At 45.5% G+C, this 205853-nt stretch overlaps 2 protein-coding genes across 3 annotated transcripts; one reads left to right on the plus strand and one right to left on the minus strand.

Moving 5' to 3' along the window:
• Positions 1–23772: 23772 nt before the first annotated feature.
• SDR42E1 (short chain dehydrogenase/reductase family 42E, member 1) lies at positions 23773–27057 on the plus strand. The gene is made up of 2 exons (XM_031457995.2): positions 23773–23876; positions 24457–27057. Exons 1-2 carry the CDS (start codon positions 23809–23811, stop codon positions 25565–25567), a joined length of 1179 nt encoding a protein of 392 aa, XP_031313855.1. The 5' UTR covers positions 23773–23808; the 3' UTR covers positions 25568–27057.
• Positions 27058–46057: 19000 nt separating this feature from the next.
• On the minus strand, positions 46058–188806 carry PLCG2 (phospholipase C gamma 2). Of its 2 annotated transcripts, XM_031457998.2 has the most exons (33): positions 188684–188806; positions 183328–183565; positions 136788–136931; positions 134998–135091; positions 134188–134235; positions 125589–125673; positions 123963–124046; positions 115617–115660; positions 114120–114192; positions 109869–109970; positions 108905–109023; positions 107168–107253; positions 105918–106038; positions 105293–105461; positions 102007–102111; positions 100907–100996; positions 100127–100302; positions 99149–99349; positions 98118–98237; positions 93838–94018; positions 92382–92453; positions 88967–89076; positions 85959–86055; positions 84560–84626; positions 82785–82942; positions 79430–79532; positions 77868–78077; positions 73171–73316; positions 72146–72260; positions 71065–71232; positions 66526–66614; positions 50791–50975; positions 46058–50108 (listed from the first exon to the last, which is right to left on the minus strand). In XM_031457998.2, the coding sequence occupies exons 2-33, from the start codon at positions 183518–183520 to the stop codon at positions 50066–50068; spliced, it is 3798 nt and encodes a 1265-aa protein (XP_031313858.1). In that variant the 5' UTR covers positions 183521–183565; positions 188684–188806; the 3' UTR covers positions 46058–50065. The 2 variants fall into 2 exon arrangements, with proteins under 2 accessions (XP_031313858.1, XP_064345004.1); XM_064488934.1 differs by lacking the exons at positions 134998–135091; positions 136788–136931; positions 183328–183565; positions 188684–188806 and having other exon boundaries at positions 114120–114196; positions 134188–134234.
• Positions 188807–205853: the final 17047 nt, after the last annotated feature.

Here is a 205853-nt window from a genome sequence, read left to right on the forward strand (position 1 = left end):
CAGTCTTATCTCTGCCACTTACTAACTAGGTTGTCAGGTGGGTGATTCACTTCCCATCCCTTCAGTTGTAAAACAATAAAAATACCAAGGTAAGGCACTAAACACATGCTACCCAGCACTGTGAAGGAAAAGCTGGGCTGGTCTAACAAGATAACTCACAAGTCTAGGAATGTGAAGGAGAGGCTGGGCTGGGCTAACAAGATAACACACAAATCTAAGTATTGGAATACTGATCTGAGTTCTGCTAGACTAACTTGTAAATCTAGGTTAATTAGTGTTGGTTTGCTGTTCAAGATTTTTGCTAGCCAGCTGGGTTTTCAAAGATACATATCTGGCTTTGGAATGTTGGTTTGCTGCCTCCCTGCCTCCACTTTTGTGATGATAATGCTGCTAAAGCTGTTCCATGCCTATTGGCCGAATACCCCAAGCTTGTACTTTACCCTATAAAACCTCAAGTGCACATCTTGAAGGTGCTCAGAGCTTCGGAGCAGAAGCCCCTCTGAGCCCGCCGGCATAATACATCTGAGTACCCCAACCCTCCGAGTGGTGCTTGTTTCTTGACTGGCCTGTCGTTTCCGTAACAGCACAACAGAAGGAGCCTCATAAATGCTGGCAATTTGTGTTTTTTTTTTTTAATCGGAGAGGAAGAACAAGAGGAATAAAATAAAGTGCACAGTGGATTAGAGACTTGTCCCAAAGTATGGCGGATGTTAGCGCATCCTGAGGACTGTGGAGAAGACTTCAGTTATGGGTGACGTCGGGGAGGCAGGACTTTGGAGGAAGTGGACCAAGCAGCCTATCAAGTAAGAGGGTAGATAGAGCTTTGGACGAGGGGCAGGGAAACTGGCTTCTGGCCTCAGAAGAGCCTTGGGTGAATCACTGCCCTTGACCAGCTCAGCTGTAAAGGGGTCTGAGGCAGAGCCCACCTGGGCTCAGGACTGTCTCAAGACCCAAGGGATACTGGGTGCAAACCATACTGTGCTGTGGGGCCTCAAGGGGCGATGACAAAGCCATTATGGGGGTCCCACGGGGTCCATGGCACCTCTCGTCTGCCCTCCCAGCCACATAGACACCTGAGGTGGAGAGATGTTTCTGGCTCCAGGCCAGGGAGCTTCGGGGTAAGGATTTGAAATTCTGTTTGGCCAGCCCTGAGCTCCCCCTCTCTCCACACACTGTCGCCCCCTCCCTCTTGCCTCTCCGTTCATATTAACCCAGGTTGCCTCCAGCCTGTCTTTGCCCACTTGTCTCACTGGCCCTGAGCTCGTAAAGTTCAAGGTGGATATTATTGTGGATATTACAGAATGGAAAACTGAGGCTGGGAGAGGATAAGTTACTTATGTAGAAAGAGTAGTTCCAGACCCACATCCATGACTTAACTGGCTCAAAAGTCAGCACTCTGGAGCCTCCACACCTCACTGACCACCAGCTACAATGCTGACATTTCCGCAAGAGGGCGCTGCCCCACCTGGGCTTTAGGCGTGCCGCCTTCAGCCTTGTGCTTGCCTGTCCCAGGTGCTGGTACTTCATGATCCTCAAGGCCTCCTCAGCCAGCAGGATTCGGTCAGGCTAGCTCTGGTTCTCTAGGATGCGGGGTTGTCACAGCTCTTTGCTGGGCTTTGTCAGTGGTTCCCATGCTGGGGCTGGAGCCAAACGCCCACGTGGGTTTCCAGATAGGTGCGCGCCCACCGAAGACAGAGTGAATCTGCTCCTGGGGCAGCCTGCGTGGCTTCCCAGCTTCTCAGTCCTGGGGTTCCCAGGGAGAAGGGAAAGCTGTCGTGACATGGAAGTCTAAGTCTAAGTCTATTGGGAAAGGAGGTGCACATTGTTAAGAACATGATCATTAAAGCTTCACAGAACTGAATTCATATCCCAGCTCCAGCAACTTACAGCTGTGAAGCATTAGGCAAGTGACCTGCCCTTCCTGAGGTTCAGTTCCCTCCTCTGAAGGACGGTGGATGGTGGTGGAAAAGAAAGCTTTTTACCAACTGGGAACACAAGTAAGGAACTGCAGGTGAAAACTAGCCTAACCCCGTCCTATCCCTGAATGTCCTCACTCAGACTGAGGACTTGAGGGTCCTAGTCTGTCTGAGGGCCGCTCTGCTCTGAATGAGGACTTCCTCCACCTGACTGAGCTGAATTGGGTACCCTTTCCGTCCCTGTCACTCTGTCCTGGAGCTCTCTTTGAGACCATCCTTGCTTGACCATCATCCTGTTTCTGGCAAACTTGCTTGTAGCTTTCCAAGGGGAAGGATCAATTCCAATTGGATCAATTCATTCTTGTTAATGTTGCCAAAGAGTCAATGTGCTGCTGCATTCTGCCAGGGGAGGTGCCTTCTTGGAGGTGCCTTCTGAAGACAAGATATCTTACCCAAAAGAGAGGATTTCCCAACCCAGTGGAGTGGAGGTGGAGGGAAATGCTGAGAATCCTGGAATGTACACTTTCTTAGAATGGATGGCTCTTGAGTTTAAACTTGAAGAAGTAACTTCCCATCTGAAACAGAAATTCTAACATCCCCACCAAGTGGTCATCCTTGCCTACTGCCAGTATGCCTCTCCTAACAGGTACTGTAAAGACTTTGAAGCTGACTCTTCAGTTCAGGACACACCTAGATATGGCAAATTGGACAAGACAATACTAGGTTTGTTTTATACAGTCAATGTTCAGTTAATAGTCCCACAAAGTTGTTACCCTTTTATGGCTTCTTAGTCCTTCCCGTATCTCCACACATACTCCTGGGGTAGTTTTTCTTTGGTATTTCCTTTAGTGCAAGTGCTAGTGAGGAAACCTCTCAGTTTTTGTTTTCCTGAAAATGTCTTCATTTCACCATTTTTGAAGGATAATTTCATTGGATATGGAATTTCTAAGTTGACGGGTGTTTTCTTTCAGCATTTTGATACCTTTGAGAAGCTATGTTTTCTGTTTTCTCTGCTCTGTTAAATAAGCTCTCAGCAAAAGGGTTGATCCTAATTATTTTGTCTGCCATTACCAGAAGCAAAGTTCCTGAGTCTTTTTATACCTTCTGATAAGAGAATGGAAATAAATATTGCGTGAAAATGGAAAGGAAAAGAAAGCTGAGGTTACAATACTTGTATCAGACAAAATACCTTTAAAACAAAGACTGTAACAAGAGACAAAGAAGGACATCACATAATGATTAAGAGATCAATCCAGGAAGATATAACAATAGTAAATGTATATGCACACCAATGTTCACTGCAGTATTCATTACAATAGCCAAGATATGGAAGCAACCCAGGTGCCCATCAATAGATAAATGGATAAAGAAGATGTGGGATATATACACAACAGAATATTACTCAGCCATTAAAAAAGGATGAAATCTTGCCATTTGCAACAGCATGGGTGGGCCTAGAGGGTATCACACTCAGTGAAATAAGTCATATAGAGAAAGACAAATGCTGTATGATTTCACTTACACATGGAATCTAAAAAACAAAACAAATGAATAAACAACAAAGTAGAAACAGAGTCATAGGTACAGAAAACAAACAAGTGGTTACAAAAGGGGAGTGGGTTGAGGAAAGAAACAGGTGACACAGATTAAGAGGTACAAATTTTCTGTTGCAAAATAAATGAGTCACAGTTATGAAATGCATAGTGTACTGGCATATAGTCCAATAACTATGTAATGCTTTTGTAAGGTGACCTATTGTAACTAGACTGATTGTGGTGATCATTTCAAACTGTATAGAAGTCCCAAATTACTATGTTGTGTATCAGGAGCTAGCTTAGTGTTATGGGTCAACTATGCTTCAAAAACACAAAGAAACAAAGAAACTCTTAGGAAGAGAGATCAGATTTGTGGTTACCAGGGGTGGGTGGTGCGGGGAGGGCAAACTGGCAAAGGTAGTCAGAAGGTACAAAGTTCCAGTTACAAGATGAATAAGTACTAGATATAATGTTCAACATGATGAAGACAATTAACAGTCCTGTATGTTTTACATACAAGGTTAAGAGACTAAATTGTAAGAATTCTCATCACACACAAATTTTCTATTTCTTTAATTTTGATCTATACAAGATGATGGATATTCACTAAACTTACTGTAATAATTACTTCATGATGTATGTAAGTCAGGGCATTATGCTGCACACCTTAAACTTATACACCACTGTATATCAATTATGTTTCAATAAAACTGGAAGAAAACATTTTAATCTGTGGCTATGCCAATTACATCAAGGTTGTTTGTAGATAAAAACCAAATCTGGATCTCAGCATCGTAGAGGAAGGTATCCTATCTTTAGGTTTAATAATGTTTTATATTTTTAGTTTCTAGGCTGCAACAACTTTTCCTGTGTAATTTTCTTAGAAAATCTTTGCTATGATTCCGGCTGATAATTTTCCTTGGACTGTGACTAAATAATTGGACTACAACTTAATAATAAAATTGCCTAGATCAGTAGCTCCCACCTTTTGCACTTCATAGACCAGTAAAGTGCTTTTAAAAGGAGAGAGATACACGTTGAGTCACTGGTATTTAATTTTCTCAAGTGAAAATGCATTTAAAACAATCAATAACTGACAGTCTACACAAGAAAAGACATTTTAACATTGAAAAGGGGGAAACAGTCTCAGAATAAAATGTGGTCACATGCTGAGTATTTTTAACTTTATGAGAAGCCTTCTCTGTTGTCCTCATTTTTCAGGTATCACCCCCAGGACAGTAAAAACTTTGTCACCAACTGGCAGCAGACAATGGATTGCCACTTGGGGACCAAAATGTGAGATGTGAGAATGGAAAAGGTCCTGCTCTTAAGGTAACAGAATTTCATGCTCAGGAGACGTAGGGGACAAGTTATGGATTCTGTGGATGGATATGAAATCCCAATACTTTCACCTCTGCTCTTGTTTGGGGGCCCGCTCCCTTCTCTTAGCACTGACCGCAGCAAGTGGCAATACACAGCAAGCATCAAAAATGGAAAAGCCAAATACAAACACACACGCACACACTCTTTAAGTTCACTAAGTACATTTAAGCACAGATTACAAAGCAGTTCTCCTCCTGCCAAGGAGGTTTGTAATCGCAATAAAAAACATTTAAATATTCCCCTGCCACCCTGGTGGTAGTTTTGGCTTTAGGTACTCACAAATGTATAACCTGAATATTCGCAAGTCTTTTGGCTTTCTGGGATCTTCCTTCTCTCATAAGGCTGGAATCCTGATGCCTCATACATAACCCTACATTATTCCTGAGGATTTGGGGGATTTACATTTCTCATAAAGCATTTCTTGCCTCCAGCAGGTCCAGGGAGGTCTGGCTCCCACCACCAAGTCCCCTTGGACCCCAGGGACTGCCTTCAGGCTCCCTTGAGCTCAGCGCCTTCTTTTCACAAAACAGAGCCACCACCACGCCTGACCTCCGCAGAGGGGTGAGTTGGGACAGGTTGCACTTCTGTCAAATCCCCTGCCCACATCTTCTGCGGCTCTTGTGTATGAGTTTCCCTGGATGCTGGAGGGTGGGAGGGAGGTGGCCACTAGGGGGCTCTCCCAAGGAATACTGGAGCATTGGTGGCTCACCATCGCTGCTCTTGGAAACCCCTCGGCGCTGCCTGGCCCTGGAGTCTTTTCTCTGGCTGACCCTCTCCCCTGGGACTCTCCAGTCGGCTTGATTTACAAAATTTTAAGCCACGAGGAGGGAGGGTAGAGCTCAGTGGTAGAGCGCATGCGTAGCATGCACAAGGTCCTGGATTCAATCCCCGCTACTCTATCAAAAAAAAAAAAAGATTAAAAAAAATGCTAAGCCATAGGCCCTTTTATGCAAATGAAATAATTAAATGGAATAGCAACCAGTGAAACAAAGGGAAGTTTAGCTGTCCTGCTTGAAGCCGAGGTGAGGTGTGGTACGGATAGCCATCATGCCCAACTTCTCCATTACCCATGAGGCAGGCGTCACAGCACCACAACGGACCCTCAGGTTCCTGGACACGTGACCAGATGATCACTGATTCAATCTAAGCTTGCAGTGAGGGAACATTTAACTAGAGTCATACGGACAATGAATATCAGAATTTGGTATATAACCAGGGCTCTTGCTGTGTGTGTGTGTGTGTGTGTGTCTAAGGGTGTGTGTATGTGCACATATGTATATGTGTATAGATATTAATCGGTATGAATCTGTGTGGGTATGTGTGTGGGCATCATGTGTATATATGTGTATGTGTGCACATGTGTATAGGTGTGGGAGTGTGTGGGTTTATGTGGGGCTGTATATGTGTATCGGTGTGTGGGTGGGGGCAGGGTGTGTGTGTGTGTGTGTGAATGTATGTGTGAATGTATGTATGTGTGCCTGCATTATGTATGTGGAAGGCTGATGTGCGTTCCAACCTTCCTCCATTACAGCTCTCAAGCCCAGCCACTAAGCACCTCCTTGGGGCCTACAGTCTGTAAACTGGAGACAATATTTATATACCTCATTGTGTCCTAGGGGGATCATGTGAGCTCAGTGCTGGTTAAGTGTTTAGTACAATGTCAGTTCCAAAGCACTCATTCAATAATGGTTAACTTCAGGAAACTCAGCCTTGCTTACGAGTCAGGAGACCATCCTGATCTTCATTTTCTTTACCTTTCCTATGACCCTCCTATCCATGGAGACCATCCACAAGCCAACTTTGGCACTTAGAACCATAAATCCAAGAATAAAGCAATGAGGGTGGATGGGGTGGGGTCAGCTACTGCAATGAACAGTAACAGACTGATGTAATAAATGGATTTTTATTTTTCATGGTTCATCAACTATTTACTAAGTGTCCATTCAGTGCCAATAATGGGAAATACAGACCCCTGCTTGTCTTCGAGGGACTCAAGTGTGACTGAGAGAGTAAGATGGACTCGTGAATCCATTGTCCTTGCCTCCTGCACATTGTGTATTAGAAAAATAACATTAGTAAAGAGCCAGCTTGAAAGATCCCTGAGTTCTATTTTGATCGATCTACTTAGAGACTGACAGGAGTTCTCTATCTATAAAGCTCCATGTCTCATGAATACATTAAGGAATCAACCCAAAAATATTTCTGCTCATATATCCAAATATTTCTCTCTCTCCCTTTATATTCTCCTTCTTAAATGTCTTGAGGTCAGTCTACATCCCCCCTCTGCCTCCACTTCCTTTCCTCACTCTTGGGAAGAACTGAAGTGTGAGGATTCTACCCTGATAGAGGGGGGTGATGACGGGAACCCCCTCTCTCACTAGGCTGAATGTTTTGCCAGCTCCTTCCTGCCATGCACCCCCTTCCATATCGGTCAGCCAAGCCAGAGCAACCATTCTGTCAAGACGGTGATGCCACCAGGATCTCTGGAGGCATTTCTTAAATATGGTCTAGAGAGAGTGCCCCTTTTCACCGATCCATGGTGAGATGCCAGGCATCAGTAAGAACGATGCACTGAGTTTTCATAAGATTGAATACATTTAATTTAAAGGGTTATCTTCGGAGATTATAGCCTTCCTCTCTTTTTGGCTTTAAAATATCTTTTCGTGTATGAAATGGTGGTGATATCACGGTTTGGTTGTTGTTCCTGCTTTGATGCCCTTACTTGGGCAAATTAAAAATTAAAAGTTGGCAAGTCTATGTGTCTCCCCAAATTTCGATCTGAAATCTTACCTGTGTTCCAACTTCAAAAATATGGGAGCCCCACTAACATACAACAGGGTGGATCTGAGTAATACCAACCTTGGGTAGAAATCCACCTCTGCTACTTACTTGACTGTGTAAATGGCTCTCTCTTCTCTGAGCCACAATAGTGGGGTGGTGATTTGTACCTCCTGTTGGTTATAAAGACAATCCATGTAAACGTCCTGGAATATCAGAGTTTTCAGGGGCAGCCATTATCTCAAGAATCTTTTCAGCCTCCACCAAAACTCCTGCAATATAATTCTGTCAGTTTCTGTGCCTTCTTCTTGGGACTTACAAATTGAGAGATAGGAGCTGCAGGCAACCTGTGCACAGCTTGGTGTGGCTTCTCTCCTCTGGTCATGCCCCCAGGCTGAAGGTTCACAGAAGGAAACACACTAGCATCTGTAACTCCAGAAGGGAGATTAAATCTAGGATGAGTCAATTAGCAAGAAGACATTTCAAAATTTGGGAGCACAGCTGAATACCAAAAGTAAATTACACCATAAGCCAGATGTTCCAAGAACTTCTTTTCCATTTTTTTTTTTTTTGCCTGAAGGAAAAGGTTTAGTTCATAAAGAAAACAATGAGCAGAAATTGCTCTCACAAAATGGTTCATGGTTATTTAAAACGAGACCATTTGAAAATAATCAAAGATGTGTACAGTGATTTATAGAGAAAGTTGTTCATTTCAGTGTTATTTATCATATGTTAAACACAGAAACATCCTAAATGGCTTACCATAAAGGATTTGTTGTATAAATTACAGTACTTTCCTTTGATGGACTGCTATACGGCCATTAAAAATCATGTTTTTGGAGAATATTTAATTACTTGAGAAAATGTTTGCAATATTTTTTGAGCAGGGAGAGCAGGTTACAAAGTGGAATACGTAATATGATCATAGTTTATGTCCTTATAACCCAGATAACAGCTGGAACTTCCTAAACTTTGGGATCCAGATAAGATAGGCTCAAATTCCCAATCCCATAGCCTGGGAATGTCAAAGCCTTACCAAGGTTTCTTCAAGATCTTCTTTCTTCAAGAACCTACCTTCTCACAGTTCCTTCTGCTTCTTGTAAGTGACTGCTTCTCTCTACCATTCTGAACTCCATGTGAAATTCAGCCTCCTTGTCTATTTGCAAAACAAAACTTAAAGCAGTAAAATGAACCTTACTGAAGTTCCTCCTGACTTTAGTGGCTTGAGAGTTTCAGTGGGAGAGATGGAGGTGATGCGGGAAGCATTTACTTCACTGTAGTGTGGTGAACAGTGGCCCCACTAGGATATGTTCATGTCCTAAATCCATGAACCTGTGAAGGTGACATTAGTTGGGGAAAAGAGGTCTTTGCAGGTGTAATTAACTTAAGAATCTCTAGATAAGATCATCCTGGATTAGGAAGGACCCTAATTCCAATGACAGTGACACCTTTTTTTTTTAAATTGAAGTATAGTTGGTTAATAATGTTGTGTTAATTTCTGGTGTATAGCATAGTGATTCAGATGTATATATAGAGATAGATAGACAGATAGATAGATACAGATATATTCCTTCTCATATTCTTTTTCATTTTAGGCTATCACAAGGTACTGAATGTAGTTCCCTGTGCTGTACAGTAGGGACTTACTGTTTATCTATTTTATCATAGTAGTATCTGAAAATCTCAGACTCCCAATTTCTCCCTCTACCCCTTCCTTCTCCCCCAGGTAACCATAAGTTTGTTTTCTATGTCCAATGACAAGTATCCTTATAAGAGACAGAAGAGAAGACAGAAGGAGACAGGGGTGGAGATCCCATGAAGACGGAGACAGAAAATGGCATTTGGTGCCACAGCCTAGGAGCACCTGGAGTCACCAGAAGCTGAGAAAGACAAGGAAGGTACCTCTCCTAGAGCCTTCAAAGGGAGCATGGCCCGGCTGACACCTTGAATTTGGACTTCTAGTCTTCCAAACCATGAGAAAGTATATTAGCACCAAGTCTATAGTAAGCTGTTAGGGCAGCGCTAGGAAACTAACACAATCACCAAAGTGCACAGAACATCAGAGGGACCTCCACTTCCTCACAAGGGCCCACGTGTCCTCCCACCCTTACCACTGTGGAACATCACTGCCTTCATAGATGCTTTCCCAGGCTTCTCTCACTCTCTCTTTAACCCCCTCCTCTTCGTCCTTCCCTTGTTGTCCATGGACTCCAGCTTCTCCTTCCTCTACCCTGCAGAGTGCTCAGCTCACCGCTCACTCTAGGCCCCAGTCTACATGTTCCCAACTTGCTTCCCTCGCAGACTTCCCACCTCAGTGAGGGCAACGTCGTCCCCTTAGAAGTGCAGCACACAAGCATTGGACTTCTCTTGACTCTGACCTTTGACTCAACCCACAACCAGTCCATCAGGAAGTCTTGCTGGCTCTCCCTTCAGAATATATCCACTACTTGACCATTCCACTGCCACCAGCCTGGTCCAAGCACCATCACCTCCTGCCTGGATTGCAGCAACAGCCTCTGAAGAGGTCTCCCTGGTCCCACCCTTATCTCCGTACAGTCTGTTCTCCACCTGGCACCAGGGAAATCCTTTCATAACCTTAGCCCTATCACGTCACTCATCTGCTGAAAAGCTGGCACGGTCTCCCTATCTCACCGGAGTAAAAGCTAAAGCCCTTAAGTGGCTCCAAGGCTGGATGATCTAGTTCCTGACTTCTGTCCTCATTCATTTCATTCTAGTCACAAGGGCCCCCTTGCCACTTCCTCAAACACAGAGACACAACCCTGCCTTGGAGCCTTGCTCCAGCTGCTCTTTCTGCCTGGAATACCCTTGTCCACTTGCTTAATTCCCTCACCTATAATGCCTTCTTCAAGCTATTCTGCTTAATGCACCCTACCCCCACTTCCTCCCACCTCAGCATGCTCTAAATTTTCCCATGAAAATAACCCAAGTAACAAACTCCTGGCAACGACAAAGTCCACAATCTGTGTATCTATCTATCTATCTACCAAAAATGAAAGAGTTGTCATGAGGATGCTGGTATGTTTCTTCCAAATGAAATATGAAATCATATTTTTCCTAACTGGTGCTCATTAAATATAATTTGAGGCATATTACTCAAAAAGAATTCAAATACTTTCATCTGCCCAACTGTTTTGACAATGTGGAATGGCTTTGCCAGTTATATGAGGAGCATTTTCTCTATGTTGAATGAGGTAAATTTTCGGTTGTAAGGTTGTTTTAAAATATATTTAACACACATGATAAGATTAAAGTATTTTATCAAAAATATTGTGTTCACAATATTACATTTGGGTTGAAATGATCACGATTTTGATTTACCCGATCCTGAGTACAGCTAGATAAACAAGATGCTTCTGAATGAAAGAATAACAGCCCCTCCCCAGGGCCATCCCACGGGTAGGCAGGAGACCTTTCTTCTGGTATCTTCTCTCTCTCTTTCCGCATTCCCAACACCCTGTGATCCATGTTGTGGCTTTGGTCCCTGCTTTGCCCCATTTCATGTCCTACTTTCTTACCTAAGGCTCTCTTCCAGCTTCACCTCATTCCATAGGACTTGGGAGAGTGATGCAGGAGCCAGGTATCTTTGGACCCTAGGAGTGGAAGGAAGGAGGAAGATGGCAGCTCTGTGGTCTAGCTTTAGGTTGGGTTGTCTAAGAGATGATCAAATCTTGCAGACTGCCAAGGTTAACCTGCTGACACTCTGGGGTGTTACCCTAGTGAGGAAGCCATCAGGAAAACACAGTGGAAGCAGAAGAAATGGACATAGAGAAGGAGTCCAAGAGATTCTGCAGGACAAAATTAAACTAATGTGAGAATGAAGGAAAACAAGGGAGGTGGCAAAAGGGTACAGCCAATGCCAGATTTTGCTGGAAATAAGGGATCCACTTCTGGACATTAGGTTAAGACAAATGGACCATCCCCATAAATACATCCCAGTGCCAAGTTCATATGTATTTGGGACACATCAGCCCAGGGTTCAGAGCTGAAACCAAGAGAAATGAAGACTTCTTTTAGGTGAAGGATGTAGACATAAAAGAAAAGAGGCTGAAGGATCAATCTTAGGTTTTACTCAGTTAGGAGCTGAGGAAAAAATACAAAGGAGCCAAAGAAAGAAGATGGAGAAGAAGAGATGAAGGAGGGGTGGGGAAGGTGAGGGGGAGGCAGAGAGGAGCATAATTAAGGAGCATCAGTTAAAGGAGAAGGGATTCTATAGGAAAAGGTTAGGATAAGTGATACTGTCAGTGACAGAGAAATTCAAATACACGGTGAGAGAGGAAAGAGTCCTTGCAAAAAGGGAAATCTAAACAAATGGTAATTTTTAATTTGTCTTACCTAACTGAATCCCTAATGAAACATCTGTGCACGAATTGCATTTAGTATCATGTAATGAACTCATAGCATTCACAATATTGCCTTTGATTTTATAGATGCATCTGAAAAGTATATACATTGCTTTTTAAGGAATGCCACCTGAATGTTCCTTACCAGCAAGGTTGGAGAAATAAAAGGAATTTCATCTCCCTACTGTGCACCATCTATTCGTATTATATTGTACAACAGTGGTCTCTGAGGGAGGAGGACTTTGGGGTATGCTGTGGGTTAGGTAAACACCCACTAAATATTGATGCATACATAATTAGAATGACTAAAATAATCCTGGCATAAAATCATCCTCACAGTTAGAGGAGAGACAAAATGAAGTAATTTGATCGTGAAAATGAATACAAGTCGACTCTCAATTTTCAATGCAGCTCATTGAAAACCACTTGTTACTCAAATTTCACATTCCCTCCTGGTTTGTGCTTTTTTCCTCGCTCTGAGAAAGAGGGAAGTGAGAGGAGCATCCCAGGGGAAAAGCCATCCTATTGAGATGGTGAAGCAAGACAATCGTGTTTATTTTTCTAATACAATGGCTCCCAAACTTTTGCCTATATTGATTTTGTCACCCATGACACACTTTCATGGGCATCTCCAGGGTAATAGGCATCCTGTCCCCTCCCACTCAAACAACATTGAAATTACAAGACTGGTATTATTGTAGTTGGACTCTTTAACAATTTTATTGAGATGTCATTCACAAATTCACCCATTTAAAGCATACACATCAGTGGTTTTTACTATTCACAAAGTTGTACAACCACCACCACTTTTCATCATCCCCAAAATACCTACTGGTATTTCCTATAATCGCCTCCCAAATAAACCACTTGCACTTGAGTCCTTGCCTCAATGTCTCCTTCTGGGGAAACTCAACCTAGGACATAGTGGTTCTTGCTTACAATTCAATCAGCAGAATTCTTTGCCAAGTCTGTTCTGAGATACATCACCCCCTCTTAAGAGGATGCCCCCTATACTAGAAGGAAATATTGATGGGGTTTGTTCTTCCTTTCCTGAAGGGGATTCAAAAGAAGCAGGTGTGGAGCAGATGTCTCCTGGAGGACCCAGTCACTGTGGGGATGAGAGTCTTTTAGAGCCGGGCTGTTCTACAGCAGTAGGGAGTAGTCAGTAGGACTCCAGTTGGATGATAAATGAAACCACTGCCGTTGTCATTCCTAAAATTGTCTTACCTCTCACTGCACTGTGCTACACATGGAATGGTACTTGGTACACAGCAGGTGCCTAATACATGGTATCACTTAATAAAGATAGTCTTTGCAGACCAAGCTGAGTTCCAGTCCATAAGAAGGGAGAAAAGAGGACAAACCATTTCTTTTTAAGCATGTGATGCAGAAATTGCATACATCACTTCCTCTCATACTGTATAGGCAAAAACTTAGTCACATGGGCACATCTAGCTTCAGGGGAAGAAGATAAATGTAGTTTTTATTCTGGATGGTCATGTGCTAATAAAACCCTAATTTTATGGAAGAAGGGAAAGATACATTTTGGGTAACGACTAGCCATCATCCAAAAAGCACATGTTGGTTTTGTCAGTTGGTATAGCGTGTTCTTTGGCTATGTGCCAGAAATCCTTTCTCTTTAGAAAACCACATCTGACATGTTCTCTAATAATCTTGCTCTGTTCAGCGGTTGGATGAATAATGGCCCCCAAAGATATCCATGTCCTAATGCCTGGAACCCGTGAACGTTACCTTCCATGTCAAAAGGGACTTTGCAGATGTAATTGAGTTAAGGATCTTGAGACACAGAGATTATTCTAGATTTTCTGGGTCCTAAATGTATTCACAAGTATCTTTAGAAGAGGGAAGCAAAGGAAGTTTAAACTATAGAAGAGAGAGAAGGTCATGTGACAACCATAGAATCAAAGAGAGATTTGAAGCCTTAAGTTACTGACTTTAAAGATGGAGGCAGGGGCCATGAGCCAAGGAATGTAAAGAATATGGTTCTGTCAGCTGCAAAAGACAAGGAAACATCTCCAGAAGGAACCAGAGCTGCCAACACCTTGACTTTAGCCCAGTGAAATTGATTTCAGATGTGTAGCCTCCAGAACTGTAAGATAATAAATATGTATAATTGGACATCACCAAGTTTGTAATAATTTGTTATAGCAGCCATAGGAATCTAATACACCACCTCCAGGTGGATGATAATCCAGTCTCAGTCAATCAGACTATATCCTCTCCAGCTATAATGATTAGTTAACAGATAATCACATGACCCACAACTGTCCAATCAGTCTTACCTGGGACTTTTGCTGGAAGTAACAGAAAAAAAGAAAACAAACAAACAAAAAAAACAGTCTTTCTCAAGGATCCAAAGCTAAGGAAGTTGCTAGCTTTAGTTGTCAATGAATCCCATGTTGTTGTCACAGGAAAAGAACAACCAAAGAGTAGCAAGGGGAGCTGAGAAATGGGGAGACAGAGTTCTGATGATGTTGGAGACCCTGGAACTAGATCCACTTTTTGAGCTTCCAGTTACAGGAGCCAATCATTTCTACTTTTGATTTACCTGTACTGGGATGGATTGCTATCGTTTGCATCCCAAAGAGACCTGATTAACATGGTTGGTATCCACATTCTTCAATCTCTGAAAACAGTAAAGAACAAAAGTGGCAGAGGTATGCTGTGCTATCACAGGGGGAAATTTGTGTCCTTCTAACAAATCTCCAAATTCTTGAGCCCTGAGCAGAGAGCCCTTGGACTAGACACTCAAAATAACATGTAGTTTTAATTATCACTATTTAAACACAGTTTAATCAGAGAAGGAGAAAGAAAAACCATTGACCCAAATAGGATGCCTGATCATTCTGAATAAGTACTATAAATGCTTATAAAAGAATGTTAAGATGCCTAATTGCTGTATAAATGAAATATAAACATTCATTTTGTGACTTGCAGCGTTCTTTATTAGGTAACAGGGAAAAACAACATATCAAATGCACTATAAGTGATAAGTGCTTGTTCCCTTTTCTAAAACAAACCAATTCTTGAAACTATTAACCACCATTTAAATGTAACTATTTTTTCCTATTTATTTATCCCTTTTAATTTTTGTTATTAGTGGAAGAAAATAGATCTATGCAGGAGCCTGAGCAGCACAGTGGTACGAGCATGGAGTTGGGAGAGATTTGGAATCTGAAGCCTTGACTTTCAACCCCAGCTCTGTCAATTACTTGTTCTGTGATCTTCCTTGGATAAGTTGCTGGACTTCACTTGGCTCCCAGGTATAGCATGAGACTACTCTAAGGAGTCTCTTCCCCACATCTGAGCATTGTAGGGATAAATACCTTTTAGGGAAGTATCTCTCAGTCTTCACAGTGCATAGGAATTCCCTGGTGACCTCAAAGTTAGCTAAAATTTTGCAAGAATTTGGCAGATTCTTCTTAGGTCTGGAGTGGGACCTGAGATCTCCATTTCTAATAAGCTCCCAGGTGATGCTGATGTTCCTGCTTCACACTTTTGGGGAGTAAGGCTTTAGGGTGTCTCCCAGGCTCACTCACAACGATTTCCCTTCTCTACAAACTGCTCCAATTTTTAGTGATGGGCTATTAATGGTAGTTTTTGTACCCTCTTGCCATAGCTGATTATAGTAGGGGTGATTTCTGACCCAACCTGGGCCGAAAGAAGGTGTCACCTGCAAATCTGCTTTTGAATAGAGACGACCAGAGATGTACATTCACCTGCTCATTTATTAAGTAATTCTTTTTAAATGCTTTCTATGCCAGATGCTATAATGGGCAATGGAAATAGACCAGACAATAAAGCTCTGTACTCAGAGAGATTTCACTCTAGGGATGTACAAGATAATTTCAGGTAAGCCAAGTGCTGTGAAGTGATTGGAGATTGTCAAGGGTTGCAGGAGACCTACTTTAAATGGAGATGTTTGGGAAAGCCAAGCTCTTGCTTCTCTTTCTGCAGGCACTTTGGAGGCCACATGTTGAAGACAATGACATAACAAATGAAAGAAGGTCAGGTCCCTTGTGATTGTGTGCAGGAGAGCCACTCTCTCCTTCCCTGCAGATTAAGTGGACTGTGATGAGAGTGAGAAATGAACATTTATTGCATTTAACCACTAAGATTTCAGGGTTTATCTGTTATAGAAGCTAGCACTGCTTACCATAAATACATAACATTGTTCAACTCTTTCTGAGACTCTCAAAGTTGCCTTTTTCACTGAAATCAGCTAGAGCCATTCTCTACTACTTGAAATCCAAAGAAACTTGATACAATTTCTGTGAGATTCTGATGAGCTACTAGGTATAGTGAAGTATAAAGTGTTCATCTGTGAGGATTTGTAACTGTAAATTGATTTTTCTGAAATGTATCCACTTTCTGGATATATTATTGAGGGAAAAAACTAAAAAAGCATTGACATATAAATTCACACTGAGGTCAATTTCTTTCTCTATTGATTTCTATCTTAAAGTTCTTGTTCAAACTTTTACAAAATCAACTCCCTAAATTGCAGTGGAAACTAAGAAATTAATTATAATGTTTATAATTTTCCCTTAAAACATGAGTGCTTAGATTTTTAAGAGTCCTTGGTGGCACAAGAATATTAACATTCAAATTTGCTACACTTCTTATGGGCTATCAACATGCAATAAATCTGGGTATCCCTCAGAGGCTGCTGAAATTCCCTAGAGGATCTCTCTTCCATACTGCATGCTCACAAGAGTCTTTTCTTCCTTGGCTACTGGTCCCAAGAGCATGTTACTGGTCCCCTCACTAGACTTCTTCTCCTCTTCTAATCTTTGTGCATTTGGAGCAGCCAGAGAAAAACTGTTCCTTAAGACTACTTGGTACAACCGTATCTCAGTCTCCTAGGACTTATGGCTAGATTGCAGTTGAGGATAAGACAGACAAGATCAGAGAGGAAAGATTAGAGAAGCCGACGGTAGGGACTTAGCTTTCATTTCATGGCCTTCACTAATTTTTATATCCCAGTGCTGGAGCTTTTCCTTGTGACTTTGTGTTCTCAGTGAAAACTGAGCAGTAAATGACTTACTTCATATGAGCCTCTTTGAGTATGGATGTGGCAAGAGCAACGTATGAAGTCAAAACCCCCATCCTTTGATCCAACAAAAAGGAAACCTCCCCAGCTAGGGGTCAATTCGTGTGTGTGTGTGTGTGTGTGTGTGTGTGTGTGTGTGTGTGTGTGTGTGTACAGAGCCTGCAACTTTCCATAGAACCAGACAACTGATGAGGAGACATAAGATGAACCTCTCTGGGAAACCTTTGAATGAGCCTGCCAACGTTCCTTTCTACATGACTTTTCTTTGGCTGCTTCAGCAGCAAAAGTTAGTCTTAGCATTATTGCCTGCTCAGTGATCAGAATAAGTGGAACTGGAAAAATAGGGGAAATTGGGGACACTGGAAAACATATGGATATACAAAAATCTGGAAACAAAGATAGAGATTTTTAAAAATACATGGGGAGCAAATACTCAGGAGTCTCGAGAGCCTCATCCATCCATCCATCCAACCATCCATCCATCCATCCAAGCAATAACTGATTCAGCCGAGTTCCTCCTATTTATCTGGCATTGCCTGTGCTCTGTGTTGGAGGCACACAAAGAGGGAGGTGGAAGTGTGAAGGCAGAAATAGCAGGTAGGGACAGCAGTAGACGTGCCCTGAAAGGGCTCCCGCGAGTCTGGAACGCACGCGTTGGGCACGTCGGGGAGATTCATGAAGTGAACCTGATGCCCCAGCACAGGTGATGGTGGATGAGAAACCTACACATCATAAAGATGCCGAGACCTCCGAGTTTCCTAGAGAGGCCCGGAAGTGGCACCAGGAGGCCGGTCTCACAGCTCGGGCGCCGAGCGGGGGCGGCGGCAGGCATATGAGTCCGGGGCCGTCCTGCCTCGCGCCACCTCGGCGCCGCTGTCTTCTGCCGCCACTGTGAGTGGACCTGGGTTGGGCAACTCCTCCTGTGCGGGAACCCGGGCTGGGCTGTCGGGGGCGCCCAGGCTCGCGCGCGCGTCGGGGGCTGCGGAGGGCGGCCGCGCTGGTACCTGCCGGTGGCAGCCCAGGTGGGGCGAGCGCAGTGGCCGCAGGGACGGGGCGTGGTCGTGAGGGATGCAGACCTCAGTCCTCCCGTTTTTAGTTCTTTTGAATACCAAGTGGGCGGGCTCAGCGTGGCTTTCTAGAATGTCGCGAAGACCTCAAACACTCGCTAGCTTCTGTTTTTTTTTTTTCTTTTTCTTTTTTTAAAGATAGCCGGCCCCAAGCTCAGAGCTGCCTGCAGGCATCTGTATCCAGCTAGACTTGAGTCACATCTTTTATTTTCATCACACTTTGGGGGGAAAGATTACCTTCTTGGTGACAAATAATTTTGGATTTCCATTTAAGTGGCCATATAAGTTTCCTATATAAAATGAACGTATTTATTGTTAAAAGGTAAGTAGACTTAAATAAAACACAGTAGGGAAGTAATAGTACCAGAGATACCAGGTGTGGCAGAAATTATGAAGGTGGTAAGTGACCTGTCCCAACCCGGCTGGGGGCGTGTACAGACCTGGCTTCAAATCCTGGGTCCCAGCTCAGCCACTGACACCTGCATCATTTGTAGGCCAGTTTCGTTTCATTTCTTTTCTTCTCTTCTTTTTTTTTTTCTCCAGCTTTAATGAGATATAATTGATACATAATATTGTGTAATTTTAAGGTGTACACCGTGAGGACTTGCTGCACATGTATTGTGAAATGATAACCACAGTAAGGTTAATTGACATCTCCATCACCTCACATGATTACAGTTTTTTGTGTATGGTGAGAACTTTAAGGATCTACCCTCTTAGCAACTTTCAGTCTATGATACAGTATTGATAACTGTGATCATCATACTATTTATTAGATCCACAGAACTTAAATCTGTCTTACAACTGAAATCGAATACCCTTTGACCAACATCTACTTACCTCCCCCACCCCCCAAGCCCGTGGCAACCACCATTTACTGTTTCTATGAGTTAAGCTTTTCTTAGAATCTTTGTATAAGTGATATCATGCAGTATTTGTCTTTGTCTGACTTATTTCACTTAGCATAATGCCCTCAAGTTACATTTGTGTTGTCACTAATGGTAGGGTTTCCTTCCTTTTTTAAATGGCTTGAATAATATTCCATTGTGTACATATATATTTATATATATACCCTGTATTTTCTTTATCCATTCATCCATTAATGGGCACTTAGGTTGTTTCCATGACTTAGCTATTGTGAATAATGCTGCAATGAATATGGAGGTGCAGTGCAGGTACCTTTTCAAGATAAGGGTTTCATTTACTTTGGAGATAGATAGATAGATAGATAGATAGATAGATAGATAGATAGATGCAGACAAGGTTCTTAACCTCTGAGCTTTTTCCTCATATCTGAAAAGCTGAGGATAATAACTACCTCAGGAGATTATCCTGAGGCTTCAGTGGTAAACCTTAAAGCAGCTAGCCCATAATAAATAAATGTAGCCATAGTTGTTATTTTCATTTCAGCAAGGAGGAAACAGCATCAGAGAAGTTCAGGGACTTGCCCAGGGTCACACAGGGAATTGGTGGGAGAACCAAGTCTAGGACCCGGATTCTCTGATTTCTAATGTAGGAAGTTTAGCCCTGCCTCCCCACTCCCTCTGCTTCTTCGGAGGGGATGGAGTGCCTACTGCCTGCCCCTCTGGAAATTGGAATGGTCCCTGTCAGGTTGTAGAATATGTGAGGTGTGAAAGCCCCTGTGGGACCCAGGTCAGTGTAGACTTGGCTGCTTCAGTCAGAGACCCTGCACAGCCCAAGAGCTTGGTGTGGTTGAGGTGTAAGCTGTGGAGTCAAGACGCACGTGGGTTCCAACAGATACAGGGCTGTGCTCACCTGTTTACTAGCAGTAGTGAATGGGATCAACCAACTAGTACTCGCTTCACAAGGCTGTTAGAGGCATCAAAGGAAACGACTCGTGGGAAAGGCCTGGCACCACACCTGGCACACAATACGTGCTTAATAAATGACAGCTGAGAGTGCTTTGCTGTGTTGAAGTGGCAGATGTGCAGCCCTAGAGAGGGGAGGAAGTCCAAATGTAGGACTTGCAGGTACAGCGGAAAAGGGCATTCGAAAAGGCTGCAGAGTACTCATCACACTTGGACTTACTGGGTTTAGGATCCGCCAGATACTCCTTGTCCCTGCAGACATTCACAGAGAAATGACCAGTGCTTGCATGGAGTTTCTCTGGTAGTTTGGGAAGCAGATGAGAAATGCTTATAAAATTGTTTACTTTTATCATAAGCATCATGAATAACTGCAAGGATCTTTTGTGCAACAACTATCTAGGTAAAAGGAGTCTGAGTTGGTAGCTGGACAAGAAGATAAAGCAATGAGAATTAGACAGCTTCCTTGCCACCTCCAGGCATTTTCAAAACGTGTGCAAATACCCCTATTTGTTAAGAGTATATCAACTTCCCACTTAATGCTATGCCCTTAATTTTCTTTCCAAATGTGTTTGGCCTTTTATGTTTTACACCTCACATCCCTTTTTCCTGTACCAAGGTGATTCTCCTTGTCGTCTCTAACTACTTCTTCATCTCTGCTGCCTTGACTGCTTTGTGTTAAACACATAATTTTCAGATCATGTTTGGAATTTGAACAGCACCATTTCTAAGCCCCCTAGCCTCAATATACTTTCCTGGTCTCAATACAGTAAAAGAACACTTACCTGTTGCTTCCAGTCAGTACTTGGGCACTAATTTAAAATACTCCATCATCGGGTTAAACTCCCTGGACATATTTTTATCTTCCCTAAAGTAAATACAGTAAATTTTTATTTTCGTGTAAGCCATCCTCAGTTCTCCTCACTGTTCCATACTCTAGTGGTGCCTAGATTTGTATATTGCATTGTAATACCAGAGGGTTAGTAGCATCACCCTCTTGACCCCTCCAGATGAAGGAACTGTGTGCGTAAGCTAGGGTTCTCATTACTGATCTTTCACATTTAATTAAGTCTTTGTAAATCTAAAGTACTCCTAGTCATTTTTATGAGTTTCTTCTCATACCTTCCCTGGGAGATGTCAACTTTATTACCCTCATTTTACTATTATCAAGGCGTCTGGCAGATTTTAAGTTTTATTTGTTCTTGTTTGCAATTAAGATTCTTTTTTTTTTTTTTTTGATCATGTACTTAACCTTAACCTGTATCTGCTCAAATGACTGCTCAGGTCAAATGCAATCCTCCCCACCCCCAGCCAGAGGAAAGCATTACTGCACAAAATCACATTTTGGAAGAGCCTTAAAGCAATTGAGATTATAAACACTGGTCTGAGTGCCCAGCCCTAGAAGGAATCATATGGAAATTCAATAATAAAACAGAAGCTGCGAAATAGTAAAAAAATCAGGCAGCTGATTGAAGGAAAATTGTGTATACTCTTTCTCCCTTCTGGCCTAGTGTTCATGAGAATTTCTTTTGGTTTCCTGCGAAATGTGTCTGCTGCGATTTTTCTGTGCTCGTTGACACAGGGAGCCAGGAAAGGAGGAGATGACTCCCGGGTGGTGTCATAAATGGCTGGCAACCCACGGAGATTCCACTGACCTAGTAGATAACCTTCTTTTCATTGCTGTTTGCCTTGCCGAATTACTAATTCTTCTTTACTGGTTGCCACTTGTCTGACCCTCCTGATCAGGTCACTTGTACCAGTTCTTACCTCAGATAACTGTGGAGTGAGTTGAGGGGAAATGAGGAGTAGCCTGAATAGGCCTGACAGGTACTCTGAAGCATGAATAATTGGAACTTGTATATTCCCGGCGTGATTAATGTGCACATGAGCCACGACTGACCCATTGTCTTATGACTGGACTGAAATGTGCAATTTTAAAAACAAAGAGTAATTAGAGACGAGGAGGAGTTTCTGTTGGAAAAATTTCACCTGGACTCTTTGAGGCCTTGTCCATTTCTGATTTCCTTACAGGGCAATTCTTATGGAGATGTAAAGAATACCTCACCCTGTGTTATCTGGCATCCTCTTAATGAAAACCCTGTTAACCAACCAGAACATTTCTGAAACCTGTGCCTGCTGTTTTTATTAAGGACATCACTGCCCTCAGACTTGGCTGGGCACTGTCTGCTAATTATCCTAATTTCAGCTGAGCACACTGGTGTTTCACCGTCACCAATAACCCTCTGGCCCAGATCCTTATCACCTCTTGCCTAGATTCTTGCCCACTTCCAAGTTCTCCCTCCTCCAGGGAGAGCTTAATCTTTCACAAGGACCAAAGTGAGCCCACTGTTCCATAAGCCCACAAAGACCCTGTTGTCCACAGAACAGATTTCAGGCTCCCTCAAAGGGGACTCAAAGCTGTCTCCAAGCCAACTCCAGGCCATCTTTCTGCCCTAGATCACCAGCCACAAACCTTGGCAGCAATTTGAATGCCCCATATTAGTTGCTCAACAAAAGCCACCCCTGTTGCTCATCTGTTCATTTATGAAGCTCCCTCAGTCTGCCCACACCCGCCCGATGTCCCAGTTCAGCTCTAATGCTCAGCCCCTTTTTTTAATTGAGATATAGTCAATGTACAATGTTATGTTAATTTCTGGTATACAGCATAGTGATTCATTTATACATGTATATTTCTTTTCATATTCTTTTTCACTATAAGTTACTACAAGATATTGAACACAGTTCCCTGTGCTATACCTTGTTGTTTACCTATTTTATATATAGTGGTTAGTATCTGCAAATCCCAAACTCCCAATTTATCCCTCCCTATCCCCTTTCCCCGCTGGTAACCATAAGTTTGTTTTCTATGTCTGTGGGTCTCTGTTTTGTAAATAAGCTCATTTGTGGTTTTTTTTTTTTTTAGATTCCACATATAAATTATATCATATGGTATTTTTCTTTCTCTTTCTGGCTTACTTCACTTAGAATGACAGTCTCCAGGTCCAAACATGTTGCTGCAAATGGCATTATTTTCTTCTTTTTTATGGCTGAGTAGTATTCCATTGTATAAATGTACCACAGCTTCTTTATCCAGTCATCTACCGACAAACATTTAGGTTGCTTCCATGTCTTGACTATTGTGTATAGTGCTGCTAATAACATTAGGGGTGCATGTATCTTTTTGAAGTAGAGTTACTATTATTATTTTAGTGTAGAAGCAGAGGGATGGAGAAGCAAGACCTCCTGAGCATTGAGCACATGCAGTACTCAGAAGATTTCCCGGGTGAGGAGAATATGGTTTGCTACACAAAGGACATTTCCCTCCGCTTTTTTTTTTTTTAATGTAGGGTTAATAAAATACCAGTATTAAACTGTGCTGCAGTGTGCTGTTTTAAACCAAAATGTTAGAAATTTGCTTTAAAGTTCTCTTTGATTTTTCTGGTGTATGTGGGAAAATGCTTCCTCTACCAAATTTGAACGAATTCTTTTCAAAAAGGCCCTAATGTTTTCCAAAGATTAAGACTAATGTCTTACATTTAGAGAGTGTTTATGGTTACTAAAGCACTCCCAGGTATGTTACCTTATTTACCCTTCACACTGACCTTGTCAGGCAGCCAGGGCAGATATTACCTTCCCATATTACATGGGAAGAAATGTAAAGTCCAAGAAATGAAAGAAAAGGGGTGGGGAGGAGTTGGCTAATGTCACAAAGCCATGCCTGGAACCCAAGTCTTAGCATTTCTTCCTACTAGAGCATACTGCGTTTTTGTTTCTGGTAACCCCAAATGAGGGATAGTCACATTTGCATTTGTATCAGTAACAGTGTTGCATACTTCTTTATAGGTCCAGTTATCTTTGACTGTCATATATGGACTCCCAAAAATCTCCGAAGGAAACGATCCTCATTACTGGAGGAGTTGGCTATTTTGGTTTCCGGTCAGTGCATCTATAAAATATGTCCATGGAATTGTTTTAGTGGTGGTTGCTGGGAAAAGTATAGCTTTCAACTCTGACATTAGTGCAGGGTAGACTTTTACTTGTTTGTATGTTGTTAGACCACGAAGGGACTATATTGCCCACAGCTCAGATACCGAAATTAAGAATTACAGATATATTCCCCTTTAAGAAAAATTCTTTATAAAAACCATTAAATTGGGGAAGGGAGATACTCGCATCACCAAAAACAATTTAAAATAATGGCTGTTGTTCCACAATTATGTTATCCTTCATAAATATTCCAAAGAATGGTTGATGGGCCCGAGAACAGGGGTGGAAAAAAGGTAACATGTAGACACCACTGTCTTTGAAGATTAAATTATAATATCTCTCTTATTATAATTTAAGTAGATGTGAGGATTCTCACTTTTGAATATTTGCATAAGTAAGACTTGTACCAATGAACATGTAAAGGGAGGAACTCAGGATAAGCCAAGAAGATTTGGAAAATTATTTTACATGCTTTCCTAGGCATAGCTTAATAGTGATTTGATTTTTCTTTTACTCTTTCTTATTTCAGCCTAGGCTGTGCCATGAACCAGAACGGAATCCGTGTGCTTCTGTTTGACATCAGAAGCCCTGCTCAAACCATTCCAGAAGGAATCCAGTTTATACGCGGAGACATTCGCCACCTCTCTGACGTAGAGAAAGCCTTCCAGGATGTGGATGTCTCGTGTGTGTTCCACACTGCCTCTTACGGTATGTCAGGGCGGGAGCAACTGAATCGAAACCTGATCGAAGAAGTCAATGTGAGGGGCACAGACAACGTCCTCCAGGCTTGCCGGAAGAGAGGGGTGCCACGGCTTGTTTACACCAGCACTTGCAATGTCATCTTCGGAGGTCAAGTTATCAGAAATGGAGATGAATCTCTGCCTTATCTGCCTCTTCACCTCTATCCTGATCACTACTCTCGGACCAAGGCTGTTGCAGAGAGGAAGGTGCTGGAGGCCAATGGCTCAGCCCTGGAGAGGAGTGACGGGGTGCTGAGAACCTGTGCTCTGAGACCAGCTGGCATCTATGGGCCTGGGGAACAAAGGCACCTCCCCAGGATCGTGAACTACATTGAGAAGGGCCTGTTCAAGTTTGTGTTTGGAGACCCCAAGAATCTGGTTGAATTTGTCCATGTTGATAACCTGGTGCAGGCTCACATTCTGGCTTCAGAGGCCTTGAAAGCTGACAAGGGCCACATTGCCTCTGGGCAGCCCTACTTCATCTCAGATGGCAGACCTGTGAACAACTTTGAGTTCTTCCGGCCTTTGGTTGAGGGCCTGGGCTACACATTCCCATCCATCCGCCTGCCCGTGACCCTCATCTACTGCTTTGCTTTCCTAACCGAGATGGCCCACTTTGTTCTTCGTCGACTCTACAACTTCCAGCCCTTCCTCACCTGCACTGAAGTTTACAAAACCGGTGTCACACATTACTTCAGCCTAGAGAAAGCCAAGAAGGAGCTCGGCTATGAGGCTCAGGCCTTTGACTTTCAGGAGGTAGTGGAATGGTTTAAAGCCCACGGTCATGGCAGAAATCCTAGAAGCCGTGACTCGGAGGGCCTTGTTTGGGACGGGCTGTTGGTCTTACTCTTGGTGACAGTGGTCTTCATGTGGCTTTACCCTGTGATTCTTTCACTGTGAAGGAAGAGCTAGAAAGCTAAAAACCAGGAGCTGATCACACTTGATGAGGTGGTTTTTCAAGAAATGCTGGTTTTCATAGATAGATAGGTAGATAAGTAGGTAGGTAGGTAGATAATAGCTACCTGGTGCCAAATTTGGGTTCCTCAACTTGCTACTTAGGAATAGATTCTTGGATTAAGTCTTTATTTCTTACCTCCTTGCACACATCTGGAAGGGAGACAATAGAAGCAAAAATGAATTTGAGATTTCGTTCCTTGGGTCCTCCTTCTTTAGATGTGTACAGTGGAAGCCATTTTGAAGCCATAGAGCTGAACTTCCTTAGATGGGAAATGTTTTACTTGAATTTCTCAGAAGCCAAAAATTATTTATTTCCGTTCCATACACTCTGCCAAAACATACACTGAAACGAGAATGGCAAAATGCTAACAGACTTGAGGCTGTGTGGAAAAACACCAAATCGGGTTTGATCCCTACAGCCTAGCCCTCTGAGAAGATGATGACGGTTGCAGGGGAGGCCTTTGCTATTGACAGCATACATTTTGGGCCTTTGTGATAGACGGGTATTATGCCTATGTGACCTCATGCTAATGTGTGCCATTGAAACAAACAGGCCTTTACCTTACCTCACAGGATTCTTTTGAGGATTAAATTAGGGAAGGCATATCAAGTGCCACTCAACACACATAAGCACACATATTTTTATTCATATTGTTAGTCTACATTCCTTATAAGGGTTTTCTTCCTCGAGGTGTTCTGCTTAGATGGTGCTATTGCTACTGACCTTTCTGGAATGCCTTTGTGGTGTACCCTTGGAGTCTGTAACAAGTGTGTTTAAATAGATGCAGTGTTTGTAAAGTTTTGGTCTCTGAGGATAGATTGAAGTGTAGGAAACAGCTAAAAATCAGAGGATTAATGAGGATACTGAAACTAATGATGCCATTTGTAATTAAAAAATAGAGAGCATCGCTCTCAACTAATAGACTGGTTTTCTTACTGGGAGGAATTTCGGTTCTCTGAAGGCCACTTCCAATGAGGAATGTTCTGAACAATGGCGGCATTGTCTAGCCACCCAGTGGGACTGCTGTGACACATGTTCTGCTGCACCATTGCATAGGAACCGAAGTGGAAGGAAGACAGAGAGTCTTGACCCATTCCATGATTACAGCTACCAGAAGGACAGTGTTCAAACATCATAAAAAGGATGGATTGCTGTGGAAGGTAATGTTAGAGTCATTCTGAGAGGAAGAGTATACAAGATGAACAGTCCCTGGTGCATGTTGCCTGGGTGTTTTGGGAAAAGTGCTCAACTTGACCCCAGAAGACCTGTGACTATGAATATCTTGTGTGGCCTTAACCAAGAGACTGAAGCTTCCATATGCCTCAGTCACCTCATTTGGGAAACAAGAATGACTATATCTGCCTCTTCTATAAACCCACCTACCCACCTCACAGATAAAACGAGACATATTAAAAGTACTAATAATATATAAACTACAGCATAAATATGAGATGGTGGTAGTGATTTTTTTTGTGAAATATGTGTAGAGTCTTCTATATCATGAGCTGGTTTTGCTTTTTAGTCTGGGATGAACATGAATGAGTACCTACAGCATATCTAACATACCAGGTGCTGAAGGGCAAGTTTCTCTGTCCTTTACAGACTTACAGTCCAGTAAGGACCTGGTGTACTCACTCCAGAAGGTGACTGAGGGAACAGGTAAAAACAGGAAAATTGAGCGATCACACACTTAAAAAACATGTTTTTAATGAAGTCCTTCAAAAGAATGATAGATACATCTCAGTTTACTTAAACCAAGTGTACTGAGCAGAGTGGGGTTTTGCTTGGTTTTTTGTTTTTCTTTCCATAGTCAGGATTGACATATAGACTTTCTTGTCATCCAGATGAGACATTTGGCCATTCCACAATGTTTGACACAGTTGTCCGTGCTCTCCTTGAAACATAGTTCATTTACTCTTCATGAACTCACTCTTCTGGCCTCTCTCCTTGTATTAATTATTTACTGCTACATAGCAAATTACCCCAAGACATCCCATCTTGAAACAACAGACATTCCCTCCTTTTCTATGGGGCAGGTGTTTGGATGTGGCCTACCTCACTAAGCTCTTGCTTAGGGTCCCATGGAGCTTATGTCATGACATCAGCTGGCACTCCTGTCATCTGAAAGTTTGAAGCTGGAGGATCCACTTCCAGGATAGTTCATCCAGGTGAGTATTGGCAGGAGACCTCAGGTCCTCACCATGTGAGCATCTCTGTAGGACTGCTTGAATGTCCTCATGTTGTGGCAACTGGCTTCCCACAGCACAGGCAGTTCAAGTGGAGCAAGGTGGAAGCAGCAGTGTCTTTCATGACTTACCCTCGGAAGTCTCATGCTGCACCCCACACTATACTGTTTACACAGGTCAGTCCTTTTCAGTCGGGGGTGGGGGAGCTACCCAAAGGTGTGAACACCAGAAGGAGGGGGAACACTGCAGGCCATCTTGGCAGCTGGGCTCTCGGCTCCACTCTTTGACTCATCCTTCGTTCTCCACGAAAGGTAGCCCCTATTTACAGCCACATAGTTTTCTCAACCTGCTTCCACTCAGTAGAATTTTGGGGATCCAAAGACCTCCTTACCTTTTGTTCCATATCTCTTTCAGTCCAAGCTGGTAGTGTTACTGCAAATAGAATTATTTTGAACACTTTTTGTGTCTCCTATGAGTCTTACTGCAGTTCACTCCATTAAGCAAGACCCACACCCACAAATTTCTTGGAAATACATTCTCCACCTTGGGTATCTGCTCAGACTGCTGAGGGACATGGCCTTTAAGTTTCTTAGAAATCTTATTGTTTGAATAGCCCTCTAAGGCACCACCTTAGGTCTCTCTTAGGTCATAAAAGATTATAGCCATGACCTTGGTTATACACTGTCACTTCCACAATAGATTGGCTACAGGTTAGCCCACCTCCATGTGGAAGAGACTGACTACTCAATGACACAAATAGCAGGAGGTGGGGATAACTGGACGCCACTTTGGCATCTGCCACCACACTCCCGCATCTCATCAGTTTTCTTACCTCCTTCACACCAATTTTACTTGGTAGATTTCTTCAGTGCTTAGTACTCGGCCCTCTGTTAACACTGTAATTTCTCCCTATGTGATCTTATCCAAGCCCCTGGCTTTAATTTCCATCTCCATTCCAGATGTATACTGCTAGATTTATAGTTCCAGTCCAGATCGTTCTTCTGAGTCCCAGGCCCATCTGCCCAGCTACCTCTGCACCTCTGCCTGGATATTTCACATGCATCTTTTAGTTAACATATCCAAAACGGGAAAAAAAAAATCCAAAACGGAATTCACAATCCCTCCAAATTCTTACAGGGTTCCTTTCCGTAGTCAGTTGTCACCAGTGTTGAATTTCTTGTGCCAGAAATCTGGAATAATCTTTGATCCCTGCCTCCACTTAACCTGGCACCCCTAGTCCACCTTTAAACCCTTGATCTTGCTTTCTGCTCAAGCCCAGTGTACAGGATTCAATAATAGTCTCTTTCATCTTTCATCTGCATCCACTTCTGCATTCTCTCAATCAATTCTCCACATGCCAAGCAGAGTGATCCAATAAAGATATAAATCTGTGTCATTTCCCTGCTCATAACTCTCCATAGGTTTAGGTTGCAAATCCTTAATGTCACCCAAGAGACTGCCTGATGTCCCGCCTTCTGCTCCCTGCTCACCTCACACCTGCCTTCTTTACCCAACTACACTGGCTTCTTGCAGGTTCCTGGGTTCCAAGCTTCTCTCTCTCACACATACCCATTTTGGCCCGTGTATGTTCACTTCATGTCTCAGCTTAAGTCTCTTCTTCCAGGGGCTTTCCATGAGCTGAACAATTTAGGCTTGGTCCTGCTATGAGCTCTTACAGAACCCTGCTTTTCTTTTATAGCCTGTATCACAACTGTCAGAGTTTGAGTAATTATTTGCGGAATGCCTGTAAGCTCCATGAGGGGGGAGTTTTGTCTTGCTTGCTCTCGTATCCCTAATGCCTAGGAGCTCAATACTTACTCCACAAATCAGTATTTGTTGAGTGAATACTGTTTTTCCCTCTAAAGGTGAATACCCCCTTTCTGGCACAAACATAGTTGTTTTTTTTGACTCTCTTGAAGACTGGAAATATCCAACCTACTAGAACCATGTGTTAACTAAGCCAAGAGTCTGGTAAATAAGGAAGGTCATTCTGCATATGATGTGGTGGTGCTCCCTCCACATCTCAGCTGAAAACTGACCACTTTAAAGAATTCTATTATCTGGAAGGCAGCTCCTTTCCTTTCTAAGGTCAGGAGATATTGCAGTGAAGGAATTCTATTATTCAAGAGTTCCCAACTTCCCTCTCCTTCCTTCAGCCTTGGACTGAATCCCCAAACCTGCTTAGAGCTATGTTACGATGCTTACACTTGTGCATTTGGGGGCTCTCCCAGACGCCTGAGCATAAGCCACCCAGCACTGCCTCCACTCCAAGCACTGCTTCCAAGGAGTAGGAGGACAGTTGTCCGTAAGTCTGCTGGAGCATCACACCATGTGACAGAGAGTCATGGAACCCAAAGGTAATGCCAAAACTAACCATGTCTGTGAAAAGGAAGAGGGGTACAGGCCTGTCAAAATACATGATTTCCTTAGTGCTGCTCTGGATTCATGGGTGGCAGAGGGTGGCACGTTATGAACTGTAGCAATTACTGAATGGCAAATGACTAATTTTGGCACCAAATTACCTTGGCTATAGTTATTTCTCAAGCCTACAGAGTAGGTCTAGGATTTTCCTTGCAAAAGAAGTTTTTAATTTCCTAAATCACCTAACATGTTGATCGTAAGAAAGCCGGTATTGCTTTGCCATAGATTTAATCCGTTTACTAACAATTGTTGGGGCACCTTCTGCCCTGTATTCCTTGCCAGTCCCCAGCCGTTCACCTAGCCTTACAGAAGGGGTAGAAGACCTAGCCTTACAGAAGGGGTAGAAGACCTAGCCTGCAGAATTACCCTTCCCGCCCCAACTCAGCTGTGCACCCTGGGGCTAATGGCCCACCTGTTAATTGGCCTTAGCAGCCAACAACCAGCAGTTGATGTTTTAGTAAAATTGCCGTTGTTTGCTAGCATCCCTTGCTGTGGAGGATGATCTCCCACTTCCCCCTTTTTGATGCGAGAAACTCATTCCCCACCCTTCCAAGGGCCGACCTCCACGTACCAGGCGTGGCCAATCAGAAGACGGCCATCCTTCTGACCGCCATCATTGGGCCAAGGTGGGCCAATCAGCGGGCTCTTCTCAACTTTCCTTCCGAAGCGCTAAGGGGATGTATTCTTTCTGCTGGGATGGCTTCGTTGGGGAGGGTGAGTTCTGGTGTGGCTGTGGACTCTCCTACCACCAAAGGAAAGGCCGAATTCTGATAGTGTTTGGGTTCCTGGCTCCAGCTTTAAGTACAGCATAGCCAGGAAACGGAGAGTAAGGAGGCCCTTGAAGACGTCACTGGGGCTCTGCCACCCAGCCGTGCCCAAGGCTAACTTCATCCTGGATCATCCTGTCATGTGAGCCTCAGTATTTTCTTTTCTGCTTAGTCTTTTGGGGTTTTCTCCATGAACTGGAAAAGGTCTTGGCTTATAGTCTCCACAGGCCACTCCTGGGCACAGGTGAACATACTGTATAGTTCCCCGAGGTACTCACTCTCCAAGTGTGCCCTCTTCCTTAGAAAGGCAGAGACGGGGGAATCGGGGTGGAGGGGGAGGTGCTCTTTTAGCCCCTGGGGCACTGAACATATTCTGGAGTTCGTCTCCTTTTCTAGAATCTGGTATATTTGGGCTGGACCTGCCTTTAAGCAGTCTTGTTCAAACTCTCTTGTCCTATGATAAGAAAATTGACAAAATGATTTGTTCCCCTGAATTTTGGTGTCCCATGTGGTCAAGGGCCGTGTCTGCTTTGTTAACATCTTTATTTAGAGAACGTGTCTCTTCATCAGCCCAATAAGTGCTTGTTGACTGGCTGAATGTATTTATCAGCCAGGTGTTCTCTGAGATTATGACTCTGATATCCCACTTATTCCTTCCTTTAAACCTGTAGCTTCCCTCCTTACCTGAAAATAAAAACACTGGAAGCCCAAGTTAAAAAAATACAACGCCAATATTCCATGCACTATTATTAACCACAGTCATCATGCTGTATATTAGATCTCTAGATTTATTTCTGGGGCTCTCATCACAAAAAAAGCTAACTATCCTAGGAGGAATGTCAATTACCTTGACTGTAGTAATCATTTAACTTTGTGTATCAAGTCATCATGTTGTACATCTTAATTATATATAATTTTCATTACGAAAAGAAAATAGAGACTCCAGAGGAGTGATGTCATGCAGAAGAGTGGAGCGGAAAGCCCTAGGCTCAGTCCTTTAGCCAAAAGCACCAGTAAACTGGGCGGGGGAAATGATCAGAACCAACCATTTCAGAGCTTTTTATGTATACTTCACCTCAGTAAAAAAAAAAAAAAAAAAAAAATCTCTCTCTCTCCCTCTCCCCCTCCCTCCCCCCAGGTGTTTGTAATCTTTCAGCAAGGAGGTAAAAATGCTGCCAGATAACAAACAGGTGCTCTCTTTGCAAGATGCTAAGTGAGTGGCTCCTGAATTCTCATCGCTCCTTCCCTTCCAGTGCTTTGCTCCAGCAGGTGCTTAGCGCTCCTTTGCTGAATGAATGTAGGGGAGGTGGGACTCACAGAAGACCTTAGACTGAGGGGACCTCCTGCCTCCTCTTTTCAACAGTAGGCCCAGTTGTTGTCTGTTGACCGACAAGCACAGTTCCATCTCCGGGCTGACTCCTCCAGCCCACCTGGAACCTGCTTCCTTGGGCCCAAGGGCTCCTTTTGCAACCCATCCGACTGGGCCTGGTTACCTGATCTTTTGGCACAAATTAGCCATTTGCTATGGAAAATCTAACCAGAAATGGAGTCAGTCAGACCACAGCATCCTTAAGCTGTGCAAATTCCTTTTGCCCTTTGGTATTTTAGAACTGCATGCACACCAGGGAAGATACCTTTGTTATTGAACACAAGAAATTATGAATGAGGCGAAATCTAGCTCACTACCAAGAAATCACATATAACAAAGTGACCTGGGCAAGTGTCTTTCAGCCAACAAGGGACTGAGATGCAGTAATTGGCAATGTTTATTTTTAACAGAGCTGGCTGAAGCGTGCAAGTAATTAAAACATTCTTCATTACTAATATGTAGGATTTTAATCCTGGCAGATATTCTAGATGTCTTTTTCTCCAGCCCTCCAGGGGAGCGTTATTACAGATCTAAAAGTAAAATGCTTTCTCACCATTATGTATTTTTAGATTTTGTTACGAGAATGAGTTGTGTGCTCCAAAGCACCCCTACTATCCTGAATAGCTGATATGGCTCTGAAATGCTGCCCAGCTCTGAAAAGGAATTATTTGCTGTGTTGCTGGGGCAGTTATAATTCCCTCACGAAGTTGTGGTCATGCAACTCCTTAGAGAACTTTGCTTCTGGATATGTTTATCACTGGGAAAATGCTGGATGTAATCCATCACCCTCATTAACTGAATTAATCAAAGACCATCATTCTTACTAGTTAATTGCTACTATTTTTTGATCATTTACTATGTGTAAGGCTCTCTATATTTCTTAAACTCATTGAATTCTCTCAGCGGCTTTAAGAATGTGGGCATATTTATCACCTCCAGTGTACATGTGAGGAAATGGAGGTACAGGGAGATTGAACATCTTGCCCAAGATCACCCAAAGTCACTCGACTACAAAATGGCAAAGCTTGGATTTGAGACAAATTCACTTGAATCCAGACACCAAATTCTTTTTTTTAATTTAATTTAATTTATTTATTAGAGTACAGTCAGTTACAATGTGTCAGTTTCTAGTGTACATACAGCACAATGTCCCAGTCATGCATATACATATATATATTTATTTTCATATTCTTTTTCATTAAAGGTTATTACAAAATATTGAACATAGTTCCCTGTGCTATACAGAAGAAACTTTTAAAAGTCTATTTTCATATATAGTGGCTAACATTTGTAAATCTCAAATTCCCAAATTTATCCCTTCTCACCCTCCTCCCCAGTAACCGTAAGATTGTTTACTATGTCTGCAAGTCTGTTTCTGTTTTGTAGATGAGTTCATAGTGTCCTTTTTTTTCCTTTTAGATTCTACAGATGAGTGGTGTCATATGGTATTTTTCTTTCTCTTTCTGGCTTAACTTAGAATGACATTCTCCAGGTCCACCCATGTTGCTGCAAATGGCATTATTTTCTTCTTTTTATGACTGAGTAGTATTCCATTGTATGAATATACCACATCTTCTTTATCCAGTCATCTGGCAACAGACATTTAGGTTGTTTCATGTCTTGGCTATTGTAAATAGTGCTGCTATGAACATTGGGGTGCATATATCTTTTTGAAGTAAGGTTCCCTCTGGATATATGCCCAGGAGTGGGATTGCTGGATCATACGGTAAGTCTATTTTTAGTCTTTTGAGGAATCCCCATACTATTTTCTATAAGGCTGCACCAAACTACATTCCCATCAACAGTGTAGGAGGGTTCCCTTTTCTCCCCAGCCTTTCCAGCATTTATCATTTGTGGACTTTTGAATGATGGCCATTGTGAATGGTCTGAGGTGATACCTCATTGTAGTTTTGATTTGCATTTCTTTGATAATTAGTGATATTGAGCATTTTTTCATGTGCCTATTGGCCATTTGTATGTCTTCATTGGAGAATTGCTTGTTTAGGTCTTCTGCCCATTTTTGAATTGGGTTGTTTGTTTTTTTCTTAAGTTGTGTGAGCTATTTATATATTCTGGAAATTAAGCCCTTGTCATTTGCATCATTTGCAAATATTTTCTCCCATTCTGTAGGTTGTCTTTTTGTTTTGTTTATGGTTTCCTTTGCTGTGCAAAAGCCTGTAAGTTTAATTAGGTCCCATTTGTTTATTTTTGCTTTTGTTTCTAATTCTTGGTTAGATTGCCTTAGGAGAACATTGCTCAGATTGGATGTGATTTTAAAGGGGATTGTTTCTTTACTTTCTTTTCCTGCTAATTCATTGTTAGTGTAAAGAAATACAACTGATTTTCGTATGTTAATCTTGTATCCTGCTACCTTGCCCAATTCTTTTATCAGCTCCAGTAGTTTTTTGTGTGGGGCTTTTAGGGTTTTCTATATATAGTATCATATAGTGACAATTTTACCTCTTCTCTTCTAATTTGAATCTTTTTTCTTTCTTTTTCTTTCCTGATTGCTGTAGCTAGGACTTCCAAGACTGTGTTGAATAGAAGTGGTGAGTGGACTTCATTGTCTTATTCCGGATTTTAGTGGGAAGGCTTTCAGTTTTTCACTGTTGAGTACTATGCTGGGTATAGATTTGTCATTAATAGCTTTTATTATGTTAAGATATGTTCCCTCTATACCCACTTTGGTAAGAGTTTTTATCATAACTGGGTGTTGAATTTTATCAAATGCTTTTTCTGCACCTATTGAGATGATCATGTGGTTTTGTCCTTTCTTTTGTGGATGTGGTGTATCACGTTGATTGATTTGTGATGTTGAACCATCCCTGGGTCCCTGGGATGAATCCAAGTTGATCATGGTGTGTGATCTTTTTTATGTGCTGTTGAATTCTGTTTGCTAATATTTTGTTGAGGATTTTTGCATCTGTGTTCATCCGTTATACTGGCCTGTAGTTTTCTTTTCTGGAGTGTCTTTGGTTTTAGCATCAGGGTGATGGTGGCTTCATAGAATGAGTTTGGGAGTACTCCCTCCTTTTCAATCTTTTGGAAGAGTTTGAGAAGGACTGCTATGAGTTCTTTGTATCTTTGGTAGAATTCCCCAGTGAAGCTATCTGGTCCTGGACTTTTGTTTGCAGAGAAGTTTTATATTGCTAATTCTATTTCATTTCTAGTGATAGGTCTGTTCCATTGGTCTGTTTCTGCTTGATTCAGTCTTGGTGGACTATATGTTTCCTGAAACTTGTCCATTTCTTCTAGGTTGTCCACTTTGATTCCATATAGTTGTTCATAGTATTCTCTTATGATATTTTGTATTTCTGTGGTATTGATTATAATTTCTCCATTTTCCTTTCTTATTTTGTTTATGTTATCTCTGTTTTCTTCTTGGTGAGTCTGGCCAGAGGTTTGTCAATTTTCTTTACTCTTTCAAAAAGCCAGCTCTTGGTTTGACTGATTTTTATATCATTTTTTAAATCTCTATTTTGCTTATATCCTCCTGGATCTTTATTATTCAGACACCAAACTTGACGACCATGTATGAGATGGCTTTTTCTTTTTCATATAACACCATTCCAGGCCACATGTCACCCAAACTGCATCTGCAATGAAAATAAACTATTTCTGGAAAAAAAATTCAACTGTATCTAGTGGCTTTTGCTGCACAAACTCACAATAGGTTACATCCACAAGCAAAGCATTGTTTTACTGGGTGAATGTGTTACGTGGTGGGGCTGAGGTGTGTGTGTGTGTGTGTGTGTATAGGTAGGTGAATCAATTGGAATCCCATTTATTTAGTAAAGAGAATGTATGTAAGAACCCTAATAATCCACAGGATAACCTCTGAGAATAGTTGATTTGCTTTTGCACCTAATCATTTACTGACATTGGTCACATTGCATGTGTCCTAATCTCTTCAGGAGTAGCAGTCTGCAGCAGTGTCTTGAGAGCAAAGCTCATGTATTAACTCACTCCAGATACCCACCTCCCCTGCAGTCTCTTACACCATCCTGTGCACAGAGCACAAGACTAATACAAATCTGCCAGAGGAGTGAAAAATGCAAAGTCCAACTTAAAGATATACCTTAGGTGTTTAAATTCTCCCTCAGAAAGGCGAACTTTTTCCAAAGCACCTCAGAGCAGAAGTTTCTCTAAGCACTGGGAAGACCTTAGACCTTTGGCCCAAGTGGAAAAGAATTCTTTGATAGTGGGTGATCATGGCTCCTCCATGCCCAAGGTGCTCATTCACTTGTTCTCCCTTCCTTAGGCAGGATCCCTCTCTAATTTGCAGTGTGACTTCAAGCAGATCCATCCTTATGTGTAAAATGGAGATAACGCCTTCCCTACTCATCTCATGGGGGACCTTGTGTGGATGAGATGTCAAGGAGGTGGCTTTGTAACCTGCAAAGCACTATACACATAGATCCTTAATTAACAGTGGTTCTGCTGGGAGAGACAGAAGGATTTGGAGAGGGAGCTGATGGTGTACAGGTATAGATGCAAGACATGCTGATTGAGCTGAGGCATTCAAGGAGAAAGCTCAGTGAATATTTAGCCATGTGGGACTGGAGTTTGAATGAGAAGAACTGTATGTTCATGTGCAGATGCTAGTAATGAAAATGTTTCATTGATTCACTGCTGTAAAACAGGTGCTAATTTGTATACTGGGGTTTTAAATACCTCAACTCACTGATGTTTTCAGTTCAAAAGTGAAAAGATTTTTTTTTTAAGTTGCACAGCAGATTACATCATGCTAGAGAAAAAAAATGGCAACCCGTGCTTCTCTGCGTTAAATTTTTTTTGATTGAAGTACAGTCAATTACAGTGTGTCAATTTTGATGTACAGCACAATGTGCCAGTCATGCATATATATACATATATAAATTTTGATGTATTTAAACAGTCATAATGGTGTGTCTTGGTTTTAAAACACACTGGGCTGAAAAGGTCAAGTTCTTAATTCCGGAAGCAAAATACTTCTTTTTAGTTTTAAAAGTAACTGCCTAAATAATCCATAAATGCATTTTCCTTATAAAAAGTTAAAATACTGCAGATAAGGCCAAAGAACCCTTTTACCAATGTGTCCCAAAATCTGTATATGTAGGTACGGCACAGAAAACTGAAAACTGGGCTGTGGTCTTCGTGTCTATCTCCATGCTGTCATCTCCTACTTCGCATTTTCTTTCGCTACTCGTGTTTTTCATTAAGTAGCACATCGTGATGACCTACTGATATTGGTATATATTCCTTATTTGCTGATACAGGGTGTGTGCAGGTATATAAATATGGTGACTGTATATCCCAGTTTGCCCAGGACAGTTATATTTTATGCCTGTAATCTCTCCTGATTCTTAATAGTGCCCCTTTTCAGTCTCAAATATGTCCTATTGTGTAAAATGAATTGTGCGCTCCCTCTGTATATAAGATATTACAGTTATATTATGAAGGATTAAGTATTTACCCATAATATTTTTAAGTTGTTGTGAAATGGTTTTGAGGGGAAAGTATTTTGAATGTGTATAGTAGAATCTAGTAGGAAATCATAAATTCTGAGGATGCAGCAATATTCTACTCACACTGAAATAACAGCATAAAATTATTGAGCTAAAGAAAATTTTACATGTATGTGTTGATTGGCAATCTTATGTCAGTGGCAGCAAAACACATTTACTGGTGGAAGAGAAGGTTATCTGACTTCTGATAGTGTAAAAGCAAACAGTGGCATTGTATTTCACTGAAGATTGGTAATCAAAAAAGGAAGTGACGATGTAAAATGTGTTTGAAGGACTTCCTCTACCATGCATACAAAATAAGGCAAATAAAAACTGGTGAATTCATGTAGCAAACTATAATGCACTGCAATAAATTCTTCTGTCAGTAGCCATTGTGCATGTAGAAAAATAAACATTTCAGTAAATATTGGTACAAATTATGCAGTACAATGATACACTTGAAAGAATTCCAATATCAACCTGGTAAATGCAGTAAAATTAACTATTTTGCAGAATACTGTAGTATTCAAGCAACAAGAAACACATTTCAGTTAATTCAGGTAGAACTTGATATTTTAGTAAATATTGCAACCTAAGTCTAATATTTGTAAAAGGCATTATAATTTTTTACTCTTTATTTTCACAAAATTTAAAACGCTGTCTGCACTGCCTGAGTGTAGGTAATTCTCCTTATAATTGGCCATGACTGTGTCAGTAGTTGGGTCGATAATACCCTTAAACAGTGTTTTGTCCTTCTCAGTATTATGATTATTATTCTAGTAATTCGATGGCTGCATCAAACTTGGGAAACAGTAAGATGCTTCTTGCCTGGACCAGCCCTGTTGGAATAGGTGTTCAGGTAGAACTGCTGGCCTTTGGCTCCCCAGGTGTGGGAAAAGCTCCTGTTCCATGTGTACATCCAAATGTTCCTAACTCATGTTGCCCACCTACCTCTGGTCATGTTCCATCTGCTCTCCCACCTCCCTGTCAATCCTCCGAGGTCATCAGCATGACTCACCTACCTCTGAGGGTGAAGTCTGTGAGCTGAGAGGCTGACTCCTGGAGTGCCTTTCTGATTTCCCTCCATCTGGGCACACAAGCTGGGCTGCAAATTGGCTTTAGGAGAAGACTCAGAGGATAGCTTGGTACCCTAGCCTAGATCTTGCCTTTGAAATATAGGACCACTAGGTGCATGACACTTTTTGATATGATGTCATGGAATGTGTCTTATTTAGGAACACCTTAAAGTAGATATACTTAGCTCTTTTTGACAGCTGCATAGTATTCCATAGAGTAGGTGTTATTTAGTTTGTTTCTAATTTGCCATCAAACAGCACGGCCATCAATGCTCTTATACACATCTCCCTGGATACACAGGCAAATGATTCTCAATGGTAGATATCTGGAAGTGGAACTGGAATTTTAATAAATACTACTGTATCAGACAGGAATTCAGCTGCTCGTTTTTTAAAAAATCACCTCAGAGTAGCTTAAAGTTACAGGGATTTGTTCTCATACAACAAAGAGTCAGTAGGTCTGGGATGGTGACATTAGGGACCCATCTTTCCATACTTAGACTTTCATTCTCATATAATTCTCATTTCACCATCCTGAGAATGTGGCTGCACTTAATTGTTATGGGAAGAAGACAAAGGAAGATAAACAAGGTCAAGAGGAAATGCCAGCTGCTTTGCTTACTTTGAAAAAGTCTTCCTGAAAGCTTGCTCAGTGATTTCTTCTCATACCCACTGGCCAAATCTGAGACCCACAGGTACCCCTATACCAACACTGGAAGATGCTCAACATTCTAATCATTAAGGAAATGCAAATCAAAACCACAATGAGATATTACCTCACACCTTTTAGCATGGCCATTATTTAAAAAAAAAAAAGTGTTGACAAGAATGTGGAGAAATGAGAACACTGATGCACTGTTGGTGGAATGTAAAATGATGCAGTTGCTACGGACAGCAGTATGGAGGTTTCTCGAAAAATTAAAAATAGAGCTACCATATATCCAGTAATCACACTTGTGGGTGTTTTTATACAAGAGAATCAAAATCAGAATCTTGAAGTGATCTCTGCCCTCCTGTGTTCATTGCAGCCTTATTCACAATATCCAGGATGGGGAAACAACCTAAATGTCTATAGACAGATGAATGGATAAAGAAAATTTATATACATACAATATCATTAAACTATAAAAAAAAAAAAAGGAAATCCTGTCATATGCTGTAACATGCATGAACCTTGAGGACATTATGCTAGGTGAAATAAGCAAGTCACAAAGGACAAATACTGTGTCATTCTGCTTACATGCGGTATCTCAGGTAGTCAGACTCATTAAAGCAGAAAATAGATTAGTGGTTGCCAGGGCCTGAGGCGGGGGAGAAATGGAGAGATGCTGTTCAGTGGGTGTAAAGTTTCAGTCATGCAAGATGAAAAATTTCTAGAGATGTGCTAGACAATGTTTTGCTCAGAGTTAACAATACTATACACTTAAAAAATTAGGCACTCATGGTTTGTGTTTTTTAACATGATTTTTTTAGTGTTTTTTTCTTTAATGTTAGATAGAAATTGCCCATAAAATCATACAGAGTTGATGACCCTTGGCGGGGCAGATCTTTGGCCACTATTTGTTTCTTGGATTATAATTGGATTAGCCTGATATCTAGTGATTCTTGGACATCTAATCTTTATTTTAGTATAATGTTGCCTTGTTTGTCTAGGTTCCCAAATGTTTATACTAATAGAGTTGAGTATGATCTTTTCCTTTCTCTTTTAATCTCTATAGTTATGAATGCTCTTTTTCTCCTGGAACTGTTTATATGTATATATATATATTTTTTAATTGAAGTGTAGTTAGTTTACAATGTTGTGTCAATTTCTGGTGTACAGCATAATCCTTCAGTCATACATGAACATACATATATTTGTTTTCATACTCTTTTTCATTATAGATTATTAGAAGATATTGGATAGGGTTCCCTCTGCTATACAGTTTGAACTTGTTGTTTATTATATATATATGAAATATATATATTAGTTAGTATCCGCAAATCTCAAACTCCCAATTTATCCCTTCCCACCCACATCCCTCCCTGTTGGCCATTCTGACTGGTGCGAGGTGATACCTCATTGTAGTTTTGATTTGCATTTCTCTGATGATTAGTGATATTGAGCATTTTTTTCATGTGCCTATTAGCCATTTGTGTCTTTATTGGAGAATTGCTTGTTTAGGTCTTCTGCCCATTTTTGGATAGCATTGTTTGTTTGTTTGTTTTTTCTTATTAAGTTGTATGAGCTGTTTATATATTCTGGAAATTAAGCCCTTGTCAGTCACATCATTTGCAAATATTTTCTCCCATTCCTAGGTTGTCTTTTTGTTTTGTTTATGGTTTCCTTTGTTGTGCAAAAGCTTATAAGTTTAATTAGGTCCCATTTGTTTATTTTGCTCTTATTTCCATTGCCTGGGTAGACTGACCTAGGAAAACATTGCTGAGATTTATGTCATAGAATGTTTTGCCTATGTTTTCCTCTAGGATATTTATTGTGTCTTGTCTTATGTTTAAGTCTTTAAGCCATCTTGAGTTTATTTTTGTGTATGGTGTGAGGGAGTAGTCTAACTTCATTGATTTACATGCAGCTGTCCAGTTTTCCCAACCATTTGCTGAAGAGACTGTCTTTACTTCGTTGTATGTTCTTGCTTCCTTTGTCAAAGATTAATTGACCATGGGTCTGTGGGTTTATTTCTGGGCTGTCTATTCTGTTCCATTGATCCATATGTCTTTTTATGCCAATACCACACTGGTTTGATTACTGTAGCTCTGTAGTATTGTCCAAAGTCTAGGAGGGTTATTCCTCCAGCTTCATTCTTTTTCTTCAGTTGCTTTGGCAATTCTGGTCTTTTGTGATTCCATATAAATTTTAGGATTGTTTGTTCTAGTTCTCTGAAAAATGTCCTTGGGAATTTAATAGGGATTGCATTAAATCTGTAGATCGCCTTGGGCAGTATGGCCATTTTAACTATTATTTCTTCTAATCTATCTCCTAGAACTGTTCATTTGCGCTTTCTTTCCATTTTTCCTTAATTTATCTGTATGAGTCTTTTGAAAGAACTGTTTTATCAATTTTAACTGGATTTTAGTTCTCTGCTTCATGAATTCCTTTTATATTCATTTCTTACTTTTGAGGTTTTTTTTCCTTAGCTTCTAAGTTAAACATTTAGCTCATTTATTTTCACTTTTTCTCGTGTTAGAATAAATAAATGCACTTAAAGCTGTAATTCTTTTTCTGAGCAGAAGTTTTATCCCTTCCCTTTGACCTAAAAATATTTTGGAAACGCACTGTAAAGTTTTCCAGTGTAAGGACTTTGGGGTGTATCTTTTAGTTTGTGACATCCATGTGGCAGTGAACTTGGTCTTTTATTGGAGCAATTAAAACAGTTCTTCCTCTTCCAACCTCCCCATCTGCATGGCTTAGTGTCCAATCAATATTTGTAAACGTGCTGTACTTGGTCAAAACAAGTATCTTCAGTATACAAAGTTCAGTGTGTTTGCAGGAGCCTATGTGTGCACTTGATCGAACTTGTGACTTGTATTATTCAGAGTCTCTGCCCTAATTTTGTCTCCTTAAACTGTAGTTTTCCCAAAAAACACTCTGTCCCAAACTGTAATTATGAACTTACTGATTTTCTCTCCCAGTCTGCTTTATGCTCTTCAGAGCTATGCTGTGAAAAGCATAAAAGTTTGTGTCAATTACAGTTTGGGGGTAATGTTCTTGGTATGAATGCAAAATGTTGCCCTTTGTGGTTAATTTGTCTGAGTTAACAGTGCTAGACCAGCTTAATTTTTAAATTTTTATTATATTAATTTTTTATTGAAGTACAGTTACAGTGTATCAATTTCTGGTGTACAGCACAATGTCCCAGTTGTGCATATATATACATATATTCATTTTCATATTCTTTTTCATTAAAGTTATTACAAGATATTGAATATAGTTTCCTGTGCTATACAGAAGAAATTTGTTTTTTTAATCTATTTTCATGTATAGTGGCTAACATTTGCAAATCTCAAGCTCTCAAATTTATCCCTTTCCATCCCTTTCCTTTCCCCTGGTAACCATAAGATTGTTTACCATCTTTGCAAGTCTGTTTCTATTTTGCAAATGAGTTCATTAGTGCCCTCTTTTTTTTTTTTTTTTTTTTTATATTCCACAGATAAGTGATATTATACGGTATTTTTCTTTCTCTTTCTGGCTTACTTAACTTTGATGATTTCTAGATTCATCCTTGTTGCTGCAAATGGCATTATTTTGTTCTTTTTTATGGCTGAGTAGTAGTCCATTGTATAAATATACCACAACTTCTTTATGCAGTCATCTGTTGATGGACACTTAGATTGTTTCCATGTCTTGGCTGTTGTGTATAGTGCTGTTATGAACATTGGGGTGCATGTATCTTTTTGAATTAAGAGTTCCCTCTGGATATATGTCCAGGAGTGGGATTATAGACCAACTTAATTTTTGTTCAGATTTGTCAGGAACATCTTTTTCTAAGACTTTTTCCTTCCCTTTCTTTTTTTGAAAACAAAAATTTTAAAATAGGAAAAATGAAGAGAGAACATAACAGCATCTTCTTCCTACTCAGAATTACTAGCTGCTCACATTTTGTGCTGTTTCTTGTAGTCTCAGGCCCCATCCGTCTCTCTCCGATTTCCCCTCCTCCCACCTGACCCTCTCTCTCACTTACTTTCCATTGTTATTCATTCTTCTGTTTAGGTGGTCACCTATGGACCAGGTAGATTGAACAGCCTGTGTCCATTTCAAGTAGAGCAAGCCTGCTTTTAACATTTGTGGGAAGCAGAACAACACTTTAAAAAGTTAAGAAATAAAATATGTAACAGCTAAAACCACCTTTCCCTTTCTCAGTCACTGCCTTCCCCACTGACTCAGTCTTTCTCCTGACTTTTAGGAGTTCATTTCAGTCCACGTTTATATTTTTACCTATCTATCTGTATGTCCATTACAAGCAATATATAATATTACTTTGTGTCGTTAGTTTTCAAAATGTGTATAAATGATATCACTGGGTATGTGTTGTTCTGCAGCTAACTTTTCTCAAACACTATAGTTTAAATGTATCCATATGACAGAGATGTGCTGTGTTCCATTTCCCCTCTACACTATTCTGTCTTACAGATACTCCATGTTTTCCTATGTCCTTCTACTAATTTTTGCTGTTCCAGTTTTTCCTTTGCTATATTTGTGTGTAGGTAGCTGCTTTCACTGAAATCATAGTCGTGAGATCTGTCCATGTTGTTCCGTGTAGTTATAGCTCAGGCATTTGCAGTCACTATATGGGTTCCATTATGTAAACACGTGGTTGATCAGTTCTGTGGTACATGGACAGTAGGACTCTTTCCTTGTTGTGCCTAGTGTGAATAACAGTCCAACAGTCTTGTATGTGTCTTTTGGTGTGCACATGTATGCATTTCTAGTAAGTATACAAGTCATCTGTCAGTATCCATGAGGGGATGGTTCCAGAATCTGCTGTGTATACAAAAATCCAAGGATGCTCAAGTCCTATAGTCAGACCTCCACATTCATGGATTCAACATGCATAAATTAACCTGGCATAGATTTTTAACATAGTACGCAATCTGAGGTTGGCTGTAACCACGGATGGGGAACCTGAGAATACGAAAGGCCAACTGTATATTTAGGAGTGGAATTGCTGGGTCATAAGGTGTGCATATGGTTAACTTCAGGAGAGAGAGCAGGCATCTCTACAATGTTGCTTTGCACCGATGTACACAACTACCATAGTGTCAGTTGCTCTTCCTTCTTGCTAATAGTTGATTGTATTGTTAGGCTTTTTAATTTTTGCCACTCCAGTCAGTGTGTAGTGGTGTCTCATTGTAGTTTTAATTTGCGTTTTCTCTTACAGGTAATGAGTAAGCATCTTTCCATGTGCCTATCAGCCATTTGGATGTACTCTTGTGAGGTGCTTTTTCACGAAATATGCCTTTTCCCTAATGGTTTATCTTACTGACTTGGAGGGATGGAGTCACATTTTGACTGAGGTTCTCTGTCAGATGTCCACCCTGTGGCTTGCCTCTTCCTTCTTCTAACTATCTTTTGAGAAACACCAGTTGTCAACTCTAGAGGAGTCTTAAAATTAGTAGTCTTCCTTCAGTGGTAGTGTTTTTGGTGTTTTGTTGAAACAACCTGTCCCTACTCTAACGTCAATACCTTCTAGAATTGTTCTTGTTTTATCTTTTACATTTTGATTTGTAATCTAACTAGACTTGATTCGTGTGTGTGGGTGTAAGGTAGGGGTCAAATTTCATGTCCATTGGTGATGCTAAATAAAATTTGCTTAATAGATCAAAAACTGGCAGAGCTGGTCAATACCCACAACTGATGATCAGCTGAGTCTCTACTGGACACAGTTTGCATTTCTGTGGACAAGAAGCACCTGCATTACTCACAATGGAAGGTGTAGAGTCAGGCAATCTGGACAGCTGATCACCTAAATACATGTTGTTCTTTGAATTCTCTTTTGAACCAGTTGAATGTTATTGTGGTTCCCTTGTTAATTGAGGAGTTTAGTAAATTTCTGGACATGTGTTCAGTTTTTAACTTTTAAGAATTATGACTTTGTCCATTTTTTTAAAGATGATCTTTCAGCAGTTCTTATTCCTTCTTGGCTTTTTTATCTCCTAATGCAGGGGTTTATCATAGGCTGTTCTCAAGTTTTGGGACCAGGGTGACTAGTCCAATCATCAGTGGCTGAGAGTTGGGGGTGGGACTGTCTTAGGGAACACAGCACAGCTTCCTGGGCACTGGGATTGAGGCAAGAAAATACTATTGACAGTTCTAGGTACCCCATCACTTAGTTCAGAAATACAGTTTTTAATAACCTCACCGCTCATCAAGCACAAGCCATTCTTTCAAAGACTGACAGATTGAAGAGTGGTCATATATTAATTTTATAAACTTGGGTTTCTATATAGAGTGAGCTTTTGCTGAAAGTAAGACAGAGAAAAGAGTTCATAGAATAGAAAAAATACATTGTTTGAAAAGAACGGTAACTGTTTCTATATCGTGGCTGAAGTATATCTTGTTTTATATGGGAACAGAAAAAGTGAATAGCATTTAGAAACAACAACAACAAAACAGTTCTGGGCAGACTGGTATATTCAATTAGATCAATTTTTTATTTTTTAGAATTGTGACAGAGCCATTTTATTTTCACATTAACAACTGCCAACATTTGTGTGGCTCATTCACATGATTCTTTACACCCAAGCACACACTCTATATAAAAAATAAATTAAGCTTTAATAATAAAACACAAGTTTACAAATGCAGCTTTTTAAAGCCTATTGAGAAATAAGAAATTTGGACATTTCTGAGACAGGATCACTGTGGAATCTGGCTCTGCAAGAAAAAAAATCTTTTGAGAATGAAAAGCCTGAGATAAATTATTGATTATTTTTCAAATGCCTGTTTGTAATCTGCGTATTTCTGAATGTACTTATTAACTTTGTTGGCAATAATACGGCTTTTAGGGTTGTCTCCAAAAAGTTAGATGTCACCTAAGTTGAAAATTAAGTTACATTTCTTGTAAAAAACTAAAAGAACTAAAGCCCGTTTTAGCCATCCTTATTTCCAAATACAATTTATCTTTAGTGGCCCTAGGTCAGCAGTCTTAAAATTTTATGCTCAGAGACCTCTTGAGTGAATTTTGAAAACCTGTGTATCCCCTTACACAATTTTAAATTGATATCTCAAATTTTTCATCATAAATCGTGGCAATGGATATAAAAGTGCTGGCATATTGTACATACTGCTGCATCTTTGGATAAAAGGTTATATTCCCCTTTCAATTTAGCCTAATTTTTCTTGATGTTTATGTTGTTTAGTGGCACATCTGTAATAAAATTACCTAGTATCCTATCATCATAAGGACCTACATATTTTTAAATTTCTTCTGGATTGAGCTTGATGAATAAACAAACAGTGCACATTTTAATAAACTGCTAAACAGAGTAAAATTTCATTGCCAATGTATCCCTTAATCAGTTTAAGAAGGCTTCTCCCCCGAATTGTTTTATCTATGTGGTTATTATTATTGTCTTTGTTAGAAGGGCCACAGTTTTATATAAGGAAATGTTGATGATCCTTGTTCACACAGAGGTGGGAACAGAAGAGGTTTTGTGGTAGCAGCGTAACAGAATTCTGTCAACTCCTTCAGAATTACATGCTACAATAAATACTCAGAAATATCGGGCATTCCTTCAATTTTGTTGACAGAATTGGGGACCACCAGAACGCAGAAGGATTTGTATCCTGTTTAGAGGCTCTCACTTTCCAAACACTGTATTTTGAATTTTACATCTTGAGTCATACTCTGCAGTAAAACTGAATAAGGGGAAAGATCCGTCTTCTTCTTTAAGGGGAGAAAAGAGCATTGTCGCAAGCATATGGGTCTCAAGAAAGAGAACAAGAGGAAGATGAGGATCTGAAAATCGATTCCCTAAAACTATTTCAGTCTGTGGCTCCTTGGAAAGCTCTGGTAAACTGCTTGGGGTAGACCTAGCCCATTTTAAAGACCACTGGCCATGGTGGCTTGTTTAGATTTTATATTTAACTATGTCATAAAGCATATAAATTATTAACTATGTTGTCTTCTTAATAGAGCAGCACGTCCTCAAATGTATTCCACTGTAACTAGTCCCATAAAATATTCCTTGGCAAAAGGGTCTGAGATCAAATTTGGTAAATGTGCATTTTAGAATATCCATGTTTTACAGTAGAGAAATTGACTCTCTATACCCTAAATTTCCTGAACTCAAATGATCTAACCAGCCTCCTCTATTTCTTTTTCCATGTAATAACTGATATTCTCAGTAATAAGGGAAATGGTCAACAAAGACAATTTAACACATAGGCAGTCACAGTTTGGACCCATCAATATTTGCTGCCATCTTTCAGAATGTCCCTGTCACTATTCTGCTTGACCTGAATTGGCTCTGCTCATTACATGGCTGAGAAAGCACAAACTCAGCGAGATATTTTATACTTAGGTTATGTGGCATCCCAGCAGACTTGGGACGAGCAGTGATGTCATCTGTGCCCTTCACTTTCTCTCTGTCTTTCCCAAGAATCTTAACCTCTCTGTGTCTTTCCTGAGAATCAGATTAATGTGTCACCCTATTGAGGGGAAAATTGGTGGTTTGAATGCAAATACTCTCTAATGGTGGATTCAAGTCACTGAAGCACCTAGGAGGAGGAGCCAGTTTTGGGGGAGAGGGCTCTTCCAGCACCATTTAGAGGACAGCCCCTGTCTTCCTCCTGCTTTTTCTCTGCATGGCTGGGTATTGATTTTACAAGAGGATCTGGGTCGTAGCTTTTTGGCTTTAAAATGGAATGAAGTGGGAAGGTTTACGTCTTTTCCTCACCCCTGGGCTGAAAACAGAGGTAATGATATCAACTCCTAAGTTGTGCAAAGGTAACAGTGGAGCCAGATGGAGCCTGGGGGGGTAGGGGGTGCAATAATTAGGCTCCAGTGGCTACCTGGCCAACAGCTAATGGGGCACTGGCTGCAGAATCTGAGACCGCCTTCCCTGCACCACTGAACTCAGTGCCTTTTTTTTGAAAGTTCCTTTGAACATTTGCTACCATCAGGAATATTCTTCCCTCAGTTGCTGAATGCCAAATACAATAGCAACTCCAGCTCAAGGAATAACTGTCACAACAGGTCTACCTTGGTCAGGCTGCTATTAGGTATACTCCTGGCTTCATGGAAGAGAAAATGTATTTCTTTTAGATGCACATGGGTATATTCCATGAGACCAGTAGGCATGGCTTTTTTTCCCCTTAATTTTTTTTTAAAGATTGTAACCCCAGACTTCAGCATAAGTGTGTGGCATATGGCAGTTGCTAAACTTGTGTGGAATGAAGGGATACGGTCTTCTGATCAGATGGAGCTGGGCTGGTTTTAATGCACTCTTCAGCAATACCTGCACGCTAAGCCCAGGTAATAGGCAGAGGGCTGAGTGGGTTTCTAGGACACAGTTCTATCCAGGTAAAGCCAGGCTGACTGCTAGTTAGTTCTTGCCAAACACAATCACTTTTTCCCCATAGTTATACCTTTTTCCTCCCAAGTCGGTGCTCCATTTACTCTGATCAAGTTGAGACTCTGCTGACCACCTCCCCCCCCCCCAAACACAAGCTATCTTTAAAAAGCCTTGTTAAATCATCACACTGTACACGTCATTAAGTGGCATCTCAAGATGTAGGAGAGAATCATCTTGTCCTGGGTGGGTCTGCCCCATTGGAGGTGGCCGCATCTGAGATTTTTCTGTAGTTTCCTAAGGCTCAGAGAGCCTAACTCTGATGAGTAGTTTAATAGTGACCTCTTATCCTCGGGCACTGCAGACAGAGCCTCCCAGAGGTTGTGCAGTGGCTTGTGAGCAGACAGAGCAGGAGTGAGTCAGAAGCCGGTTGAGCCTTCAGGGCTCTCTGATCTCCGACTGGCTGTCAGTCACAGAGGCCCCAAGATTTCCAACCTTGACCCAAATAACTCCAGTCACAAAGAAAGTCTCTGTCTTAATGAACAGATTCCACCCACAGCCTCCTCTCCTGGATGGCAGCAGGTCTGTCTACCAGCTAGACAGCTGGTGATAAGGTGTTTTGACCAGGGGTGGGGCTAGGGCTCCTCTTTGGGCCCTGGTGAAATCCAGTGGCCTTAATTGTGAAATCATTTGCCTCTGAGTTAAACTCCTTATAAGAATTTAACGAATTTGTTCCTTACATGTCGGGCTCATCTTCCATGGAAGTCAATTACCTGGGTCTTTAGAGGCCAGAAAAGGACTCCTGCTCGCTCTAAAGGTTGTGCACAGAAGCTTTTAACTGATCAAGATTTTCACTACTTTTATTCAATGAGGTTTGTAACACGAGAGGCCCCAAATGGGCATGTTTTGGGGATCCCCTATAGAGAATATAAGTTAAGAACTTGTCCAAGATGAAAAAATTAGGAAATCACTCCCAATCATGCCAAGTGGGTCTTCTTCAGAAATGTCATCCTGATGGCAGGCCTGAAGAGAGGAGGACCTCATGGATGAGCGCATTCCCAGGGTCTGAAGAGAGCACATTCAAACACACGCGTGCACATGACACTCGGACACATGTCCCCCAGCTTCTATGAGTAAAACTTGCTGTTGCTGACTCTCTTCTCTCTTAACCTGAAATCAAGCAGATGTCGCCATCATCCGTCAGCTTGAGACAAGGGCCCTGCGCTGAACTCTAACATTTCTCTGTCCACACAGGACATTTCGGGCTGGAGGGTACGTGGTGGAGTTAAGAGAGCTGGGCCCTTGGCAAGACACGAAACCTCTCTGGACCTCACTTTCCTCATTGGTCACCGCTACTCTGTAGGTGGAGTGGAGAAGAAAGGAGAATGATACAGGTAAGGAGTCCCCATGCTGTTTCCACTGGAGGCTGCTACTGGCATTTTCTTCTGGGTAGTTCTTTGTGGCGCATGGCTGTATGGCACATGGCAGGACATCAGGCACACCTGGTTGTCCCTCCTTAATCAGAAGCATCCTTTGTTGTGTGTTGGGGGTGAGGGGATCCTGCTTTAGTTAGAACCACTGGACTAGCCCATTCTTGGGAACTCGAGAAGGGCTCCTTAAATGGTAGTGATCATGGCTTATTTTCACTATGACATGGATGTGTCTTTCTCCTGAGGACAGTTCAACTTAGGGAAGATGCAGGTGCTGAGGTTACTGCTGCAACTAATTTATAGAGCAAAGAGAAATAGTCAAGGGTATCAGGATTTGAAAGACGGAGGCCTTACTGAAGCCCTGACCCAAGGGCCCCGACCTCACTGCCGGGAACATCTGCAGGTGGGAGGGGCTGACCTACCTGCGGTTGCACTTCTCCTGGTACAGCTGCAGCTGGTTCTCGTTGACATTGAACTCCCTAACGAGGGCATCCCGGGTGGCATTGCGCAAGTTCTGGTGTGTGTCATACAGAAAGAGCTGGTGGTTGAGCTCTTCCTGGCGCCTCCGCAGCTGGCGGCAGGAGGAGTAAAGCTCCTCTTCGCTCTCCTGGAGAATAAAGGAGAGAATGACCATGTGGGGATGGTGTCTTCCAAACCGGAATGGGGGACACAGCATCTGGAGGGTGTGATGGAAGTGAGCACAGGGCAGAATGATCATCTGCTGGGATTTTTCCCAGAAAATCCCAGGCCTCTCATCACCAAAGATAAACTCGCAATTGTTTATCCCATGGAAAGCAAGTGGTTTAGAAACCTCTGGTTCACAATAAGAGGTAGCTTTATTGTAAAACACTGAAATAACAAATGTATTGCCCAGGGATTCTATTAATCAGATCTAATCTGTGTCACTTTCTGGCTCTCATCCAAATGCAAAAGGTCTAACAGCTGTGTCTTACAGTAGCATGCAGCAGGTGAGGGACAGGGCAGCCTGGATAGAAAGCAGATTGGTGGCTGCTTGTGGGGTGGAGGGAGTGGAGACAGCTAATGAAGGAGCTTCTTTTCGGACTGATGAAAATGTTCCAAAGTTGGTCATGGTAGTAGTTACACAACTCTATGAAGAGACTAAAAACCACGGAATTGTATGCTTTAAGTGAGTGAAATGTATGATGTATTAATTACATCTCAATAAATTTGTTATCCCACCACCACTAAAAGAGCCATGGTAACATAGGTTACCCCAACCCCAGAGATGGGCACTGACTCAGTTCTAGCTAGTAATGATGTCTTGTTCCTCTGCTACCACCACCTTCAGGCGTGTGGCCCAAGTCAGGTCAGTTAGAAGTATCCATGGGACTTGGGTTGGTGCTCTTGATAAACAGTAAGTTTCTTTTCTTGGGGATCAGCAGAAAGAGTGATGAATGTTTCCAGTTGTGAGTGGTCCCTTTGCTATCATGTAAAGAAAGAGTGGGAAACAGCCACCAGGAGAGCACCTGGATCCAGCCATGACTGAAACAAGCCCTATTCCTGAGCCTTGCAGTTGTCTGAGCCAAAACAGTCACCCCATTATGCTAAGAGAAAAGAAGTCTTATCAGGGAAAGGAGTTTGGATTTCAGCATGGAAGGAGGAGGGTGTGTTACCCCACTGATGCTTTGAAAAGATCTCTGTCTATTGTGTAAAGGACAGCTACTCAGGAGGTCAGTCTCGTGACTGTTATTACTGATGGAGTAGTTAAAGTGAGAGACTCCGGTGCTACAGAAACGTGCGTCAGTATACACAAATGGCTCAGACCATACCTTGCTCTGAAATTCTTCTCCCACCATAACGACCTAACAAAACATCCTGGTCATCCCCCGGGATAACAGGTAGGAGTCTTGACTCTGGAGAGTGGGGAGAGTGATGCTCAAAGTTATTCTGGCCACTCACAAAGGTGCAGGGAGTGAAAAGATGACTGTCTTTGCATAAGGAGTGGAGATAAAATGGACAGTCCCTGGTGACTAATTCAATGTACTGAGTGAAGCATTAGGAAGAGTCGGTAATGACGTAGCTTAAATTTATATCCTTCCTCAAGGAGGCTAGCTTTTCTTCCTATCAAGAATAAAGCAAAACACAGGGGGAGGGTAGAGTGTGTGCCTAGCATGCACAAGCTCCTGGGTTCAATCCCCAGTACCATCATCAAAAGTAAACAAGCAAACAAACAAACCTAATTGCCCCCCCTCAAAAAAAAAAAATAAAGCAAAACAAAACAAAAGCTCCGTTAAAGTCTTCACACTCTCCTACAGATGGTCTCTTTTCACCTTCTCCCTGCCTAGACAAAAATAATTTCTCTTGCTTTCATATATATAATGACTGTTAGGAATAAGGTTAAGGTGAAAATTCATTTTTTCTGCTAATGCTTCTCTAATTGCAGGCCTTTGTCTCCTCTTTGGAATCCCAAAGCATTTGTAGCTGTTATATAATTCAGTCTTTAGTAGTCTCTCTATATAGGATAGAACATTCAGAAAAGCACACAAAGCATATATACAGGTGAATGAATAACTCTAAAGCAAACAGCTATGGAGCCGCCAACAAGTCAAGAACTAGAGCGTTGTCCACTCTCTGCACCCTCCTTCCCTCTTAGAATTTTGTGATAATTATTTCCTGGCTTACTTTTGAGTCTGAGTTGTCACACATAAGTTGAGTTTTTCTTTTCCAAGTCAATGGTTATTTCTCTTTTTCTAATATATGTATCTTACCAATTGCTTTCTCACTATTGATTCTTTTTTTTTTTAAATAGCTGTAGCTGTGCCTTTTCCAGAATGTTATTTGGTTGGAATCGTATAATTTGTAGCCTTTTCAGACTGGCATCATTGATTCTTGAATTACATTCCCTCTTGCTTATATAAGGACTATGAGCATTCTTTTAGCCAAGTCTGTTAGTCCTAAATTTATCTGTCCTTGTATATCTGAAAATACCTTCATTTTGCCTTCAATCTTGAATGGTAGCTATTAGTATATAGAAGATCTAGACCTACAAAAGATGTGTGTCTAAGGCATTTTGAAGATATCCCTTAATCTTCAGGCTGCTACTTGCTAAACATGGAAGCACTGCTGTTATGTGTCAGTCCTTCCTAGGTAATCTGTATTTTGTTTTATAATTTCCTCTTTGTCCTGGTATTCTGCCAATTCAGTACAGTGTCTATATGTGGATCTATATTTATACTGCTGTGTTTATAGTTGGAGGGTGTTTATCTCTTCAGTGCTGGAAAATTCTCAGCCATGAATATTTCAAATATATTATGTTGGAGCTTCTCATTGTACTTTATTTTCCCCTTCATCTTGCTGTGTGAAAGCAAATTCCTAAATCCAATCTTCACATTTATTAATTTTTTCCTTAATTGTATCCACCCTGGAATTTCCCACTAAGGTGTAAAAAATTTTTTTTCAGGATTTTTCAGTTTGTATTTCCAGTTCTTAATTGGTCCTTTCACTCCCACATGTTCTTGATTAATCATAAGAAGGGTTGTTCTTTTTAAAATGTGTGTCACTCATTGGGTTTCTCTCTAAAAACTTATTTTTTTTACTTCAAAGTTGTTTTCAGGTGCACTGGAGTGGATTCCCTGACTTTTACATTGTTAAGCTATATTAGCATTATTTTCCTTGAGTGTTAAAATTGCCATGTGCCAGCTCCAGCTAACAGAAGCAATAAAAAGATCGTGGTTTCCAGGGGTTTGGGGAGAGGGAGGGAGAGAGGAATGAACAGATGGAGCACAAGGGATTTTTAGGGCAATGAAATTATTCTGTATGATACTATAGTGGTGGCTACATGTCATTATGCATTTGTCAAAACCCCCAGAATGTACAATTTCAAGAGTGAGTTTTAATGTAAACTATGGACTTTGGTTGATAATTGTCCATGTTGGTTCATCGATTGTACCAAATATGCCACACTGATGAGGGATGCTGAGGGTAGGGGAGTATATATGTGTGTGTGGGGAGGGCTATGTGTGAACCCTCTGTATTTTCTGCTCATTTCTGCTGTGAACCTGAAACTGCTCTAAAAAAAGTCTATTAGTAACAACAACAACAACAAAAACTTGCCATGTGCCAGCTCATCTTGAATAGGAAATTTCTTTCCTCCCTGAACCTATGTGTTGGCATCTGGTTTTCTGAATGTCCTAAATGGAGGACTCCCAAGGTCAGGTCCAGCAGAGTGTTAGGGGGATGGCCTAGGACTCTGGGTTCTCAGAAATAGTGCACATCCTGTTTAGGTCCTGGCCGCAGGGCTGGGTCTGTTTTTATCCCATCCCCTCAGGCAGGCAGCTGACTGCTGGCCTGAGCCCTGGGCACCTGATAAATCTTTTTCTGAAGGGTGTTTCAGAAAAGAAGCCCACCGTGGCCCAGGCCGCCTGTCTGTGTACAGCCAATGTACAGTCCCTATTGCATTAGCACACAAAAGTGAAATACATGAATTACATATCCAAACACAAGGAGTTATAAAAAGGACAGAAGGCTAAGGAAAGCAGACGGAATCACTACAAATAAACAGAGATGGCTGAATTAGAGAACCAAAAAATAAAAATGTAAAATAAAGGCAAGAACAAGGTTGTTTTAAACACAAATACCTAGAGAATCAATGAAGTAGATAATTCATTATCTAAACTAATCTAGGAAAGTGTGAAGGGCCAAACAGCTGAATAAGAATAGGCCTACAGCTATAGGTATACAAATACAGATAAGACGAGAAAGGAGCCTGTGAAACAAAACCAAGTGATGATGAAAAGAGTAAATGTATGTGTGTATTTAATTATTATAAGGCTCTTATATACATATATATTTCCTATTACAGAAAAGTATTCCAGAAGAGAAAGAAAATTGCAGTTTGAGAAAATTCTTACAGCCAGGCTCCGAAAACTTCACAAAGGATGTCTTTAACATCTCAGTGTCTTCCACTGGGGGGTAGCAGTTACACCCAATTTTATGCAAAATGTGCCATGGGGCTGGAGCTTTGGGGTATAACTTAGTGGGAGGGTGCGTGCTTAGCACGCACGAGGTCCTGGGTTCAATCCCCCATGCCTCCATTAAAAAAAAAAAAGTGCCATAGCCCTAAGAAGGCTTCCGAGTGATTTTTATGAAGACAGCATAACAAAACCTGACCAAACGCATCAATGAATACCAGTGCAAAAATCCCAAGTGAAATAGCAACACATACATTACAGAAGCACAGTAAACAATACAATCCTACTCTATTTCACTAGGATATTCTTTCTTCCACTTTCTTAAGATGACTATTGGACACCTCTGCTCTCCCCTGACTTCCCCAGTCTCAGCTGGTAGCCTTGCTACTTTGTTCACATAGAAGAAATTACATGGGGAATTTGCCTATCTTGGCCCCTGACCTGCCCATCTTGGGACCCTGACCCCATGCCTTCTCTCCTGCTGGCCCAGGGTCCCCTCTCCCCTCTCCTACTTACTTCTTCCTTCTTGCATGTGTCCTTTCTCTGTCCTGTACTCTCTCTTCTCTACTAAATTATCACCATTAGCAGCATGCAAAGGCATCTTAAAAAGCTCCCCCTTCACCCTGCATCCCACCAGCTACTGAACCATCTCTCCTGTGACCTCTGCAGCAGATGTCCTTGAATAAGTCCTAGGCTCCCTATCAATGTATCATCTACTTCTGCTGACATTTAAAAATTTCAGATCAGGATTTCATTAATTATATATGCAGAGTTTAAAAAGCCAAGAATTGTTAGGATGATGACCCAAAAACCCAGCTGTCTCCTTGTTTACCACCCCCTGCACCTTGATCCTTGCTCCCCAAAGTCAACAATTGTTTCTTTTGATTATTAACTTCACGGTTCTAAAAAAAACAGAAGTAAAAACATGTTTATACTGCAAATTCTTGGTTTTTTCAGTTTTTAGGGATCATCCTCAGAGAGAAAGATTTGGCTATCTTGCCTACGTGTTCTTTTCTCTTCCCCGTTGGAGACAGCCATTTTGGGTTATATTAATTTATGTTTACATGGCAATTTTATTATTATTCCCACTTTGAGCCCTTGTTTTAGATGGATGTGTGTATGTGTATAATTTAAAATGTATAATGCTTGAATTCTTAGAGAAACTCTCTACCTTTAGTTTTTTTTCTCCCCCCACCAATGCTTTTTTCTTTTAATTTTTTCTATGTTGACATTTTAAATTTACAGAAAAGTTGCACTAGTATAGCAAGTTCTCATATCCTGCACAACCACAGTGCAATTATCAAAACTCAGAAATTTGCATTGGTCCAATACTGTTAACTAAAGTACAGATTTTACTTGGTTTTCACTGTTCTTCCCACCCATGTCCTTTTTTCTGGTCCAAGATCCAGTCCAGGACCCAGATCCACCAGATCGTACGCAACTACTGTGTCTTCTCAGTCTGCTCCAATCTGTGACATTTCCTTAGCCCTCCACTACCTTTTATGACCTCAACACTTTTTGGGGGGGGGGGGGCGTTATATATGTATTTTTTCTTGAAGCATAGTCAGTTTACAGTGTGCCAATTTCTGGTGTACAGCACAATGCTTCAGTCATACATGAACATGCATATATTCGTTTTCATATTCTTTTTCACTGTACATTACTACAAGATACTGAATATAGTTCCCTGTGCTATACAGTAGTACCTTGTTTATCGGATTTTGTGAGAATCCTCCTGTATCTCGAAGTGAGAGACACTGTCAGAGTTCAGTAGGTGTTCTGTGCAGTTCAGTGGGTTTGTAGATGTAATTCTTGGTGTATTTGTGGGAGAGGGCAAGCTGTGAGTCTCTCTACTCCGTCATCTTGGCACCAGATCTGACCTCGACACTTTTGAAGAGTACTGGTCACTTACTTTGCAGAACATCCTGCAATTCAAGTTTGGCTGGTGTTTTCTCATGGCTCATTTGAGGTTATGCAGCTTTGGCAAGAATGCTACAGAAGAGATGTTCCTTCTCAGGAGCACTGTGATACCCATATGTTACTGGTGGTGGCACTGATCATTTTTTGGTTAAGACAGTGTCTGCTGGGTTCATCCACTGTAAAGCTCCTGTTTTTCTCTTTCAAATTAAATTTCTTGGAGGTACTTTGAGACTATGCAAATATCCTGTTTCTCTTCACTTTCACTAATTTTAGCATCCAGTGGTAAATCTTACGTGCAGCCATTTATTACTGTTGTGTTCCAATGATGATTGTCTTTTTCCCTCACTCCTGCATTTATTAATGGAATTCTTCTGTAAGGAAGAGCTATCTCTTCTCTCTCATTTAATTATTAAACATTCATGTGCCCATGGGTTATAATCTAATATCATTATTTTGTTGCACAAATTGTCAGCTTTGGCCATTGGGAGATTTTGATATGTCTCCATCCTTTCTTCACCTCTTCCTTCCTTACTGGAATTTCAAGATACTCCAGGCTCATTTGGTATTTTATCTGTCCCAGCGCTGGAACTACCTCTTGTCTAAAGAGCTCTGATTTCTTTTCACTGGTGAAGGATATTTAAAAAGCAAGGTGTGGGTGCCTGGGTATGCTCATGCCTACTGGGGTGTCATTGGTTCTAGGCCCTCTCAGCAAACAGAGTTAGGATATATATTTATGTATAATAACCGCTGCAAACATAACATTTATTTCTGCATCTATGTATATGTATGTATGTGTGTGTGTATATATATATATATAAAATATATTTAAAGTGAGCCTATACTAATACGTCTGATTCCAATCAAATTTTGGCAGGATTGGTATATATTTCTGCTTGCTCAGGTGTTGCTTTATGTCTTCCAGTAAGATTTCATACTTTTGCTAGAAACCCTATATCTTTCTTACTTACATTACTCCTAACATGTTGTTACAGTTTTTGTCAATATCATGAATGAGATTTCCCATCTGTCCCTACCTCCCACCCCACATTTCCAACTATTACTTCCAGAATAAAGTGGCTGACTTAATAAATGCAAGACAAACAGACATTAGTCTCCTTAAAATTGGGAGTTCGTTTTTGAAAATATATATTACCCTAATTTGTGAGTAGAAATAATTTTCTCTCTTTACCACAACTGACACTGATTGTTTCACTTGGCTGGTTACATCTGTTGATCCAGTGGTTTATGCTTTTTCTCACTGTGTTGCTGACTGTGCTGGTGTTAAACTATCTTTGCATTATTGGAATAAACTACTTAGTTGTAATATTTTGATTGTTCTAGTAAATAGCTGGAAATGACTTTAGATTTTCTTTTTTAGAATTTTAATCTGTATTCATAATGGACATTGATCTATGGGTGGAGCAGGAGACATACTATGTCCAATTTTGATGGGAAAGTTATATAGCTTCAAGACATTAACTGAAACATTTCCATTTTTCTATTAACTTCATTGGATTAAAATTATAATTACATTCTTTAAATCCAGATAGAACATAGCTAGCTCTGGTAACTGTTTTACTTGATAGGTATTTTATTATCCTTTGGGTGTTTTTTTTTTTTTAATAGGACTTTGCCTCCAAGTTTGTGTGTGTTTACCACTTTTTGAAATAATTTAAGCCTATTCACATTCTTCAGTGCAATCACTCATTTGCCCTAGTTTTTCAAACTTATTTATCTTATTATTTGGTGTTCAGTCTCCTTTTCAATATTGACTCTTGTATGTTTTGTTATCTTACTTTCTTTGTTCCTTTATTAAGCAGTTGAAGAGTTTATTTAATTGATCTTTACAATGAGTCAGCATTTGTTAACATGTTTCATTCAGTTGGGTTTTATCTTTATTCCTATTTTGTGTTTTAAAACTTTTAAATGAATACTTGGTCCTTATATTTTCCATCTTCTGTGCAGTTTTAAGGCAAGCACTCTCCTAAATATACTTAGGGCATAAATGTTTACTACTTTTTGGATAACTTATTTGTTTTGATTTATTTCATCTAGGAATTTATTTTCAAATAGGGGACATCTTTATCATCTTACTAGCTTTCAAATTTTTATCAGGTTATAGATAATGACTTATGAAATCATTATCTTTTAAAAGTTTATTAAGCTTTGCTTTCTGACCAAATAATCAAGTTTCTGAGAACTAGAAGAAAATAATATGCATTACCCACTTGTCGGGCATAAAGTGTGTATCTCTTAAACCTGTTAGTCATATTACTTTGATTATCTGTCCTTGGTAATTTTTCTATATACTAGACATTCCATATTCCTAAAGACATTTTCAATTAAGTAATCTTTTATTTGTATGAGCTTTTGTTTTATATATTTAGCATAGTAATGATGTTTTCTAATTAAACATCTATGACTTGCATCCCTTTTGTTAACCAAGCATTCTATCATTATATATTGCACCTGTTAATGCTCTTTGGTTCTTTTGGTCTTAAAATTCTACCCTCGGATTAATTTTTCCTCCCCAGTTTTTTCTAGTAACTCTTCTATTCTTTTTTTTTTTAACCTTTGCTTTAGGCTTTTTTCTTTTAAACACTGCACAACCAGATTTCTTTGCTAATGGGAGAATTCAACCCATTCACCAAATCAAAGTTATATCCATTCAATTTTAATTTTCTTTAATTTTGTCCTTTATCTTATTTGTAATTTTTACTCTCTTGGTCAATTTTCTATTTATCTTTTTTATCTGTTGCTTTTCAATTCTTACAGTGGTTACCTTCAGTTTTTTTTTTAAATATATTTTTATTGAAGTATAGTCAGTTTACAATGTTGTGCCAATTACTGGTGTACAGCACAATACTTAAGTCATATAGGAACATACATATATTCGTTTTCATATTCCTTTTAACCATAAGTTAATACAAGATATTGAATATAGTTCCCTGTGCTATACAGTATAAACTGGTTGTTTATCTGTTTTATATACAGTAGTTAGTATCTGCAAATCCCAAACTCCCAACTTATCCCTTCCTACCCCTTTCCCCCAGTAACCATAAATTTGTTTTCTATGTCTGTGAGTTGATTCCTGTTTGTAAGTAATTTTGTCTTTTTTCTTAGATTCCACATATAAGTGATGTCATATGGTATTTTCTTTCTCTTTCTGCCTTACTTTACTTAGAATGACATTCTCCAGGTCCATCCATGTTGCTGCAAATGGCATTTTTTATGGCTGAGTAGTATTCCATTGTTTACATATACCACAGCTTCTTTATCCAGTCATCTGTCGATGAACATTTAGGTTGTTTCCATGTCTTGGCTATTTTAAGTAGTGCTGCTATGAACATTGGGGTGCATGTATCTTTTTGAATTGAGGTTCCCTCTGGATATATACCCTGGAGTGGGACTGCTGGATCACATGGTTAAGTCTGTTTTTAGTCTTTTGAGGAATCTGTTTTCCATAACGGCTGCACCAAACAACATTCCCACCAACAGTATAGGAGGGTTCCATTTTCTCCACAGCCTCTCCAGCATTTATTGCTTATGGACTTTTGAGTGATAACCATTCTGACTGGTGTGAGGTGATACCTCACTGTAGTTTTGATTTGCATTTCTCTGATAATTAGCAATGGTTTTTTAACATTCCTTTTTACATCAGAATATCAGCATTAACTCTCCCCTTGCAAGATGCTTTATTTGCCTACTGATCCCACTGACATAAATGTTAATCTTTTAGGATGTCTGTATTTTATCTCTCAACTCCTGGGTTTTGCTAATGTTTGATTATTTTCAGTTCTCCCTTGAGTGGATACATGATATGTCTTAAATCTTGCATCTCCACAAATGTTTCTGTTGCCTTGACATGTGGCTGGGCAGTGAATTCGTCTGTCTTACAAGTCTGTAGGTGGCATTCTTCTGGTTTCCAGTACTGAGGAGGACAAGTCTGATACTAGATTTGGTTTTCTTTGTAGATAACTTGGTGTGTTAGAAAGTTTAGGGTTTTTGTTCATCCTTGGAGTTCAAAACTTTTACTTACATATTACTGGGGGTGTTTTCTGTTCATCCCTTCAGGAACCAACTGAGTCATCTGAAGCAGCAAATCACAGAGAATTCCCTCTCTTCTCTGTTTCATTAATAGCTCCCCACTCTTCTGTTCCATTTTGTCCTTTGGAACATGTTTGCATGCTGGGCTCAGGACAGAGGCACATGACCTGTCTTTTACTTTATGATGTCCATCTCATGGTGGTATATTTTAGACTTTGAGACATTTCTTCCACACTGTTTTTTGGGTCACTAATGTGGATCTCTCTATTTATATAGTGAATTTTTAAATTCATGAGATCGTTTTTAAAGTTTCAAATTCCAGAAGTTTTTTGGTTTTTGTTTTAGAACTTTCAAGGATATCCAAATAGAGGACTAATGTGTTAGGGTTCTCATCAGATGCTTCCAGCAGCTCTACTTAACTGCCAGCCACCTGTACCAGGTATCCCCTGGGTCTTTCTTCCTCTTGTGCCTGATTTTCCATTGTATGCTCATGGTTTTGCACGTTCAGTAGGCACATCAAGTCACTGGGTCACGGTTGTAGGCACAGCAGTTTGTGCTCTTTGGGACCAGCAGTGGGCAAACTCTAGCTGTTGAGGCACAAGGGACACCTTTCTCTGTGCCTCCAAGTCTCCCAGCTGTAAAGATATCTTCCCCAACCTCAAAAATCAGGACGAGCTCAGCTCCAGAGGTCAGCACCCCTCTACTGATCCTCCAGGACTTTAGAGTGCGTGCTGTAGCACTTCTCCAAAGGGACATGTGTGAGTCCACACATCTGCTCCGGCTGAGCCTCGCCGGGAACCACAGCATCCTGGTCTTTCTGACTAGGCCACTCTGCCACTTGTACCTCCACTCCCACCCAGCACGAAGCTAAGCACTGTCCACCCCAGGATCAGCACCAAGAATCCCGGGACAGCTGTTTTTCTCAAACACACCCTCCAGATACTGCCAGCTTGGCCACGGATGATGATGAGGATGAACATGCAGTTTCCATGCTTCTCCTGTCCCCTTCTTCTGAGTCTCACAAGTTCAGATCATTTGAGTGGAAGGAGGCCTTTTTCAGTTAATAGCAGGATTGAATAGAATACATTAACTGAAAAGAAACTAGTTCCAGAGAATAATCTGACATGTATCCAAAAATACATAGTCTTCTTCTTTTCCCTCTTTGATCTAGTATTCCATTACTAAATAGCTAGCCTCAGGAAATAATTCTTAATCAATGTTATATGAAGACCATCATTATTCATAAAGTAAAAAACTACAAACAACCTAACTGTCCATCAGTGGGAGAATGGCCAAATGAATTAGGGACCTCTTCCACCTGATGAAATAGGCATTCATGGCTTTGAAAATCATGATAACATGGAAAAATGCTTAACATCATCTATGAAGTAGATAAAGGGCACATATTCATAAACATTATATGAACCCAACTATGGAAATATCATATGCAAAAAATTATCAGGCAAAGGAAAGATAGCAAAATGCTGACAGTACTTATGTACAGGTGGTTTACAGGATTTTTTTCAACCTCCCCCCCATTCCTTTCTTTTCCTACTTCTCAAATTAAATATAGTAGGTAATAAAATGGTGTTAAAAATACACTTTGTGAACCAAATATATAGTTAACAGAGTAACAGAATTTGTAAGTAATTGTGACATTTAAATGGCTTCTTCAGAAGGGGCTCAAAGTGCTTACTGACAGTTTTTCTGGGGCTTTCATCTCTATCTCAGCAAATGTTTTACAAGTAAACTCCATCTCAGTTCTCACTGGATCAATCATTTACTCAGACAAGGCTTTCTGGAAGCTGCTTGCCAGAGCATCTTCCTGGCAACACAGAGGATACGGTGATAAATAAAACACGGTTTGACCTTGGGCACCAACAAAGCCCAGGTCTCCCAAACACAACCTTCAATGCAACATGGGGCAGAATGTCTAATGGTGCCTGTGAGTGGCTTAGAACCTGGTGACAGAAGTGGAATTAAATAAAAGCTCAGGGACCAGCAGCTGAAATGAAATCTGCATACCCCTAGACAACTTTTCCCCTGGGAACCCCACACAATGCCCCCTTTACCTGGTTTCCCCTACAGCATCCAATAGGTGAAGCTTCCCTCATCAAGGAAGCTGGATAAACATTTTCTTTTATTTTTTTAATCTATTTTTTTATATAGTGGCTAATATTTGCAAGTCTCAAACTCCCAAATTTATCCCTTCCCACCCCCTTTCCCCAGTAACCATAAGATTGTTTACTAAGTCTGAGAGTCTGTTTCTGTTTTGTAGATGAGTTCCTAGTGTCCTTCTCCCCGCCCCCGTTTTTTTTTAGATTCCACATAAGAGTGATATATGGTATTTTTCTTTCTCTTTCTGGGTTACTTCACTTAGAATGACATTCTCCAAGTCCATCCATGTTGCTGCAAATGGCATTATTTGGTTCTTTCTTATGGCTGAGTAGTATTCCATTGTAAAATATACCACAACTTCTTCATCCAGTCATCTGTCGATAGACATTTAGGTTGCTTCCATGTCTTGGCTATTGTAAATAGTCCCGCTATAAACATTGGGGGTGCATGTATCTTTTTGAATTAGGGTTCCTTCTGGATATATACCCAGATATGGGATTTGGATAAACATATTTCCTTTTAAATATACTACTTTTCTCTGCTGCCAGTGATTCCTAATCACTTAAAATCTTTACTATGCTTCCAGGTTGTTTATGACAGCATTGCAGAGCAGTGTCTGGACAAATGCAGTCCTCCTAAAATCTGAAACCACTTTATCACTATATTTTTCCATGAAAATGTCTGCAGGTGGGCTTTGTACATTAAGTACAAAGAAGACACAGAGATGGCTCCAGATCCTTCTGTGGGGTGGGGAGGGGTGAGACTGAATAAGCCAAGGGTCTTCATGCTTACTTATTCCAGGCTTTAAAACTTTTCCATCTTGCTAAATAAACTGACCTCCGTAATTCCATATATGGGAATTGATCCTAAGGAAGTAATGGTGTATGAGAGGAGGGAAAGGGTAACTACATGAAGACGTTTGGGAGAGCCTTCTCTGTAACTGGATTTCCCTGTAAATGCCCAGCTTGGTGGAATGACACTCAGTCATTTAGATGCTACTGAAGATCAGGAAATAGTATGAAAATTGCTTGTAATCTCACTTTGAAGCAGTGGTTCTCAGCCGAGGACAATTAGGCCACCTTCATTTTTATTAGTGATAAACTGACAAATGCATAATTCATTCTAAAAGAAGACAAATTTAAGGCTTGGGCATCCTCAGCAAGGACTACTAGAGTGGCTAAGTCAGTCACCCTGGGAAAGGGAAGAATTTATATAAACTGTCATGACAAAGCACTTCTCTCACTGAGCATCGTGAAAGGTGATTTTTTTTTGATCCATAATTTAAGATTCAAGTGAAAACTGTAATTTTCATATAAACATTACATTTATTTTGACAGAGTCTAAAGCCCTAACATTTAATATTTGTTTTTAAAGGGCAAACCTTCCATTATCCATCTCCTTACCTTTCAAGACAGTCTCATCACCATGAGCTTATTTTATACCAACAAACTGTCACTGAGGTTCTCTAACCCCCCAACTACTGTGCCTTTTATTTTTGCTTCCTCTGCCATCTTGATGTTTCTAAAATGTTTTGAAGTTGAAACTACCAAAGTTGCAGAAACTGAATGTAAGGCAAACAGCTATGCAGAAAGCCTAACATTTCTCCTCTGAGTTTTTACTGCATAGATTATGGCTTTGGCTATTCAAAGGCATCCCCACCCCTGCCAACTCCCTTCCCCATGGGATGGTTCTCAGCTATACCGGCACACCTGGGAGGTACTGCGGATTGGGTCACAAGAATTTTTTGGTTTCCCAGTGCATATAAGAGTCATGTTTATACTACACTGTAGTCTATTAATTATGTCTTTAAAAAATGTACATACTTTAAGTAAAAATACCTTAAATGAGAATACTTTATTGCTAAAAAAAATACTAATCATCATCTGAGCAAGTCACAGTAGTAACGTCTAAGATCACAGATTGCCATAATAAATAAAAGAATGAAAAAGTTTGACATGGAATTACCAAAACACAACACAGAGACACAAAGAGAGCAAATGCTGTTGGAAAAATGGTGCCAATAGACTTGCTGGTAACAAGGTTGCCACAAACATTCGATTTGTTTTAAACAGCATGGTTTCTGCAAAGCATAATACATCGAGGTATGCCTGCAGTAAGCAACTTCCACATCACTATTTGGTTTTTACAGCCAAAAGAACCATAGTACAGGCAGTGGTTCCTCCACTCAGAACAACCAGGATAAGAAAGCAGTGTGCATATGCAGGGGCACTGACTAAGCTGGTGTCAGCCCACCGGGCTCCAGAACCATGGTTTTTCTAGGTTTCCCCAAGAGAACTGGGGTGACCGCATACCGTCTCAGCCCATGCAAAGTTTTGTGGTAGGGGGATAGAAAGATCTTGGGAGACTATACTGGCCACATATGGGGCCTTGCAAAAGCATACGCCTAGTAAGTTTTATTCTATGGAAGAGGCCATTGGGAAGATTCTGAAATTCCAGAATCACAATATGTATCAACTCTCAAACCCAAGACCTGAACTACCCACAGAGTAGGGCTCCATTCTTACCTCTGTCCTGAGCAACTCAAGCTCATCCTCTTCCATAGCTCCGGGAGCCAAGCCCTTTCCACCGTGGTTACTCAAAGGCCTTGGTATCTTCAAGGCCTTGGTAGACCAAAGGGACCAAGAAGGCAGGCTCCTCCAGTAGCAGAGAGAACCGCAAAAAGAGTGCTACTCGCTAGGGGAAGGTGAGGTCCATGAATTTCCTTCCCCAGAACAGGCCATCACAAGGCTTTGCTGGATGCTTGCAGACCTTTTGCAGGGATTACTGAAGACAGCAGATGAGGAAAAGCATGCGGGAAGGATGCGTTTACCTAGAAATGCATCACCGTGTCTGGCTCTTAGAGAAATGAAACTGAGGAACTTCCAAAGAGCTTCACCCTTTCCAACTCTACAACCTCCTAACCAAATCATACAGCATCCTCTAAGAAGAAAGGATGCTGAGAGGGAATCCTAAGACCCCTGAGGACATCTGTAGCTGAAAGGAATCCTTCTTTTAGGATCTGGCACATTTGGCTAGATAATTCAATCTGTTCAAGTCCATCAGCCAACTGTACTCATTGGCCATTTCCACCTCACCAGCAGACATAGCTCAGGGAACCCTCACTGGTGTTGCTCCACTCACCAGGACTGGCCGCATCTCACAGAAAACCAGGAGGGAAGCCAGCTCAATGTCTTCACTGTACCCGTTCTTCAGAGGAACAGACCTAAATCCTACAGATTGGAAAAACAACACAAAAGCAAGCATTAATGTTAGACCTTTGCTTTCTTGGAATACCCAGGGATCACATGCCCAGTTCAAGAAGCAGAGAGGTCAGTGGCTCATGGTGGGGGCTGACTTCGTGGGAGCCAGAGGTCTCACCCTGATGGTCAGGGAGAGAGGCTGCAGAACACAGCCTTGACTGATGGGTCCATACAGAGAAATGAAGGTAAAAATATCTGCCATCTAGAAATGAAAATGATTGACTCAGAAGAAATTAAAACCTACAGATCACTGCACATGGAATTTAGAGTGACTACAGCTGTGCTTCAATCCTTAAATACTTCTAAGGCCAAAAGACTCAAAGGAGTAATGAATGCCCACATCCATTTCCTCCACTGAGCCCTTTACAAAGCTTAGAACGGGCGGGTGTGTTTTGTCTTTAAAGATTTCCAGTGGCAGGAAGTCTTCTGTCCCTTGGCAGTTCACAGCAGTATTGATCATCTTTCTCTAAAAGCCATTCCCTATTTACAGTTAGGACCTGTGCCTGACGGTCATTTAAATGTTTCTTTTTATTTAGCAGAGGGTTGAGGTGGGCCTGAATTCCCTCCCTCCCCATTAAGTAACGTTTAAGGCAACACATCTCAAAGGTTGGTTTGTATGCTTGTTTTGACTAAGTTGTATAACTAAATACACAGTAGAAATGAAAGTCTTGCTCCCACCCACTCATAACCTCTTATTCCAGAAGGAACCACTGTTGATAGTATTTTTCCAAGATAGTGTGTGCATATGTCTGTTTCCCTTAAGAATCACAAAGCACAGTACCCTGACCAGCAATTCTGAACCGTACAGTTTCCACTTCACACTATACTGTAAGCATTCACTCTATGGCCCTAGTTACACATGAAGGCTTTTCTCTAATTGAAACACAGTTGATGTACAATATCATGTTAGCTTCAGGTGTACTACCTAGTGATTTGGCATTTGGGTACATTATGAAATGATCACTGCAGTAAGTTACCATCTGTCCCCATACAAAGTTATTACAGTATTGTTGACCATAGTCCTTACCCTGTTATGTTACATCCCTGAGGCTTATTTTATAACTGGAGATTTGTACTTAGAAAGCTTTTCATTTGCATTGCTTGTCCTGGAGAATCAGTAGATACAATGCCCAAATTAGGGCATTTGACTATTTCCTCTGTGCCTTCCACCACTTGGGTTTTGGCTTGTTCAATGGTTATTCTTATTTCTCTTAATTTATTGCCTTTGAATTCATATCTTTTAAATCTCTCACTTTCCACTGGTTCTCATGAGGAAATTGGTGTGCTTACATAACCCGACAGCTTCTCTCCCTTTACCTCCCCTAATCTGGGAAAATGGTATTATCATTTCTACATCAACATGGTGTGTAATATTTGCGTTCCATTTTGTAACTGTAATTCTCCCACAAAGGGAGGCTTAGTTATATTTTTCTGGTATTTATACAGCAAAGCTAAAAGAAAATGACAAGGAACACTTGTACACCCACAGCCTAGATCTGAAACCCCTAACTTCTTACTATACTTATCACATTTAGCGACCCACTAATCTATCATATGTGTGTGTGACATTTACTTCACATTTCAAAGTAAGATGGAGACATCTGTATACTTCCCCCTTATGTCAGCATGCATCTCATTAACTGGAGCTCAATATTTGCTCAGTGTCCCTTTTCTGATATAAAATTTACACACACTGTGAAATGCGTGAATTTTTAAAAATGTCCTGTGTTCACCACCTTCTAACTGAACTTTTACATCGATATTTTGGCTGGCTAAGTTTGTCTTCTGTATTCTTCCATATGAGCTCATGGGACTGTGCAAGTTTGAACACATCCATCCTGTGATTTTACACTTGAGTGGCAGTATGAGTGGGTGTAAACCTCCCAGGTCACAGTCTTTTCCCTGGAGGACTTTGGGGACACTGCTCTCCTTGAATTCTGCTGTAGAGAAGTTTTCTGACTTACTTACCCCTTATAGGTGTCAGGAACTGTGTGATATGAATCACCTGTGCATCCTATTAAAATGCAGATTCTGACTCCAGAGATCTGGGATGGGGCCTGAGACTGGTCTCTAATGAGCTGGTCTGGGGACAGTGGGGAGGAAAGCAGTCTAAGCGTCGATTGACTATCAGAATGTACTGAAACGCTGAGTGCACGGCGGTGTTCGAGGAGGCTGCTAGGCAGCCCGTGTGCTCCTGTGACATGGTTGTGAGCGAAACGGTACTGCCCGACACCCGGTGTGTGCCCCCAAAATTGGAGAAGTGAGCTCTGTCCCCTTGGCTGTGTGTCTCCAGTTCCATGTACCTCCTTTCACTGCCTGAGTCTCATTTGTAGGAGCAGCCCTTTCATGTATATTACAAACAGGGCTGAAAGGTGTTTGCCAATTTCACTAAAAGTAGTTTGATTCTGGGTTTATTCTTGCTGGTTTCGGTTGTGTCACAGACCAAAGGGACCTAGAGACATCTTTTGGGGGTAGGATCAGTATTGTGGCTTATTAGGAGTAGGGGAGGCCTCGAGGGAGGCCTCGAGGGAGGCCTGCAGAGTAGGAAGAACATGGGCTTTGAAGTTAGACCTTCCAGAGTTTGCATCCCAGCTCTGGTCCGACAGGTGTGTGACCTTGAGCAAGTTCATTAACATCTCTAGGCCTCAGAGTGCTCCTATTTAAAAAGCGGAGATGATAAAACCTTTTTCACAAGATTGCCGTGAGGATTAAAAGAGGCAGAGTTTAAGGCACCTAACACAATAAAAGCTGTTTGCCTTCTTTCCTGAACCCCAGATGGCTTAAAAGCTTAACTGCCTCCTGTGATAACAATGGGCGGAGTTTAAGTTCGAGTTCAGAGGCCCCCATCCTTATGCACAAAGGTATTGTTCATTCTCTCTCACGCCTTCCCTGAGTGTGAATGTGCTGTGCCAGCAGGTGAAAGGGAAGGAGAAGCCTTACTGGGAGAATCTCACAGCTGGGGGGAGTGTTCTATTTTTTTTTTTTTAATCATCCTTGTGATGGCCTTTGTTCTTTGACTCTCTAAGCTAAGTCAGCATTTTCTAGATGAATCTGCAGTTTAGTAGCTGGTCAGGGAGGTTCACCCACTGACCTCCCTGTGAGCAGTGGTAGGGGCTCCCAGGCGCACATTCCTCACCCCTGAAGACACGGTTCAGAGGGCAAAACCGCCAAGTGGCTAGTCTGTGCAGGATGAGCCCCGGGGAGGGCGGCACAGTTAACACAGAAGGAAGTCTGTCCTAAGCCTCAGTCATCTGGCTGACCTCAAAGAGGCAAGTTGCACAATGAGGTACTGTGGCTAAATTGCTGAGTGTCACACAGCTCCCAGTTGGGGCGAGTTAACCGAGAGGGTTGGCAGACGTCAGGCCTCTGGGACTTAGAGTCTTTGCAATTACTATTAATTACTATTATTATTATTAATAACCAGGAAGACTGGTATTTCCAAAGTGCTGAAAATAATCAGACCGTTGAAACATTTCTCAAGTTCTTGTTTAATCTACTCATTTTGCTTAGGAATTTGTTTATTCACAGATAAGACAGGCAGCCTAGGTCTTGCTCAGTTTTCCTGTGCCACCTGGGGAGCTGGCTAAACATGCAGATTCCTGGGCCCCACCCCAGACTGGCTGAATGAGAACACCCTGGGGTGGGCCCAGGAACTTGTATTTTGGAACCGGAGGGCCCCCCCACACACACATCTGTTGGACAAATACCCAGTGGTAGAAATGATCAGACTTTATGATACAAAGAAAGGTGGAACATATCAGATATTCCCTCAAGTTCTACCTTTAGAAAAAATTTTCAAAAAATACTGGGAAACCTTTTCCAAACAATATCAAGAGAAAAGACTATATAAATCACTAAAAATGGTCCTTGGAAAGCAGGGGAATAGTGACTTATGACGAATCCAGAAGGATCTCTGATAAAGTGTCTCAGGAATACAGGACCCTTCTCGGAGCTTGAAGCAGTTTTGAATCAAGGCAGAAGTCAACCAGCCATCCCACTTTCACAGGGGAGGAGGGTGAGGTTCTGACAGCCTGAGTGACTGGTCCGGTCCACTGTCCCCTAGTCACCCTGAAGACTGCAGCTCCGGGTCACCCCTTCCCCCTAGAGCACCTTGCCAGCCCCTAGCCCTGCTGCACAAAGACAAACAGCTTCTCACCTTTCAAAACAAAATCCAGCTACAGGGCCAGGTGGACCATCAACTATGAATGCAATTTTGGATGCAGACGCCCGACTGTGACCAGCCTAGCATCTCATCCCGCCACCTTCCCAGGCCCCTGCGCCAGCTCACAGAAACTCCCGGGAGATGAGCTGTCCAAGAAAAAAAAGCCAAGAAAGATGCTTTTTCATTCTTTCTAAAGCCAGCAGCACAGACCAGAAACAATGCTAGCCCATACTGGATGTGATCATTACAACGTCTTACCTGATTTGATTCCTTTAATGGGGTAAGTGGCGTGGGCCAGGAAGTTGGGATCACTGAACATGTCTTCCTCGTAAACCACAAAGCGCAGAAATGCGAGGTTCGGGTCATAGATTTCAAACGTCACCTTCTCCTGGGTTGCAGCCCAAACAGGGCTTAGGCCGTTGTCATCTGGAAGGAGATCCAAGTTCATTTAGAGGCCCCACTTGTCCTGCCTGCACTTGGTTAAACCGTCTCTACTTCCGTCGGCTTTGAATCTCCTTAGCAACCGTGTAAATACACATCTATATCAAGATCTAAGAAATAATTTTTGTCCAGTCGTGTTACGGGCCTGGCTCTCAGGAAGCAGAGGGGAGGAGACCCCCTCCCCTTCATGGGTCTCCCATCTCTGCTGGCGAGGAGGTTGAAAGGAGGGGCGGTGGACTGCAGAGCAGGAACCGGTTGGTTTGAAAGAGAAGAGAGAAGTAATGGGAACCACACCCCTCCTCTGATGAGGGAGGAGGGCGAGGCTCTCCACAGAGGTAACAGATTCTGAAGCTGTTGGGGGAACCAGCCTCAGAGAGCAAGGTAAACTTTCTCCCTCCACCAAGGCCAGTTTCACTGGTCAGCAGGTGAGGTGTTCATTGGGCTGCCTTTTACCAGGGCCAGGGACCCCAGGCCTTAAAAGGCCCACAATTCATGGTTTCTTCCTGGCTTCAAGTGGCAGAACAAGCATTTCTCTGGGCCTCCCTGCCCATTGTGGGATAAGATCACCTGGGTTAGACTGCAGGCTTTCAGTCAGGTCAGCCATGTCCTCGCTGTGTCTCTACTGCATAGCCTTGGACTCACAGATAAGCAGGTGGGGGCAGCTGCACAGAGGGACCACTCCAGTGTCACGGTGCAGGGAGCGGGAGCCTTGCCCAGGCCTCCCAATGGGTTACAGGCAGAGAGACACAGTGGTGGGTCCCAGTGCAACTCTCTAATCACTTTGTTTCCCCTCCCTGACCTGCCGAGACACACAAGTGTGTGACAGAGTCCCCAACGACTAACGCCCCCAACACGTGATTCATCGCATCTGAAGTTTTAGTGAAACAAGGCAACTTACTCACAACCGTTGTTTTGAACTTGTTGTTGTCATATTCGGCTCCGCAGATTTCCACCTCCACAAAGGGACATGCAATACTTCGTCCAGGTTTGGGGAGATGGCGAGCCCCGAGAACCTAGGACACCAAAGACAAGTGTTGGAATCCTCCTGGCTCCATCCGGGGCAGAGCTAATGAGGTCGGCAGGGATGGTCCAGCACGGAGCTCCATTTGGGTTCTCATTTCTTCCTTGGAGAAGTGACACCTCCCCCACCACAGTGGACACCCCCACAGCTTCCCTTCCGTGGATGAGGAATTGGGGGCGGGTAGTCGGGGAGGTTTCCAACAGCTATTGAAGATAAGCCAGGGTCAGACCCCCCCAGGCCATCACACTCTACAGGAAGATCTCACCTGAGCACAGAAACGCATCCCCTCAGGCCTGGGTGGGCACTACAGAGACGGGTTTCATTCACTCAATTTCCCAGCTCCTCCCAGGAAGGAAGGGGGAAGAATGTGGAATTCTGTTGGTTGCTGGCCTTTTTTTTTTTTTTTTAAAGACATTTGGTTACATATGCTTCAGTTTTTCCTCCTTAATCTTAAGAGAAATGCAACTCATTTCTCCACCTTGCCTAGTTTCCAAAACAGGAAAAAACAAAATCAAAGGGACAACATTCTTTGAAAGTTGGATGGATTTTAAAAAGCTTTCACCACCTAAAACTGGCCATTGTAGGGATGAACGCTCTCCTCCATAGAGACCAAATGGCCATTTCCCATGGGGTTTATTTCCCTCTTTTTCTGGCCAGAGGCTGACCTCACAGAGACCCTGTTGAACCCAGCAAGAGATGGCTTCATTCCTCACCCCTGCGGACAAAAGGGGAGGTGACCAAGACAGAAATGGGAAGACGCCCCTCGCTTCCCTCTTCCCCTGAAATGGCCCTGCGATGCACTGTCCTTAAGATCCTGAACACTGTGTTGGTTCGAACAAGGGGACACGGATCCCTAGGCTGGGCTGTCCCACCAGTGAGGGAGGAAGGGGAGCTGGCCTCACCTTGACCGTCAGCGTCATCAGGATCTTCCTCTGGGACTCGGGTGGCATGGGGTCATACTTCTCTGTCCTCATGCTCTCGGGCTGCAGGACGTAGCCCGTCCGCCCATTGAGGGAAAACAGGGCATGATTCAACTGCATGTACTTATCTGGGAAGGAAAGGAAACTGCCGCTGGAAGTCAGGCATGAAACGGGACCGCATGGTGCTGGCTGGGGAGTGATTGATACCTTTTTCCAAAAATAATTTGTTAAAACAGGTATCTGACCTGAAAATACCACTTCAAAGAAATCCATTAAAAACCCATGTTACTGGAAGAAAAGGAAGAACTAAAAAAAAAAAAAAAAAAAAAGACTGGCAACACCTCTCCAGATATGACAAGAAACCCAGAACATACTCAAAGCTAATAATTTCCACATAGAACAAAATTTCCATAAAAGTTGATAGGCTGTAGAAAGAGAAATCATTTTAATTCAAATGAGAGGTAAATAGGGGCATAAATTTAACCTATTAAGAGATCTGATAAATGAGTGCCCATCTGATAAATGAGACCCCATTAGAAAAACTAGGTAATAAGAATGAACAATAAGAATGAAGGCAGGGATTCTCAGGCACAGGGAGGAACCTGGCTAAAGGCAGGGGTCCCTGAAGAGACCTGATGTATTCAGGGAAGGGTGAGGACTTCAGGAAGGAGTGGCTGGAGACAGGAAAACTCGAGTTGAGCCAGAGAAGGGTTTCCAGCAGTGGGGGTGGCACGTCACGTCTTTGCTTTGATTTGGTATCTCTGGTGGCGCCTGGAGAGCTGGTTTGACAGAAGGAAACTGCAGTATCCCCAGGGGGAGCAAGGTCAGGAAGGGGGCCCAAAATGTGACGGAGGCGGTCATATTTAAGGAGCAGGGAAGGCCTCCTTAAAATGACATAGAAGAGCACAAGGAGGCCACTGTAGTACAGGAAGAGTGCCTCGCCTGCCTCGCCTGCAACCTACCACTGAGCTGTTCCCTCTCTCTAGCTACCTTAGTTTCCCCACACTCACCTTTATCTCCCCAGCTCAGGGAGTCAGCTGGGTTCTTAGTTCCTCAACCTGTGTTGTAGCCTGGAAACTAGCTGTTCCAGCTGGGGAAGTTACATCTGATCTCTATCACTACATCTCAGCTGGAAGGAGAAATCAAATTCCTTCCTCCCTCCCTCCCTCCCTGTCAGAATGGCCATCTTTCAAAAGCCCACAAATAATAAATGCTGTGGAGAAAAGAGTGGGAATGTATTTTGGTGCATCCGTTATGGAAAACAGTATGGAGATTCCTCAAAAGACTAAAAATAGACTTACCATATGATCCAGCAATCCCATTCCTGGGCATATATCCAGAGGGAACCTTAATTCAGAAAGACACACGCACCCCAATGTTCATAGCAGCACTATTTACAGTAGCCAAGACATGGAAACAGCCTAAATGTCCATTGACAGATGACTGGATAAAGACGTTGTAGTGTATTTGTATAATGGACTATTACTCAGCCATAAAGAAAAAAATAAAATGATGCCATCTACAGCAACATGGATGGACCTGGAGAATGCCATTCTAAGTGAAGTAAGCCAGAAAGAAACAAAAATACCATATGATATCACACATATGTGGAACCAAAAAGAAAAAAGAAAATTATTTACAAAACAGAAACAGACTCACAGCCATAGAAAAAAACTTACGGTTACCAGAGGTGGGGAAGAGGGTGGGAAGGGATAAATTGGAAGCTTGAGATTTACACATACTAATATATATATAATAGATGGACAATAAGTTTATACTGTACAGCACAGGGAACTGTATTATATCTTGTAGTAACTTATGGTGAAAAAGAATATGAAAAGTATATGCATGTTCATGTATGGCTGAAGCATTGTGCTGAACACCAGAAACTGACACATTGTAAACTGTCTATACTTCAATAAGTATATATATACACAAAAAATACAATATATATATATATACAAAAAATATATTTACAAAAACATACCAAATGTTAACAGTGGTTGTCCCTAGGTTGTGATTTTCACTTCCATTTCTTTTATACTATGTATTATCCATGCATCATAATTTATAATTAAGAAACAGTAAGTGAATTTTATTTTTATTGAGTTTTTTTTTCCACCCAAGTAAAAGAATTTTTTTCTTCACCTTCCTTTCCTCTCCGGGATTGAACCCAGGGCCTCCTGAATGCTGGGCTGGCACTCTACCACTGAGCTATTCCCTCTCTCTAGCTACCTTGAGTTCCCCACACTCCCCTTTATCTCCCCAACTCAGTGAGTAGCTGGGTTCCTGGTTCCTCAGCCTGTGCTGTAGTCTGGAAACACTCTCAAAGCAGACAGGTGGGGTAATCCCAGAGCTTGCTTTGTTGTTTCTCATCTGTCCAGGATCACTGTCCCTCACTGTGTGGTGTCCCGTGTCTCAAGAACCATTCTTTCATACATTAGTCTACCAATGCTTATGAAATTTCCGTAAAGGTCTGAATGTACTTAGGAGGCTGATTTCCCCAACACTTCTCTGGACTTCTTGATAGGCTCTGATTCACTCTTAGGAAAAGGGTTGCAACTCATTCATCCGTTTTGCTTAATCACAATGATCAAAGGTGGAAGAAAGTTTGGTGAGTGCATAATTCAGGCCACATTTTGCCTTGCAGTAATGCCACATAGAGTGGAACAACCACACGTTCGGTTGTGAGGTTGTAAGTCAGCTCGTGGACGCTGAGGTATGACTGACTGTAAAGCACTACTTCACCTCTTCCCCCTTGACTATAAGGGTTATCACTAGTCATAAAGTTAATTCAGGTCTTTAGGAAAAAACGCGTCATTTCAATGATGTCCTTCACACAGATCACTTTCCAGTGTAACTAAGATGTGGCTCAAGGAAATCTATTCATTTGGAATTGTGGCTCCCACTCTGAGACTAATTCATTGCACTGAGTAATGTAGAGGAATGATAAACATCAGGCCCTGCAGACACTAGTCGTTCTTGCTAAAGTCAAATCATGTTTTTGTCTGCATGTTTACTACTTCGGCAGAACTCTGATCCTACTTAAATGGGGCATATAATAATAGTAATACATCCATGAGAAGTGAAACTGTTCCAGCATTAACTCATGACCTGCTTTTCAGAACGCTCCAGATTTGTTCCAGTGTACCTTCCTGCAATCTGCTCCACCAAAACCAGTCTACCTTGCAGACACACCCTGTACTTTCCCGTCTATATTTAAAGGCTCCCCAATGGCCTTTAATATTTTGTCTTTACATCTGGCAAAGATACAACATTTAGACTATAAGCAGATTTTTGATCAGCAAGAACAGACACAGGAGACAATAGAGTAAGAGCCACAAGGTACTGAGGAAAGAACTAACAATGCAGGTTTCTGTGACCTAAACTATCATTCAAGAGTGAGGAGAAAGAAATTCTGGGAAAATTGTAATGGAAGATAACTTCTAAAATCTCTTGTAATCACTCCATGAAAACAAAGTGACTAGAATAACAAAACCAAAATCCACAAATAAGATCTACCAAAAAAAAAAAAAAATATATATATATATATATATATACACACACACACACACACACATACACACATACCTACACACTAGGTGATATCTTGACAAATATGAGTGGGCCAAACCACCAAATCTACATGCCCTGCTCAACATCAACAAATATTTGAGGAGATGAGATATCAGATGAGCTTGAGAAAAGGGAAACCAAAAAGAGGCAACAGGCACTCAAGAGAACAGCTCAAACTAGGAAAGGTTTTGCATGTTCTAATTATGAGGTCAGGGAGCTGGGAAACAAGGCAAGGTAAGATCTGAAAGGGATGAAATTGAAGTTCCCTTTTAGGACAAAAATGCCACAATGAGAAGAAACTAGTCCAGAGAATCTGACTTGAGCAAGAGATGGGTAATAGGGAGCAGAAGGAGGAAGGGAGAAGAGGGGAGAGAAAGCCTGTGCAAGAGAGCTCACGTGAGAGCCAGCAAGACCATGCAGTGAAAACAGCACAGACCAGGAATTCTCAGACTAGGAGACCATATTTTGGAAGACTTCATGACAATAACCTAAGAGGGACTGCTAGAGGCAGGAAGCTAAAAAAAGTTATTTAAATTCAATGACCCCCTAAAAGTTCAGGAAAATTAATTTAGCTTAAGAATGATCAACAGAAAATGACTAGTTGAATCTCATAGAAAATTAAAGTAAGAAAAAACAGTAAGGCGCAGAATAACATTCCTCCAATGAAAGAAAAGACATGCCCATAAAATAGACGAACACCAGAAAGCCTAATTCTTCAAAGTGAGCCAAAAGAACAGGTTTGGAACTACAGAGCCCAGAGCAACATTAGGATTTAGAATAATCACGGTTGTGGTGATAACTTGGAACAAAATTAGAAACAAACAAAAGTTCATGTTAGAAATAAACAGAACAACAACAAAAAAATCCTTTAAGAAAGATGGAAACCGAAAAAGGAAATTTTAAGATTCAAAAAGAAATAAAGAGGTTTCTTTCTCTGCTTTCAGCTAGGATATAGAAAGCTGCAAAGAAAGTCTCACTCCACCTAAACAAACAAACAAAAAAACCAGTCTGGGATGTCTGGCCGCAGTGGGTCCTTCCTCCTTTCCTCCCTCCCTTCTCTCCCCACCCAATTTATTGGCCACAATCACCCCCCCCCCCTTTACCTGCGGTCTGGAAATTGAGTGCCACCATCTGGGCGCCGCACAGCCAGAGGCGGAAGGGGTCGTAATTGGAGGAGTCCACCCTCTGTCCCTTGGGGTAGACGCGGGTCAGGCCCTTTTGATTGTATTTCAAGAGATCATTAGGTTTCTGTCGGACAACACAGTCAGCCTTCGTCTCCACGAAAGAGCGGATTTCTCGGAAGTCGGGGTTTTCTGAACACACAGAAGGAATAGTCATTTATTTTGGGTCTCCCACATTTTCTTAATGCCTGGTGCATGGGCTGGATGCATGAGTCATAAAATGAAACCCACTCTTGGGCAAGACATAAGAGTGGTTATGATGGTATTGCCGTGATTGGGTCTGCTACGGGCTCTTGCCCTCCGGGGTCCCAGGTATTAAAAGGGAGCCCAGCGTTCCCACAGCCTTTTAGTCTCGGATTATCGTAATTATCTTCTTGATTAAAACCACCGACAGCCCTGTTCAAAAAAACCACATAAGTGGTACAGTTACAGAAGGGGTAGGGTGCAGGATGGCCTCAGGGGTCAGCAGGGAGGAGATCTGAGGAGTGGAAGATGCAGACAGGGGATGTGGCGTCCTCCCCAGAGGTGTTGTAGACACAAGATGGGGAAATCCAACATTCTGGTGGAGGGAGAAAGAAGCTTCACTCCTTCCCATCCAGCTGTGCTGAGACAGCCCTAAACACACCTGCCTCAACCCAATTCTGAGCTTTGACATCTTTCCCTGCACACTGAGGTACCCAGGGATCAGCTTCCCAGTGCCCACTAACTCTGGGGTTTAGTACTGTTTCTCTTGTCCTCGTCCCTGGACTTACAGATTCCTGGGGTCAGAGATAGGAGTTGCTCTAAAGTGGGAAGAAAATATGAACGGGACCATTATTAGATCAAAGAACGTGCTACTCTGGAGAATTTGGTAGAAGATCTGTTCTTGACTCCTTCTAGGGGAGGCTGTGTCGTGGCCCCCAAAGACACCCAGGTCCTGAGCTCTGGAACCTGTGACTACATTCTTTCCTTATACGGCAAAGGGATGTTGCAAGTGAGTCAATGGAAGGGCTTGAAATGGGGAGATGCTCTGGGCCCTAAATGAAACCAAAAAGTCCTTATACTGGGGAAGTAAGTGGGGGATGTGAGTACAATGTGACCACAAAGGCAGAGATCAGAGTGACGGGGCCACCAGCCAAGAAACGCCAGCAGCTTCAAGAGTCTTCTCCTCCTCTGGAGGGAGTAGGGCCCTGCTGACACCTAGATTTCAGCTCAGAGATACTGATTCTGAGCTTCTGGCCCCGGGACTGTGAGAGAACAAATACGTGTTGTTTCAGCCCCCACGTCTGTAGGGACCTGCTACAACAGCAGGAAAATGAATCCACCCTGTAAGAGGGTTTTCCTTCAGAAGAAACGAAAAGGGCCCGTTCCACCAGCATCCTCGCCGAGGACAGACTGACTCCAGGGACCACTCTCACTCTGCCCTCTGACACCACCACACTCAGACAGAACCAAGAGTCTTCCCTGAGGCTGGGAGGCAGAGGCCTGGGGGTGGGGGTGCGTACCCAGGTTGTCCTTGGTCTTGCTGGTGGGTTTGCAGTAGACGACCAGGTCCGAGAGCTCGATGGCGATGGACTGGTTCTTTTCCCAGTACTTCATGTTGTTCTCCTGGGGGGCCAGCCAGCTTCAGTCTCAGCCCTCAAGCCGCCACCAAAGAATCCCACCCTCCCAGCTCACCTGGTGGGCGATTCCTCCTCTGGGTCCCCTTTCTCCTCTTGGCACTCCTGCACACTTGGAGCTTCAACGCAGTGCCCCTCCACTCCCTTTCCTTCCTTTTACTGCCAAGATGCTCGGCTAAGCTCTCACCACCCAGGATTCTAGCTCAGCCTCTGGCCCCAGCGCTTGAGAATACGAGGGAACGAGGGCTCCTCTTTGTCACCGTCCCTCTCTCCTTCACCCTCTGCTCTCAGCCTCCTGCCCTGTCCCTGCCCCTAACACCACCACGCTGTGACAGTTCATCATATTCTAGTTCTCCAGGCCCACGACCTCTCTAGACCATCGCATCCTTGTCATCACTCGCTCTCCCCTTCAGTGTGCATAGTTCACTGCGAAGGGCTCTCCAAGGCCCAGGCCACACACCATGGACTTGGGAGCCATCCCCCCCTCGGAGGACCCACAGTCAAATCTACCTTCAAGTAAGGATGAGCTGCTCACTCCACTCCAAACCAGGCAACCCTTTCAAGCCAAATTCTGACGCATCCTCCCGTTGGCTGTTGGCCGAGAGGGGGGACCCATGAGAGAGTACCATACGTAGATGGTAACATCCACCACTTGGGGGCATCGCACGCTAAGTGCTTGATGGATATTGTCCAAGCCCACACATCCCTGTGAGGTAGAATCTACTGAAGTTACCTCCATTTTACAAAGAAATTGCAGCTCCACAGCAGGGCAGTGCCAAGACGAGATGCTTAACCAATCAGCATCCCCCATGTTACCACCTTGCTTTGTCCCTGGTCAGCCGCCAGGGACTGGGGAAGACTTCTCTGAAATGCCCAAGTTCACATCCCTGGGAGTTCACATCCCAGATCCCACTGAGCCACAACAACGACCTCCTGGCTCCTCCGCCTGCAGCCCGCACCCTCCCTCCTCTGTGGGTCCACCAGGTCCCCTTTCCTTCTGGCTCCACCCAACTCATTCCTTCTCCAGGGTGCCTTTCTGCGTAACTCCATCCAGGACTAGGAAAGAGATGCTGTTTTCCCCAAACCTTCCAGAGTGTTCGCTGCCTTATCCGGTCTCAGCTCTGCACCATCCCTTACCCGACCGCCCTGTCGGTGCTCCTCAGCACAAGTGCCAGGCCTGTGTCCCCACTGAGACACTATGGTCCCTTGGGAGCAGGACCCTGCAGGAAGCAAGTCCTCAGGTGACAAGTGCTGATGTGGTGACAGGGGCTCCACAGTGGTTACAACAGTGGGAACTGGACTCGGGTGCGGGTTTGAAAGCTGGTCCCACAGGGCAAGTCATCTAGGCTCTCTGAGCCTCAGTTTTCTCAACTGTACAATGAGGCCAATGTGAGTAATCACCTCCTAGAGCCATCATGAGAATTAAACAAGGAGCCCGGCCTGTGGCAAACAAGGAGTGGCTACAAGGATTGCCCCAGAAACACCTCCCCAGGCCAAGGACAAGAATGTCCACTCTTTAAACAAGCAAGTGAGGGCACCCGTTACCTCCTGTAAGAATGCGTTCACCCCTAAGCGCTGACAAAAACCCTGGGGCCCGAGTGCACCCTGGCAGTGACCGGCAAACAAGCGTTTTATGTGCATTCGGAGGCGAACACAGCACAAGGGCAGTTTTCAATGTGACTATAAGCCTCTGAAATCTGCCCTAGTTCATGTATGCGCACCAACTGTCACTAGCCCTTCTCACACTCCCTACATGTCCCTGGGTCCAAAGCAAGCCATAGCAGTAAGGCTCGAAGGGCTCGGGTGGGCAGGACGGGCACAGAGCAAGAGGCAGAGAAGATGTCAGCCGGACCGTCTACAGCCAGATGCTGTCAGGGAAACTGAAGCCTTGTCTGTGCTCCAACCTCAGCTGTTTGCTCCCAATCCTTATGTCAACTTGGCTTTGTCTCTTGGTGTACAGTTTTCACAATGGGCTTTTTGGGAAGAGGAAACCCTAGCAACAAGGCAGCTCACCTCTAATGACAACAGAGCTTCTTGAAATGACGGTGGGGTGGGACATGCCACCACCCCCGGGTCACAGTGTGGCCCTCTGGCCTCACAAAGCACAGGCTATGGGGCATTCATTTCTTTTCTTCAACCTCAGCAGAAAACGTCAGTTCAGGATGCAATACTAGCTGCTCCTTCAAAACTGTCTAACAGTTACTCCCCAGACCTGTAGACCTCGCCCACGAGGCCATCTCAGAATTTGACATCACAGCCAACATCCTTGGTCAGGCTTTGGAAACTCACTAACTAGGTGTTTCTTCACGACTGGCCTTTCAGCATCGACTGAAGGAAGCCGGAGGTAATGTAAAATTACGAGCCTGGAACAGGTTCTTAGAGCTTTGGTGAGGAGCTCCCGGTGGTGAGCGGAAAGCTTATCTCATGCTGGTTTCCCAGGGCAGGGTGAGTCCGCCTTCCTTGTTCCCACATGACAACCATGTGATGATTAAATACCATGGTGACCTGAGCCCTTGCCCTGAGTCTGGTACGTTCCACACATTGGCTCAGTTCATCTCACTTCATCTTGTGAGTTACATAGGCATTTGGTCCATTTGACTGACAAGAAAACTGAGGCCCAGAGAAAGGTGGTTACCTGCCCAGGGTCCAGCCCTGCCAGGATGCAAACGCCAACAGGCCTAATTCTAAACCTCCTATTCTTCCCTAGAAGTTTGCCCTTCTCAAAAGACCTTCAGCCAAACATTAATGCTCCATTTAGGACAAACCCTCAAAGCTCATTCCCATCGAGAGTGGAAGTTCCCCTACAAGAATACAGGAGCTGGTCCGGTCAGTTACAGTCTCCCCAGGGCCCTTCCCAGGCCATGGAGGTGAGCTCAGTGAATCCTGCCTGGAAGAATCCAGGCTACTTTGAACCATATTTAGAAACAAGAAAACATTCAAAGTGAGGAAGGCAACATTTTCCCATTAAGATACACGGAGCCAGACAGACCCCTACCACGAGTGTCACTGCCCACACACTGAGCCTTCCGAGGTTCAAACTAGACCCAGCTCCCCAGGCAGATCACTAATCTCTTCCTCTCCATGGTGCACCTGTTGTCCAAACCCACCTCATCTCCCCCCTGAACTCTATGTGGCCGCTGGGCCTGCTTCTCCTGCGGCCCAGACCCACCCCAGCCTCCTCAGAGCGCCAGAATGCTAAGAAGTCCAGGCCCACCTGAGCCCAGGTGAGCAAAAGGCTTACCTTGGTGTCTATCTTCCAGGTGATCTCCCGGATGCTCTGAAACCACTCAAACAGCTCCTCCACGCTGTCCGTGGCAAACTCCACTGGAGGATCACCCTGCTTCTTGGGGTCCAAGGTGAACACAAAAGACTTCTGGTTTCTCCCCTGTGAGGCTTTTACTTTGGGAAAGGATAACAAAAGTCCTGGTTAGCCTGTTAGAAGGCTGTGAAGACCAGACTTCCACTGCCCCAGGCCACTTCTCTTAATGAACCCAACCGCCACTGCTATAACCAAGGGCAGCGTGGTCTGGGACATTTACCTCTGATCAGGCAGTGGTCCACAGCTTAACCCCACTACCTGTGAGTGTGACCTTATTTGGAAGCCGGCTCTGGGCACATATACTTCAGGATTGCAGGATGAGATCATCTGTGCATTTAGAGTGGACCCTAAATCTAAGAACCAGTGTCCTTATCAGAGAGAGGAGAGGATAATCTGAGGCAGGAACACAGGCGAGTCAGCCAGTGAAGATGAGGCAGAGATTGGAGTGATCAGCCTAAGCCAAGGGTCAGCAGCAGCCCCGAGAAGCTAGGCCTGGAACAGATTCTCTGTGCAGAGAAAGTATTTTCTAGGTAAGAAAATAAAGGCTATGAGAGGAGAAATAATCTGGCAAATAATAGGGTTAGCTGAGCTCTCTGGGCTCTTATATGCCAGGCACCACTCTAAGCAGATTATACACATTGTATTTTAGTTAATCCTAATCACAGCTTTTAGGGGATGCAAGTCCTGTTATGCCCATTTTACAGGACAGGAAATGGAGACTTGTGGAAGCAGAAGAACCCACGGAAGGTCACAAAGGTAGCAGCGGCACAGCTGAGGCTCAAATCAGACCTGACACCAAGCTCCCTCTTCAGAACCCTGAGCCACGTGTGTGCTTTGCAGATTCGGTGCAGGATGATACCAAGAGCAACAGAAGTGAGGGCACTGGCCCCGAGTACACCAGACCCCGCCTGTTAACTCTCAGAGGGACCTCAGGCAGGTCACCATGGGGCTGGGTGTTCTCATCTGTTAACTGCAACCAAGGATCCCTCTCCCACCTGCCAAGGCAAACGGACTGATGGACTGCAGGGCGGGTGGAAACCTCCTTCGGACACGTGGGCTGCTCGTGTCTGACAAAAGCAGCTCAGGCTACTTGTCCAGAAAGTCTCCCTTCAATGCCTTTAAGCCTTTCATCTGGAAGCTTCTATACGCCCATTTAAAAGGCCCAAGAAGCCCCATGCAAATCAATACCCACCCCCGCCACCGCCACCGCCACTACTGTTGAGGCTGTGCATGCCCTCCTTTCCCCAGGTCCCGAGGGGAGGCCAGGTTTCCTGGCGCCCAGCTGAGCCACCAGGAAGCTGCAGCTCTGAGAGGGGAAATGACAGGGCCTATGGTCTGGCAGCAACTGAGAGGCAGAGCTGGGCTTAGAATTGGACACACCAAGTCTGCCCTCCATCACAGCCCGGCCAACAGCTCAGCACCTCCTAGAAAAGCAAGGGAAAACCCCAGCAGACCCCTGACATGGTTACTGTGTGTGCGCCAGACTCTGTGATAGCACCGCACACAAATCTATGGCAAAGCAATCAAGACATAAGATTGCATGCAGATCAGTGACCAGCCTGGCCCACACTCGGTTTTAGCATCTAAGTCAAGGCTAGAGGACCCAGGGACAGCTGCCTCCCTGCCTGGGGCCGTTCTGAGGCCATGCAGTCGGAGGTTCAGGTGGGAATCAGGGCTGAGACCACGTGTGTACATACCAACATTATAGGTGTTGAGATCCAGTATTCCTCTGCAAAGAGACCCTAAGGGATTGTCTTCAATAATCTGTGAAGAAACAAGACATAACTCACGTGAGTCTTACCGAGAATAATAAAAAGATAACCAATTTCCAAAGCACACCGTTTAGCAGAGACACTGCCTGTGGAACTGTTTAAAATGCATTTTTGTTACAGGCTACGTCCACGGGGAGAGAGCTAAATAATGAAGCATGTTGCTCGTGGGGACCCAGCAGCGAGCAGGTGCCGGCAGGTTCAGCATTTCATTTTCCAATCTGTAAAAATGTGCCTGTGAATTCTAGAACAGATTTTGAAGCGTTTCCACGGATCTGGTTTCAAAAAACATCCTAGACCCTTTCTTCTGGTCTTGTTATGAAATGAGACTGTCTGGCCTCCCTTTAAAGCCCAGCTGAAGAACCTTCTGTAGCTCCCTGTGTCCTACGGGAGCAAAACCATGTATGCTCTGAAATCTGGCCTTGAGGTTTCCTGGGCCCTGGTCAGCCTTCCAGCTCTTCCTCCCGCTGCACATTGGAACCATCCCAGGTCCAGGTAAAATGGGGATTATCTTGGTCTCAGGAAAGCGGCCAGAACTGTGCATCTGCCCACTGTTTGCACTGCCCCACTCCTTCACCGGGCTAACGCTAACTGTATGGGTGAGGGCAACGAGGGACAGACACAGCAAGAGGGGTCACGTCTCTGCCTCGGGTTGAGCACGATGAACAAAACCACGTTCCCACAACCACACCTTTGCTTAGGCTGGGCCTCCCTTCTGCTGATCTCTTGCTTGTTAGAATCTGACTTATTTAACACCCAAACGCCCCGTTCCTCCATGCAGCCCTCCCAGATTGCCCCAGCTCCCTAAGAAGAAGGTCTAGAATTGCAGCATTAGTGCACTGCTGTCATACTGAAAGTAGCTGCTCTTTGAGCCTTCACAGCAAGAGGCAGTGGGGGACAGAAACCAGGTTTGCAGTGTCACTGGGAGGGCCTCAAGTCACCTTCCACTTGGGCTGGCTTGCTGACTCACCCTAAGCACGTTCTGGATGTCTGGCTGGGTAAACTAAATGTGTTTCATTTGTAAGCCACTTTAAGCAAAGGACAAATTCCCCATTTGGCCATTTTCCCCCAGAGAGAATTCTCCTGCATATGCAAAGCCTTCCAGCCCAGCACAACCTGATTAAAACATGACTGGCCTGTCGCAGTGACTTTCACCCACAACAACTCAGGGGACAGTCCCAATTTCCCCGTCACTCTGTTGTCCCTGTTGTGGAGCTTGGTGGGGACCACACAGCACTGCGGGTAAGATTTGTCCACTAGGATGGCGCAGTGGACTCCGCAGAGTAGATCAGCAAGTCCCTCCCTGTGACAAATGATGGAGACTCACCTGCTTTTCCAGCTCCTCCACGTCAGCTGTCGAAATGTCCTCGACGTAATTGGACGGGAAGTACTGCTGGATTCTGGTTCCGTAGTCTCCTTTCCACCTATGTGGACATGGGGGCATCAGAGGGCCCCGGGAGAGCGGGGTGCATCATCATTACTGCTCATCAGCTCCCAGCTGCTGGGGTGGCGGAGGATGGCGAGTGGCCAAGTGGGAGGAGGTGGCCATTCATTAGCTATGACCAGAGCATAGCAAAAGGATCCCTGCTTTTTTTTAATCAGCTGTGACTGCTGGGGTCATGTCCTCCCCTTACCATGATCCTAGTGTTTGGTTGAAGCCACCAAGAGTCAAAAGTTTCCCTGCTTGGTTGGGAGGGTATAACTCAAATGGTAGAGTGCATGCTCAGGATGCACAAGGTCCTGGGTTCGATCCCCAGTACCTCCTCTAAAAATAAATAAATGTAATTACCTCCTCCCCTCAAATAAATAAAAATAAAAAGTTCCCCTGCTTTAAGTGAACATCAGAAGCCGTACAAGATGAAAGCTCTGCTCTAGAGCAGGCCCCACCCCCTTTTAAGGAGGGCTGTGAATTTAGAGACAAGGACTGGATATGGAAGGTTCTGGGGCAAGAGAGCCTGGATTCAAAGTCCAGCTCCACCACCACCTACGTTAAGTGCTCTGTGCCTCAGACACTCCATCCATAAGTGGGGACAGTCCCAGGCTCCTCTCAGAGGATTTCACGGGGACTGTATGAGCTAACACATGCTGCGAGCTCTGAGTAGTGCCTGGTACATACTAAGCGCTCAACAGTGGTAGTTCTTGTTCTTCAGCTGAAACAGTGCCCCCGGACATTCCTACTGGTAGCAGCGCTAGTAACACGAGTAATCAGTCTATGTCTGTGTCTTCACTCAGTCTAACTGGCGGCACCTGCAAGGTGCTCCCCCAAGTCCAGAGGCTGGACACGCGGGCTCCTCCTTCTAGCCCCTCTTCTGGGCCTCTTTCTGCAGCCGGGGGCTCTTTTCAGAATGCACCTCCGACCCCACCATACTGACCGCTCCCAAGGCCTTCAAAATCAAGCCTAGATTGTTTAGTCTGGCAGTCAGAGCCCGGCATGCGCTGACCCAGGGAGTCTTGGACCTCGACTCCTGCCTCTGTGACTGGAACGTGACTTTCATTCTAGACCACCTGCGGCACCCTCTCCCCATGCAGCTCTGCCATGCTGCCTGGCTTCTATGCCTTAGTCCAGGCCTTTCATAGCCAGCTTGCTCCTACTAACCATTTACGGCTCAGCTGGGGCCTTCCTCTTCCAGGGAGCCTTCCCTGACTGCCACCTAGGCTGAGTACTTTTCCTCTGTGCTCCTCAGCATCTGTTTCCACAGCTGTCAGAGCAGCCCGCATCTTATATTTAACTTACAGTCATACATCTGTCTTCCCCTCTATGTGAGACCCTCCTCAGTCTTAATCAAATCTGTACTCGGGGGCACTTAACTAATGTTTATGGACCTGAATAAGCAGAGTGAGGGCTGACTGTCCCACAGCCTGGTGGAAACACAGAACTACCAGTTGGGAGCCCATTTCACACTCTTTTCATCTTCATTTCTCCAGACCCATCTCCAGCAGAGTCTGGCTGTATTCAGAGTGACTGTATGGACCATTTGCCCAGAACTGAGTGGTTTATACCTATGGTCCAGGTGTAATAATTAACATTGCATCTCCTTCACTCTCAATGCATCTTAGTTTGAATCAAAATTATCCCCAGTCTGGAAGGATGCAAAAAAAAATGTGGTCCAAGGCAGGCAGTGGCACTACTGTCACCAGAGAGAGAATAAAAAAATGAGAGGACCTCAGCTGGGCATAAGGTTTACCCAGAGTGCCTCACTAAAGGCACTTATGCCAGTCTCTTAATTCATCTCGAGACAAGATCCTCTGGGGATCCAGGTAAGAATGGGGTTGGAAAGAGGGGGTTTTCCAAATTAAAAACACACACACATACACAAAACTTTGAAAACCTCTGGCTCTAACACATGAGTGAGGTAAAGTGTGAGCTCTTGAGTTTAGAAGACTCAAATCTCCAGCGTGCTGTGTGGCCCTTGACAAGTTACTGCACTTCTCTGTGTCTTGGTGTCCTCATCTGTAAAATGCAGGTATGAACAGAACCTACCTTATAGGGTCATTATGTGGGTTAAATGAATTATTTCAAATGAAGTGCTTAAATCAGTGCTTACATTGCTCCATGTGAGCTGCTATTCAGCTTTCTAAGTCAGGTCCAGCTATCTTGCGAGGGGAAGAAATGCCAGTTTTGTGAGGTGCTTGAGGCTCTGCCAGTGCTCATGGTTATGAACAAGTCCTTACTGCTCTAAGGTAGGAATCATGCCACGAAACCACCTGCTGAGGGACCTAAGGATGGGCAGACAATTTTTCCTCTCAGGTGAAAAAGGGGAAGAGGTACTCAACCCTCACACACCTAGGTGCCTTTAACCTAAAAATGTACCCTCTTCAATCCAAGATGGGGCCACTGCACATGACACAGGACTAAGCAATGGCATAGGAATTTGAATTTAAAATAATGCAAAGGCTGGCATAATGGGAAGAACCTGTGTCATGTAGAAGCCAGACCTTGGAAAGCCTCATTCACTGCATCTGTAGAGTGGGGATAATCACAGTCCAAACTCTGCAGGGTTGTAATAAGGATTTGATTAGATAATGTATGAAAGCAATGAGCATAGTGCTTGGCACACAGTAAGACCTCAAGAAATGGCAGCTGCTACTGTCATTAAAATGATACATAATATGATGTGATGGTATAATAAATGATATAATAACTATTATTGCTGTTTATCCACTTTTCCAAACAGAGCCTGCATGAAGTCACCTTCCCAGAGAAAGTTTGACAGGTCAGAGCCAGCCCAGAGCAGCAGATAAGAGGGTCAGAGCTCAACCAGCACTCGAGTCTCACCACCAAAAAGGGACAGGTCAAGTTCATCTACCCAGGGGCCCAGCCCGCCTCAGTCTTACCAGCCCCCGGGCTCCTTGGAGACGTTGTGAATGAGGGCGCCACGGCAGAAGCTCAGCTCATCGCTGCGTTTGGCTTTGTAGTCATACAGAGCTTTCACGGTTCTCTGAGGCTTTCAGGGAAAACAAGAAGGAAAAGGTCAGGCCAGGCAACACAAGCAGAGGGAGGCGGCTGCATTTTCTGGCACATTTTTGGTTCTTCTCAGTAGAGAGGGAGGCTCTAGCCTGAGGTTACAGTGCCATCTGCTGGTGAAGGGCTGGCATTGCGAGTGAGGGAGCCGGGGAGTGGGGATGGGGACTGGGCTCTGTCAGAGCCTAGGATTTTCTCAACAAATAAAGGATATTTCATACTAAGCCACGATCACCACCTCTGAAGTCCTCAGTGCCCACGTTCAATAGCCCTCCCAGAAGTTCAAGCTCATCACCGTCTCTGGCCATCCTCAAGCCTCACCAGTAACTTCCCCTAGGCCAGTGGTCCCCTAACTAGACTCCTGCAGGACACCGACACTGTGCAAGAGTAACTGAGGCACTCGTCCATGAAATTCATTAAAAGGTGGTCTCTGCACTGGCAGAAACAAGACAGAACTTTAGGACAAAGTTTCTCTTCAGTGAATCTGCTTTAATGCCGGCTATTTGCCAGGCATGAATGCATGGAAAAGTGAACAACCACACAGCAAGCAAATATGAATACGGAAACCTCTGAAACTGTCAACCTGTTTAGATCACCAGCTTCCCCTTCACCCCCGCCCACTCAAGGAAATGAGAAGAGGGGTTTTACAAGAAGTCCATTAAACTGCTCCTCAGAGCATGGGGCTGTGGAGTCAGACATGTGGGTTCAAATCCTCACTCTGCTCCTTACTAACTATATAATCTTGAGGCCCTCTCAGCCTCAGTTTCCCCATCTGTGAAATGGGAACTAAAACATTATATACTTTACAGGGCTGTTGAGTCTATTAAATGAAATAATGCATGTAACGATAAAAATTATGCACAGGCTGGCAAGCAGAAAAAATGAGGTCCAAGGCAGGTTTCCCACTAGCATTTCTTAAGTGCTTACTAGAGTCAAAACCCTGTTCTAGGCCTTTTGTCTATAATAGTATCTCCTTTAATCCTCACAACAACCCTAACAGGTAGTAGTAGTATGTCCATTTTACAAATGAGGACACTGAGGTACAGAGACATGAAGTACCTTTGCCCAAAGTCAACTAACTGGTAAGTGGCTGAGCGCAGAAAGAATCAATTAATGGGCGTTACTGCGATAGTTCGTAATGTTCCCTAAGAAGCAGTCTGGGTTCTACAAGCTTTGCCATGGGAACTTCCAACCAGAGGCTAATCAGAGCTTTTACCCTTGACCCCTCATCCCCACCTGCAAACAGAGCCAGTTCTACCTGTACATCCTGCTTCAAGAGTGGACACAAGGTCCAGAGCCACATCTTTCTCCATGAGACGCCACAGGTCACTACCAGACTTCACAGGCACGAGGAATGTACATCCAGGGCAGTGGGGATACCATAGAATGGCTTCCACACAGAGCCTGACAGATGGCAGGAGAGAGCCTCATGTCAGGTCCCTCAGGAACTAGAGAAATGAGCCACCCATGGGATGGCCACGTAGGCCTGCAGCACAGCAAAGTGGCTAAGAGCACATGCCTGGGAACATCCAAATCCCAGCTCCACACCTTCTTTAGCAATTATTCAACCTCTATGTACCTCAGTTTCCTCATCTGTACAATGGGCATAGAAATGGTACCTAACACATGGGGCTGTTATGAGGACAAACCAAGTGCTGAGAACCATGCTTGCTGTGCGGCTGTCACTATGTTAGCAATTATTACTGATCTAATCACTCCTGTTCTGAGAACTCATCCAAAGACATAAAGCGAAAGATACCAAGCCTCACACGTGAAGAAGCTCATTTTAGTGTTAACTTGAAGAGCAAACGCTAGAAACAACTAAATGGCCATTGCTGGGGACATAGCTAAATGGACACAGTCACCTAGAATATTCTACAGCATTAAAAACATTCTTTTTTTCACGTTACACTTCCAATCCATGTACTTCATGTAAATTACTTGGCCTACCAGTTTAACCAAAATGGTCATCAAGAAGTTCTGCAATGGAGAAACTCACCCACTCACCCACAGCCAAGCAGCAAGTGAACAAAGCAAAATAAAATTGCCAGGTGCTGGTGGTGACTATACAGTACATCTCCAGGTGGACAAAGCCCAGAAGGGACAGAACACCCCAAAATGCACAAAGCTATAGTGTTAAAACGGTGAGACCAGAGCTGATTATTTTTCTTATTTTCAAAGTGTTTTTCCTTTTTACTTTCTTACATCATTTTTTCAACCACAATAAAAGTAGTAATTTTATCCTGAGGCACCCACCACAGACTGGCAGTTTGAGATCTAATCCCGCATGCAGGCACGTTTTACTTGGCTTACTTAGTGTGAGAAGACGTTCTCTACAACTTGGTTTAGTTGCCAGGATTTAAAAATGGGGAGATTTCACATCAAACATCCAGATCACTGCCTTGTCTTGAGAAATCAAAAGACCTGACCTGCTCTCTGGAAAGGCAACCATCGACTGCTAATGAGGGGGCAGCTGCCCTTGAGATGGGCAGAGTCCTCAGTTTACCACGGCCTCCACCATCCCGACATCTAGCTGACACAAGGCCACGGTATTTTCATAACCAAAGCATCTCACTGCTAATAAAACTTTCTGCTATTCAGTTAAGTCCCGATGGATTTCGCACACGGTTCCCAAGTTTTCAAGACTTCATTTCTTGCTGAAAGGGACTTGCATTGGCCAAGGATTTTAAGTTAAAAAAATTCTCTCTGGACTTCCAGAAGCCCACCAGCAGGGCCCCTTCCTAAGTGAGAACAGTACCTGAATCGTGTAGCAGACGGCCCCCCCAAACAGAAAATTCGCCACCGTTCTTCCTCGGCAGGCTCCGACTAAATTTGAGATGAAACCAGGAGCTGCAGGCTAAGAGTAAAATCCAGCCCTACCTGCATGAAATTGCAGGAGAGCCAGGGTGGGAATGTGAGATAGCGTTCGCACTGCGAATAGGTCACTGAACCAAACGGAATTTATAAACACCACCGGCTCAGTCAGAGAGCAAGAAACATCTGAAAGACTTTTAATTAGAAGCTGTTTGGCCCAAAGGTGGTTCATCAAACCTCAAAATTTTAGCAAGGCACCATCACATTTGGATGGATTTCTATTAACCTCTCCCCTGAAACCAGATGTCATGCTGTCAATCATCATTTCTTCACAAAAAAGTAATAATAATTAATTTTAAAAAACTTTTTGGCCAAGTTTTCCAGAATGTTCCTTCGCCCAGTGATGACTGGGGGGTAGACTCCACGTCAATCTAGTGGACTAGGTAACAGTAGGAATTGGGGTTGGCACTGTACCATGGAAGGATTGATTTCACTGGGGTCCACATACATTCTGCTGACGTCATAGAGGGAGTTGACATCTCTTTCCTGGAAAAGAATGAAGAAAAGTAAGTGGAGCTGTCCTTACTTAAAACACGAATTCTAGGCATCCTCGTGGTTTCCTGCCCTCCAGTAGAGGAGCTGAAACCTCACAGTTTATTCACCTCACGGTAGAGACAGGAAGAAGCTGTTAAGAAATTCCCCAAAATGACAGAGGCCCCCAGTGCTGCTCCACCATGTGCCAGGCGCTGTGCTCCTCTGTAAAATCACAAGCCCACATTCAATGTCGGCAGCTTGAAACGCTACCGTAGAAGTACGTGCACCACAGAAATTGGCAAATGCCACAAACCAGGGCTTCTTTCCGCAGAGCAGTGGGTAAACGTTCTCCAGCACACACAGATCTGCCCTACCTCTGCCTTTCTCGTTGGGCTTCAGCCCCACCGGCCACATTTCTGTCCTCAGAGTTACACCAGGGCTGGTGCCACGCCTGCTCCCCCACCTACAACTGGCTTCCTTCACAGCTTCCCTGGGTTCCCTGTTCTCACCCTCTGCCAGAGACCTTCCTCAGCCTCTCTAACCTCTTCTAACGTAGGGCCCGCCCCCTAGCACACCATCCTCTTTTATTTTCTTCATTGTAACTCACCCTGTCTGAAGGCATCTTATTTATGTGACTGTGTGTCACCCAGCTCCCCTTTCTAGAACCTAAATTTCCCAAGGACAGATGTTCCACTGCACTCCCAGTATCTCCAACAGTTCCCAGCACATGGCTGGTGCACAATAAATCTCTTCAGTAAGTTAATGAATCCATCTGATAGGAACTGAGATGTCGTAACTAGATCAGCTCTCTTCCCTGCTCAGAACCCTCTGATGGCTCAGAACCCAAGCCCATGTCTGACAGTGGCCCTCCACCATGCAGTTCCAGCCTCATTTAGTCCTAGTCACACCCTAGCTCATGCAGTTCCAGCCACACCGGCTTCCTCTCTGTGTCTCCAGGCACGCTTGCACCTCAGGACCTTTGCACTTGCTGTTCTTTCTTCCTCCTCAGAGCTGCAGGCTCTCTCCTTCCCCGCTTCTGGTGTCTGCCCACATGTTTCCTTTTCACCAAAATCTTCCAGAACACCTGAGAGAACTGCAGCCCCCTCCCCATCATCCTGCACCCACCTGTCCACCTGCTCAGTGTGTTTTTCTCGGTAGCACATATCACCCACCATCAGACACGTGCTCTGCATATTTTTAATTTATCTCATTTATTACCTGTCTCCCCTATACTAGACTTTAAGAGCATGAGGGGAGGGTCTTAGTCCACTATGTGCAATTTTGAGCCATGCGGGACACATATATGTGCTCAATAAAGGTTTGCTGAATGAACCAACAGATGAATGGTAACCTTGGACAAGATATCCCACCAGATCACGAGTGAGTGGCCACCTACCATGTTATACCGCTCCAGGAGCTCGGGGGTCACGGGGTAGCGCAGCCTCATCTTCCGGTACAGCGCATGCTTCTCGTAGTAGCTGACCAGCTCCACGAGGCTCTCGAAGTAGGCGGAGGTGCCCAGCACGAAGTGCCGGCCGTCCCGGTTGATGCGGCAGTGCTTCACCTTGCCCCTGGCCCTGCGGGGGACACACGGGGCTGACACGCGAGATCCAGGCGGCCAGCGGACAGCCTTATAAGCCCCGCCAAGTAGGAACAACCCAGTCATCCATCCCAGGGACCAGATAAATAAACTGAGTCCAGCCCGCCCATGGAATACAGTGCTGTGTGTCTTTGCAAAACAGATACGGAAAACCCTGCGCCTCAGAAGAGGCACTGCGGAGTGACTCCCCAGCCAGCTCCTCTGGCCCTTCCCCTCCTCCCCAACTACAGGACTTGACTTGGGGAACATCCTAGTGTCCAGGTCAGGGTCAGCAAACTATGGCCCACAGACGATGTCCAGCCCCCCTCCTGCTTTTATAAATAAAGTTTTATTGAAACACAGCAATGTTCATCCGTTTCTGTACTGCCTGTGGCCGTGTGCTTCACTCTCCAACGGCAGAGCTGAGCAGCTGCAACACAGACCATTGGACCTGCAAGGCCTAAAATACTTATTTATCCTCTGATCCTTTATCGAAAACGTTTACCCATCTCTACTCTAGAACTCTGGGACTTGATGCTCAAAATCCTTAAATTTTATCTTTAATGGTCCAGCGAGTGCAACAATGGAATTTTTTCCAAATGGGAAAACAAATCTTTTATTTCCTCTCCTGTTTGAAACAGGAGGCAGAAAAAAATCCAAAACGGAATAGAATCCTGTCTTATTAGCTTTCATCAGTAAGAATAGAAATATGTGGGAAAACAAGTTTTGACCCTAACTTTACAGCCAAGGGCATCTTTAAAACCGTAACAGCATAGTTACTACGGGGAACCTACTTCTCTTTTAAAAATGTTACACCTTGCAGATATTTTTTATTGTTTTAAAAAATACATCCTGTTAAGCTATTTCTTCAAAAAGTCCTGTAAAAAAAAATGCTAGAAGACTTCTGCTTCAGTAGTTTATGTACACTGATATGTTATTAAATATTTATTTTAGAAAAAGAAAAATACTGCTGAGTAGAAAAATAAGTTTCAAAGTAGAACTACAATATGATCTCATTTGTATTTTTCAAAAATGGAACAGAATACCACTAGCAAAACAGAACTACGGGTTTTCTACAGGTACATACATACGTTTGTAAAAAATTTAAAGTCTTGAGGGAGACACCAGTTGGAAAACTGTGCACTTTCTACCAAAACAAGGACTGAGCTGGGAAGGACTATAGGAAGCTTTAGCCTTCACTGCAATGTCTCAATTTTTTTATAAGGAGAATATATATTTGAATTAAAAATTAATCATCAAACTATATAAAAAAGCTCCCAAGGACAGGGAGGCTCTGGGGTGTTGAGGTTAAGGGAGTGGGTCAGGTTCTGGCTCCTTCCCCAGTAACCTCACAGAGCCTCGGTCTCCTCATCCACAGAGCAGGAGACTCACAGTTCCTGTCCGTGGGTGTCAGGACTGCTATCCACTAGGTAACCCAGGGTGAGCCATTTGCAATGTGTCCAGCACCCAGAAGGTCCTTGATAAGTGGATGGTTGGGAAGATATAACCAACCAAGCCAAAATGGGCTTCCCTGAGAGACAGAAGAATCAAAAGGGGAGGCAGGAACAGTATGAGTTGAGCTTTCCAGCCTCCTGGAGTTATGTTGCTACAAGACACTGGGTGGTAACGCCTGAGGTCGCAGCTTTGCTAAGAAGCCCCGTGTCCCATCGAAGGACACCTCCTACCAATCACACCCAGACAACAACATCATCTCTTTGAATGGATCTGAAAGCAATGCTTCCCTCCTGTGGAAATCTATCCAGAAGTTCAGTATACATTCCCTGAGCCTAGAATGGCACTTGGTACCCCACAAATATATGTGGGGGGAAGGAGGAAGGAGGGACGGGAGTCACTTGTGAGTCATTTGATGACATAGCTCATCCCCATCAGACCGCTGGCCTCATGAGAGCAGGGCTGGGCTGTTTTTAATCACACCTGTATTTCTAGGCCTGACACATAGTAGGTGCTTATCAAACATTTACTGATTCCTAAAACTTAAAACCTCTAGCTCTCAGGGTGCCTCCAGTCTCATGGGGAGGACAGATTTACAAACAGAACATGGTGAACGTATGTAAGTTGAGCATCAATCTGGGAGCCCCTCTATCCTTCATCCATATGCTTCCAGTGAAGGGAGCCCAATCAGAATCAAGCGACCTGGCTCAAGCAGGGGCCAGTGGGAGGACCTACAGGACTCAACCTCTCTGCTGGACACTGTCCTGGCACCCGAAGGAAAAGCCAGCCAAGACCAAAGCCAAAGGAGCATCACACCAACATGCTCAGAGTTAGTCTCCTGAGGGTCGCAGATGAGGCTTGCATCCAAGCGTGTGGGAGACCAGCTTCACCTCTTGAGCACCTCAGCCTGTAGCCAGTAAATCCTCACCTTTTATTTCGGCTGTTGAGTTTGGCTTCTGTCACTTGCACCAAAAAGCAACCTGACTGATGACACACTATAGCACAACGTGACCCCCAGCATCCAGCCCAGTTCCTGGAACAGCAGAGGCTCACTTAAACACGCCTAACTCCTATCCAGGGGGAAGAGGCACCACTAAGAGCTTTGGGGAAAAAGAGCAAAGACATCAATGCCAAGAACCCTGTTGGCAGTACAAAAGAGCCATGCTGGGAGGAGCTGGCACACAGTAGGTCCTCAGTACGTAGCAGTGGTAATGACCATCACCACCACCACCCCTAAGAAAGTACCTCAGGGCTAAGGAGAGAGAAGGGGGCAAACCCAATTGCCCAGAGGGGCAGCCTGGCATGGTAGCCAAGGGGAGTGGGCCAGGGCAAAAGGGCAGGAGCATATGAGGACCCCTACTGTGCAGTAGGTAACCACCGCCACCACACGGAACCATGGGCCCAGAGCTTCCATCACCTCCCATTTTTCATAAGAAGCAATCTGAACTTCCCAGTAGAACTTTTCAGATTTTATTTATTTTTAAAATTTTTTTGCTTTTGGGGGGGGGCAGCATGTAATTAGGTTTAGTTATTTATGTATTTAATGGACATGCTGGGGATTGAACCCAGGACCCTGTGCATGCTAAGCAGACACTCCACCACTGGGCTATAACCTCCTGCCAAAAACATCTCGGGTTTTAACATCACCATACAGACTGAGCAAAACACCCACAGGCCCGATTTGGCCCATGAGCCTCTGGCTTAGACCTCACAGTGAAGAGGACAGGCGTTGGACATGGACAGGACTGAGCTTGAGATTCTGACTCAGGGCTGAATGGGGCTCTGTGGCCCCAGAGAGGTCACTGAACCTCTCTGGGCCTCCATTTCCTTGCTGGCAATAGCTGGATCTGCCCGTCTTGGGCGACAGTGAAGGACGTGATCAGGAGAGGCCCTGAAAGCAGCCCAGCACCTGGAACATTAGTTAAGACCTGAATACATGGTAGTCAGCATTCTATAACCACCATCAAGAATATGCAGGAACACTGTAAATCAACTATATTTCAATTATTTTTAAACGGGGGGAGAAAAAAGAATATGCAGGGAAACCCTGGGAATGGGGAGATGGAGGGTCAGTATGATGAACTGGGTCTGAACCCCTTTCCACATTGTTGCAGGTGAAAATTGGAGGGATCAGGTGTCTTGGGGTAAAATTTAAGAACCACAGTCCTGGAGGTGGTTGGTCCACATGGCCTTCCACTGGCAGTGGGGTATGAGCTGTCAAAGGGAGGACACAAGATCTCGAACATCACCCATCTGAGTTGCCAGGGCTGCCTAGGACAGAATTCCAGCTCCACCACTTACTGGCTGCGTGTTTCAGCAAGTCATTTAATCTCTCTGGGCCTCAGTTTCCTCCTTTGAAAAATAGGGGTCATGGTCATGCTGACCCCCAGAGAGTTGATGGAAGGTGAAATGAGTAGATACAGAACACTTTACTCTCGAGAACACAGACCAGTGCCTGGCACGCTGAAGCGCACATTAGGGAGCACTACTTTTGCTATTACTATTATTGTCGTCATCGTGGTTGACACCCTGGGGAGAGGACACTGAGCTCAGCCTCCACCAGCAGGTCCCCCTTCGTTCTTCACACCTGCCCTTCCCAAGCAGTCTCTGGAGAACAGGTGATGGGCTCCAGCCCACGCGCTTACCTGAAGGTGATGGCATAGGAGTCAGTACCTTCCCGCTTCCGGATCAGGAAGGCCCCGTCCCGGGGAACCCTCATCAGCATGTCCTCTGCTTCTCCACGACTCAGTCCATCGTAGTACCACCTGCAGCACAAGGCCGGGAAACAGCCAAGGGAGAGACCGCTGAGACTGGCAGTGAAGGGGGAAACAGTGGGTTCCCAGGATGCCTGAAATAGGCCCCAGAAACCACCACGGAAATTACAGGGGGCCTCCCCCTCCAAAAACACCTCTGAAGACAGCAATTTTTTAATAGACCACCCAGACACAGCTTGAGTCAAGCGCTCTTGTAGAGGGTCTGCCTGGAGCACAAGAGAATAAGTCAACTTTTATCTTTACTCCCACTCCTGCCAATGACCCAAGCATCAGAGGGTGGCCCAGTCACTGCTCTGTCTCAGAAAACTGGAGGCAGAGAACTCAGGGAAGAGGGTTGAAAGGGATTCTGGTTGTTTCTAAAGATGTGAAATAGCAGTTTCTAAGGCAGTCCATTTGAATACAGACAAGGAAAGTGAAAACTACAATCGTCATAGCTGCACAGATTCCTCAGAAATGTGCATTTCAGCAGCCTCTACTTAAAAGTTATTTTCTTTTCAGAACTACTTAACCCTTGGCAAGGCATAACTAACATTCACTTTACAACTATCTTTTGGTTTCAGACCAACAGAAATGAGCTCCGACAAGCAGCAAGGTAACACCGGGCGAAATTAGCCCTCTGAAAAATCAAAATCCAAGACCTTAGGGCTACGAAGGTAAAGTAGAAGAAAGGGAGGGAGAGGAAAGGGAAGATAGGGCATAAGAAACAGGCAGGAGGTACTCGGACACTGGCCACCCCGGGGAACTTTGAGAGACCCCAGTGCGCCGGGGTGAGGAGCATCCTGGACATCTGCGCCCCAGCACACTCTCAAGGCTGGCATTTCCAGTGCTGAACCCCATCCGCGTGGGCGTCTGCCCCCCACCACGCCCCTGGGGTGGCGCCCCCAGCTCCCAGGCACACGTACGGCTTAGACTCGTGGGGGTTGGGGTTGGGCACGGGGTCAGTCAGCCGGAGCTCGAACTCGGCACAGCGCAGGTGTGTTTCCCGGTAGTGCTGGATGAGGGCGTAGATGCTGGTGAACATGAGGTTGTCAGTCAGGTAGTACTTCATGGTCCCGCCCTCCATAGTGGAGCGGATCCGGCAATGCTGGACGCGGCCCGACCGCCTGTGCGGAGAGGGATCACATCAGTGGCCAGGCCAGGCAGGCTGGCCTTCCCATGCCCAGGGTGACAGAGAACACAGGCGGGTTCATACAGGACACACAGAACATGCCTGGAATGCTGCCTGGTACATAGTACACATTGTACAGGTGTCTGCGATCACTATTATTTGTATGTTGTTAATACTGTAATTTTTATCCTTCGGGCTTCAACTTAAACACCACTTCTTTCAGGAAGTCTTCCCTGACCACCCCCAATGTTAGACTAGATCCCTCTCTTCCAGGCTTTCATAACATTCTGCATGTTTCTCATTGCACTTGTCACAACTAGAATTATGTATCGTTTGCATTCTTCCTTTTTCATCTCTCTCACTAGACTCTAATCTCCATCAGGACAGGGTCCCTGTCTGTCTGGTCCCTGCTAGATCACTGTGCCGAGCACAGAGCAAGCACCCAATCAATATCTTTTAATGAATGAATGCATATATGAGTGAGTGAATGAGTGAATGAATGAGCAAGCTCACTGTCTCCTCACCACAGCTCTGTCAGGCTGCTTTACAATTTTAAATATTGCACTAAAGTATCATTAATCTTGATTACTAAGGTTTTGGGGCCTCACCTGAGTCCTCACCTGAGTCCCACCCCACACAGCTCACTCAGTGAAGTCTGAGCTCTGGTTCAGCCCCACCCCAGTCTGGCCTGAGCTGACACTGCTTGCCACACAGCCCCTCATTGAGTCAGCTGCGAGGGGAAGGCAGGCGTGCCCTGGGCAAGGGGCATTACCAGAAGGACAGGGTGTAGTCATTGGGGTAGGTCTCGCTCTCCCGCACCAAGAAGGTCCCATCCTTGCCCCCCATCTCGGCGCAATATTCCTGCAGCAGCTTCTCCGCACTCGTCCTCTTCTCCACCTTCTTGTGGAACCACTTCTCCCCAAAATGCAGCTCTGTGGGGGGTATGTCCTGGGCCACAAAGAGAGGAGGGGTTTCTGAACAACTGGACCAGAACCCCAGTATCACCATACTGGTCCCACTGTGTAGGCTGATTCGGGGACTGGACAACAGTCTGAGGCTGGCCTTAGCCTGTCCTCACCTCTCGAGGTCTGTGAAGCCAGCCTCCCTGCCTGCCACCCACCCTTGACAGCCCCCGTTGGTGGTGAGCTGCTGGAGTCCTGGGACTAGGATTAGGGATCCTCAGTATAGCCTTCAACTCTACTGCGCGGTAAGTCTGAGAGCCATACGCCCTGGGGGCTATACTCAAGAAACAGTGCCAACCATGGCCAGCAGCCTGTGGGGAGAGGGCAGCAAAGCCAGGAACCAGACCAGTGGGTGGGGCTGCACAGAGCATCCAAATGTCTGCATCTTCCCCAGGGAGCACAGGCCAATCAAGCCATTCAGAGTGCAGGGAAGACCCTTGAACCTCATTGGTTAAGTGCCTGAGCCAGCGAGCCAATCAGAGAAGAGCCAGGCAGGCCTTGGTACCCAAAGAGGCAGCTCCTGGGGCTAAGCATGTCCAGGCCTGCCAGCCACAGGATGAGAGGAGGTAGCATAAGGGGTCTCCACCTACCGGGGGCAGTTCGTCCTCCACATTCTGTTCAATGTCATCGCTGAAGGACAGCTTGGCATCAGCAATGGCACAGTAGTGCCGAGTCCATTTCTAGAAAACGAAACCAGCATTAGCTCAACCCCAAAGGACCTTCCCCATCAACTCTGGGCCTCAGGGCCCCCACCTGGCATTCACTGGGGACTCACCTTTCCCACTGTTGTATCCACTTAGTGGTTTCATGGAATCCAATCCCCTTTGAAACTTTTCTTTTAAAATGTCTATTTATTTGGGGGTTCTTTTGACATTTTCAGGGCCTTTTTATTCACTGTGTCTAAGGGTAGGTACAACATAATATCAAATTTGTATTTCATATTTACTTAATTTGAAGCCTGTTTCGAATGATGGGATTATCTTGTGTCCTCATGACTGTCCTTTACTATTTCATTTATTTTTGAAGACTTTCAGGATTTCTCAGCCAGTGTGTCTAGAGACCCTTTCTTCAACATTTAATTATGGTTTCATTCTTTATTTGAACTTTAACCATTTTTAATGTTTATTTCTAGGCTATAAAAATAGACACATAAAAATATATTCAAATGGATTTCCATGTTAAGGTAAGGAATAGGAGAAGTGCCAAATTGCCACACTCTCATCAAAAAGTAATGTTTCTGATGGAACTGTCCCAGATCAGAGGACACTAAGGATTTAGCACAAATAATTGTATTGTTGTATCCTGGATCAGATCCTGGATCAGAAAAAGGGCATTAGTGGACGAACCTGTGAAAGTGGAATAAGGTCCCATTAACTAGTCGGTAGTATTGCACCCAAAGTTAATTTCCTGGTTATGATCATTACACTCTGGGTACAGAGGATGTTACTATCTGGGGAAGGTGGATGAAGAGTGTGTGAGAATTCTCTGTACTTGTGTGTGTGTGAATATATAAGTATGCTGCATTGACTATAAAGTTATTTGAGAATAAAACATTAATAATACAAAAGAAAAGCTTTATTAAAATGACAAATTCGCTTGGCACCAAATGGGAGTAAGACAGGAATGCTCTCGGAGCTCTTCCAGCAGGCCCCAGGGCATTCAAGGCTCTGAGAAGAGGGGGAAGACCCACCTGGTCGATGGAATCCCACATGTACAGTTCACCCTGCTGCTTGTGCTCATCCTTCTTGTCCTCCATGTTGACATCCACGTCGCCACGGGGACCCAGCTTCTTATGCTGAGGGAAAAACACACAGCCAGTCTCCCTGAGACCCAAGGGTCTTTGAGCCAGAAAACATTCATCCATATCAGCCAAGCATCTACTTGCATCATCCTACCTCAGGGCCTTTGCACTGTCTGTTCTCTCTGCCTGGCTTCTCTCACTACATTCAGCTCTGCACACAGGGTCACCTCCTCAGAGGAGCTTCTCTTAACGACTAGATCTAAAAATAGCCCACGTTACCCCTTCCCAATCCTGTCAGTCGTTAGCTGCTTGAGTTAATTTTCATATCCTTAGCTCTATGTGTATCTATGTATCTGTCTTCTGTCCGTCTTCCCTGCTAGAACAGAAGCCCCACGAGGGCAGGGACTTTGTTCTGTTTCCCATTGAATCTCCTATGCTAGCTCAGCAGATAGTAAGTGCCCAATAAATATTCGGTGAATCAATGATGCCTCCGCCTGCTCTGGCACCCAGAGGGAAAGGCAAGATCACAGGCGGCCCAGGGGGCTAAGGCTGTGAAGGGCAGTGGGAGGCACAGAGGGATGCAGATGTAGAAGACCTGGGTGCAAACAGCACTGCGACTACTTTACCAGCTGTGCAACCCTGGGCAGGTGGCCACACGTCTCTGAACCTCACATGTCTCATCTGCAAGACTAAGAAGATCATGACAACAATGTTGTCCACCCGAGTTGAGTCATAACCACGCACTTAGGCCCACATTTATAAGTCCCAGCTGTGGCGACCTGCTGGGAGGAACTCAGGATCAGGAGTCAGACCTGGGCTTGAATTCAGGGCCCATCACCACCCTACTAGTTGTGTGGCCTTGAGCTCATGACAATCAGTCTCAGTAACTTCCCCTGTAAAAATGGGAGTAATGACAGCCCCTCCTGGGCCCCGTATGCCAACAGGCATGCAAAATACCTGTAAACAGTGAAGCATGACATAAACGTTCCATTTTGAACAGCCCTGAATTATACCTTTGGCAGGAACTAATTGTGTAACCTCAGCTGAATCAACCTCTAGACCTCAGTGTCCACATCTGTCAAGTGGGCTCCCTAGCCTGAGATGATCCATCCTGCAAGGCTGTGATGAGACTGAAAACCATTCATGCCCCTGCCTAGCCCAGTGGGCAGCACACAATGACTGTGTCACAAATGTATTTCCACCCCCTGTGCCTGAAATTGAAAGGGGTGAGCCACGAAGTACCACAGGTGGGGCAATGGATGCTCGAAAATGAGCCTTCACACCTTAAAACAAGAGCTGGGAAATCCCTGGGAACACGCAGAGAGCAGTCCTAACGGAAACAGAGGGACACCACAGGTGAACTGGGAACAGACAGATGCAGTGAGGTCCCCTGAAGAATCAGTGACCAAACCTGAGAAGCCATGGACCCTCCCCTGCCAGGCACCCTTCGCTTTCCTGGGCATCTCAGTGAAAAGTGCCCTAGAATCTTAGCCAGATCCTCCAATTATGCTGGCACTTTGGTCCCCGAAGGCACCAGCATCCTCCCCTCTGGATGGGCCTCGGCCAAAGCCTCTTCACCATTTGGTGCTTCTCTCTTGAGGGGTCTATCTCCCCACCTGACGGTGACTTCCTGGCATGTAGGGAATGTCCCCAACGCATCCTGGTGGCCCAGTGACAATGTAGGGGATCTATCACATGTTCACACCACCCTACCCTTATGGAGGTGACTCCCCCAACCCGAAGGGCATTCCCCCTTCTCTGCCTAGTAAACCCCTGTCCGTCCTTCTTCCTGAGAACCTGCTAGTTGTCACTGAAATCCATGTGGCTCCTTCTGCCAATAACTGCCCAGCTGGAGAATTCACAGTCAGCCCCCCTGCAGGTGTTGTGGTCATGTGACTAAGTTCTCATGCACGGAACAGGACAGACCAGGACCATCCAACTGATGTCCCACTTGCCAGCCAGGAATCGCTCGCCCTGGACACCCTCACATCCCCCTTCTGCAGGCTGGAGCTCAGCATGCCTGCGGCCCAGCATCAACCACACACAAGGATGCAGCCCCAGGGAAGAGCCTTCACCAGTTTGGGGCCATGGACCCCCTTTGAAGTCTGCAGAAGACTGTGGACCCCTTTTGCAGAAAAATGTTTATAATGCACAAAATTATCAGAGAAACCAATTATACTGAAATACAATTACTAAGATAGTAAAAAAAGAAATACTTGCAACATACTAATAGATGTGCTGCTTTGTTAACACCTTACATACGATCTAGAGGCAAATCTAAGAATCACCACAATTGCAAAGGAGTGACAAGCACTCGTTATTTTGAGATATCTGCAACAACCATAAACATGACATGAAAATATTCACGATTCCTGCTGGTGACAGAGCCTCAAGTGGCTTACTGCCAATACTCACAATGAAAGGAAATGTTAAGTTTTATTTACATGCTAATAAAAATAAAGAGGCAGCATTTTTGTCCAAAGTTCACATGCCACTATGCCCTGAATTCTATCTGTGGATTTTTGGGGGGTCTGCAGAACCCCATCTGAAAACCCTTTCCCTAGGAAACTGCAGAACAATTGGAGAGGATCCCAGGTCCCTGGACAACCTCGTGGACCATGCTCCAAGCTCCTAGAACACTCTCCCTCACACGAGGCTTGAACTCACATGCTTTAAGATGTCATCCACCTGGTCTCTTGATCCTTGTAATACACATGCCCAAACAGCACCCTGCTCCGTGGCATCCATGGTATAGCTATCAGTCCTCCCTCCCCACAGCCCCTGACACCCCCTTCACCCCATGGTGCCTGCAGCCCTTGGGGCAACTGTCCACCCCTAGTCACCCTCTCACACTAGAGTGGGGGCTCTCCAGGGCAAGAACAGAGCGTGGATCATTGGAACACCCCCAGCCCCTTACAAAGGCCTGACCCAGAGAGAGACAGGGTGAGGGCTGGCCAAGAAAATGAACGGGTGATAGTGAGTAAAGACTTAGCACCTGTTACAGGACAGGCACAGTTCCAAGCCCTCTGCACACATCCTTTCACATTACTCTCACAACGTGGGTTCTGTCAGGAAGCCCCAGACAGTGAGGACACAGAGGCATCAGGAGATTAAATGACCTTGCCCAGGGTCAGGGGCAAAGTTAGCGAGAATGGCGGGAGCCCGGGTAGCAGGACCAGAGTCTGTGCGCTGAGCCGCCGACCCCCCCGCGTGAATGATGGCCCCCGGGCCCCACCTTGATGATGATCTTCTCTCGCAGCTGGCTGGGCGAGGGCAGCTGGTCGGCACTGGCCTCCGTGGGCTTGGTCAGCAGCAGGTCGCCAAACACCTCCTTGAACACCCTGGCCATGTGGCGCTGCTGCTCCACACAGCAGTGCTCCTCGATGGACAGGATCACCGGGAAGCTGCAGGAGGCGGGGGGGGTGGGGCGCTCAGCAAGGGCAGAGGCCACCCACCCAGACACAGGGTTTTCCAGTGCCAGCCTCCTCCCAGCTCAAAAACTGGCGGCGGGGGTGGGGGTGGGGGGGCTGCACGTGTGGCCTGGAGGGGGCGCCAACACTCAGCCGAGGACTTGGCAGTGACTTTGGCCAAGATGGCGCCAAGGTTGGGGGAGGGGGCTGTCTGTGTGTCTGTGTGATGAGGGGGAAGGGAGGGTGTCTGTGTGTGTATCTGGGGGTGGTGTCTGGGGCGGGTGGCTGTGTGTGTGTCTATGGGGGTGTGAGGGTGAGTCTGTGGCTGGGGGTGTCTGTATGTGGAACTATATTCCTGTGTGTGAGTGTCTATGTGGGGTCCATCTGTGTGTCTATGTGTCTGTCTGTCCACCCAGCAGCTGCCTTCCCCAGAAAATCAGCTCCACCAACCTCGAGGTGACAAAGGCATGGTCTTTGATGGCCTGCACGACGTCATCAAACTTGATCTTGGTGGTCCGCGTCCAGCCGTGGTAGATGATAGGTTTCCCGTCCGGCCCATCCCAGCAGTCCACTGACGGGGAAACGTGCAGCCTCAGCACCTGCCCGGCAGGCTCCACCTCCCTCGTCCACCGATGGCCAACACGCTGCCCAGGTGACGGCCGTGCCACCATCCCTGCCCCCCCAGCTGGCTCAGCTACTAGGACATGGGGACTTGTCACCCTCCGGGGCCACCAACCTGAAGACACGTGTTACCTGTGTACATGCGTTACCTGTGGGGTTACGGGAAGATTTTGGTTGTTTAATTAAAGGTCCCTTTGTAATGCAATATGTTTGCCCAGAAGGAACTAGTTTAAACATTTCTTTCTTAAAAAGAGATGTATAATCTGTTTTATCTTCTGATTTGATTTGTCTAAACCTTGGCTTGCTTTTCCTGGTGCTAGAAAGAGTATGGAACAATGAGAAATTTATTGTTAAAGATTCACAGTAAAGTACTCAGACAGAACTAGGTTATAGAGAAGGTGAACAAACCCTATATTTTTAACCCCCAAAGGTAACAGCAGCTGACAGTTCCAAGCTTAATTTTTTCACTTTTGCTTTTTCCTATGGGGGAAAAAGTATAAATTAGGCAACTGTCTGCAGGAATAACTGACATTAAAGTTTGATACTGTGATGAATGTTTTTCGTAAAACTGGAGCCTCAATCAGTGGTTTGTGCCTTTTCTCAGCCCAGTACACCTCTGAGCCTCTGGCCAGGTATGAGAGGGGAGGAGACAGGAGGAGGTACTGGCTCCAGGCCACGTCCAGGTGTCTGGAATCACCCGTGTCAGGGCAGCTGTGAGCAACTGGGGACAAAACAGTCAGGGTGGCATTTGTGGCCGGACCAGTGACTAAAACCCACAGGGCATCTGCCTTCCTCTAAAAACAGCCCAGAAAGAAGTCGAGGGAGGACAGAAGGATAGTGAGACCATCTTTCGTACTGGCCTCCCAGGCCCTCCACTGTACCTGGACACTTTCTAGACAACAAAACCATTGCCCCAGGGTTTGTGGCTCCAACCTGGCCCAGATGGACACCACTCCCTCTCCTGAGGACACCTTCTTCTGGGGAAAGGCCCTGGCTATTGGTGGCCACACCGTTTACCCCAGACGTGGCTGGTCTCAACTCACTCTGAGCATGCCCTCCACCAGGAAAGAGATACTCACGCTCGATGCAGCGGCAGCCCATCCGCAGGCAGCGGATGTACGCCTCGGTGGATGACTCGCTCCGCAGCTGGTCACCCGTAAGGTACCTGAAGGAAAGGAGGCAAGTGGCCATGTCAGGGCAGCCCTGCACCTCAGGATGTCCTTGGGGAACTTCTCAGCCCAAGCCCCCAAAGTCCTGAGTCCTTCCTGTCTAGAAAGACCCCCAGTTAGGATCTGGGCTGGACAGATGCATTACACGGCTACAGCAGTCATGAGTCTGAGACTCAAGCCACATCACAGGATGGGAAGGATAACCACCCCTGCTGTCCAAGTGTGGGGTGGAGGCCGCACGTTCTTTCCAGACAAACTTGGTCAAAGGGTGTCAGGAATCAGACTGACGTATGGTGATAAATTAATGACCCACATGGCTGCCCACTAGGATCTCAGTCTCAACAGGGCAGAGACCAACATTTGGAAATCAGGGCCCCATGCCAAGCACAGAATGGATGGACCTTAACTACAGTATGAACTAAGTCCACCAAAATGGACATAAAAATGCATATTTTTATCACTCTCCTCCTTACCACATTCCTCCTTTAAGAGTTTATGTATTCAACATCTTGTAAAAACCTTTAATGAAAAAGAATATATGTATATATATATGCATGACAGGGACATTATGCTGTACACCAGAAACTGACACATGGTAACTGGCTATACTTCAACTTAAGAAAAAAAAAGAGTTTATGTTCCTCAGCTGTCTTCTGGGTTGGCAGAATTCACCATTCTAAGACAAACTCTTAAACCAATGGATGCAGTGCATTAGAGATAACCATGAAGCCAATTTGCCAATTTGGAAAAGAATGTACCTTCCCAAATGCCCAGAGATGAACTTAAAAGCCTTCTCTCCGACTCCTGCCTGGAATGACACACTTGGAAAAGTACCAAATCTACAGCTCTCTGGATGTCCAGGACCCAAGGCCTTTACCTTCTCAACTTACAAAGGAGATTGAATATTTGAACTTGACTGTAACATCCATCTCTCCCTTCCAGCCTACTCTGTTTTGCACTCAGGGCGATCTACCAAAGATGTAAATTTGATTGTCACGCTGTTGGCCTAAAAGTCATCAGTGGCTCCACAGCCACTGCTCTTGCTGTGACTTCAAAGATTCCACTCAAGCTGACCCTCCTGGTCTCCTCTCCTGCCACTCACCCTCCCAGATTCTATTGTCTAGTCTTACTAGACCCCTCTCAGTTCCGCCTGCCCCTGGACCTTTGCACATGCTGTTCTTCTGTCTGAAACCCTCCTCCTCGCCTCACCACCTGTTCTTCTCTCACCAACTCCTGTTCACCATTAAGACTCAAAGGAGACCTTTTCCCTCCAATCACATGAGGACAGGGGCTGCCCTGTCATTCTCACTACTATATCCCTAGCACCCAGTGAGCACAGGGCCTGGCACAGGGCAAAAATTTAGTAAATATCAGTCCAAAAACTAATTCCATTGCTTTGCTGTGGCTACTAGGAGATGCCCAAACCATGCAAACCAGCTTTGCCAACTGGCTTTTTAGGGCCACAGAAAAAAAGATTATTTTTGCAATACCAACCAGGAAAGAGAGATGCATTCCCTCATGCCTGCCAGAAGCTTTTGTATATTTCAGTCTGATCAGTGAGGCCCTGCCCTCTGCCCAGCACAATGGAATGCCCATGGTATCGCCCTTCATCTGCCTGACCCACCGCCGGCTCACGGTGAAACTCACGTGTTATGTGACGAGGAGATCCAGTAATGAGACAAGGGGTTGTTCATGTCCTGCATGTCCACCACGTCATACTTGTCATCCCAAATGCTGTTCTCCCGTGAAAACAGGTACGTGAGGAACTAGGGGCATCACAAACACAAAGACGGAATCATCATGATGACAGGGACAGTGGTGCCTGGTTCTTCCTGGTCTGTGCCAACACTGGGAGATGGTAGCTCTGATACGTGAATATTCACCAGATGGTCCCCAGACCTCAGTTACCCAAGTTTTCAATGCAGAAAACTTGGAATGCAAAAGGCTGTACTGACACGTGTTTCACTAATCTATACAGTATTTTCCTTTTTAATGTATATCCTCAAATATCTGATGCCACAGCAGTACACGCTTCCCATATGTGAGTTTTAAGGCCTACTAATGCCGTGAATATTTGAGAATATTCACCACCCAACCAACGTGAGAAATAGGACATTACCAGTATCATAATACGTAGAAAGCAGGAAATTTTATATTCCTATTCCTGACCCCCTCAAAAAAAAAAAAATCAGAAGATTGAGTGACACTGGGGTAACACTCTGCTTTCTAGGAACAACCTACCATGGGACAGGAGCTGCCCAGTTCCCCCTGAGTCCCTGCTGCCTCACACAGGGCCAAATGTACGCATTTCCACACCTTGCAGGTGCCCCATAAACCTCTGAATTCCGTTGCTGTGCTTGTAAAAATTAGCCGCTCCCTGGGCAGCATGCGCCCTCTAGTGGCAAAAGCAAAGACCCCCACATGGTCCAACAGAGAAGGATGAGAAAAATGAAGACAGTGATGGTTCAGAACCTGGAAGAGAATCAGCTCTTGAGAACTGAGCCAGCCTGGGGGCAGTCTAACCACAAGGCCCTCTAAGGGAAGAGAACCAGAAAACACACTTCAGACGTGAATCAAAAAGCCGCAACAGCAGGACGCCGAGCCCACTCACCTCATCCACAAACAAGAAGGGCTCAGCAGTTTCTCTCATTGTGTCGTCGATAAACTTCGTCATCCGCTCACGGACTTTGTTCAGATCCTGAGCCCAAAGCTCCTTAGAAGGATAAAGAGATCAAGACATCATCAGAAAGAGGACTGGCAAAATTCTTCATCTCTCAGGGTCCAGCTTCAATCAAAGACCGAACCACGGACATTTTCTGGACGCACGTGTGATCAAGCCCTCACCCCTACGGGCAGCAAACATTCTCTCTAAAGGACCAGAGAGCAAATATTTTTGGCTTTGGGCCACAACCACTCAATTCTGCTGTTGTAGTGCAAAAGGAGCCACAGACAACAGGCACACAGGTGGCCGTGATTGCATTTGTAAATAAAACTTTATTTATAAAAACAAGCTGTGGGCCAGAGTTGGCCCACAGGCGCAGTTTCTCCTGCTCCAAGCTAGTTCTCTACGTGTGTTAGCACGAGGAAGTGACGGGGGTCGGGGAGGGAGGCACAATTACATCAGACCGCAGGGGTCACTCGCCTGGCTGACCCTGGACAAGTTACAGACTTTCTCTATGCCTCCTTCTCCGTTACATGAGAATTATGATATCGACCCACAGAGGCTGTGAGGACCTGGATGAAATAATGTTATGCACTTAACATGGCACTCGGTATACAAAAAGTGCTCAAATCACAAGCTTTTGTGAACAATCGTCACTGTTAGGTGACAACTCATTTAGTTCAGACAACTCCACAGGTCTAACACTGTCCTTGTCATTTTAGAGACAAGAAAACAGAAGCTCAGAAGATCACATGAAGACCCCAACTTCACACAGCTAGTACGTAGGAGAACTGGGGTCCCAAATAACTAAACTTTGGAAAACTGACACAGAATCAGTCAAGACCAGCCCAGCAACACTGCTCAGACACCAATAACACCTGAAAGATGCATGCCCGGTTCAAAAGCAGCTTCTGCACAGTCTTAGAAATTCAAAAGCCCCTTAGAAAAAAGAATAATCTAAAGTAACTTTACTGTTTTCCTCTCCCAACCCTGGAACCCCAAATACTCAGACAAAAGAATGACAGTGACCCACAGATTCAATTTTGACTCATGTTTTCTGGGTTCCAGATATTTTAAAGGCACATGTGCTACCAGATGCGTGTATGGCTGGATGAGAAGGATCAGACCAGGATGTCTGAGAGAAGGAAAAGCCTGAGGGCAGATACAAATGAGGTGAGTGCGGATCAACAATGAGCCTTGCTGTCATTCTTGCAAATCTACATGGATAAGGACACCCAGTAGCCAGGAGCCTGGGGAGCAGCCAGTTCACTGGAATGAGGGGTGTTACAAGCTTTGAATACTAAAACATGAAACTCAAATTGTAGGATGCTTAATGCAAACATCTTGCTAAGCCGAGATGCCTCCAAAAGGCCAGAAGCTTCCTGCTTCCTCCTCCGACAAAGCTTTCAAATAAAAAGCATGGGGACTTGGCGGGGAGGGTATAGCTCAGTGGTAGAGCGCATGCTTAGCATGCATGAGGTCCTGGGTTCAATTCTCAGTACCTCCATTTCTAAAAAAAAAAAAAAAAAAAAAAAAAATCAAAAATAAATAAACCTACTTACCTCCCCCAACCCCAAAAAAGCCTGGGGACTTAGCTGATATAACTGGGAACTAGGCTGGCTGTGAATAAGAAATCTTCTGCTGAAAGTTTAAAATATGAATATTCTGGGGGTTAAAAAATGTATCTACTTAGTGTGGGTACTCTGTTTGGCAACTGTAATAATGAAAATGATGAGTCGTGAAGAGAGGACTAATAAGGCTGACTCGACGGCAGTCGATGGGCACGGACTGCACGCCGGGCTCTGTGCGAATAAACCTTTTCACGCAGTGGCTCATTTTAAACTCACACACCCTCAGGAGGTACGTATACTATCAGCCTCCAGTTATAGAAATGGGAAAACTGAGGTTTCGCGTCATTAAATACCTTGACCAACGATGGCCCACCACATCCGTTTTGGGTCAGTTAGTGTCACCCTCCACCCCAGGGCTGGTCCACGGCACGCTGAACCAGCCCCCAAATAGAAATTAAGGTTAGTTCTAAGTTCTCATTTCTATTGAAAATGCTGCCACTCTTTCTTTAGGATAAATTCCTAGAAGGGCATTTATTTAGTCAAAGTACAGAAACCTTTTTTCAAAGTTTTCGTGTTAATTACATATTGCCACAGTGTTTTCTAAAACAACTCATACTGATTTGCATACCCAGTGCTGCAGTGGTTATTCCACATAGGAGCATCCGTCACCCCCAACAAATGTCCCCGCTGCCTGGCTCTGCTTCATGCCAGCATCACACAGAGCGCCATGCCCTGGGACATTAAGGGTCCCCAAGACTGATGGCTCCGAGGCCCCATCCCTGACATGACACCTTGTTTCCAATCACGCATCCTCATACAGATGCTCACGGGCGGCCTGCATCCTAACTCCTGGATGCAGAGACAGAGCTCCAGCACTTTGACCCTGGCCGGTATCCCTGACCTCTGAGGGCAGCCCAGCCAAGAAGCCAGTGTGTGGAAAGCCTGTGACTCTTCCTTGGAATAAACGCTCCCACTATGAGGTGGTGGGTTCCAGGATATAAGGCTACTGTGTCCCCAGGAGTTTAACCATTTCACTTCAATAGCTCCTGACAAAACTGAGGAAATCAGTGTAGGGAAGGGCAGCTGAAAAAGAGAATAGCCTGCGTGCATCTCTCTGTGTCACTCTTGGCAGCACAAGGCCGCGCAGGGAATTGTGCCCAGCAGAACTCACTTCTCCTGCCATTTCACCCGCCCTCGGTCGCGGTCTCAGGCTCGGCAGGTCAGCGTTCTCTGGATCACTCCCACTCACCCCTCATGGGGAATGCACGACACCTCCAAGTCCACGGTCACCACTTATGAGGACCCACAGTCGCAACCACATTTCCTGGCCTCCTGCAAGACTGTGTCTGTCCATTATCTTCCCTACAACCAATGAAATCTGAATGTGGGAGGGACACTGACACTAAGAACTTAATGTTGATCATGTAAGGTGTAACAGGAGTATGACTTGTAAAAACACAAGTCCACTTCATAAGAGAGACATAATGGGGTATTTCAAAATGAAATGGTACATGGTCTGGGGTTTACTTTAGAATTTTCCAGCAAGGAAATGAAGAAGGAAGGAAGGGGGTGGAAACGTGGGTGTGGAGATGGAAGATGGATGAAATCAAAGTGGCAAAACATTCATCATTTTGTAATCTGATGGGTACAGGGTGGTTTACGGCATCAGTCTGTCTACTTTTGTGTATGTTTGAGATGTTCCGTGATACAAAGGATTTGAAAAATGAACTGAATATTATGAACTAAAACTGCTCTAAACGTAGTCTATTTAAAAAAAAAATTAAAGAGAATGAAAGTAAATGAAACTCTAGGCATATAAATAAAAATTTTAACTAGACGAGCAACTATGCGTTTGCATATGTATACATGCTGATACAGCCACACAAAGAGCAATATGATTTTCTCCGATCCCACAATTCTGAGAGGCAGGGCTCTCACCCCCACTTAAAGAGGAGGAAACTGGGGCCCAGACAGGTCACACCACCTGCCCAAGGCCGCACAGCTAGTGAGAAGACGTCAGGGTCACGTCACTGACTCAGTCTCAGCCGTGACACTACTGCGACTTGGGGCTGGGTAATCCCTTGCTGTAGCGGGGCTGACCTCGGCTTCTTATCCCCGGTCTCTACCCCGAGTTGCATCTGCAGCCACTGTGCTGGGGCAGGACCGCCCCTGAGAAAACCGCCACCCAACACAAAACTGCTCAGACTCAGCCACAAGCTCCTGGACGGACACACACACTCCGGAATACTTCCCACGTGTCATTCATTTAAGGGCAGCTGGGCTGTCTTATCCCAGGGAGGACCTGCAGGCTCGTGCACCTTAGTCACATCCTCTGTCAGTCAGGGAAGACTTCCTGGGGAAGTGACACCTGAGATGAGCCTGGCGGAGGAGCAGAACCTGCAGGTGAGGACACACCGCCTGCCCTGGAGTATTTCCAGGCTTCCCTCGCTCCATCTGTGCCTGGAAAGGGTGCTGATAAGAGGCCAATCTCATTCCAGAGCCTAAGCCCCCAAGGCGGCACTGGACAGGGAGGCTAAATCTGTTTCATGGCAGCAGGCGGCAGGTGGTGAGAAGGTGAGAAACCGCCCGGGCATCTCCCCCCAGGACCCCTGCCCCACTGTCCTCTCACCTGCTGTTCATGTAAGAGAAACCGCTGGAAGTCGTGCAGGTGAACAGCAGAGGCATCTGGCCGGTCCGTGTTGCTGCCTCGGGGGAAGGAGAGGGTGTTTAGAGAGGGACATCCACCAGGGAAGAGGCGATTCTAGCCAGCAGGCCAGCCACCCAGACACCCTGCCAAGGGCCCCCATGGTGCCAGGTGCAGGCTGGCTAACAGGAAGACGAAGGTGACCCAGACGACATCCCTGACCCAGGAGGATTCAAAGAGAAGCCCTGACACCAGAACCTCACAGAATCAGTCCCTGGAATCTACACTTAGCGGCTCCCAGGTGGTTCAGGTGTGAGGAAGAGAAGGGAAGAGGGAGGGAGGGCACAGACAGGCATGTGTGGCAAATGCATGGGCAGGGCTGGATGCAGACAGCATGCAGGGGAGCTGATGCAGGAGACAGAACCCCAGAGTCTGCTGAGCTGGCCATCGAGGGCTCTGACGCAGGAATGGGGGCTGGGTGAAGCCCCTGACTCTGACAGACTGGGGAACCAGCCGGAGCCTGCAACATGAGGGCCCATGGAGGACCACTGCTGGAAGAATTTTCCATTTGAGATGAGGGAATCCTTCACCCTGAATCAAGGGAGATGCCACACCTCCACCTCGGCCAGCGGCTTGCTGACTCATGGCCTCGTGGAGAGGATGTTCGTAGCTACCAAAAACCCAGGACCTCACAGGACTGGCACAAGTAACCCTTATCTCTGTGGAAGGTGCATGCCGCAGAGCAGGGCTTTCCAGGGAAATCCGTACTTTTCCCTGAACACTTGCTGGCGGGGAAGAGGAGTTCTTTTTTTGAATATAGGAGATAAAACGTGCTTGAAGATTTCTCTCTTTACTAAACACTCAGGATCTAAAAGTATATTGTTTCTGAGTGTATTTCTAACCTTCTTTCCTAACCAGTCTCATGGGCCAACACTGATCTTTTCATTATAATACTATACAAAATTCAGCTTCGTTCTGGGGGGAGGGCTCAGTGGTAGAGCATATGCCCAGCGTGCATGATGTCCCAGGTTCAACCCTCAGCACCTCCATTAAAATAAATAAGTAAACATAACTACCTCTTCCCCAAAACAAAAAATAGATAAATAAATAAAATCATCATCACTATTTACGAGCCTCACCAGGCACCGTGTGAAGCACTTTGTATGCTTTGATTCATTTGCTTAACCAGGAATTTCCCCTGATTCATCTCTGGGAAAGGAGGTTCTGAAGCAAGCAGGCTTCTCTACAGAAACTTCCAGGCCCCCATCCCCATACCACACAAGCCCTGCTGCTGTGCGTGTTTATTCATGACACAGGCTTGGGGCGGCCAGTTCCTCAGTAGGGGCACCCCGTCCCTATGGACCCCAGTGCCTGCCAGAGAGGTGGCCCTCCCGGAACCAGCTGGCCGGGCAGACAGGACCCACAAATGCGTTAATGCCCGGCACCTCCGCCCAGAACAATAACCCAGAAGAGGTGCCTCACCCCAAGATGAACACGGAGGAATCCTTTTTGAATTCGTCCAGAATCTAAAATAGAAAACAGAATGAAAAGACACACAAAACAAGAACATTAGATAAGTCGAGCCACTTAATGCAAACATAGGTTTTTCTGTTTAAAAATTACTATCATTTGTGTGACATACAAATATTCAAATATGGCTGAGGCTTATGAAGCCAAAGGTAGAAGCCTTCCTCACCCCTTCCACAGCCTTATTCCTGATGAGCAACCACTTAATAATTTGGCAGGTCTCCCTCTAGAGATCGTTTTTATGGATATTCATTTGATTGTATCTTATCATATTACATTGCATCTGTGTCTCCCAACGTTTTGTTGTTGTTTCAAGCTTTATAAATTATTCTGCAACCTCAAATTGCCCTGCCCCACTACCCTGAAAACCCACATTGTATTCCATAATACGTATACCTTTCGATTTTCTGCTATTCTACCCAGCATTATAAAGAATGTCCATATATACATATGTGTCTTTGCCCACTGCGCCAGTGTTCCCTTTTGGTAGATTCCTGGGCGGGAAAACACCTGGACAGGGAGTAGGCACATTAAGTTTGATAGACTCACCAAATTGCACTCAAAACAGCTATCCTGACCAGCAGGCCCACCAGAGAATACACACCCTCACGGCTACATTTCAAACCCTTACCATTTCAACGAGCTCATTTCTAATCTTCTCATTCAGGAAAAAGAAAGACCGTATTGGGGAGCCATGGTCCTACTGTTCACGACCTGCCCATGTTCCAACTGTTGACGCAGGGAGGGCGAGCCCCGCTCCCAGCTTCCATTCACACCAGCTCGCTGGCCGAGCATTTTACACACACACGTTCATGCACACACACACACACTCACCACACGCACATGCACACACACACCCAGACCAAATCCGTTTCTGGCTAAGTACCATTACTTTAACGATCTTTAATGAGACTGTGATTGGACAAGCATTTGAATAACTCAGGACACAAATGGAAACGCAGCCCGAGGCAGGTTATATACGCTAATGAAATAAAACAACTCTCACTCTAGATTCCCCAAGTCCTCTCACCAAACTGCTTGGAATCCAGGACGACATGTGGAAAATCAGTATTCTAGACAAGATACATACCCACAGGCCCCTGAGAAGCATCAGGCAGTCTGCATAAGTCTGTGCACGTATACATTTTTTTTTTCTGGGAAATGGTCCGCAGCTTTAATCGGCACCTCAAAGAAACTGGTCACCCAAAAAGGTTAAGAGTCCCTCTTTTAGAAAGACTGTTCTTTTAAGCGACTCAGAGTCGGGTCTTTTGTCACGGCCGCCCTGGGAACCTGACAGGGCATGTTTGTGAGCTGATGTTGGGCAGCCAGGAACTCAGTTCCTCCTCATGCCAATCCTCTCAGGAAGGTGGTGAAATAAACCCCGTTTCAGAAACAAGGAACAGGCTCAGGGAGCACACACAGCTGTCCCAAGATTGCATACCAAGAAAGTCAAGGGACCAGAGTTTCAACCCAGGTCCACCCTGGTAAATATTGACTGCCCCACACAGTACGTGCAAAAGCCTGTAAAATAAACCACAACATCCTAGCAATGAGAGCTACGGGCACACAGGGGAGGCAGCAGTTCATTTATGTTAGCACTACCGTGCAGGGTTACATGGTCAGATTCTACCAAACTGGGGCATCTGGCCCTCTGGGACCCAGCAACATCTTTGATCCCTGGACCCAGCAAAGGCTCAGTGAGGCCAGGGTGACGTGTGTTTCCTTGACCACTGTGCCCTCTTGGGTCAAACATTTATTGACTGGATGACTAAAATAATGGATAAATTAATTTCTCTGGAGAAAATTAAAAGGCTACAGGGAAATTAAAATTTAATTAAGTTAAATTAAAAGGCTACAGGGAAAGGTAACCCATGACTTCTGGTCTCCAGAAGAAGAGGTAGTTATCATCTGGACAAGGAAAGGAGCCACACTAAAGGGCAGGGACCGCAGACATGATGGCCTAGAGGCCCCAAGATCCACCTGAGGTTGGGGAACTGAGTTTTCCCACGTGGTCAAGGGTAAGCGCACCCTGTGGGGCTGCAACTGGTCCTACAGGCTCGCTGTGCTTTGCTGATCTTCTGAGGCGGCCCAGGGGAAAACTACACTGAGGGGAGAGCTCACCAGATTCACCACTAATGTCTGTACTGTGGATGCCTGCTTTCCCAGACCACCGATCAGAATAATCTGCAGTATTCCCTGGAATCCTCCACCAACATATGACAGACTGTCACTCACTTCCCACATGCTCACACCTGTGTAAAGTCTGAAAGGACAAACATCGTACTTCTTGCTGAGTGTACAATCACAGGTAGGTCTGCGGGCATGTTCATTTCCTTTTATTTCTACGCCCTTTCTACTTTTATGTCATGAATATGCACTCCTTTGCCTGTCATAAAATGTACTCAGACATCAGGAAAAAATTTCCTGTCAAGGGCTGCCTGGTCGGCTTCAGCACAGTGCGATAGCAAAGGATGCTCTGCAAAACCCACTGACTGTACCCAAGATGGTCTTTTTGAAACAGAACAGAACAGGAGAACCAGAGACTGACAGCCCTCACCTCCTCCCAGGGGGATTCTGCCTCATAAAGACACACTGACAATAATGGTAAATACCATGTTCTGAGGGCCAACTGTATGCCCAGCACTCTGCTGGGTGACTGACATCTACAAGCTTTTATAATCTGTGCAGTAAGCATCCAGGATGGGTAATGTCACCCCCAGGAGGGTCAGGAACTGTGCTATTGCTTCCAGCTAAAAGTCATACTAAAGGAAAAGTGTGCCACCTTAAAAAAAAAAATTACAGCAGTGCTCTTTTCCACTTTAACAGGCAAACAAGCAACGGAAAACCCCTACATGCAGACTCGAGGGGGATACTTGTCTGATCCCTGCAACTTGCAGAGGTCATGGGTGCACACAATTATGTGTACGTGGTTACATGATGATGTTATATATGCTTGGAAAACTTGTCTTGCTGGCTTTCAGGAAGCAAACAGCCCTGTAGGGAGTCCCGTATGTCGAAGAGCTGCAGGCAGCCAGCCAGAAGCTGGAGCCTCAGTCCTACAACTGCAAGGAACTGAACGCTGCCACGACCACAAGGGCTTGGAAGCAGATCTTTTCACATCAGGCTTTCAGATGAGACCACAGCCCCAGCTGAAATCTTAAATGTAGCCTTATAAGACCCTGAAGCAGAGAATCCAGCTAAGGTGAACCTGGACACATGAACCCCAGAAACTAAGGGAGCAAACGGGCATCATGGTAATGCTCTTCTGCACATAACACGACAGTAACACAGAACTAAAATACGTAATATATAAGCAGTACATAAGCAACGCAGAACCCTGACACATTTCCAAAGCAGCCTGCTGTAGGGCACCCAGAACAGGTCACATGAAATGGCAGGGGGCAAGGACAGAGAGGTGAATAAACGGTAACCCAACCACCTCATCCCACGGGGGTGAAACTGCAGTCCTGGACCGAGAGCAAGACTGAACTCAGTCAGCCATCCTCACTGCAAGTCAGGACCTGTAATGCCCGACCCTCAGCCTCCACTAACCAAGGGGGACTTCGCAGCAAAGTAGCAGTTATTAAGCTGGGTATCAAGTTAAAATATTTAAGGCAGAAATAACACAATGTCTTAGGTTTGCTTCAAAATCCTCTGAGAAGAGGGAAGTGTGTAAAGGCATAGATGAAATAAGATGAGTTGAGCATTGCTGCAGCTGGCAGATGGGTACATGGGGGGCTGTTACACTATTATCTGCTTATCCGTGTTTGAAATTTCCCTTAATACTGAAGTTTAAAATGAAATTTCCCTTAATACTGAAGTTTAAAAAAACTAAAAAGAAGTATCAGTGGCTGGGCAGTGAAGCTGAGCAAAGGAGAACTCGAATCCTAGCTCTGCAGGGTGCCATCTGCATGCCAGCAAGTAACCTCTCTGAGTGCCAATTTCCACATTCATAAAGTGAGGGTAATAACAGTACCTCTCACGGGGTTATGAGGAGAATTAAATGTCTGTGAGACACTTAGCACAGCGCCCAGCACAGAGGTCCCACTCAGGAATTGTTAGCTGTGAACTTTAATCATAATACTGTTATTACAGCCTAGTTAGAGATACATCCTCTCCCCAGGGGGGCACACATGGAATTAAATTTCTTACCTTCCTGCTGCTGCCAAACTTTTGAAAGCTTTGAGGCATGAGAACAGAGAAGCAATGGAAGCAGGTGGTTAGACACAAGGAGGAACTGGCAACCTCAAGTTGGAAACCTATAGCCGCTGATAAGCAGGATTTAGTTCCGGGGCTCGTCAATCACCATGAAGAGCCCTGTCTCCCCAAAGAGCCCAAGAAAGCCAGTTGAGCCCCTAAGAGCACACAACTAATGCTTTACTCTGCCCTAAGCTTCCAGGGAGCAGCTCAGGAAGTAAATGACATATTGACAGTTAGGGAAGGAGCATTTACCTACACAAGGGCAGGGAGGCGTCTCAAGCTGGCCAGTAACTACCAAGCCCAGATTCCAAGTCAGGGAATTAAAATATGCAAAGGCCAGGGACAGTTAGACCCTCCAATGGTGGAGATCAGAGGCTGTCGACCCAAGAAGTCTTAGGAGGCAGTAGGCAACATAAATTAGTAGAGAGCTGGGTGGGGATGGGAGAGGGGGCTGGACAAACCAGAGGATGCAGGGTTTCCTGCCACTCAGAGGTCGCCACCTATAGCCAGATCTCAGGACCCATATAAGCCGGATCTCGATTTTTTTTTTTTCTAGAGAAGCAAAAACTATGGATCTTAAAATGAAATCGCCCTAGTTTTAAATGTAGGCAATTCATTAAAAAAAAAAAATTAAACCATGAGACCAAATACAACTGAATGTGGTGTTCTGGCCACCAGGGGTAACCTCTGGTACAGATGTTTTCCCCTCAAAACTGGGTGATCTAGGGCACTCCCAGAGGACTCAAGGATTCTGCAGAAATTGGACTCAAATTTCTTTCTCTCCCTTCTCCCTCTCAAACACACATACATTAGCCTTAAAAAGAACCATAATGAAAAATGCTCTCAGGTGGAATTTTATCACGCTGGATGGAGACCATCAGTGGGTAATCTGTGCTGGCAGGTGCAACAGCGTCTGTGCAAACCTTACTCTCAAGCTTTGCCTGCCCTCTGTCTAGTGAGACAGCAACCTGAAATTTCAAGGGAAACGATTATAAACAATGTTATTTGCAACTACTTATCTTGAGTGAATCAAGCTTTCCTCAATCCTGGTCAATTGCATAAAACAGCAACTGTCATCCTGGGTTTCACTGTCTTCACAACATTTTCACTGTTCTCAAGAACCGACTATAAATAAAAGTTACAGAAATTAACCTAAAAAGTGTTTTAATCAGCTTCTTTGCAGCAGTGGGTTTTTTTCAATTAAGATTTCATATAAAAAAAAGGGGGAGGAATTGTATCATTTAAAAAGTCATATAACCAGTGTCTTGATTTAATACCTTCATTTTATATAGAGGAGGCTGAGTGGAGGGAAAAGATGGCTTTCCCCAAAAATCACTTGGTCAGTCAGAGGTCAAGCTGGGGCTGGAATCTAGGTCTTTCAACTCCCAAAGCCTACAATCTTTCTACTCCATTCGGCCAACCAAGAACTAATTATTACATGTGTGAAAAAGTGAACACACTGCAACTGAATTTTTTGTTCTATATAATAACATATTTTTTCCCAGTCTATGTAGACCAGTTTCTTGTGTTCTCCTATCTCCCTTCCTCAGATACATCCTAAATCCCACTGCCAGTGGTCACCTATGAAGAGGCCTCATCCTGTGGCCAGCCTGTGTCCAGCCTGCAGGCCTGTATGCAGAAGGCAACTGATAACTGTCTTTCCCACTCACCACTTGAAAACTTCTGCATTCAAATGTCAACTCCCAGTCCTTCATTCAGTCCTCCCCAGAGCTCAAGGGGTCGGGAATCATCCCCATTGCACAGATGAGAAGACTGAGGCTGGGAGTGGTCAACGGCTGGCCCAAGATCACACAGCTGGTTGGAGAAAGCATATCCATTTGGCTCCAGGTTCCACGCATTCTCTGCTCCCTCGGAGCTCTGCTCTAGACCCACCTCGGCCACCTGCAGAACTCTCTCTAACAGTAACAATGGTCCTGTTGGTGGGGTGCACGCCACCCACCAAGCATATGCTCCATGTCCTGCACCAAACGCCTCGTGTTTTAAGCTTTATGCTTTATTGAACTTTTTTTTTTTTTGCAAAAGTTCTGTGCTAACTGGAATAAGTGGAAGAAAACTGAAGTGTGCAAAGAAAATTTTAATTCTTTCTCGTGTGCCTTCCCAAATCCCTCCAGGACACACACAGTATCAACCTCAAACGTGAGGGGTGTACTCTTTCATACCTTCTCCTGGTTCTAAAAAACACACACAAACACATATATAGGAGGATTACTGTGTGTTACCAATAAAAAAAAAATCAAACCTAGCGCCTTACATGAATCGGCTGCTGGCTTTCCTCACAAAATATCACAAGTACCCCTCCAGACCAACAGCAACACAACTGACTCAGGCTTCTTCATCAGTTGCACGGTGTTGTGTAGCATGGATGGACCATAATTTACCCAGCTATTGCTCTATGGAGAGGCATTCAGATGGCTCCCAGGTATTTTGCCAGCAGAAGTGATGCTACAATAAACAATCTGGTAATATATTCTTAGGTCTCAGGGCTTTCATTTCTCTAAAACAGAGCCCCCAAAATGCCACTCACAGGTCAAAATGTATGCATATCTTAATTTAATTTTAAAATAGCACATCATCTTAATCAAAAAATATTAAACTCATTTAAAAAATGAATAAAAGCAGGGAGGGTGGGGAAGGTATAGCTCAAATGGTAGAGCACATGCTTAGCATACACAAGGTCCTAGGTTCAATCCCCAGCACCTCCTCAAAAAATAAATAAGTAAACTTAATTACCTCCCTCCAAGAAAAACAAACAAAAAAGAATAAAAGCATAAAAAGAAAAAACACACACACATAATCCCTCAACCAAGAGATGGTTACTATTAAGAATGTGATCAATTTCCTTCCAGAATGAGATGATACAGTAGAGTTAGTTGAACTTTTTTACTTTAATAGGCTCAGGTTAAATTCCAATCAGACTTCGGGGCCACTTGCAGTCCCACCAAGAGGGAGTGAAAGCACCATTTGCCCACTTTGCGCCTTTAGCTCAAACACATTTAAAACCTTGGCCAATCTAATAGGTGAAAATCTACAACACTGTCACTCCCACTTTATATTTCCTTGACTAGAAGGGAGATGGAACACTTCTCACGGGTCTCTTAGGAACATGCTAGACTATGAAACACAGGGGAAATAAAAACATCATTCAATCATTAGCTCAAGAATCCTCTTACCCATGCAGATGGCCTATACGCACAAGAAAAGATGCTCAACTTCACTAATCATCACAGTGAGATATTATCTACATATGTCAGAATGGCTGTCATCAAAAAGAACGCAAATAACAAATGCTGGTGACGATGCGGAGAAAAGAGAACCCTCGCACACTATTGGTAGGAATATAAATCAACGCAGCCACAGTGGAAAACAGTACAGAGGTTTCTCAAAAATACTGAAACTACCATATGACCCAGCAATTCCACTGCTGGATACATTATCTGAAAGAAACAAAAACATTAATTCCAAAGAATACAAGCACTCCAATGTTCATAGCTACATTATTTACAAACGTCAAGATATGGAAGCAATCTAAGAGTCCATCAACAGGTGAATGGATAAAGAAGTTGAGGTGTATATATACAATGGACTATCGCTCAGTCATAAAAAGAATAAAATATTGCCATTTGCAACCACATGGATGGACCTGGGAGATATTATGCTAAGTGAAGTAAGTCAGACCGAGAAAGACAAATACTGTATGACATCACTTATCCATGGAATCTAAAAAATACAACAAACTAGTGATATAACCAAAAAGAGAAACAGAATCACAGATATAGAGAACAAATTTGTGGTTACCAGTGGGGAAAGGAAAGGCAAGAGGGGCCATATAAGAATAGGGGATTACGAGGAACTAACTATCACGTATAAAATAAGCTACCAGGATATATTGTACAACACAGGGAATACAGCAAGGATCCTGTAATAATTATGAATGGAGTATAACCTTTAAAAATTGTGAATCACTATACTGCACACTTACAACATATAATATTGTGCATCAACTATACTTCAATTTTAAAAATTTAATAAGGCAAGACTATCAAAACCTTCAAAAATAAATGAAAAAAAGAATCATCTTACCGATTTTTGCTGTTCAAACATAAGTTTTTTATAGAAGAGATGGAACTGTTCAAAGCTGAGTTCATCCTTGTGCGCGCCTATTTCCTGTAAATATAAAAAAAAAAGTGACCACACAATTTTTGGTGTCCACCACAAGAATGCCTCCTCCCTGTTCACAGAAATAGCAGGGCCTTTCTACAACACTGGCTAAAATCAAACTTACGTTCTTCTGAACCCAGCTGTCTACAAGTTTCCTGATTTATCTGCCTGGAAAACATACCCACAAGGGACCCCAGGTAAGAGCCTTCCCGTGACTCTGAAAAAGGGAAGAGTCTCGGCCAGAATTCCAAGGGTCATAATGCAGAAGTCCTCCTATTGGGGGCAAAAGACACTTTCAAATCTAGACACGTAGGATATGTACATATAGGTCATTTTTTAAATAATAAGAAAATGAACCAAGCCTTTGGAGTTACAGAGCTCAACTCCAGTCAAGACTTGTCCCCTGTGCTTAACGGCTTTGGGCAATTCACCTGACCCATGTAGATCCTTAGTTTCTTCATCTATAAAAGGAGAGAACCACCCCTACCCTCCTCGGACTCCCCTGAAACTGCATCAGATTACACCTTCATAGCTCCTGCCTAGTAAAGGCTGGATAAAGAACAAAACTCCAGTTACGTGGTGGTCAACAGTAAGCGCTTCTCCCATCTCTCGTCCCTTCTGTCAATCTCCACCCTTCTCTGGTTTTGCCTTCCTGGGTCAGTTGGAATGATGAGGGCAGGCCAAAAGGCAGCTTGACGAGCAATAAAGCGGGTTAATTCTTCCAGGAGCCCACTGGTACCAAAATGAGTGAGCTCTTTCAGCTCTTTCACCTGCGACTAGGGCTGCCATTGGCATGGCCATGCGAGTCCTCCAACTGGGACTACTGGGACAGAGTGTTTTTGGGCTCCCTGATGAGGGCCAGTTTCCCTCTGAGGACCAGAAATGCTACTCACGGATCATCTGTAGCCTCACACTGTTCAGAAGAGCCCCACCTGATCAACCTACCCCATCAATCATGCTGTGACTTTACCTGCCCCAGATCTACCAACAGTTTAATTACACAAGATCATAAACAAATGAAACGATAGGTGGCAGGAGGGATGGAGGGATGGGAGGATGGGTTGGAGGGAGGATGGGAGGGTGGAAGGAGGGAGGAAGGGGTGGGTGGGAGGGGGAGGAAGGGCAGAGAAGAGCCAACTCCGACAACTACATTATCAGGACTCGCATAAAAAATGCCACATCCCTGGCAACCCACGTAAGGAATCTTTCATAATGTTTTCCAAAAGAAACACATTTGTTCATATTGGTAAAAGGGGAACAGGCTGTGGATGGTGAGGGAAAAGGAAAGGCGGACTGGCGGAAATGCTCCAGGTCAAGGAGCGCAGTAAACACGGTCTTGGTGGATGGCATCCTCTGCTAGGATTGAGAACAGGGTCCTGAGATCTTCATGCGCCATCTCTCCGTCTGGACTAAGATGGATGAATCTGGAGGCGAAGGACTTTCTTGGGCACCATTCATCGGAGCTCAAAGGCACGTGGTAGCTTTCCCGTGAGAGGACCCCAGTAGCCCAGGGGTCACAAAATCGCCAGGCTGAGCTATGAAACTTACCACAAATTTATCTTTGAGGAACTTAGCGCTGCTCACTTTGAAGTTGACCAGGGGCAAGATGGCCTTCAACTCTCGGAGGCTGATGCTGAAAAAAGAGGGGAACCCCAGCTCTGTCAGCCTGGAAGCCTTTCAAGAGAAGAAGGTGGGCGACTCCCACCTCTATCAGAAGACCCGCCAAAAGCTGTCAGTGAGCGTTAACTGGGAACTGAGACCCCAGGTCCAAGGTTGGGGGTGACACCCGGGGTGTGAGGCTGGTCTCCACCCTTCAGGGATGGCTGTGGACACAGGTCACAGAGGAGAGTTACAGCACGGGCAGAAACAGCATCAGATGACCTTTGTAGATATGAACTATCACAGAGGTTCAAACCAAGGTGATGTCACTGAAGGCCAGAGATGGGGAGGGAAAGGAGCCAACCTTATTTGAACACTATTATATGCCAGGCTGTCCTGTGTATCTCCAGGTAATAATGTTACCAAGCTCCTCACTATCCTGAACCCCTGACACCGTATGCATTCTCCACCCTCAGGATTCAGAACAGGCAATGGGGTGGGAGGCAGGGTACGCTGCTCAAGGCCAGAGCTGGTCTAACGATGCTATGAGGTGGGTGCCGCTATCATCCCCATGTTCCAGGTGAAGAAACTGAGGCTCAGAAAGGCTCGCTGCTAGTGCATAATGAAGGCAGACTCCCGTGATCCAGATCCTTGAGGCTGCAGAGCCAAGTGCCCAGCAGAGCGACACCGGGTGATCTGGGGTTGGGGGGGGGGGCCTTTGGTGCGGTCAGACAAAACCGTTCTGTGTTCTTGGAGATATCATACCAGACTGGGGCTGTGCAGGCCAGGAAGGAAGTCTGCCTGGGCTGTGGGCAGAAAATGGCCCAGCTTCCCCCACACCATCTACTCGGCCTCTGCCAGCACAGCCAGAAGGAAGCAGCATGTTACACTCAGCAGCTACCCTTAGAGACAACCAAGTGGACTCCTGGCCGCCCCAGTGTCCCCACCTCCAGCATTCTTGTCTCCAATCTAATGGGTTCCCTAATATCAGAGACCTTTATGTGTCAGATGCTCCCCAACCGCCCACCACTCCAGGGCGGGCACCCAGGGCTTTCCCAGAGAGACACTGAGAGCAACGCAAAGCCACTGGGGGGCCAGGTGGGGCTGGCCAGGCAGAGAAGCGAATGGGCTGGCTGAGACCCCTTCCTGACCCAGCCCTGGGGTGTCCGGGATGAAGGAAGAAGAGTGGCTGGGCTGGCGCTGCAAAAAGAGGCAGCAAGAGGGTTTGGCCAAGCTGGTGGCAGAGGGGCTCACCCATGACCAGGAGAGACATCAGACTCCCCTCGGGAAGCCAGAACTTTCAGGAAGAAACAGGACCAAGAACCATCCCACACCCAGGAACAAAGAGACTGGGGAGCTGGGAGCTAGTGCAGCTGCCTGGGGCTGGCGGAGCAAACACAGGGCCCGGGGCATAATGAGCACTGAGATATCCAAGCCCACCTGCTCCCAAAGTCCCACCTTACAGGAGAGCAAATGAGCTCCCAGGTAAAGGCAGGGACCAGAGAGTGTCTTTGGGCTCCAGTGCAGGGACCCCATCACTCTACCCCCCCCCCGCCTGCACCTCTCCCCAACTCCCCACTCTGGGCATCTGAACCTGCGCAGCAGGTGACCCTGAGCCAGGACTGGCACACAGACTCCCCAGCTGCTGGGGGGTAGGAAGCCAGCAGCTCTAACTTCACCCTCTCCCTGTCCAGGACTCGTCATCAGATAAAGGGAGTGCTTCAGCTGAGGTCACACCCAGCCCTCTGGCCTCAATTCAGGACAGCTCTGCAGGGCTGTCCTCGGAGCCCCTCGTGGGGTCAGGTGAGGCCACGATTGCCACTGCATCGAGGCCCAGCTCTTCCCGCTGCCTTCACTTCCACAGGTGTTGATCCGCTGCCTGCTCCCCAATAAGCTTCCTACACACAAACCCACATCTCAGATTATGTTTCCACAGTATCAACCGGTGACAGCGGGTTAGGAACCAGATCAATCCCTTTGGGGACCAATGACAAAAACGATCCCCCCCCCACCATGGACACTAAACACTCATGGTACCTTCCCTCCTCAGCCTGGCACAGTCCCAGATTCTACAACACTGCACCCCGGGGCGGCCTTTACCAAATAACAGAGGAAACTGACCTGCCACCCCGAGGCTGGTAACCAACACCTCCACCACCCCCAGCTTCTCCTACCAATAACAAACATTTTTAGTGTTGACCATGAATACGTAGGCACCACCCAAGCACTGCTCACGTACGAATCCACTGAACACTCACACCAACCCTAGGAGGTAGGAAATACGATCTCTTTTACAGATTAGGAAGCTAAGACAAAGAGAAATTAAGTAGCTTACCCAAACTCACACAACCAACAAGTGTCAGGGCTGAGATTCAACCCTCAGCGCTGCCCAACACAATTTTCTACCATGATGGAAATGTTGTAGATCGGGGCTGGCTAATGCGGTAGCCACTACCGAGCATTTGAAATGTGGCTAGGGCGACCAAGGGACTGAATTTTTAATTTTTTACTTAATTTTAATTAATTTAGAGTTATTAAATAGTCACACGTGGACAGTATAGCTCTAGAAGCTTCCTTCTCCAAGTAAGGTCCCGGGGCCCAGATTATCAGCATTAGCTGGGAATCTGTCGGAAATGCAAACTCGTGCTTCCCCTCCCAGACCAAGTGGAGCAGAATTTCTGCAGGACAGGCTGTGCACTTTGGTGGCTAAAGCCCCCCAGACGGCCCCGTGGGCTGGAGCCAGGACTCCTAGCCCTGAACAGCATGGAACCCCTATTTGCAATCCTGTTGAAGAAAGAACAGGACCACACACCTGCCTCCCACCCAAAAACCCGTCCCCTTCCGCCTTCTAAAGAACAGGAGGTGCACATTCATCTTATGCAAATTCAAGGTTATGTACCTGGGGCAAAGGGCAAGGTAGGAAAGAAATGGCCACAGAGACATCTGCTCCCAGCCCTTAGCGCTGCCGCCCCCTCTGCAGGACTCGCCCTGAGGGATGCAATTCCAGGGACCCTCATGGAAGGTTGAGGGGCTTTCTCAAGGGGTATTTTGACTGCAGTTTTCAACTAATGCACTGACCTTGGGAACTAATTCCCAGATAAAGAGGAAACTAAATGCTAAAGATTCAAAAAGGGGGAGGGGGTTCTGGAAATCTGCCCAAGATTAATGTTAAACATTCATGCTTTTGACCCAGTCTCTCCAGGCCTGGCAATGTCAAAAGGAAAGTTTCCAACACAGACCGTTCTGTTTGCCCGATATCACATCTAGGAACGAAGAGGGAGGACTTTCATTCATCTGACAAACACAAGTAAGACTGAATCAGCCAGATCCCTGACCTCAAGGAGCCCCCAACAACGTGAACAGCAACAAGGCCAAGATCCAAAGAAAGCAGAGGCCATCTGCCAACAGGGACTCAATGTCCTGGCTCGAAGTCAAAAATCCTACAAAATCACCCCAAAAATGTTTCTCATGAGGGTCACTTCTTCCATTCACTTTGAATAACTCAGTGAAACTGCGAACGTAAGGAAAAACTGGACACAAACTAAATGACAAACAAAAGGCAACTTTTCAAGCCAAATGGCAAATCCCATTGGCTGGATGATAATGTAGGCATTACTCTTCCTGAAGCACTGCAACAAAATGTAAGAGTCTTACAGTTTAACGCCAGTGGAAATAGTCTGCCCCCCTTTCATGTGGGCTGGACTCAGTGATTTATTTCCAAATAATAGAGCAGAGGCAGATGGGGGGGCCTTACAAAGGAAAAATCTGGAAGACAGCACCTTGGCCAGGTGGTCAAGGCTTACATCTCCACTGATAAGCCATGCTGAGAGCAGGCGCCCCTGGACATGAGGTGAAGGAAAAGACATCACCTCTGTGACATTCTTCCCAAACGCCTACCACCTCAGGCTACCCTCAACTCCAGTCTAATCATGACAAAAATATGAGACCAACACAAATGGAGGGACAGTCTACAGAATACCTGAGACATATCAATGTCACGAAAGACAAGGGAAGAAGAGAAACTGTCACAGCCCAGAGGAGACCAAAGGGACAGAACAATGAAGTGCAATGTGGGGTCCTGGGTTGGACCCCAGACCAGGGGAAGGACACTGGCAGGGAAAAAAAAGTGAACACCCAATAAAGTCTAGGGTTTACTCAACAGTCATGAAGCCAAGGTGGTTTCTAAACTTTAACAAATATACCATGGTCATGAATGGCGTGAACCTTAGGGAAAACTGGCAAAGAGGCAGATGGGAACTCTGTGCTGTGTTGGCAACCTTTCTCTAAATTATTCCAAAATTTTAAAATTAGTTAAAGAACAGGATATAAGATCATATGTATGGTAAGATTTTAATAAAGTAAAATGAAGAACAACATTGAGGATGAAAATCTACCCAAAAACACTGTAGCCAGAGTTAATGGTGCTGACCATTTAATGTCAAATTCATATAAATTTTGTCTGGTTTTCAGTATTTCCAAAGTTTTCTATAATGAACATGAGTTACTTTTATAATTAAAAAAAAAAAGGTAGCAATAAATAAAAGTGGAAAAATAAACAATAAAATGTTGTGAAACACCTAGTCCAGGGTCAGTACTTGGAAGGAGATATAAGAATTAAAATCACAAGGTGAAATTTTTAAACGGGCAAAGGACATAAACATTTCTCCAAAGAAGATATACAAACAGGAAAAAGCACATGAAAAGATGCTCCGCATCAGGAGGCATTAGGAAAACACGGATCAAAACCAAAATGAGATACTACTTACCACCCACTGGGATGGCAGGAAGGAAGGAAGGAAGGGAGGGAGGAAGGAAGGAAGGAAGGAAGAAGTGTTGGCAAGAAGGTGGTGAAAAAATGGAATCCTTGCTGCACTGCTTGGTGGGAATATAAAATAGTTGCAACTGTTGTGGAAAACAGTAGGCAGTTCATTAAAAAATTAAACAGTATTACCATCTCATCCTGCAATTCCATTCCTGAGTAAGGCACGAAGGAAGTGAAAGCAGGGACTCGAAACCCACGTTCACGGAAACAATACTTAGAAACAGCCGAAAGATGGAAGCACTTGGAGCAAGAGTCCCCTGACAGACGGATGAATAGACACGATGTGGTAGAGGGACACATGGAATATTATTTGGTCTTAAAGAGAAAGGAACTTCTGGGGGGAGGGTAGAGCACATGCTTAACATGCATGAGGTCCTGGGTTCAATCTCAGTACCTCCTCTAAAAATAAATAAGTAAATAAATAAACCTAATCCCTCCCCAAAAGAAAACTTAAAAAAAAAAAAAAAAAGAAAGGAACTTCTGATGCATGCTACAGTGACATGGATGACCCTTGGAGACATTATGCTCAGTGAAACAAGCCAGTCACAAAAAGACAAATATGGCACCATTCCACGCATATGCAGCACCCAGAGTCGTCATACAGACAGAAAGTAGAAGAGAGGTTACCAGTGGATGGGAGGAGCAGGAAATGGGACTCAGAGTTTAATGGGTACAGAGTTTCAGTTTTGCAAGATGAGAAGAGTCCTGGAGATGGACGGTGACAACAGTACAACAACAAGAAGGCACTTAATTTCACAGACGTGCACACTTAAAAGGACACAAATGAACTTACAAAACAGAGACAGACTCACAGACATAGAAAACAAACATGGTTACCGGGGGGGAGTGGGGGTGGGGAGGGATCAACTGGGAGTTCGAGATTAGCAGATACTAACTACTATATATAAAACAGATACATAAGGTCCTACTGTATAGCACAGGGGACTATATTCAATACCTTGTAATAGCCTATAATGAAATGAATATGAAAAGGAAGATATATATGTATAACTGAATCACTATGCTGTACACAAGACATGAATACAACATTGTAAATTGACTATACTTCAATTAAAAAAATAGCAGTGTACACTTCAAATGGTAAGTTTGATGTTATGTCTATCTAAGCATAATGAAACAAATTAAATAAAGAGTTTTAGGTCACAGGTCAGGGTGGGGAAGGGAAGATTTCGGCCTTTTAACAGCTTCCAAGAGCACATTACAAAAAAAAAAAAAGGCAGCATCAAGTAGTGACGAATGAGCCACAGCTGCCCAGCTGGGCTGCTGTGAACAAGTGATCTAACCTCTCTTGGCCTCAGTGTCCCCAGAAAATGGACCAGAGGGTGCCAAGCTCGCCAGTCTGAGAGCATCCTTTCCATAAGCTTCTCCCAATTCCACAAGCACAGAAAGCACTCAGAACAGCGGCTGCTGCAAAGCAAATTCCCTACCAGTGCCATCTGCTGCCGTTTTGCCTCTCAAGAGGCTAAAAGATGAAACACGCACTCAGGCCAGGAAAACCCGGGGAGCAGAGACTGCCCAAGTCAGGCCAGCCCACAGCCTGCCTCCTGTCCCCAGAGCCTTTCCTTTGCTGCTGTGGCTCCTTTGTTTTCCTTCAGGAAACGCAATTCATGTGGGCGACAGGAAAGGAGGGGAACTGGCAGAACAGAAGTCAATGGCCCTTTCATTGGCACCTTGGTCAAAGTTTCTCTGGAAAACTCCCTCCGGACCTCCAGAACCACGGGAAAGGTGGGATCTGCCGTGTGTTGACAGAGCAGCAGAGCTCTGCCCACTTGGAGGGAGGTCAGGGGCAGAAGGGTGGGCAAGGAACTAGGAATCCAGGCCAGACCCAGACTTGCTCTCTACTGAAGGTTCTGGAAAGGATTTCTTTATGGAAGGCGTGCAAGAATCCATTCTGAGCCAGGGGGAGGCTTCCGTTTCTTAACAACAGAAGATGGAGAAGCAGGCTTCGGAACCAAATCAACAACACCAGCCCTACCGCGTGGAGAGAGGGCCCGGGGGCTCCCTCTGTCATCCCTGGGCCAACCTCAGCTGTGAATCATCCCAAAGCCACGGAGAAAGGAAACAGTCATAAGGGCTCCACCTCTGAGGGTGAAAGAGACCAGTGCGTACAAAATCCTCCAACTACAGGACCTCGCTGGATCTATCTCCAGAGCATGGGGGCAAAGCCCAGGGTGTGGGACACAGTGAATGCTGGCTGCAAGGAGGAGGGAGGGAAAGCAGACGGACAGCTCACACACAAAGCTGCTGGCCAACCTCACAGTATTACTGAACTTTCACCACTCCATGGTTACCGTGTGCAGATCATCCCATGGGGCGTGTATGGAAGAGACCACAGAGGCTCTGAAAACAACAAGTGATGGGGGACAGTGGCGTGACACCAAACTTCTTAGAGATGGAAAGACTTTCAGGAACAAGAGGGGAGAGTTGCAGAGGCAACCTGTTGCCTCACGTATGATGCTGACCCCTCTTAATAGAGAGTGGAAGGAAGAAAAGACATTTCAAAATTTTAAAAGAAGTCTGATAGGAGGCTAAAATGATATAGTGATTGTCAAGTGTATAGCACAGTGCCTGGCATGCTGAGTGCTTGATAAATGGTGGTTTTTATTGTTACATTATTAGCAAGAACTGGATCATAACCTAAAAAAATGGGGGGAAGGTATAGCTCAGTGGTAGAGTGTGTGCTTAGCATGCATGAGGTCCTGGGTTCAATCAATATAGTTAAAAATAAACAAATAAAAATAAACAAATAAAAATTTTTAAAAATCGATGAGAGAATGTTCAGCCTCTCCATAAATAAAGAAATGAAAATGTAAGCAAAAATCTACTGCTGCCTTTCACCCATCAGGTTAATAAAGGTCAAAGTCCAGTGATACAAGGAAATGAGTGCCCTCATGCACCACTGGTAGAAATGGAAATTGCTACTACCTCTTTCAAAATAGTTTAGACCAGACGACGCTTGGCTGCCAGTATTTCTCTTCTAGGAATTCATCTGGCTCGTATCCTCATTACACATGTTTACAAAAAGGGAGACCCGAAGGTTTTCATAGTAGCATTATTCTCCATGATAATAAAGGACCAGGAACAGCTTTATGTCTATCAAGAAAGAAATGATTTTGCATCAATAAGCAAATCACCCTGCACCCATACAAGGATAAACTATGTTTGTTACAAAAATGTCTGGCACAGAGCGCTGTGTGTGCCAAAAGGGAACCACTCCAAGATGAACTGTTCAGAGAACTGGTTGAGGACACTGAATTAGACGTTATCACATCGCCTGTCTCACGTCTGCCCAGTCCTTACGAACATCACTATTTAACTTGGATTACTTCTTTAGACTCAATCTCTCTCCCACCATGAAGTAAGGGCAGGCGCCAAGGGGATCCCGTTTCTCCCCAGAACACAAGAGCTCAAATGTGAAGGCCTCAAAGACGCAGTCCAAATGCTCCATGGCAGAGAAGTCATCTCTGCAGATGGGTTGGAATTTTCCACTGCGATGTGACCACCCACCGTGGGTGAAGGTTTTGTTACCATGACCCCCAGCACCAAGCATAGTGTCTGGCACCTGGTAAGTCCAATCTGACTTCATGAGGACCTTCCCACAGCACCAAACACACTCCAGTCCCCTTGGAATGTTTAAAGAAAGAATGAACGTTGGAATCCAAAACGATGCAGGAAAAAAACCACAAAAATGTGAACGAATCTTACCTGTTTCTCCTGGTTTGATCCACAGAATAAATCTGTTTTCTCAGCCAACTGGGAAGAGAGTTAAGGGAAAAAAAGAGAGAGAGAGGCAGAGAAACAAAGTTAGAAAACAGCACATGTCTAAGTGAGTTCCACAGGGTAGCACAATGGAAACAAGAAACGAAAAGGAAGGTTTCCCAATTAACTCGGGCAGCTTGGGAAGAGCAGTTTCTCCTCGTGGTTGAAATGTCCAAGCTGAGCCACGGGGCCCCTTCAGCTCAGGCTGGCACTCCTTCAACTGGCACTTCCCTCTGACAGTATCTGTTAATCCCTCAAAAGCTGGTAAGAAAAACGGTGGCTATCAGAGGGCTCTGGTTTGCTGGAGGGACAGTAATTCCGACATCACAGTCCCCTCAGACATGCATATCGAGGAGACAGTCCCAAGAAGGCCCTCAGGAAGCCAAGAGGGAGTGGCAGGTGGGAAATCCCGGACCTCAAGTCCAACATCCTTCGAACCATCAGCCTTACCCTTTCTTAAATCCTTTAAGAAACAAGACTCTGGTCCCCTCTCCAACACACCAGTGAGAGTTTCTGTCTCAGTTCCAACGCATTCCTCACCCAAGCAGGCCAAGGCCAAGGCCCAGCACTGAGAAAGGCTCTTCTGTGAGACACTGGGGAGTCCACAGCCACTACTGGGAACCTACTGCATACAGGACACTCAATGAGCCTCCAAGATGAAATGGCCCCTTTTTCCTTCTTTTGCCATATTGGGTAAAGGGAGAAGGATGAATGCCTGAGCGAGTGAATACAGAGATTAACAAGCAAAGCCATTACCTCTCAATGATGGTGGGTGTGGACGCGCTCATCACTTCCTGGTGTAAGATCTTCAAGCCAGAAAGCCACTTAGTTGCATCTTCCTTAGAGTCAGCTGGAGAGACAGGCCAATGGAAATGCTGTGTTACTCCCTGAAGACTTCTGCTTAGAGACCCCAGCCCCGCCTCCCCAGCCCCACACAGACATGGGCGTGGGAGGAGCCTGTGCCGGTCTCTAGGACTTGCTTTTTGTCTAAGATGAGGTCATGGTGAGCCTACTGCAGGAGTGACAAGTGGGCAACTTTTTAAAAAGAGGTTTCACTTTAGTCCTACATTAATGAACAAGAGGCAGGACCTGGGATAACTTGGACCAGAATCCTGGGCAGCCCTCAGCATTTCTCCCATTTCCAGGCAAGGCCAGAGAAAGGAGTGGAACTGAGGCGATGCTGATGCCTGGGCAGGAAGGGGCAACAAGTCGTTAAGAGCTCAGCATCATCACCAAGTCCCAGTGCACCACTTCAGGGCTGTGTGACATTCAACTGCTTACTTAACCACTCATTTCCACATCGGTAAAACGGAGCTGGCGATGCGAACACCTGATCCAGTTATTAAACATGTCCAAACCTCCAGGGACCCTGTCAGTGGGGACAAGAGCATACCAGGGTTTCTGCTCTCACTCTTCCTGGGTGAATGAGAAGAAAACTGAGGCTCAGAAGGGTTACAGAGCCAGTAAGTGAGAAGCTGTGATATGAATCCAGGTCTTGCCTATCTCTATACCTGACCTTGAATTCCAGGGCTCTGGAAGAGGGACCCCAGAGTGGGACAGACATCAAGCTGGCATCCTGGGCTCCACCTTTTGCTTGGGCTCTCATGACTTCTCTACCAAGAACAGTAGCCAAGCCTCAGCCTGCCGGGGGGCTAAGTGGACACAGCTATGAAGGTTCATGGTCATGGACCCCTCTGCCACCTGCCACACAACATCTATCAGACATTCACCCATCACTTCCCACAGCTTGCTGTTTCCCCTCTCCAAGCCCTTGCGCATACAGCACCCTCCCACTGGACCATCCTCCCTCTTTCCTCCCAACTCCTACTGATGCCTCAAAACCCAGTTTAAAAGTCACCTCCTCTGCAAAGACTTCCTTAGAACTAGGCACTCTGTATTCTTAGAGTATGCTGTAATACGTACTGACTACAGCTCTTATCTAACTTCTGGTCCATATGTCTGTCTCCTCAAGTAGACTGTGAGCTCCTTAAAGGCAGCAGTTGGGTCTTAGACTTCTTTATAGCCCCACTGACATCTAGCACAACCCAGCACAGAGCATATGCTCAAAAGATGCCTGATGAAAGAATGAATGAGAAATTAAACCAATGAGAGCCCTCTGACCCTAAATTCAATGTCCCTAATGCTAGTCAGCTTTCATAGTTCCCCTCTCTTTGGTCTACTTTTAATGGTATTTATTTTCTCTCTTGTCAATCATGATTGTTCACATGATTCACTCTATTGGACAGAAAATGTAACCTGACTTCAGCTTTTGGCACGAGTTGGGCAGGCTCTTAACATAATGGTTTCAATATCCCAGTGAGGTCAGTGTTACCAGTATTCCCATTTCACAGCTGAGCAAACTGCAGCTCAGAGAGGCTGAGTAGGTACAAAAGTCACAGAGCAAGAAAGAAGCAGGGTTACTATTCAAAACCACGGGGCCCCAAACACACAAGAGTGGGTGAGAAAGTGTGAGCATCCCACCAGAGAACTTTCTAGGAAGGAACTTGAGACACAGGGAGGGAGAAAAGCACACATTACGCACCCACCTGCTAAGCTGAGTGTGCTGAGGATGAACTGGGTGCCGTAAAAGATGGAAAAGCAGCAGTCTTCCTTCTGGCGGACTGCCTTCGCACGCTCGAAATCTTTGGAGTTCTTCCCCGGGCGGATTTCCTTTATCTCCATAATGTCCACTGGAAGGAGATACACAGGAGCCCATTAGCAGCTGGAGTTCCCCGGGGACACAGCCACGCGCCTGCGCCCCAGACACACGCAGCCCAGCAAAGCCAAGCTGACCCAGCCCCTCAGCCCTGCTCGACTGCCAGGATTCTGCGTAAATAAATGCAAGGCTTGCTGTTTTAAGCCACAAAGTATTGGGATAGTTGTTGTCCAGCAACAGATAACAGGAAAAGGACAAACCCATCCTCCCTAGAACCCCCGCTGCCCACGACTATCAGGCCTGGATGTCCACTGGATCTAAGGGTGACCCCTACCCCCACAGGGTGGCCACCTGACCCAAGGGCGACCCCTTCTCCCAAAGGATGGCCACCGGATGCAAAGGAGACTCCCTCCCTCCCTCCCTGCTATAGGACGGCCAAGGAACAATGGACTGTCACAAAGAGCCAACACCATCAATCCTTTCTTCTGTCAAAAAAGTATCTTTTCCTGGGATGGACCCATTCTATGTGCCCTCCTCACCTCCCATCACAAGCTAAAGGAGGGGTTGAGGGTCTCAGAAATGACCACAGTATCCCACACCCGGCACAGTGATGGGTTCAGGGATGAGCACATGTCCTAACCTGGACCCATCAGCATCCTCCGGGGACTTATGTGGACAGAGCTGTTCATAAAATTTCACCTACTGCTGCTATTGCCAGGCTGGCAGCCCTTGGGTCCATTCGAGCTTGAAGCCACTTCTGCCCTGGAGCACCCTTCTTACATGACCCAATAAATTCTCTTTTTGGCTTTGGTTAGTAAGAAATGAGTTTCTGTCACTTGCAACCATAAGAGTCCCAGGATATATATGTCTATCCTTGCATTGAACAGAGAAACAGGAAGGTATTCCTGGAAATGAGAGGGTAGGGAAGGAGCCCTCAGCTTCAACTTGGGATCAAGGAAGCAAACAGACCCCAGTGTAGACAAATGAACAAAGGTATTTTACAGTCAGCGTTGAAAGAACAGGAAAGGTTCATGGCTATACACACGTAAAAACAGAAGGCAGAGACAGAGAATTATACTAGGAAAGGAAGAGGGCAGAATGAACTAAAAGCTTTCTGCTTTCTTACCATGGGTCTGACTGGACTGAAAACAGTTCAGGGAACTAGACTCATGAAGTAAAGTGAAAAGACTTTAAAATCAACAGTGTGCATTCTATACCCTGTGTGTGGTGGTGGTTACACACATCTACTCATGTGATAAAATTCCATAAAACTATACACCAAAACAAAAACACAAATTAAGTGCACATAAAAAATGGTGAAAACTAATTAAGGCCTGTAGTTTAATAATATTTTACCAGTGTTCATTTCCTGGGTTTGGTAACTATGGTTATCAGCGATGTTATCACCGGGGGAAGCTGGATGAATGGTACACAGAAACGTGGGACTATTTTTGGAATGCTCGCACGAGTCTAAAATTGTTTCAAATTAAAAAGTTTTTTTAAATGTCTTATCTGCAAATCTCAAACTCCCAACTTATTCCTTCCCACCCCCTTACCCCCTTGGTAACCATAAGTTCATTTTGTGTCTGTGAGTCTGTTTCTGTTTTGTAAATAAGTTCATTTCTGTCTTTTTTCTTTTTCAGATTCCACATGTGAGTGATAACATATGGTATTTTTCTTTCTCTTTCTGGCTTACTTCACTTAGAATGACATTCTCTAGGTCCATCCACGTTGCTACAAATGGCATTATTTTATTATTTTTATGGCTGAGTAATATTCCATTGTATACTAACTACTGTATGTAAAATAGATAAATAGCAAGTCTCTTCAGTGTAGCACAGGGAACTATGTTTAATATTTTGTAGTAACCTATAATGAAAACAGATATATATATACATATGTGTGTGTGTGTGTGTGTGTGTGTGTGTATGTATGTATATGTATGACTGAAACACTATACTGTAACCAGAAATTAACACAACACTTTAAGCAGACTATACTTCAATTAAAAAAAAAAACATCAATTATGGGTGGCCCTATTATTGAGAGGGTCTCTAAACCTTGGGGTACAGAGTATCCCCACTCTTCATCGAATGCTGAAATCTAGGAATCTTTTATCTTCACTACTCAAAAACTAGCAACAAAACAGAAACATTGCATGCCCTGAAGTTCACAACCTTCTGCAAGATTATCTAAGAACATTAACAGTATTAAAGTTTATTCTCAGAAATTACTTACTTACTCACCCAGCAGACTGCCAGTCAAGAGTCTAGTGACTTTAAGCAAATACTCTCTTTTTCCCTAGCCAGTCAATAATGATTCTCTAATCATTCTCTTTCCCCATGAAATATCTCCAGGAGGGAATCTCTGAATTGGCCTGTGAGCTTTTTCTCTTACAGCAAAAATTATAATAAAAATTTGACACATACGTAACTAAAGAAGAAAGCTCAGATACTGTAACACCATCTCCAGGCACTCACCACGTCTTCTCAACTCTACTTTCTAAAATGCTCTTGAATCTGTCGACTTCTATCCATTCCCAGGGCTGATGCCATAATCCAAGCCACCGGTACCTCCTGCTTGGTCTTCTGAAATAGCCAGAAGCTATTACCCCCAAAGTCGTCTTTACAAAGGACAGGCACGCCCATGCCACACTCGGGCTTCAAGCCTGCTGGTGGTATCCCTGTGCTGTTAGGACCAAGAACCAAGGCCCAGCGCTGACCTCGCCAACCCCATCTGGACCTGGATCAACTGCGCATCCTCACTGCCCAAGCTCCAGCCTCACTGGCGAATGGATCCTGCTCACTCATCCACAGGACATCAGCATGTGCTGCTGGCTCTACTGGGAATGCTCTCGGCATGTTTAGCTAAGAGTTCTCCCTTCCAGTTTCAGCTCAGTCACCACCAGACTCACAGAAAATCTTCCCCCTCCTGCTGTTATACACCCCAAGTCCCTCTCTCCAGTAACACTGAACAGGCAAGTGCTTAGAGGTGTGAATCGTGGATTCATAGCTCTTTTCCTAAATGGTGCATCTTTCCGGAGCACTGTATCCCCACCCCTAGCAGAGCAACTGGTACACAGGGGACCCAATAAATAGCTTTTGAAAGCGGAAGGAGACAGAGAGAGGGGGACACAGACAGGGACAGAACCGGGGATGAACACACAGAAACGGAGACACCCAAACAAGGTAAAAGAAGGACAGAGACAATCAGATATGAAGAGAAGAAAAACCACCCAGACAAGGAGGGGGAGATGCAATCACACAACAAAGTCAGAGAGAAACATGGGAGGTCAGAATGAAATGGCAATACCTGCTCTGAAGATGCAGGCAGCCCTGACCATCCCTACACCACCTTCTGCTTCAGCACAAGCTAGTATCCTTCGGAGGCCAGCCCTGTCCCAGGACAGGGCCACAGGCATCTACCCCCATCAGCGAGGACAGGTGGCCTCTATTATGTCACTGTGACCACTTCCTCCTTTCTTCTCCCCAAATAAGTACTGGCCTATTCATCATACTTCTGAAAAGACTATGCTTTTGGCACTGGATTGCCTTTGTTCTCTGTCAAAGATCAGTTGACTGTTTGTGTGGGTCGATTTCTGGGCTCTCTGCTCTGTTCCCTTGATCTGGCTATCTATTATTTCACCCATATCTCACTGTGTGAAGACAGCAAGTCTCAAAGGGAGGCAGCATCCTCCTCTGACTTTGTTCTTCTTCAGTTTGCACTGATTGTTTTGGGTGTTTTTCCTCTCCATGTAAAGTTTAGGATTGTCAGATTGTCAATACCTACAGAAGAGCTTGCTGGGATATTGATCGGGATTATGTTGACCATAGACGAAGTTGGGAAGAACTCACATGTTGAGTCTTTCTATCCATAGAGTATTTATTCATCATACTTTTTAACCATCAGCCAGACATTCTGCTGGATATACTCAGTCCTGGCCCCCAAGGGTCTTACAGACACATCAGCTTCATCCATGAGAATAAAAATCAAGGCAATACTAACCATGTAAAACTCTTCCGAGCACGTTCTATATGCAGGGATCACACCAGGGAAGTGAGTCTCACGGAGGCAGGGAGGCTGGCCTCTTGATCTCCCTGCCTCCAGCAGCTGGGAGAGAAGTGCACTGCCCTAGTAATGAGATCCAGGTGGGGCAAGACAGCACCCCTATACCGACTCATCAACTCTCATAACCACACTGTGAGGCAGGTACCACGACTCCGTATTACACAGATGGAGAGACAGGCATGGAGAGGTGAAGGACCTTGGCCAGAGTCATGAGCCAGCAAGTGGGAGCACCAGGATTTGAACCTCCATTTGTTCCCCATGGTCAAGCAAGTGACTCTGAGAAGCCACAACAGGATAGGCAGCCCTCTTCCCACCACGCTCTGCCAGCAAGTACCACCACACGTGCACACACAGCTGCCTCCTGCCCAAATCGGACGTCATTTAAGTGACTTCTCCTCAACACCCTGTCCTTCTCCACTTCCCCGCACTGTTATTTTTGTCTGTGCTGTGAAGTGCCTCACCAGCACCAAGTGTATTTACGGCTTAATCTGTTTACCTGCAGATCTGCTCTCTCCTCTAAGCCCCAGGAGAACAGGGGTCCTGCCCATCCTGTTCAAAACGGGACCCTCACAGATGGAGTCAACAGAACCTGGCTCAGAGCAGAAACGCAGATATTCGTGGAATAAATGATTAGGCTTCTTGGGTGTCTTGGTTTGGCTTCCCCCAGAAGCTGACCCTGAGACAAGGATTTGAGCACACACTGTTTATTTGGGAGCTGATCCCAAGAAACACCAGCAGAGGAGCAGGGAAATGAGACAGAATAGGGGAGAAGCTGACAAGGAGGTTGCTATGTTATCAAGCTGGTACCCCATGGCCACCTGGAGCTGATGCCATGGGATCTGGGAGTCCCTCAGAGTCTGCCCCACCAAGAAGCAAGGGAGCTGCAGTATTTATCCCTCAACCCCCATCTGCTCCTGGTTGGGGGCTGCTTCTGGGGGCCTTAACTCCCCAGGCCTCAGGCAGAGGGCCACACTGTTCACAGCAGAGTGCCTTCAGCCTGCAGAAGTGAATGCTATGGTGTCAGTGTCAGCCCACAGCATCCTCTCCTGTGTTACATCACTGATCGAGTAGTTTCTGTGCTACACCCAGGGGATGCAGGGATCAGATATTCGAGAGGTCAAAATCCCAGTATCTCTCTGGCTCAGGCAGAACACTAGTGGATGCAGACAAGTCCTAGTTACTGAAGAGAAGAGCATCCCTGGGCTCCCCCGGGGGAGCCGCTATCTGGAGACGAGATAAGATGTTACTGCCCCTGTACATTCTGTGCCCCCAAAGGTACCCTGGGTCAGCAGATGGTTCTGGAATTACAGGTACCATTGCACCCTCTCGCTCACTCCTTTTTAATATGACAGCTTTATTAAGACAGAGTTCACATGCCACACAAGTCATCCACTTTAAGCGTACAATTCAGTGGCTTTTAAAAGATGCACAGATTTCAGCCACCACCACCAGAATCAATGTTAGAACATTTTCATCACCACAGAAAGAAATTTTTGAGCCTCCACACTCCCCTCTCAAGCCCACACCAGCCCCTAGAAACCACTCATCTGCTTTTTGTATAGATTTGCCTATTTTAGACATCTCATATCGAGGGAATCACACAATACATGGTCTTTGGTGTCTGGCTTTTTCCATGCAGATTCCTTTTCATGGCTGAGTAAGATTCCACTGTGTGGACAGACCACATCTGGTTTATCCTTTCATCCACTGATGGACATTCAGGTTGCTTCCACCTTGTAGCTCCTGCAAATAGTGCAGTGATGAACATTTGCATACAAGTTTTTTTTTTGAACACCTGTTTTCAATTATCTCAGGTTTCTTATAGGAGTAGAAACTGGTGCTCTACTGACTACACCCTCAGGGCTGCAGGTGTAATGATGAGGTGACCCCTTCATGCCATGCAGCTGACCAACCACCAACCTGAGCCGGAAAAGTCACTCGTGCATAGGTGGAAAGTCACTGCTGGCCCTAAGCTTGTGGCTGGGCCTCCGTGAGCCACCACTAAGCCCTTCACAGCTGTCACCACTTTCCAGGCCTTCTGGGCCAGCAGGGGCCACCTTCAGAAACACAGAGTTGCCCACAGTCTGCCCATCCCGTTGATTATCAGGAGTCCCAGGAAGTCAGAAAGGAAATCCCTGAGCAGTAGGAGTGGTTTTCTATTTGGTAATTGGCAGAGTCTGCAGGGCCTGGTGGGCGTTTTTTTGACATGATCTCACACCTCCTGGAGGCACCTTGTGGAAGCATGGTCCCACTAATTTTTAACTAATAAAGTTGTAGTAACTCTTACGCACTTGTTACATATTTTTAAAAAATTTTTTTATTGAAGTATAGTTGATTTACAATGTTGTGTTAGTTTCTGCTGTACAGCATAGTGATTCAGTCATATATACATATATTATTTTTCATATTCTTTTAAATTATAGGTTATTACATGCTACTGAATATAGTTTCCTGTGCTAGAGTAGGAACTTGTTGTTTATCTATTTTATATATAATAGTCTGTATCTGCTACTCCCAAACTCCTAATTTTTATCCCTCCCTCCTTTCTTCTTCAGTAACTATAAGTTTGTTTCCCATGTCTGTAGTCTGTTTCTGCTTTGTAAGCAAGTTCATTGGTGCCATTTTTTCAGATTCCACATATAAGTAGTATCATATGATATTTGTCTTTCTCTGTCTGACTTACTTCACTAAGAACGATCATCTCAGGTCCATCCATGTTGCTACAAATGGCATTATTTCATTCTTTTTTATGGCTGAGTAGTATTCCTGTGTGTGTGTGTGCGCACGTGCGCGTGTGTGACTCCAATCACCTATTGATGGACATTCAGGTTACCTCCATGTCTTGGCTAATAAATAGTGCTGCTATGTACATTGGGGTGCATGTATCTTCTCACATTAGAGTCTTCTCTGGATATATGCCCAGGAGTGGGATTGCTGGTCAGCTATTATTTTTTAAATTATTAATACAACAAACTAAGGATGGATTCATATAAGGCACAAGAAAAAACAGTCTCTCAATTTATCTTTTGGGGAAATTGAAGAGGCAAATCCATACGTACTGATGTGGAAAAACTCCCCACCAGCTTACATGAGGAGGATACCAGACTTATGTGCCTGCATCTGTGCATGTGTGGGTCCACATGTATGTACACTTATGTGCACCCACATATTGTATACACGTGCCTGTTGCTATTTGAATTCTCACTATCTGAATATCTACAATAACCTGCAAACATTTTTTACTTGAAATGTACCACCCAGATCACACGCCTGCTGTAGGAATACAGGAAGCTCATGTGCAGGCACCAGTGAAAACATTAGCGTGTTATCAGACTGCATCAGGGAGGAACACATCCCATGCTCTCGGTGCTGAAAATCATCAGGCACTAAACCTAGTGTCCTGCCCACTCTGAGTCCTAGTGTTTACTTCCAACCAGCGAACTACCAACTGGAGTCCAATTCAGATGATATCTTTAGTATTTTTAACAGATGACTTCATTGTCATTTCTGTTAAGTTACAAAGTAGTCATAGGGCAGAAAAAAAAAGTCAAAATCCAGAACCCATACTGTATACTGTCATAGGCACTAGTAAAGTTAAGTTCAGTAAAGCATCAAATAATTAGGTATTTGTTGCTGTCAATGATTTGTATTCTTAAAGAAATATCGGAGAGGTTTGCTTCTAGCTGTTTAAGGGTGTTAAGCAATACTGGGGAAACTGGCTGGGTTTTTTCAATCTGTTAGTAACATACCACCACTTGTATCCATGTAATATGACCTAATATTCTGCTGTCCAGAGAAAGATGCTCTCCATCGTGTTTTCAGGAATGCATTAGGCTCAACTAAGGAGGGACGACTACATTTGTACATATGCACGTATGTGGGTAAAAGCATGAGAAAAGGTTAAAAAAAAAGAGAAAGAGAGAGAGGTTCCCACCAATGTGCTGACAATAAGGGTTGCTGGTGGGAAGGTGGTGGGTAAATGGTGGCAAGGGTAGTCTGATCTGCATCAGCTGAATTTCTGCCAAGGACACAGAGTCCATAAGACAAGTGACTTTATTTTCACCACTGGCTCTGGTGGCCAGAGCTCAGGCCAAACACGCTCGTGCGGTCAGGCTCTGGAGCTGGGCTTCCTGCTTGAAGAAGTGAGATAACACAGCCACAGCAATGAGGTCTTGTCTCTGCACACCCCCTTCCCGGCATCACCTCGAGTCTTCCCCAGGTCCGGTCACCCCTCCCACCATCGTCCCCACCCACTGCCCACAGATGCACACTTGGGGTTTTCTGCCCCCTTTGCCGATTGTCCCCATGACCCTGTTCTTCAACTCTTGTTTCCTTCCTCCTCCCACTCTTGATTCTGGGCTGCTCTCAGGTGGCCCCCTCATACTTGAAACATTTTCTTACCCTGACGCCAGGCACGCAGCCTTTTCCCCAGTCTCCTCACTCCACCTTAAGGGGTGCCACCTGCCAAAGCACTTAACCAAGGATCTTCAGGGAAGCTTCAGATGTATCCAAGGGGAAGACAGACAGACAAGTCTTGGGCACCTTCCTATACAGAACCCCCACCCTCCTTTCCACCTTCCAGTCATTCAACCCACCAGGTAGTTAATGAGCATCACGCTGAGTGCCAGGGAGGAAGTCAGCAGGCATGCTCTCCATCCTCGGAAGCTCAGAGCCTGGAAGGGAAGACAGACCCTGACCAAATCGGCAGGTGGGGACGTAAAGCTACCACCATGCTCAACACCTCAAAGGAGCAAACTCAAGTCCACAGGGGGGCTTCCCCCCAGCAAGGGGAAGAAAGGCTTCTAGAGAGTGTGCATCTTGGCTGAGTTCTGAAGGCTGCAGTTAACCTGGTGAAGGGGGAGGAGAAAGCCCTGGAAGTAGTCCCAGGCTCCGGAGACCCTGGTTCAAAGCCCAGCTCTGCTCCCCAACGATGCCTGGGAGCTTGGGCCAGTCACCTCCCTTCTCTCTGCTCTTTCCTCATCCACGCACACAGTGGTAACAGCATCTCCTTCCCTGACATGCTTTGCAAAGGAGATGAAGTTACATGAAATAAAAACTGCATGGCCCCAGGAGGTCTTCCAGTAGCTCAGGGTTGTTGAGCTACCGGGATGACTGTTCTTTCACAGCATCTTTCAGTAACACCTTCGTCACTGCTGCTGTTTCACTTTGTCTCAGTGTTGCTCTGTCTCGGTGAAGGACTCTGCTTCAAAAAGCCAAGCGTGTGCAGAGTTATTTTACATACATGGCAGCATCTGACCTTGAAGCCAGATAAATAACTGAGATGCACCGCAGAACACACAGTTTTAAGAGGTTCAAAGCGGGAAAGAGCCCAACTTTAGAAGAATCTAGGAGACACAAGCTTAAAGTCCCACTTATGTGTCCCAGCTGTGCACATTAGGACAGGTTTCTTTATTGTGGTTTAGCCTCCACCTTCTCGTCAGTAAAATGGTGAAATAATATCCATCCCATAGGGAGATATACCTGAAAGAACTTGGTAAACGCAAACTGCTCTGAGTTTGAGATATTAAAAATTATTTTAAAGCCTAGAGATGGGGAATGAGACTATGCTGACAGCCAGCGGGGAATATCTCACTTCATGCTTCCATACAGAGCTCTTCTAGATTAACATCAAATAATTAGGTAGCTGTTACTGTAATGCTTTGTATTCGTGCACAAATGTTTGATGGACAGTTTGATAGGTGTTTAAGAGTTTCAAGCGATACTGGAGAAATCAACCAGCCTTCTCCTCCCTCTGGGGACACCCTCTCCCCAGGGAGCAGTGGACACTCTGACAGGAGAGTCTGGAAGGATGAACCGGGCATGCCTAGCGCGGGCTCCTTGTCCAATTCTGGTCCAATCTGCCCCTCTGGAAGCACATGTCCTGCCCTACTCCCACTGCCCGGAGTGGGGTGGCCTCCAAGACACCTGCAGGCATCTGATAGTGCCAGTGACAAGTCAGGGGGCAGGGGCCAGAGATCAGCTCTAAACCAGACTCTCCAGGCAGCTCAAACACAGAGCAAACCTCCTCATAGCCAGTTACCAGCACCCTGTGTTTCAGTTCTTAATCATTTCCAAACTCAAGAGAAGAGGAGAAAAAGAGGAGCCTGATGATGAGCTGGTCAACTAAAACCCCGAAGACTCACCATCAAATAATTCTTTAAATAGTCACTGCTTCAGTGTCACTTAAATTAAATGTTTTCTCCCCCTGCCGAAACTAAATGAAAACAATCCCATGCATGTGATGCGGGAGATGGCTTTCATAGCACTCACATTTTGTTATATCTTAATTGTGATGTATTTTAATATGAATTGGAAAAATACTGACCTAGCAGCTTCTAAACTGAGCTCAAAGTTTTTTCTACACAAATTTAAGTTAAAAGAGTCCATTTTAAAATATGTATTACGTATGAAACAGGTGGTGGGCAGATGATGACAAAAATCGTTAAGGCATTTAAGGAAGGACTCACTCCCTTACGCGTGGCCTGTTAAAATTTTAATTTGCTTTGTTTTAAACCAATACTGTGAATCAAAATTACACAGAAGGCTTCCAGTGTACAAAGGCTATATATACATTTCCCCTCCACTGGATCAACCAGTTTTTGGTTTGGGGTTTTTTGGTAGCCATATATGCTTCTGACACTATTTCTCAAATCTCAGTCATTTGATAATCAACTTTGTGAACTCCACCATACCTGCATAGTGCCGGCACTGTTTGTCTAATATTTGTCTTCAAATCAAATCCAGAAAATAAAATCTAAAAAACCCTTTTTCACTTGAATAGATACATTACAAAAATGAGTTTATGTCTTCGGTAAAAAGAAAACCAATTCCGCCCACTGTATATAATAGGAATTGTAAAATAATGGTCAGTGGAAACAGGACAGTATTACTAAGTTCTGCCCAGAAACAGTTGATGTCAAAAGCAAACCCTCGGGTGCTTATGAGTTATAAGAGAAAAGGAGTAATTATTAGAGGGTGTGAGGGCGAGTTTGCCACCTTAAGACTCACAGAGGGAGAAAGAGTGGTGTTACCTTGTGGGGACAGCGGTCACTGAGCTGTAAATTTGAGCTCACACTCACCACTTGGGGATTTTACCGTATGTTAAGTGACACCTTATTAATGAAAACTTGTGTCTTTCAAAATGAGATGTGTAAGAATTCAGAAATAGAGGTGGATGTGGTTATTAAGAGGGATCCTGGTGGTGACGGAACTTCTGTATCTTGACTATGGAGGTGGATACAGGAATCCACACATGTGATAAAACTATACAGAACTAAACACATACAGACATAAGAGGACAAAGAAAACCGGGGAAATTTCAGTAAGATGGATCCTGGATTAATCAGGGTCTGCGTCCTGGCTGCCATGTGACACTACAGTTTTACAAGATGTTACCGTTGGGGGAACTGAGTACAGTCTGCATGGAGATGAATCTTTAATTATCTCAAAATTTTCAACTGAAAATACAGAGTATCAAGTAAGAAAAAATTGGGGGGGATATAGCTCAAATGGTAGAGTGCATGCCTAGCATACATGAGGTCCTATGTTCAATCCCCAGTAACTCCATTTAAAAAAAAAACTAATAGTAAATAAATAAATAGACCTAATGACCTACCCCAACAAAAGAAAGAACGAAAGAATAAAACAAGCCATGCTAGTACCAAACAGATGTTCTTCTTAACATGATCCGAAAGACTAGAAGTTAGTTTCCAAGGGCATCAAACTCCCACCACTGGTCCAGGTTCCTGGGGCACTGCCTGGAAATCACGCTTTGCCAGGGCACCGGAGCGTGGTCTCCCCTGGGGGACACTGGAGACAGCATCCCTTACCCCTCTCATGGCTGCACGGCTGCTTCTCTAGTCTAGGAGCTGACGCTGGGCTCCAGCCTCCACCAGGATACATACTATTTCTAGCTGGACCAAAATAGACATGCATGCAGCGGCTGATAAGCCCATCACTGAAACCGAGAGGAAGTGGCCTGCAGGGGGCCCACAGCAGGGCCTGGCTTGGGGGCCCACACATTTTGCAAAGGCCAAGGACGGCAGCCAAGAACAAATTTCTATGCAAGGAGCTTGGGGAAGGGCAGCGTGAATTCCCCTTGTGACAACAGCCTCTCATCTCATCACCCCTTCCCTGACCTCAATCCAACCAGCAGCACTGCACAACATCACATGCTCATTTGGGGGGGGGGGTATAATTAGATGTATTTATTTATTTTTAATGGAGGTACTGGGGATTGAATCCAGCACCTTATGCACACTAGGCACGCACTCTACCATTGAACTATACCTGCCACCCCCACCACCACATGCTCATTCTTTGAGTCTGATGGTTCTTTTCTTATTGTTTTTTAAAAGGAACAGAAAGGTTCTGAGAATATAGACAATTATCTCAACTTGACCAGTGGGTGTAGAGAAAATTCTAGAGGAATTTTAGAATTCTGGAAATTCTCGTAGAAAAGCACAGGTCCTCATCTTCCTAGCAGGGAACTCTTGGCTTCAGAGGAAACCAAAGAGAAGAGAGAAGGGAAGCCACATCCATAAAAACATCTAGTACAGCCAGGCAGCAGACCAGGGGTTCTGACACGTGTGCATCCACATGAGCAGAGATTGTCATGTGCATTCCAAAGACAGGGAAACTGAGGCAGAGATTCAGGGCTTCCCAAGGCTACATTGGTGGAGCCAGGACTTAAACCCCAGCAGTCTAGCTCCCAGCCTGTACTCTTAACCACTCAACCTACACAGGGAAGGATGAGTTTGTTCCTTTCCAAGGAAGACCTCCCTCTGCTCAGACCTCAACCTGGCCCAGGTGAGTCCTGCTGGGTTCTTCCTCTCAGGGGCGTCCTTGCAAGGATCCCAACCCCCAAACCCCTACGGCTGCCGCAGCTGAGAGTTCACGATCTACTGACCGTCAGCCAAATACTTGGGGTCCATCACCTCAGTGGTACTTCCCGCAGCCCTAAGAGGTGAGTGGCCACTGTTATCAGACCTCCATTCTGCAGAGAAGGAAGCAGGCTTTGGTGACCGAGGTCTGAGCCCTGCTGGTCCAGCTCCAGAGCCGGGTTCCCCAGCACCACCCACCAGACTCACCAACCAATTCTGCCAGTAGAAGATGGAGCCCTGTCAAGGTCAAGCCCAGGACAGAAACACCTGACTTGGATGGAGAACAGACTGGACTCTGCTTACAGAATATTTATTAGGTGACAGAGCTAACCTCACCCGCTCCTCAACCCTCACACCAACCTTCAGAACAAACTACCATTTTCCAGAGTTGGCTCAGAAAGCTGAAGTCAGCCCCTCAGGGCCACTTGGCTGGCCTTGATGCCAAAGGCAGCAGGGCAGTGATGTGGGGGCACGGCAGAGAGACCTGCAGACCTGAGGAGCCTGGCTCTCTCCCCATGTCCAATTCCGAGGGAGCTGCTCCACGATGGTGTCTCAGAAACCCTGGGGTGAACAGATTAGATACTGGCTAAACGGGTATGTTCTATTTGAAGCCAAGTCTCAGTGGGCAGAGAGAGATGCCAAAAGTATTCAAGGCTCCCACTGCCAAAGTCAGTCACTGGCTAAGACAGGCAGAGGTACTTTTTCACCTCGTAACTGATCAACAGGAAAGGCTGGAGGTTGCCAGAAGCTTCCCCACAGCGGGAGGTCCTCTGGCTTCTCCAGCAGCACTGGGCCATATTGGCCTGAAAACAGCTCAGGATCCTCAGACTGACCAGAGAGCCGTGATGAAAGGAAGGGCTCCAAGGGACATGGACAGACTGCAAGAGATGGCCCTGCTCTTCCAGAAGCCACTCCCAGAGCCCTGGGTTGAACACACCATAGGCTGGTCATTCCCACACCACCCTCCTGGCCTAGAAAGCCCTCCTGAGAGGTAAAGCCATCATCCTTTAAAGGGGTGATTGCATCCTGGGGTCCATGAGACTTCACAGGGCCCTTGAACCCCAAAATGCAGTGCCCCCAGGCAGAGAAGGATCAGATTCTCTGGGGAGACCTGGAGCAGGAAAAAGCATTCATCTCGGCTGAAGGCCCAGCTCAGAGGCTCCCTCTCTGGGAGGGCTTCCCTTCCTCTTCTCCACTTCCCCTTTACTGGTTCTCATCACATTTACAGTAATTACTTGTTTCCCTGCGTTAGTGTTAGACCTTGACCCCGGCCCCAGCCCCAGCCCCATGAGAGCTGGGCACACAAGAAACCTTCAGTTACAGGCAGGGACACCTGGACCTCCAGGAGGTTAACACCTTCCTGTCCTGGCTTTCACCCTGCTCCCTTACAGCCAACTGGGCACCACGGTCTCCCCCACCAGACCCAAAGCAGGAGGGCCAGCCCATCTCACTCCTCAGCTTTGTAGGAATGGGGTCTGGCCTTCATGATGCCCTCAGTCAACTCAGTATCAGACGCTCACGGAAGCTGAACTATGACAAATTCTGCTTAAAAAGAAAAAGTGTGCATCAGGAGATAATCCTTTACCCCCTTTTGCTTAACCCAAGGTTTATTCCTAAAAAGCAGCTATCACGTGGAAGGAAGGATGGGAAAAGGATGTCAACTGTCCACCACCACCACCAGGGTAATAATGCTCATATCCAGCTCACTCATTGTGAATACTGTATTCACAATGAGCCAGGGACTGGGAGAAAGCTCTGCATGCATTTCCACATTTGAGCTTCACATCACCACAATATTATAATTACTCCCATTTAACAGAGGAAAAGACTGAGGTTGCAAGACTAGAGAGCCCATAGCTGGTAGCTGTCTGCAGGCTCCTAAGCCCAGTAGTAGGGCATGACTGGTTTCAGCAACACAGTGGCCTGCAGAAGTCAGTCCCTTCTGCTGGGGTCAGAGAAGGGCCCTGCTGCCCCTGCTTTGCCTTTGCAAATGAATCTTCACTGTGGTTAGCAAGCCAGCCCTTCATTTCCCCACCAGGCTCAGAGTTTTGCAAACCAAGGGTGGGGGGCGGGGGGTGGCAGTTCCTGTTACAGTGAGCTAGAAGGTGAGAGTCTTCCTTCCCTTTCAGAGAGGGCTGGATTGAGGCAAGAGGGTCCCCCAAGCACTTCAGTCCAGGCAGGTCTGTCCCAAGTTCTCCCTGTACAAGGTACTGAGTCCAGCCTGTAGGGTGTGAACGCCTGTCTGACTCAAGAGCCTGCGGCTGAAACCCACAACCTCCCTCCTCTTTCCCAGCATTTGCCAGGGACCCAGGCTGGGCTCCCAACTGGAGCTCAGGTCAGCAGAGGGTCAAATCCCAGCCCCATCAACGCAGCCACCCACAACCCCACTGGCTCCCATTTCCCCCAGCAAAACAGAAACACAATAAGTAGGGTCAGGCTCGTGCAAATGTCTGGGGGAGAGTATTCCAAGAAGAGCAAACAGCAAGTACAAAAGCCCTGAGAGGGAAGTGTACCTGGTGTGGAGGAGGGAGTTGGACACTTGGATCATTCACTCCGCTAAGCTCTTGGCTGTGAGGAGCAGGAGGGCATCGGTCAGGACACACCACACCCCCAGTGCCTGCCCATCTCACCTCTCCTGCCTGTACCTTCTGATCACACCAGCTCTATACCTATACATTCAGTCATTCCACCTGCCTGGAGCCCTCACCTGTACAGTCTTTGCACCTGCCTGGAACCCCATCCCCCTGCCTTTCCATCCCTCTCCACTGTGGCCCACTGTATCCACCCAGCTCCCTCTGGGGTCCTCTGGAGTCGGCTGGGGCCCCTGAAAGGTGGTTCTTGCCATGATTTGTTTAGTTTCACCTCCCTGCTCCTCAAAGGCAGGAGCTGTGCTCCTCATCTTTGCATCCACAGGAGTCAGGAAATTACCAAGGAGGGACTCAACCAAGAGGAAGAACAAGGCCCCTGGAGAGCAACTTGGCAATCACCAATTACACTAGAAATGCACACCCCCTCCCACCAGGCAATTCCACCTCTCAGCATCCACTCACTCACAAGAAACCCCGACCCAGGCTGACCGAGGCGCTGCTCACAACCGAGCAGGGAAAGAGAATCAACATGTGTGCCCAGTGCTGGAAGAGTGAGTGAAATGGCTCTCATCATTGACAGATCCCTCTCCAGCAATTAAAAAAGACATATCTAACAAGGTCCTACTGTATACAGCACCGGGAACTGTATTCAATATCTTGTAGTAACCTATAATGAAAAAGAATACGAAAGAGAACATATGTATGTTCATGTATGACTGAAGCATTATGCTATACACTAGAAATTGATGCAACATTGTAAACTGACTATACTTCAATTTAAAAAAAAATCTTAAAAAAAAAACACACATTTATACATAGTAATGTGGATAAACCAAAACAACTCAGTGCAACGCAGTATTCTGGATGGATCCTGGAACAGAAAAAGAACATCAGTGGAAAGACTGGTAAAATTCAAACAAAGCCTGAAATTTAGTTAACACTCGTGCACCAATGTTGAGTTCCTGATTTGGGCAAATTCATCGTGTAACTGAAGATGGGAACCTGTGGGAAAGGTACGTGAGAACTCTTTATGCTGTCATTGCAACTCCTCTGTAAATTTTGGAATCAAAATTAAAAGCTTGGTTTCAAAAATGCTGAGCAGGGAAAAGTTGCAAAAGTTTAAAAAAATGTATGCAAATGGTAATGACTTATTTAAAAGACACAAACCAACCATCACGGGTACGTGTGACTCCAGTTATTCCAGTGTATGAAAAGTATAAAATGTAAAAGAAAAGAGTACACAACTTCATCATGAAATGGTTGTTTCTAAGAGAAATGACAGAGGACTTTATATCCTTACCTATAACATTTAGTAAAAAGAGATCTCGAGCAAATATAATGAAGAAAATACTAAGAGTTGGTAAAATCGGGTCATGGTGCATAGGGTATAATCTACATTATTTCCTATGTTCTACTTTTTCTGTCTGAAGTATTTCATAATTTAAAAATTCAAACATGTATTTACTAAAATAATTAAACAAAAACTCGTGACTGAACAAAAACCACAGAAGCAGAAAGACAGGGCAGAGCTGAAGCACATGCCCCATCACCACTAAAACCTAGATTCTATGATGCTTTGACTACTCCTGAGTCTAGAAATCTTTAAGAGATTCGACATTCACAGCAGAGAACTATTCGGGGATCCCTCTAACACCGGGCTGCAGTAGGTGAGATACGACCTCCTGAGGGGATATGACACAATCTATTAAAATGTTTAACATGCACACCCAGGAATTCCACGTCTAGGAACCTGTCCTGCAGAAACATCAGGACAGGTGCACAAAGAGGCAGGACTTTCTAGATGACTGGAAATGCCCTCCTGTCCATAGTAGGGGACTCGGGTTAAGTAAACTGCAGCACAGCCACCCTCTGGAACACTAGGCAGCCATCAAAAAAGAATGGAACAGATCCATGTGTACAGATGAGAAAGTGGTCCAGAGGATGGTAAAGGAAAAAGGTCACTGCAGAACTGCAGGCATCGTGTGGCACTATTTCCGCTTAAAAAACAGTATATAAACTTATGTGTACAAGGGTGTATATGGATATATACACACATAGGAAAGATATAAAAAAATATATGCTAAATGGTGAATACTGGTTACCTCCAGGATATGGGGGTAGGACACAGAACACTTTTTGCCTTCACTTATATCGTCTGAGTTTGTTATAGCAAGCAGGTATTGTTTTCATAATAATGTGGCAAGAATAAGGCACCTTCTTCTCAACATTTGCAGGGGCTAACTGAAAAAAACAAAAACCTGGAAACACAGTCAAGGTAGAGGAACAGTTGAATTAACTGTGGTTCAGCCACACCGTGGGTTATTATGCAACCAGTAAAAAGGGCGTATTAGACTGTGTCAACTGAATTGGAGAAATTTCCTGAGTTATTATTCAGTGAGAAAAGCAAAAAAAAAAAAACCTACACTGTGTACGTAGATGGTCAAGCTATAAAGAAAAGTATCAGCTGGGAGGGGAGGAAGGGTGATTGGGAGGATACACATGGGAGTTTCTGGGAGCCAGCAATGTTCTCAGTCTGAGTTTGAGCGATGGTTACATGGTGGTCCATCTTATAATTATTCATTATACATAATATTTAATGTGTGATGTTTCAAATTTTAAAAAGCTTAAACACACAAGACAAAGTTGATGTAGCAGTCTCTATAAAGACCGCATGCTCACCGCTCACTGATCTCATCTGTAGCCACTCTGCTCTCAATCAATACCCTGCCTTCTTTGCCCTCTTTTTTTTTTAAACACACAGCAAATGCTCTCTGGCCACAGGGCCTTGGCACTTGCCAGGATTCGGAACCCATTCTCTTGCAGCGTTCACCGGTCCCTCGATGCCACACTGCCAGGTGCATCTCCAGACCCAGGGCAAGTCTGAAGGAAACCAACGCAAACAAACATGAAACCCAGAGGGCTAGGTGTCTGGATGCCGGGGTGACATGCAACATCTCCCTAGAAAGTAGTCTCTAGTGATGAACCCAGAGCTCTGGGCCTTTCTCAGCTTCTTTTTTTTAATTCAAAAATTTGGAAAAGACAAGGAATGCAAATTGATGGGGAAGAAAGTCACGTTTATCAAAACCTTCTATGTAACACACCTTTCATGCTCTGAAAATATGCTGCAAGTTCAGCTGTCACAGCAGCTTTGGAAGGCTGGTGCTGGGAAGGCTAAGTGAGTCTCAGAGTTTGATAACTTGCTTAAGGTCACACAAGCACGTCTTCCCAGGATCCTCTGTGTATCCCAAGGACCCACCCATCAAATTGTGGCTGAAACAACCAAAGGAGATGGCAACACATCACACGCAACAATAAAAATCGCACAAGCCCTCAGCAGACTAAAACAGACTTTATAAATCATTGGCCGGGGAACTGCATCTGGCCACCAGTGTGTTTGGTTAGATCAAGATCACGTTGCTTATTTATTTGTTTAAATGAGTCAGCACTTTTTAAAAATGAGAAGATTTTGCAATAACAACCTACGTTTCCAGCTGCAGATCTGTGACCCTGAGCCTGCAGCACAAGGTACAACCTGCCCGCCTCGTATAAGACACGCACGCGCTCCCCGTGCACTGCGCTCCCCACCCGCCCTAGCATCTCACCCACTCTGCAGCCTGTGTGTGTTGTCCTCTGTCCCCTAGACCCAGCCCAGTTCCCTTATTTAGATCACCTGCCTGGCTTCCTACAAGTAGTTGAGTTTCTGGTCCTTCATCTGGAACAGAAGAGATGGAATTTTAAAGGAATAGATGCAAAGTTCTATTCTTGGGTCTGAAAACTTAATTGAAGCTGTACAGAAGGAGCTAGAGCTCCAAAACAACACAGACTTTTTATCACTGTAGCAGAGATGAATATACCAGGTGCCCTCCCAAACATCCCATCTACGGGTTCCCATGAAAACATCCAGTAAATCTTGTTTCAGCCCAAGGTCATCAGCGAAATGCACCCTCAGATTACTCAAGCTTGGTGACAGAGAATCCATGGAGCACGAGGCAACTCCATAGGGGAAATGAGGAGGCTGAATTCAGAGATAAGTTCAAGGCTAAGTGCCCTGGCTTCCACCATCTGGATCTTCTGATCTCTAGCAGCAAGATCAAGACTTCCAAATGGATACAGGAAGGGCTTTCAAAAAACCCAAGACTTGCTCAAAATTGTCTCAGGCTGCCTTGAGAGGCACATTGGAAAAACATTATAGCAGAGCTATTTCAGCTAAGTGGCCTCGGGGAGGTCATGCTACTTTTTGAGACTCAGTTTCCCCACCTGTAAAATGGGGAGGCTTTATAAAAGTATAAGGAGGACTTATAAAGCACCAAGGACAGAGGTTAAGAAGACCCCTCAGAGGACACATTTCGAGAGTGGCTGTTGCTGTTATGATTTACAGTGGCTCCTCCACCACTACCATTTCTTGAGTGTGTCATTCTAAGTGCTTTTTATGTTTTTAACACATTTAATTCTGAAACATTCCTGTGACACAGGCACTATTTTTATTCCCATTTCATCCGTGAGGAGACTGAGGCACTAAAGATGATGCAAACTGACCTCAGGATCGCACTGGTAAATGCAGAGCTGGGGCTTGAACCCAGGAAGTCCGTCTGTGGAGTCCACCCTTGTGACCATGACACTTATGGCCTCCTGCTACCTGTGTGAGGAGACAGGTGATACTGGATGTCTTCCTCAACCCTCTCCTCCATCTCTGAGCCTGGATCCCAGTGCTATGCACATGGCAGGAGGAAAACCCGTCTCCAGATAGGGATAAAACCCATAGATCTTGGGGCAGATTCGGTGTCTGATGTGAAGGAAGGAGAGTGGGGTCAGGAGGACTCCAGTTTTCTGGCATGGACCACTGGGTGGGTGAGCCTCTCACCAAGGCGGGGAAACAAGAGTGGATTTTAAAGAAGGAGTCCTTAATTCTGGTGACAAGTTCCATTTTGAACAGTTTTAGCTTGAAGGACACACTGGATGCCCAAGTAGGGATAAGGAAGAGGCGACTAGACATCTCTAGAGTTCCTACTCCAAGTTCGAAGATCCTCTCAGTGACTTTTACAAGAAACCTCTGTGGGCCCCAGTCTGGTTTCCACGTCTTTCGCTACAACTGCCCGGCGCCTTGGACATACCTGTCATAGCATCATCACCCCTTGTCTCTCTCCCTGGCAGACTGCGAACCCCTGAGAGACAGCACCCTGCTTTATTCAACCTGGTAACCTCAGTGCACAGCAGAGTGTCTAGAACATGGTCAGTGCTCAATAAATCTTTGCCAATTGGGTGAGCCTAAAAGCTCTTAAGGAGACGTGTATTTGGGAAGGTACTGGTTTCCTGTTACCACTCTAACACATGACCACAAACTCAGAGGCTTAAGACAATACAAATGTATTACCTTACAGTTCTGCAGATCAGAATTCCAAAACGAGACTCACCAGGGCTGCTCCCCCTGGAGGCTCCAGGGAGATTCTGTTTCTTTGCCTTTTTCAGCTTCCAGAAGTGTCTGCATTCCCTGCTTGTGGACCCTCCTCCTCCATCATCAAAGCCAGAATCTTTCAACCTCTCTCTGACTGTGACCATCTACCTCCCTCTTCCATCTTTTAAAGACCCCAGTAATGACACAGGGCCCACCGAGACCATCCAAGATCATCTCCCACCTCAAGCTCCTTAACTTAATCACACCTGCAGAGTCCCTTCTGCCATGTCAGGTCGTACATGCACGGGTTTTGGGGATCAGAATCCAGCCATCTTTGGGGATCACTATTCTCCTCACACTGGGGGTGTCTTGGAAAAGGACCAAATGGGCAGAATGCACAAGACAGCAACCAAGGAGATGATCCCAGCCAAGGGATGTGCTTTATTTCTCAGCCCCAGTGCTGTTCCTTCATTATAAACATTATTGAATGCCCCAGCCCCACCCCGCCTTACCACCTCACAAACATGGCACATGAGTTTAATGCCAAGAGGGCCCAGGACAGATCCAAATAGGGTCCCCACAGAGAGGCACGGCCGGCCCCACGGTCTCACTCCATGCCAGGTCCGGCTTCTCCACGGAGGCTGGCAATGCGTGGTCTCTAACACTCACATCGCCAGGAGTCATCTGGTGCCAAATCACAGTAAAACAATCACTTAAAAAAATTAAACACAAACCCACACCAGACAGGGAGGAGCTCAGAGCCCCTGCTCCTCACCCAACCTGGACCCCAACACAGCAGGCGGCAGAGGCGACACACAGGAAGCCTGGCCCCCAAGAAGGCACAGCTCGTTTCTCTTCCTGCTTGAGAGAGGAAGCCTTTCTGCAGCAGTTACCCCAGCCCCAGGGGCTTGCGGCCGCCTGACCACAGAGACCGAGGCTCCAGGGCCCGGACCCCGGGAAGTCCCGTGTCCCAAGGGCCGGACCACAACAGTCCATCCGAGTCAGAAGGGCCAAAGTGTAAAAATGAGCACAGGCTGTCATCTGGGAAATCACCTTCCCAGGAAACCATAACAACATAAACCTAGGACGCTGTGCAAATTTCCTACGGCTGCAGGAACAAATTACCACAAATTTAGTGGTTTATAGCAACAGAAACTTATTCTCTTCCAGTTCCAAGGTCAAAATCAGTCTCACTATCAAGGTGTGGGCAGGGGTGGTCCCTTCTGGAGACTCCAGGGGAGAATCCATTTCTATGCCATTTCCAGTGTCCAGTGGTCTGGCCAATTGCACTCCTTGGCTTGTGCCCCTTCTTCCCGATTCACAGGATATCTCTGCAACGCCTGCTTCTATCATCATCTCTACTAACTCTAACCCTCCTGCCTCCTACTTAAAAGGACTCCTGTGATTACACTGGACCCATCTATCCACATCATCCAGGATGGTCTCCCTGTCTCAAGAGCCTAAACTTAATCACATCTGCAAAGTCCCTTTTGCCACATGAGGAAACCGATCTACAAGCTCTGGGAATTGGGACGTGGGCCATCTTTGGAGCCATTATTCACGCCCTGCCTTTCAACGCTCCCAATCAGTAACCCGCACAGGAGGAGGGTGATATTTCAAAGACAACTTTGGAAGTACCTTCACAGGAAAGCCAAAGCTTGCCCCTCCCCTCTTGCCTACCACATTTAAGACGGTAACAGAAACTGCGGCACAAATTCCAGGACAAGGAAAGAGGGTAAATGGGAAGAAGAAAAAAAAAAGACACCCCCTCTTTGCAGCAGCACACTGTGTGTTAAATGCAGTGCAAGATGCTTTGCATACACACTTGAGTCTGGGCTCATCTTTGCCAGTTAATTCAGAGAAAAAGTGAGGCTCAGAGACGTTAAGGAATTTGCCCAGCCTGTAAATGGTGCATCTGGGATTCGAATCCTGGCCTGTCTGGCTCTCACTATGGGTTACTCAGAAAAAGCCTGGATCTTTTTGAGATTTTGTTTTTCTTTCAGTCCCAAAAAGTTATTCACAGTAAAACCTTTCCTTTCGGGTAGGAAATTATGCAAAGCATTCGCCGCTGCCCCCACTCGCTTGGAGACTTAGCAGAGAAAGATCTATTTTGGGGCTCTGCGCTCCAGTGATCTGCCTACTTGGCCTAAAGCTCACCGCCCGCTGCTCATATATTTTTTTTTTCTTTCTACAGAGGCCACTTCCTGAGGCTCGAATGAGGCAAGCTGGTGGGTCTGCCCAACAAGACTGGAGCCAGGCTCAGAGCAGGACACAGGGCGAGAAGCAGGGCCGGCGCTGAGCACGTCAGAGCCCCCGGGACCCACCTCAAAACAAAACCTGCCCATATTAGAGGCGGCAGTGTCTGCTGGTTGGTTTGTTGCCAAGATGCACAGGGTCCAAGCCTGCAAGCAACGAAGCCAACAGCCCATGGAGGCTGCCTTTTTCATTATTTGATTCACTCATTCATATTATTCAAAAGAGCCCCAAACTGAAAACATTCTCAGTGTCTACTACTGAGTTTTGGGGGCAGTTTGTTACAAGTAATAGATAACTGAAACCATTGTTACTCTCAATGAGTAATAATAATATAATAATGTCAGTCTCAGCTTCCCCATCTGTAAATCAGGAGAGTTACACCTGCCTATGGTGGGGCTGGAAGAATGAAATGAAATGATGGTACTGGGTACACCCCAAGTCCCCACCAAAACGCTTTGTGTTTATTTTTGATTCACAGAATCCCCCACCAAAAAAAAAAAAAAAAAAAATCCAATGAGTTCCAACTAATTTTCGGAAGCAGCAGCAAATCTCCCCCATTCGTGTTCCATCTAAAAACCAACTCCCATGATGCTCCCCTCTGTACTCCTCCCTTCTGCTAGGGGGATGAGCCAGGTAGCCCTTGGTTTCCATGCAAACTCATGACAAAGGGCACCCTCATGGAAACTATTCCAACCATTTCCTTCTGCCTGTGAGCACCAATCAAGCCTGCCACATCTACGAAGGCTGTGCCCGGATGCGTGGCTCTGGCCTGGCTGTCATCCAGACCACAGAGGCCTTCAGAAACACTGCCCTCGCTGGGCAAACGGTTCCTGAAGCTCAGGCCTCCAGAGCTTCATTTCACTGCAGCCAAAGGGTATTCCCAGGCGAAGCAGGGGAAGGACGGCATTCACCGATTTGGATGGTGTCTACGGTGTGTGCAGTATGTGCTGGTCATCATACAGCGCACTTGAGCAGTGAACAGAACAAACACGGCCCTCCTCTGGGGCTGACACAAAGGAAGAGGGCACCAAAAGTGTGACCAAGCACCCCAGAGGAGGGCATGGTGGAATGAAAGAGACTACAGGGGAGACATCAATCTCGTTCTCCCTCCAGACACAGAGGCAGGAGGTGAGAAGCCCTGAACTCCTCTGAGCCACGAAGGCCCTCACCAATGAGGAAACCAAAGCAAGCGGTCAGAACAATCGTAAGAGCTTAACTCACTGGAGCCTCACAATGGCCCTAAGAAGTACCATGAGCCTCTCCTTACAGACAGCAGACTTGGTCCTGCAGACAGGAAGTGACTGGGCCAGGTCACATGGTGGGCAGGAGCGGGACGGGGCTGGGGGAGGACATCCAGGTCTCCCCACCTTGCCCCCTCCCTCCCAGAATCCAACTTCTCCTTTCAGTCTTGCTCTCAACCCCAAAGGGTCACGTAGTCTCCCTTCCCCACCCCCAAAGAATAAGGGACCCCAGACTCAAAGCTCCAGGAGAGCAGGGAGCTTGTGACAACTGGGCAGATCCGGGCCTGAGCCTGGCGGGTTGGAAGTTCTTGATAAATGTCTTAAGGGAGAGAATCACTCTGTACCCTCTAAAATTGTGCATTCACATTTGGAGTTTTCTTCAAGGGCAGGTGCAGTTTGAAAATTTCCCTTTGACCTACTCTGTCTATTGAAGCTGAAGTCACACAAAATACAACTGATAAAGGGCATTTGTAACTGCTCTAGTGCCTTGACAAAGGTATAGACCGTGACCCTCGTGATGATGATGATGGATGAAGAGGACTCTATGGTACACTGAAAAGCATGGTCATTACAACCCACGGCTCCTCCCACCCAGAGGAGGGGACTCCCCTACCTTGAATCTGGGCTGGCCTTGTGACCTGCTCTGACCAACAGTGTGAGAAAGAAGTGACACTATGCAAGTTCTAGAGTGCAGCCCTGAAGAGTGGCTTCTGCCTCTCAGAATGTTTCTTTGAGGCTAGCACATGAGGGATCCAGGCTGGCCTCCTGGAGGGTGGAGAACAGAGACTCCCAGCCAACAGCCAGCACCAACTGCCGGCCACATGAGTGAGGCCATTTCAGAATGTCCATTCAAGAAAGGCCAGCATGACCAGCAGAGGAATAGCCTCAGAACCATGTAAAATAATAAACTGTTGCAATTTTAAGCCATTAAGTTTGGGAGTATTTGTTACACAGCAATGGATAACTGAAACTATTCTGACCACCATCAATAAAAACCACTGTTCATTTAGCAGTTACTATGTGCCAGGCATTCTTCTAACCATTCATATATTAACTCAGTTAATCCACACAACAATCTGATAAAGTGGATAAAACTTTCCCTATTTTACATGAAGGGGACGCTAATAGTGTCAAGAAGTCAAGTGACTCTTACCCCAGGTCACCCACCACTGTGCATCTGAACTCAGTTCTTCTGGCTCAAGCCCTCAACTTTAATCCCTAACAAATAATCATAGTTTACACACATTCAGCCCTCCCAGCAGGCCATGAGTTCCACAAAATGCATTACACAGATTAACTCACTCAAAATTCACCACAATCTGCAAGGTGGCTATTGTTTATAGAAGAGGAAAAAGCAGTCCAGTGAGGTGAAGTAACCTGCCCCAGTTCACACAGCAAAAGAGAGAGCATGCCAGGACCCAGACAGACTGTGGTTCCAGGTGCTGATTCTTAACCGCTGCTCTACACTCACCTCGCTTGACAATAACGAAATTCGTCATGTCTCCCAAACTGATACATTCACTCTACAGCCACAGGACTATTTGCCTTTTCATCAACACTGCCCACTTTTCTGTCCAATGTGCTGAGCAGACACACCACGCATCACTCTGTGACACAGCCTGCATCCAAGCTTCCCAGACAGGCCGGAACACCAGATGTGGTCTTTGGGCAACACACACACACTTTCACTCTCTCTCTGACTCTCTTTCAAGTTTCCGAGAAGAAAGAATAAGACTCCTCTCTAGCTATAATAATAAAAACAGTAACACATAAAAAAGCTTTTTGTTTTTAGTGGGGGATAGGTACTTTACACGCACTAATTCATTCTATCTCCACAACTGCCCAAGGACACAGGTACGAATGCTCCCATTTTACATGGGGAGACTGAGGTCTCAACATCCTCAGAAAGGCCTTTGCTAACCACCTCTACCTTCATGAGTGAGGATGGGTCGTCGTCTTCATTCCCCTTTCATTATCCATCTCTCCTGACCAGCCTACAAGGTTCAGGAGAAGGACTTTGTCACTGTCATTTGCCTCTGTTTACCCAGCATCCAATACATGGAGTTCCTGTCACCTTCCAGACTCCAAGTGAGTAGTTGTGCAGTGGGTCCCGGAGCAGAGAAACTGACTCAGAGAAGACCCACAGCCCTGCTAGAAAGCCCAGGGACGTGGCCCTGGGCACTGAGTTCTGTCCCGCGTTCACACTCTCAGTTCTCTGTTCTTGAACCCTATCCTCTCAGGAGTGAGTAATCATTTCCAGCGAAGGACAAGGTCTCCTTCTCAGGCTTGTCAGGTGACCCTTTCATGACCCCAAACTGGGTTATGCCTAGTAACTCCATGCCTATGGGCTAACTGTGAGGATGCTAAAAACCTGCACTAAAGACCCGCAGAGGTTTCCTCCAAGAAGGCCATGGGACTCGAAGGAGCTGCCTGCACCATGGCTGGGACAACGTCGGGTATCATAATGGGATCCCCCCAAGAAGGCGGTGTCCTCTGGGGTGCAGGCCCTGAGCTGCTGGAGTGGGACTTGCATTCTGGAGGGCTTCTCAGCTCCTTTAACCTTTGGAAGGGCCAGGAGAACCTTGGAGCAAGAGGATGAGTCAAAAGAACCCAAGCAAGGGTGGGCAGAATGGAAGACACCCCACCCAAGGCTGTTCTAAAGACACAAATAAGGAAGCCTTGGAGGGCGGTCTCACAGCCCCCAGGCTTCCTCCCAGAGGGACAGGCCACCCTGGCCTGTATATTCTGCCTCTGGGATTCAGAGGCTCAGCCAAGCATAAGCAGCTCGCTCTCCAGTGTGGTCCCAACCTGCTCAGATCCCTTGGGGAGGGCTTGAAGGCCCGCATACTAGCCTGAGCCTACCAGGGAGAGCTGAGACCCTCCTGCCGAGAGACCCCCTCCCCTGCCCTGTCCAGAAAGCCTCTGTATGCGACGGAACTGCCCCCATCACATACTCACACTCAGCCCCAATGGCCACTGCGGGAGGCAGCCTCACTGGTGGTTTATTTTAAGCCTCTGAATTCGAGGGACAATGACGACGCATTCCTTTCACAACTGGGGAGAAAAGAAACACTTGAAAGTTAACCTCAGCCACCAGAAGGTTTAGTCCTGGAAGGAGATTTGTCAGGTTGGTACAACTGCTGCAACAAGCAGTACCAGTGATAACAGAAGTAACTTCGCGTTGGCACAACCCTAGGCACTGACATTTATGGAGCACTTACTTTGGACCAAACCCTGTGCTACCAACCTGGCATGTATCAGCTCATTTGATCCTGTCCCCAACTGTATAGGGTGGGTACCGTGATGATCTCCATGGTATAGACAAAGAAACTGAATTCAGAGAGGTTAAGTCAACTGTCTATGGTCACACAGCAAGGGAGCAGTGGGGCCAGGACAGGAGCCGGGGTCTCTGCTCTCCAATCTCCCCGTGCTTCATCTCCCACTGGGTGCCTTTCAGTCTGATTCCCTACACCCCATCTCACACACGACCCCAGCAGTTCCTCCACTCCTGAATGCTCTGACCTAAGACTATATCCTGCTCCTTGTCTCAGATGAAACAGGTAGGTCCCCTCCAGAAACATTATACCCACCAAGGAGAACAGTGACATGAACAGTGGGACAGAAAAAAGCAAACAAACAGCAAAAAGACACTCCATCCCTCAGACCCAATCACTTTCCTCTCACGGTTTCTGAAGACGTTTGTACTCCAGCCCCCAAGGTTTGGCACAAGCACACAGACCCTGGTCTGGGTTCCCCATCCTCCACCTCCCACTGTCTCCCCCCGTGGAGGAGATCCTGTTAATATTCACTTATCAGAGCTGCCTTCTGGACATCTGGACATGTCCAAGGTCAAGGTCCAGAAACACAGAGAGATTTTCTGTCTACCATGGTCTTTATCTCTGGTGGGTTAGACAGCCACAAATTCTGCCCCCATTAGGAGGCAGAATCTATTTCCCTCCCCTTGACTCTGGACTGACCTTGTGACTTACTTTGACCAGAAGAATGCAGCAGAAGTGACACGGTGCCAGTTTCAACCCTAACCTTTAAGATGACTGCGGCTTCCTCTCCCTGCCACCCTAACACAGAAGCCAGCCATCATGTGAGAAGTCCCACTACCATGAGAGAACTATGTTGTGAGGAAGGCCAGGCTACCATGGGGAGGGAGGGAGGGAGGCAGACAGACAGATGGACTGACTGCAGTGAGGAGTATGGAGGAGCTAGAACCTCCAGCCCAGCCAGTAGCTGAAAACCTGTAGGTGAAAAATTCCAGTCAACCCCAAGCAGGACAGAACCACACCCAGCTGAGCCCTGCCCAAATTCCCAACTCCCAGAATTGTTTTAAGGCCCTGAGTTTTGACCTGGTTTGTTACAAAGCAATAGAGAGTTGAAACACCATCCCCAAACTGGCTTCCAGTCCTGGGGGGTGGGGGGCAGAAGGTGGGTGCATCACCTTCTCAGGAGACTGACCCCAGGAAAGGCCTTCCCCTGTGTGAGTCCTGGACCCTGGGTAAGCAATGCCACCCCCTACTAATAATACTGACAACAAAAGTTAGGCACTGAGCTAAAGGCTTCATGAATGTAGCAGCCTCCAGTCGGCACACCAACCCCCAAGGCAGGTACCATCACTGTGCCCATTTCACAGATGCAGACACTGAAGGGGGAAGTCACACAGACAGAGTGGCAGAGCCAGAAGTCAAGCCTAGGCTTGTCCAACTCCAACACGGCTCTCACATGTGATGTCACGTGACCTCCCACAGCTCATCAACCACCCTGGGGTCACCCCAGCAGTGCACATTCACAGCCCCCTGGGACACAGGTCAGATGTGGCCTTGAGCCACAAAGCACAGCCACTGGACCAGAAAGTGAGAACAGTTTGGCTGCTGTTTCCTGGGCTCCCATGAGGGACAAAATCTCCCATGGTCCCTCAAAGAAAGTGACAGAACTTATGTTTATTTTTGTTATAAATGCGTTCATGTGATGATTCGACCAATGTTTGCCTGCACTCCCCAATCATGTCCATGAAATTAAAGACCAAGTCTATTTCAATCAGAACTCAACAGCTCCTTGCCCTTGTGAGATGATCAGTAAGTAGTTATTAAATGAATAAATAATGGAAGGAATGAATTCAGGAATGACAAATAAAGGCAAAGAGATGACCAGTTAGTTGATGGCCTCTCCCCCGATCAGTCTTTGAGAGTCACAGCCAAGACGTATTCTCCTGACCTCTGTTCCCAAAAAGCTTTCACTACCTTGCAGTAGAAAAGGCCAATTCTAAAGAAACAGACCTTCTTCCCTCTCAAACGTGAGGTCTGGTACCTCCTGGGAGTATGGAAAGAAAAGCAGGCAGAAGGTTCTAGAAAGCAGGATGTTGGGCTGAGTTTCAACCTGAGACTCCCACTGGGTGGCTCTGATGGCAGGAGATGCTCTCTCAAGACCAAGGAAGAAGCCAGACACATGCTCCCACCCGTTCTCTGGCCTCTGCAGACTCTGTTTTAGAATTGATGTCAAAGTGGTGGGCCCAAGGCAAAAGCAGAGCCAGTCTCACCCCTGAATTGACAAAAACAGCCAATTCTCATCTTTCACAGAAGTTATATTCTGTAAAGTCACCATAAACCCTGAACTGGCAAATACTGAACCACTGCCCCCAGTTGGAAATACGGGGTTAAGTTCCTGAGAGTCTCTGGTCATGACATTTTCCTCAACCGATAATCTTATTTTATGGGTGTTTGTTTAAAGACTCTTTATTTAATATATATCATTAATCCATTAACACTGAGATCACAGCCAACAGCAATTTAATTCATGCCTGAACAAAGCTTACAAAACACCTATTATTTTCTCCATAAGGCAGATCATAGGCTTCTTGTGCCTCACAGGACCACTGGCAGCCCTTGAGGGCCTTTTTAAACAACAAAACCATTCAAAAAAGCACAAACGAGAGAGAAAGGTGGCACTAGCTAGTCTGTTACAGCTAAAACAAGCATGCAGCCAGCTGCGATCGCGCACGTCCTGCGACTCAGCTGTTCACCGTCCTACTCATGTCTACGAATGAAGGCAGAAGGCCACGAGGTTTGATGGAAGGGTTACCAATAACTTTTAGTGAGTAAATGAACTATTTGGAAATATGGAATCCACAAGTGAGGAGGAACTGTAGACGCTGAGAGAAAGCAGCATGCTCGTAGGGCTGCTAGGCTAGGGCTGCTCACAGCCACACGGTCTGCTCTACGGACGATGTCCAAGGGCGAAATGCAAAGACAGGCAGGAGGATGAGCAGCGGATTAAAGAGGCCATTCCTGTCTCTGCTCCCCAAGGCCCGGGCTCCTTGGCGGGTTACAGAGCATTCTTCTCAGCCACAATAAAATCTCTTTTTGGTTTCAGCTAGTTTCTTTTTTTTTTTCTTTTTTCAGTTTTATTAGGTAGAATTATCTTAGTTTGACTGCACATATACATTACATTGCATGCAAATACTTATATTCAATATACTGCATTTTTTTACATATATGTATCATTGTTTCTAAGAACAGATTAGAACTTTAGCTTTTTAAACTTATATAGTTATCAAAGGAATAAAGCCAACCACAAAATAAGAATCAACAGAATGCAGTAATCCAATCATAAAGGATAGTCAAATGTGCTTACACATATTCAAGAAATCAATCATCTCTAAGTTACAAATAATACATAGTTCATTTGTGTCCTTATTTTTAAAATTGTTTTATATTCCACATATAACCAATGTCATATGGCAGTTGTCTTTCTCTTTCCAGCCCACTGCCCTTAGAATGACGATCTTCAGATACATCCATGTTGCTGCAAATGCCATTATTTTACTCTTTTTTATGGCTGAGTAGTGTTCCACTGTAAATATGTATCACATCTTTATCCAGTCATTTGGGTTGTTTCTGTGTCTTGGCTATTGTAAATAATGCTGCTATGAACACTGGGGTGCATGTGTCTTTTTGAATTTTATTTTTCTCTGGGTATGTGCCCAGGAGTGGGGTTGCTGAATCATATGGTAACTCTATTTTTAGTTTTTAAATGAATCTCCATACCGTTTTCTATAATGGCTGCACCAATCTACACTCCCACCAACAGTACAGAAGGGTTCTCTTTTCTCCACAGCCTCCAACATCTATCATTTGTAGAGTTTTTAATGATGGCCATTTTGGCTGGTGTGAGGTGATATCTCATTGTAGTTTTGATCTGCGTTTCTCTGACAATTAGCGATTCAGCTAGTTTCTTAATTAGCTTATTAACGTGCAGCCCAAAGATGTGATTTGTGTGCTAGGCAGGGGTCACTGAGCATCAGACACTCTCTCTCAAGTCAGGACAGAGGTAAGAGAGAAGACTGGGCAAGAGAAGCAAGAGGAGAAACGCTCATGCACGTGTACACACACACACGCGCGCGCACACACACACACACACGCACACACACACATGCATGCGCTCTCCAGTCTGCAAGCTGATCCCTGCCCCTTGAGATGGACACCACCCCCAGGACACGGTTCTACTAGGACTACTGAGTCATTTGCAGGACCACAGCTAGAATGGGATGCTCAGGCCCAATGATCAGGTGTCACACCTACATTTAGGACAGATGCCCAGGCAGATGGACAATTCCACATTTTCGGTCTCCGTGGGAAGACAGGGCCACATGACATCATGAAGCACAATGCGGATTCACCACTGTGATCATCAGAGCAGCTGCCACGAGGAGAACAACTCTGCTGCTTGGGGAGGAAGGAAGACTATCGGGAGGATAACGGAAGTGGGTGATGAGGAAAGAGGAAGGAGGTATATTCTAGAACAGCACTGTCCAGTGTAGTAGCTACTGGCCAGATTTGGCTAGTGAGCACGTGACACTGAACTGGACTAAACTGAGATGTTCTGTAGGTATAAAATAGACACTGGATTTTGAAGACTCAGACCAGAAACAAGAATGTAAAAATCTCATTAATAATTGTGTACACACGGAAACAATACTTTGGATATACTGAAATTACAGGAAATACATTATTAATTTCACTTCTTTTTTAATATTGTGACTAGAATATTTGAAACTACGCACATGCCTGGCTTTGGTGGCTCATGTCCTATTTGTTTTGGGCAGCACTGGTCCAGAAGTTACTAAGGAAACTAAGATGAGCTACTGCTTTAAAAAAAAAAAAATTGTTCTTTGTTCCCCCACAAAGAATGCTTAAAATGTATGGCTGTAGACTTAAGCCAGGAACAGCATCCCTGAAGATCAGTGTTTGCACCCATGGGCTCCATACTAAACTTTCCAGAGTTTCTTCACTCATCTGTCCCAAGATAAGCACCCAGATGACAATGCCCCAGGAAAATAAAAGTAAGACTAGCCACTGTCCACAGAAAGCAAACGTTTGATGGGAAAGCATTGCATCAACTAAAAAGCATACTGTATAGTGAACTCTATTTAAAATAGAACAATGAGCCATCAGGGAGATGCAGATCAGATCCATAATGAGATATGACTTCACCACCACCAGGATGGCTATCATCAAACAGACAGACAATAAAGAACAAGTGCTGGTGAGGATGTGGAGAAACTGGAACCCACATACACTGCGGGCAGGAATGTAAAATGGTGCAGCCACTTTGGAAAACAGCCTGGCAGTTCCTCAATTAAACACAGAGTTACGTGTGACCTGGCAACTCCACTTGTAGGCATGTACCCAAGAGAATGAAAATATATTCACACAAAAACTTGTACATAAATGTTCATGGTAGCATTATTCATGACAGCCAAGTGATGAATCAACAAAATATGGTCTATCTTTTAAAAATTTTTTTTCTGGAACTTCTAAAAATATTTTTAGTTCTTTGGGTTTTGTTTTTTTTTGGGGGAGGTGGGGGGAGGTAATTAGGTTTATTTATTTACTTTTTATTTTTAGAGGAGGTACTGGGGATTGAACCCAGGATTTCATGCATGCTAAGCATGTGCTCTACCACTGATGGTCTATCTTTACAATGGAATATCATTCAGCCATAAAAAGGAATGGAGTACTGATACATGCTACAACATGGATGAACCCTGACAACATTATATTAAGTGACAGAAATCAGATGCAAAAGGGTAATATGCCATATGATTCCATTTAAGTGAAACATACAGAACAGGCAAATCTATAGACAAAGTTCCTCCTCAAAAGAAAACAAAACAAAAGCTAGTGGTAGCCCATGGTGGAAGTTATTCACTCAACAGCACACATTTATCGAGCACCTACTGGTGGCACTGGTGCCAGAAGCTACAAGTAGAGAGATGAACAGGACAGCCCCCACCTCAATGAACTAGAGTCCAGTCTTTTTACTCCAGACCTAATTTTGGTCGCAACTCCACACAGACATACATTTTTGGAACCAACTTCAAAATGGGAGGTCCCTCAAAGCCTTCTTCTCGAGAAAGGAAAATGACACCCAACTCACATACCAGAAGAGAGCCTGGTCTGCTGGTAAAATGCAAGAGCTGAGTACTCAGAAGAACTGGAACCAGATCCCAGCTGTCAACCCTAGGAAGTTCCTAGGCTTCCCTCAATATCAAGTTTCTCTGCAAGGGGTGGGGAGGGCATAGCTCAGTGGCTGAGTGCGTGCTTAGCATGTACAAGGTTCTGGATTCAACCCCCAGTACCTCCATTAAATAAATAAACCTAATTACCTCCCTCCACTCCCCACCAAAAAAATTTTTTTAAAAACCATCACAAAATTTTTAAATAAATTTTTTAAAAACTTTCTAAAATGACCTTAAAATTTTTACCTTCAAGAAGAAGAGGAAAATATCAAGTCTCAGCTTCACAGGGTGATTATGAAGGCACATCGGTAGCTTCGGCCCACAGGACGGGCTCACAACTTTTCCTACCACCCCCAAGTGGTCACATTGACCCCATAGTGGGATCCACAGCCTTCAGCCAACAGGGCAATCAAGCTGCTGGCTTCACAGCCTGGAGCAGAATAAGCAAACCAGGAAGAGACGGAAGCACAAAGGACACTCACAGGACTCTTCATTTGCCTGTGAATTTCACATCTGTAATTGTAAGACAGAGGGACATCCAGATGCTGGGAAGGGTGGTAGCTGGGTGTACAAGTCAGTGCAGCTTTCCTGGGGAAAACTGGACTCTGTGATCAGAGCCCATGACACAAGCTCTCCTTCCTCCAAGAGATTCTTTTAGAAATTTATCCCATGGAAATTACCAGAAATGTGACCAAGAGGTAGCTCTGAAAATTCCCAGGATCAATGTTTGACCGAACAAAGTAATAAACTACGCGATATCAAAAAATAGAAGATTGGTTCCAAAAATAATAATAATAATAATTAAATAAATAAAAACTAAGAAATAAGGTAGAAAACCATACTCATTTAAAACAAAACAAAAGGCATACACTTGGAATGAAAAGATTTTCACAACTGGTAACAACCTGAATATCCATCATCAAAAGAGCAGGTAGGTGAATCTACCCAGGTGTACTTAGAGTGAAACAGCTAAGGGCAGTTCAATTAAAGCTACGAACATACCATGGAGACCTCAGAAACAATATACTGTGTCAATTACAGATTAAAAATTTTGAAATAAACATTTAAAATATTCATGTGAATGATAACCATCAAAGCATGATACTGGTTCCTCCAAGGAGGGAGGGGTATATACATGAGGACTTAACTGTAATATTTTATTTCTTAAAAACAAACAAAAGAGATCCAAATATTATGATGTGCCTAAGTTGGTGAGAAGGGTATATTCATTTCCTCTTGCTGCTGTAATAAATTACCACAAACTTAGTGCCTTAAGGCAACCCAATTTATTCTCTTACACTTCTGGAGGCCAGAAGTCAAATATGGATCTCACCCGGCTCAAATCAAGGTGTCAGTGGGGATTTCCTTTCTTCTGGGGACTCTCAGGGAGGATTGCTGCCCTGCCTTTTCCAGCCTCTGGAGGCAGCCTGCAGCCCTTGGCTCATGGACCCCTTCCACCTTCAAAGTCACAGGTTTCATCACTCTGACCTCTGCTTCAGTCATCACATCTCCCTCTAACGCTGACCCTCCTCCCACCCTCTTTCACTCATAAGAACCCTTGTGATTACGTCGGGCCTATCCAGATAATCCAGAATAACCTCCCCATCTCAAGATCCTTAATTTAATCACATCTGCAAAGAGTCTTTTGCAATACAGGATAACAGAGTCACAGGTTCTGAGGATGAGGATGTGGACACCTTGGGAGTGGGGAGGGTCCTTTATTCTGCCTACAACAGAAAATATAGAAATAATAATAATGATAATAATAATAATAATAATAATAATAATAATAGCAGCAGCTCACTCTTATTGAGTGCTCTGGGATACTTGTGAGCCCCTTCCCCAAGTGTGCTACATAACTGGTTCTCCTAAGCCTCATGAGAATGCAGTGAGGAAGGCACTACTATTGCCCCATTTTACAGATGGGAAAGTTCTGAGAAGCTGAAAAACTTGTCCATGATCACACACACTGTAAGTGGCAGAGCCCAGATCTGAACCCAGGCAGTCAGATCCTAGAGGGTGAGTACACAGGGGTTTGTCATCTTTGTCTCTACACCGATCTCAACATTGAAAATAACTCATAAGAGAAAAAGGTGGTCACAATAAAGCACAAAATGAAAAAGGCACATTACCGAAGAGTATTATGAAAGGATTACATTTTGTAAAAATGTATCTATGTTTTGTGTAAAAAAAAAAGAAACAACAAACCTGGAAGAGTTAAACCAAGAGCAAACACACATCCCTCCGGGCTGGGCGGGGGTGAAGAGGCTGTATTCCTCACAGGTTAGATAGAGTTGACGTTTTACTAATGGATACATGTTACTTCAAGGAGAACAAAGTGAGAGCCGTTTTAATCAGGGGAAATCAAACAAAGTCAGAGGAGTCCCACTCAGAGCTGTCTTCAACAGAAAGTCAGTGTAACTTTCGCCCTCGGCCACTCCAGCTCAGGGCTCCTTGCCTCCCCAGGGACACGCCAGGTCCTCGTTCCCACTGGCAGAGGCTGGCAGCAGGCCTGCAGTGGCCTGGAGTGGCCGAGTGTGGCGGTCAGGTGACATCTGGCTGGTGAAATCCAACTGGAGTGAGAAGATGAAGCAGGAAGACCCCAGTGGGACCCCGGACCTGAGGTGGGCGTCTCCCCGGAGAGCCCTGCCGGCCTCCTGCTGCATGGCCTGTGATGTCTCTAACTATGCTGGTTCCCATTCCACAGAGCACCACATTCCCACACTTTTCTTTCTCAGAACAGAATCCTTCACACGCAGACACTTCACCCCCAAAACTCACTCCCGCCCGTGACCACCAGCATACCTCGCGCAGGATGAAACCAGCGCCTCACAGTTTCTTCCCAACTGTGCAGAGAGCGCAGACAAGGCCTCCGGCTCTAAACTGGCATCATCGCCGATTTCGTTTACGGAACTTCACCCCTGCCCGGAGGACACTCCTCCCCAAGTCCAGGCGTCCCCAGCCTTGCAGAAGGACAAAGGCAAGGAGTTGAGCTGCCCGCTGACACCCAGGCTCAAACCCAAGGAACCTTAACCCTGTTGGACCCCAACCCACGTGCATTAGGAGATGGTGGCCTCAGTCGGGGAGGGCTACACCGCAGTCCCGGCTGCGCCCCTGCGCACACACAAATGGGTCAGACAGGCTGTCAGGTGCACATGATGTATGTCACGAGCACTTAATCCTCACTACCATCCTACGGGTAGCCCTAATGTTACCCATCTCACAGGTGAGAAAACTGAGGCACAAAGGGGGAGGAATGGGTTGCCCAGGGTCACACAGCCAGTAAGCACAGGCCTAGGCTGGAACTGTCATATGTGGTTAAAGAAGTTGTCGCAGAGATGCCCTATCTTGACTCCAGACACCACCATCTCTGGGGAAAAGGGGCGACAGAGGTTGAGAGGACATCCAAGTCCTTCCCTGATTCGACTGCTGACCACATCTCTGGGAAGCGCCCACTGCAGGTCAGGCATGGGCCAGGCGCTGGGGATTCCTCCCTGGTGAGCAGGACAGACGGATCCCTGGCCTATCCTAGAGCTCACAGCCTGGGATGATGAGGACCCAGGGCCTGGCTCCAGGATAACCCACTGGCAGGGGGCAAGACATCAGGATTTCTGACTCTAATTTCAAGCTGCACTGCACTTGGGTTTCTTACAAGACAAAACAAGTCATGTCACTTTGAGAGCCTGATATGCACAAATGCATGCTTACACCTAAGACAGACTGGAGGACCAGGGTGGGGTGGGATGATCTTCTTTCCTAGAGGACTCACCAAGGGGTGCCCCCACTAGTCAGACACGCCTAAGAGATCTGAGCTGCACACACTGAACCTTTAATTACACAAAGTGAGAAACACCTGCCTTCCCGGGGCTTGGCACTACTGCACAGAGGCTCCCCATGCCGGCCCACTGGCTTCCAGAGCAGATGCGCCCACACTCCAGCTGCGTCTCTCCTCTCCTCACCAACAGCCAGATGGAGCTCTGCGCTGGGACACCGAGATCCCCGGAAGCCAGCGCAAAAGAGACCCCTGTCCACACCCTGCAGCCACAGGAGCACAGAGAACTGGATGGACCACAACTCACCAGATATGCGCAGGGTCTCCCAAAGCGCAGGCTTGATTACTTGGAGTAAAGAATTCAAAGGATGTACTTCTGAGGGATGGGAGAGAAGCATGAGCCATGATAACAAACCTTCCACCGTGCTTCCCCTACCTTCCAAAGGGATTGACCTTCAGGAGCTCAGCAGATCCTCCGAAAGACCCTATAAGGTGGGTACTATCAATCTTCTCATTTTGCAGGTGAGCAAACAAAGGCACAGGGAGGTAAATCTCTTGCCCAAGGTCACATAGCAAATAAACACCAGAGTCAGGATTCAAACCCAAGCAGGTTGGTTCCAGTTCCCACGTTTAACCGGGATACAACACTGCCTCTCACGCCTCATCGCCGAGGCTGAGACCAATGCAGTCAGGAAACAAGATGACATTTGGAATAAAACAAAGACTCAAATTCCTGTATGATGAACTCCAGGTTGTCCATGATATTGGCAGCCACACAGATACATCAACCACTGTGCTCACCCTCCTCCCCCTCAGGTCCATTTTAGAGGGGAGTGTATTAGTTTGCTAGGGCTGCTGTAACCAAATACCCCAACTGGGTGGCTTAAACAACAGAAATGTACTGAGGCTGAAGTCTGAGATCAAGGTGCTGCAGGGTTGGTTCCTTTTGTGGGCTGTGAGGGAGAATCAGTTCCCTGATTCCCCCCTAGCTTTTGGTGATGCTGGCAACCCTCAGTGTTCCCAAGCTTACAGAGACATCGGCCCAACCTCTGTGTCCATCACACATAGCCTCTCTCCGTGTGTGCGTGCACATGTGTGCTCACGTGCGTGTCCTCTTCTTGTAAGGACACCAGTCGTGTATTAGTCGTATGGGATTGGGGGCCCACTCTGTGCCAGTATGACCTCCTCTTAACTAATCACATCTTCAATGATCCTATTTCCAAATCAGGTCACATTCTAAGGTCTGGGGGGTTAGGGCTTCAACGTGTGAATCTGGAGGTGAAACACATTTCAACTCCTAACAGGGACCCACCTCTGCTCAGAAGCCCTGAAGAAGTCAGACCATGTTCTCTAACAGGAGGCCCATCTCACCCACCCTCCTCACCAAAGCTGACCAGACAGGACATTGGTCTCGAAAGCAGCCAATCCCTGTGCACTGGCTCAAAAGACACAGCCAATCAGAGGCCTCTCTCAGGTGTCCATCGTTAGGAGGCTGGGAAACCAGGTCTTTGCTCATGGGACTCAACAGAGTTAAGATATGGAGCTCTGCTGGAGACAGTCCAGACACAGCTTTGAGGAAACCTAGGACGGCCGACGAGCACACACACCACCACCCCCCCACCCCACCCCCGCTGTGGAGGGACATCACCACCAGAGGCTCCTGTCGCAGACAGGATGGGAGAGTCCGCAGTGCCACCATTTCCCCTTCCCAGCAGGCCCGGGGTGAGGCTGGTCATTTTCCTGAATCCTACAAGAGTCCCTAAATCCACACAGCCATTCTACTCTCTCGTCATTGTTGGGGCTCCTGCAGCCATTGCTGCATCCTCCAAATTTAGGGGCTGTGGAAGAGACCAGGGGGTGCCCACCAAGCCCACTTCCTGTACTTCCTGGCATACACTGGGGTCACGTTTCCCAGCATCTTTTGTAGCCAGTCATGGGCCTAGTTCTGGTCGACGGAAAGTGGGAGGCCAGGCCTGACTCATAAAACCTCCTAAGCCACCCTCCACTCTTCCTCTTCCCCAGTGTGCAGGCTGGACACAGAGGATCCTGCAGTGGCCTCAGATGCCTGAGGGGATGTTGGTGCCACCGGACAGCAGATCCCATCCCCCAACCCCACTGGATCATGACTTGAGTGAAAAACTTGTATCGTATTAAGAAAGCATTTGTCACTGCAGTTAGTCCCCCTTGACTAATACAGGAGCTTTACTGCTGTGCCCTCTGCCCAGAATGCTCTCCCCTCAGAGCTTCCCATGGCTCCCACCTTACCACCCTCCAAGTCTCAGCTCAAATGTCACCTCCACAGAGGGGCTTCCCTGAGGCTTGCCCTACTAAAACAGCACCCTTCGCTGGTTACTCTGTCATAGTGTGCTGTTTCTTCCCTTCCTAGCATCCACCCCAATCCAAAATGACTGAATGGTTTAGTCTGGCTTTTTCTCTCTTTCCTATGAAGCCATAAGCTCCTCCGGGGATCTACACCATCCTGGTCACCACGCTGTCCCCAGTGACAAGCATCACACCCAGCACACACCAAGTCCCCCTGGAGTATCTGCTAAATCAACAAAGGGACGAATTCCAAGAACATCAAGTGATCATCATCCAGGACAGAAGACAATCGTTGAAAAAACACAGGAACCAGTTATTCAACTGAAGAGCATCCAAGCAGGTCTGTACCAATGTCAGGAATAAAAACAGCAGCTCTATTTCTCACACCAGGGGGTTCCAGCACGGAGAACACATATCCTGGAAGGGGTCGGAACGACCCATTTGGGTGTAGGATGGAAACGATTTCAGTATAAAACCGGAAGTTCTCATATTCAGCTCATCCTTTCTACAAGGCCCGTTCCCATTAAGTCTGATGAAGACAAGAGCAGCGAACTCCTGAGCACCTCCCTCCTCTGTGCCTCACACTGTTGAGAGCAGATCACACGTATTACTCCACTGAATCCTCACCAGAGCCTCAGGAGACAGGCTCCTTTATTATCCTCATTTCCAAGAGGTGACATGGTTGGGTGCAAGGTCACAGTACAACTAAGCGGCAGGGCTGGGATTTGAACCCAGGCACTGGGGCTCCAGGTCTGTGCTGCTGTTGACCATAACTGCACAACTATCACCAAAACACAAGTGAGCTTAGACACACAGAGGGGCACTGGCTGAAGCTTATTTCTGATGGGACACTTGACTGAAGGAGCTTGGCGATGACTTGCAGACAACAGATTTATTCTTAGAGGATGACAGTGATGAGCATCTGCCTCTCCAGTGTTGTGAAAACATTTTGTTAAAATAAGAACTTGTCAAAAATATTCATTTTTTTAAGGGATAAGGAGCCCAAGGGTGGATTTCAGAAGAAGCCAAGATCCAACACAACTCCATCTCGGTGCCGCTGGCTCTGTCAGCACCAGTTCCCACTGCGGGGTCTCCCGCAGGCATGTCTGACTTCCCACTAACCAGGTACTTCTCAAGTCTCCTTCCTCTTGGCATCTCAGCATCCAGCAGAGTGTGTCCTCTGCCCGCATAAGAAGCAAAGTCTGAATGAAGCTGTCATTCTTGGGTCCCCAGCCGGTGCTTCTCCATCCCACACAGAACGGAAACATCTCTGAGATGACACAGGAGGAGGATGCAAACACAGAGCAGAAGATTTGAGACCCCAAAGGCACACAGAGCAAGTGCAAACTGTAGTGCTGCCCCTTCCGGGATGTGTGGCCCTGGGAGTGTCACTGAGTCTCCCCAGGACTCAGTTTCCTCATAAATAAAGTGGGGGTGATTCCTGCAACACAGGATCTCTGTGAGGATTTAATGAGCAGTTACACATGATGTGCTTACACAAGGCTTAGTGTAGACAGTATTTACCAGGGGTGGCTCTCATCAGCAACAATGTCACCATCATCATCATCATCATTATTATTATTAGGCAGGTAAGCCAAGTACCTAATACCCGGGAAACAGAACTGCTCCTGTTTTTCAGATTCCCTCATTCACAGGCAGCCACAACTTGCCAAAACTAAGCAGACGGAGAAAACATGCATAAGCAGAAGTGAAACCTTGAGGATAAAAGCCTATTCAGTCGAGAGGGACACAGCCAGCCCCATCCAGACTCCACAACCAGGTGGCACCACGCCGGCTCCCCAGACACATTCCAGGCCTCCCAAATGGGCAGGATGCAAAAGGACCCCAAACGTTCAACTCAGAAAGGCCTCGAGTGGGCTACTTTCTCCCTGGAGCCTGCTCCACTGGTGTCCCTGGAAGGAAGGAAAACCACAGAGACAGCCCTTCCAGCAGCTCCACGTATGGACTCCTCCCCTACACCCAGAGACTGGCAGGGAGGCCAGTGCAGGAAGGAACCCAGGGCACCACCTTGCCCAGCAGCCTGGGGAAGCGAACGGGAGAGCGACGGCCAAGAGGCGAGCAGCTGGCTGAAGATCATCTTCTTTATCAGAAGCCAGGCCTTGGGACTTCCAACTTATTAAAATATGTACACTTTACATACATATAAAATATATACACATAATAAAATCCATTTAATTCTCACCCAGTAAGATAAGGACTATTATTATCTCACTTGGCCAATAGGGAAACCGAGACACAGAGAAGTCAAACAACTTGCCTTGGATCAAACAGCACCTAGTAGGGGTTGGGCAGGGAGTTGAGCTATAAGTCTGGATCCAAAGTCCAGGTGCCTAATGGTTGCTCAGCTCCAAGGTGGCCGCCATAAATTCCCTCCCGCCCTGGATGTTCTCTGAGCCTGACCTGGCCTTGGTGACCTGAGGTGGAGCAAGGGGCTTTCTGGGACTTCTTGGACTAAGTCTTAAGAAGACCTGCAGCTTCTGCCTACGGCTCTTGGAACATGCACCCTGGAGGGACACCGGGCACCTGTAAGAAGTCCCACTACCCTGGGACCACCACGCCATAGGTGCTCAGTCAACATTTCCAGCTGAGCCCAGTCTTCTAGCCATCACCATCACGGCGCCAGACATGGGAGTGAAGATTCTGGAACTTTCCAGACCAGGTGACATAGGAGTTGAGCACCGCTCCGTCCAGGCCACAAAGAGTAGGACAATCACCCAGCTGAGCCCTGCCCAAATCTCTGACCCACAAACCTACTCGCTTGCATCCAATGGCACCTACTGGTCCCACCTGAGAACAGCCATCCTGCCGGCCACCTGGCAAGCCCTCCCTCGACTCTCCACACAAGCAGCTCCTCTGCTACGAGGCCTCCCCCGACTCCCTACCACCTCCTCCCTACCCCGATGGACAAGAGCCCGCCTTCCTCACCCGGTACCCAGCACAGAGCCGCACCGCAGTACCAGCAGCACAATCCTGCAACAGCTGGTTGCTGCATCTGTTTTCCTCCAGGGCAGGGACTCTCCATCCTTCCCCCTTCCTCTCAGCAGAATCTAGCATCCAATATGACGGCTCATATGGGCTCAGTAAATGAAACAACTCCATCATGACAGGGTCCAAAGAGATAACAAGTACACCCAGTGACATTTTATAGTTCTAAGCACAGCAAACAGGTGACTTCAGACCAGGGTTTCTCAACCTTGGGACCACTGACATATTATACTGGATAATTCGGAACGGGGCGGGGGGGCTGTCCTGTGCATCATACGATGTTTAGCAGTACCCTTGGCCTCAACCCACTAGATTCTAGAAACAACCCCCCATCCCAAGTAATCACAACTAAAAATATCCCCAGGCATTGCCAAATGCCCCTGGGTGGTGGGCTGGACTCTCGCAGGCTAAAAACCACTCACTGCCTTGGACAGGGGGACCCACGGGTGTCTACCTTCACCCAGGCCTGCACAGGGGCTGTGACACCTGCCCAGAGGTCACACACCACTTGCTAATTATCTTCTCAGGGGAGCACCATTTCTAAGCTCTTAACTCCCCAAAACTGGCTTTTTCTGGCACTTTCCAAACACCAACACAGCCATCTCACACAGGCCTGCCAGCGCATGTTCAAAAATGCAAACGTGATCCCATCACTCCTCTTCTGAAAACCCTTTGGTGGATCCCTTCCACTCTCCAGAAAAATCCAAACACCCATGCAAGACTCGGCTTCCCTGGACAAACTGGATGCCACTCGTCAGCAACCACAGCGGCAAAAATCTAACAGCAGCAGTTGCCGCGGGTCCAGTGCGTATCCTGTGCTACACACCGCGTCCAGCCCTCTGACGTTCCAACTCATTTATTCATTCCCAACTGTAACCCTGCGGGGGGGACACCAATTATTATTCCCATTCTACAGATTAGAGAATTCAACCTCAGAAAGTGGATGTAACTTGCTTGCAGTCACACAGCAAAGCTCATCAAGAGGTGCTGGAAGTCAGACTCCACGCTGCTGGTACCTAATCGACCAAGGCTTCATGAGGATGGGAATCGAACTTAATGACTGCTGTCGCTCCAGTACCTAGAAGAGCACCTGGCAGAGCAGGCATTCGAATGTGGAAGCATGGAGCGATGGACAGACAGAGGGACGGAGGGAGTCTCTAGAGCAGTACCTACCAAACGTGGCAGCTACCAGGACCACCTGGGGGCTTATTAAAACACTGAATCCCAAGCAACCTAGTGAGTGAAAGTCACCCTCAGCCACTCCAAGGAGAAGGAGGAAATGCTTTTAGTTAATGAGAGGGGAGAAATATACAGTGTGTGGATTTCAGGAGCCAAAATCCTGTCTCATGCCTATCAGAACTTCCCAGAGAAACTTCCAGGACCCTGTACCTTTAAATGCCCCCTGCTCCAGGTGTTTCTGATGTTCAGCCAGGCTTGGGACCCACAGGCCAAGAAGAGAAGGGACCAGCTGTCCACTTTCAGTGCAGCACCCCAGTATTTACCGCTGGAAGGCCCCCGCCCCAGCCCAGCTGCAACAGGTTTCTGGGCCACCTGGGAGGTCACGTGTGGCCAATGCAAACCAAGCTGGGGGGAAAGTTGACTGCCCCCACACACGGGCACTTTCAAAGCAGGGCTTCTGGCTCTGTGCCGGAAGGGCCAGGAGAAACATTTCGGAACAGCCATTTAATTTCAGTTGTGACAAGAGGAAGCAAATGAAGAACTCCGCCAAGCCATCAGAGTCCGCCTGTGAATGGCCGCGTTCAGAGAGCCATCCAGTGTGGATGAGGGTGTGGAGAACAGGAGCTACTCCCAGCACCTCGTGGGCCTCTGTGGGATGTGGTCAAACTGTCTTTTAAAGGCATCTACCCAAGAGAAACAAAAACATACAGCCACACAAAAAACCATTCACGAACGCTTACAGCAGCATGATTTGTCATAGCCAAAGAGTGCCAACAACCCAAAATGTCCATCAACAAACGAATGGATAAACAAATTGTGGAATACCTACATAATGGAATACTACTCAGCCACATACAGGACATCCACAATGTGGATGAACCTTGGAAACAAGATGTTAAGTAAAAGAAGCCAGTCACAAATGAATTATACTATATAATCCCATTTACTGGAAATGTCCAGAACAGAGAAATTAGAGAGATAGAAAGGAGATTAATGGTTGCTTAGGGGAAGAGGATGAGGAATAGAGGGATGGTTAAAGGGATAGTTAAAGGGTACAGAGTTTCTTTTTCAGGTGATAAAATGTTCTACAACTGTTTGTGGTGGTGGCTGCACTTATCTGGGAATACACTGAATTGTTCACTTTAAATAAATGAATTACATGGTATGTGAATTATATCTCAATAAAGCTGTTATCGGAAAAAAAAAAAGAAGAATGCAAGTACAGTTGCTGAAGCTAATAGCAACAGACTGGGAAAGCCCAAAATGTCCATCTCTAGGGGTTAAACTGTTACACTGTAGCCAGAACGCTATGTGACCATGAAAGAATAAGGCAGGCCACTATGCCAGTAAGAAATCACCTCCAAGGTAATTGTTAAATTAAAAAAAGAAATCAAAGTGCAGAAGTGTATGCAGTAGGTACCCATTCATGTAAAAACACATGACACACATTATACACGCACAGAATACTCCTGGAAGACCAAAGAACTTGGTGATGAGCTTGCCTCTGGAGCATGGGGTGGGGCTGTGGAAGAGGGACATTTATTTACGAGCCGCCTGATCGTCCCCAAAGTGTACATTTTAATTTTTCCATTAAAAAGTAGTCAACAAAAATTCAAATGAAAGCAAGTCTCTGCAACCAAAAATTGCTTCAGGCTTCTTACTCTATGAAAAACAGTCTTAGAAACTTTAGGAACTGAGTCAACTGCCCGATCTAAGCGGGGTAGGGGAAAGGAAGACACCTCCACTGGGACCAGAATTTCATTTGAGAGCGACGGAGCATTGAGTGATGCGCTCCGTCCCTCTGGGGCTACGGTACAGGCCTGTCGCTCTGCTGTTTGCAGTAAAATCCAGCAGACATTTGGCTACAAAGCTCTGTCCAGTTAGTCCCTGAGTGAGCAGACAGCTTGACCATCAAATGGTCCCTGAGGCTGTCAGACAGGGAGCCCATCCTCTGCCAGTCCAGGTGAGCTGTCTGGATGTCACTTCCAATGTGGCCCACGCAGCCTCTGTCACTTCATCAGGGCTTTCCTGGCTGAATTCCCCCCACCTGTTCCAAACCCCATCAGAGACCCAGGCCAAGTGGCCCCACTTTCATTTTCAGAAGAACAGAAGGTATCAAACCAACAACTGCAGAGACAACGGATCGGGGCAAGAGGATGAGAAGGAGCCCGGCCACGCTGCCCGGCGCAGGTACTCACAGAAACCCTCGATCTTGTCAGCAGTCTTGCTCCAGGCCACCTGCCGCGTCTCCATGATCACCTGGACGGTCCTCCGCTCCGGGGTAGACTTGCGGGAGCTGAACACGGTCATGACTGTGCCCAGCTCCAGGGCTCTCTTGATCTGACTCTTCTCATATTCTGGGAGGCTGTCCACATTGGCCATGGTGCTCATGGTCGGCCACTCCAGGGGGAGGGCAGGCACGAGGGAATAAGGGGGCTGGAAGGGCAGAATAAAGGTGTGAACTGGTTTTAGTTAACTGAGCAGGATGTAGTGAACAGGGCTCTGATTTCAAGGGCCAAAATCCTGTCTCACACCCATTAGAAAGAGTTTGGGGAGATGGTTCCAATGGCAGGGATTCACTAACCACTAGGAGAGCCCAGGCCGGGCACAGCGGTTTAAATGGAAGTGAGGTGTGGGAGGAGCCCTTGACCTCAGTGACCCAACCGTTATCCTGGCTTTGAATAAGCAAATCACCCCAGCCTGGCAGTCACCCCTTCCCTCTCCATGCACTTTTATGCTGTGGAACATTTGAATAGCCAAAGCAGCCCAGACTAGCTCCTGCCCACATCGCCCCATCCTTTTCTGTCCTGCCTAGAGACTTCTAACCATCATCCTTTTACTTCCCCAGTGAAGTTGGCAACAGGGAAAAATAAACCTTCAGGATGTGTCCATGGAGACCTCTGCATGGAAATGGGACCAAAAGGGCAGAAAACAGCAGGGCCCAGTGGCCTCACATTCAAATCCTGGTGTAGGGTCCTGCTGACTGTGTGGTCCTGGGTGAGCAGTATGACCTCAGTGAGTCCCAGTTTTCATCCCTTCTAAAATGCGAGGGTCGGGACAGTTAGGAAGCCACCTGCAGAGCACCGGGGTGAAGCTCAGCATCCAGGAGGTGTTCTCAGTCACCCCTCATCCTCATGCACAGTCGACGTTTTGCAGAGAGGTGTTTGGGCCCCCAATCTCAGAGCCTCCCTCATGCCCGCATCCAATGTCCCAGCAAATCCAATTCAATCAGTCTGTCCACTTCACTGATTGCTCCTAGGATCTCATACTTGGGTCATTCTAATCATCTGCTAACTGGTCTCCCTGCTTCCACTCCTGCCTCCAAAGTCAACTCCCAGACCAGGAGCCAGAAGGATGCTCTAAGAATAAGGGTGAAATCTTATTGCTCCCTGAGCCCTGGCTCTGCGTGCGCACGCACGACACACACACACACACACACACACACACACACCCATTCCGCCTCCCAAACGCCCAAAGACTCACTGGCCCTAGCTCAGAAGGCACTTGACTGTAGGTTTCCAGATCGCAGACTCCACCAAGTCATTTACACCCCTCAGGGCACACTTCCACGATTGTTCAGGGGAAGATAACAGATTAAAGAACCTCTAATGGTTCTCATAAGGATTCAACCAGATGATATGTCTCAGCCCTTAAAACAAAGATGCAAAGTCAGTGCTCCCGAGATTAAGCTCCTGCTTCAGCCACCATCAACTGTTCCGGGTATCTCTCTCATCTCCCCTCCTCCAAACCCCTTCAGGCTCCCACAGCTGTTACTCTGTAGACAAGCCCCAATTCAGCCAGGGCTGTCTGGGCCTCCTCGCCAAGTTGCGCAAAACCAGGGCCTCAGTTCCCTCAGCTGTGTAATGGGGATGACAGTCCCACCCTCCAGGGGCGCTGAGAGGACGAGCCCCCAGTATCTAGCAGGGCCTCTGATAATATCAATCAGCCAATTGCTCAAGGCGTTAATAAAGCGTCAACTCCACGCCAGGCGAAGAGCTGGGGACTTGTATGCAAATGAGGGGGTGGAAGGAGGGGCCCAGGCCTCATCCTTTGCCCCTTCCTCCCCCCACCTCACACCCAGCGCCAAAGGCACCTCGGCAGGTGTGCTGACAGCCCAAAGATAAAATCGTGAATGACACCTGCTCTCTGCCCATTTGGAAACAGACCAGTCAGCTCAATGGTCCTAACGTAAAGAGTAAGGGCAGCAGCAGGGACACAAGGGTGGGGGCATTAAGGGAGAAGCAGGAAAGGGCCCCCAGCTTAGTATGGGGTGAGGCTGGGAGCTTAGAGCACTCAGAGAAAGCTTCTGGGGAAAGAGGGTGTCTGAATTCCAATCTTTAGGAAAGATGAAGCAGGAGGGAACAGCCTAGTCAGAGAAACGGACTCAAGCAAAGGCCCAGCGGCAGGACTAATTGTTCCAAGAAGTCCGGCTGACAGTGAGGCTCCCCGCTACCGAAGTCCAGCTGACAGTGAGGCTCCCTGCTACCGCCCTCTAATCCAGGTCAGGGGATGAACAAGGTGCCTGTGGCAATACTCACCCTGCTAAATTAACTGTTAATTGGCCCTCCCAGGTGCCTGCACCTACCATATCTGGTTCATCTCATTTATCTCAATGAGAAACACCAGAAGTGAAAACTCAAGTCCCTGGAGGTGAAGTTATGTGATTCAGGTCTCGAAGACATGTGGCAACACCAGGTTGGGAACCCTGGTCTAAATCTCACACCCCGACTCCTTTAGCACCTGCCTTCTGGAATTCAGAATCTGGTGGTAAATCTGGCCAGACAGTAAGTAATTAATTTGGCAAAGAAGTCAAAGGACTTGTCCAAGGTCACAGCGCTGGAACGTGTCAGAACCAGGATTTGAACCTGGTCCAAACTCTGCCACCCTTCACCATGCTGAGCACCCTCAACCAGGCACCTCCTGACTTCTCCACTCCCAGTTCTTAAGGCCCACGTGCAGCAGGGCACAGAAAACACCACCCATTAAACTGGCCAACTGGGAGGCACCAGGGCCCTCAGTTCTTCCTGACCCTGGGAGGGCCTTGGACTTAACCTTCCCAGGAGTCTGGTTACTTCCTGATCAGGAAGCCCAGTGGACTGGCTCAACCATAATCAAGTCTGCAATGTCCCTTCCCCAAGAACTGGGAAGACAATCTCATGGCCACAAGATCCTTGGAGTCAACCACCAGAATCCACTGCTCCCAACTCAGGCTTCCAGAGTTCAATGCTTCAGCAACTATAGCAAAGCAGCCTCCGAGGCCTTGACCCCAGGGGAGGGTACTAGCCATCACAGGCAATTTCCATTTTGCTTCTGCTTTCAAAAAGAAAAGAAAAGAAACAGCCCTGAAATCCCTTTTTTGTTCCTGTTTCTCATCCTCCCTGGGTAACTCTGTAAAATGACTTATGGTGTAAATACAAACATGGCTGAGATTTACTAAGATTCGACTTTTCATGTCCTTCTCTTTGAAATAAACTTCTGGGATACAAGGACCCAGAACCAGGAAGCAGGGGCGTTTCTTCTCTTCGATGCTCTCTGCACATGTTAAAGAAGCTCAGTACTTCATACAAAATTGCACCAAACAATTCTGTCTAGATTTCGGTACAGTTGCATCCCTCACAGGTAACCACCCCTCCTAACGGCCCAAGGGTTGTTACTGCGACATCTCACACCCACTGTGCAGCAACAGGGTGGCAGATATTTTCACTGCAGGAACCAGCAGGGTCAGAGCCATGGCAGGTAGGAATGCTCGTTAGTTCAAATTTTTTAGGGTAACCTGTGAGCGTCTATTAAAACATAAAACATGCATTGCTTTCATCCAGCTTATGTGCAGAAACACACACACAAATGTTCACAGAAGTATCATTTGTAACAGAAAAAAAGAAAGAAAAAAAAACCCAGGAAACAATTCAACTGCTCATGAATGAAGTGGGGAGGGGAGGGGGGATCCCTTAAATGATGGGACATGCACATTAAAGAATGCTGAGTAGCTACTGGAAAGAATGAAGAAGATTTACAAGCAATTTGATCTGTAAAGACTCATGAGACAGATGAAAAAAGAGTTGCAAACTAGTAAGTATAAACATAATATAATTATATTTTTTTAAAAGGTTGTCTGCTTCTAAATCCAGAAGTGGTTACTGTTGGATGAGGGAAGAGGGTAGAGGGGCTGACTTGATTTTGACTGACTTAAGTGGTAACATAATGGATGAATTTTTCTGCTTTGTGTGTTTACTGTTTTCTAAAGTCAGAAGTCTTTTCAAAAGTCTTCTTATCAGCAGTTTCCCACCAACTCCACCCAGCCAAAGGGCTATTCATGGGGGTCCTGACTTTGCTTTTTCCAGAGGAGCTTAACAGGCTCAAGGTCGGAAGGTGGGGGGACAGGGAAGGGGTTGTGGGGAGGGAGCTGCAGCCACCTTAGGCAATTTCAGCATCAATGAAACCTGCAGTGAGTACTGGCCTGAGCTGGTACACATGTGGCACACACGTCTTTGAAACAGGGATAATGGCCTGAGGCCGCCAGGGACCCCTAAATCAGTCATGACACTGCAAAACTGTAGCGAAGGATGATGAATGGGGCCCCACACAGGGCCTTTAACCAGAGGGTCAAGAACTGGCAGAAATCCAAGCCCCAAATCTCCACAGCCCTGGAATTTAGGCCTGGGTGGCTCCTATATCCAGGGGAAGAAAGTGAGGCTCAGAGATTCTTCAACTTGCCCAAGGTCACAGAGCTGGAACTGAAATTCGAATTAAGTTGACAAACAAGGCCACCTGTTTCCCATGCGCCGTGTCACACACATTCCACCCCTCCCCCCCATACTTTCTTACTCTGGTTCAAGATCAAGGTGCTAAAAGAGCCCCTCCCAGGCCCCTTCTGGAATCCAGGAGCCAACCCCCCAGTCCAAACGGGACACATCTTTCCCTCGAATTCTTCCGCTATGGGGGTAACAACCTCTTTGGGATTCCAGACCACAAACAGGAAAATGCAGAGACGCGCACACGTAGTTATGCACACCTGTGGGGTGGGAAAGGGAATCATGAATTCCCCGAAAACCCTTATCTCTCAGGGCGAAGGGCTGCGCCTTCTGTGGTATCGCTCTGCCACCTACCCACCCGCAACCACCTGTGTGATACGGGGAAGTGCCAGGGTCCGGCCTGCCTCCTGGAGCCAACAAGCCCGGGGCGCAGAGGTGGCCAGGAAACACGCCCGACCCCACTCGGGACCCGACGGCCACCGGAGCCTTGAAGACGCACAAGCCACAGAGCAAGTCGCGCTGTTGCCTCAGTGTTCCCATTCAAAGCCGGGCCTCCCCAGGGCACAGACCGACGAAGTGGCGCCGGCCCAGGGTGAAGTGGCTGGCGATGCCGCCTGGAACCCCGCCGTCACCGCCCGGGCCCCAGGCACCGCGGGCTGGGGCCCCGACAGTGCGCCCCACCCCTGCCTGCGCCAGCTGCGTCCGGGCGCAGATGCCCCCTAGACGCCGTTCCCCGGGCGCTGGTTCCCGGGCGCAGGTCCCCGGGCGCCCGCGTGCTCTCCAGCCCGGCCGGGCCACTCACCTGGCCGCGCCCCCGCCGCGGGTCCCGATTCTGGGGTCCCGCGCGCCGCCGCCCGCCGTCCGGGCTCCGGGCACTCCCTGCCGCGCAAACCCTCCGACGCGGGCGCTGCTACTTCTGCTTCGGCCGCGGTCGCGCGCCACGTGACTCCTCCGGGGCCGCCCCCTGCCCCGGCCCCGGGGCGGGCCCAGCCTGGCCTAGCATCCCCTGGGCCACCTCCTCCCTGGGGGCGGGCCAGACCTGGGACCCCGCCTCCGCGGGCGGAGGAAGAAACTGAGGCAGCGGGAGAGGATCGACCTGCCCCAAGTCTCCTGCAAGGTGAATAGAAAACTTCCAGACAGACTGGCATTTATGGAGTGCCTACTGCCTACACGTGTTTTACATGCATTTAATATACTCCCCATAATCACCGGGAGTTGGTGATTATGGTCCTAATTTGAAATCACCGCTGAGGCTGCGCTAGTGTCATACAGCTTACTACCTGGGACATGCCGCTTACATACCCTCAGCCAGTTTCCTCATAGGATCAGATAGGATCCGATAGGATCCAAATAGTGCCAGCCCCAAAAGTTTGTTGAATACTGGGGAATTGATCTCCCATTTTCCCAATAAGATTTTTTATGGCTCACTTTATAAACTTCTAAGCGTATAGATGACATGGCCAAATGCCTAGTTATGGTATTTAGTTGATTTGTTTAACTACACCGAGACTATTTCAAGCCACATATTGTAAGATGTAACATATTCTTTAGGAGAAATATTGCTTTTTCGCATTTTCTGTTTCATGAAGCAATTTTACTCAAACCTTTCATATGCATCTTTGACATACGCCTGTTGTGACTAGAGCGTTTTCCAGTCATCTACAGAGCTGTCAGGACATGTCAGTTCTGCTCTTAAGCCACTTGAGTTACAGCATTTTTTTGAATCTGTGAATGTTGCTCTGGCCAAAAATGTTATATCTGAAGCCACAGGACTCATTCACTGACTAGTAAATCTGAATTCCTTTCTTTCCCTGCTTCTGTCTCAGGGGTGTACCCATTGCAATTCCCCCACAGATCACTTACTGCACTGTTTTTAAAAGAAATCTTTGAAAAGTTTGTTAGACCATCAAGCACTTGGAAAGGTGGGGCCAACTCCCCAGGAATGATGGCGGAGTCTGGGTTAAATTTCTTTGCCTTTTTTTTTTAGAACCTCAATTTATATTTGTTTCCAACAATCCGTTAACATTTCTGTTTTGGTCCATGTTATCTAATGTACATGATATATTAGTACAACCATATACATATACAATTTATTATTACAGAATCCACGTGAATAGGGAAGCGTGTTAAACCCCTTGCTGATAAAATGAGCCTAAGCGCAGTTCTGGAAACCACTGTGGAAAGCCTTGGCTCCTAACCTCTGTCCAGACAGATGCTAATTCTGGTTGAAGTTTTCCCTGATCCCTAGGAACCAAGCAAGAAAAGAACATGTAGAAGATGCTACAGCTTGAAGTATTATCTTTTAATCTGTGATTGTGAGCCTACAGCATTTTTGGAGTTAAAATGTTGCATTTGTGATGGCGGTCACAGGAGATGGCAGTTTGCTTTTTTCATAGTTTTAATTGCTTTTCCTCTTTGCCTTGTTTTTCACCCTCAGATCAACAGCTAAAGGAATGAATGAATGAATGAATCCAGTGCAAAGAATGGGAGTGTTTGGGGCTCCTCATAGCCTCTTTTTCTCAAACTCCAACCTGACTGTTCAGAATAAAGTAATTAAGATGATAGCCCTGATTCTGGGAGGACTGAAATACAAAATGACATCATGGGGAGGGGAGAAGCCAGCCTGTATGTTCAGATACATACGGCAGAAAGTGCACTGTCACTGCTTAGCTATCGCAGGGCTCAAGGGCATTAAGTCGGGTGGTGGAGGCTGGATTTGAACCTGAGTCTGACTGGTGCCAGAGCCCATGGACACACAGGCCCATTGCCCATCCCAACATTAATAGGAGGCATTCAGGCAGAGAGAAGTCAGTGTGTAACCGTTCCACATTGATTCACAAATGGGTCAGGAAGTGATCTCAAAGGGTGGAGGGAACTTTCTTTTCCTTTTCATAGAAAAAGAAAGAAGAGGGCAGGGAGGGGGCATAACTTGAAAGAACACTGGGTTTTAATCAGCATTGTCTCTACTTTCTATTCTGCATCTCTCAGCAGTCCTCAGGGATGCACATGTTTTCCCCCATAACCCTCTTCCATTTGTTAGCAGCCCTGGTGCACTGGACCATGACCCCCTGGTGCCTCAGTTTCCTTCTCTGCAAAATGGGTATAATAACTGTACCTACCTCCCAGGGTGATTATAAGAATTAAATGAGACAAGGAAGGGATAAAATAGGCATCACAGTTCAGCCATCAGGGCTGGTTATTTCTAGTATTGTTCTTGGGAGGAAGAAGAGAAAAGCTCCATGGTGCAGTGGGAAAGTATGGATTTGGAGGACAAGGAGATCTGGGTTTAAGTCCCAAGTTGGCCACCTCCTTAGCTGTGTGACCTTAAGCTGGTCAGTTACCCTCTCTGAACTTCCAGTCTCCCCATCATTAGATCTACCTTTGGGATATAGAGAATGGGCGAACTATAGGACAGAAACTAGATTAGTGGATGTCTAGGACAGGGGGGCTTGGGGATATTAGGAGGTGAAGACTAGAAGGTGTAGAGTTTCTCTTTGGAGTGATAAAAATGTTCTAAAATTGATTGTGATGATGGTTGAACAGCTCAGCGAGTATATTAAAAACCATTGAACTGTACACTTTAGATGGGTGAATTGTATGGGATGTGAATTGTATCTCTATAAAGCTGCTCCCAAAAAACACCTAGCTTAGAAGGCTGTTTAATGAATGAATGACTAACACAGCTTAGCATAACACAGCCTTCAATAACGTGGCAGCCATTCATTATAATATCACTAATAGACAGTAGTTCTTCTGAACCTGGCCATCCTCTCCCCACCACACATGGCAGCGGCCAGCTGAGGCCCACTGCCCTGCCCCTGGGCCTAGCCAACCTCCCCCCTCCACCCCACAGCCAAAAACGACCAAAAAACCCTGAGAGGCTTTGAGTTTGGTTTCCTTTCCCGATATTGTTCAGAGAAGTACATGTCCCCTGGGGACAAGCAGAGTCCCAGCTGCTGGCTGGCAGGCCTCTGTGAGAGGAAGTACCACCCAGAACGAGCTTCCAGACCCGGTCAGGGTTAGGCCTGACCTAAAAGCTTCTGCAGGAGGGGGTCAGACCTCTTTGCTATTTTTTTTTTCAGCTTTACTGAGGTATAATTGGTATACAAAAAAACTGCACACAAAGTATACAGTCTGATGAATTTGGACATATGCATATATCCGTGAAACCATCATTGCAGTCAAGATTATAAACATCCATCACTTTCAAAAATTTCTCGAGTCCCTTTGTTACTGGTGTCGTTTTTGTGTTATTGTATTTGTGTGTGTATGATAATACTTAATGTGACACCTACCCTCACAGCAATTTTTAAGTGTAAGATACAGTATTACAGTTAACCATAGGCACAGCACTGTAACACAGATCTCTAGAACTTATCTCAAGTAACAGAAGCCTTATATCATCTGAAAAACGCCCCACTTCCCCCTCCTCCCAGCCCCTGGCAACCATCATTCTATTCTCTGCTTCTGTAAGTTTGACAATTTTAGGTGCCTCATATGAGAGGAATCATGCAGTGTTTCTCCTTCTGTGTCTGGCCTGTTTCATTTAGCATAGTGTCCTCCAGGTCCATCCATGTGGTTGCTAATGGTAAGATTTCTTTCTTTCTAAAGGGTGAATAATATTCCATTGTATGGATACACCACCTTTTCTTTATTCATTCACTCCATTGATGGACGTTTAGATTGTTTCCACATCTTGGCTATTGTGAACAATGCTGTAGTGAACATGCGGTACAGGTATCTGCTCATGATACTGCTTTCAATTCTTTTGGATATCTACACCCAGAAGTGGGATGGCCGGATCATGTGGTAGCTCTATTTTTAATTTGGGGGGGAACCTCCACTGTTTTCCATAGTGGCTGCACCAATTTACATTCCTACCAACAGTGTACGAGGGTTCTGGTTTCTCCACATTCTCTCCAACTCTTGTTACCTTTTGGTTTTTTTATGATGGCCATCCTAACAGGTATAAGGTGATATCTCACTGTGGGGTTTTGATTTGCATTTCCCTGATATTAGTGATGTTGCGTACCTTTTCATATACCTCTTGGCCATTTGTATGTCTTCTTTGGAGAAATGTCTATTTAAGTCCTTTGCCCATTTTTAAGTCAGGTTGTTTGTTTTTTGCTACTAAGTTTCAAGAGTCTGCTATTTAAACTGAGGCCTGCTCGGAAGACCCTCTGGTCCTGCGGTTTTACTTCGGGCTTCTCAAGCCCCAGGTTCCTGCTGGGGCTTATTTATTCATTCAGCAAACACAACACTTGCTGAGTGCCTGCGGCAGGCCAGGCACTGCTGGTCTCCAGGAAGGTAGCAGCAATGATCAACGTCCCACCCACTGAGCATGCAGTGCAGTTGGGGGACATAGAAAAGAGACTTAAGGGTGAGACTGGCCAGGTGTGAATCCCAGTTCTGCCTCTTACTGTCTGGGTAGTGCTTTTCATCCTCTGTGAGCCTCAGTTTCTTCATTGTTAAATTGGGTGGCCACGGAGGAGCGAGTCAGCTAAGGGATGTCCAAGTCCTGGGCGCCATTCCAGGCTAATAGGACCCCAGAGCTGGTCTGGGGGCAACATGTTGTGATGGAAACAGGACATTCTGACCCAGCTGTGCTGAGACCCCGGCTGCAACCAGGCCTTTCCCAGGCCCTAAACCTCATGGAAAATTAAGAGACAGTTTAAAACCCAGAGTGACAGTGTGGAGGAGTGTCTGGGAAAGCAGGACATGGAGACAGACAGGACCTGGTGTGAGTGCTGGCTCTGTCTCTTACTCACCGTGTGTCCCCCGTGAAGTTGACTGAGTCCCTCTGAGCTCAGTTTTCCGATCTGAGCTGAAGACAAAAGCCTTTACTTTCAATGGCTGGAGCGTCAGTTAGGATGCGGTCAGCTTCCTCAAAAAGGCCACCCATCATCTCCTGTCACTGAAAGCCCAGGACGTGTGGTGGAGGAAGGGACAGAGCAATCAGGAACTCAAGTACATCCGTGGGTGGAAGATTCTGCCACTCCTGGCAACCAGATCTGAAAGGGGAAAGCAGGAAAGAGGAAAACTTTCCCCAAACCCCTAGCACACTCCCCCCACAATAACAGCCTCCCCTCACTGCCCACTACCCACCATGCCATTGACCAGAATCAGGTCAGAAACAAATTCCGCTTCAGTTCCTCTCCCAGGAATGGGATTCCATGTGGCTGGATGCTGGGGACAGGATCAGCTCCCCGCAAGTCTTGTGAGGGAGCCTGTGGGTGTGTGACAAAACAGGAGCTGTTGGCAGAGGGGGTTGGGCAATGACGTCCTGTAGGCGGTCCGTGAGGTCCTGCACTGTCACAGAGCTACATGAAGCGACCAGCACAGAGAAGGAAATCATCTGGAGCCCTCCCTTGTGTTCACACCCTTTACTTAGTACTTTCATTCAGTCATTCAACAAACACCGAGCCCTTCTTCAATACTAGACCCTGTGTCAGTGTCCTGGGGCTGTGAAATAAATTACCACAAACTGAGTGGTTAAAACAACAGTTTTATTCTTCCCCATGATTGGAAGCCAGAAGTCTGAAAGCAAAGTGTTGGCAGGGCTCTGGAGACCAGGGGAGAACCCACTCCTTGCCTCTCTCCCAGCTTCTGGTGGCAGCTGCGAATCCTTGGCAGTCCTTGGCTTGTGGCAGCATCCCTCTGATCTCTGCCTCCATCTTCAATGCCTTCTTTCCCTTGGATGTGTCTCAAATCTCCCTCTCCTTTCTCTGATAAGGACACCACCTACTGGATTTAGAGCCCACCTTAAATCCAGGATGATTTCATCTTGAAATCCTTAACTTAGTTACATGAACAAAGGGCTTATTTCCAACTAAGGTCAGATTCATAGGTAGAGGGGGTCAGGACTTAGGTTTTTTGCAGAGGAAGGGGTCACAATTCAACCCACTGTATCCTACGTTAGGTAAATAGAGCAGCCCATGAGAACTCGCAGAAGAGGCATTTACTACTGCAGAATGGTGACAGCTGGGTTAGGAGGATAAACCAAGAGGCTGAGACTTCTCAGAGGAGGTGACCTCAAAACTGGGTCTTAAAGGATGTGAACGAGCTCTCCAAGAGTGCCAGAGAGAAGCTTTGTTATAAACAAGGCTATTTGGGCAAAGCTGATCTATGTCCTTAGAACAGTGGTTCTCTTTGACTAGGAGGAGGGAGAAGGGAGGCTCTGGGTGGGCCGTGATGGTCTTGATTCTGATGAACATCAGGCGGTCAGGTCACCCCATGAAAATGTATTGAGCCTTATGCTTACAACTTGTGCAACTTTATGTTATATTTCAATTTAAAAAAGTAATATTTCAAAAGGCTGTTTGACATGTTAACAGGTTGTCTCTGATTTATGTTTCTGCCCTCAGTGTTCTCTACATCTGCTTTACGGAGCATGTCTTAGCTATGCTAGAAAACCAAAACCGGTTCAAAATCCAGGCTGCTAGAGGTCAGGAGAGAGGTCACTCTGGAAGGTGGTGATGAGAGTGGGTGGAGGGCCCTGGGGATGCAGTCATCTACTGTTTGTGATGGGGCGCTGATGACGTGGGTGAGTCTGCATGTGAAAATTCATTGAACTGTATACCGATGTTAAGTGCACTTTTCTGCATTAGGTTTTGCATCAATAAAAGCATTAAAATATAAGGCCGTTAGCTAAAGGGAGAAGGAAGCATTTAAAACCTGCGTGGTTTGCCAAAATCAGTAACGTTTATCAGAGACCTACCTTGCGCCAAGACCCTTCACCCAGTAAATCCATGAAGCCCTTGCAACAAAGTTGGGAAGCTCAATTATATTCGTGTCTATGGTACCAGTAAGGAAACTGAGACTTTAAATGATTCACAGAGGTGACCCGGCAGTTTGTGGAAGCCCAGTGACTTCTTCAAGACCTAGAGTTATTTCCACTCCCACAGAGAACTCTTGCTTCTCCTGGGGGTTCTCAGGGAGGTCAGAGACACATCCAGAGATGCTAGCCTATGGAATCAGAATCTCGTGGGTGGGCAGATTAGGAAGGTATTAGCCATAAAGACGAGGAGGTTTTACTTGGCAGATTCTAGAAAGATCACCTCATAATAAGTGGGGAAGGGGGCATTGAATAACCACCCATTGAAGTCCAAGACAAATACCCTTTAGAAACCATTCAACAGATCATTCATTCAACCTACCTAAGTACCTCCTAAGTATTGGTCTCTGAGGACTCTAGGCTCTAAGGATAAGGAAAGGAAAGATTCATTCTCTAGCAGGAGGTCACAACTGGTGGGAGGGATTAGTAGGTTAAAAGAAAAAAGATTATTCACCTGTTAAATGGGTAAACTAAAAGTACCAGACAATACCTAGTGCAAAGAGCAGACGGAACAGCTGGTAGGGATGCAAACAGAGCAGCCTCCTTGGAAAACAGCTGGGCAGTTTTCCACACACACACGCTTACCATATGACCCAGCAATCCCACATCTAGGTATTAACCCAAGAGAAACGACAACATAAAATCTGTACACCAAAGCTGTTTATCTTGGCTTTATTCACAATCACTGAAAACCGGAAGCAATCAAATGTCTTGCAACTAGTGAATGGATAAACAAACATCCATACACCGGTATAGCACCCGTGGGCAAGAGGGAATAAACTACTGCTGAGCACATCGCCAAGGATGAACCTCAAACGCACTACGCGAAGTGAAGGAAGCCAGCGTCAAAATGCTACCAAGGTATGAATCCATTGATACGACATTCTGGAAGAGGCAAAACCACAGGGACAGAAAATAGGTGACTAGCGGCCAGGGTCTGGGTGTGGGAAGAGGGGCTGACGACAAAAGAGCATAAAGGAATTTGCGAGGGTGTGGGTGGTAGAATTTTTTTTTTATTTGGTTGTGGTGGAGTTACATGACTTTATGAGTTTGCCAAAACTCAGAACTGTATGCCCAAGGGGTGAATTTTACTGAGTAGAGATCATATTTTACTAAAAAAAAAAAAAAAAAGCTGATTACAATACAGGTGATAAGACCAAGGTTGAGGGAGAAGGAATAATAAATGCAACTATGCAGGTTTGGGGAAAAACAACAGAAAAAGAGGTCTCAGGAAGGTTTCCTGAAGGTGATGACCCTTCCACTGAGACTAGAGAAAGGACAGGAGTTCAAGCTCATCAGTTGAATGGGAGGAGAGGATACAGGGCAGAATTCCAGACGGGGAAGAGCATGAATGACACAAGCTCAGGAGTGACTCAGTTCAGCTGCTGTGAAGGGTGGATGTGCCTGGAGGGGAAGGGAGGCAGGACTCACTGAGGGCCCGCTGAATCTTGCTAAGGCATTTGGACTTCACCCAGGAGTAGCGGGAGCTCCCAAGGTCTTAGAGCAGAAGAGTGAGCTGGGTGATTTCTGGTCTGGAGAAATCACTGCTGAGCAGGAGTCGGGGTCAGTGATGAGGGAACCAGGCTGAAGGCAGGAGGACTGGTCGAGACCTTCTCTGCCTGTGGTTGTGCATCCTTGGCTGAGGCATTTGGTCACTCAGCAGACATTAACCAACTTGCCATGTGCCAGGCTCAGTTACAGGAGCTGGGGCTATAAGAATGGACCAACATTCCTGTGTCTCTTGCATTCTAATGGAAAAGACAGACCATAAACAAGGAAATACACTACCAAGGTCATTTCAGATGGGGGTGCAGCTTTAACAGAGCAGATGAATACAATGGGCGTATCTAGATATGGTGGGAGGTATCTAGATATGGTGGCACAAAGGCCACTTAGAGGAGATGACCTGAGCAAACCCGAGGAGGAGGCAGAGCAGGCTAAGTGAGGCTCCAGGGGAGGAACTTCTCAGGCAAGAGCAAAGACCCCGAGGGAGACACCTGATTGCTTTTGAGGGTCACACAGTGGGTGCAGATTGTGGAACCCCTAAAGCCCTGGGGTGAGGGGCAGCTATGCCTCCCTGGGGTCTCTGCTCCCACAGAAGAGCCTTCCCAGGAGCAGCTATGTTTCCATCCCACATTTTGGGGAATAACACTGAGTGTGAGTGTGGTGAGCACAGCCTGAATCCACAAGGACAGCCTTCCTCTCAGCTCTAAAGGTCACTGCCGTTGCCACTATAAACAGTGCCTGTGTTGACAAAATTACACCAGCTCCAGAGACGGGGAGACTCCAGACACACCTGGGAAGGTCAGTCTGGATTTGCAAATTTAGAAAATAAAAAAAGACCCAAGCAAGCAAATACATATCAGTGACCAGTGACTTACCTGTCACTCGAATCCTCCCCGTCAACAGGGCGGGACGGGCCCTGCCCAACTCTCTCCTGGCCTGTCACCTTCCTCAGCCACACAGCACAGTGTCCCCAGGGGACATCCTTTCAGAGACTGGACCTTTGCATCAAGTCTGAATTAAGCTGCTAACCAGCCAGCCAGACCACTGACTTGTAAGGGACCAAAATGGAACTAACAAGGTGCATCCGTTTCCTGTGGCTGCTGTAACAAAGGATCACTAACTGGGGGGCTTAAAATAACAGAAATTCTTTCTCTAATAGTTCAGGAACCAGGAGCCAGAAATCAAGGTGTTGGCAGGGTAGGTTCCTCCTGGATTCGCTGAGGGAGAATCAGTTCTGTGCCTCTCTCCTAGTTTCTGGTGGCTGCCAGAAACCCTTGGTGTCCCTTGGTGTGTAGATGATATCACTCCAGTCTGTGCCTCTGTTGTCACATGACCTTTTCCCTGCGAGTCTGCGCACACCATCCTTCCTCTGCGTCCCTCTGTGTCCTCTCTTCCTTTTGTAAGGCCATCACTCATTGGATTTAGGGCTCACCCTAACCCAGTATGACCTCATCTTAGCTTATTACATTGGCAAAGACACTATTTCCAAATATGGTAACATTCTGAGGTTCCAGTACAAGGTAACAAATAAGATGGAGAAAATAAGGCTTGCCACCAGGCCCTCAGAGACCTGGAATTACCAGAGGGCTCAGCTTGTGGCTGAAAAGACAACCACAGGGGCAAGGGTGAGACCCTCACAGGGTGTACTTGGGTAATAATTCACAGTGGCTAAGCTGCCTTCCAAGGAGAGTGAGTCTAACTCCAAAGTCAGCTGTGGGCATCTATTTTCTAAGACACCTGTCCATTCCGTCTGCTCTTCCACAATGTGCCACTGACATTCTCCTTTGGGAGGTGAGGTCCAGGCTCCCTTCCCTTGAACCTGGTCAATCTTTGTAACTTTTTGTGACTGTCTCAGTAGAAGATGGCAGAAGGGACATGCATGAAGCTTCTGCCTGGCTCAGGACACATACCTTAGGAGCCCCAAGCTGACTTGAGAAGACCAGCTACCCTGAGATAAACACCAAGGTCCTACTGCATAGCACAGGGAACTATATTCAATGCCTTGTAATAACCTATAATGAAAAAGAATGTGAAAAGGAATACATATATATATATATATGAAACTGAATCACTATGTTGTACATCAGAAATTAACACAACATTGTAAACCAACTATATACTTCAATTAAAAAGTAAAAAAGAAAGGAAAAGAAGACCAGCTACCCTGAATTCACCATGCTGGAGAGTCTGCAGATAGAGACCGCACTGGCAGTAATACATGCATGGTACAATCATAGCTGGCAGTTATATGGCTGCTTGTGGTCCAATTTGTTCCAATTCTTCAGTGCGTTGTGAAATGTTCATACACAATGCTGGGAAAACAACAAGAGCAAACAACTACATAGTAAATACTTCGGAAGAGGTGTGCTTCTAAACTTTAACATCGGGTAGCTCATTCGATCCTCAGCCCAACCTTGAGGAAGGTTCTATTGTTATCCCCAATGAGGTGGCTGAGCATAAAGAAGGTCAAATCATGCCTAAGTTCACAAGGCTGGTAAGGGACAGGGGTGGGACTTGAACCCAGGCCGTCAGCCCTAACTCTGCGCCATTAACCATTACATTTCACCTTTCACTCATATACTGCTTTGATAATCAGAAGAGTTATAATTTGATAACAAATCCACTTACCTTACAGTTTTATATAGTGGGCCTTTGCCATTCTTTTCAGCTGCCTAGTGAAATCTGCCTGCCTGTGTCTGGTGCATCCCCTCTTATGAGGCTACACTTTGCCAAGGTGGAAGCCAGATTCTGCTTTCCCAGACTCCCTTGCAGCTAGGATGCAGACATTCCCATCTGCCCTGTCAGTCAGGTGCAGCAGCACGAGGCTTGTATTCTGAAGGACAGGAGAAGAAGGTGTCAGAGGGCACATACCTGGCAAAGACAGCAGCAGAGATACCCGTCGTCCAATGGCGTCAGGACCAGAGGTTGCAGCCCTGAGCCTGCTGGAACCAGTTGTGCTGTCTGTGCCCAACCCTGGCAGGGGCACAGCTGCACTGGAGAGAGCCCGTGCCTGGTTTGGCTTTGCTTCTGGCCATGTAGATTCCAGACCTGGATCTCTGCCCTTCCAGAGAGACTGCAAGCCACACAATACAGCCTTCAATGAATTCCCTGTTTCTGTTAACTCTAGAATGGGTTTATGCTCTACCTCCTACAACTAATGTATACATTGTATCATCGGGGTAACGCCTAACTATATAAAGAAAACTGTAGAGCTAAAAGACTGCAATGGAGCTGTTGACAAGTGCTGAGCAGAATGGATGATATCCTACAATTTAAGGGGAAATCAACATGTATTTGTCTATATGTATATACCAACTCCAAAAAAATCACCAAGAAAGTGGTAACAGTGGCTGTCTCTAGGAGGAGCTTGGGTGGTTGGGGCTCAGGGCAGGAAACTTATTTTAAACCTTTAGAATTCTGTATTGGTGCAAATATTACCTGTCAAAAATGAATCCCTAATTGAATGGATTTAAAGGATAAAGAAAAAGGAAACATTATTAAAATACTAATCATGGTGGTCTCAGGGTGGTTATTTTTCCACTTCTTTATAAATTTCTCCATTTTTCAAATATCTTAGCATTAAGATATATACTTTAATAATCAGAAAAAGGCACAATGAAAAAGAACTGAAGCCCACAGAATGGGAGAAGATATTTCAAAAACATATTTCTGACAAGAGATTTGTATCTTATATCCAGAATATACAATTCAATTATAAGACAAATAACCCAATTTAAAAATCGGCCAACACAGGGAACTAAATTCAGTATCTTGTAATAACCTTTAATGAAAGAGAATATGAAAATGAACATATACATATATATGCACACACACACACATACATACATACATACCTGGGACATTATGCTGTACACCAGAAATTGACACATTTTAACTGACTATACTTCAATTTAAAAAAAATCAGCCAAAAATCCAAATAGACATTGTTCCCAAGAAGATATACAAATGGCCAATAAGCACATTAAAAAGATGCTCAGCATCATTAGCCATTTGGGAAATGCAAATTAAAATCACATGAGATACCACTACACACCCACTAGGGTGGCAAAAATAAAAAAGACAGTAACAAGTGTTGACAAGGATGAGGGAGAAACTGGAATCCTCATACCCTGCTGGTGGGAATGTAAAATGGTGTAGCTGCTTTGGAAAACAGTCTGGTAGTTCCTCAACTGGTTAAACACAGAGCTACTATATGACTCAGTAACTCCACTCCCCGGTGTGAGAACTGAAATTATATGTTCACATAAAAACTTGTACATGATACTAATATCAGCATTATTCATAACAGCCAAAAGGTAGAAATAATACAGATGTCCATCGAAAAAGGAACAGATAAACAAATTGTGGTCTATCCACACAACGGAATATATTCAGCAATGAAAAGAAATTATGCACCAACACAAGCTATAATATGAATGAGCCTCAAAAACACGCTGCTAAGGGAAAGAAGCCACTCACAAAAGACCACCTAGTCTGTGATTCCATTTACATGAAACATCTAGTATAAGCAGATCTATAGAGACAGATCAAAGGTGGTTGGGAAAAAGAGGAAATGAGGAATGGCTGCTTAATGGGTATGGGGTTTCTGTTTGGGGTGATAAAAAATGTTCTAAAGTTGACAGTGGTGATGGTTTCACAATTCTGAATATACTAAAAACATAGTATGTACACATTAAATGAGTGAATGGTTAAGTATGTGAATTGTATCTCAATAAAACTGTTTAAAATGTAAAAAAGCAAGAACTGGTGAAAATGTCAAACAATAGCTTTTTTCTGAGGCTTCTTTTCTATATGTTCTGGGGGTTTGTGTGTGTATGTATATATGTGTGTTTTGTTTCCAAGGCCTGGCATAAAACTGGAGAACTGTAGTCCAGCAAATGTTTACTGAATGAACAAATGGACAGATGACAAAAGGATGGCAAGATGGATGGGTGGACAGTGGTAGACCTTCCAAGATGGCCCCCAATGATCCACGTCTCCTGAATTTATGCCCTTGTGTTACCTCCTTCAATGTCAAACAAGGGCTGACTGACTCACAGAATTCTGTGGAAGGGACAGTGTATGACATGTGAGGCCAGGTGATGAAGGCATTGCAGCTTTTGCTGTGGTCCCTTGGGCCACACTGTCAGGGGGAAGCCAACTACCATGCTGTGAGGACACTCAAGTAGCCCTCTGGAAGGGCTCATGTGGAGAGGGACTGAGGCCTCTCAGAAACAGCCAGCACTAACTAGCCAGCTGTTGCTGGATTCCTGACCCTCAGAAACTGTGAGATAACAAATTATCATTGTTGTTTAAACCACTACGTTTTTGGATCAGGCAGCAATGGATACTAATAGATATTCATAAAGGGATGGATGATGGATAGGTAGTGGATAGATGGAAGGGTGGGTGGGTGGACAGATGGATGGATGGGAGGATGAGTGAGTGGGTGGATAGATGGGTGGGTGGGTGGAAAGATAAAATTTTCAATTTGGGTCCCTCTTAGAGCTTTCTTTTTTCTTTGACTCACCCAAAAGTTAAGGCAACGCAACTACTCTAACATTATTCTCTTTTCGAAACTCTCCGTTTCAGCAGAGTTCAGACTCAGGCAAACACCCATGCACAAAAGATACGAGGTCACTATACTTCCTACCACATTTCCTCTCCTCACCCAAAGTAGCAGCAAGTGGAAACGGCTGGGATCTCTTACATGATCTCAGAAAACATGCGTAGAGGCATGCTGTGTCTGTTCCAGGCCTAGGTCCAAGTCCTAGGGTTCCCAAGACGGCTCAGATTTGGAACGAACTGCCAAGGAAGCAAGGTAAGGTGGTGGGGTCACTGACAGAGCAGTGCACATGGCTCAGGATGCAGCTCCTTTGCTTGGGCAACGCGTTTAACCTCTCTGTGCCCCCAGTTCCTCATCTATGAAGCAGAGGCAGTGACACCCTCCTCGTGATTCTGTGGCTTTTCAACACTAATATTAATGAAAGGTTCATGCAGGACCTGGGTCCTAGGATGAACCTTCCTTCTCCCCATCCCCAGCTCTCTGTTTATCCTCCTCTGGCCCTAGACAGGGTATGGCATGGTCACCTGCACTGGGTCTGGCTTCAGAAGACCAGGGCTGGAATCCAGGTTCCACTCCTCTGCTGTGTGAACTTGAGCAAAATACCGAACCACTCTGTGCCTCAGCTTCCCCATCTGTAAAATGGGGATAATAATAGTAGCTGCCTTACAACTTTGTTTTGAACATTAACGGAGATAAGCTTATAAACCAGTAAGGTCAGTGACAGGCACAAAATATGCACTCCATGAACAGTGGCAGCAATAACAGAGCAGCCGGGTATCACGACATCCCGTTAAGCTCTAGCTGAAAGGCAGGAGGAGTGATGGCGAGTTATCCAGTTGGCTCTCCGGGGGAAGCGCTGTCATCCACCGGGCCTCCCTGACTGTCCCGGGACTGGTGACTCTGCACTTGATCCTGATGGAATAACAGCAGCTCCACCACCCCGCTTAGCACCACCCTCCTCAGCCTCGGAGAGCCTGCTGTGCCCGTGAACAGGAAACACATTTCCTCCCAGAAATGCTGTCGCCCTCCCTGGTTTCCATGGAAACACCATGGCCTGGCCTGCAGTCAGGGCAGGACCGGGAGGACTGGAGGCATGGCCACACCCTTACCTGGAGGCTCCAGGGGAATAACTGTCTGTCCATGGACTTTCTGGAACATTACTCCCCTGATGGCCTGGAGCTCTGTGGAGGAGCAGTTTCAGTGTCCTAGAGGGGTGCCCTCTGAGCTCACACAGACAGCTTCAGGAGCTGAGGGCACGTGCTTCAGTTAAAGGCACAGGCGGGGCCTGTCTTCCATGACACCTCCCTGCGCGGCGGGGCAGCCCCTTCCTGCTCACCAAGACTGACCAAGTGTTTTATCCCTCGACCCCCAACCCAACAGAAGGTGGAGGGGGCTTTTCTAGCCCTCACTTTACAGATCAGGAAACAGGGACTCAGAGAGGCCAGGCCCTTTGCCTAAGGACACAGAGCTGGCTCTTCCTCCTCCCATTTTCCTCACTTCGGGGTCATCGCTTCTGATCCAGGCTAGAAAGTCAGCTCAACTCCCAGGGCAGAATTCAAGCCTTGAAATATCTGGGACAGAGTAGGTGTTCGATTAATATTTTTAAAAAGAATGCCCTCCTTTTTTACATAATGATTGTTTTTAAAAATAATAACTAATTTTTTAAAACTACAATGTGCCAGGCATTTTCTATATGTTATTCTACTTAATAATGGCATATTCTATTTAATACCTCAGAGCAAGTATTAATGCCCCTTATGGGATCTCGGCAAATATTTAAGACAGGCCTGGTTTTGACAGTTCTAGGGAGAAGGGTCAGGAGGAGGAGGGGTCCCCATCAGTGATCTCTAGACGAGGGCCATGCAAAAAGTCATTCACTAAAGCAGGTATCAGGTGCCAACACCTTACCATGATCTTGATGCTGATAAACTGTAAAGCGAAGTGAAGTGCTTTGTGAATTTCTAAATCATCTACCACCCGGATGGAGTAAAAGGAACAGAGAAAAGACAAACGAGAAAGGAAAAAGGAGAAGGAAGAGTATGGGGGAAGGGGAATGGGAAGGGTAGTCCAGAAACTTCTCTGTCCCCTCCTATCACAGATGAAGGTGGCAAACCTAGAAATGGGGTCCCTGGGTTAATCCCAGGCATGGTCCCAAAGGACCAGACTTCTCAGCCTGCCAGGTCTGGCCTTGCCTTTCCTCCTGGAGTCAGCCCAGGTCAGCAGGGCTCACACCAACTTAGTCTCCACTAGAGGTGGGACTGGCCTGGTCCCAGCCATCTCATCTCCCTCCACAGCCACCCCTCACTACCCTGAGCCCTCCAGGTAACTCCCCTCAAGATGAAATGCCAAACCAGCACTGCTTTCATCTCAGTCCAGAGCGCCTCTTCCCATCCCTGTAATCATGGCTGTGGCCTGTCTTCAGTCTGCCTCCCAGCCCCCTTATCGATAACTCTCCCAAACTCAGGGCCCAGATGGAACCCAGTCCTCGAGAACAGTACAGTCAAGGTCCAAGGAAAGAGGAAAGGGCCCCTCTTCACCTGTGCCTTGAGCCCACACTGGTCAGCATCCTCGGTTCCCCCAGTCCAAGCTCAGACTCTCCCTGAGTTGGTCCAAGGCATTACTTTCTGGCTTTTGTCTTCAAAGGCTTAAGCTATGGACAGGGAGACAGGGACTCCCTCCAAGCGAAGGGAGATTCCCAGAGACCTGGAAAGGAGGAGAAGAAATCTGAGTCCTGGGGGGGGACCAAGGCCAGCTCCAAAGGGATGTTCCATGAAGACCAGGCTGGTGCAGTGCCACGGAAGCAGGAAGACTGCGGGATCAGATCTCAGCAGGAACACAGATGCACCAGGACCTAGAGCTAACAGTTATGAGCACTTCCTTTGTGTGAGACACTGGTCTAAATAAATAACCACCACCACAGTCCCACAGGGCAGGTGCTGCTCAGGAAACTGAAGCACAGACAGGGTAAGGGACTTGCCCTTCCACACCACCGGAAGTGGCAGAGCCAGGATTTGAACCCACCATGTCCTCAGTACAGCCAGAGGGGACTCCCCAGCACAAATATTT

Source organism: Camelus dromedarius, chromosome 9 (assembly GCF_036321535.1).
Source record: "Camelus dromedarius isolate mCamDro1 chromosome 9, mCamDro1.pat, whole genome shotgun sequence".
Taxonomy (NCBI): Eukaryota; Metazoa; Chordata; class Mammalia; order Artiodactyla; family Camelidae; genus Camelus; species Camelus dromedarius.

What these genes read in the sequence shown, in the direction of transcription:
- SDR42E1 (XM_031457995.2), top strand. Translation starts at nt 23,809, where the DNA reads ATGGACTCCCAAAAATCTCCGAAGGAAACGATCCTCATTACTGGAGGA. An exon ending in GTTGGCTATTTTGGTTTCCG is followed by an intron (nt 23,877 to 24,456) that starts GTCAGTGCATCT and finishes TTCTTATTTCAG; the next exon opens with CCTAGGCTGTGCCATGAACC.
- PLCG2 (XM_031457998.2), bottom strand. Translation starts at nt 183,520, where the DNA reads ATGAGCACCATGGCCAATGTGGACAGCCTCCCAGAATATGAGAAGAGT. An exon ending in GATCAAACCAGGAGAAACAG is followed by an intron (nt 125,674 to 134,187) that starts GTAAGATTCGTT and finishes CTCTTTTTTCAG; the next exon opens with CATCAGCCTCCGAGAGTTGA. An exon ending in GAGAGAAGATCATCATCAAG is followed by an intron (nt 102,112 to 105,292) that starts GTGGGGCCCGGG and finishes TTTTTCCCTCAG; the next exon opens with CATAAGAAGCTGGGTCCCCG.